At 43.5% G+C, this 213,370-nt stretch overlaps 7 protein-coding genes, 1 long non-coding RNA gene and 2 other non-coding genes across 19 annotated transcripts; 6 read left to right on the top strand and 4 right to left on the bottom strand.

Annotated features, from left to right (window-relative positions):
• Positions 1-87,260: 87,260 nt before the first annotated feature.
• On the bottom strand, positions 87,261-92,364 carry zic6 (zic family member 6). Its single transcript, XM_027019155.2, has 3 exons — positions 92,351-92,364; positions 90,493-91,701; positions 87,261-88,675 (listed from the first exon to the last, which is right to left on the bottom strand). Exons 2-3 carry the CDS (start codon positions 91,451-91,453, stop codon positions 88,056-88,058), a joined length of 1,581 nt encoding a protein of 526 aa, XP_026874956.1. The 5' UTR covers positions 91,454-91,701; positions 92,351-92,364; the 3' UTR covers positions 87,261-88,055.
• Positions 92,365-93,576: 1,212 nt separating this feature from the next.
• On the bottom strand, positions 93,577-149,536 carry LOC118242300. Of its 2 annotated transcripts, XR_004776748.1 has the most exons (5): positions 149,464-149,536; positions 145,054-145,198; positions 132,574-132,724; positions 132,361-132,420; positions 93,577-94,070 (listed from the first exon to the last, which is right to left on the bottom strand). It is a non-coding gene; the product is annotated as an uncharacterized LOC118242300 (long non-coding RNA). The 2 variants fall into 2 exon arrangements; XR_004776749.1 differs by lacking the exons at positions 145,054-145,198; positions 149,464-149,536 and adding an exon at positions 138,193-138,397.
• Positions 98,399-102,662, top strand: zic3 (zic family member 3 heterotaxy 1 (odd-paired homolog, Drosophila)). Its single transcript, XM_027019173.2, has 3 exons — positions 98,399-99,672; positions 100,560-100,723; positions 101,108-102,662. The coding sequence occupies exons 1-3, from the start codon at positions 98,673-98,675 to the stop codon at positions 101,288-101,290; spliced, it is 1,347 nt and encodes a 448-aa protein (XP_026874974.2). The 5' UTR covers positions 98,399-98,672; the 3' UTR covers positions 101,291-102,662.
• Positions 149,537-160,464: 10,928 nt separating the features above from the next.
• gpr101 (G protein-coupled receptor 101) lies at positions 160,465-163,146 on the top strand. Its single transcript, XM_035532333.1, has 2 exons — positions 160,465-160,548; positions 161,029-163,146. The coding sequence occupies exon 2, from the start codon at positions 161,128-161,130 to the stop codon at positions 162,418-162,420; it is 1,293 nt and encodes a 430-aa protein (XP_035388226.1). The 5' UTR covers positions 160,465-160,548; positions 161,029-161,127; the 3' UTR covers positions 162,421-163,146.
• Positions 163,147-164,964: 1,818 nt separating this feature from the next.
• On the bottom strand, positions 164,965-177,608 carry LOC113583048 (transmembrane 9 superfamily member 2). 2 transcript variants are annotated; one of them, XM_027019146.2, is made up of 18 exons: positions 177,315-177,608; positions 176,735-176,802; positions 176,553-176,646; positions 175,530-175,657; positions 175,233-175,362; positions 173,101-173,228; positions 172,744-172,855; positions 172,563-172,642; positions 172,310-172,415; positions 171,669-171,710; positions 170,686-170,818; positions 170,462-170,581; positions 170,074-170,131; positions 169,827-169,986; positions 169,428-169,579; positions 169,180-169,291; positions 168,485-168,656; positions 164,965-166,188 (listed from the first exon to the last, which is right to left on the bottom strand). In XM_027019146.2, exons 1-18 carry the CDS (start codon positions 177,444-177,446, stop codon positions 166,121-166,123), a joined length of 1,995 nt encoding a protein of 664 aa, XP_026874947.2. In that variant the 5' UTR covers positions 177,447-177,608; the 3' UTR covers positions 164,965-166,120. The 2 variants fall into 2 exon arrangements, with proteins under 2 accessions (XP_026874947.2, XP_026874948.2); XM_027019147.2 differs by lacking the exon at positions 171,669-171,710 and having other exon boundaries at positions 177,315-177,607.
• A 39-nt stretch (positions 177,609-177,647) lies between these two features.
• Positions 177,648-184,130, top strand: rbmx (RNA binding motif protein X-linked). 7 transcript variants are annotated; one of them, XM_027019152.2, is made up of 11 exons: positions 177,648-177,754; positions 179,333-179,453; positions 180,107-180,213; positions 180,394-180,559; positions 180,721-180,846; positions 180,930-181,047; positions 181,120-181,254; positions 181,376-181,467; positions 181,989-182,150; positions 183,630-183,716; positions 183,838-184,130. In XM_027019152.2, the coding sequence occupies exons 2-10, from the start codon at positions 179,345-179,347 to the stop codon at positions 183,632-183,634; spliced, it is 1,020 nt and encodes a 339-aa protein (XP_026874953.1). In that variant the 5' UTR covers positions 177,648-177,754; positions 179,333-179,344; the 3' UTR covers positions 183,635-183,716; positions 183,838-184,130. The 7 variants fall into 7 exon arrangements, with proteins under 7 accessions (XP_026874953.1, XP_026874954.1, XP_026874952.2 ...); XM_027019153.2 differs by lacking the exon at positions 181,989-182,150; XM_035531957.1 differs by lacking the exons at positions 183,630-183,716; positions 183,838-184,130 and adding an exon at positions 178,967-179,111 and having other exon boundaries at positions 177,666-177,754; positions 181,989-183,281.
• Positions 180,243-180,319, top strand: LOC113583065. The gene has a single exon (XR_003411218.1). It is a non-coding gene; the product is annotated as a small nucleolar RNA SNORD61 (small nucleolar RNA).
• On the top strand, positions 180,597-180,669 carry LOC113583066. Its single transcript, XR_003411219.1, has one exon. It is a non-coding gene; the product is annotated as a small nucleolar RNA SNORD61 (small nucleolar RNA).
• Positions 184,131-184,235: 105 nt separating the features above from the next.
• On the top strand, positions 184,236-206,455 carry arhgef6 (Rac/Cdc42 guanine nucleotide exchange factor (GEF) 6). Of its 2 annotated transcripts, XM_027019163.2 has the most exons (23): positions 184,236-184,535; positions 185,492-185,575; positions 188,962-189,046; positions 193,401-193,489; positions 193,661-193,865; positions 194,270-194,340; positions 194,477-194,571; positions 194,682-194,777; positions 195,237-195,359; positions 196,674-196,812; positions 196,917-196,976; positions 198,072-198,218; positions 199,913-199,999; positions 200,172-200,253; positions 200,579-200,694; positions 200,982-201,167; positions 201,750-201,770; positions 202,746-202,839; positions 203,057-203,140; positions 203,266-203,365; positions 203,556-203,610; positions 203,724-203,869; positions 204,424-206,455. In XM_027019163.2, exons 1-22 carry the CDS (start codon positions 184,371-184,373, stop codon positions 203,844-203,846), a joined length of 2,307 nt encoding a protein of 768 aa, XP_026874964.2. In that variant the 5' UTR covers positions 184,236-184,370; the 3' UTR covers positions 203,847-203,869; positions 204,424-206,455. The 2 variants fall into 2 exon arrangements, with proteins under 2 accessions (XP_026874964.2, XP_026874965.2); XM_027019164.2 differs by lacking the exon at positions 201,750-201,770.
• cd40lg (CD40 ligand) lies at positions 204,409-211,011 on the bottom strand. The gene is made up of 5 exons (XM_027019165.2): positions 210,766-211,011; positions 209,211-209,330; positions 209,035-209,056; positions 208,845-208,925; positions 204,409-208,735 (listed from the first exon to the last, which is right to left on the bottom strand). The coding sequence occupies exons 1-5, from the start codon at positions 210,940-210,942 to the stop codon at positions 208,341-208,343; spliced, it is 795 nt and encodes a 264-aa protein (XP_026874966.1). The 5' UTR covers positions 210,943-211,011; the 3' UTR covers positions 204,409-208,340.
• Positions 211,012-213,370: the final 2,359 nt, after the last annotated feature.

Below are 213,370 nucleotides of genomic sequence, written 5' to 3'. Positions count from 1 at the left end.
ATTATTTCAGCCGGATAATTAAGCACACAGAATGTACAAGCCAGACCATGTAATAAACAAGACACCCAGAGAAGTGTCAGACTCCAAGTCTTCTGTACGGCATTGGACATGTTCACTTAGAGATGCTACAGCTGTGTAAACAGACTAACTCTAGCTACATTATTTAATCTGGAAAAATATTTGGTGGCTTACACAGCAAACTGACTAAACACATTAGTGTTAGAATGTTTATTGTTTGTTTTGGCACACTTCTAATGAAGAAGGTACCAGTACCTTTGGATGTTGTGGGAATTTGATATAATTAATAGAAATTGTGAAACCTCTTGGTGTTGTTAGTGTAACACCAATTAGACAAACTTGACTATTTCTAGGTGCTGTTAAAGACAACAGTCCATCCTGTATAAGTACCTACTGAATTCGCACTGACCCTCTGAAGTGTCTAAAAAATATACGTTTGAACCATCCAATACTTAAGGGAGAAGGCAGTGGACTATACAGTGGAAAAACTAATGACTTTACAGAATTTGCCTGTGTGTCTTATATGTCTCGTGAGAGGCGGCGGTAGCTGAGTCAATGATCACGCAAAGCCAAAGCAAATGAGCTCCAGGAGCAGTTCCAGAAACTGCCCTTGTGTCAGCGTTTCGGGATAGCAGCGCCCCAGACTAGATTCTATTGTTCCCATCTGCGCTGCGAAGCTCCTGTGATTGATGCGGCCTGGTGCGCTAAATCCCTGCCGTCGCAAAGAGTGTCGCCTCATGCTCGTGTTGAAGGCTGTGAGCCGTCACTGGAACCTGCGTTCAATTCCCAGCCAACTCATCATGGCAGCATGTCTATGAGAGGAAACTGGGTGGAAAAGACTTTTTTTGCTCCCTGGTAATTTAGAGCACCAGTTAGGGCACATATACAGAACTATGTATTGAATTCTTGGCCCCAAGCATGTTCGTGTGTGTCGTGATGTCGGGTTATGTTGGGCGAGGCAGTGGTTAAACCCTTGATATGTTAAGTCAAGTCCTTTATCTGTTTACTGGTTTTTTTTCTTTTTTATCCTAATCCTCTTTGAAGATGAGCAAGATTTTCTGGGGGCAACGTTTGTTTGTTTGGTTGGTTTGTTTGTTTGGCTTTTTTAGTTTGTGGCATCAATTAGGTTTGCAGCCCAGGACCCATATGCATGCGAGATGGCGATCATCTCTCTCTGCTCATCACTGGAAAACGTATAATGACCAGCTTGGATCACTTACAAATGAAGCAGAATATTTCTCTGCTTCAGAGGTTCTCTAGCTAGCTGGCAACAGGTAAATGCTGTGAGCTGGTAATTACCCAACTTCACATTTGATATAAATAAAACAGATATCACAGTTTTTGAGGTGCACATTTTAATTTTCATCGACATGTGTTTTGAGTACTGCTCCATTTAAAAAAAAAAAATGTATGAAATGAGATTCATCAGATTTATTTCCAAATGACCCAAGATATCTGCGGTCTAAGGGTATCAAAACGGAAGCAGCACCTGGACATACGTGTGCGACGTGTGTTGTGCACCACCCTGATCAGTCTACTGTGTCTACTGTGGAACAGGGAAGACTTTGGTTAGCAAGAGGACATTCGGCTGTTCCCAACTGAACACGTTCAGTGTGTTTCCTGTGTACAGCACCAAATCATCTAACCCTGCAAGGCCTTTTTTTAGTCTCCAACATCTGATAGAAACCTGTTGATTTTTCCTGTGCTGTGACTTTTCAGCCTACAGCTATCAAATCTGGCACAAGCATTTGACGGCTGATCCAAAGCCCGTAATTGCATTTGATGCGCGCAGCGCTTGTCTAGATGACCCTTCTCCCCTCCCACTATCCTCCCATAGGAACCCACAGATTTAATTTAGCTTTTGACCCAGAGCTGCTGGCCTCGGTAGAAGCGTGCCGCTGAAGACCTGAAGCCCGGGATTCACCCTGCTCTCACCCGCCATCACGAGTTCCATCCAGCAGGGTTTAGAGAAAGACTCGGTGACCGAGAGCACGCGGCAGCGGTCCGTTCAGCTCTCGCTAGTTTAACCTTGCTGTCCTCCTTTCATCTCCCAGCAGAAGCTGCAGAAAGCCACCGGTGCTACGTTTTCAATCATCAAGCTACAGTTAAAAAAAAAACAAAAAAAAACGGTTTGAGAATTTTGTAGTGGAGGTTGCTTGGATTTCATTCTGATAGTGCAGTGCTAGTCAAATTGCTTCAGTGTTCAATTTAGATAACTACTGCATTCTCAGGGGCACTGGGAGGCCGAAGTTTGTTGCTAAACTTTGCTTGCTTGTTAAGGTTAGATATTGTATTTCTCAGACATTACGAGAGAGAGCAGGCTGCTGTGTATGTATGCGTGTGTGTGTGTAAGTGCGCATGCGTGTATTGGGTGCATTTCAGTACTTTAGCACAGTGTTTATTCGCAGAGATAAGTGTCCCTGTGTTCAATGGCGGTGTTCCGGTTGGGTTCGCGTGCCTGAGTGTGTGAGGCGTACGTGTCGCTGTTTAAGCAGCAAAGCTGTGTGTGCGCTCGCTCGGAGGGCCTCATGACTGGTGGTGCACTAGTGGCCTCCCGCTGCCTCTCACCAGGGGACCGTGTAAAGGTGAGGTGCTGGGGTGCAGCGCTATAATGCCGGGCTGCTGGAAAGGCCAATCACCGTGAGGCCAACGGCATTCCGCGGCCCCTCGAACGCACGCTTACACCCACCCGCTTTTGTGCCGCGCGAACACTTGCAGGCCTCCCCCGGGGGGTCCCGAGAGCCTCCGCAGGGGGGCGATTAAGGCATTAAGTGCAGGAGGGAGGAGCTGCCACTACTCACACTGAGAGCCCATCTCTTAATAATGAGGGAGAAGAGGCAGGGCGATATGACTTTGGCACTGTACTGAGTCTGTGTGTGTGTGGGTGTGGGTGGGTGGGTGGGTGTGGGTGTGTGTGTGTGTGAGTGTGTGAGTGTGGGTGTGTGGGTGTGGGTGGGTGTGTGTGTGGGTGTGGGTGGGTGTGGGTGTGGGTGTACAAAACATGCAGGTAAAGAAGGCTGGAGGAGTCCATCACACTCCCCCATCTGTGCCACGCTCCTTTCATCTCCCTGGTCACAGTTCACTGCCTTCCCCAGGGAGACCCAGGCGCCAAGGCAACTGCAAGTCGAGAGCCAATGAATAAATAACAGCGCAGCCACCCAGACCACATTCTAGGGCTTTAATGCAAAACAACACAGCACATAAATAGACATTACTGCCATAAAACCGTGAGCCTGGGCGACCCATTCAGCTGGAGTTCAGGCCACGTAAAGTCAGCTAAATGGGTACCTCGAGCAGAGAGGTGGGACTAGAAGGATAACACTCGAAGGCGGACCAAAAGTAAGGAAATGTGTCAGACACGAGGCTTTAGGCTGTCAGACTCAGAGACACAAGCTGGGTAGAAAGTTGAGGGGAAAGCAGCCTGGTTTTGAAGAGTGACAAAGAAGACACTATAATGCTATCAGGGTTTTGTTAACAGCTAGCTCTCATAAGCACAGCCAGCACGAATGCTCGGTGTTTGCTAGTCTGTCGTGGAAATACAGCGCGATTTCACTAAAAGCCTAAACCGTCGGGCATGACAGGCTTTTGGTGTGTGAAACAAACACTGCAACTACTCTTGACGGCACAGAAGGAAGTGCAGAGCAGCATGGTTAATAAACAAAGAGAGAAAGAGGGTATCAAATGTGGAGCGTTTGCATTTCTCTTGTTCAGCAGGAGAGTTGCGGCATCACCACGGAGCAGCCGTCTTACCGCGTGTGGCCCTCCACGCGTTCCCTCCTGGGAAAAAGATGATAAGAATTCAGATAGGAGGGTGGTAGGACTTGGGTGGGTGAGGGGGGTTCATTTTTTAAATTATTATTATTTTTAATATATTTAGGTAATGCATGTATGCACCGAGCTCTTTAATGCAGATTTCTATTGAAACCAGCAGAGTGATGGGCTTTGGGAGCTGCAGCGAACTGGCCGGGCTGTGTAGTAGCGGGAAGAAGGGTTGTGGCGGAAGAGACAAGTGAGATGAGGAATGGCAGGGAGATCACTGGGGCTCCATTCTGGTGGGGAATACTGGGAATGACGTAATACTGGGAATGACGTAAGCACTAGCTGAGTGAGGGAGAAATAAAACCCAGGTTGACCACTGAGGTCACAAACGCATTACACACACGTTGCACACACATTATCACAAGTATTTTCTCTCTCTCTCTCTCAAGATAGCCTAGAAGAATATGCTGGCTTAGTACACAATAGCAAAAGATTACCCAACCGAGGAAGTACTTAGTGTTCCAGTGACAGCACTGAAACCCTGATAAAGAATTACACATATACAAGACAAATGGCCATTTAATTGCCAAGTCTGGCTAGGTGTCCAGAAAGATTCATTTTTTTTCTTCATCATTACTTACTACTTGGATGTAACAGATGGGCAAATAATCACGCAGGATGTCCTGTGGTCCTGATGTCATCCTATCAGGCAGACCATCAGACCTCATGGCGAGCTCAGCAAGTGTGCGAGCTCAGCAAGTGCTCTCGTGCACCCTTGAAACCACATGGCGCTCGCACCGAACGACACCATCTCATTCCGTCCACAACGAGCGAAACGCAGAACGGTGTGTGAACCAGGTATACAAACCAGCCTTTTAACGTCATCTTATTGCGCATCATCCCATCAAACCTTCAACAGTCCTCTGGACTCGGAGCAAAAATGCAAATGCAGTTGACAACAGTAGTTCATATGCTGCTGCTGCTGGCCAGATACACCTCTCATAACTCGTCTTACAGAAACTACACAGCTATATTACTTTTTCCTTTCTGGCTAAGATTTATTTCAGTTAAGGGTAGCCTCGGACAGGGTTTTTCCGTTAGCTACACTACAACGCCATTTGAAGTCCACTGGCTGAGGTAACCAGCTGCCATGTACAGTGGCATCAATACCGACAAGGGCCAGGCCGCTATAGACCCCCCCCCCCCCCGAATCTCATACAGTTCATTGGTCAGATTTCCTGTCATTTTGCTAGACCCTTCAAAAGATCACCAAACGCGATCACCAGCACGTAGGCACGTACGCAGCAGCGAGACCATGCAGCCGTGTTAATGAGCATCGGATAGGAATGTGCCCTACAATAAACATATGTAACATATGTTGATTTTTATTCTATATATACGAAAATATGTTTCTGTTAGTTTTCCGTCCACTGTTTAGTTACCCTTTCTCTCAAGGGATAGAAGGACTTGGCTGCACACCACAGATGTACAGCAGTGTGAGTGTGTAGGGAGTAAAAGTGTTGGAGAGTGTTCTGGTTCTGGTGAAAGAGGCTGTATGGGATCAGAGCTGACTCCTCCGTCTCTGCCAGCGTGCTGCTGTTTTTAGCCCAGATGAACCTTTTATTATTAATTCCCAATCCTTTCTGATTTGCTGCTTCTCTTCTAAATGGGCCCTCTAATGGGAATGACTCCGTTGTTCGGCCCATCCCTCACTGGCCTTGTCATCAGAGACAAACGAGAGCTCCGGCTTTTGCGCCGCTCTGACACAAAGCAGAGACAGATGCGTGCGGGGAGGTGTGTGTGTGTGTGTGGGGGGGGGTGTTCTGGCATATCATACGCGTGGGTGGAGGAAATCATCAGATTTGCGGTCAGTCTTACGCATGCTAATAGGACGTCCTTTTGATCCGGAGTTGTCGTGACGAGTCACGGCCGTTCGGCGAAGGCTGAATCCGAAATCTTCTCTGCCCGACGTTGCCTTATTGTTTCCGTCTTGGCTTCGTCACCAGCGACGTCAGGGGCCCGCCAGTGAGACTCTGGGAGGGAGGGGACTAGATGTCAAAGACCGATGGGGCAGCCAACTTGTGTCTAGGGCACAGAAACCAAGACTGATGGGAAGACCTTGTGGTGCCATGGTTTGTCGCACGGTGCTTCCAGCCTAGCAACTGTTCCACTTGTCCTGAGACTCTGGAGCCTTTCAGACAGACACAGAGAGAAGCCCGTATGCTCTCCTTAGACCAACGTCACCAGCTCCTACTGAAACTTGCTTCAAAGGCTTTTTAATGTCATGGTGTATGAATGGAGTCCAAATCGTGGTCTGCCAATCAGAGTTCCTATGGCAACCTCACTCACAGTTCACATCTTAATTTTGCTTTAATGATCACACTGGGGAATGCAGCGGGAGAAGACAGGATGTGTGATAGTGTGTGCGTGTGCATTAGTCTGCACGAAAGGAAGGGAGTGAGAAGCCGTGTGAATGACTCATTGTGCTCAAGCTGTTGGACAAATGTATTTAACTGAAGCTTGTCCAAATTCTATGAGTCTCTTTTGAAAAATACGCAACTGTTGTTAATTAAACTCATGTAGCATTACTCTTAGTGAGGAAAAAAAACCACACGCCAGTCAGTTCTCTCTCACCAGTGTGCCTGTTAAAATCTATTGCTCTGTCCACAAAATTCTAGCTGTGACCTAAACTGCATTTTTCAAACCCAGGCACAGAGATACTCAAAGTGATGTGTGTGTGCGTGTGTGTGTCAGTCAGAGAGATAACATGAGCATGACTCACTGGATTCCGTCTGAACTCTTCCAGAGACAATCCAGTCACACCACGTCTTAACAATAATTCGGTGATGTGGCATTTGTTGGCACCCTCGTGCGATTCTTTCCTTTTTAAAACACAAACTTGTGTTGATATTATTTCGGCTTAGTGTATTTTTGCTAAGATGTGACAGCAGCAGAACAGCCAGCAAATCCTTTCATTATGACACCACAGAGGAAAACTAAGAAAATCCCTAGATGCAGGAATCCGTCCTTTCAATCATGGAAAAGAATTCTGTTCAATGGTCCAGGACACTCAAACTGTTCCCCTGAGCATCTGTAGAGATGAGCCAAAAGAAACAGGTTGTGCATCACAATGAAGAAAATGAAATCACTTTTTCAGGTCTAAAAAGAAACTAAACTGAAGTTGAGGTTGAGAAAATTGTTCTGGCCATTGGTCAAACCATTAATCTTAACATGGGGATTCACCTGTGTTCTTCAGCCCTTCTCAAACTGATTTAGTCTGTAAATGTTACTTGAAAAATCAAGTTTTTCAAAAGACTGCTAAGCAGGCAAGTTTGGGTATTCCGACAGCTCAGACAAAGCTGTTCATTCAACTAGGATTTGACTCGACAGCAAAATATACCATTTGTCATTTAAAGGGCTGTGTCTGTTCCATGACTTGAGTCCGCAGTCATTCACAGTCATCCAGCAATGTTGTAAAGGCTAGTTCACCGAAACAGCTCAGAGTCTCTTGGAAGACCGTGACGACTGCACAGCCACGCACTGCGTTCTGGCCTCTAACACACCAGCGAGCTCACTCAAAAATCAACGTGATTACTGAGTCCTAAACTGGGAAGAATATTTCAACTGAGCGCAGAGGCAGCACGGGAACCCGGCCTCACTCTGAATGAGCAAAAGATTCACAGGACGCAGTTTTAGAGGGAGAAAAATTCACGGGACGCCAAAAGGGCTTTACTCATCACCGACATCCAACGTACAGTGACCTAAATCCCCAGCAGATCAATACGTCGTATGGGGATCTGGGTTCAGGGGTCTGCACCTCAGTGTGATGCGTAGGCGGAGGCAAGACCGATGCTGTTCCCGTGAATGGGTCAGACCGACAGCATTCCTGCCTTTAGGCAGCACATTTTCTGAGGCGCTGGGTCGTGACCGACGCCCGTAACCCATTCCAGAGAAGGCAGAGCCTTTCAATTAACTCCCTTCACACTTTGCTGCACCCTCTCCCATCCCCACCATAAAAAGATGGCAGGCAGTGCAGACAACGGCCAAAAAGATGTTCTGATGAGGCTTTATTTAATGGGGACATTTGTTATGCATTGATTGTTTTAATCTCGTGTGCCGTTTGGGATTTAACAAGGAAATCTGGCAACATAAGCACTTGACAGTTGAGAGATAGCTTTCTGCAGTGACTCATAGTGACTTGTAATCCGAAGTTGAATATAGTAACACAGAAAACCTGCCAGATGCGTCCACGTGGGTTCCATCATTTTTAACATGCTGGTATTTGCTGGTATGCTTGTAATTAAAAAATCTGTCAATATTTCAGATGAGTTATTCTGCTGAGTCTGGCAAATTGAGGAGCAGCGTGGTAGAACAAGCATAGCAAAGCGACCCCCCCAACCCCTTGGGCTGATACTCTAGCCGGGTGTGTCAGTCTCAGACAGTAGACTTCCACCAATAAGGCATTTAATGCTGTACCACCACACAGAGTGGCAGGTAAATAACATTTCAGAGACTTTTCACTGTTTACAGCGATGAGCACTGGGCATTCTATGCATCTGAGTGCCAGACGAAATCCATCCGGGCATGGCTCTGAAACCACTAATCTTCCTTGTGCATTTCACTACATCACCTCTACTTCTGAGCAAGCCCAGTACTTCGTTAATGAGTCACTTTGTTGACGCTAGCATGGGGAGATGCAGTAATAACATATTTACGGCCTTTTCCATTAATGCCTCTACAAGAAAAAAGCCTACTCAGAAACTACTATGATATCAGGTATGTGTATCTTTATATGTGTGTGCTTGAGGGGGCAGCAAGTGAATGCGTCTGTAACCCGAAAACATTTTTGATCTATGTTAGGAGAAGCAACTTGAATGTGCTCCAGAGTTTTGCCATGATCTGTACCGCCCTGTCAGACTTCTCTGGCCTGCTCCCGGTCCTAGATCGACTGGGTTTGGTCCTTGGAGCCGCTTCGGGCTAACGACCTCATAATGTAGCCAGTCGTAAATCCAGACACGAGGCCTGAGATGGATTGATCTGTCCATCAGCACAGTGTGTGGTTCTGCGTAGGCTCCATCTGTCGGAGGAGAAGCTGGTGCAGCCTTAAGCTTCGCAAACGGCCCCCTCGATAACCACACACACACAAACAGGAAATTGCTGTTTTCTGGTCAGTTATGCTTTTAAGCGGCGTAATGGTTGCTCTGGGCAGAATAAACGTCAGCTGAGGTGGCATTTTGCGGTGCGGGAGCCCCACTGGTTTCTCACAACAACAACAACAACAACAAAAAAACACAGCAAGACCTCACACAAAGACTTTTTTTTTTTCTCTCGCCACAAACACATGCACGTGAGCAGCACTTATGGAGATAGCAGAGGGGGGAAGAGACATGGAGCAGAGAGGGCTTGTGCCACACCCGAGGGCCCTTGGCCCCTGGCAGGAGGGGGGATGCTAGACAGGCTATGGCAGTCCACAGACCAGCCTCCGCATGCGGAGAGGCCATCTGTGACGAGTACTTAATGCCACTGATGCGCGTACCAGTAGCGCTGTCTCATTTCCATTACCTGAAGATGCAGCGAGTGAGGGAGAGAGGAAGATTGAATAAAGGCTGGGGTTTGAGGTACTTTCTTATCTCCTATAAATAACTCCAAGTTCCTCTGGCTCCAAGGATTGGTATTTTAGGCATGAAACATGACATGAAAACATAACGATAAATAAATGGCATTTTTCCAAAAGACTACAATATACTACAGCATACCATGCTGGGCTACGTATTCTCAATGCCAATAGCTGAGTCTCCACCGCTTGCCTGTAGCAAAGTGCCACGGGGCACTGGCTCTCAGTGATCTTGCCAATTAGCGCCCTTTCTTTTCAGCCAAAAGCCCCGGCACAAAAGCACGATGAGAGGCCATCCTGTTGTGTTGCTAGTACAAAATTAATATTTCATCCAGATGCCATTTGAGGTTTTTTTTTTTAGGAAAAACGATAAATGTAAGCATAAAATTCACAGGAACCAAAACACTGGAAACATCGCACTCGGCAAAATGTCAGCCCTTCTATTCAGGCTGTATCTGTGTCTCGAGAGGTGTGCTCAGTGAAGCAAGGTAGCTATGGATACTTAATATGGTCACGCACAATGGGATAGGAAGGTGCACAGTAAACAGAAGGAGAAACCCAAAGGCTTATAAGTTTTAATTCATTATTTCTAAATTCTACAAAGTGAAATGGAAGCATCCATACAGTAATACTGTAAGTATTCGATTCATAACACACCAGATACCAGCAGATAACATGCCTGTATCACAGATTCTGAAATTATATTTACCTTTTGATTTATATTACTGGAACTGTGTTTGGTTAAGCTCTCAGTAACTGATCATTTGCCCAAACCCAATTTGAAATATAAATGCAGTCCATTGCGAGTGACAACATCAGATAAGCAGGGGAGAGCAGTGTTGATTTTTCCAAGACAGCCTAAGGTGTGAAAATTTTCACAAAAGCTGTAGAGGTGTTTTCAATCGTGCTGCTGTGGTGTTCCATCCAGAGTAGCTGATAAACTCGCCAGAACATACAGCCCACAGGAGAGGCCAGACAGCAGGCTGAGCAGAGATGCCGCAAGCCCGATACACTACCTTCCGACTCTCGCTAACAACGCAAACTTTCAAAGATGGCCGCATCTGCCAACCTGACCACTGGGGAGTGTGGGAAGGGTGACCAGCCGGGAAGGCAACGGTCCAAACCCCAGCTCCTGATGAAAACGTCCTCATGGGGCATTGCGTCAGCCTAGGCACAGAGCGGCAGATTAGCAGCGATGTCCGTTTGGGCACAGACAATCCTGAAAGACTCCCCTCAGCTATGCTACCTCATACGTATCCTTCATCTTTCCTGCCTGTTTACACATTTCCCGCCCGGGGCTTGCGCAAACCTCACTGAATGCGTGCCAGATGAGCTCCGAGGAGAGGACTGAGTGTAGGGACAGAGACAGACGGCCTGATGTCACCTACACGGCAGCTCCTGTGAAGCCCACACCGTTATCATTTATTCATGTCACCCCGCACGACATCTGCAGGAGCTGACAGCGTGCAGGCTACTGTGTCACCGAGGACAGAGGGAAGCTGACAGCACAGCATCGTGGGGAGGGGGCAGAGACAAGCGAGGACTACTGCAGCCGACTCACCTCTGAAAACATTTACTTCACAGTGCCGTTAAAGGTCAGGTTCAAAAAGGAGAAGTAGATTTTAAAATATTTCCATAAATCCATCCATCCATCCATCCAATTGTAGTGAAGTATACAGTTTCCAGAGGTCTGTCATCAGTCATGCAAACAAATTGCTTCTCTTTTTTTTTTCTTTTGTTCAGAGTGCACTTTGCACTCTGTCTCCGTCCTGTTTCTATGAAAACTTTGTGTACTTCACGTCACTTTTGAATATCTCTATATCTCTATATCTCTTACTGCGCATACACTGCAGCTACTCGCCTGGAAGTCATCCTCAGATTTCTATCTGTCAGTCCGTTTGTTTGTTTCTGTTCGTTTGTTTATCAATTTGTTTGTTTGTTTTGCACACGTCCAAGATAGAATTCATTAGCCAATCCAGGTGGTTGACACAAACTGGCGAGGTCCACTGTGCTGTGCACCTGAACTGTTCAGCAGTGCTTCCACAGTTCACGGAAGCCTGTCGCATGTGCCTATCAGTGAGGAACCAGGCTCAAGCCACCCTCCCTGCTTCGATCCTAATCTGATTTAGCCCACCTGTGCTTCTTCTCTGCAAGGAGAGAATGATGGAAACTGAATATTAGCAGCACACTGGGACTGCAGCCATACTCCAGACATCATCTGGTAAATAATCAACACTGAGGTTTTCAGACCACACTGTCACTATGCCAACCCCAAACCTTCTGCTTTTCCCGTAATCACATTTCTTCTGCCATCTTGCACTGTATAAGAAATATACTTGCCATCTCAGTACAATTTCTGCAGGTTTATATATATATATATATATATATATATATATATATATATATATCGTCCCCTGTTTCCTGTAGCATCTTATTTACTGCCTCGCGTCTCTCTGGGTCGCTGAGCTTTCGACATCGGCTTCTCCGGAAGCTTGTCAAGGTGCGGTGCCAAGAGTCTCCCCCAGAGGTCTCAGTGGAATCGTGTCCAAACCACAGTGGCCTGTGGGTCGCCGGCGTGGCGTGCCTGCTGGCCTGGTGCCAGGTCACATCAGCCTGAAACCAACAAGAAGATTACCCTTAAGTTATCTCTTGCATCTTCATACATCAATGTTATTCATTTGCAGCTAACAAGGCCTGTTCCTGTCTGGCCCCTTTTGATGCGTTTAGGCCAAAGCCGGACGGCTGCTGTCCAGTAACAGGGGCGGGGAGAGAACAGGCTCTCACTCTGCCCTAATCACTCTGGGAAGCACTCGTCTTCGGACCGGCATGTTGCCGGTCGTCCAAGGGATCTCTCGGCAGATGGGCAGTGCTGACCTCCACGGCCTCGTGGCTCGCCCGACCGGCCTCCATGCCGCAGGAGACAGCGACAGGGTAGGCTGGGAAGACTAGGCTTGAGCCATAACACCATCGTGGAACTTGAGCTACTTTTTCCCCATTGGCCTTTAAGTCCACATGAATATTTGCTCTTATATCAAGTGCGTCAGCCATGTACAAGTTTTACGGTTTTATGGCTAAGGGCACTTGGGTGACCTCCGTTTATGAAAGGTGCCGTATAAATAAACTTGTTTTGCCATGAGAAATGGGCATTAACTCTCTATAAGTCTGGATTGGTCAGGTGGGGCAGTTGGGGGGTTCAAATTCAGATTCAGATTCAGATTTATTGTCATTCCAGAACACGTGTACTTGAAAGGGAATGAAATGAGGGACTCGGGTCCCGATACAGGTAGCAGAAATAATAAAAACAAAACAGAACACCCACTAAACCCCATGAAAAACGAGGTAAAATACGTATATACATATATTATGAAAATCTAAAAGGTATCCTCAGCAGTGACCCGATTTCATACAATTTGTGGTTATAACAGCAAATTATACAGTATGACTGCTGTTGTCTATGGGACACACCATGAAACAGAATCGATCATTTGTGATCATTTGTGGGTCCATGTATTTCGCCAGTGATTCTTCATTTCTGTCCTGCAGCAAGAGAAGAGGCTCATGGGATACGATCGAGGTTAAACTCTTAGTGCCTCAAACGTTACGGGTACCCTGTTGGCCATGGGGTGAAGAGCAGAGGGAGCCGCCTAAACTAGTGAATAATGAATTAGAAGGGTCAGTGTTCAGTGTTCTCTCTCTCTCTCTCTCTTTCACGCTCTCTCTCACTCATTCCATCCTTCTAATCAGCCACAAGGCACTGGGTTTCTTTGACTCTGATTTTCTCATGAATAGAGGTCATGTGATCCACCACCACAAACTACTCTCTCCTCGAGTTCTTGCCGACTCTCCCACCACTAAAATGAGTTGACCACAGGCTACCACTGTAAGACTACACTTCAGGCAGAGAAAGGGAAAATGGGAGATAGAGGTACCACATTCTGGAATCTTCCACCCATATTGCACACAGGAAATCCAAGGCACTGTCCTTAATTCCTATGGAAGCCTATATTTTTGTCTGAGTTGACAGCTAACTTTGCTGAAACAGAGGAGGTATTGCAAATATTCAATATACAGTAAACAGAAGAAAAAAAAGCGCACTACTGGTTTGTTCAAGAATCTTGAAAACTCTCTGGCAGGAAAATCAATGAGCCACATTTTCTAAGACTCTCTCCTGATGGTATGTACTGCACAGGGGTCCATGCCCTCAGTATTAGTGTTACTTACATTTTGACTCTTGATTCTTATAGCTCATATACAGTAAATGTATCTGAAAGGCTCCAATAAGCATTCCAAACTAGTCCACTCCTCACTCAGGGGGTGCAGTGATATCACCATGATGCCTCCTGATGCTCCAATGGCCTCCTGGCACTCCCATAAGCTGCTCCGCAGACAGGCCCGAGCAGGGATGTGGGAGGAGGCCGGTAGCCGCAGGGGCGGGGTAGTAGGCGGGGCAGCAAGGCAAAGCCAGTAGGCGGATCAGCAAGGCAGGGCCAGTAGGCGGGGCACCCTTCAGACCACATGGCCAAGGCGCCCCTCATCTCAGCTGTTGGTGAGATTCGTGGTGAAATGAGGACAATCGATTGCCAGGTGAGGCCTCGGTCCCTGCGTAGTACGCTTGCTCACGGACCGGAGATCAAGCCATCGCCAGTGATATGGACTGCTCTCACAAACAAACATACACACACACACGTTTCAATTATACAATCTTTATAGTGCACATGTGCACACACACACAAACTACAAACTCAGTCTGGCCCTGCAGCAACAATCAATAAATGTACGCACACAAGTTTTCTCTAGTGTAAAAATAAACCAAAATTTAAAAAGCCCCTTTGTGAACATATGACTGAAGCACACATCTAAGGCCTGTCCCTGTAACTGTCCTAGGGAGCCTGATGTAGCGATCTTAGCATTTTGTTTTGGGTTTTTTTTCTAAATGGCCTCTCCTTGACAGGAAGTTTCTCTAAATATATCTGCAGCCCGTGACCTAGGAGTGGGTGTCAGAGCGACGACGCTGACAGATTTATGGAAATGTCAGAACAGGTTTTGTGCCGCCACGCCGACCTGGTGGGGCAAGCGTCTCCCGGGAGGTGCAGCGGGACTCAGAGAGGCGGTTGATTCATCTTCAAAGGCTCCCCTTAAAATAGGCAGGTGTACTAAATCACCTGGCAGTTCTGTTCGAGTCTGTTGTACATGGCAAGGAGAGAAGGGTCCAGAGATGAGGAAGACGTCAGAGCCCTGGAGCTGGGGAGGGGTCAACTCACTGTCTGCAGCATGTCACCTGCTTAACGCAGCGTTGCAACATTACAGCAAGTATATTTCTAAAAATTAAGAATTCAGTGAGTGATACTCTGAGGTTTTTTTGATTTTGACATGATGACAAAAAATATGCAATCAACTGGAGCCATTAAAACTGTCTCTTGAGTCTCACACACACACACACACACACACACACACACACACAAATGTGCACACTTCCTACAGCTTCCTGTCTGCCTCCACTGGGTGCATTAAAGCCCCATGAGCCTGCAACCACATCCTTAGTCTATCTCTAGAGTGAGAAAGGAAAAAGAGATGTTTACAGCTCTTGAGGTCACCCCTGCACAGGCTATCACTTGGAACATTCCCAGCAGAGCTAAGCCTGGCAGACAGATCCATTACACACAGAGGGGTCAACCCTGTGCCACAAAAGATAAGATAAAGCTCCAGCAGGTTTCAAAACATATACACTCCTCCTGCTAAAATGTGCAGCAGACACTTTAAAAGCTAGTACAGGCTGTGTTATCGGAGTCGGCACATGATCACTACTGAATGCCAGTGTCCGCACAATGACTCACTGAATGGAAGATAATATTGCATTACAAGGGGTGACGATGATGTCAAGTACATTTATGTAAAGTGGCTGCATTTTAGAGGCATGTTACATTCTTAGCTGAGTTCTCCCCGTATTTCTTTGTATGTGTGTGGGTGTCATAAATAAGATATAGAGAACCATTCTCAGCCTAGACATTCTCAGTCATATAGCACTGATATTGATCAGCTCAAACACAGACGTGTAGTAATGTGACACCGTACGGAGCATTTTCCCCCCACCATTAAATAACAGTACACATGTCCGTTGTTGCCTGTTCCGTTCTGGTATGGTGCTGTCGAGATGACAGAAAGCCCAAAAGAAACCCTCATCGGTCATGTCCTTGTGCCTTGCCACAGTATCGATGCGCTCGGTGTAAGTGAGAGGCGGCAGAGAGGATCCTGAAGGTATAAATATAGGGAGATTGATGGATGCAATTATGGCTGATACAACATGGTATAGATCTCTGGATCCTCGCCTGGAAAGGGATGTTCCTTCCTGGGTACTAGAAGATATCAAATGCAACACTGCCACCTCTTGCTAACATTACATCTCAGACACTTTTTAGGACTAGACGGAGGGATAAACAGTAGAGTGAGTAGATCTTTTTGCTTAGTTCATTTGGATGAGGTCCTGGCCTGTAACCACAAGTATCTAAGATGTAGTGTGTGTGTGTAGGTGTGTAGGTGTGTGTGTGTGTGTGTGTGTGTGTGTGTGTGTGTGTGTGTGTGTGTGTGTAGGTGTGTGTGTGTGTGTGTGTGTGTGTGTGTGTGTAGGTGTGTGTGTGTGTGTGTGTAGGTGTGTGTGTGTGTGTGTGTGTGTGTGTGTAGGTGTGTGTAGGTGTGTGTGTGTGTGTGTGTGTGTGTGTAGGTGTGTGTGTGTGTGTGTGTGTGTGTGTGTGTGCGTGTGTGTGTGTGTGTGTGTGTGTAGGTGTGTAGGTGTGTGTGTGTGTGTGTGTAGGTGTGTGTGTGTGTGTGTAGGTGTGTGTGTGTGTGCGCGCACGTGTGTGTGTGTGTGTGTGTGTGTGTGTGTGTGTAGGTGTGTATGTGTGTGTGTGTGTGTGTGTGTGTGTGTGTGTGTGTGTGTGTGTGTGCGCGCACGTGTGTGTGTGTGTGTGTGTAGGTGTGTAGGTGTGTGTGTGTGTGTGTGTGTAGGTGTGTGTGTGTAGGTGTGTAGGTGTGTGTGTGCGTGTGTGTGTGTAGGTGTGTGTGTGTGTGCGCGCACGTGTGTGTGTGTGTGTGTGTGTGTGTGTGTGTGTAGGTGTGTATGTGTGTGTGTGTGTGTGTGTGTGTGTGTGTGTGTGTGTGTGTGTGTGCGCGCACGTGTGTGTGTGTGTGTGTGTAGGTGTGTAGGTGTGTGTGTGTGTGTGTGTGTAGGTGTGTGTGTGTAGGTGTGTGTGTGCGTGTGTGTGTGTGTGTGTGTGTGTGTGTGTGCGTGCGCACGTGTGTGTGTGTGTGTGTGTGTGTGTGTATGTAGGGCAGCAGGGATACATTGTTATTAACCTTTGGGTACTGAGTAGCTCCATGATGATAGGACAATGTGAACATTTTAACACGGTGGGAACATTTGACTAGTAGTGCGGCGAGCTGAAGCTTTTAGTCATGTTTACTGGCACCAGGAAGCAGCAGCTGAAGTCCCATCTGCACCGTACAAAAGCCTCTTAATAGCCTGGCCTGTACCCTGCAGACCTCAGGCCCACATTCAGCTTTTTCTTATGTTTGTTTTATAATTCAGAGCATATATCTGAATGCTATCAAACTGAAAATAGTACCAGAGAAACAATACAAGAAAAAAGCATTCTCTATTAATTACAAAATAATTTCTTGCTTGGCTCAAATCCTCCATTGCATAATTTCAGTCTGTGTGTGTGTGTGTGTGTGTGTATGAGATAGAGAGACTACCGTGTCACAGTTTTATGTGACAGTGATTCTGTATGCTAAAGCTGCAGCAGAGAAGACAGAGAATGAATCCTGTAAACGTTTTGGTTGGATTCCACAGCTCCAGTGTTTCACGGCTTCACCTTGACACACTGTTCGCTTGCTATTTCATGCCTCTCTAGAGAAGGCCTCTGTTAAGCCTGAAGCATGCTTCTATGCAGTTTGGCCCCAAAATCTTGCTAATAGATATGCCCAGTAAATCCAAAGACAAAGAAACGAAAATGTTCCTCTGAAATACCAAGATTAGTCGTTACTCAAACTCTCCCCTTAATTGTGAGAAGTCTTAACTGTCCTGAATCTGACACAATCCCTGATACACCTAAAGCCTCTAGGCTTACAGATAAAGTGCTTAAGATTATGTGTGAGTGTGTATTTATAGAAGGAGTATTTGTGGTAAGTATAAACATTCACAAATATAAATAATAATTTGGAAATACAAAAAAATAAATAAAAACATTTCCTGCCCCCATAAAATGTGTGAGAACGTCTAACAAGACTTTGATCGCTTGCCTGGATTGATCAGAGTCATGGCTCTGTATTAGGACTCAAAGGGATGGCCTAGCCTTCATCACACAGTCACTAACTAATTTCATTACATGAAATAATCGTTTCACCGCTTCAAAGGTTCATCAAATGCAGACTCTCGCACCTGATAGCATGCTTCGGCCTTTGCAGTGTGAGCATAGCACCCTCTAGTGGCCAAAAACTATGAGACGCAATTAAATTAATTACATGACCTGAAATCTACCCTGCCATAGTTACACGGTTTCACGGACATGTTACAAAAGGATCCCTTTCGACTGTTTACCACTAGTATTCTGGGTATTACTTTGCTCTGGTTAGCCCACGATATTTAGCCGTCAGTAATCAAAGGAATAATGAAAATTGATGAAGCCAAAACTTCTTGAAAATCGTCACTATAATGCGAAGTTTAAATAAAAGTATTGTCCAAAGATTTTCAGTCTTAATGCTAAATAAGTTTAGGTTTGTTTGCTATAAATACTAGAAGATATTTTAGGTTACTTTATTTGAAATATGAAATATACAAATCCATAAACATAAAATAATAAATGTTGCCCAGAATTTGCTCCGAAATACCACTTCTATATGTCAGAATACCATTTCTATATGTCAAAATACCACTTCTATATGTCAGAATACCTCTTCTATATGTCAGAATACCTCTTCTATATGTCAGAATACCATATCTATATGTAATAGTTTTCAGGTTCCGTGCCTTCCTTGTTTCATTAAGTTAACTTGTATATGAAAAGTTTCGAGACAAAGCAGGAGGTCGAGCTGGACACTTAATGAGCATAAAAAAGTTTAATGAACAGACACCCATTTAATCCTGCTGACCGGTGCCTTGGCCAGCAAAAGTGTAACAGATGCACATATAAAAAGGTGTGTCGAGAGAGAGAGAGAGAGAGAGAGAGAGAGAGAGAGAGAGAGAGAGAGAGAGAGAGAGAAGTATAATGGAGGGCTCTCATTTCTCTCTAAGTGTCAAAGTGCGCTCGTTTCTTCCTTCCGTCTGACTCCCCTGCTCCTCACAAACACGCCTGTCACGGGTAAGAAAGAAGAGGAGCACGCGTATGTCGTGTCACCTCTCCAATAAACAATGCTGTGACTCCATCCATCCATCCATCCATCTATCTCTCGCTCTCTCCTCCCGGCCCCTCCCTCCCACTCTTCCTCTCCCTCTCCCGCGCTGTTCGGGACCCCATGCTGTTCGCAGCTTTAAGACGTCGCGCGTTCAAATAGGCTAAGCTGCAAGAGCTCTGCGCGCGGTGCGGAAGCGGAGAACAAAGCGCCCCCTCCAACCCACCACCCTCACCTGTCAAGTGTGAAGCAAGACTCTCCCACTACCTGAGAAGGGGAAGCGGATTTGAACAGAATCTTTGTTCAACATTAAACTTTTCTTTTAAAAACCACGGAAGACGTGCGCAATAGGAGATGGTGCGCAGCGCCCAGCGTGGTAGTGCAAAACTTGTAATAAAGAACACAAATGGTTGTTTTCTTCCTTAAAAAGGCAGAAAGTGTGTTTGCACGAAGCCAGATCCGCTCTGCGCATACTGTCATGCGGTCCGTTTAATGGTGCACAATTACGGGTCACGCGAGTTGTCAGTATCTAATCTGTTTGCGAAACTCAAGTCTTCGTTTAAACTTTACCCCCCGCCGAATAGTTCTGCTTAGTATTGATCTGTTGTGAACATGTTGTTTCTAAGGCATTTGTCAACAAGCACTGTACAAGCATCACAGAATATGCTAATACAGTCTCACAGATTTGCAGGACAAAATAGTTTTAGCCACAGTTAAACGGGCCACTGTCACTATTACTACATAAGAATAACAAATGTTTAAATAATAATAATAATTATTATTATTATTATTAATATTATTTTATTTTTTTATTTTTTTATAAAGAAAGCATGTTAACACAAGAAGAGGTGAGATTGATTTTCCTGCTGTGTTAATGATCCATAACATAATTCCTGGCTGCAGAATGAAGACGAATGTTTCACCATCAAACCTAGAATGAAGATTTCACTCCATATCGTGAATGAGTTATTGGAGAACCTGAAGCGTTTCTCTAGGATGAACGGCCTGGGAACGTACACATTTAACGGCGGCGGTTAAATGTCCGCCCTTCCACGCATCGGCCAGGAGAGGGCGCAGCTAGCCAGTGAGAGACAGCAAACAGGGTCTGAACCTGAGACCCAGTTCCCTGCGCCACTCCACACTAAACTGGACGCCGAGGCACGGACGTGTCCGTGGGTCGTGGAACAATAGCATGTGCTTGTCCCCCCACGGGGCTCTCTGCGTTACTGCCGCCCTCTGACCCCGCACACCTGCGGCGTGTTTCCGTGCAGAGAGACTCTGTCAGCATTCCCACCATGACTCATGATTCAGGACTTTTCCCCGGGGAAACAGCCACTGAGCTTTGTCTGAATTAGCGGAGACTTGCATCGATCAAAGATGCCGAAAGGTTTAAAGGGTTTTTAACAATAAATGCATTATTTACATTTATGGTAGTTTTCGTCGACAGGCATTTCGACCTAGAAAACTACAGTACAACTGCCTGTACAATGTTTACAGAACGCGATTTCAGGTAGTAGCATTCAATGGTTTTTGTTTTTGTTGTTCTTTTTTTTTTAAACAAAGCGTTATTTCACAAATTGTACACATTCATAAAAGACTACGGACTATGACGTACTATCTCAAAATTATAATAGTGCAACATACAGAGGTTTCCACTTTTCAACTTCCTGACCATATCTAATTTCATGCCATGATGAAGACCAACTGACATACACAGGGGGAGGAAAGTAAAGTGGCGGATTCTAAATGTCTCTCTTCTCTTTTCTCTACTTTCACCGGTTCTTTTGTACTTCATTCTGGCTCCTTTTTTTTGCATGAGTGCGGAAATGGAATGAAGCTTTTGTCGGCTAACCACTAACAGCTGCTCAAATGACTCAGTTCCTCATGCACAGGTTTGGGGGGGGGGTTGGTGGCGGGGGGGGGGGGGGGCATAAAACATAAAGCTAATTTTCAAACTGTGTCCCTGCTAAAAGCAATTTGAAGTACAGGCTGTTTGGTCCTAGCAAACGCTGCGTACCCAGTTCCGCAGTCTCAGGACAGAATGACAGAACCGCACACTCGGTCCATGTGACTCAGGAAGGTGAAGCCTGTCGGATACACGGTTAACGAGCAGGACTCAATGACGCACGTTCCGGTTGTCGCTAAACTGTAACGCATACATTGAAACGCTGATAGCAGAAAATGTCGCAAATAAACCGTTGAGGATCATAAGCTTGTGTTGGTTCATGTTTAAAATGTGTTTATGTTTTGATACTCATTACGCAGGCTACTGTGCACAAGCCACTGATATCTAAAGGTACATTTGGATTTCACAGCAATAAATTTGGGGTGTTAGTAGAAATAACATGAATTAGGCATAAAAACTAATCATTGCTTTTTTAAATGTTCTTTTGCTAATCCACCATTCAATTCCTGAAATACGAGTCAGAACAACCCACCACCTCAAACGCGCATCATCTGAGATGTGGGTAAAGTGGATTTTCTTCCTCTGTAACTTTGATCTTGTCCAGTCTAATTCCCGAGTCTAATGAACTCATCGGCACACACGCGAGCAGACATTCCCAAACGAAATTGCTTTCACTGGCCAGAACTCAAACTACAACTGCCCTCTTCCATGCAGTGAGGGCAGCACTTCACTGTACGGCGTTCGTACAAAGAACTCTCACAGGGAAACGGTTCTCACACAGAATCCAGCGCCCGGCCCTTTGAGCAGACTGTCCTCAGCGACGGATGCGGGGCCGTTAAAGTTTGCTTGGATGATTTATGGCACCCGAAGCAGCGGGGGTGGGTGGGGGGTGGGGGGCGTAATGAAGATGAAATTACGCAGATGGATTCTGCAAAGGTTTACGCTGACGCCTGTGTGAGATCCTCTCCACAGGGCCACGGAGAGACTTCTCTCTGATTTATAGCACACCCTCAAAGGGCTAACATGCCAGCTTCTACGTTTCTTTTGTTTTTGTTTTTTGTTTCGTAACTACTTTTTTTCAGTTTCGTGAAAACTAGTGTGTTGGGACATACGTCTGTTTGGCAGCAAGAGCTGATATAATCATTCGTTGACCTATTTATAGCGATCTGTCCACTGAAAGAATGGCATAGAATCTGTTGTGTCTTTTAAAAAGGCCTGGTGTCTTCTCACATAATATTCATGTTAATACGATGTAAATATTTGTTGAGTCGTATGTGGAAGCTGAGGGCATGACTCTGTTTTTGGGTTATGTAATTTGGCCAATGTTGCTTCATGGATCCTGTGGTCCTGTGGTTTAATAGCGCTGCGCAATTGGGTTTGGGCTGAAAGGCAAGAAGCCTCACCGCAGTTCGACCTGTTTATTTTCACACCATGAGGGTCCAACTGCCTTTGCTAATTTGGAAGGATCCTTCGCTTATTGAAGTGTTTTGATGCTCCTCTCCCTGCAATTTACTGTGTAACCGACTGGTTTCGCCGCTGCGTTGGGCCGGGGGCTCGTAGGCCCCTGGCTTTCAGCATCCTTTCCTTCTTCTCTCTCTCTCTCTCTCTCTCTCTGCTCAGATCAAATACAACCAGCAGACCAATATGTGGATTTTCTTTTGGGGCTGCATAAATATGGATTTTAATTGCAGGGCAGTATTTATCTTTCCTGCGCCTCTTTGTTTGATGTAGTCTGGTCCAGTCTTTCTCTCGCACTGCACTAACGGAGGGCGAGGAACTCTGAGTCACGCTGCCTCGCTCGCACTCGTTTTAAACAGACCACCCCCCCATCTCCCTCTCTCTGTCTCTCTCTATCTCTCTCCCTCACGCTGTCTCCCTCTGTGCACTCTTTCTCCCTGTCTCCCTCTCTCTTCCTCTCTCTTGCTCCCTCTCGGTTTCTCTGTGTGAGTAATGGCATCATTTAAGGAGTGATGTTAACTAAGTACGGTTGTTGATCCATAATTGACTTTTCTCATGGACTCCAAAGCCAAACAAAGGCTCAAAAGGGGCCCCATGAAGGAGCGGCCGGGGGAGAGACGAGCCGTGAGTGCTCCCTCCGCTCTGCACAAGGAGCAGTGGAATTCAGAGCTGGAGGCAACATTCACTGGGTTTTGTTTTTTGAGGGGTTTTTTTTTTTTTTTCCGCCTGGCTCTTTTGTGGACGCGGGCATTTATTAATGGTCACTAAGACGTCAGACGCGATCTATACACATCAGTCACAGAGGGCTGTCTTATTTATTTGAACTGTTCCCTCCTCTTTTCCTCGTTGTTTTTAACTCCTTTTCTTGTGCCAGGTATTTAAGCAGGCTGTGGGTTTTATGGTGCCGGGTGAATGGGATTGATAGGCCGGGCTCTCAAAGGACAGCCTGTGACCCATCGGCCCACAACTCCCTCTCACACAGCCTCTGGCTTTTGTGTCTTTGTTTCTGATTGTCTGCTAGCGTGCAGTGAAAGCACAACTTCATTAGGTAGGAGGTTTCGGCGGCGCTTTGCCACAACAATGCTAGGTAGATTACCCCGACTAAACGGTAATGAATTGTGAAGCTTAAATATGCAGCAGACAAGGCGAGTTCAACAGGGGGAAAAAAAAAAGCACATTAACTCATTATAGCATGACCCGACTGTAGGATCCGGAGGCTTTCTAAGAATACGGGGATGACTGGCGTTTAATATTGCACCGAAGAGAAGCAGAAACGGTCCGCAGAATGGAAAGAAAACGATGCCTCTTGCTTTTGATGTTCAGGACATGTTGTGGTTTTCTTGACAACGAGCTACTGCATAGTAATGTGAATGCTCCACCGCGTGTGCCAGCATGAGGAGCCAGGCATATCTCCACCCTGCTGTGGAAAGGATATAATATGCAGTTTCAGGAGTTGTGTGTGCGTGTGTCTATGTCAATTACAGTGCAATAGTCTATTGATTTAATTAACTAGAATTTGCTGCTGTTAAGTCCACTGTTTGAGCATGGGGTGTACTAATGATAAACAAAATTATGACTGTACCTTCAATTCCTTGTAAAATGCAAATCAGCAATGTGATGTGCTGGCAGTTCATTTGCCAGTGAAAAAAATGCTAAGCACTGTTTAATTGCACCGCATGAATTTGTGTCAGCTGCTGAACGTTGACTAAAAATACAGTCTCTCGGAGACAACCTGGCTCAAGACCAAACGGCTCTGAGTGTGCTCACCCTCCGTGTTGGTGCTCTGGGCCTCCAGCACCTTTCTGTGACAGGGGCAGAGCTCGGTGGCTAAAGGCCTCTTGTAGAAAGTTCGGAACCAGGCCTCCTGTAAGGGGCGAGCACACCTCTAGCACAGCAAGCCCACCAGGACGGCCCCCTGCAGTCTGGGCGGCTCCGCCCCTCATGCGGCGACCCTCCTATTCGTGTGTGACGCTACACTTCGTTAGGCTCCTCTTAAACCTGCTGCTGCTCCCCTCAGGCCACAGGGCAGACACCATACAGCAGGAGCACAGGAGGGCTCAGGGGGAGGGACACTCACATCCCACCACACCCGCCCCCTTCACTGGGGCACTGTAGTCCGTTACTGGGAGCCTGAACTCGTTTCCATAGTCGACAGTTCCGCTCGTCACATGAGCTCTGCGACACAATGGAAGAGAGCAGAGGTCAGGAAGTCACAACAGGACAGCAGGAAGGACTATGGAATCTTCTGGGAATGTTACATTAATTGTCTTCTGTTTTAACATAGTGGTTTTGAGGGGGGAAAAAAAAACCTCGATAACACAACAATGCCACGGATTCTACCCAGTAGATGATTTACCAGATAACATAGTAGTCATAATAAGGCCTGAGAGTTTAAAAATCCTAAAAATCTATTTGCAAAGCCATTAATTATACTATACTTATTAGTAAGTATAGTATGCTAAAAGCAAAACTACTATAATTCTCTGACAAAAGAATGCTGTGATTTCATATAGGCAACATTTCACTGTTCATAAATGTCAGTGGTACGTATTTCTCAAAAGAGTTAAAGGTATACACAGTAGAGTAATAAAGAAGAATGAGTATATTTTATTATTTATTTAATATTGTATTATTTAATAAAAACCTGAATAAAACTTACATAATGACAAAAATCTTGAAAAGGGTGAAGTATTAGGGGATACATTGTAATACTGTCCTAAATGATAACCTGGAAAACATCTATCCCCACTAGACCAGCACTGCAGGTATGTGGTGGTTGTGTTCATGACTTATCTATCACACACGTCACATGATTTAGATAAGCTCTTTTTGACCATTGATGTTACATGGTGACAAAACTGATTCTTACAATTAGCAATACTGGCAAGCATATAGGTTTAAAAAATTCATGCTCTGGTCCTTGTTGCTGACAAACAGTGTTGCTCCAGCCAGCTCCACAGCGAGACACAGCTCTACTGTCTAATGGCCACTGTAACACTGGGACACTAATGAGCATGTGGCTGCAGGCATTGTTTGGAAGTCCATTCTGCTGTGCCTGCCAGAGAGATCTTAACACAAAGCCCAGCGCCGAGAATCAAACAGCTGCATCAGATGTCTGACTGCTCTGCATTGCCCCGGAGAACATACCCTCCGCTTAGAGCACGCTACTGTGGAATTATGTGTCAATAATGCACCCAGAAGCATGATGTGGTGTAATTCAGTGAACATATAGCTAGATGTCCTTACAAGTCATTATATCTTATTATTGTCATAACCCAGTAAGCTCTAGACTTACTGGGGCTTACTGAGCTTACTGTTTAAGGTACCACCATGTTCAGAGGCAACCTATCGCATTCCAGGTCATAATGAAGAGCCTGAAGCTCAGAAGGAGGAGCCTCCGACTCAGAAGGGGGAGCCTCCAGCTCAGAAGGAGGAGCCTCCAACTCAAAAGGAGGAGCCTTCAGCTCAGAAGGATGAGTCTCAAACTTGGAAGGAGGGGCCTCCAGTTCAGAAGGTGGGGCCTCCAGCTCAAAAGGAGGAGCCTCCAGCTCACCCCAACAATCCACTGACCTTTCCTTTCATCCACAGCTATCTGTGGATGCCCCTCAAAGCACAGCAGCTGTGTGGAGCATTCGAGTGTGCCAGCATTACAAGGGGAGGGGAGCTGGTCCTCACCTCCACACATTCACATTTGCCCACTCAAATGAGGCCATGTAAAAAGAAGAAGAAGAAGAAGCACAGATGTTAATCACTCGTTCCCCCTCCCCCTTTTATTAAGGGAGATTAAAAAGAATAGAGTGCAATTTGGAGAGGGGCCAAGGCAGAGCAGGCGTGTAAAGTATTTCTGGATTATTTCCACTTAGTACAGGCGGGTCTGAAAGGACGGCTGTCTTGTTAACTGGTGTGTCATTGAAGACTTCACAAGCCAGTTGGTCAACCGTAATCACAATGCGCCTTTCTTGTGCGACACCAAAATTCCCATGAAGTAAGATTCACACAAATCAAAGTCATTATATATATATATATACAGACACACACACACACACACACACACACACACACACATACGCACACATATATATGTGTATATGTGTGCGTGTGCGCGCTACATGTATAAATGGAATATTGTCATCAGCTGTTCTGTTGTTTCTTAAAAGTATGTCATTGTGATTAGTCCCGCCTTTCATGTCTGTGGTTAAAAAGAGAAAAAGTGGAGGTGAAGAAGAGCCTCTATTTGTTCATCTTTCTTCCTCCATCTTTTTGTATGACCAGACCTCCTTTTTTTCACTCCTTTTTACATCCAAAGAAAGGGGGAAAGAAGTTAGTCAGTCCCCTGTTCTTTTTGTTACGCTCTTTCTTCTCCACACTCTTTATGCTTTTATCCTAATCCCGGCCATGCATGAGTGATCGGCTGTGTCCCGTTGTTCCGCCGTTCTGCTGGGCTTCCAGCGGTAGGGTTCCGCCTTTGTCTCCTTTCACTGAAAAACACAGGAAAAAAAAGATGAGGGGAGTAGAGGGTAGTGAAATCTTCTCCGTAGACCCAAACCCCTTTTGTCTTCGTGATCAGGTTTGTTTTTTCTTTTTCAATATACAGGAATGACTGTAATGACTGACTGCCAGAGATTGCTGCTGTGATGTGGAGTTCTTCGCTGCGGAGTTCTTCGTGGTTTTTTATTTTCTTCCAGCCTTCGGATAGAGATCGTCAGCCGAAGAACCCAGACGCGTTTTGATGTGCGAGTTCGATATAAGGATCGGCGAGCATCAGACGCGGTCAAGAGCGCAAACTGGACAGATCCAGAATCCTCTCGGCCTGCGAGGAGCGAACAGGCGCATCTAAAATTCTACCTGAAACGCGAACCAGTGCGCACCCAAACATTCGGGGGGTTTGTTTGGGTGTGTTTAGCCGGGTTTTCGATCCCTTTGGGAACACATACAGAAAAGCAAATTCCAGACTTGGAAAAGAACACATTTGCTGTATGTCTTTTGCTTTATAGAACTACTCTGTTCTGGAAACCATTTTCATCTGTTTATTTCTTGTCTACAAATGACTGTTATGAAGTACATAATACTTGGTCTCTCCTACATCCCCTGTTTTAAAGGACAGCCATTGTTGAAGGCTGATCCCCTACTTTCTGTGCCTGCCTAATTAAAACAATTCTGGGCCCTTGGGGTGACCAAGGGTTGTGGCTGGGGTGATGTGGTTCAGCGGGGAGAGAGGGGTCGAAGCTGCAGGAAATTATGATCGCAAATGTCTTCCTGTTGACTCCTGTACTTGGCACTACAAAGTGAGACGGGCCGGCGTTACCTGAAAGGGACCTGAATCGGAGCAGACAGCCACGTCATTCCGGGCCGCAGTCTAGCGGGGTCACACACAAGTGACCATTGTGGCCAGCGAAAAACGGGATTAAGGGAGGGTCTTCAAGGGAATTGATTTTCGGGGGGGGGGGGGCACAATAAGTGGGTGTGAGGACCCAGCGCTCAAGCTCTGAATCACACTGCTGCACAGACCCATGAAAGGCCAGAGCCACACAATACTGAGATGAAAGTGGTCTGGTTCTTAACCCCCCCGCCTCCCCCCATCCATCCCGCTCCTTCACCTCCCCTCACTGCCATGTTACACACACTCCTCACAATGAAAAGAGGAGGTGTGAGGAGGGGAGGACCAAAATGGGCTGTTTGCTTTTGCCTCTTCGTCTGGCCGACCACGTTATCGCGGGGTTTGAAATAGAGAACTACAAGCAGGCTGATAATAGACACTGTACCAAGCTGACGTGAAGCCTCCTATGTCCTGAGAGGGGTGAAAACAGTCCAGATCTGCCTCTCTAGACTGGCTACTTGTGGTCACTCTCACTGACATACGTTTTGGTCAGCAGTCTGGACGTTTACCTGATTAATTAAGGAGCGACCAGCAGCGTCTGAGATGAGAACACAGTCTTCAGCCACTCGGAACGTATGTGGTAATTTCAGGAATGTGGACCGTTGATGGCTTTAGACCTGATTGAGTCTGTGCACCCAAAAAATTGTTTCTGACCCGAGGAGCGCGTTCTTTGGGCTGAGTACCAATGGACCCCTGGCCACAGCAGGGGCCACGGCAGGACCATGGCACACCTGGCTACAGGAGGACCTGCAATCTCTCTCTCTCTCTCTCTGGCACACTGGGGAGCACACAGCACCTTCTCAGTTATTAAGACTGCGAGAGGCCGCCCAAGGCTCCAGTCAGGGCTTGAAGGAGCAGGGGCCACTTCATTAGGTCCATTAGTAGTGGAAAGCCTTTCTTCTCTGTTCTTCAGCGCACAATGCTCAGGTCTGTTTAATCACATAAGTCTCCTCAAGAGCCCAGTGGAGCCTGCAACTGAGTAAGAGCCCTTTGGATGCAACACCTCAGAGAGATTAATTATATTCATCTCCTGGAACATTCAAGTAAATAAGAGGGAATTTGATATTTGCTAGTTCATGTTTTTTTAACACCCATTCTCTCTCTTTTCTTCTCCACTTTCTTGTCTTTTTCCAATTGGCACTTTGAAGTGCTTGTGTTTTTGTTCGGGGATGGGTGTGCATCCCACTGCTCCAATGGCTTTGATATCTGCAGCGGGGTGAGGGGTTAGCAGGCAGTCTGGACCTGGGACATCCTAACGTCTCTCTTCAAGAGGGTTGACCTCCACACCCGAGGGGCGGTGCGGGCGACTCCAACCTCACCAGTCCCTTTGATGTGTCCTTATTCAACACACTTAATTAGCCAGAGTGGCTAAATGTTTAGCTTAAACATGAATGGTTCCTACAGAATGTGGCTTTAAAGCTTGTCACTGCTTTTTTTGTTGCAGTTCTGTGTGTGTGTGTGTGTGTGTGTGTGTGTGTGTGTGTGTGTGTGCGTGTCAAAGGCTATGGAAACAATGTATCCTTATAACACTAACTTGTTTGGACTGTTGGCTCTTGGCTGAAAATCAGTGGATTAAGTACGTTTTCTTTTTTCCTTAGATAAGATGCATGCAGTCTTTGCACCAGAAAGTTTGAGAACATTTGCACTCGAACCCCCAAAAGAGGCATTGTTGGAATTGCCAGCGAGCTTCAACAACAGAAGTCTCTTGACAAAAAACAGCCTGCAAAAGAATAGGATAAAATAAAGACCTTTTAACTTGTACAGTCCATGAAATAAGTAACCCTTTATGGATCTCTCTGCGTTCTTACTTCTTACTAGCTTGTCTATAATGATACAATGCTTATTCAGTATGGTTCTCTGACTTTATCTGACCAATGTCTTTTTCATGGTAGGGTAATCTCTAATGCAACCCCCCCCCCCCCACCCACAGACACACACACACATCTATTAACAGCAAGTTTCCATACTCAAAATATTAGATAATATTCTAATACAGTGAATATTCTATTTTCTTTAAAAACCATGTCACAGTTTCGAAAGCTCCTATGTGGGTTTTTATATGGCTCTGTCTGTTTGCCATTTAAAGCACACAATGTATCCATTCAGTGGCACCGATGGTCTCGTCCATGTGTTTTAAATTCAATCTCAACACCTCCTCGGTCCGGCTAAACACCCCCTTATCTATATGCTATCGTTACGTCCACTTTGGAGACCATTAACATCAATATATGGTGAGATTATTGACATCAAGCCTGCAGCGAGTCGCGGGGCTTTTTTAAGGCTCCAGTTTCCCCTGGCTCTTGTTCTCGCTCTGCCTATAAACTAGACCTCTACAGGCCAGGAGGAGCTGCCTCAGCGGGAACATGCTGGATTCATCAGGCTTGGAAAATCAAGTCTTTATTGTAGCGCTTTGTGGATAATAATTTCCCTGTGTCCCAGTAGGACAGGCTAAATAAAGCCTGTTTGTTTCATTTTGGGGGGCCAGTAAAACTCCCCACCGGCACGCCAAGCTCTGACTGCCCTGCACACCTCACAAGACCAGGGTTAGTAGATCACTACCTAGGTCCACAGCTCAGAGGCACATAAGGAGATCTTCAACAGCCTTTTTGTCAGATTTTAAAATGTGGTAATGACATAAACCCCAGGCAAGAATATTTAATAAATCTATATAACTGCAGTTTGTCTAGGATGTAAAAATTGTTACAGCCCTTATTACGGCCTGTTAAAATCAACAGGTGATATCCATTCTCAGGCATCCTCCAGGCCCAGAATAACGTGCCTCGGCAACTTCAAAATAACGAACAGTAAAAGTTTGGGAGCATAACTAGGGAAAGAGAAAAAAACACACTGTGTGATGCTGTTGTTCAAACGATAAAAGATACGTTCATGCAGCTGGATCCCTTTGTCTAACAAGCATAAAATTATTTTAGATTTACTTTAGTCTTAAACTGTTTCGTAAAGAAGGAGTCGATTAGCTAGAGCCAAGCCCCCGCCAGAACTTGATGATTCAAACTTCCATGCTGGAGAAACTGGAGTCCTAAGGGTCTTGCTCCCATGTGTTTGCCATACCAGGTGACATCTGATGAAACCCAGTTGGCGCAAAACTCCCCGCAAGCAGTCGGCACACATGCCTGGCGACTGCGGGAAAGCGTCATCTCCAGCACGAGAGGGGGATCTGGATGAAATGGTCCGTAAAGATGAATATCACAGGGCTGTTGCTGCCGGATGCTGTGAGCGTGATGTCTGGAGACGATACCATTTTGCGGCCTAATGGGGTAGCAAATGAAGTGGCTTACACAGCAGAATAGCTCGAAATTGGAGACACTGTTGTCGCCGTTTCTTCTCCGTCAGTGCATGTAACATTCAACAAGCAGTCATTAACGAGGCGCCGAGCTGCCATCCTTGCATTTATCTTCTAGCTCATGTGATTACTCAGCAAACTGGTCTGCGCGTGTGCGGAAGACGGACCGGGGTTATTTCTCTTCTTTTTCATGGGATTTCGTGCGTTCCGCAAGTTTATCTCAGAGTGCCAGCCCTTCGGCGTCGCAGAATATCTGGAGTGTTTGTCAGTCAGTTCAGGTTCAGGAGTGCACGGTAGCGTTCTGCAGGCTGCCGCCCGCTGCTCACAGATCGATCGGCGCGGTAGGATTCCCCTCCGTGAGCCAAGGACCTGCTCCCTGCTTCCTCCCAGAGTGATGAAGGTCACGCCCCACTCTGTCAAACCCATTCTGTTCCCGTCTCGTGCACGCTCACCCGCGGCTGATCCCGCTCTTTCCCTCTCATTCCCGCTCTTTCCCTCTCATTCCGGCTCTTTCCCTCTCTTTCGTTCAGACTGCCTATTCAGGCAGACAGCGCTGGGCACAAATGCTTCTTAATTCCAGCCTCCCATGAGTCGCCCAACCTTACACTGCAAATGAGGACAAACTATATGAGTTTTAAGTGAAATCAGAAGCCTGGCCTTGGAAGTAGTCAAGCCACAACATTTGTGGCTTCTGTGATTATACAGAGTGTATGTTGATTTTAAACATTGCACTGAGCGTGCTGGTGTATAAATGTAAATAAGAAAGTGCACTACAACCATGCTGGTACCAGCTTGTGATTTAAGGTAATATATTTTTACTTTAACTGTGCATATACTCACATTATTGTCTACTTTCATGTGATCATAACATTGCATATTCCTTTGAGGGAGTGAGGATTTATAAAACCACTTTTCAGTTTATACACTTCCTGCTCCACTATTCCCACAATGGTAATATACACTCAACATATGGGAAATTATTGTAGGATAATAAAAGGCTGTTGATGTCCGCGGACATGCTGTAAATCAGACTGTTTGCATAGGAGAAGTACAACATGGCCTTTTTTAGAAGCATTCTATGGCTAATTTCCTGTACAGACCCCCTCCTCTCTCTCTCTCTCTCTCTCTCTCTCTCTCTCTCTCTCTCTCTCTCTCTCCCCCTTTTCTCTATTGTGTCAGAGGTTTTAGCATATGCTGTAGTACACTCTCGTAGTTGGTGGTAACACAGTGGGATACATCCACACAAATTACGCTTATACACACATACACTCACAAACTCATGAAGCCTGGAAAATATTTTAATAGGTTCCGTCGTCTATAGCAACAACAACCCGCGTGTGCTGTGCTAGTGAACCCAGCAAACATTACTGGAGCAATTAAACGTGAACCACTGAGAGGAACGTGACTGGGGGAAAAGCCCAAAATGGCAGTAAACAAGGGAAATGACACTTGACAACTTGTAATTTATGGACCGTATTTCAAAGGGAAAGAAATTCACTGTTTTACAGGGAGAGGAGAGAGAGAGAGAGAGAGAGAGAGAGAGAGAGAGAGAGAGAGAGAGAGAGAGAGAGAGAGAGAGAGGGAGAAAGAGGGAGGGAGGCATGGGGAAAGCAGACATTAAAGAACACTATTCATAGAACGTGAGCGCATCAAAGCAACACAGAACAGGAGCAAGAGAGAGGGAGAGCAAGAGAGAGAGAGAGAGAGAGAGAGGGAGAGAGAGAGGGAGAGTGACAGAGAGAGAGAGAGAGAGAGAGAGAGAGAGAGAGAGAGAGAGAGAGGGAGGGAGAGAGAGAGAGAGAGAGAGAGAGGGAGGGAGAGAGAGATGGTGGGGAGGGGGGGTAGCAGTGTCACTTCAAAGTGCGGGTGCAGGGAACGGTGCACACAGAGAGCGCTGCCCATAATGGCAGGCCGGGGAGCGACAGGAGCCTCTTGGAAGCTTGTGGCCTCTCTACTCATCTCAGCACACAGAATGCCAAATTTCAATCAGCAGCCCAACTGAAAAGCCGCCATTACACACAATAAAGGAGAGTGAGAACAGGCACAACCCTCAAGTGCATGAGCGACGCCACCTGCTTGGGCATTGCTGGTCCAAAAAGACCAAACACAAGAGTGTAAGAGAACTGTGTTCTAAGACCATACACATGAGTGTAAATGGTAAGAGAACTGTGTTCTAAGACCAAACACAAGAGTGTAAGAGGTAAGATTAGTGTGTAATAAGACCAAACACAAGAGTGTAAGAGGTAAGATTAGTGTGTAATAAGACCAAACACAGGCGTATAAGAGAACTGTGTCCTAAGACCATACACAAGTGTGTAAGTGGTAAGATTAGAGTATTCTAAGACCATACACAAGCGTGTAAGAGGTAAGATTAGTGTATTCTATGGATTTTTTTAGTCCCTAAAGTAAATCTTTAGTCCCAAATATGAGATAGAAGAGGGAAACAAAAGAAAATCTCATTCGAACCTTTCACCACGCAAGTCGTTGGTAACATAAACAAATGTACATGACAAATTGCATAATAATTACCAGACCAGACATCCATTACATCTCCATGTCGCAGTGTCTCCGCGCGAATGGAACTGTGACTCAAGTCGACCAGTAAAACAGCTCACAGAGAAGTTCCATCATGCCAACAAAAGACTCTGGTGTCAACTATTTTGGCTAAGAGAAGTAATGAAACACTGCAGCACTTCAGTTTGAGTGTAGGAAACAGATAATGCCATGATTGCAGGTGTTTTTGTGCACGGCGAGGAGCATGCGCACACCTTCCGCTTGCCATTAACGAAGGCACAATAAGGCTACACAAAGGAGTGGGTCCCACATGCACTGCGAAATGTGGTATTTTCTCAAGTGTAATTGTGAAATGATAAGTTTCGAATGGATTTCTGGGACGAGAGAAGAGGGGAATTCTGAAGTCCCACGTGCCTGAAAGCCATACAGAACTCAACGAGGAATTAATTTTACACCTAGAGCTTCAATTGGGTGACTCTTTCAACGTTTTATACAACCTGATCCTAGAAAATTATTTGTCACCAATATAAAATCTTTTGGGAGTATGCCAATTTGTGCAGTTTTAGAAAATGTGCTTTACAGCTGCAGTTGAGGAAAAACACTTTATGGGCTCATGGAAGCAAGTGGAGCTGAATACAGACACATTAAAGAGGCAAAGACTATAAATATCCTAATTTGAGTCCAAAGTGTCTTCATTTTAACTCAAATGTGAGATATGTCGTTACCATGGTGACATGTTGCAGGCTACAGCCCTCTTCCCAGCTGTTGGGAGGTTTTGTGTGTGTGTGTGTATGTGTGTGTGTGTGTGTGAGTGCATGTGATTGTGTTTGTAAGAGCCCAAGCACACATTGTTCCTCTTTCAGCCACCATAATAGTGTCTCAACTAATCCGTGAAAGTTGCCGCGCTCTGAACTGATGGCCAAGCCTTTTCCCACTAAACCAGGGGTTGGAGGACTGCGGTGGGCTTCACACGCGATTGGTCGCTGCTGTGGCAGGACCTCCCTCCCTGCTGGGTGTGGCCCCGCCCCCCTCGTTGTGTTGCTCAGGCACAGGCTAATCACCTTCTCCCTGCCATAATTACGTGCGCGCGGGCCGAGCCCGCGGTGCCCACGGCCTCACCAGGGCTGGCACCGGCGCCGGTGTTCCCCAGCCTTCCGCTGGCTCCTGGAGCCACCCTGCTCCGGACAGGCACTGACCCGGATTATTTTCTGCTGCACCCGGGCAGTGCCTGGCGAAAGGCGGCAGGAGACAGGCGGAAGGGGGCATCCTGCATCTTATAAACGCTCTAAACCCATCCCCCACTACAGCCCGCTGCCCCCTTGACTCCACTCCAACACACACACGGCACACACACATGGGATGAGGATGATGAGTTTATTTCATCTGGGTGATGTGGCACAAATGGAAAAGGCTCAGCTGTAGAAGCAAAGTCTGTTCGAGCAACACAGCAAAATAACAAAAGAAGAAAAAGAACATCAGAATGTCTTCCAGAAAGAATTCGGTCTTCTCAATCGCACATTAAAAAGCTGTACACTGACTCACAGAAATGACCATCTTAGGCAATATTGATGAAGTCGTTTGACGTCCTCTACTTAAACATTGCCTTTTGACACAGATATTCGGTGTTATACAATTTCTCCTCCTCCACGAGTGTTCGCGCAGACAAACTGTCTGTGAATTTCTGCCCCAGATCTGGGGCAAGATCAAACAGCTCCTCTGAGAAAAGTCTCCACTGCCATTCAGACGGCAGATTAGAGGGCCGTATCAATATCGAGGTGGCCTCTTGAATTGCACTGTCACTACAACGCAGCTTTTCAAAGCCAAAGCAGGAAGATCTCACAGATCACAATGAATCGCAGAGGATCTAGAGTTTAAGGGGAGGGGGAGACCAAGTCAGCAGCACCAGCCAGAGTTTATTAGGCCCCAAACGCCGCAAACGTCTTATTAGTCACTCCCTCACCCCCCCTGCTCCCTCCAAATCAGTCGGCAGAGTCACACTCGCCACTCCTAAGAGCCACTGCTTTGTCAGGACAGATCAAAAGACATTTCCTTCCATCTCCAGACACAGAGGGGGTTGAGGAGGGGCAGTGGGGTGGGGTGGGGTGGGTGGGGAAGAGAAAAGAACCAGAAGGGGGCATAATGCTCTGTCTTTGCTCGTAGCTGTGGTGAATGAGGACTTTTCAATGTGTCCCCTTCTGTCTTTCTCCCTCGCTTCTCTCATTCATTCATATAAAAATGTAAAAAAAAACACACACACACACACACACACACACACACACACACACAAAAACATGGACATAAGAAAGAACAAATGGCCTTTTCCTTAACCAGAAGGTCTGATTACCACTGCGGCGGGCCGATAGATGGTTGTCTTGAGTGGAGCTGGGTAAGGTAAAACAGTTCGGAATGTCGGGGGGGGGGCTTCCAGAAAACAGAGAGACCCCCTTGAAGTGGGAATGAAAAGTGTAACTTTAGCCTCGCGGCTGTACGTCTCAATCCATAATCCTGCCCCAGCACACCCAGCAGAGAGTTGCCTACCACTCCCATGTAGTTCCCCAGCAAGCCTGGGTAGGTTCACGGTGTTCAGTTTTATGCTTTTCTTGCCACCTGAAACAATTTCGGCGCTACATGTTTCGGGCAAGCTAGCATGATTGGCTACGGGTTGCACAGAAGGCGACAGAACTCTCTCGCTTTTCGAAGTAAAGCCAGCTGTAGTAATGTCGGACGCCACACCTCCCAATAGCATGCAAGCATCTACGGAGGCTCCAAGACTACGCACAGACAAGGTGAGTGTGTATGCGTGTGTTGTGGCCACAGAGGAAAACGCCGCGTTCGTGAGTGTCTGTACAGCTGCTGTGTCATTGCAGGCCTGAGTGCGCAGCTCGAGAAATTGTGCAGCTGACAACATGTCATTGTGCATGGGAGGGGGTCTGGGTTTATGTGTGTATGTGTGGGTGTGTGTGTGTCGGGGGGTGGCATACACATACATTTCATTCAGGAGGAGCATCCTTACTTGTTAGTATGAGAAGCAGGGGACCAGTCTACCATACTGGCGGTCAGCACTGCTACTTTCAGTGTAGACAGAGACCGTGAGACCGTGATATCCAAAGCCATTATTCATGAGAAAAAAATGCTATGAGTTCTTTTTTAGCAGCAAATCTATCCTACAATATGGGTAGATATGAATTTGATACTCTCTTACTTCAGAGTCAGCCGAGCCCATCAAGAAAATGAATTAAAAATGTTTCAAATTCCTTTCAAATATTCTAGAAATGTTTAAATGGGAATGTAATTTGGAAGATCAATAATTAATTAAAACTATGACACATTTTCAAAGGGATTTGGGTTTTTAATTACACAGAACAGAAGTAAACAATTATTTCCTCGTATTTAAAATGAGACACTCTGCAACATTTCTTCATAAGATAAAGAATATGAGGCTTTGACTGAATACAAAATGAAGTGATAAACTTGAGGATCAAACTATAAATCTACTGCGAAATGCTGTCAGCTCTAAACTAATTCTACAGTTCACACTGTTCATTGCAGTTAACAAACCAAGGTCACCTCTGGATTGCATGCTGTTTTTTGTCACGTGTGTGTGTGTGTGTGGACGTGTGGGGGAGCAGGTGTTTCTTCATTAAGGCTCATCTTATCCCATGCTTTGCCCTGTGCGTGCGTGTGTGTGTGTGTGTGTGTGTGTGTGTGTGTGTGTGTGTGTGTGTGTGTGTGTGTGCAAGGGTACAAAAAGGAAAGGCATGGCATGTGGTGAGCCACTGCCGAAGTGTGTCTGGAACATTCTGAATGGAAGGAGGAGAGAACCATTGTGTGGCATATGCCCAGAATGTGTTGTATTAGTTCACTCTGAAATGCAAGCCATCGAAACATGTATACAGCATGCAGTGCTCCGCCGACGCTGAGCTTCACATAAGCTTCTGCTTGTGTTACATTGGAAAAATACATGGAACCAAACAAAATGGCTGATGCTTGCATATAGGTGAACAAAGCTATTCACGATAAAGGAAATGCAGAATATGTCTCCTTCACAGTGCTGTGATTCAAAGTATGCAGATTTGAGTAAGGGTATTTATAAAACACTACGCCTCACATCTAAGTTTTGTCTGTTTTTAAAGACGCATTTAGGATCACTGTTTTCTTCAGTATATAAGGATTCAGTGTTGTAACACCACCATATTAGACAGAACTTCACCTTCGAACAGTCTCGTAGGTGATGATAGATAATGCTGTGCAAATATTTTACATGGTTTCTCACTACGTCATATGGTCAGACTGCGGCAGGAAATCACCACTCACATAGAGTAGGAGAATGGGAGAGGCATTTGTCCATGAACATACAAGTTCATGTAACACAGTCTAGACGACTGTTTTTTTAACTGTACTGTTCAACTAAAAGTTAAGAAATCCCACAATCGGTGCAACGCATGGCATTGCATAGAGATGCTTCTGACAGAACACTGAAAAGTAATCCATTTTATGTCCTTAAAAAAGTCACTCCTATCATTAAGATCCATTTACTTGTAAAATATGACAGCTTCATATAAAAGTCTGCTTGAGCCTTTGTTCTTGGAGGCTTTTATGGTATTGGGGGAGGTGAGGGGGAGGCAGACTCCCTTGTCATTCCTTCCTTTACTCCCGGCTAGGAAGGTTAACTTTGGGAAATCATCTGAGAGCCGTTTTTCTCTATAATTGGGAATGAAAAGGGTGCAGAAGGTAACTTTCTCTCTGCCGCGTTCGCAGCCCCTGTCTCATTCAGAGGGTTCGACAAGTGAACTGGGACTCCAGCACAGTCAGAGATCGCTGTTTTCCTTTCACACGGAACTACAAACAGCATATGGACTTGATATTAAATTGTGTAACTTGCTTTCCCTCCATTTCGTAAGCCACAGTCTTGTTTCATGTCATTTGCAACACTTTGCGATCAAGCCCACATATAAATGAGTCATCAGGGGGATAAGAGTCATTTAACTTGCAGTTTTGGGAAAACACTGAAATGTTTCTCTTTAAATATATTAATTCTTTTCAACACCGATTAGTGTGTTACTGTGCTGACATGGAAACATTCTTCAGACTAGCAGAGTAATACAAAAGAACAGATGACAGTAAAGAAACATAAAAAAGCGACTGATTCCCAGTTCAACTTTGTGAAGGGGTAAAATCAGCTAATGGCAGAGTTTGATGTGGTGCGAATTAAAGAACAAGTGAAAAACAGATGGTGTGTTTTCATTCAGGGCGCTGCGTTTCTGGGCTTTCACTCACAGCCACCGTCTGAACAGGAGAGCTGGCTTGATCAGCCTTGCCACTATCATTATGTATTATTCGTTTATGACGCAGTGTAAACCATTTTCGGACCACTCGACAGTCTGCTTGAAGAAATGGGGAGAAAAAGCTCCATTGCACTCAAAAGAGACGTTCTACCAATTATCTCTGGACATGAAAAACGTAACGAATTGCTAGCTTTTGAAGATCCATGGAAACTTTTACAAACGCAGAATAGAAATCATGCAGACAGGTGCTCACAAACAGATGGCAGTATCAAAAACAAACAACAAACAAACAGCAATAACAAAAAACTAAAAACAAACGTATTAATTGCTTACTTCTTGTCAGTGAAACTATTTAGGCACTATTCACTCACTGTAAACAATAAAACTTCTATTGTTTGAATAATTTCCTTCATGCACTGTTCATTTGTAAAAAGCATTGAATTAAAGTTAAAAAGTTTAACTTTAACTTAAATAAAATTAATAGCCTTTTAGATAAAATAAAAGGAAAAGGTAAGATTCTGAATATTCTCAAATAACTTTAAAAATACTGAAATATTCTAAGGAAGTGAAAAATCAGGAAAAAAAATACAATTATTTGTGAAATCGTTATAGGCTACATTAAAAGAATGTTTTACTTTAATGGTTATAATTAGTGTTACACTACTTGTAATTGATGTGTACTGAGCTTGAAATATAATAATTCATTGAAATTTCCTTTTGATGATAAGGCAGTTGTAATTTGTAAGAGACATTTACTTTTCAAATTCACCGTAGTCCAGTTGAACAGCACTCTTGAGTCTATAGATCATATTTCCAGGGCTGTAAACATTGTAGCCTTTTAACCTGGATATACACGAATGCCTCTATGTAGTCAAATGATATACACTCAGTGTCAATGTAAGAATATATTTTTTAAATGTTTTATTTTGTAAGTATACTAGAAGATTTTTGGAACAGGGAAGAGCAGAAAATATATACAAATCGTTTCCTATGTAACAATTTATACAGAACAAAATACTGAGATTTTAGTTTTGTAACCACTAATTCAAATCAAATTATTTCACTGCAAATATAACATTTACATTTACATTTACGGCATTTAGCAGACGCTCTTATACAGAGCGACTTACAAAAGTGCTTTGTCATAACATGGTCTCCAGTGCTTTCCTACAATATAAGACCTTTGTATTTTTAAATTGTAATTTAAATGAAAGAATATTCCTTACAACCCAGTGAAAACAGCGTAATATTTTTTCATTTCCTGCCAAAATTGTGGATTTTATTTTGTGACTTTATTATATTTCGCTTCAGTTGTATTTGTGCTGGTCTGTCATTCGAAAACGAAACAGCAAGAAAATAGGAAAGCATTATAACAAGCTATTTTAATGGCTTAATACCTAAAGACTTTTAATTTGTCATTGCCTGAATTTTATTTTAAATAAAACAGCTGGCAAATAATAATAATTATAGCATGTATAAAAACATTATTTTATTGTACTAGTCATGTTATCATTAATGGCAGGGTGTATAGGGATTTGACAAAATAAATTGCATGCACACACTATTGTTATTGGTCCTGTTACATTCATGTGTGTGTTTGCTAATGAATAATGATAAACTATATATTTGTATTGCTTGTGACAACAATTTTTGAAAGGGCACCTATATGAGTTCCTTAATATACTGTAGAATATCTCCCAAAATGAGACTTTTATCTGCTTCTTAAGACAGATATTATTTAAGTATTACATGAAGAGCTTGTGCAAAAGCAGAAATGTGAAAAATTAGCAAATCTTTGCATGAGAAAAAATGTAAAATAATGAACACCTCTTTAGCTGTGTTAAAATGGCTTTTTTAGCACCAAGCAGAAATGAACTAAAGGCAAAGTGTTGGTGTGCAGAGGTCTGCCTGTCCTGTTGCTGCAGCACAAGGGCTAAGCGGCATTTTCTCAGCCTCAGTCTCAGAACACACACAAACTGCCTGCTACATTAATACCCTAAACAAAATATGGTATCTCTGTGGTGAAGAAGTGCTTTTTCATCCTTTCAGAATGTCCTGCTCAGCCATTTTGATTCTATTTTCATATTTCCTCATGGCAGACGCCATGACGCCTAAGTGAAGATTTGTCAGAAACACGTTTTTCCTTGTTGGCTGAGACTGAGTCCACTATGTGTAATAGGTGACATGTTTGGATGTGAACAAGGTGCCGGGGGAGGAAGTTTAATCCCTGGCAGCAGAGTGCTGTGTGAGCTGCTGAGATGCAGGTCCGTTTGTGGGTGCAGTGCGGGGCGCTTTTTTCCAAAGACCATATGCATTTATGAGGCACATAAGTTTAGAACTACCAGTGACCATAACTGTGTATGTAGAGGGGCAAGGCTGAGGAAGTGCTAGGGGCAAAGGTTAGGAAGGTGGGTTCCTAGCTCTATTTTTTAATATATATATATATAATATTTTTACGCTTTTCATCTGCTACTGGCAATTGTTCATAACCCCTGATTCAGGCAGGTCACTATTATATAATGCGGATGCACCCTGCCAATGTCCTGCAGCTTGTTTACAGTGACATCTTGTTGCCAGGGTGACGGGGTCCTGCCAGAGAGTGTTCATTAGTAGTCATGCACGGCTGAATCGGGCACTCTGCTAAGTCACCTCACGCTATGATATGACCAGGAATTCTCGTCCTGTGAAGGACAGCCACCTTCAGCGTGCCTGAATACTGTACCAGACGCAACCAGCAGCGGTCATAGACTCGGGTTCATTAAAGAGGACAAGGGCGTGATTGAAATGACACAACACCTGATAACAAATGCATTGGTTGATGGAGTTTCCTGTAAACAAACTGGGATGTCACTTATGAGGTATCGTGTTTGAATGAATGCCTTTGCTGCAAAAGAATGGTAAAGGCTTTGAGTTTGTGCAATGAATTGTGGGTGTATGCACAAAAATTCAAAAATACATTCTTCCTGTTAAAGTGATCTGAAACGGCCAGAAACTAAGTAGTAAATCTCCCAGCAAACATAAAAAGAGCAAAGAATCTTTTTATCACACACAAACAGCCTGTGTGAGTACTCTAACGAGCTCATGAAATTTCGGAATATTTATTTGTGCATTTAACATCATGAAGTAGGCTATAGACTACAGCCTATTTTGCTAAATAATAGAATACCAAGCTATTCAAATGCTGAAATGTTGAAACATTCAGAGGCTGTCTGTCCTGATTACCTTTTAATCTGAAGGCTGAATTCTGAAGGCACCCAAGTATCCTCAAGGGGGAGCAGCAGGAGGCACTGTAAATCAGTTAGCCTTCTGATAATGAAGCAGCAGTGAAAACAAACATGGATTATGGGGGAAGGGAGAACCCGCACTACGCTGCACTGGCTCATGCACATTAATGCAAGATTAACATCGAAAGAGCATCGGGAGGCCATACCAATGATATCAAATATCCTTCCCCACCGATGAGGAGTAATAACAGAAAAATGGTGCGTGTTTGTGTGTGTGCGTGTTTCTGCACGCGTGTGTGTGGGTGGGGGGTGGATTTTGGGAGCGTGGAGCAGGAGTCGTGACCTCTGCCTACAGTAACGGGAATGACATCATTCTGTGACGTACCAAGGAAGGTCAGTGACAGGGTTAATGTAAAGCACCAGGTAACCAGCCAGCAAGACGCTCTAGTGCAGGTGTGACGGCACATCCATATGAAACACGTTGTTCTTGTGAGACATACTGTTTCACCTCAGTCATCTCCTTTTTCATTGTTTGTTATTAGAAGTTATTGAAATTTGCTGTCAGTGGGTCTGATTAAATACAGCCTTGAAGGTTTACAGGCCACCGGGTTTATTTGAACTTTGGGTCAGTTCTAAGGGGACTTGACAACAAACGGCAATACGAAATGCAACACAGCATGGAGCAACAGCACGGAGCAATCACGTTCTCTTCATCTGAAAAGTTGATCATTACCTTACTCTCAGCACACTGCAGTCCAAAAGTCATAACTGTGACAATGTCGTGCTATTAAAAGCCTTAATCCTTAAGCTGAGAACCCAAATGAAACCTTGAAAAATACATGCAGTGTCAATATATTACACGCATAGCTCATTTAATACTTTCTTTTAGCAAGCTGGCATATCAATGAACATAAGTAATTTCAGAAATAAATTACAAGCAAGCGATGACAAAAATGGACAGCTAACGCAGAAACAGATTAAATGTTTGTATGGGCGTGCTCAAAGCACAGACACCGAAATGGAGATGGCAACTTTTCTTCCAGACACGGGCAACACAGAGACTTTTTAAGAAGCGATATGGCGACTTTCAAAAGAGGCAATTTTAGGGACAGTTATTCATCCTAGTGTTGAGCTGAATCGCTAATCATGGAGCGTGTGGACTGGGGTTATGAATTACGCTGAGCTGTGTTACACTGAAAAGTGCACTCTGTTCTATAATGTCAGCTGTCTCTGGTAAGCAGATGCTCGCACTTTTCTTTGTAGATGACTGATCGTAGATTAAAAAAAATGTTTTTAATATGGGCATCTTTTAGTTCCCCTGTATCTTTCAATTTAAATGCAGTTTTAAAATCAAAATAGTAATAGTGTTATGATGCACAAAGAATAATTCGGGATCATATGCTGACTGGCCACATAAAAGAAGTACAATAGAGAAATCAAATAAGACTATTTGCATGCTAGTGCAGAGAAAATGCAGTTTGTAAAAAAATGATTTACTTATGACTATATGCCTTATATTCTTAAACATGGGGAGGTAAATGTACTCTGTCATTTGTAAATGATACAGTACATATTGTCTCTTGAGAATATGTGATGCACATATTCTAAGAACATTAGCAAGCACGCAGGTCCTACATCATGTGCACTGTGATGTTCTACTAGAGAGGATTTTGATTAAATCAGAAATCCATTGCTCATGATCCTCAGTTTAATAATATGACTATAACTGCAAGAAGCAATACTCAGTTGACATCACCACGACTATTAGAAAATCAGTGTCTCGGTGTCTCAAATGCCCTTTCGTGAGGGGTTAAGGATCGTAATGAATTATTTATTACAGATCCACACGAGCGATGTGGGCTGATAAACGTGGCAGCGTAGGCAGTGCTAGCCTCACTCTTGGACTAAATCCACAGGTCCACCCTGCTGAGGGAAGCCGTATTTGTGACCTCGGGCCACATTAAAACCCAAATTGAAACGGCTGCTGGGCCTGATAGACCGAAAAACGGGGGGAGCGGTGGGTGGGTGGGATGGGTGCGTGGGGTGGGGGGACCAAACCGAAATTGCCAAAGCAGCCTCTTTCTCCGCTCGGCACTGGGCCGCTCTATAAAGACATCTGCTGATGACACACTTCGGGGAGGCCTGCTCATGCGGAGGCTGGCGACGAAATCGCTGGAACGAGATTGAGCCCCGTGACTGCCTGCCGACGGAGCCTGACGCAGGCCTGGCGCAGCCTGGCGCCGAGCGGGGCGCCGCGGAGACGCCCAGGCCTGCCGTGAACGTGTCCTCGCCCCGTCGTGCAGCCACACCACTCCGCCAGCCAGGGTGGCACAATACCATTAAGGCCTGAAATCCAGTCAAACACGCCGTCTCCATTTCCACTCAGGCACCCGTCGGCTTGGCAGGTCCGCACAACATCCACTCCGCTGCGGTCGGAATTGAATGCTCTGCTCCGCCATTGTCTGAAATCAAAAGCAGATACGATTTTCTGCCACTATTTTAATAGACAAGGTGGAACTTCTCTCTCTGCCTGTAGGGCTGTAGAGGACATAAAATACTCATGTGCACACACACACACACACACACACACACACACACACACACACACACACACACACACACACATACACGCACAGGTCTGTGTGAAGAATTTGGACTAATTGCTGGCATACACCGCCATTTGAGCACCAGGGCATGTATAATTGCAGGGTTTGCTCCAGGACCCGTACACGCACCCTGCTCCGTGACTCCCAGTGCAGAGGCAGAAGCTGAAGGGGTACCCAGGCAGTGGGGCAGATCGTCCAGCCCTTAAACATCCACCTGAGGCAGGTCACCTGGGTCTTCCCCCACACTAATGTGCTGCGCTGAAGCCTCGCACACTTTTGCCAGCCCTAAAATGGCCCGATAGTTGATCAGATGAACAGCTGCTGCACCCGTCTAATATTCTGCGTCATAATCACAGGCGTGCAAAGCACAAAGCAGGGTGCAAAGAATGACTGGCTGAGGCAAACGGGTTTTAGAAGGAAGTCTTAATATTTGAGCTCGAACTCTAAATAAAGATAAAACATTGAGTAATGATTAAAACATGCCGCTTAAAGTGCTGAAACTATATTTATTACAACGTCACACAAGTTTGATCTTCACTTGAGGACAAACTATCAAGAATAAGAAACAGTATATGAGTAGAGTCACATTGCAGACTTTGTTATGAAATCTAACATGGATTACTGCATTCAAAAAGCCTTATAATGTGGTGAATCTGGGGAAAACCACTCAAGATTCTTGACAGTAGTAAAGCCGCTCTACTTGGAGTATTGCAAGGAATGTCAGACTGTTTACATCACAGTGAAGGAAGCCTGACTTACTGCATCTTTGATTTGTATATCATCACTGTGTCGTAATGCTAGTGTGATGGATAACTGCATCACAGATTTATCTCCAAATATTTCCCCTGACAGATACATTCAGCAACCAAATGATGGATGGACACATTAAAAGACCTAGCGCGAGCTGGGAGACTCAAAGGTTCTTTTTTATCGTCTGAGAGTCTCAAAATAATATTTGGTGCTTTCTTCGATGCATTTTGAATCTCTCCATGGCATTCTTTATCTGACTTCAAACTTATTTTAAAGCAAGTACAATAATGCTACTTTGTAACAGCATGTGGTTAAATTATTTTCATGGTGTGTTCTTTTTGATCAAGATGTTTTTTTTCAAATTCTGAAAGGTTTCAGCTTTGGTAGCTGCTAAACTACTGCATGAACTAGTAATAAGAAGAATAAGAAAACGTTGTTTCATTTTTAGAGTATTTGTCTAATTCCCTGGGTCACTGTACGAGCCAACACACACACACAAAAGTAAAGCAGAGAAAACATTTCATGTTTTCATGAGGACCCACAACAGTTGAGAATGCAAGTGACCTTCAGACAGTCTTTTGTAAATGTCCGCCATGTGTGATCCTCTTATGTTTGCCCTCTTATGCAGACCCCTCACCCCTGCTCTCTGTCTCGGTGCTCTCAAGGTCAGAGTCCGTGTGCAAACACAGACGCAGACGCATCACCAAGATCCAGTGGTAGACTTCCAGGCACAGGTGAGCCTGGCCCACTGTGCTCCCCACCGGGCCGCTACCCTTCTCCGGTTCAGGCCTGGTCTAAGGGTCAGAGCTCGGGCCCAGCATGCCCCTGCTCCTGGTCACATTAGGTCCTAGCACCCCTGAGATGGGTCTGCTGACTGCTGTGCTCTGAGATGTTTGAAGTTGCCGCGAGAGAGGCTGTGTTACTGTGCCTCTAATTAGTTCCAGCAGCTGCCACGTGCTGGTCCACGGACCCTCGCCGCACTCCACTGTCCGGCTAATCTCTTGCAGGAGACTGACAGCAGCACATCAAGAAGTCCTGACGCGCTAGCTGTGGTTCTCAGGTAAGCCAGTCTCGAAAGAGAGCTGCCTCCATCACTTGCTGGCTCCTTTTGGCTAAACGTGGCAGATGCAATGAGACTGAGCTTGCACAGGCCAGTTGCGGTGTGGCTAACAGAGACACTGCTGTGATTCACAGTTCCATCTCCATGACCAGAGTGTTCCCAGCATTCAGCCAAGAAGGTGTCAAATTATGCAAAAGTATGTCTCCCATCTCCTCTCATTTGCTGAAGATGTTGAGCCTTTTTTTTTTCTAAGCTTTTAGAATCTGGGCAAAGTGCAGGTACAGTCTGTGGTGACTGCAAATATCTATAATTTGTATAAGCTCTGGCCTTTCTAAAACATGTAACAAGTTTCAGACTGATGGAGACCGACAGCTGGGAAGTCAACTCAGATTAGGAGCGCACACCTCTCTCTCCATTCACCTTTGTTATGCTCAATATGGCGGCTCTCTTGGTAAAACTCCACCACGTATACAAAAGAGGAGACTTCACGGTCCACCTAAGCATACTAATTCTTCATTAAATTAATGGCAGCTAGATTCCTCTTACTGAGAATGCATTATTGCCCTTTGAGTCTGCCAGGGCTCCAGGGCATGGAGTACTTTGAAAGTCCAGATTGGCATATCGAGCGCATTTTAATCGAGCCCTTTTGAGCCTCCTGGTAGGATGCACAGTAACTCCTTGCCTTTAAGTTCCAGTACCTCTCCATGTGATCTTGTTGGATAGCCACCGCTATGTCAGATCAGGCCCCAGGATGTGCAGACGCTGGGGGGATGGGGTGGGTCATGCAAGTCAAATTAGACCAGTGGTGTCCGCTGCTCAGCAGAGGCCATTCCTTGCTGAAGACCTGAATCCTTGAGGAACGGGTGCTTGGGAGTGCTTTGATGTGGAAAAGATGCACAGTTTAAGGTTTTGAAACCTCCTGTTTTGGGAGCAATTCAGTAGGATTCTTGTCAGTGATCAGCAGGTGAGAATTCCCTCTCGTTGGTCAGTCATGTATTCTATAAGCATGTTTTACATCACTGTTGTCATCACGCATCCCTCTGTCATATAAGAGTGAAATGTACTGTGAGACGAAAGCCTTGATATTGCCTATTATGAGAGTCATCCCTTAAAAAACAATAAATGATACTGAAATGCAATCTATGCAGATACCATTTGAAAAGTATGCTAAACAAACAGCTTATATAGTGCCCAGGAGTTTGAAAAATGTGTTTGAATGAACACAAAGTCGAGGAAGTCTTCATTTATCTAACATTAGCCCCAGTAATGTAGTGGTGACTGCACTAGTTTTACTAATGACTAGTATACTGTACAGAGAACATAAACATATCAAACTATATTTATCTTCACATTTTGATTTGATATGTAGCCATGATGTAGCCATATGAAATATGAGCACAAATTAAATATTCTATGCATACATTTGGTCAAACTGAAATATTTGATTTTAAAAAGACAATGAACACTTACTTTATGTATTGAGAAGGTTTCAGCACTGAAAAAAAAAATACTTCTGGGGTTTAAAATGGATGACCGCAGTCATAAGGTAGCCTAGGCTGTTAACTCCAGCCATAGGAAGTCCTTTGTCATCTTGAATTCTGTTTATATCATGGAGGTACAATGGACAAAATTCATATGCAGTATTGAATTACTACAAAATTGCACATCTCTGCAATTGGGAGAGGGCGCTCGCCTTGACTCCATAAAAATAAATGGGGTTGTTGACATAGATTGTTGAAAATAAATTTTACACTATAATGCCATAAGTAGATTTTAAATAGGACTACATGGAAAGGATCTGCCACATATATTTGATAAATGTGCACAGTTCTTCTTGCTCTTCTAAAGAAAAAGAATAACCGAACGATTCTTACAGCCTCCGGCTAGTTTGGAGAATATTATGGGTTTTCAAATGGAAGATCTCGCTGGCTTGGTCAGAAGCACCCACCCCCCACTCCTCTTTTTAAAAGCAGCCTTTTTTTTTTGTCCTTCTCTTTGCCGTGGTCTTTGCACAGTGGTGTGGCGGCTATGCGGATCACAGGTGGGGAGTCCGTCTCTATCGAATAGCGCGCTAAGGACGGGATTTGGCGCTGTTATTTTTCTATTAGGATAGAATTATGCTAAGCCTTTAGAAGCCATCTTTGCGTTGCCATGGTAGCCCATACTTCCTGCAGGGTTGCGACCTTGAATGACTACACTACTGCAAAGCCAAGTACCGAGGAGCCCCTTTGAGGATTAGAAATGTGGGTTTATAGTTATGCAAAACGCCTCAGATATGACTCGGCCTTGTAAAATTGAATGACAAGTTTATTGAGACAGTCCCTCTCCCTTGTGTTCAAACATCTCACACTTCTCACATTAACGAACGAGCCATTTTGCGTTGTCAGATGACTTTTTTTTTTTTTTTAGCAAACATCGGCCTTCTTTAAATTCGGAATAAATTATAGTTCATACTTTACCTACGGTTCAGCCCAAGGTATAGTATGCATACGTCCTTAAAAATCGGACACGTTTCCCCAAACCGCGTCTGTGGTACCTTAAAAGCCACTAAATGGTTTAGGTAAGGCGCAAAAGCGTAAAAACCTTTCCCAACGTTAAAAGATGCTTCTGAGGGCCACATCAATAAGGGCAGATCAGGGTAGCCTGCCTTTAGATGAAGCAAGGTTAAACTGCAGCAGACTCGGTAAAAACACCTGTTCGTCATCAAGGAAATTAATCATCCTCAATAGCAGGCGAATTAAATTTACTGGGGTTACTCGGGAAGCCTGTTTTATACAGGACACAAAAATGCCTACGGCTTATAATAAGGTACTAACAACCCTCATAAGTGCCTTTGCGAGCTTTTATGGGTTTTTATTACAGGCTACAATTCATAATTCGTTTTTTGTTTTTTTTTGTTGCCATAAATAATAACATTCAAATATAGCAGCATTTCGGAAAGTATGATAACCGACCGACAAAATGTCACATCGTATAACGTTCAAGCCAGCTCTGAAGAGGGGACCGGACTGTGAAGGGCTATTACATTTCGCCTGTGCTTTAGCATGGAAATAGCCAACATTCATGGGACCTGGTTAAAAAAATATAGGACTCCGACGTTTTATTTACTGGCATTTATTTAGCCTGCTTATGTGAGAGCCGGCTATTCATACACCAAGTTCAAAACCAGTAAGCAAAGCTAACAGTTCAGTACAAGCCTACAATAGAGGCCTTTTTTTCTCGGTTAGGCAAATTAGCCTAGATAGTTAACCAGGCTCTTAATCATTATTCCATATGAGACCTAGTGGAAATAATCGCACACTTTAAATGGAAAACAGCAAATAACAAATATACACTGCGTTAAGTCGATATATCGGGACTATAAATATTGACATATTAAATTAGTTTAGTGAAGACGCGAAGAAAAGAAAAAAGGACCATCAAGAATATATCAGGAAGAAAGATCTAGTAGGGATGATAAAAGCTGATATTAATAGCCAATTGTTTTTAAAATCATGCATGATAACACACGCAGGCTCGCGTGTGTGTGCGTGTGTGCGACGCGCAGGCTAATTAATTAATTAATGTTTCATATTATTCTGAGTGATTTTGTTGCAGTCTGCACATGCGCATTTCATTCATGAGCGTCATAAGCAGCGTTATTTAATACGCAAAGACCCCCTTAGTTATCACTACGTAGCCTAATCAAATAAATCCTACTTCGTTTAGATACTAGGTGTGGTGGGACAAAATAACACTCATCCTCCAGAATATCGTTGTGAAGTTCACACTTGTTTAAAAAGTGCGCGTCTGCTTTCATGGAGGCTACAGGTCCCCAGAGGACAGGTTTCAGCTGGTAAACCCTAAAGCCTCTGCGCTGCGTTAGACTACGACAATATAGTAAAAGGCATCTTATTCCTCTATGGCTGCTGCAATTAATTCGTTTTAGTAGCGTCTTATTCTTTGCTCGTGCCCCCGTAAACAGAAAAACGACTTTCTCTCAGTGTTGAGAAGTTTTTTTAGGTGTGCAAAGCAAGGTATGTCTGATAAAAATATTTTTGCGTGTTTATTCGATCAAGTCTTGTTTTGTGATGCTTTAATTAAAACGTCATTCGTTTTCTGTTCTTGACAGCTGCACCGCGCTAGGAACGCACAAAAGGTTCGTACACTGTCAAAGTGAAATCAGTGTGAAACACCACCAGGTTAACGTTAAAATCGTTTGCATTCGTTTGAAATCGTAAATCGTTTGAAAATATTCAAGGCAGCAACTATTAAACTAAAGTCTAGCTGAAAAGACTAGAAATGTTGCTACAGTTGTAAATTTGGTAGCAAAGCAGTCTGAAAGGCATTAAAGGGCATTACAAAGTTAGGAAATGTTTGTCGCAGTCAGCCCAGGTAAGTCTTGGATATTTTGTCAAAACCAACAAAACAATACTTTAAAACCAACTCCACGTATAGGCATACAAAGAAGTAATAACGTTTGAACCAGTAGTGGAAAATATTTAAGTTTAAAATTCTTTGTGTAAAAAAAGCCCGTCAAATACGCTGTCAGACTATTCCTAGAGGACAGACCCCAGATAAACTCCAGATGAAAAGTGGGTCTAGACTGGCAATTTAATTCGGGATTCAAGTCAATGCCGCGAGTGGTCATAATTAATGTCAAAAACGCCCAAGAATAATGTAGTCAAGATATACATCATCATCGCATCATTACTCCCAACTCTATAAGTCACTGTTTCTATTAAGTTCTGTCTAACCGATCTGAAGTCCCAGCCCTGCCGTCTTGGCATCTTGACAGGGCTCCATCAGAGTGGCAAGAACTGTCTGTCTTGTGCTATAATGTGATAACCAGTATGGAGTGCGCTTTGCATTGTCGACTGATCTTGCAGCTAACAAGTCATTTAACGAGGGACATGGCCTACGTTAAACCTTCCATAAGAGGGATTTAATAAAGCGCTATGGACTCCGACCAGGCCCAAATCCAGAAAATCTAGCAGGAGTGAACAGTCCAAAGGAGTCTATTTGCAGAATTGTAGTTAATGTCTATAAAGTAATCAGGATAAGGATATAAGCACCAGCTCAAAGAGTTCATCGATGAATTATTTATTGGTTTTTTCGTTCGTTTGTTCATTTAAAGTAGCGGACGCATTTTTTTCTTTTGGAGATCTCGTAATAGCTTGTGCAACGGGACAAGAAAAGGTCGGAGTGGTGATGCGCAAAGATTAAAACTGCTCTCAGTGATTTGCCGTTGCCTCTTACCACTAAACCGTCTTGACATCATGATATCCATCAATAAAATAGTTGCTCCGGGAAAAATGTCTCTGTGGAGTGTTCGGGGCTCTGTAATCAGAAACTAAAAATTTCAACATGGTCCAGACAGGAAACAGCTTTACAGAGAAACAGTCTTTCCTGACTCAATCACTTTGCGTGTATTGGCTGTATTTATAAGGATAGGCTAAGTGCTAATCATCCATGTTTTTGGAGCGTTGAACTGACAAGAGGCTGTTGTTTGATCTGGTGGCGGAAGTCTGACGGAAGTTATGAAACACTAATATGGGACTACAGCAGATTTGAGCGCACGTATCTCACAGCATGGGCAATAATGTCCCAAAAATGGTAGAACATTTCCACTTTGGCAAGAACAGAGCTACTGGGGTGGGGGGTGGGGGGTGGGTGGGTCAAAGCTTGGGGAAGTACATTCCGTCACTCGGTTTCTTAGCGCAGAAGAAGAGAGTGTGTTGCAGCTCATCTGCCAATAATGGATCCAACAGTCTGTATTGAAGAAATCCCACCTGCATCCACTTTTGGCTTCATCATGCTCTAGACCTGATGCCGCTGCTGCGATGAAGGCAGGACCCAGCTCAAGAGCTCCTGCTGAGCCTGGGGAAGCCAACTTTTGGGGGTGTAGCCCAGAACTCGTATAAAAAAGTGAAGCTCATATTAACAGAAAAGAGGAGCACCTCCTTTAAAGAAGCTGACATAAAAAAAAAAAATAAAAAAATTAAAAAAAAAGTGATTTCAGTGTCAAGAAATAATTACTTTTTAAAAAGTAACACTGGAACTACAAGTCAGAGAATTTGCTCTTTATGAGTTCAGTATGTAGGGCCTTCGATATGCGTGTTCAGTATGTTTAATTTTATGTTTTCATAAAATTGTTTATGTTTATGTTACTTCAATATTTTGTTTTTGATATCTTATAATACCTGTGGGTAGGTAAACATAATTTTACTTATGCTCTTGGAGTGTTATTAAGTTTGTTTAATGAACTTAGTATTGTTTGGTCAACTATTATTGGTTTTCTTCAATATATTAAGAAAATCTTAAAACAGCAGCAAAATGCTTTTTTTCTTATATGAATAAATAATGTTTCCCTAAATAAAGAAGAAATATTTACTTCTCAGAACAAATAATATATTGTTAAAAGAAGTAAAAAAATCAAGGCAACATGATGCGTTAAGATTTTTATGTTGTGTTTACTACACTAAATTTGTTTGCCATCGTATATTTATTTTTTTAAACCACTTTTGAGTCTACTTGTAAAACACAAAATGACATCCTGGCAACAAAACATTTTTAAGAATATAGGGATGACAAGCAAATGTGAAATGATGAAGCTCCTTTATTCTGCCTGGTAACTGACAAACGTCTTTTTCATTGGAGCAGTTGTAGCCTATAGTATTAGTAGTAACAATAAAATCTCAGCATTAAAATGCATTAAAAAAACATGAGACGGTACATTCATTAAGGTAAATGGAAGTTATGCAATGAAAGTGAAGAATTTAAATATTGATCCAAATTTAAATAGATTTAAAGGCTTTGAATTTTTGATTAACATTTTCAGATTTTAGGTTTTATGTCTGTTAACCTACCTGCTTGAAGAAACATCTGTTCATAATCTGATTTGCTAGCTAGCTAGCTAAATTAATGAGCCGATATCCTATATTTTTCTTTTAGTTTATGCTCTTCCTTGTTCTCCAGTTACAATGTTTGTGTGTCTTTATGTTCAATATCGAACTTCTTTTTATCCTGTAGAATTAAACAGGCTGTTTCCGTTACTGTTCTAAATGAGCTCTCATTGCACTGTGTAGTGCCTCATTCACAAGATAAATTGTCTGTTGTGATTGGTTGCCCTGTAATGTGCCTCTTTCAAAAAGCATTCAGAGTAGTACATCCCTGAGAACGGCAAAGTGGGCGGGGCTAAAATGCTGTAGGCCAAATAGGCGAAGTTTGTTCTCCTGACAGTGATTTCAGATTTGACTGATGTTGTAGCTTCCATATATGGTCTGTATGGTCTGAGGGATGGAATGGTGTGTTTTAAAACTGTAATATTTACAAATCACTTTAAAATTCTTATTTCAATAAAGTGAGGGAAATTCAGGTTTCCGTGACAGAGATCAGTGCCAGATTAAACCCTATGGAAGCTCCCAGGCATCTGAAATCTTGGCCCCGCTTGCAAATTATCTCCTAATATGTTATTTGTGTGTGTATGTGTGTGTGTGGTTTTTTTTTTTTCATTAATTTTTACAGGACCTTAAAAAGGTGCAGTGCCCACAGGTCGATGTCTACTCTTCCTGTCTGGTAATCCAGCACTCATAGAGACCCTTTAACTGAAAAGTTCAAAACTGAATATCTAGATAGATAGTTAGTACAGAAAGGCATAAAAAAGGTTTGAATTGTGATCAGATGCATTTTGTGACTGCGCTATTTTGCATAATGTATGATATAACATTGTCATACTCTTATTGGAATATGAAACTGAATTTTTTGTGCAAGGTTTTTATTTTACTGAATGGGGAATAAAGAGGGATTGGTGGAGGGGAGGAGAATGGACATGTTAATGTTGGTGACATTTTTCTCAAAAAAGCATCTACCTACAAATCTTTGGGAACAAACCTTAGCTTTCCAAAGGAGAGAGTCATCAGTACCGTCTTACGAGCAAGAGGCACAACTCTCGCTGAGAGATGGAGTAGCACGCTCAGTCTGCATGTCAGCTGTCATAGACACATATCACTGCACATATCACTATAGTCACTATTTCATACTCAGCTCATTGTCTGACAGCAAAATAAAAAACTGTAAACGACAACAGCTGTATTGTAATACTGTTAGATTCTGCTAGATGCTGACACCAGACAGTCTCTTATGACTGTGGTATTCAGCCAGGAGAAGGAGGCGTCCAACTTTCCAGTGACGTTTCGACCCTAAATCACAACATCCATCAGCTGGCAGGGTGGAAATGATGACCATTCACCCCCCATCTTTTTGTGGCTTACAGCTCAACTCCTTCCACGTGTTTCGGAGCCAGCAAGTGGCTCGTTCTAGCTCCTCCCCCAGCCTACAATCAGCTGCCTTCTTCTCCCTTCCTGCTATTCTTAAAGCTGCCAGCACCTTTCACCCCAACTGCATCAGGAAACCTGCCGCAGCCAACCTCACCTGGAAATAGCCAGGCCTGCCAACCTCACCTGGAAATAGCCAGGCCTGCCAACCTCACCTGGAAATAGCCAGGCCTGCCAACCTCACCTGGAAATAGCCAGGCCTGTCAACCTCACCTGGAAATAGCCAGGCCTGCCAACCTCACCTGGAAATAGCCAGGCCTGCCAACCTCACCTGGAAATAGCCAGGCCTGTCAACCTCACCTGGAAATAGCCAGGCCTGTCAACCTCACCTGGAAATAGCTAGGCCTGTCAACCTCACCTGGAAATAGCCAGGCCTGCCAACCTCACCTGGAAATAGCCAGGCCTGCCAACCTCACCTGGAAATAGCCAGGCCTGTCAACCTCACCTGGAAATAGCCAGGCCTGCCAACCTCACCTGGAAATAGCCAGGCCTGTCAACCTCACCTGGAAATTGCCAGGCCTGCCAACCTCACCTGGAAATAGCCAGGCCTGCCAACCTCACCTGGAAATAGCCAGGCCTGTCAACCTCACCTGGAAATAGCCAGGCCTGCCAACCTCACCTGGAAATAGCCAGGCCTGTCAACCTCACCTGGAAATAGCCAGGCCTGTCACCCTCTGTCCCTACTTTGTTTACCAGGTCCTGGTAGTTGATGGCTTTTCCCTCTGAGGTCAGTTCACATCCATCTTCCCATGTGACCGTCCATTCATGTCAGGCCTCATGGGTGTTTGGATGACCTAGGGAAAGTGTAGATTCCTTCCCAGGTTCCGCTTCACCTCTCATACGATTGTGCTGCCTGTAGGAGGCCCTTCTTGGACATCTCCTGTGGCTTATTCCCCTCACTGATGCACTGGATGGATGGGACTGGTCTTGCATGGGTCTGACACTTTTTCAGTCTACTGCTCCAAACTGTCAGCCAGCGCACTGAGGACGTTGTCATTGGTGCCATCTGTATCTTTCCTGCAGTCTTGCACCCCATCAATATGTGTCCAAATGTGCCACTCCACATAACCTGTATGCCTCCCTCCTTCCCCACCTGGGCAGGTTTGTTTGTGTTGATAGAGTACTGTACACTGATAAGAGCAGGAAAGAGATGCGAAAGTGGCCAAGTCTCCAACGTTTAGGCCACGTGATCTTTATCTATGCTCCCTGTGACCTAAGATCCCAGCCCCTGATCTTTGCCTTTCTTCCTCCAGTTGACCTCACCTCAGATCATGTCTTTCCTCTGCATTCCCCCATTGCTGGAAGAGGGTGGTTCTGAGTACTTGTCCCGCTCTCCTGAACCTTTCAGCACTGGAGCCTCTATATATCACCACAGCCCTGCACTTTTACACCTTGAACTCGTCAAGCACTGATGAAAGAGGCAGCAGTGACTGTCCAGCCCTAATGTACAGCCCCACTGATGTGAAGCTTGGTGAAATTCGGAGCCAGCCCTAGAGGTGTATGATCACTTGCCTCTCAACTTCCACTGATAGCACAGGCACTTTCAGTCAGAAGCCACAAGTCTTGGTAGCAAACCTTGCTTTCCTGAACTTTCCTGATAAGCCCAATCCCACAATTTTCCTAGTCATTAATTTGCCTGTTCCTCTTTTTCCTGATATTGTTCCATACCCTCAGAAAAAGTTTCCATAGCCTGTGAAGTAGCATCGGGCATCTCATCTATACTTTATAAATTATTTTATTTGGTCCTCAGACAGATGTTGCTCAGGCTTTGTATACAATGTCTTGGACTTCTCTCCATGTTAGTTAACTGTTCAAGAGTTTAGCCAACCAGTGTGACTGTCTTTGGGAAACACACAGCTTACAGCTGATTGGATCTTGCGTCAGCCAACAGTTTTCATGAACTTGCATGAATTGAGCTCACTTTCCTTCCGTTTCTTTCCTCGGTCTTTGAGACCTTTTTGTCCTTCTCAGTCTACATATTGGCCATCAGAATTTTCTCAACCAACAACTCAACATTAGGCACGATGGTGATATTGAACTGGCTAGCTAGTTAGCTATCGTGCTAAATTAAGGTTACATAACGTTAGCGTGTCAAGACCACATTCACCTCAGTCTACAGACAAGAAGAATAATATCGTCATTTCTGTTGATCACATACACAATATACTAACAATAAACTTATCGGATACATTTAGAACTTATCTAATACATTTATATGCATTTAGATGCAACTTTTGATTGTATTCGTGCTTATCATTCCTTTGGTGCAAAGACATAAACCCCTGTATAGTTTGAGGTGCCTTAGTACACTTGCCAAAAAAAACAGAATCAGTAAAGCTGTTTGATGCAAAATAGCTTTTTCAGGTAACATAGATACTCTTGTTGATATACGATCAGGCAGGAAAGGAAATTGTGTGTGTGTGTGTGTGTGTGTGTGTGTGTGTGTGTGTGTGTGTGTGTGTGTTAATGCAAAGTAATTAATTCATTTTTTCAGTAACACAAAATTCCTATTAATCGGAATTAAACTTAATTACCTTTTTTACAGTGTTAGCTATTGCACTTCAGATAATAAAGCTAAAACATATTCTGAACTCTGCACAAGACAAAATGTATTGCAGTGGTCAGTTTTCAATGTGAATGTTTTTTAGGTTTGAGCTCCGTTTTAGCGATATGTCCAAATCAGCATTTCATGAATTGATGGTTTGTTTATAGCGATACAATATATTAAACCTCCCTTATGTTGTGTTACATCTGGGGTCAGGAGTCAGGAGAAATGTATCATAAAGATGATATAATAAGCACTTGAGCAAGCTAATTAACTAATTTACGTGTAACATCAGGGACGAAGGGTTTCCTGAAACACCTGCAAATGTTCCAGTGGCGAAGCTTACGGCGCACTTGTCCTTATGTGGGACAGGGCCCCAGCTGGGCGCAGTGTGTGTTTATGTGTTTGCATTATGAGTGCATTATGCGTTCTACTTCAAACATGTTTAGCTGCTCTGGTAACGAACACAGAAAAAAAAACTGGGTATATCCTTCAAAAGTGACTCCCTTGGTTTTGTTTTGTTTTGTTTTTTGTAATCTTTTATTTTATAGGATCCAATAATAGGAAATGGTAGGAAAACGACTGTGAGGATGAATCCGAATGACGCAGCGATCAGGCGACTGTGCCGGAGTCACAGGTTGAAGTCGCACTCATGTGTATTCGCCAGCTTTCAAAGTTGTCCAGATAAATCACTTAGCTTTTGAAAGTCCAAGTATTTTTAAATAAAACGTGTTTTTATCGACAAAACACATTGTGTTTAGCATTAAAATAAACTGATATTAGCTCCTTTGAAGGCGATTTTGCATTTTGGTGTTTTCATTCTTTTGTGTGCCTCTTTATTTTGTCAAAGTTTTTGGCTATCCTTTACTCTCTAAACCGAAAAGATCGAAATAGTTTTTATAAAGTTTTTACATACATAAATAGTTCATGAGCGCTCATTCAGAACATTCAATTTAATCAAGTTTTCGAATACTGACTTCAGTTTGAATTCACTGAATGATATACCGCACTTCGGAGAGAGTCCACGCCCATATCTTTCCAGGCAACACCTTTTTCCCAGGCAACAGCTCGTCGGGTGGTCTCTTCTCGTTTAGATTTAGCAATTCATTGCTTATTAGTCTTTCTTCATTATCTCCTTGAGCACGGTGGGGACTGCGAGATATCAGAAGTGTGTAAATATTTGCTTGCTTTCCCCAGAGGCTCTGGTCCATGATAACTGAAATTCACTTGTGTTCTTTTGTGTTGCGCCGTGGTCCTGTAGGTTCGTTTCACTGTATTCTTGTATATAGCTGGAATGACAAGAAGAGCCTCTTGAATCTCTGGAAAATTAACAACTCTTTCTTACAGCCCTTATGGTCCGTGGAGGTTGGCTATATTTCGTCCACAACAGTAGCCTGATGCCACTGGCCTTTAGAAACTAGAAACGTTATCGCCAGGGTTAGTCCGGGTCTTGTTCCGATTGCAAGCGCATGGTGTTTAAATGAAGACATTTAAAGGGTACTCAGCCAGGAGTAGCATGGAAAAAGCTAAAGCTAAAGATGAATAACCACCAAAAAAAAAAAAAAAAAAAAAAACACAGGAAAGATAATGAAGCAGTGCTGAAACACGACAGGTATATTTGGGCCAATAAAGTAGCAAATGGATGCATTAAATAATGGAGTAGCCTGTGTAAAAGGCTGCGTAATGTTTGGGGAAAGTCTAATTTTCATTAATAAAATTTTTAAATACAGGTGATCTCATATGAATTCAATTAAAAATGAATATAAATGTATGTATACGTTAAAAAGCAAAAATAAAGTATCGTTTGTTTTTCCTTCCGAAACAGTTTTATCAAAAATATTTACAGTTGTTTGTTGTTATTGTTTGTTTGTATGTATGCTTGTTGTTTATATTCACAAATAAAATTTCAGGCGACATCAGAAGTAGTCAATATGATGTACTCTAGATTGCAATTATCTATATTCATTATCTAAACATTTAAATAAAACTGAGAGTACAATTTAATACATTTTAACCCTATCTTAATTATTAAAGTTGAATTTTTAGTGAAGCCATCGAAAAGATTTGGAGTACATTTGCAGGATTTGCTTCGGATTTTTCTTTATCAACGAAGTTCTTGACCAAGTGTTGTTCGCTGCCAATAGGTGACAACGCCTAACCCTAGCGCGAGCCTACGCAGGCGTTCCCGCGTGTTCCATAAGTCACAGTCAGTCGAATACTGTAAGTAATTATAATTATTACATTTAATGGTTAAGAATTGATGGCATTTGTTAAATTGCAACACCATTACTTCTGATTCAGAGTGCTATTAAAATTAATTATAGCTTATAATATAAATGTGAGCTTGGTAGGCTATATCATTGCTTTTATGTCCGAGGTATACTCTATTCATAAAAGGGTTTAACAGAGTGACCTACAGTTTCCGTCGTTACAAGATAAAAAGAACCCCCGAGTAAACCTTTTTACGTTTACCTGAAAACCCATTTCACAGGTTCAATATCAGTTTTCATCTAAATATTGATCATATCTATCACAGCTCAGGACTGAAAAGCAAAGGTCGGTCCCTCTGAGACTTTGAGACAGCATGATCTCAAAACCGACGTACGTAGATCACAAAAGTAAAACTAAACAATTTATCCTTAAAATAAGCCAGATGTGCCATGCTTTGGCACACTTTTCTGGCGTTTGATTCCGGAAGAGACCGCAGGCTGTTCAAACGGGCAACGGAAATGCTGTGCGCCGTTGATTAAGAACATCCCGAAGTGTCCCCTGTGTGTCAAACCGAAAAGGCCCCTCTCACTTGACGACGCGCCACTTGAGCGCTCACGCAAAGGCGGGGCCCTCCTTTATGTCGTGTAAACACGGCTCTTTGCATTGTGTAAATTACTTGGATTAACTCGCCTTTGTTACTAGAACACTGGACCCTCAATATATACACAGGCCCAATTCAAGCCTTCTCCAAAGCCATTTGGCCTTGACTTCCAAGTGTTGCACCCATTCATTACCCGTACAACGCTGCTGATGTTTAATGTAGAATAAGTTATTTTGTGTCTCGCTGTAAACTCGGTGCCTATGTAAGCTACTTCATGGGTGAGCTGACTTGTCTTCATGTCTTCATCGCTGAAATCATTTAAACACGTAGGCCTAACATTGCTATCCCATTTTGTTGTCTATAATGTAAGCAGTTTCTGTGGAATGAGTGTTCAATACGTTTTAAAAGTTAATGGCAAAATCCCCTAGTTTTCGACTATTTCGATTTCATCTCTTTTTAAGATATACATGACTTTCCGTGAGTCATTTTAGTAATAAAATCTGAATCGTTTTCCAAACTAAAACAGAATAAGAGAAATTTCTACGACTATTATTACATTGTTATAGTGACCATAATGCTAGTTATTTACTTGCTATAGCCTGTAATTTGTTGTTTTCTTAAGTACATTTCTCCTCAAAAGTGGATTCAATCTTAAATGATCGAATATGTTACATTTGTATGTTGTATAAATGATTTTAGAACCAAAGAATATTTTAACACGACAATGCAAGAAGCCCGTGCGCTGTCTGACACGCTAGGACACCTGTTGGTAGTGATCACAAAACTAATAATCTACTACAGATAAAATGTTCTAATAGTTGAAAACCGGGCCTATACAAGCGGGATATATGTTATGTTTTAAAAATATTTATTAAATGCACTTCGTTTATAACGATTTAAATTGCGATTAGGCGCCACCTATCCAATTTGTAACGTTAACAAAGCAAATTTGAGAAGATATAAGGCAGACATATTGTCTTCAGTATTTTCCTTTGAAATGGGAAACGTATTACGTTGATAAACGAAATTAATACTCGTAAATAAGGCATGTTCCTAAATAATGGAAACTTTGCTGCACTTGGAAATCCAAAATCGGAGATAATTTCAAGTATTAGAGGTAAAGTGAATCCATCTGCGTTATAGATCTGTTCTATGGACCCGTAATAAACACCCATCCCCGTCCAAGGATGGGGTCTGCTAATTAGTAGCCTTTCCCACTTCAGAATTTGCACGTTATTCGTTGCCAAAAGTCTGTGTTGTGTTACTGGGCGCACATATTCCACATTCTGCATCTTAGCGGAAAGAGAGACAAGTAATTATGGCCCATAAATGTAACTACATTTTAGAATGTTATGGAGAAACGGAAAATGGACATCTAGTATAATCATTCATTACACATAAAGGTGACGTTTAACAAGCTAACATTAAGTTGCAAACTCGCATTAAATATTCTTTGTGAATATGACAATACACCTAAAGTTGTCACAGGGGGTAATAATAGATTTATTAACTAGTAGTGCATGTACCCTGTGCCCTTTACTGCACTAAGATCTTAAAATGTGCATTTTTAGGAAAATAAAAGCAATATTCAGACGACAAGAACTTTGAAAAGACTTAGATTGCACAGTTGACAAAGTATTTATTCTGCATACTTTTACTAATCTGCAATGGGCAAGACACTTTGATTTACACTTGTTTAATATATTCCCTTTAAATTCACAAATACACACGCAGAGAGAGAGAGAGAGAGAGAGAGAGAGAGAGAGAGGAAACTCGGAAAAAGTTGTGTTTAGGTTGTTTGAGAAGAGCAGAAAAGTCCGAGGGGTGTTTAAAAGATGTAGAGATAGCATCCTAATATAGGCAGAGTAGTATACAAGGTTTCAAAAGAAAGAGGACAAAGCAGCGCTTTGCTCGCTTGTCTGATGAAGGACCTCTATCCCAAACGTCCTGTTACGTTGGAAGCGTTTAACTGTGTACTGTATGTACATAGACAACGAAATGTCACTCTTTCCTAAAGTCTTTGATGTCAAGCACGCGTGTGTACCTCCACGCTTTTGCAGTTTCATGCAGACCTTAAATATAGTTTTGTGGCCTGACTACATTGCCTCCATTTTGTAAATGTTTTGTTTCATCATTTCAGCAATATTTACTGACATTCATGTGTAGGTTAATACATGCTTCTGTGCCCAGTTTATACAGTTTACAGACACACACACACTGCCTGCTATGAATAAAACCTTGTGAAATCTTTTCGAGAAAATGATACATTGATGTCCATATGTTGTCTTCACAAGATTGGTGACTGACTGAATAAGCTTACTTTATTTACAGTTATTGTGCTGCTCAGATGGTTTGCATTTTTGAGCCAAAGCAGTGTTGAAGTATATGATTTTTGTTTTCATTTCATGGCAATTTTAAATTAAATTAATTAGTCAAAAAGCTAGTCTGGAATCAAATATGGAATATTTATCAATAATGAAATGCATGTTTCAACCCCAGGTGTAAGCAAACAACTGACTTCCTATTCTGTGATATTCCCATGATAATAGTTTAATAATACTTATTTACTCATCTGAAAGATGTGACTTGTGGTTGATGACATTCCCAGTCCTGGCTCCAGAAGCAAGCTGTTCTTCTCTCTGGTCTTTTCCTGAAATGAGTGTGGAGATGTCTGGAGCAGTCTGGTGATTTGACACATGTGACTGTCACAGTGGCAGGGTGAAGCGATCCTCGAGAACCTCGCCTGGCCTGGGACAGGAGAAGAAACTCCCAGCCGTAATCACAAACAAACACCAGTGTCCCAGCCATTCATTATGCATAGGGCAGAGCGGACTCGGGTGAACCCAAACAGAGTGACTTTAATGTAGGAGACTGGGAGAGTATGTCATGTCATTTGTAAGATATATAAGACTATATGCTGAAATAAAGTTTCAGTCTTGACGATTAATAATTTGAGGCAGATGACATAATCAGTCAACAAACATCTGTTACTTACACAATCATGAAGGTTCACTGTATTTTGTCCCTGTTATCAAATGGCACACTCTGGAAACTTAGCTTTCTTTACTTGTCTGGAGCAGGATCGGGTCTGTGAGGTGGAACTCCATGCACTGCTCCCTCTGTTTGGATTTCTGCAGCCTCAGCTGAGCTTTGGGGAAAATACAGCTAAGCAGCCCACATGTGTAGGATGGAGATGCATGTGCACGACTTGGGTTAAGTTAAGTTAAGTTTGATTAAGTTACATTAAGTTAGGTTAGTTTAGGTTTAGTTAGGTTAAGTTAGATTAAATTAGGTTAAATTAGATTAGGTTGCGTGCATGCGTCTGAAATGCCCCAAACTTTTGTGTTACTTCTGTGAATGTTTGTGCACTCTCTGGCACAGGGAACATAGCAATATCCGTGTGATTGCATGCTTAATTACTCTGGTATTATGTTTCATAATTTAGTGTTTCCATCACCACTTATATGATAATGACATCCCAGTTTTTGGTAAAGACACAACCAGGAAAAAGTCAATGTGTTCATATGTGCGTTTGTGCATGTGTGTGTGTGCGTGTTTTATGTAATTATTGTTCGATTACATCAGTGATTTTAAATCCATTTTTGTTATTTTGGTTGTTAAATTCTTCAGTGCCTGTCGACATAAGCCATACTGTGCTGATGTGGTCATGCCCTTTTATTTCCAGTCCACATTTTATTGATTTAGATCTGGACCTGGGCCTAGTATACAGTGTGGTCATGAAGAAATAGTTTTCAAATGTCATTCAACTAGGAAAAAAAACCCAAAATAAAAGCCTTTTTTCAGTAACTTTCACTCAGCAACTCTGTCAACCTGAATATCATTCTATCCATAAAATCAAAGTGAATGTTCTTTTCTTACTAAATCAAATGACATTGTTGAAATCACTGTGACAGTGTCCTGTTACTAACAGCTTTCTGAACCACAACATGCTTTCTCTGTTGGAAAATACTTACTTCCTGAATTCTTGAGTGAAGCAGCCAATAGGAAACATTTGAAGACCCACCACATGATGCTTTTTCACAGGTCTGGCGAGTAGACCCAGGAAAACAAAACATCTTGGCAATCATGCAGGAGTTGAACATGCATTCCCCTCAGTGAAACCGAGGCAATTATGAAAAAAGAACGTTTAGTTAAAACATCCTATTAAAGACTTTACACTTTCTTTTCAAATGTCCTACTCAAACAATTGTTTGCACATACATATGGGATAAATTTTCTTATTCAATTATTATCAGAAAGTGTGAGATATATTAGCTATTATGTGGTATGAGTTTATTTCCTCTGCCTTGTTATGTTCATGACTTTCCACAATCATGTTCAGCTCACATTTTCCATTTTTTCATATTACTGATATGCATAATACTGCATATCAGAATATATTTATTTTTGTGTCTGATGGTTTAGCTCTTAGCAGAGAAATGATCATGAACTGAACTATTCATGTGCACAAATATCCATGTTTGATGGTGCAGCAAAAGTCTTACCTAGAATTCACTTCTAGAGGAGTCATGGATAATGAATAATTTCTATGAAAAAAAAAAATTTCTATTTGTAAATTTTGGGTCAGGTGTAAAATGAATTGACAATGTATGTCTTTGTTAGGAGGTTGGAACAGGTTCAGGTCCCATGGTTGGGGATAGAGGCTGATTACTCAGGGGAGCCCAGGTGACATCACTTACCTGGGGCCCTTGATTTAACTCCCATGTGAGCTATAAAAGAACACAGCGGCGTGGTTTCGATTTCGGCGTGTGAGGAGACACGCAGACTTTATCTCTTGACCTCCTAGTACCTTTGGACCTTCCTTCATGGCAATTATATGTTTATGGGTTTTTTTGCCTCCACTAATTAGATAATTTAAAATGAAAAATGATTATCCAGGTAGTGAGAAAAGCAGAGGTGTTGGTCCTCTTTGATGACCGGCAATAAAAGTGGTCAGGGGAGGGAAGTCACCGTGGACTTTAGGTAAGCTGACTTCTCTGGGGCTCTCCAAGCTAATGCCTACACACTGACTTTCACGTCCTTACGTCACGTAGGGACAGTATTCACATTCGGGCTGGCCAGTGTTTAGTTGGTAGACAACGGTAGCTGCAGTGTTAGGTAGGTAAGGTTGGGTTTGGAGCAACGTTGCTGCAATACCTGTAAAGGGATATATCACAGTCTGCTGGTGTGGTCTAAATTAGTATTACTGTAAGTCTGAAAAATTTGTAATCAATCTCAGTTTTTCAATTTGATCTATTTAGCACTGTTAACAGTAGACATTTTCTCAAAGTAGTTTTACAGGAAGAAGATCAAGCCAAAGTCAGCAGTGGTGGGGAAACCTGCAGTCACGGGTATAAGGAAGAGCCCTCGAGAGGAAGGGACTCAAAGTGTACTCACATGAGGAATGTTTTCCATTTTCATTGTATATTTTTGAGGAAAAGAGATATTACTAGAAGTAATTATAATCATTATGGTTATTGTGATATTATTGTTTGGTTTGCCACATTAAGTGTGTGTGTGTGTGTGTGTGTGTGTGTGTGTGTGTGTGTGTGTGTGTTGTCTCTGGCCCTATTAGTGGAGTTTAAAGGTTTAACCTCTGTGTTCAGGGAGCCCCATTTTCTGCTCACACCAGGCTTGAGTCCTCCTCCAGCACGTAGGCATGGTAGCGTTTTCTCTCCACACACACACACACTTTTGTCCTAAGAGGGCAATTAAGGAAACAAACGTTTTTCCCCAGATTAGACGGCTGGCAGCTTTGCATGCTAATGTAATGCCAAGTGGTTACAAATAGTGAGTGCTCTAATTACAGGCACTGTTTTCAATCAGAAATTGCTCAATTTCCCAGGATGAGGCCTCTGTGGCAGAGCAAAAAAAAACCCTCCATAACCTGACAGAAGCAAGAGACAATAATCATTGTGTGTGTTTGTGTGTGTGTTTGTGTGTGTGTTTGTGTGTGTGTTTGTGTGTGTGTTTGTGTGTGTGTTTGTGTGTGTGTTTGTGTGTGTGTTTGTGTGTGAGAGTCTAGGACCTTGGCCCTCACTGTATGTGCATCTACAAGTGCTGTATGTAGTGCTACAATTACCTCCTATTCTCTGAGCAGCTGCTTAAATGTATGCCACATATGCAACACGGCATTCCAGAATCAGCTGGGTATCAAACGCCTTCAGCCAAGCAATTTAACACAATTACTGTTGCATTGCCACAATGATGAAAAAGCAGCGATTTCAAATGAGTCATGACCACCACGCAATAATAGATGTGAGGAAGGCTTGATTTTTTTTTATTTTATGTTCCCTTCCCTAACAGGAGATGACAATGAAAGGCAATGGGGAATGTGCAATTGGCTATGAGACTAAGCTAATGGTAAATTATATATTCTGGTTTCACTGCTGCCATCCAGCAACAAACACTGAGAGTTGCAGGCTGCAGACAGCGAACAGTGGCGAGAGCATCGATTACAGCAATCTGTGCGATGGGCTTGCAGAAGGGTTTAATGGTCCAGAATCCATCTAGCAGTCCAGACCTGTCCTAAACTCCAGAGCACGGACTGGGAAGGCCGGTTGACCGGAATATACCACATGATGTTGACGGGCACCAAGAAACCTGTCCATGTGTAAGAGAGAGCAGTGCAGGATAAGACGCCTCTCCGCGGGCTGACAGCACAGGCCTCCAATCAGAAAGGACACGCAGTCTGTCAGCAAGACATTCCACTGTTAGTTCAGTGGAATGAAGGAGTGAAAGAAAATATTTTGTTAAAAAGTGAATTTGGAATTCATACCTAACTTAATTTCTTGTAAAATGCATCTCAAATGCAAAAGATCATTATAGGGTTTTGAAAAATCTGTTTCAACTTATAGTTAATATGATCTTAGGAGGAGAGGGAATAAGGCCTTGGGAAAACACATTTTGGATCAGTTTTTAAGTTGAAATTTCCCAGTAGAACAAACATTCTGACGAACGGAGCTGGATGCCTTGGGATTTCCGGAGACGCTCTGGCACTGCATCTGCGTAGGGGTTTAACCTGCATGCTCGTGATGGTACACGACAAAACCCTTGTCAGGGAGGAAAGCCACAAAACTCAGATTGATTAGACAGTATTCACCAGTGTTTCTCCAAACCCACGAGGCCAGAACAAAAATGAGGAGTAATGACAGATGAAATCAGTCACAGTGGGAGGAAAAGCATTAAAATGACTTCAAAGATGGATTTGCACAGATTGTTCTTTTTATTATCATTAACAGTAATGTGATACACAGGCCTCCGGTGACCTTTTAACAGTATTACATATTCCCAGCTGAGTCATTCATTAGTATGGCAGTAGAAACAGAAGGCTGAGTGCAACCATGCAGCCATCCACCCAGACAGTGTGAGGGCGTGGGCGTGTGTGTGTGTGTGTGTGTGTGTGTGTGTGTGTGTGTGTGTGTGTGTGTGTGTGTGTGTGTGTGTGTGAGCATGGTGGAGCTCCTAGCCCCTGAAGACTAGAGCCAGAGCTGCTGAAACGTTTTATGCACTGTTCAGCAAACTGACACAAGTCCTTCATGGCTAGTCCACGCTTTCGACAGATAAGCTTTCGGGTCTCAGCGGCAAACTAATGTTCACTGCAAAGGCACATTAATCGTTTCTGCTATCAGGAGCTCCATTTGCAGGCCCATATGGCACTTCCACATCTGGCTGACAGGAGGATGGTGTGGCCCTGTTATATGGCAGCAGCTATTAGCAGTACATTTAGTCTAAATGACAACAGACTGGTTAGGGAACATAAGAGTTGCTATAAAATAAAAATCAAACCCAAAGTAAGAGGCAGAGAAGTGCAGGAGTTATTTTTATTGTGGTTGTTGTTGTTGTTGTTAAATATGGCCTACTTACATGTCTAAGAAGTCAACGTCTGTAGGCCTATGGTAACATTTAAATGTGAGAAATGTAATGAATAGTAAAAAGCAATTCATGATATTAAAAGCAACAATAGTAAAAACAGTTCAGGTTTTATCTGTAGCAGATATTAAAGTAGAAGCCAGTGGGACAAACTGTAAAGTGCCGCCTGTGCTTTGTTGTTGTTGTGGTTGTTGTGGTTGTTGTTGTTGTTGTTGTGGTTGTTGTTGCTGTGTTGGTCTTTCTCTCCATGCTGTGGTCCAGAGTTTCCACTTGAGCAGCGTGTGGTTTGCTTTTTTTTTGGCCACTACCATGTTACCTACCAGGAATGTGATAGTGATGTGTGATTTCCATTTTCACACTCCTGAGTCTCTTGTCCTGACAAGCCAATAAATGTCGCCATGGGCCACATACATACTAATATACATGTAAACTTGGAGACAGGTTATTGGGGACTGATTCCGTGTGTGTGTGTGTGTGTGTGTGTGTGTGTGTGTGTGTGTGTGAGAGAGAGACAGAGAATGAAAGAGAAAGAGGGTGTGTGTGTGTGTGTGTGTGTGTGTTAGCATTCCTATCTTTGTCAGATGCTTCATTGCGAGAGCGGTGGAACACACTCCTGAGCCTCCTGGTTGGATTCGTTGGAATGTGTGAGAGGGAGGATTTTAGCGCCATGAGCCCAGCCTGCGCCAGAGAGCTGCAGACTTCATGCCATCTGTCTCCCCCTTCGCCGCACCATGTGCCAAACTCGCCTTTTTTCCTCCCTCACCCTCTCTTTCCCTCTCTTCACTGCATCCCCCTTTCATCGCCCTTCACAGGACTAAGGGACGGAGAGGGATCAAGCTATAGATGGGGAGGTGGGGGGGGGGGGGCTCAAGCAGTTGAAGAGTTTCATAGAGACATCAGAAAACCCTTGGAGTTGCTCATTTTGATTAGTGGCCCAAGAAATGACGTTTAATTAGATTGCATTAGCCTGCTAAGTATACTGACAGCTGCATGAAAATAATTGCCTTTCCTTTCACCATATGACCAACATTTGGAAGAACAGGACTGCTGTATTAATATGGGATATGGTGTATGGCTAATTTGTCTAGTCTGTAATAACTGCCCGTTTAATAAAAAATAAATGAATATAAAATTGACAGGAAAAATGTTAATACCTGTGTTCCTTGATATGAAGTAAAATCTCATTGTACATTACAGACCAAACTTCTTTATATAGACGGAAAACAACAATCAAGATACAATCATGAAATTCTGAGACTCCATTCTCAAATTAGGCAAGCACTGAGGAAATTATTCTCCAAGCCAAAAAAAAAAAATCTCCCCAACTTGTAGTTTCTAAAAAAGAAATTGACAGTGTAATACTTGATGGAAGCCACAGAATCCACATGCTGAACGTGTGCCTGCTCAGTCATGTCTAAGCACGTGGGATCGGTGTCGCCTCATTAAAACCAGACCAGATCCCCTCATCAGATGTAGCAGAGTGTGTGGATGGGCTTGACCTCTGACCCTCTCCCTATGTGGGCCAGCCCCCATGCTGCCTGGGTACCGCCCGACGTCCCGCAATCTGCAGTAGGGAAGAAGAGGCAGTGATGGCCTACATGGCTGCATGGTGAGTGAAGTGGAGTGGGAGGGGGAGAGTCTGGGGGGGGGTCCGGGGGGGTGGTCCGGGGTGGGGGGGGTTCTGGACTCCTTTGATGCCGACCCCCGGTCATTCTGCTCGGATGGCTCCAGCCGCTGATCTGGCCCTCCGCGGCGGGGAGGGGAGCCAGGTGCCCCCAGCGTATCCCGGGATGAAGCGCGGGCCGAGGCAGGGCCGGAGGGGGCCTGACCTCTGGAGACGCCAGGCCGGCTCTCAGGAGCCAGGCTGCGGCACAGGCGTGGGGGAACGGCGAACAAACAGGGCAGGCGAGCTAACCTCCTTCTCCAGCCATGGACGCTGTTCTCGTATTACACGATTCCATCCTGTGCTTGGTTCGGTGCGGTTTGTCTCATTGCGTGTCACACAACATCTTGATGTAAATAAATGATAAGAAAGAGCGGTAAGCAAAACAGATAGTTGCTCTTACTCTGTGCTTCTGTGTTACCACGGAATACGTTATACAAAAGAATGGAAATCAAATATTCACAAAAAACAAACTAAAGAAAAAGAAATAAATTCTAAGCACCCTTTAGACCAATAAAAGTGTAGTAAAGAGAGCAAAAGAAGGAAAGTTCCTGAAATGGCACATTGTCACAGTTTGTTTGTTTATTCTATTTTTGTAATGTCTTTGTGATTCTGACAAGATACAGGCCAGAGGTTCTACTTTTGAAAAGTTGCTTTTAGAAAGTTCCACTTTTGAATAGGAACTGTGATAAATGTCAGCCTGTTACCTTTATGCAATGGTTCTGACTGATGTGTTGTTACTGAAAAAGCATAATTACTTTCTGAAAATCTACTATTATCTATATCGAAAAACTGGTAAAAGTTAAACTTTTTTAATATCTTCCTTGCTCCTCAAACACACACACACACACACACACACACACACACACACACACACATGAATGCACACTATAAGCAGTGTGTATAATCCTGCCCCACCCCCAGGTGCCGGTGCAGAATATGGAGAGGACACAAAAAAGAAATGACAGAGTACACCTTAAAACATAAGCCTTATGGGCTGTGGTACTTGTAGTTCTTCAGGTCCTTTTCCAACACTAGGTCCCTCTCAGGCATTACACAGGTGTCTATATGCTCTCTAATCATAAAGCCACAGACACACCCCTGAAGAACTGCGTTAGAGACTGGGGAGAGAACGAGGGGAAAACACCATCCGGAGAGTCAGAAGAAGTTTCAGACCGTTATTATTAATATAGCATTAAAAAAAGTCAGTCCCTCAAAGCAGCCAGGAGCCATGCTATCGCACATGAAAGTAACATTCTGTGGCTTAATGTCTCCTAAGGCGTGTTGTGGTGACGCGGCTTTGATTTCGGATGCATTGTGTGGCGAATGGATTTGCACGAACGGAGAAGAGAAGCACCATATGGGTGCAGACCATAATTTACAACCTGACCTCCCACGCTCTTCAAAGCTCCCAAGAGTGAGGATGGCTGGTGCTTCAATGAAGGGAAGTAAGGCTATACACATATACACAAACATCACCTGTGTTTGTTGGACAGTGTGACTGGTGGAGAGTTGGTTTTCTTTATCTATATCTGCATTTACACCAGGCTTTAGAGGTGGCCTGAATAAATAAATGCAATGTAAATAAATAAATGTATAATGAATAAATGCATGCAAACATCACACCCCATTTAATTCAAACCTAAAGGACATTTCAGTGAACTGTCATCAATAATATACTCTAGTAATCAGACAGAACCTGTTTTGAAATTCTGGTTTAATTACACTGTAATTGTTGGTAAAGGACGGGATCAAAAACCCAACGAGACTTGAGTTTCTCTGGACTTTTAATGGAGGTTAACAGGATCCGCTTCCTTTTATAAAATGACACAGTGCTTACATGCAAGACAACTAATGTGAAAACAGGCACATTTGACATTGCTACATTATACTTAAAGGTCCATTCTGAGGTTCTGAGGAAGCCGGTTCAGTCTGACCCAGTGCTACAGCAGCAATAATGACAGCTCAGATCAGCCCAGAGTGTCTGCTTTGTATAGGCTTTGCGGTAGGCTGTGCAGACAGTGGATTTCTCCATCACTAAGGATAATCAGGCTTAGTTAGCTCCACAAATATGATATTTCCATGATAAGCAAATGAGACTACCAAATGGCGGTGTTAGCAAACTGGAGCAGGAAGTCTCAGCTGGTTCTGGCCCGAGGTACCCCTGAGGTACACCCAAGAGGGAGGGGTCAATTGTGCAGCAGCACACGGCAGCTTATTGATAATAGCATCGCGCTCACCTTGTTGCTTGGAAACAAGATGTTTACAGACGGATTGGGGGTGGGAGTTTTGTCTCACTTTTTTCTTCCTCTGGCAAATGACACCCTTGGTGATTCAAAAATGTTGGGGTCCCTGAACAGATTTCACAGTTTTATAAATAAAATGTGTGGCACAGACACAAAGATGAACATAATAAATCCCACTTTGAACCCAAAAGAGAGACTTGATGAACGCCACCCCACCCCCACGCCTTCTGTGGCGTAATTGTTTTTAGAAATGTCACATGTAGTCATTCATATAGTCAAGGTTGGAGACGTCGAATCAATATTCTTTGGTATTAAATCTGTCCTGTTCCAAAATTGCAATATGGAGGACAAACAGCAGTTGGGAAATGCCCTGTAATCAGGCAAGAGTCGAATACATTCAAACACATTCAAATGTATTCAAAAACAGTCAAAAACAGTCAAATGCTTGGGTTCACCCCAACAAATGACAGATCGCTTCATTCTCAGTCAGTCCAGAGGGAGCAATGAGTAATGAAAACATCAACGCTGTGGATTCTTTAAATGGGAACCTTGCCATTTTGTCGTAGAACACTTCAACATATAAATGATTAATACCATCACCAGCTCACCTGGACATAAAAAAAAAAATCACTTTGAAAAATAAGCATTATTGTTGTTGCTGCAGCACCAAAAAAGGTATCAGAAGACTAATGTCACCAGGAAACAGGACAAAGTTAAGCCATTTCAAAATGGCTGCATGGTTAAAAAGAGAATTCTCTGCACTATGTTTCATTATGCATGCCACTGTTGACGTGTAACCAGGCCGGTGTTATAGATGCAAATATTGTTTGCACAGAGCTAAAGCGAGCAAAACAACTTTACAAGAATCATCTCCTATGTAGGCAACCCATTACGGAGGTTTTGCACGTTAATTGAGCTCTAGACGGAGATAAGAGTGCACAGGCGTTAGGTGTTGTTCTGCGTCTTCCCTCCAGTGTCTACACGCATAGCTGAGGCGTGCTGATGCTCCTCACAGGACTTACAAGTGCGGCATTCTTTTTCCCCGTGAGTATAAACTTTTTGGAAAAAAAATGGGGTTCGGTGCAGATTCCACTTTATGCGTCTCTGTGAGCGCCCCATGACCCTGAAACCCCACTGGTACTTTCTTGTTTGTCTGGTAAGCTGCAGGAGTCCCAAGTTTCTTAGGAGATAAGTAGTTCTGGCTCTATCAGGAAAAAAACACAAAGCTTTACCATGCTAGGCTGCATGTGGGGGTGGGGGGGGGCGCAGCAGTCCATAGCTAGGACATCAGAATGAATCATTAAAACATCCCTACTGAGACGAGAATCTAAAGTGCTTATATATGTGATGCAACAGGCCTAAATGTGTTTCATGACATACTTTTGTGAGCAGAATATGTATTGGAGGGTTATGCTTTAAAACATAATGCACACAAGCACTGTAATGACAGAATGAAGCCCTTGGCCATAGGTGATTAACAGGGGTGTAGGATTTGGGGGGCAGATGAAGATTGGGGTGTTTTGCGGGGCTTTTGGGGAACAGAAGGGGGACTGTGAGGGGGCTGAATGAAAGGAAAATGTCAGTAGTGCCCACTCAGCTATTTTCCCAGTCAAGATCAAAGACACCGTTGAACTGGCCGCACCGCGGGAAACTTGAAATGTTCCCTGCCTTTGTTTGCTGTTGCTAGGAGACTTACACACAGCAGAAAGTGTTTGCAGTAAGCTACAAGATCAAAAAAAAATTTCAAATATAAATTTTGAAGACTGCCATGTCTGAGGTCTAGTCTTGCAATTTACCGGGCATGTTCACTGAGGAAGCACAAAGGATAATGATCTCTCTATATCCTGACGCTGGTCATGGATTGCAGTGAGGATTTATCGATTTTCTTTTTTCTTTTAGCAAGCAAGGTAGATTATAAACTACCATGACTGATTAAAGAAGGTCCCATTTTCTTTGAAACCTACAGCTATCAAACAAGTTATCTCAAAACAAAATACTGATAGTACAAGAAAGGGCTTTTTCTTAGATGTCCTTATGACATGTACACGTAGACAGACAAACAGAGTGAGTGGGGGGGGTGAGGGGGAGGCGGAGTCACTGAGACAGAGAGATTAATAATTCGACCATTTGAACATGTATATTTCCTTCACTTAAGTTGACAATTGCAGTGATGGTTGTCTGAGTGTGTGTCACCGGGATGTCATTAGTCATTATTAGTCTAACACTCAAATGTCAGAATGTGCTGAGCAAGTGCGGCTAGTAATGTGGCAGGCGTATTATCGAGACTGCTCGCTTAAGGGTGTGCATCACGTCAGATAAATGTCGACGGGAGACGCTGGACTACGTTCACAAATGATACGTGTGTACGGTTTTCACACGCTGCCGGCAAGCATGCACTGCAATTAAAACTGCATGCGGACTCGCGTGCTTAGCTCAGACACATTAAAGGGACCGGAACGGCTCGCGAAGAATAAGCAGCCTAAATAAGCGCGCCGGTTCAAATCCAGTAGCCGAACGTCGTTTTCAACCACTTAACCTGAACAGGCTAGGCCCTCTGTACGTGGGGCACGCTTTCTTCAATGGCGGCTTATGCTGAACACCAATCGTCGTGTAAGCGCCCCACCACACCCACGAACTTGACTGCGCTCTGTGCGACACTTCTGCGCCGGGCGTCGTGTGTGTGTGTGTGTGCGCGCGCGCGCGCGCAACGTGGTAATAAAAATCAATTAAAGTTTGCAAAGGTGGAAGGGCACGTCCCTCCCTTATGAAAACGTGTGTGAATAGTCCGGAGTAGATGAGCTCAGCTGATACACAAAGGTGGCTTTGCTTAATGGAACAAATAAAATTGTAAACACGTGAGAGTGACCTTCATGTCTGGAGCGATTAAGATTAGAAATGTGCGGCGTCTGCCTCTTGTTTGGAAGCGCGCGAGCCAACTGGCACGGAACGCGCGTTCTCTCCCGGCTCCCCGTCTGCCGCCGCGACAATGACGACCGGTTACCGCATGGCGTGCAAAGATGACAGAAATCCTTACACGCCAAGGGGTCTCTGGGCTGTCCAGGCAAACACAACGCGAAGCGATGTACTATGCTTTGGGCTGTTGGTTACTTTGTCGTCCTTGACAGGTTTTGTTTTTTATCTAAATCCCAAAATGATTTGTTTTTAAAATATAAATGACTGATTCACAGTTGGCCTGGTGTGCAGTTGCAGTTGTACAACGCTCAGTAAACAGAGAGTGGCAGAGACGCTGCTTGGCTGGTGCACTCCGTTTCTACAACACGACAGTCTCCGCGCACTCGGTTGTCGCTTCATGCACTGCGCGGATGGATCCTCCCAAGTGTGACATCATCTGCCTACACTTTCACTAAAACGCCTCATCAACCTAGCACTAGCGCAGCACTGTGTGTGTGTGTGTGTGTGTGTGTATGGTCGACACTCTGAGCATCTTTTAAAAATGAATTAATTATTGTGTGTGTGTGTGTGTGTGTGTGTGTATGGTCGACACTCTGAGCATCTTTTAAAAATGAATTAATTATAGTGTGTGTGTGTGTATGCGTACACGCTATAATTAATTAATTTTAAAAAGATGCGACCAGCACAGTGTCGACCATACAGACACAAACATACACGCGCGCGCGCGTCAGGTTGAAGCAGTTTATCCCGTGTATTTGTTAACGTTGTCGAATAGACGCAAAATTGAACAGTGATGCAGCGGTTAAAACGGTATAGGTTTAAAAGTATGTGCATTAAATAATGCCTTCGCGCCAATGACGGTTCAAAATTCTAGTACAATTTATAAGCATTGCATTCATACAACCTCGGAAAAACCATCTAATTGCACTGTGTAGGCTGTGCCAAACGTGTGGCCTACAGGCCTCCGGACTTAGAGTAGCTACCAGGCACTAAAACGCCCCGAGCAGTACTGGTTTACGTTTTACCGCACGTGACTGCTTTCTGAACTCTACAGGCTATCCCGCGGTGGCAATAAAATGCTTCAGTTCTTCTGAGTCACATGGAGGTTCAAGCGTTTATAACGTCGCGACGCAAAAGGTAGTTGTGGAGAGCAAGATTTAGTAAAGGCAATTAAGAGATGGGCTTCTTGACAGGAAGGTCATGGGGCCAGAGTTACACGGTTTACGTGCTGACTTGAAAGCCTATAAACTTTAATTTTAGAAATAAGGTATGGAATACACAGGTTTCTATATTTTACTAAGGTTGGTTTATGTTCACGCGCACCTAGTTTATGGCAATGTTTATCTTTAAGTGGACAAACCTGACACACTTTACTACAATGTGTAAAAACAGTGTGGCCTGTTTAAACATTGAATAAAAACCCTCAGAGAGGCATAATCAAGCTTTTTTATTGCTGTTACCTCTGTTCTTGTTGTTGTTGTTGTTTTAAGACATGGACGTGGATTAGATTAAGGTGCTAAATAATTTATCTGAAATTGCATGACTGAACCAAAAAGTAATAACGCTTCATGCAATTGCAATGATCATTGATGGGAAGGTCTAATTAACCCGCTATCTGGTCAAAATGCTTCATCTGATGTTGTCTCATTTATAACTTGCGGTTATCCGTGGGTGTGGGAGGTGTTGTGAGATTATTTTTCCTTGTCAATAAAACGGTATTAAGAGGCAGAAGGGCGAGGCTGACGTCACGGCTCAAGAGTCACCCGCCGTGTGTCCGGCGTCTCCAAGTAAAGACTTACCCACCCCAAAAAAAAAAAGAAAAAAGTTTTGGCCGACAATGTGGGTGGACGGGGCGTGAAACTACTATCATCATCAGTCCTGAAAGAAAGGGAAAAAAACATATATTCAACAGAAAGAGGGGCTCATTCCAATTCAGCTGCGTTGTTAGGACAACGGGAACCATTCCTCAGATGATTAGTTCCACTTCAAAAGAATTTACTTTCCGGCGCTGAAAACGTCCCCCTTTTGTGTCGGTACACAGAGTTTTCAGCTCCAAAAAGAAGAATCGTATGTTTAGTCCGTCTGTTTATTTTTTTCTTGTGTTCACAGTACAATTGTATTAAATAAATAGAGGAGCGCCTCTTTTAACGGTTAATGGTTTGGCAGCTCATAAACACGTATAGAGGTTTAAACAAAATTCTTGTGTAATCTATGTGTAAAATTTGGACACCTTTTAAGGTTTGAAATATATTGTAGTGAAGGATGTGCTAAACGCTTTAAGATATGTAGTGTTTCATTTGATTATAATAAATTGGATGTGAATAGTTGTATTGTACCAGCAATAAAGTTCTTGGTCCTACTAAAAAGGTGAGGGAGGCAGATCTCTTATCTGTATCGTATATGCTTGTATAAAGTTTAATTAATTAGTCTGGTAATCCTACTCATCATCAAATCAATGCCTTTGCCAAAACATTTTCAAGAAGCATTGCCGAAGTAAGTTATGTATGGATATCAGAACACAGACATATGAGCCACCTTAGTCTCAATAGGCTACTTCTCAAGATATTTTGCTCCTACAGAAAAAGCTGTCCCATCTGCAGTGGTCTGTACTTGGCAACTGCACACAAATCATCAAGTCACCAAAACGGCAGTTTCAGGTTCCAGCGCCTCGTAAAGACTTGAGTGAGCTAATAGTTGATAACAGCATAGTGTCCTCAGTCAGTCTCTGCCAAAGTGTTCCACCTTACATCCAGCCAAATAAAACAGTGACACCATTCATTTCTTACTGACCCACATTAAAGCACCATCAGTGAGTGCTTCAGCACAGAACTGAGTTTGACTGTTCAACCCACGGGAGCACAACTCCTTAAGCACCGTTTACAACCTAAGGCATATAAATAACACAGCACTGCTGTCAATTAACTTGGATTTGTTGCTCTTTTTAGGGAACAGAGGGTCATGCATATAAACATACGGAAATCTGGGACATCTGGCCCGATTTTACACTGATTGTAACAGTTTGGGGCTGAAAGGTTTCTACTACAAAGAGTAGATATTCAGAAGCTAACCCAGGATCACTGACTTGTTCTAGTAACAGCAGGTATAGTGCCCATTATTACTCCAGAGTACTTGTGTGGACAGCCCAAGTGTGTACATTGCATCATATACGATATACAATAAATTAGGTACAAGCACATCTATATTATTTGATTAGTGCTGCATGATCTATTTTATGTCTTTATCTAAACTAAAAGTTAATAGTTATTGCTACTTTCAACACAGATTAGTCCATTATGTAGTGTTATGTAAGGTTCTGACTTCATGCAGGGCTTGAAGGTTTTATGTATGTGCTGTTATTAATGTAGGCCACAAGACACACAGGTGTGTAACCAGTCCCTTCCAGTGTTACATATCTAATATTGGCTTTCCATCAGCATTTGCTTAGAAGTGCAAACCCAGACATCTAGAATTAAATGAGAGTGATGTGTCTCAAAACACATATACAATTACACTTCAGCTTAGTGCAAGGTAGAGAAATTAAAGTGTGTTGAAAGTATTATATATTGCTTTCTCTCTGTTACAGTAAGAAGGCCTCATTGGTAGAAGTGTAACCATTTTTGCCGATAGCTTCAAATCATGGCTTCTTTTATCTATTCAATTAAAGGCTGAAATTTAATTCAATAGATTTATTTCTTATTTATTATGAGTCACACATGCCTTTGCGTTCTAATTAGTGCAAAAAAAGTAAACATTACAGTTAAATGCTCAATGGAGAGTTGAGTTTAATATTATTTGGGTTAGCGATTCAAATAATTCTGTCCCAGTATAGGGTCCCTCCTAAGATACCCTAGAGGGAAAGTGACATCTAAAAGAAACACTGATGCTATGTGAAGCGAAGCAGGCTGTGCATAACGGTGTGTGATCACAACCAGTGAAACGTTGGCATGTGTAAGAGACCATCAAAAGGCTAGATGTACGACTGCACACCGGTGACGTCCAGGCCTGCTCCAGAGCTGAGCTGACGCTCAGGTCACTGCCGCTAAAGAGGCCACCACAATCAGCACACTGGGCCCACTCACCTGCCCTGCCACGGGGAAGAAACCCAGCCTCAGGAGGAAAACACAAAACGCCCCACCACCCGCTCAAATGAGACGCTGGCGCTTACATTTAATAGAAGGTGTTATCACACATCCCACTTTAGGCTGCGCTAAAAGGGGAATATACCTCAGCAACAGCTAAAAATAGAGTCTGACTGAGATACAACGTGGCGTCTCGCAGCACAGATTTAATATATAGGTCAATGAGAGTTTAAAAAAACAGTGTGTGAGAGAGTGTGAGGATGTGCGAGAGAGAGAGAGAGAGAGAGAGAGAGAGAGAGAGGGAACAAAACCAGAATAAAAAAGAAAACAATGTAAAATATGCATTGCTGCCTGAAGATCTAAGAAAACCAACTGCTAATGAGGAAATTATTAGGGGAGAATAACGGAATAGAAGATTCATTAACATAGTTAGCTTTAACTGATTGAACAGAAATATGTTCCTGCTCAAAAAGGTCTAATTATATCCAACGCTTACTTGTCTTATTAGGCTTTGTAAACAGAAAGTGCCAGTGACTTGGAAAAAATGTTCAAAGGCATTGTAAAAAGCAGCAATTAATTTATTACAAAAGTCGATCAAAAAGCCTCGTTCCCAATATGATTGGTTATTTTGGACATAAAGGCCACCCATATACAGAATTTAGGTAAAACACACTTTTATTTGAAATAAATGCGTGAAAGTGCATTAGTATTGTGCAAGGATAATGGTACATTTAAATTTGCCTTTATCTTGTCAGAATGCTTAATGCTGCCACAAAGTCTTAATTAGTAGGAAATTACAGTGATTAAAATTTTACATAAAACCACAAAGCCTAACATTAATTTGATTATACAAAGATTCCCATGCCCCTTTAAAAAGTGCTCTGTCTTCCTATGAGAAGACGTGTTCACCTACACCCTCCTTTAGAACATTTGGGCTCCTCCCTCCAGAAACCCCTCCTCCAATCATAGTAAGAGTCTGCAGTGATGTCAGTCAAGCCAAAAGAGTCTTTTCTTCCTGCAGCACTATCATGGCATAAATGTTCATGAGACATTGCATTCACTCCCTTCTGAGCTATACGGCACAACTGCATAACTCTGTCACTTGCGTAACGGCAGGAAAGTCATGTCGCGTGACATTAACATAAACCTGCCATGATGCAGGTTTATGTTAATGTCAGAGAGCCTGAGCCAGTAATCACTCCAGCTCTGTTTACCATTAATAAAAGGCTAAAAGAAATCTTGGAAGTACATGCTGCTCTTTGCACGGATTTTTGTTCCATCACGTAATAGACACAAAGGGACAAAAGTCATCATTTGACAGTCTTATGACAGAGATATTACAAACATTTACAGAGAAGTGCTACACTTCACTTCAAGTTGTGTCACACCTCCAGAGGCAGAGATGTGTATTTTATTGACTCTTAAAGAGATGAAGGGAGGGTTTATTGATTTTGCCTCATGTCCCAAAGCTCACTACCTGCGCCGCTCTGACTTTGAGCACAGACGCAAACTCTGCAACACTGAAGCTACTACTGTCTAAGTGTCCCCAGTGAATATCCTTATGGGATATCATTCTCTTTTCTTTTTTTTTTTAAGCCATTACAAAAGTCTGTTTAGCGGTGAAACTGTGGTAGAAGGAAAGGGTTCAGCTCAGATAACGAGAAGGAGTCAAAGCGGTGAAAAAGAAAAGAAGAGGCCTGGAAGGAGAGGAGAGATGGATTCGGAAGAGTTTTGGCCTCAGACCTCCATCTCCCTGAGATCCTCAGAGCAGAGGGTCAGCCCCAAACCAAATCCGATTTGTCTCAAGCATGTCATAGCCTTGAAGCTGCATATCATCACAGAGAGTAAGCTTGCACAGGCTGTAATTGAAAAGGCCCGGGGAGAGGTCCTGGGTTCTACTTCCCCTTCTCAACCTGCTATATCCACAGTTTACCATCCATCACTGTAGAGTTTAGCCCCAAGGTGCTAGTGTAATGCTGAGAGGTTAACAGCAAGATCACTACTGCTCACTTACAGTTTCCCGAACCACAGGCCTGCAGGCATACACAATCACACGCTCACACACACACACACACACACACACACACACACACGCACACACACACATACACACGTGTATGCGTGTGCACCCACACACCTTCAAGTAGCAGGAAAAGCTGCATCAAGTATACATTGATTCATTTGCTGCATTTCGGAGAGTGCTAGCCTGAGCACATTGACAGTAGCGTGCTCCGAGAATGAATGGACTTCAATAGGGGCAGTGATCAGAAACACCATCTTTCCTTTAGATGTTGAGTTCACAGGCCTGATTACACAGCCCCCTTGCGTTGCATCCTGCTACAGATAAAATTAAACACTGGCGATTACGTGCTACTTTGAAATACCGTGGATCGTGATCAATGCAAGCCCTCATTTATATGCAATCTCAGAAGGCATCGTTTTTTTTCTATGAAACATTCTACTGTCTGGTGAGAGGCCTGCATTGCTCCTAATCAAAAAGGCAACAGTCACTCAAGGGTTCCTGCAAGCTGCTCGTCCACTCAAAGGCATGGCGCTTGTCAGACGCATGTCAGCGTTTGTCTGCAGGTTTCCAAGATGCATTCAATATCATTAATATCACTGACTAGCTGCAGTAAATAATGACATGTAAATTACACAAAGGGACATCTCGGTGCGGCTCTGAAACAGAGACCAGCTCATTCAGCTTCAGTGCAACCCCTTACCACCCCCCACCCCCCAGTTCTTTTTTGGGGGGGGATGTTCAGCTGGCCTCTAGCACGTACAAGGTCTGCCAGTATGCCCTTGCCAAGAAGTGGAGGACGCAGAGCTGGTCTCTAATGAAAAGGATCTGGAGGGAAGATCAGAGAGATGGTCCGATGGCAGTGGTCACGCTCTCTGAAAGTATGGCGTCGCTCCTGAGAGTCAGGCCCATACTCAAAGCTACTATCACCCCTCTCCCCCCTTCGAACGAGGCGCATCTAAGACATCCAAGTCCGCGACGGTGACGAAAGGGGTCGACTTTGTTCCCGGAGTCCCCATGTCTAATGTAGACCTCGGCTTAAGATGTCCACGCACAACCTGTTGTTTGCATCCTGCCTCAAGAGAACAGCAAGATAGGAGCATGAGCCAACTGGATGAGAGCAGACCTTTAATATCTTCCCCACTGCCTTCAGAAGCCATCATCAGAAACAGTCAAATATCTCATATGTAAGGCATGGATAATGAATGGGGAAAAAAAGGCTTGGAAAACATTTTTTTTTTTTTTTCAAAAATGTCCACAGGGGTGAAAGGAAAACCTAAAATGCATCAAAAGGCAAAAATGCATCAAATACAGAGCAGGATCTTGTTGGCTGCACAGCACAGACTGGAGCGGAGTTGAATCTCCCGACCCCATACTAAAAAGCAGAGGCAGAAATAAGAAAAGAAAAATAACTTTTCAAAACACATTTCGGGGGCCTTATTAAGAGATTTGACGTCAGCACTGCATGTCAAAAGCTAACGAACAAACTACTATTTGATAATTTTGTACCAGCTGAACTACACAGGGGATTGACGTTCACCGCCCAGCGGTCGAAGATGATGGAGAACTGCAAACTATGCCTGTTATGTCACTGACACCAGGCTCGGGGGCACCAAACTGCACTCATTTGCCATTTTCTCGGCAAGGGAATACTCAAAGCCACTATCACCCCACTCCTCCTTTCAAACAAGGATATTCAAACAAGGACTATTCTGTAATATTTGGAATATTGCAGATATGGTTCTAAAAAATGCAGTCGCTTTGCACAGCTGTTGCTTTTTTCAAAACGTTATTAATCACGCAGCTAACGTGTGACCTTTGTTTCGGAAGCTAACAGGGGCAAGTTAGCTCACTGAGATTTTCCTGATACATGAGACAACACTTTCGCTGAGCTGGATTTCTCGCTACTCTCCCACGTTTCATCTATTTGATAGGCTCATTACGGTCTCACCTCTAAAATCAATTTGTCCGCCTTGCTAGCATCACTCTCATTACACACAGCTAGCATAAGAAGAACATGTGTGCCAAGATTTCAAAGCTCCACACAGCCTGCTTGGATGGAGATAAATGAAAACTCCACTAAGAAGTGGGCTGGGCTGCAGTTATATAGAGAGAGCAAAGGTCTAGAGTTTGGTGTGTGTGTGTGTGTTGGTGTGTGCGTGCACGCACGTACACATGCACACGTGTGTACCTGCCTGTCCGTATTTTTCGGCCGTGCATGCGTTTACACAAGAAAGCCCTGTGGTGCAGGAAGCAGAGCAAAAAAAATAAGACCGGGATCTTCTGGGAGCTGAGCTTCAGAGCCAGCGTGAAGGCCGGGGGCCCCAGAACTCCCACCTGCCCAAGGACCACACCGAAGGGGCCCACAGATTAAGGGGCCCGTGCAGCCATGAAGAAGGGGGGTCAGGAGCCGGCAGCACGGCGGCAGACGAGAGAACGGCCTGGCGGGCTCTGCTGGTAAGGGAGGGGGCGGGTGGCCGTCGATATAAAAGAAGCCCCCGCCAGAGCGCCGGCTCCACTGGCCTGAGCTGCGGACACTGGGAAGAGGCAGGAATCCAATTAAAATCGCACCCCATCAGGCCTGCACAGCGACCGCCCCCTCGCCAGACTGACGCAGCCTCATGCCGCCCAATTCTATGCAAGGTTTTGGAGCAGTGAGGACACAGGAGGACGCGGAGACATAGATGCATGCGCACAGGAGCCCTCTGTGGCAATAACGATATATCATAACCAAATTCACCTGTGATACCAAACCTGTTCCATAACGACCGCCCCGGGCAGTTTTGCAGAAAGCTCGACATAGGTCGAGTAACTGGAGGCATCACACCATACGTATCACTTTCAAAGACATGCGACCAAACCCATGGCAACGCCTGGTGTTGCTAGGCAGAAATTGTTTGGGCAAAAGTGGAGCCAGGTGGAGAGAGGTTGGAGCATCCTATAATCTTGGGCAATGACATTAAAGAGAAATGGGCCAAAGGGTGTGGTTGGCCAGCTCTCTCATGAACATTACCATTGCTTCACCGATTGGAAGATACAAAGCGAATGCTTTCAGAATACATAAACTGTGGGTATTAAAGGGGGTATGTGGGGAAGGGGGGGCCGGGTGGATGGATCTTGGTTCTGCGTGTGCACGTTTGCCGTACGAATCACAACCGAAGCTGCACAATAAATCAAATGCAGAGTTGATTTGTCCTCTCCAGTGAAGATACTTATCTAAGAGTAATCGTGCACACAGCAGTGTCAATGTCCATCAAGAACTTCAGCGATTAGGTGCACCATGGCTGAAGACAAAAGACACACTAAAGGGGAAAAATCTGTAGTGAATAATAAGTTTGCAGGATTAAAAAATGGAAAAGGTCCCTGTGCAGGACATTGTTTTGTCTTCCTTCACCTGAGAGTTAAAATAACCAGAAGCCTATACTCCTACCTAAGTCCCCAAAATAATTTATATTTTAAATACAATGGTTAACAATCAACAATGTAGAGAAATATAGATCTTGTGATTACAGCAGTGGCTAAATTCCAAAGATACAGCACCTCGTCTGAACAACACCCCTTCAGCCGAAAAGTGCCTGCTTCCACAAAACACCTGCCCTGTGCCCATTTGAAGCACTTGCGATGAAAATTCTTTTTTTTTCAGTCCTTTCCAGTGCACATCCCAGCAGCTCATAGAGTAAGGCGCACGACGGCTAGCTGAGGGTCATTATCACTAGCAGGGAGTCTGATCGCATCTATGTTAATCGTCTTCAGCCAGCTCAGCATTAACTAGCATGCTAACAGGAGCTACTGAATACTGGAAGTAAGAAAGTCACCAACAGATGAAGGCTGCAGTGCATGAGGTGCTGTCTGTCCAGCTAACAGCGCGCCTGGTCTAAGGGAGTGAAACCTCAAGGAAAGAAGCCTTTTACAATGAGGCACCTGTTATTTCTGACAGACAGATGGAGCTTGAAACAGATGGTTTAAACCTTTTAATGACTTTTTGTTCCTTTCCTGATCTGATGCTTATGGCCAGACACTCACACCAAGCTAAGTGAGATGTGTTGGCAACATAAGTCAGTGCATTTTGTAATGGAAGCCAGAGGAGGTCCAGGACTTGGATACTCCCTGAGCTCAATGGGGTTTGATTAACATAGCAAAAATACAGGCCTACACACCCAGTTATCCAGCATGTACACTTACAGGAAACATCTTACGTTCCAGTTCTGAAAGTAGTGGGTATTCAGATTTATGATGGCCTGAATCTAGCTTTGCTGTCTATGGTAATTGCACTGAATAAAAACTATACTATTTGCACTGGGTAAAATCACAGCAACAAGAAAGCTGTTGTGAATGAGGTAAAATTGCATTACTTGTGGGACAAAAACGTAATTGCTTAATCATGAGTTTATATCACCCACTTGTGCTTTCACCATACAACGAAACAAAAATAAACACTGTGTTTACAATTACATAGATCCCTTGTCGCAATATATAGTCTTTAAAATACTTAGTTACTACTATTTGAAACATGTCTAATTAAACAAATAATGCTCCTTTACACACCAAGGTTTTCCTTGACTGAGGCAAACATTGGTCACTGTCATTGATAGGCTAATTTCCACATTCAATTCTCTGAGGACTCAAATGTAACATAAAGACATTTTTAATATCCTGTCATTTCAACACAGGCCTCATTCAAAAGTTTTACTTAACTTACTTGAACAACTTATTTAAATGCACTTTACATTTCACAAATTCTGTCTTAGAATGTCTTCATGTTTTATTATATGAGACAAGCTTAATATCCACAAAAGGGGAATTTATGAATGTGCTGGCCTCAAGATATAATTAAATGCATGAGAAAAATCCGTTCAGTACATATTTTGATGGAAGCCACATATGTTCAAAGGCATAACCTTTTTCTTTACAAAATAAATGGATAACAGACACTTTTCATGCTGTGTGACTCATTTCAAATAGTAATAAACTTATCACTGTACTCAATATTATGTCAGTGTACTAAATTCTGTGATCACTATACGTAAATAATGAGTCACTAATCTTGACAATGGTAACAGGACTTGAAAACTATGAATGAGCTGTAATCACATTAGAGAAATTAAAACGACCATAATGTAAAAGCCCTTAGCCTTGGCATTTTGAAATCACATGGGAAAGGTTGAACCTCCATATACCAAAATGAATGAAGGAATACCCACTTATCCCTCCACATATTTCCATATTTCCATAAGACACTGACTCCAAAAAGGTAGTCAGCGCCTCAGCATCAGTTGTCAGAAGCAACACAAACAACCTTCCAGTGTCCCCCACCCACTGCTAGGCATACAAGGAAACTTCCAGAACAAATGGATCCGTTATGGAGGCATATGTCAAAGGTTTCTAACCTCATTCATTGTCTCTACGGAAAGTTGAAAACACTATTCGAATCAAACTGTACAGTAAATCAAAAGCATGTGGCTTCACTTTGCACGAGGACAAAGGTGATATTGACAGATATTGGGTGATATTGACAGTAAAATCATTAAAGTTTGGGTTGACGAGTTGAGCGTCTAAAAATCGTTCACCACCTACGTTTGATTTAAGATAATGCATAGGATTACAAGAGTCGGGGTGATTAATTTTTAATCACCAGATTAGTACGTGTCTTTTACGTAATTTGCATGTTGTTACTGATTGGCATACATAAAAATCTGTCAACGGACTGTTAAGCGCAAACCAAAAGGTGGTCGGTCTGTTCCTAGGTTTGTTGGACAGGCACGTTTCAAATGCAGCCACTGATCCACGCCAGTCGAGGCCAGGCGTTGCAAGGACCACCATTTGGCCATGGAGCAATGATTTGGGCATCACCAACCTTCTAATAATATCGTATGCATTCTCAACCTTTTCTACAATGGCATTAGCATTCAGTATGATAGTTCTACATTTAACCAATGTGAGAGACGTACTGCGAAGTTCATACTGAGAAACTCCACCAAGAATATAAAACAACGCGTTCGGGAAATTGGTGGTAATTGCTATATTGCCGCTAGCCGCTTGTCTACGGTTAGCATAGTTGATTTAGCTTACAATAATTAATATGGAGCTCAAAATGTGTCAGGTTTTGGACAGAACGGTGAATAAGCTGGACTTCTGATCAAAAGCACCCCAGTGTGCTGCCCACCACTGTAGTAATTACCTGGAGTTCGTGTGGTGCTAATTCATTTCCAAGAAATCTGAGCGATCAATACGCAGAAACAATAACATGACACAGAATGTTCACTCCGAATCTACAGAACGTTTTCTTTAAGAATGGATTGAGTTTAATCACACCCGGCCTGATCAAAGAGAATAAAGACACTTTAATGAAATCTTGAATGCATAATTAATGATACAGTATATACAGTAGAATTTTAATTAAACATTTAATTAAACATTATGAGTGACTGGGTGCGGGGTTTGAAATGTTAAAATGGTATATATATATATATATATATATATATATATATATATATATATATATATATATATATATATATATATATAAAACTTTTATATCATAAAGGTTTGGCAAAAGTGTCAAATAGTGTAGATGTATACAAAAACGATAAAGGATTTTGTACCATAGGTTCTACTAAAGCGCTTTCTCCAATCAAGAAAAATGCAATTTCGTTTGCAGAGGGTTAAAAGGCATTAAAGCAATTAATTTTCCTTTCTCTGTAAACTGTTGCATTCTAGCGCACGACGTGACATAACATTCATAAAACACTGTTTTTCCAACCAGGTGCACAGGCCTACAAGAATTTTTTTTTAAGTTCTCGTTGAAGTTTTAAGCAGAGAGAAATTGAAATAGTCTATATAAGCCGCGGTTCTCACTGCATCACATAAGATTCTCATTCAAAATGGCCTCATGACTCCCACATACTGTCACATTTGCCTTAAATTCTCTTCCAATCACAATAACATAAATTTGAAACCGTATTGGAATATATGCACCTCTGAATTCGTCTCATAAAATATTTAGACTATATATTATGAATAGAAAGAGACAGGGTGTGTATAAGCTACTTCTAACAATATTTCAAGTTCAGTGAACAGTCGAGCACATACTCTAGATTCGGTTAAAGAATATCACCAGCACAATTCAAACTCACCACTACACGTGTAACGTCATGTACAATGGACAAAGCTCACGGTAACAAATTGCACTATGCTATTTAAACAGCTGATAAACAGGACGGTTTCGAGTGGCCCATTTCTCCAGCTCCAAGAACCCCAAATGTTTTCATACATTTTGAACCCAAGCCTAAATTACATCGCCACATTAACCTCTCTCGTCTCCTGACCGAAACATATCATAAATCGTTATTACACTGTTTGGACGAGAAAGTCTCCACGCCACTATGACACGTGTACCAGCCATTTACAAGCCCCTTTTGAAAAGGTGAATTCGCCGAAAAGGTCCTGTTGTTAGGAGCAAAAGTGTGGCTTGCTTGGCTACATGCGTACTGGGCAGTGTCGGGTCTATAATTGCCCCGATGTATCAACAAAGGGTCCAGAAGGGACTGCGGCCTGTGGCCCGTATAGTCCAAACTGTTGTCAAACGTGTGATGGAAACGTGACCTCAGAGTTGACTCGCTGAGAGTCTCGGGGGACAGGGACTCTCGCGAGGGGGCAGGCGGCAAGGCCCGCGTCACTGTGGTAGGGGAGGATGTCTCTTCCTGCTCTGTCACCTCGGGAGACCTGTACTCGGCAAGGTGCTGACCGTCCTCGCTGAGTTTGGCAATGTAGGCCTTGCAATGCAGTTTCATGTGTTTGCGCAAGGAGCTGGGGTGCGTGTAACATTTTTCACAGCCTCTGACCTTGCACGTGTAGGGTTTATCGCTGGAATGAACGTGAGAATGCTTCTTCCGGTCACTGCTGTTAGCAAACCTTCGATTGCAGCCCTCAAATTCGCATTTAAAAGGTTTCTCACCTAAACGGGCAAAGGAGGAAAAAATACCGTGTCACGGGTGTTATACCCTTCTTCCACACATTATCAGTCCCCTATGCTGTATGCTAAAACGCGTATCACTATCTAGCTATCGCTCTCGCGCTCTCTCTCTCTCTCTCTCTCAATATATATATATATATATATATATATATATATATATATATATATATATATATATATATATATATATATATATACAAAAACCTGTCACAAAATCTGTCACAAGTCACGATAACCCAGAGTGTTCAGGTTCCTTTTTCCTTCCAAAGTCTACATAACACCAAGTGAGACAGTGCTAATATATTCGTCTCATAACTTTGCACTGTCTGTACCTACAAAAGGTATTAAAACGAAACCTAATTAAAGACTTTTCATTTCATTTCATTTTGAACCATTTAGGGATCGTCTGTATTTGTACAATTACTTCCTCTACTTTGTTCCTTAGGAAACCTAGTCCAAAGGCTCTGTAGAGTGGTAATTAGAGATAACTCCGTTTGAAGAAAATAAATAAATATCTCACCTATTTATTGACAATTCTTTAAATTCTCGATTATCTGTAAAACGGCAACATTCCGAATGAGAGTGTAGATAACATGCTGTCCGATAACAAAACTGTAACTAAACTGTATAAAAACGACAGAATAATTGGTGAGATCATGTAGTTTATTTCAGTTATTAGTTGTCATATTATTTGGAGCTATATGCACGGCTTTCCCATAGGCTATCAATTAGGCCTAAATTTGGACACTATTTCAGGCAAAAACAATTTCCTGTATCTTCCAGCGTTATAACCAGTGGGACTCTTCTTTTTATCCCAGAGTTGTCTAAGGTGACTCAGCGCAGTCCTCTGTAGAACATGCAATCGCCACAGGGGAAATACTAGCCTACAGAGTCTCTAGTGACACTACTCCTGATATAGGATATGTGGGAAATGTCAGTGTGTCATCATGATATTCGTATACAGGCTATATAAAGATCACGGTAAAGAAGACGTATGCTCTTGTTTTATTTATTTAGCAAGCGTTATTATTTTAAGGGATGATGTGACGTCAGGCATGTACTTGTCAAGCCTGAAGCACAGAGTCGTTCCTACCGGGGCTTCAGCTGTGCACAACGTAAACGCTACGTCACGGCTCTCCGGTGTTCCGGGATTTATTTATTTATTTCGCTGCATGAATGAGAGGCGCCCAAACAACTGCCCATGAGAACACACATCTTTTCACCACTTCAACATCTTCAACATAACCTGCGTTTAACGCTAAAATTAGCCTACAATAATGTAGACTACCTATTAAATGACACCTTACTTACTATTATTAACAAATATAGCGTCAAATTCTATTTTAAAACTAATGTAATTTTATAGTAAAGGAGGACATACGTCAGCGAAATGAAAAGTGCTGACTAATTTTTTGTTATTTCTATATTTGAGTTTTTTTCCGAAACGTTCCTACTTCAAAACTAATTCCATTAATTGTAATTATAAATATATTTTCAATAAATCTTTAACCTATAGAACAAATAAATGTGGGAAATGTACATACGATTAATATCGACGTTTCAATTACGCGACAGCCGGTATAAGGACAGATTTTGTTTGTTTGCTGCTCTCTCTCTCTCTTTCTCGCTCTCTTTGTTTTGATCTGTTTTGGGGGGTTGATAATTTTGAAGGAGCCCACCAATTTACAAAAAGCGGATTGACTAAAATTCTTCAGCAAAATACAAAAATATTTCAATTATTAGGTCTGTTATATTATTATTATTATTATTATTATTATTATTATTATTATTTCACCAACCTGTGTGCGTTCTCTTGTGAATCTTGAGGTTTTCGGATCTCGCGAAAACTTTTTCACATCCATGAAAGGGGCAGGGAAAGGGCTTTTCCCCTGTGTGGACTCTGACATGGTTGACCAGCTTGTATTTGGCTTTGAAAGGCTTTCTCTCCCTGGGACAATTCTCCCATCGGCACACGTACTCAGAGTGCTCAGGTCCCCCGACATGTTCAATAGTCACATGGGTGACAAGTTCATACATGGTCCCAAAAGTCCTGGCACATGGCGGTTTGCCAGCCCCCTCTTGGCAGTCACTCCACTTACACACCAACTCGTGCGCTGGGTTTTGCCTTGAACACCTGAGGAATGCGTCTCCCCCTGCTCGTTGCATCGCCATATTCAGTGGCTTATAGAGTCCCAAAAACTGGGTAACTAGCTGCTGGCTGTTGGCCCGCGGCCCGTTATGCGTTTGCGTGTATGGATGCGCTCTTGAAAGAATATCTCCGGGAAGACCCAACATCACTTGGCTGTTGAGGTCTCTGGTTGCGTCGGTGGACCCGTGGGCCTGCTCTTGATACGTAGTGAAGAACGCGTGGCTTCTGCTATCTCTATAGTTGTGGAGGTCACGGTACCTTCCAAGAGCGCCATGTTGGTTAGGTCTCGGAGCCAGTTGATCGGTTACTGGTGGCATGCCTGCTCCTGACAGATTTGCTCCAATGAAAATGCCCCTAGGACTGGCTTGTAAGCGGTGGCTAGTAAATCCAGTGTCTGGAAAATGGGGAACCGAATGGTCAATATATGCAGTGGCCCTCGTCTCGGGATAGTCTCGCAAATTGTGCGAGGGGCAGAGTTTTAAGGAACTGCCAGTGGGGTGCCCCATGTGCTCCCCTGCCAAGGGTGGCAGCACCACACTGGGTTCTGTATTGCTCTCCCCAGGGTTGACACAAGAAAGAGAGCAGCCACTAAACCTCGACAGGCTTGTCATGTTTTGTAGTAAGTTTGGCTGTGGGTCTGCGAAATCAACCAACCTTTAACGCTCAAGATTTACCTACAAACCGTCTCCCCATTTCATTGCCGTGTATCATCTGCACGTGCAGCTCTTGGCCGTGAACCTCGCGGACGCAGGAATCGGACCCAAGTTCGTTAAAGTTGGTGCGAGTCCCATGCCGTTCACTTTGCCCTCTTGATTTGTGGCAATAACCGTGGTAGTAAAATGCTCCGAACCAGGCCAGGCTGCAATATAAAAGCACAGCAGGCAAACCTGGGTTTAAAAAAAAAAGGCGCTTTGGGATTGGTTGGAATGCCCGATGATTGACAGCGACTGGGTTTGTTTTAAAAGGAACACGCAGGCGTTCACCACACGACTCCGTTTTCAAATATCGCAGTAAAAATGCTTTGATAGGTGCCGCTTATGCGCTGCCAAATACTGTTGGCTCTTTGACTCCGAGGCGTCGGTTTACAACTTTAAAATATCTTGGGATGGAAGCTCTGGATGTTAATGTCCAATGTAGATTGTAGTAAAAATGACGTAGTAAGAGTTTGTGTTGTAATCTGCCGCTAAAAACCAAAGTATCTAGCAAGGCATGCGACAAAGTAGAAAGGCAACGAAATCAAAATGGAGAATGGTTACTCACTTTTCACATTGAACATTTAAGGTTATTCAAATATTTTCTCATGGGTTTCGTGCATTTAAGGCACAGGATTCTCGGCTGGAAAAAAAAAAACAAAAACAAAAAAAACCAGACTCTCTTTTTATTTCGCTTTATGTGTTTTTGGCCTCGATATATCTTAAGTAATAATTAAATTTATTACCCGAACATATTAGACAAGTCAGACCATGTTTGGCATATCTGCGAAATGAACGACAAAGACGCGCACTTACTCGCTACATCCAAGTGTTTCTTAGCGGCAGAGTAGCTTGATCCCAAGTAGCTCACTGAGTCGGATTGAACTTGAGCTTTGGCTATATTTCAAATCAAACACAGCTCTGACGCCATAAAACGTTGGCATGCCAAAGCCTTGGGGAAAAATATAATCCTAATTATGTTTAATTATATTTTATCTTTAAGGAAGATCCAAGAAGATCCACAGAACCTGATAATGCATAGGCATCCATTTCTCAATTTTCACCATTAAGTTAACTGTTTTTTTCAGTAAACATATATACCAATGTAGCCTAACAAAGAACTAGCAAATGTGGTTTTTAAAATAAACTATCATAGTGGTCCATTGTCAAATTATGCGAGGATATAAATGTGAGAACATAACGTGAGCACATTAGTATTACATTCGAGGTTGTTTTTCTTCTTGGCGGTCTCACAGCTCTACCTTTACACGTAGTACAGATTAGAGAAGGTACCTTAAAATGTGTGTACACTGTGTCAGTATAACATTATACCTGCAAAAACAGGAGCCATTTAGTCAACAGCCGACACGCACTGTCTCAATCTCGAAATGAAACACGAAGAATACTGATGCGCGCGAAGGCTTAAACGTCGAATGCCCATTTGTAGGTCCCTCCACTACTGCTATCATTCACCATTCCTCCCTCTCTAGTGTAAATATAATTCGCATTAAAAAATAAAGAGTATTACTATCTATCAAATACTGCTCACCATACACAATGTGATTTCTAGCTTTCGAAACATGCATTTAAATTCTAGTAGGGGAAGTAATTAATGTGTTATTTCAACTATGTTAATTAACCATTTTAGGTCGGAAGGAAAAGGAAAAACCTACTGACACGGGCGGAAACTGTAGAGCGAAAACTGTTTTTTAAGTTTTTTGCACAGTTGGCGTTGATAAAATAATGTTTCGTTCGAAAACCACACGATCCGGGGTGTGTCCCTTCACCCTTCTCGTGGAAGGAGATAAATCACACGCTATATAGAGAAGAAAAAATCATCTAGCACTGTCGTCTAACAGCAGCATAACAGACTTTAAGTTAGAGCTAAGCGTTAATTAAAGATGGCCCCATCTGGATATTAGCGTTTACAAAGCCACGACAAAAATGTTGTTTTTACCGTGTTTTACTAGAAATGATTGAAACATATTAAATCAAGAATAAATAATCACATAATCAACAACAGTCAAAAGTCATGTATAGTACAAAAAAGTAGAAAGATAATGTGACAATGGTGTTTCAGTTGTTTATTTTCCTTGGAGAGGTAATCTTATAACATTTCACCCCTAGATTACATAATAGAATAACCGTAGATTATCTATACTACGTGGCCTCAGGATTCAACTATTAATTGGACAGGTTTTTTTTTCGTGTGTGTGTGTGTTGAGGGGGCGGGGGTTGGGTGTTATGAAGCTGACTTTTCCGTGCTCAGTTTCCTGGCTATGACTTTAATACCTCCATACCTGAGGTCAGCAATCTCCGATCGCAGCAGCAGTAGGAACACATACCTGGACATTACATTCCACATCCATTTTCATAACACTGTAGAACAGAACACCAATAAGTCTGCCACAAGTTATTTTCTTTCCAAAACACCACTCAAGTGGAATCCGGTCACCCACCACACTGATGTTAAACTCGTCCGATGCAATTGTTACTCATCCTATATGTCGTTATTTCATTCTTCAGTGCTTCATTACTACAGCAAAAAAAGAAAAAAACAGAAAAGAATGGAGTGAGACACATTTATGTACAAGATCTCATGTATCTGCAATATTACCATGCGATATTACTTGCTAGACATTTTTGTAGAGCAGCCTAACCTTTTCTTTTCAAGAAGTCGGCCAAGTCCTGATGCGTTAGTACAACTGTTGAATTACCATTATAAGACTATTGGACAGTTTTCAGTGTATATAAACTTCATATATAACAATGCCTAAATATTAATAGAGGTATTACATTTCTGTTACATATCTGTTTGTATGTATGCAAGAGACAGACAGGGAGAGTGATAGAGAGAGTGAGAGAGAGTGAGAGAGAGGGTGAGAGAGAGAGCGAGACAGAGAGGGGGGGGGGGGAGGGAGGGAGGGAGGGAGGGAGGGAGGGAGGGAGGGAGAGAGAGAGAATAAGTCTATATGTAAATTTAAAGAATACGTTATACTTCGCAATTACAAATAAAAAGGTATAAAATTACAGAGTCGAAAATACTACAACGATTTCAAAATACAGTGTATACTCATTCTAAAGTTCTCACAAGTTTTCAGAGCATTTAAGAATTGGAGTTATCACATAAGGCATTAAAAAGAACGCTTAAAGAACGTTTCCATTCGTCCTAAACCGCGAATGTTTTGTGGCCTAATAACATACATCAAACTGAAATAGACACCTACTCAACTTTTGACCTCATTCAGAAATGATGTGCTTCCAGTGCTTCAGACTGAGGCCAGACATATGCTTTCGCTATCATATCTGCAAAAGTAACCCGAACTTCTTTCTGTTCCCATAAAATTGCAGGCTGTCCACTCCACTTTAAAATGTCTGTACTACTGATAAATTAACTGATAAAGTACATATTTGGGTTGCTTTATTACACATGGAGATATGCTCTGGCCTCACTGGGGAAGTCACAGGTCTTTGTATAAGGGGAACTGTGGGCCACCTGTTAAATCAATAACTCTAACATTTAACATTAACATTTCACAATTAATCAATATATATGAGAAAGGTATATGACCATATACTATAAACATTATATATATATATATATATATATATATATATATATATATATATATATGTGTGTGTGTGTGTGTGTGTGTGTGTGTGTATGTATACATATATATATATATAATATATATATATATATATATATATATATATATATATATATATATATATGTGTGTGTGTGTGTGTGTGTGTGTGTGTGTGTGTGTGTGTGTGTGTATGTATACACATATATATATATATATATATATATAAATATATATAAATATATATATATATATATATATATATATATATATATATATATAGGAGGTGGGGTGCATGACGGATAATTAAAGATGTTTCCAGAGCAAAATACCAATATGTATGTGGCTGTACATTTATGCATTTAAAAATCAAAGAGCAAACTAAAAGATCACATTTTTAAATTGCAATGAAGAAAAAACACCTTATTGCAAAATGGCGACACATCCAATAAATTAAAATTGAAAATGGAAATAAAGCTATTTTTAAATACAAGGTGAGTACTATAAACTTCACCTTAAATGGCTTTGGATCGTTCGAGTTCCTAGAACACTGAATTTGTGTTCGGTAACTATTGGGTTAACAGCTGAAGAGAAAGTTTTATTGCACTGAACGCCTAAACTACCTGCCATAAGATACAGGTCTTAAATCAAGATGGGCAAACTAACTGAAGGAGTGAGATAAGCTAAAAAAAACCTCAAATATTTGCATAGATACATACTTCAGTTAACTTGTAGGCACGAGCGCGGTGACTCCTTTTAATACTATTGGCCAGAGCTGATAGGCCTATTAAACACACGCTAAAGATGTTTCAATTGGTAGCCTAGGTTACCATTTTAAAACTTGAGAATGTCATCAAATAACAACGCTTAATTAAATAATACCAGGAAAAAGTTGTTTATAATTGTTTTTGATAATCGAACAGGGTGATATAGCAGTAGTTAAAACGTTTGCTAATAAGCAACCTCTCATACCAAATATATCCGCCGTTTTATCTTTTATAAGATACATACTTATTACTCTGTTAAATATTATTTTATCATTATTTCATTAAGACTAACAATCTAATAATAATAATAATAATAATAATAATAATAATAATAATAATAATAATAATCTAGAGATTGTCGTTGCTTTATTTCATAATACATCAGTCTCAACTTGACAATTTTACAAATATCCCAGAATTCGGCCACATAATTATTTGGAAAAATCAGATGGTATTTACACGAGGCCTCCTTAAAGAAGACTGTCCTCAATCACTATATATATATATATATATATATATATATATATATATATATATATATATATATATATATATATATATAGTCTAGTAAAATAACTAGGAGCAAAAGTTACTGGCTGTCACTTGTAAAAGTTCAAAAAGGTCGTCATAAATCTGTACTCTGTATGTGTGTGCGCGTGTGTGTAAGTGTGTGTGTGTGTGTAAGTGTGTGTGTGTGTGTGTGTGTGTGTGTGTGTGTGTAAGAGAGAGAGAGCGAGAGAAAGAGAGGAGGGGAGACAGGAGACGAGCGAGCGAAAGAACAGGAAAGGAGGAGTTTACGGGAGATGGATGAAACTGAGTAGGAGAGTATCTCTGTATTATATATTCTTTATGTTACTTTCGCTGGACGATGTGGGTTTTTTTTAGAATAAATACAAGGACACACACAAGATGTACTTACCTTAGTAAGAATCCACTATTATAAACGATGAGAAATGTAGGGTTTTTTTCGCACTTGTATACCAATATTTTTATTTTCTATTTCTTTTCCAGCAAAAATCTTTCAGCACTGTTATAGTCAATACTTGTAACCTTGTCTAATTATGTTTTGAGAAAAACGTCTGCTCTTCCAAAATCAATAAATACCTACATCTTAACTTTACTTTGCAAACCTGGCCGACTGCAAAATTCTTTAAACCATAACTTAAAGACTCACCTTAAAATCATATTAGGTTACAATGTCTTTTTTTCTTGACTGTGTTGTGCGTGCGGATAAGCGGAGCTCTGGAGCTGAATGAGACTGATCTGAAAGTTTTTTTCTCGTTTCAGATCTCTTAAACACAGAATGTGCGCTCTTTCGGAGACAGACTGAGGGGGAGAGAGAATGTGAAAGGCTTGGCGCTATGAATCGCCGCTTGAAGCACTCAACGCGTCTCTGAACTTGATCAGATTGTATGTGTCCTGCAGCGAGTCAGCGAGTCAGCGGCAACCCTGTGAAACTCGCTGAATAGCACGGTTTTCTGGCAAAGTAAAAAAAGAAATTTCCAAAGATATGGCAATTACTGCTATCTTTCTTTCTGTCTTTCATTCTTGCGTCCTACGCCGTGTAATGCTTTACAAACCGCCCCTTCCCAGACGGATCCAAGAAAGCCAAAATTCGGAACTCTGCCAGAACGGTCGTTTAAAAACATCCTATAGGCCTGCTTTAAAATATAAAATATATAAACAAAAGACAAAAAAGAATACAATAAGATAGATAGATAGATAGATAGATAGATAGATAGATAGATAGATAGATAGATAGATAGATAGATAGATAGATAGATAGATAGATAGATAGATAGATAGATAGATAGATAGATATTGTTAAATGCTAAACACACCTTCAAAGTGTAAAGTATGAATGTTTTGCCTAAATATAATTTTATTACCTACATTTCAACTACAGAAACTACATACTATACGTATACAGTCACATAATATTAAACTGATTAATATTTTTGTGTCTTTTAAAAATGTATTTGTTCTATTAATACAACTATTTTCGCATGGTTAAGCCACTGAGTGCATAAATCTAGGCCTATCCCCTAAAAAAAATGTATTTTTTTATCATGTTTTTATCATAAAGTTGGGAACTTCAAGTCAACAGTAATGTTAAATGTTATGGTTGTGTGAAAATGTAGCCTGCTTTTTGTGACGGTCCAAAATTGAAAATGACAGCCAATTAAATACGTCAAAAAATCAAGCACCGCCTAAATTGTATTTCTGAAACTTTCAGAACAGCTGGCGGGCTAAGTGCGGGAAACAAACAAGGCTTCCAAAGTGAACCAAAATAACATCTAGCTGCCTTACCTGCAAATAATACCAGCACGGACCAATCAAATGTAACCATTGAAACGTACTGCCATTTCCAATACCAAATGGTGCCAATCAATAGACATGTAGCCAATTAGCTCTTCTCGTAGTCATCACGTGACTTAGACGGCGCAGTATTTTCATTGGACGACGTGGACCTGCCTCCCGAGCTCATTTATGTGCGAGGAGTGAATGATTGACTTTATCAGTCCAAGGACATCATTCGTCTGGAAAGGGGGGGAAGTTTGATCCTCTTTCTCACGGATCCCAGTAACGGGAGTTTCTCTCCCCCGTTCACCGAGCTCGGAACTATTATCTACATTTTAAACTTTTTGATGCTTACTCAGATTATTATAGGTTTCATCCGGTTAAGATAATTTTGTTTGCCGCTCGTGTTGTTTAACTTTACTCCGCTAACCTGGGGTTTGAAATCCACTCTCTCCTTCGTTTGTTTTTGTCGATTGAGCCCAATGACTATGCTCCTTGATAGCGGTCCGCAATTCCCGTCACTAGGAGTGGGAGGGTTCGGAACGCCAAGGCATCATGAGTTAGGCAACCGAGACCCCGGGCTGGGGCTCAATCCCTTCGCAGATTCATCTCATTCGCCAGCTTTTAAGATAAGTCCCGTTACTCACGATATCGCCTCCAGCCAGACATCAGCGTTCACGCCGCAAGCCACTGGATATGCAGCTGCACTAGGACACCACCACGGAGGGCAGGTTAGCTCCTACGGCGGCGGAGCGTTCAATTCCACCAGGGACTTTCTCTTCAGAAACAGGGGTGCTGGCATCGGAGACTCCGCAGCAACGAGTGCCCAGCATGGGATCTTTGCGGCTTCTGCCGGGAGTCTACACGGACCACCTGGAATCTCGGACAACCCGGGGCATCTGTTGTTTCCTGGGCTTCACGAGCAAAGCGTGAGCCACACATCGCCGGGAGGACATGTAGTAAACAGTCAAATGCACCTAGGTTTACGCGGGGACATTTTTGGACGACCAGACCCCTACCGTCCTGTGCCGAGCCCGCGTACGGATCCTTACGGTACCGCGCAGCTCCACAACTACAACCACCCCATCAACATGAACATGGGGATGAATGTGCCGACACACCATGGTCCAGGGGCCTTCTTTCGATACATGCGCCAGCCTATAAAGCAAGAACTGTCCTGTAAGTGGATAGACGACAACCAGATGAACAGACCCAAAAAGACTTGCGACAGAACTTTCAGTACGATGCACGAGATGGTGACACACGTGTCCATGGAACACGTCGGCGGGCCTGAACAGAGTAATCACGTTTGCTACTGGGAGGACTGCCCGAGAGAAGGGAAGTCCTTTAAGGCCAAATACAAACTCGTGAACCACATCCGAGTGCACACGGGAGAGAAACCATTCCCTTGTCCGTTCCCTGGCTGTGGGAAAATATTCGCAAGATCGGAAAATTTGAAAATTCACAAGAGAACTCATACAGGTAGGGTACTTTTATATATATTTAAATTTTTGTTTTGATATATCATAATCATGCAAGTTGAAATATATAAAACAAGTGCAAGCTTTTACTTATTTAGTTGGTCTCTGTCCTGGCAAAACACTTAGGCCTATAAGGCCGCAATTTACGTCTCGAGAAGCACAGTAAAATGTCTGAGGATAATAACCGCGCCCTGCAACTATTTAAAAAGTGATTTAGTTGTATACTGTAGAATAAATGTGCATAAACTGTCGATATTTTAACATTAAAAACTTAGAGCTAAAGAAGTTGGTTTGGTAGTGAGTTTGTGAATGATTGTGTTTTCCTTTTCCATTTGTAAAGCTACTTCTGACGTTTGCAGCCTAAAGTTGATAAATAGAATGTGTTGTGTTTGGTTAGTTGTGTGAATCTACGACAAAATGTTAAATGTCTGCGCCTAAGTGTGAATTGGGCAAATTACATTTAGTCTGATGGCCCCTTGATGGATCTGTGTCAAAATCAATGACCCGTTACTTCTGAGAATCACACGCAATGTAAAGCAAGCTGTTGAAAATGGCTACAGTTGGTAATTAGATTAGAGAGTTCTTGTTTAGCCACCATAAAACAGAATTTCGTCTCACAGTAAAGCAGCATTCATGTGCGTATTTTGCTGTGTTAAGGTAAACTTAATTTAGAAACCGTGTCTTCTACCTAAAAGGATTCCCAAATCTTCATCACACGCGCTTCCATTGTAAATACGTACACGCCACAATTCAGGGCTAACCTTGTCGGTCTATGGCAGTCATAGCCACAAGTATTATAAGTTACATAACAAGATACAGGCTTTCACGAAACAACAAAATTACTATTTAATGCTTCCATTTAAATCCCCGTGTTCACTGTCTCTTTAGGCGAGAAGCCGTTTAAGTGCGAGTTCGATGGCTGCGACAGGCGCTTTGCAAACAGCAGCGACAGAAAAAAGCACATGCACGTGCATACCTCTGACAAGCCATACATCTGCAAAGTGTGCGACAAGTCCTACACGCACCCAAGCTCCCTCAGGAAACACATGAAGGTAACCAAACTTTAATCACTCTTGGCAATAGTCACCTGTCACCTATTTTATTTTGACTTACGAGGGCAAGTGAAACAACTCAAGAAACAGGCTACTAATACCACTCAGGCGATTTTCAGATTTTCAGGCTAATGACGATAAATCTGTCAATTTCTCTAACATCAAAATATATACAGAGAGCAACATGCATGTATTTTTTTTTTTTTTTTTGGTGGATTTATCAGCTCAATGTTGTGCAGTATGTATATACGATTGTGCCACAGAGACAACGTGTCTCATATCTTATATAAGAGATATCTTATATATCTTATATATACAGTCACATACAGATTTATATTGCAGCCTCTGTCGTTTCTCACACGTTCATAAATATTGTCATTAAAGGTACACGAGTCACAAGGTTCTGAGTCGTCTCCAGCCGCGAGTTCGGGATACGAGTCATCCACGCCACCGGTTTTGGTCTCAACTAACACAGAGGACTCAACAAAAACACCACCGTCCGCAGTACAAAGTACATCAGCACACAGCGAAGGACTACCACCCAACTTCAATGAATGGTACGTTTGAAGCTACAAGCAGACTCTCTTTGTGGACCAAAAGGTTAAAGAAACCTTTAAAAAAACTATTTACACCTTGGTGAACAAAATGACAAAGGAACAACATGAGGAGATGAGAGCTGGCCAGCGGGCCTCGTCCATTCTCAGGATTCGAAATTTGACTTTTATTCCGAGTTCGAAGAAACAATAAAAAATAAGCATAAATAATAAGACCTACACTTTCTAAGAACACATGGAATGCTTTTCCGTTTTAGTTTTCCAATTTTCAGATGATTATTTTATTTTTTATTTTATGTATTTTCTCAAAAGTTTATTTAAAAATAAAGGAAAAGGAAATAATATTTCACGGTGTTTTTATATCGGTGACGATCATGCCACCTTTTGATTGATTGTTAAAACTTCAAACAGTCTTAAGAAACGTGCCAAAGTCTTTGTCTTGAACTTGAACAACAACAAAAATAATAAATCATAAATAAGTATATAGCCTCGTGAATGTATTTCCTTGTTTGATGGAGTCGAATCTGTTGTCCACGTCCGTTTTGAGATGGAGAAATGTGGTAGTAGGTTACGATTGTTACCTTTGAATATAACGTTGCCTTTTGTTAATAACAATGTAAATACATATCCATGATGCCATATTTATCGATTTGTAATTTAATTATCGGCGGAAGTGCCGTATCTTAAATGATATTTATGGAAATGTTTTCTAACAAGATTGTACAGTTTTGACTCATAACCAGCTTAACATTGAACGAAAGTCAACACTAAAAGCTTCCTTAGCGCGATTGTATCTTTTTTTAAACCAATAAATGTGTCTTATCTGGATTTAAAAAAGAAAATCAACTATGAATATAATGGATTGACATTTTCTAAAGGTTATAATATTGTATAGGCTATTCAAGTTCTTTAAGCTCTCAAGAGCACTCATAAACGCAGCAACACTCCGTGAGACGAAATGTCTTAACTGACTCTTAAATTAACTATATAAAGCGTAACTGTCGACATATTCCTGACTTTGATCAAAATTAACTACTTTTGTGTATTCTTCTTTATTCTTAGCAGAGGGTCGACTACATTTCTATAAGCAAGTATTAGGTACAAATTCGAGAGGACCATTAGCCAGTGTCCACTAACTACTCGCATTTCCATCAGATTCTCAGACGTGGCAGAGTCATAGCGCTTTCATCCATGAACTTTTAACTTGTGACAGTGTTGAAGACACTACATTCTCGGGGTCAAAAGGCCAACCATTTGAGTCAGTATGGTATTCCATTTTGATGGTTACAGTACTGTCTTTGTGGATGCAAGTATGTGTTTTAATGTTTCCAAGAACAATGAACTGTCACAACACCGTAATCTCAAATAAAACTTTTTGTCTGTCAGTTGGCATTGTTTGAAATGTAGTTCTTGTGAATATAAAGCTGTTATTTGTCTTGAGTACTGTGCTGTTACATATAGGAGTTGGATTACACATTTGCTTGTTTTGTGTGAATAACATTTCAAGATTAATTATGTGTGGACAAAATTTTAATCTTAAGAATAACAAAAATATGTTTCCAGGGGGAAAATTTGTTCAGTGGCACAAAGAGTTACGGCATTGCATTGTAACTTATTTTTAAGAATTAAATATTATGCATTCACAGATATATTGTGCTTACGATTTCAGACCACCAGCACTCTTCTGAAAAAAAAGGGGGGAATAAAATACCGTACCTCGCAAGTAACAGTGATATAAAATACTTTTATTTAAATAATTTAATAAATATATGTTTTATAAACTATTTTCTATATAAAAAGTAAACGTTTATTTCAGCCACCCTCACTGTATCACGGCCTGTGGACAAATCTGCTGTCCCAGGGCCACTTGAATGTGATGTTGTAACACTTTCTGGAAGACATGGGTCACGTAGCAAGCTATTCCTGAAAACAAATGATTAAACTGATTAACTGTGTCACTGTGCTACATTCGGGGCAAATGTTGCTACGAGCTTATTCGTAATTTAGCACAGGAGAAGAACCATGTACAACTAGACCTATTGTTTGTCGGTTTGTTTGTTTAACAAACTATTTATGATAAAATGTGAAAATAAGTTTTGACTGAAATTAAAAAGTTACGAAATGTGACAAACGGAAACTCGAATTCATCTCTTCTTTCATCAGTTATTCTAATCTGACCGTGGCAATGCGTTTTAATAGTGCCCTCTGCTCTCTAGCCTACGAGCCAATAATACACTTGAACTTGACAGTGAGTGAGACGCCATCTTAGCATCTTGTTTCTTAAAGGGGCGGATGTTTTAGTCTGTATGCATAACAGCGTATCGTTTTCAGTTTTCCTTTAACGCACAAGTAACTGAGAACTGGAGTGCAATGCCCACAGAGGGCCTCGAGAAGGCTAAATGGGATTGTTTCACAAGTTTTTAGAGACCTGCGACATCGCTGCTGTAGCCCATGCGTAGCGTTTTCAGCCTAAAAGCAGAAAAAGGGGAAGAAGATATTATAGGTTATATTTAATTATTTAATACAGACGTCACATTTGTGAGCCGCTTTAGCCTGCCTCTCTTGCTCTTTCAATATGTGTGTGTGTGTGTGTGTGTGTGTGTATATATATATATATATATATATATATATATATATATATATATATATATATATATATATATATATATATATATATATATTCTGAATAAAACTGAATTTGGTAAATTTAGAATAGTAGGCTAAAAGGACAGTATGCTCAACAAACTGCAGGAGTGAAGTATCTTCACCAAACATTAATATCATTATTTTAATCCAAACATGATTCTTACTATACATAGCCAACTACACTTATTGCATGAAAATAGTGTAAAACGTTCTGCTTACTTTGCACTCGCCTCAATATAATATAAAACCAAAATTATTTTAAATTGGTTTACGCCTAAATGTAAGCAAACTAAAACCGGCCTGCTTAGTTACATGCAGTGTGGCTCCGCTTTGTAGCTGTTGTACAATATTATGTACTATATTGACGAAATCTCGGCAGACCCCACCCATCCCTCACGTATCTTCGCCATCTTCGAATATAAACAGGTTTAAGAGTGAATTAAAACCACAGCTTTTTCCCTTGCGCAAGCGCAGTCTTTTATTTCTTTCCCATGAATTTTTTTTGTCCTCGCCCCGAGCCTGGCAGGCAATGACGTCACATCATGGCGCAGGCTGTCCCACTGAGCCAGCAAACTACCCACCGAACTTGACCAATGGTAGGAACAACCGCACTCTGGATCGGGGTTTGAAAAATGCGGCAATGTGAACAAAATGATATCCGCGGCAACCTAGAAAGGCTCGGTCTTCGGATCATACCACCTAAAGAAAACCCTGAAAAGGCTGCTTTCTGTGAATTCTCAAAAGGATTAGACAGCCTTGGCAGTCACGTGGTAGCAGTTTTGTACTAGAGAAGCAGTTGCCATATAGAGGTAATGTAGAACCATTGTGTGAACCCAAGAACAGAATAAAACTGATTATTTATATAGATTATTATGCCTAAAGTTTTTTCCTGACAGTTTTGATAGTATCCCAGTGGTTTGCGCCAATTCACCGTATGATGAATTACTGGGGAGGGTATATTGCGTTCTGGCAGTAAATGGTTTACCAGCCAGATCTTTTCTCTTCCCCGAAGCCCCACTCACTCTCCCAGATTTCGCTGCCTAAACGCAGGGAAGCCCACTCTGAAAGGATACGGTACAGACGCGTTCCAAAAGCTTTTTGCCACACAACTCAATCCGTAACACATTTAATAGCTAAATTACTTTGAGCATGTCAAGCGTGCTCACTAAAGGTGTTCTTTATTATAATATATAGCTATAGTAACATACATCCGTTCAGTTGTCCTGTTGCTTTTTTCTTTTTTAAATATCTGAAACACCAAAACGACACCCCCCCCCCCCACCCCCCCGACACACACACACGCAAGCGCGTGCGTTCGCGCACACATCCCAGATTCTAGCTATTATATCAGCACACAATGATATCAATCATGTGGTGCTAAGATTAGGGTGTTTCAGGCAGTCCGGAGAGGTCTGCAGCCACGTCTGAAATGGAGAGATATTGCTTCTGGAGGATGCTAACAGTAGCCTACAAGTAGGATATAAGTGTAACTGTTCTATAACAACTTTAGCCGGTACTTTGCCTAAGTACGTTTCTAACTCCCGACAAGCGTTGTATAATTACTAGAAATGACAAATTGCCCCAATATTGCTGAAAGTTGTGACAAAACATTAAGGCGTAATCTTAATGTAAACTTCAGATCTGAGCAAATTAAAATAGCCCACTTCTAAGAAGCTAATTTAGTCTTCTACATTTGCTGTAACCTTTTATGCTCTCCTTCAGGTGTACATACCGTATCCATCGAATGGCCTACTTAGCCTTCTTAACCGGAGGCGTAAAGACGACTGCGCATCAGTTAAGCCATTTCAGTGCTTTTCTCTAATAACGATGGTTATTCACCTGCAGGGAAAGTACTGCATATGTAAAGGTGCTCATTGAGAAACGTAAAGCAGGATGTGTCCTTTCAGAAGCTACTTAGGACGCGATGCAAGACTATTGTAATGGAAAATACGAATCACAATAGTATTGTTATTTAGAACCACCATAGCTAAGTAATTCGTTAATGGGGCGTTTAAGAATATTTGCATGTCACCTCACTTAATTTGGAATTACAAACAGGGTAAAAGAACACATTTCAGAGTCGCAGAATAAGCCATTTTAGCAGAAAAGTAAGCTACTTCTCAAAGGGTCTACTGGTTAAATACATACGTAGGCTAGTAACTGGTACTTGTCCAAACAAGATTTTAGTAATATGGTTATTATGAGCAACAAATTGTTTCCGATTTATATATATATATATATATATATATATATATATATATATATATATATATAAATATCTGTTTTGGCATACTGGCAGTTCCTTTCCCTACACGTAATCTTGGATATAAGGATTATCTTGCATCACAGACAGTTGCCAATGTGATGATAGAAATCGTAATGTCACAACAGCTGTTTCATTATGTAGTTATCAGAAAGCAGAGGTTTATCAACTCCAAGTCCAGCGACAGTCAACAGAGGCTACAACATCTGGGAGGCTTTTCCCGCGCACTGTGTGCGGACTTTAATGGGTCTCCTGGGTGAACGTGAACTGACAACGATTTTTATTCCAGCAAAACAGATATTCTGCACTGTTGTGACTGACGTATTTATCACAAACCCAAATGAAACGAGCAAAAAGACAGAGTGTCATTATTTATAGAACTATAGCTTAACATAAAACACTTCTCAATACCAAACCAAAGCTGAACTCGCGAAGCATGTTTCGTTATCTCGGAATACATTTTGAGAATTGGGTTATGAGATGTTGTTTCGCCTGAGCATCTGTCTCACTTAAATTCTTTAAACATGAAAATTGCATTGTTTTCCGAGTTCTCGTGTTGCCGTGTTTACTTCAAAGACGGTTTACACCTGAAAAGCTGTTCACAGCTTTTGTTTAGAGGGAATAGAGGATATCCCACTGAAACAATGATTCTCCTGGAAGGCGGTTAAAAGGCACAGATCAATAGGCTATGCCGCCTTTACACTGAAAACAATGAACGCAGATGCAATGCGTTGATCAACAAATAAGGGAAACCTTTAAAAACCTTTGGAAATTCTGCTATTCATTTGCTGAAATCTAATTTTAGGCCTATTTCAGGTGCATAGACTTGAAAAAATTGTCAGGCTACTCCTAATAATACTAAACGGCATATATGAATATAAAAATGAAATCATCCTAATGTAAGACTAAACCGTGAAATTAATTACAAAGTCTTTTATTAGAAGCATTAACACCTGTTGTGATCATTAACCATTTGGAAAATAGCTGACCAACCCTATTTGAATACCACAGGTTATCATGGTGTGCTTTGGATACCAGGATCCTATATTTAGCCATTTAACTCATTTTTTATTTTGCATCTGTTTCCACTTATTACAATTGTGATTTGTATGACCACTACTATTTTTGCTATTAGTGACGCCCATAGGAGGGTCGGGTTTCTCTTTTGAGTCTGGTCCTCCCAACGTGTCTGCCTCACGCTCGAGGGAGATTTTCCTTGCCACTAACGCCTTTAGCTTGCTCATTAGGGTTCCAAACTCGGTTCATGTAAAGCTGCTTTGAGACAGATAAGGTCTGGTGTTAAACATCTATAGCTACATAGGCCTACGTATTATACATTTATAATTGTTTGCACAGCTGATCAATGACCTCTGTGTCCTTCAGTGTAGTGAAGCTCCTCTCTCTCTCTTTCCACACACACACACACACACACACACACACACACACACACACACACACACACACACACAGAGAGAGAGAGAGAGAGAGAGAGAGAAGTAGACACACTGAAGTACACAGAGGTCTCTCCTCTGCAAGCATGAGTGTGAGATGGGTGTATATATATATATATATATATATATATATATAGCAATTCTTAGATGGGCAATATGCATCTTTTGATTGTGTTTTCCCAGGTGGATTACTGCACCGCTCTCAGCCTGGTGCCATTTTTTAACTAGTGTAAGTTATTATAGTGGTATCACATGGTCACGGGAATCACCGACACCTTGATGTTCTGCAAACATCTACATCATGAAGCGAAGGGAACTGCAATAGGCCTACCGTTGATTAGTCTCAACGGCCAAAACTTATTCATCCGCGAAACATTGAGGTTTTACAGATTTCATGCAGTTATGCTTCATTTTCATGAACTGCAGTTGATTATAACGCTGTGTTCTGGATGCTTTTTGAACCTTAACATCATGTAGACTACAGAACTGTTAGGCTAGGCTACTACACTTGGGTAGAAATCGTAATCTAGAAATATGCGTAACGCGAAATCTAAAGGCTCATGCTAAACAGGCTATGGTCTGTACATTGTTTTCGGAAAACGACATTGGCTTAATTTATGCCACCAGTTACCAATCTGGAAAGCACACCTACCATTCACACTATCGCCCTAATAGCGATCCAACTCCTCTTCACTACCGCAAGTTACACTCCCACATGTAATTGCATTCGCCACAGTTCCAATTTGTACTTGCATTGGTGTGAAATCTGACTGCTTCCGGTAATCTTTGACAAATCTTGCCTATCAACTGCCAATGCCCCATATTCATCCCATCTACTGTTTACCATAGGCCACTCTTTAATATTGACCAAACTACTATACAAATATTTGTCCATTATTCTTTCGTTTGGAAACATATTGTGGTAATGGTTGATTCCAAAAGACCAAGTCGGATATGTCTACATGCCGTGACGGTCCCTCAAATAGCGTCTACACTGTTCCTTATCAGACGAATAAAACAGTTTAGTGGTTTATCGTAAAAACCACAGATGGGAGCCCCGTATCAAGATTCCGTCCGTCAGCCATGTAACTGGCAACGGAAGCCTTCATTAGGTCACTGTGATTCATTTAGCCTTTACAAATGCAACAGATAACTCTCGTCACATGAAGAAAGCATTCTACTTAAACCATGGAGCTATTCAACTGAAAGTGTCCCAGAAAGGTCATTACAATGTTCAGTTCACAAATGTCTGTCACTGTTGGAGTGTTAAGGGGAAGAGGCATAATAATAGGACAGGATAGTTTTATTTATAGATATAGTTTAGGTTTCAGTCATACCGGGCTGTTTTCATGCAGAGATGCTTTGTGTGTAAGGGGTATGGAAGCACAGTGTGGACATACATACCACATTGCAATGTTATTGCTACATAATGCAATTGAAATATCCAGTGCAACATATTAAATCACATTGTCAAAGCAAAAATTGTGGAAGACTCAATTATGCCCTACATTTGTTGGGTTGTGTGAATCCCATTATTCATTCAAATGCCCAAAGAACAATCAAATATTTGCTACAGACTTTGAAAAGGTCATGACAGTACAGGACCCTAAAAATACAAGACTTAACCACTGCTGTTCGCCTATAAAGTAAATAAGCTTGGTCCATCATCATTTTTCTTACATCATGGCCCATGTGACAAACTAGCCAACCTAACTCTGTATTACTGAGTAAACGGTACAAATAAGAACCACTTGTCAAACTACACTTTTACTGACTACATTAGTCTGGCATCCCCTGTAGCTCCTGAGGTATGCAATGCAGAAGTTGTGGTGTAGCATTAACACCATAGCCATTCTTTTTCTAAACTAGGGTCACTGAAGGACCCCAAATGCTGTACCTCTACACTTCATATTTATTATCATATACTTAATTGTTTTGTGTTTAGAAATCCAATGGTCTGCAGTTATGTCTGGCCAGTGGACTGAGGTGGAACCTTTTCTTATATATACTATTACGAATTAAATAACAAATAGAGTCCTGGCAACTGGTGTAGTGATATGCAGAAAAATATTTTCCTTCCCTTCACAGAAAACCAAAAATACCTTCTGGGCATAGCTCATATTTCGACGAATCAAGTTAAACGTGTTATCATTGTAATTCTTTATGGCAAACCGATCAGATTTTATATGGGGAGCATGCCTGCCTCTGACCGACACCATACTCTTCCAACAGTGTGCCACTGAATTCCTTCTAGCAAAGTTAAAGGAAAATTCAGAAACAGCACACATAAGGCCTTCCAATCTCGGTACACAACTTGTTATCTATCCATCTTCATTTAATTGGCAGATACTGGAAAACGGCACACAGACACCTGGATAATGACTCCACTTTGCTCTTTGTAGTGGGCCTACTTTTGAACTAGTCCTCAGACAGACCTAGTTTATAGCAACACACTGTCTGTGAAAGTCTACAAGAAAAATAGTACTTCACACAAACAGTGCTAGAGAGAGAAACCAGACTCTCTGTTGGCCTCCCTCCCCCTCCTCTGACACACACACACACACACACACACTTAAGACCAACAGAGTGGCTTAAAGCCAGCTCAAAGGGGCACACCAACACAAGATGATGTCAGACGAGTCTGGCACTGGACATGAACGGGTAATCCAGTGACATGAAGGGCTATGGGTCAGTGTTTGGCGGAGCAGGCCGAGGGCGTGGCCACTACTGGGGCAGTGACATGTTATCATACAAGGTCACTGATATTACTCAGTGGAGTGAGGATACCTAGCCAAATTGGAGCCATCAGTACACCACATCATTACACCACATCGGTACATCACACACATAAGGAGCAAGGGTGGGCGGTGAGTGAAGGAGCAGGTGCTATTGGCTCAATGCTATGGAAGCCCCCATACATACTCAGTGTGGAGACACTCCAAATGGATACACTTAACAAAGTGAGTGAGTTTTCACCTCATCCTTGCAGCAGCTGACACAACATTCAGCAGCAGGGGCGATTTGCACGAACCGTTCACAGCAATAGGGCCTTTTCAGAAAAACAATACTCTAGACTTTCAGAACTCGCAGTCCTTTCGGCTAATACTCCACATCCGTATGAGGTATTCCCTGCTCACTGGTAATATCTGTCTTAGGCTATACAGATAGAAAGGGTGCTGTGTAAATCTGTCACTTCTCTTTGAGAAAAAGCCCTCCAAATGACCAGTTAAATCAACACACTGCAAGTCAGAGATGTTCATTTACGTTGCGAGGGGAGTGCTCTCTCAATTCCGGGATCTTTCTGGAACATTTCGTCATTTCTAACTCATTCATAATGTACAAAATCAGGGAATAATGATTGCACTGTCCACTACATCTTCCACAAAAAAATCACTGCGCAACCATGGTAGCTGACCACTTCATGCTTGGCGTCGTTTATGAGCTTTAAGTAAATATAGTCACTATGCCATTTGGTCTTTTGTTCAATTAAGAAAAAGGCCTGGAGGCTCTGAAAGGCCTATGATGAAGAGAGGAGAATTGGGAAGCAGGCACAGGTAGACTGACCATCGCGGGGGAGGGTAAACCAGATGCCTAGTGGAAATTGTCAGACTATTGCCAAAGCGACCTCATGCCAGGATAATACAAGGTCCATAGGTGTTCCTGAGACAGCCCCAACCCACATGCTGATAACCTTTCAATGCTGGAGAGCCAATCTCCACAGTAATTGCTTTGCCTCTGTTTCATCTCTTCCTTTCGATGGGCATTCCACAGAATTTAAAGGATCATTCACTTTGTTTTCTCTCAGTCATTTCATCCAAGAAAAGATGGGTTCATTCTAGGCTCTATATCTTGCTGTGATTCGGTCTGCTTCCCGGCCTTTCTGTGATCAATGCATCTTATATAAAAAAAGAACAATTTAATTTACACTACAACTGCATGTTTAAGGGATGATAATCCTCGATTTTTTTTTTTTTTCATTTCTAAAAAATGAAAAACCCATTCAAAATGAACATCAAGGAGACCTCAATTGAGCACTATGGACCAGATTCGTGATTTTTGTTTGTGATAAAATGTGCGTTTTGTCTTAAACTGCAGAACGTAAATGTACCCTACCCAGAGTCAAGTCATATTTGACAGTAGTCCATGTTTTCTTTGCTGGAAGCCTAGACTAAGGAGGTATTTGCTATTGACATTCTTTTTCAACTTTTTCAACTTAAATACCAGCGGCAATTTTTACAATATAAAACCGTCAAAAGGGTTTTATTCTTGGTAGGAATTAATAATACATTTCTGTTAGTCTGGCTCACATTTAATATGCACTCATTCAGGCATTAACAACAAGTTAAAGGGGGGATGGCTGGTGAACCGCTCCACATGTAAACGTGATATGATTAGACAGGACAAAGGGGATGTGTAAGACTCATTCACAACCAACATTCGAAGGTACACTGCAAATGACAAGAAGAAACAAATATGTGAAATAGTCAATTCTGTTTGAAGCAGTGTCACAAATTGGCTACAAATTAGTGAAGTCTCGAGGTGCATTTTCACAAATTAGCATGTCAAAAATAGCCTACAATAAACAAAATTACACTTTGCGTTGATGTATATCTGAAGTAATCCTACCTACTGCTACCAAATGTGTTGATTCCTCAGGAAGCCCAGACAGGGTGTGTATGTGTGTGTGTGAAGTATTCTGTTTAATTTAGCTTGCATCCTAAGTGATTTTGTTACATTACCTAAATAAGGTGAAATCTAGGGCGAGCAGACTCAAGTAGACTGGTTGTCGGAGTCAGTGAAGTGTGAAATTGCAACACCAGACAGCCAGCATAATAGCTCAGAAGGGGGCTAATGTCCCTGCTACACTCACAGAACATTTTTATAATGGCTAAATTAAAAGAAAAATATATAGATTTATTCTGGGCTCAGTTTGCTTTTTAATTCATTGTTTCATTTTGTATTCTTGTTTCGAATTCCTATTCATTCCCTCCAGTTGTTCCTTTCTTTCAGTAAGATCCCATGTAATGGACTGATGCTTATTAAAAGGAAAGGGCCCACCGTCAGAGAAAGAAAGCGGAAATAAATGGGGAGTGGGAATAGGGATACGTGAGGTTTGTAAATTGGGCCTTTGGATGCCCCCCCGCTACGTACAAGCACCCTGACGTGTCAGCAAAGGAAGAGAAAGAACAATTTAAATGAATAACTGCAAGCTGCCGTGTTCCCCCCGAGCCGGTCCCTTCCCCTGCATCCTCGGCAAACAGCCGCTGCCATAGCTGCCGAACTAGCGGATCGATACGGGCTGCAGGTCGCTTAATTCACGTGGGCTTTTGTGCGGAGGAGTGAACTTTCCCTTAAACAAGGCCGACCTCTATTTCCAGAGATGCTACAACAAAACCTATTGAAGTGTGCCTCTGTAGCCCGCGTTCCAAAATGCTCCACTTTAAAACCATTTTAAGCACACGTGGGAAGAAGATCTCAGGCAAATGAACAGGATAGCTCACTACTTTTGAGGAGTGAAACAAATGGTGGATTATGGTAGATTACAAAGGCAAATAAGCGTACCCGAGCCAGGCCAAGGAAGACGGACACAGATGGACTTGTTGCTGCCATACTGGCAGAGTTTTGCTGCACCTAACATTATCAGGCACTCTCAGAACTGGCCACGTAACCTGTCCTCTCTCTAGCGTGCCAGACATGTTCAATATATTAATGAGATGCAATACACTTCAGTATTGTTTGTTTAGCTGCGAGAAGAACTCACAGAAGACAGAATACCATCTAAGCACATGGTGCAGACAGACAGCAAAGATTAAGCAGGTTTGACCTTATTTAGAATTATTAATCCATTTCTAATTCCACTGGGCTCTCCTGGGAGAGGGGCCTATCAAATAAATCAGCGCATTCACTGTGAGATCCAGCCGGGGGAAAGACTCACGGCCTGCACTGTCCTCTATGCTGCTAGCAGACCACAGGGAGAAAAACCCTCATAACCCACACGGCGTCCAAAGCGACACCAAGGAAAAGCCTCTTTACTTCATTTTGCAAGGTTCTACTCACATGCCACGTTTTCTAAAGGTTTTGCTTCACACCAACAATGAAATCTTTTTTTTTTTTAAATGAAATGCTTTTGGTTTCGCTTTGCTTTTTTTTTTTTTTTTTTACCCGACTGCATTAGTGAAAAGAGAAGGGCTGCGCGTCACGTGACCTTGTGAGGCACGTAGCAAACGGCACCTCTAGAAACGTGGAGAAAAGGCCCGAGAAGGATTTATCAAAGCAAGGCACGTTTCAATAATGCGCCCAATTACCGGATCCTCGGGATCTCGCCTGGGCATGGGCTGCTTTTCCACAGATTACTGCTTTTGCACAGATTAAGAAATGACGCACGTGGCCAACAGAACAGCCAGAAAATGACCCCCAGCACCCGAACCTGTTCCAACACCAGGAACACAGCTGCAGCCTTTAACAGCAAACGTTTGAGGCAGCAGCAGGCGGCTTGATTTCACTCCTCGCTGTACTGCAGGTCGGCCGCACCACGCCGCTGCCGGAGTCCCTCAGGAGACTGACGTGCCACTTCAACCTTACGACCCAGGACCCAAAACCAAAAGTCTGCATAATACCCCTCGATTATTCCACTTTCACACCCCCAGGTGCTTAAAAGGCGCTGCTTCCAGAAAACAGGGGGAAATAAAAGGGGATTTGAGCTCCAGATATCCTCTGACATGCACGCTGTGACATACGTTGGGAAGTAACAAGTTAATGGGTTATGTAGACAGCATGGATGGACCCAGAGAGCCCAAACATTAAGGCGCCCATGTTATAGTTGCATCTTAATATGCCTGTCTCGGTCACGCCGATGGCCGGGCAGATCGCTCAATCCCTCCTAGTCACATTTATTTCTTGCAGACAGCCATTAGACCTGTCATCATCCATACTGCACACACTGGCAGAAAATTGCATCCCCAATTAAAAAGAATCAAAGGCTGATGAGTAAAAAGCATCCCATCATCTGCGCTTTTAATTTTGCTATTTTCCCCCATCTGGCCACTCATATGATGATTTGTGAGTTCCGGTGGATTGACAGAACAAAAGAAACTGTTGTGGAGTCGCTTATTTAATCAATTATTTATTTATTTTAATGTCATGGGCCGTTATTGTGCCCTGACTGTAACAGTGGATGGAAAATTACTGTGATTAGGCACAGCTATCCGGCCTGCCCTTACTACCACAGCAGGGGCACAAGTTTGGCATCCATGCACAGATAGTGCAGTAAAAAGAAATCAATCACTCAAAAAAACAAGAGAACGAAAGAAAGAGAAAGAAAACCGCTAAGTCTTTCGAATGTCACTCCTCGATCCCAGACAATAAACGCCCCACAAAAAACAATGAACATCCCATTACGGCACGACCCAAATTTTGCATTCACGACCAAAAATGTGATTTAATTCCCAGTAGGAATGGGAATGTTCAATTAATTTCTATTAAGACAAGCTTCTGTCCCTCATTCCTCAGTCCAGGTATGAATTCAATCAAATGCCAAAATCACTGTATAAAAATCACCAAAGAATGGACCGAATAAGATCAATGTGAAATAAATCCTGTGATACAAAGCATAAAAAAAATGCTCTACTGCCAAGTAAAAAAAAAAACAAATTTTATATTGCGTTTGGATATTGTATCAATTTCTTCACTGACTAATCTTAGCAATGGGTCTGACTTTAAACAAACCCTGTAGCCACATACCACTGTAATATAGCTGTTATACTGACTGTGACCCTCAGAACTGGCAGTTGGCAGGTAAGGCAGCCACTGCCAGAATCGCATTTTTCACAGCCAAGATATTATTACAAAAAACATTTATGACCCTTAGTAATAACTTTTGATGTGCCTTGAAATACTATTTTGAAAACTGTTCTTTTCGGTAAGTGATTTATGATGTACTCAAGCATCTCCGCATATTTTGGTGCGAAGTGTAGAAACCCTGGCATTTATACAGAGCGGAAATCAAGCACTTTCTTTACCCCTTATTCTCACTGCTTGTTGCTTTCCTTGCGAGGGTGTACAAGAGGTCCCTGTGTACCTGACTGCACAAGTTACCCGCTGAGTTTCTCTGCCGCTATTTCACAGCTAGTGTCAGCTAGTTTCAGCGTCTACTCCTCACCTCCCCGTTTCACCTTCTATGCAGAAAACGTGCAATCCGCTGCTCTGCTTTTGCCAAAACGGCCTAAGCATCTCTCGTTCTCCCACTCACGCTAATGCTCAGGGTGCCAATGCTCCTCTCTCGGGGCAGGAGAGGCGGCATGCACTCGCCTGCAAACTTTATCAGTCAGAAACTCACTCGTAAAGAGAAAAATAAATAAATAGCGCACATAAACTGAGCAAAAGAAATGGTGTCAAAGCACGTGTCGCTGCTTTTGATATCAGCTCTTGTGCAAAATTCTGTTAAACACAGCAATCAAAGCGATCTCGGGAAGCTGCTACCACAATCCCATTTCACAAACCTGCTCATGTTTACGCCGCACAAAACGGCACACGTCTCAACACCTAAACAGACTCATATGCTGCGGCTCCTGAGACAGGCAACGTGTAACAGTGGCCAAGCAATTTATGCCTTGGATTCTCTCCCCTTGACTTGGAGTGTGCAGCTTGAGTCCCGTGCGGAGTGACAGGGTTATATTTAATCCCTCTGCCGACCACATGTGGAGCTACGGGATCTCCGGCAAGTGTGAACCTGGCGAGGAGTCAGTGTTACTACTGTAGGGCCCACCGGGGCATTTCAGCCGCCACGGATCCGCTCGTTCCACTGTGTCCCGATGAGGAGAGCTTTAAAAAAGAGACACTCCAGGGAAGGTTCGTAAAAAGAAAATGTGACATAACTGGGGTGAAAGTCCATTTGCTTGCTTGATGATTGTGGAGGTCAGTGTGAGACTGTTCCAAATGTGAAATGGAAGAGTTATGACCTTAGTCTGACCCCCGACATCAGACCGGTTGCTTATCGTGCCATAAAAAAGAACGAACACACACACACACACACGCACACACAGATGGAGTCCATGTCAAACCTTTACACATCCCTATCAAATCACACCACAGCAGAGAAATGGCTTATAACATAATACACTTAAACCTCCTTTATTCATCCTGTCTGATCTCTGCCATATGTGCGGACATGGAGCCCCGTGCTAACGCCCTGCCTCTGCTGGCTTCCTCCGCTTCCGGTCTGGTGCTTTGTGCCGAGTGTCGTGTGTTCGGTCGTCTCCTAGCGCAGGAGGCCAGAAGGCCCATTCCAAGTTTTCCCTCATGCTTCTCATTACCGGGGCATGTTGGGTTTTTATAGAGCCTTGTAAACCGCTGAATTACTGCACTCTGAAACACATTTTGACACTCTTATGTTAGTGCGCTTATGGAAAAGCTTTTCAATGCAAGGCGGAAGCCTCCTAATGGCAAATGACAAAAGAGCACGACTTGTTAATTATTTTTAACTGCCGGATAAAATGATTATGAACTGGATAAAATGCACAAAGGTCTAGTAATGGGAATAAAACTTGTGAGGATAAAAACTATAAAAAAATATTAAAAAAAACAGTGTTCACACTTGGTTCAAATCTGTGGTAGTTGGACTGGTTTATTATACTCAATACAAAACCTATAACAATAATTGCAGTGATCATTTGTGCAATACAATGAAAAATACAGCAATTAGGAACATTATTTCCAATTTTATTCACATTTTATAGAATCCACTGAATTTCATATGTTGTCTCTTGTTTAAAAGACTTCAATTGTACTTGGGTAGCATTGGATTGGCTAGATTTTTAAGATAATCATTATTTAAACACAATAAAATTTACACTTGAATTGTTTCAAAATAAAGCAAAAACACTTGATAAAAGTAATACTAAGCTTGTAACAAGGAAATATAATTTATATGACACTTATAAATGTACTGAAGGTTCTTTGGAGAAGAAAAAGTCAGTTAGATAAATAATCCTCATAAACTAATAACTTCGAAGGAGGGACTAATTGTGTGGGGGTGATCATAACAGAATTAGTTCACCAGTGTGTCCATCTTCCTGATATGGATCTTGTCTTCTTTTCAGCCAAAAGCCTTTAGCCACAGCAATAACAGGGAATAAAAGGCGACAGCCAGTCAAAACAGTGCCTGTTATTCCAGCCAGGGCCCGAGTGCTGGTGAAGAGCTTCTTTTCATGTTCCCTTAACATGGTAAAGTGATCTTCTCCACAATAGGAGCACTCAAGGAGGCCGTCCCTGGCAAACAGGCCAAAACAAACAGTTCCCCCAGGGCCCTCCACCACAGTTGGCCCACGGCTACACCCCGCTTCTCGCGTCCGCCGTGGCGGACTCGCACGCGCACGTGTGCACGCACTTTGTCGGTGTGACACGTGACTCCCAGTCCGGTTTTAGTGTTGCAATAAATGTTTTCCGATAGCAACAGCCACCTAAAATGCGCATGCACATTTACGATGCTTTATGTCAAGACATAATCTCAGAGCAGGCAGTTTAGTAATGGCCCACTGTCAGTATCAGTAGCACGGAGCTCCATACTAACATAAACTGCCAATATAAACCTTTTGTTTACGTACAAGAGCCCTTTAGATGAACTGAATGTAAGATTTCAGTCTTCCTCACAGATTTCAGGGACCGCACAGATGCAGGAAGCTGTAATATGACACAGCCTGTATTGAGGCTGTTTCTAATTGGTTCACTTACACCGTCACTGCTTGTAAAGAGGAGAGTCAGCACCATCAATACAGCAAGAAGACAGGAGGAAATGCCTGTCTCATACAACAGTGTGCGTGAGCCCAGTGGAATTAGAAATGGATTAATAATTCTAAATAAGGTCAAATCTGCTTAATCTTTGCTGTCTGTCTGCACCATGTGCTTAGATGGTATTCTGTCTTATGTGAGTTCTTCTTGCAGCTAAACAAACAATACTGAAGTGTATTGCATCTCATTAATATATTGAACATGTCTGGCACACTAGAGAGAGGACAGGTTACGTGGCCAGTTCTGAGAGTGCCTGATAATGTTAGGTGCAGCAAAACTCTGCCAGTATGGCAGCAACAAACAGTGTGCGTGAAAATGCGTGAATCTGGACATCTACATCAAAGGCAAAAAGGCCTCTAAAAATGGAACCAAATCTTCAAGTCACGACAATCAAGACAGTCTAGTTAAAACAAAGATATCTGTCAAGTGTAAAAGGAGTGATATGCTAGTATAAGCAGATGCTCTATACCACTGAGTAGGAGGTGGAAGTCAAGTGAGACAGTCTTAAATTTAATTTGACAGTACATCACCATCTCATTACGGTATCAAACAATTACTACGTGATTTATATGTGGAATTTTTCAGAACTGTTTATCCTTCAGCAAACATCTATATACCATAATGCTTAAATCCCACTCAAATTAATCAAATGTCAGGAAAGTTTTGAAGTTTCCAAAAAAAAAAATAAATAAATTTTAACAAGAGTTTTCTAAATTCAGCAGTATGACATTAATTTCATTGTCCAACACTTAACTTTAACAGACTTTAATCTATTTAGTATTTTTTATTAACTCTGCCTTTACCATCTACCACCATTAAGGCGATTCACTGTCGGCATGAAGTGGTTGGACAAATCAGGGCTGCCGAGTGTTCTCCCAGCACATTCTCCCGAGGGGACACGCCCAAGCCTCACTGTGAGCCAGGCTGCGGTTTGGACTGCATGTAAGGGAACTCTGAATGCTGACCAGGGTAGCTGCTAGGCTGAGGGCCAGCTTGCCCTGGGACATTTTGGCTGACAATGATAGAAGAATTAGCGCTCACTTTTAACAGCCCAGCCTCAAATTACTTTCTCCCAGTCCATAAGCCACTCTAACTGAACGATACGGGCAAACTCCAAAACTTCATGTAGGGTTGAGGAACGAGCTGTCTCAAACGTCCCAGCCTGACATAATCAGGCTGACTTAAAAAAAAAAAAAAAAAAAAAACACAACGACAACTGTTTACGATGCGCCAACAATCACAAGCATTATCCAAGGGGACTGCAAACAACTCCTGGAACGGATCCTTGTCTCTCTGCCGCGGCTCCGAGCGAACACAGAAGGCGAGGCGATGTTTTCTTTCTCTCTTTCGCCCCTCTCCTTCTCCTCCTTTCTCTTCCTCCCTCACCCTGCGCTCCCTGGCCACTGAAACATGTGGTCAGCTGTTGTGCTTCCATGTGGTCAGATGATCAAAGGCAGAGTGGGGCGGTAATTGTCCCCCGCCGAAGCGCAGCCCTGCCCGGGATCAGGAACCCAGCAGGTGGGGGGAACGACCATGAGAACAGGCTGAGAGGCTGCAGGAACGCGAGAGGCCCGCCTGGCAGAAATAAAGACTTCCTAAGGACTCCTCTCGGACAACACAGCCGCTCGGGGGGGGGGGGGGGGGGATGAAGCCTCCACACTTTTTTCTTTTTCTTTTTTTTTGAACGAGAGAAAAGAGGCCATCATAGGGAGATGGGGGCAGGGAGGTTAAGATGGTCGCATGATAACTGGGGGACTATAATATTTGGAAAGAGATGGCAGAGTGGCCGTTTTGGCTTCGGATCCAAACGTTAAAAAAAAAAACGTGCTCCGGGCAGCATCTCAACTCTTCTCAAACGTCACGCGATACAAATCCGCCTCGGTCCATGTCTCTGCCCGCTTCCCAACCCACCGTGCAGAGGGCAGAAGACAAAACGCCGAGGTTCACACGGCAACCGCACCGCCGGCGGTCACGCACACACACCCTCCCAAAGCCAGGGACTCTGGGCGAACCAGTGAGAGGGGAGCTCGCCGTGGCCAAGCCTGCGTCTACCTGATGACCAGAGAGCTGTGAAAACTCACCGAGAAGGCTGCTCCACATACATGTGGGAGACCGCAAAACACTTTTCACTGCTGTCTGTCATTTTGATTTCCCAGCATGACTCCCTTCGCCACCCCAGCCCCTCCCCCCATCCCGCCCTCCCTCCCTCCAGCCAGATGGCTTTTTTTTTCCTGTCTTTTTTTAACTGTCTGTGGGCTCTTGCACCTCCACTCTAAATCCCTGGAAGGGACAGGAGGAGTGCACCAGCAGGGTGTGTGGACAAATGGTTTGGAGGTGGCAGAGCAAATATAACGGATTAGGGGGGACATTTTCCCAGATATTCCCGAGCTGATTTCCACGCTTCGTGGCCGCAGCCCTGCTAAGAAACGGGGGTTTGCCCACGTAGGAGGAACGGAGCGAAAAATAACAAATGAGCCGGTGCATTTTTCTCAGTGAATTTTTCTCTTAGCGGAAATAATAGAACCACCATAAACGTCAGATACTTGGGTGCGGGGTTTTTTTTTGGTTGTTTACTCTACAACTAACCATTCATCCACAAACAAGGCCAAACTAGGCCTAGGACAAGAGCTGAACTTGCCCATAAGTCATTATTCTGTGTGCGAAATAATATGCTTTCACTTACCCTCTTGATGAGTTATGGAAATGCATGAACAAATACTGAAAACTATATGCTGTGTTCCAAAGAAAAAATGCAGACTTCGCCATCAGAGCACATCAATTATATTTCTTACTACAGAAATGTAAACAGCTCTTTGGTCCATGGCAGACCTAGAAAGCCTCATTTCTCCCTCCTGAGTGAAGGCATAGTGCACCAGGTTTCATACATATTAACTGCTTTCCTGACCAGGACTCAACCTGTATTAACGACAGTCCTGGCATGGACGTGCTAGGCCAGAACTGGCAACGTGGGGAGTTTGCCCTCTGCAGTCATAAAAGTACATAAACCTGCTGTACATACCCAGTACACATCCAGTCTTTGAACACAGAGTTGTGTGTGTAGGGACTTTGCTACTCTCATTCTTCTAGTTATGCGGATCGAGCGACAGCGCGTACACTTCTGATCTTTTGCCTACAGGGTTGTGCAGATCGGTTTTCGTTTCTTTTCAGCCTCCTGTAATGAATCTCCCACTTAATGGGACAAAGTTTAAAAGGGGATCCGACAGAAATGAGATGCTGTTGCTGTGGCAATTAAATGAATGGTGAATGTTAGGCGAAGAAAAGGCTGACATTTGACTTCCTGATGGCATGTCATCATGTCACTAAGCAACATGGCATGACTGTTGTGCTTGAATGGAGATATTTTGGGTTGGCAGCCAATGCAAGAAAGCTGACATTTTGCGCAAGTGATGCATAAAGTGAGGAAAAACAAAGAGGACATCATAATCAATCCGTTTCTTTGATGCATCATTCCAGAAAAATCACCTCCTAGGAACACCGCGGAACACGCCGCACAGTTAACTACTGGCATGGTGTTAACAGCATAAATAAGCAATTCCTCTTATGACTAGACGTAAACAAACGTGTCATCGAGGGCCTTCAGTCTGTTAAAGCTTCTGGACATTTGAGCTCAATCATCAAGCACATGAGACCGTAATGATGATTGTCCTGTTACGGTACTGACGACAGTGAACTTACGTTAGAGGACATGAATGATGATGGTGTCCCGTTGGAGGACAGTAATGACAACAGCGTCCTCGTGTTAGAGGACTCCTCTCCTCCTTCAGGCCGCAGGGACCCCGTCACGCCTGTCACATCTGCTGCGCTCGGGTCAAAAGGCCTGTGACATATGACCCCAAGGCCCTGACCTCCCTAACAGTGCACGCTACGGCGGGGTCAGCCAGGTCACTCAATCAGCCAGGGGGGGGGAACGACAAAAATCTGGGCATGGTGAAGGAGAAAGATCAACTGCCGTGCCAACAGCATGTTCAAAGCAATCCAGCCTTGATGTCCTCAGTCTCTCTCTCTCAGCACAGCTCTGCCCGGTGAACACACCGCGTGCCACGGCCAAAGTGGGTGGAGAGGGCAGATGGGTGACTGGGGGTGTGCCACATGACAGGAGTCTCAATGAGAGTGCAGGGACACACGAGGACATGCAGGGACACGCGGAGACACGTGTCGAATGAGGAAGTCCGGTCGCTCTTCAGTCCTGAACAGAAACACATAATGTGCGCCTATTGTACTCACACATGTACCTTAATACCATCGCAAACAGAAAATCGTATGTGTACAAGAACACAGAAAGACAAACACAGCTGTGCGCACGCGCACACACACACACACACACACACACACACACACACACCGGCACACGTGTACACAAAGTATAGACATTTCCGCAATGTATTCCGCCACCCTCCCCTCTACGCTGTCTCTCCTGCACTCTTTCTTAGACATGCCAACGTGACATGCAGCGCTGGCAGGGGTTGCCCAGAGCGACGCAAGCAGCACATCTCAGCTGGGAGGGCGACTGGAGTCGCAGATCACATGACTCATGTTAGGTGAATGGCACTCTGACAGAGGCAGCTGAGCAGCTCAATCAGAAGCTGGAGACCTTCTGCACGCACGCACACACACGCACGCACGCACACACACGCACACGCGCGCGCGGACGAACATGCGCTGGCACACACAAGATGTTGATCAAGATAACCAGATGGATTGAATTTTTTTTTATTTTTTTTTAAAGGTGACAGGCTGAGGTTGACTGCTTGTTGCTAAGGAAGACATTTCAACCTTCACTCTCACTGGGTGAAGGTACTGGAAACATCTACAAACACTGGTGTCACACACACATTTACATTAACATTCACAAACGCAAACGCAAACACACACACATATATATATATATATATATATATATATATATATATATATATACAATGTATATATACAAGGTTGCCATAGTGCACAACCTAATGTCTTTTCTTCCCAATCCTCATTTTTAAAAATGAATTGTGCACAACATCACAACCACCTTCCAGACCAGCCACCACCCCGTACACTTCACCCCCACCCCCACACCCACCCCCGTTCTCCTAAGAACACAAAGCCAGCCAGCTGCTCGCCTATTTATGAAAATAAACGATATATTTCCTCGTAAAAGTCCCCATAAAGTGATCCTCTATCTCCAAACCCGCCGCCAATGAGGAACGCATTAGGCCCCGGAGTCGGTTTCCCCCCGGAGCAGATCCGCACTGCATTTCGAAAGCTGAGAGAAAACACGAGACAGCTACGCGGCCCACTCGTCCGCCCCACCCGCCCACCGCGAGAGCATCCTCCATCGGCAGTTAGCACTTCGCTAATGGCTCCCTTTTGGCTGATGTAATTGCACAATGATTAGCTTTGGGCTCGTCCAAACGTTCGCACTTCACCTTGTGTTGCCTCTGCGTGACTGAGGCAGGGAAGACCGCGGGGTGACAGACCAGGCGTGCTCGAGGCGCACGCAGAACGACACCTCGCGCTACCTGCAAGTGCGCGCGTGCGTGCGTTTAATTAGCACGATCCAAACGAGGGCCATCACTTCCTGCCCAGCAAGGTGTCGTGAGACAAAAACAAGGTGGAGACGAAAACACATCCATCACAGCAGACCCCGAAGGCAGGCGATCAGAATTCCAGTCCTGAGAAGGTAGCTTTTAAAGTGCACAACCCTTTAAAAAAAAATCAGTAGCTTAAAATTTTATGACATACTCTGGCCTGAGTTACAATTTATAATGTACAAAGGAAAACTGCTTAAATGTTCCTATAGCTTTCTGCATGCCATAGACTACATCAAATTCAACAGATTTGTTCATAAATTTGTCATTACAATAATAGGGGGGGGGGGGGGTGTTGGGGGATAACAGAAGGCACTGTACAGATGAAGAGGCCATCATCAATCTCACTTTATACTCCCCAGACACTCACCATAAGGTTTAACACCTTTCCTTGCGCCAGTTACCGGGATGTGCTATTCTAGGACATTCAAGCATCACTGGGATACTTCAGAGCGATGATATTGCTTCTGCAGTGTGCCTCGCGATATATTGCGATATATTTATCATGTGAATCCTTCACATGATAAAAACTGGACCGTCTCATTTTGACCAAAGCTATTTATGTTTGCTGGGTCATGTGAGCACCGCGCTTCATCCAAACACCCACATAACACTCATCTAGAGCCATCTCGAGCATCTGCGATTGGTCAGGACACTCGCAGCACAGAAGTGGTCTGTTAGAGAGGTCATTTGCATATTGCTGCCTTCTGTGATATCAGTGTTACACAGTTCATTCAGAAGACCAGTACTGCAAGAGCAATTAACAAACCATATATTGTGCAGCTCTGGAGAACACCGTCGCCAGCCAGTCATGGCACAAGGAGCACAGTGTCGCACCAGACCTAACGTGCCGACATACAGACGTGCAGAGGGACGAAACAAAAGGCAGAATGCATTGAAGGTTCAGGCACTATATGGTAGAATCTGTGTCGCCAAGGTGCCACCGTGCTAACTGTCAGAGCCTTTGAAACAGCCCTAGGTTTTAGCTGTTCCTCAGAAGACCATGCCGAACTGACAACTGCTGTCTGCTTTTTGGACAGATGAAGCACTGTCCCCATCACAAGTTAAAAAATGCCATTTTTGGTTCTAAGACAAAAATGTAAATGTGAAACATGTTAGCAAATGGGAGTCCTGATGTCCCAGCAAATGAGCCGCTCTAGCAGCAGCTGATGAGGGCGGCTGACAGCTAGACGCGCGGAAGCCTGGACTTCGCTAGCCGAATGATTTGAAGAGCTGTAGCACTGCGTTCTTAAGGATGCCCGGCTTTTTGCAAGGGCTCATTATTAGGCCTTCCTTCATAGGGGTTACTGTCCACCGATAATCCACCGTGGAACTCCCTAAAACTCTAGAACTCACTAGAATTCTCTAGGAATCCACAGAAGTCTTCCTCGGTTGAGTAGCTGAGCTCTGCGTGGTCTCTACGTGGTCTCTACGTGCACACTCGCTAAGGGACAAGGACGACCTAGCGCACGCCAAAGCCGCAGCACGCAGCGCCATTTGCAGCCACGTACTGCAGGGTGCAGGGTGAGCTCTCAACAAAGGTAACGACTGCCCCTTCTCTTGTGCCTCTTCTATTCACGCGCACTAGTAGAGAAACATTAAGTGCCGCCCCGGTAGTCAAACGTTCCTTTCTCTCTGCAGCGGCACCACGTCTTCTCCAGGACGCCAGGAACTAATCCACGTTTACGAAAAGGAAAAGAAAAGAAAAAAAAAAAACACAGAACACCTTCGCCTCGGAGACACTTAGCGGTTAAATGGCTAGGGCTCTGACAGCACTTGTTATCATGCTCGTTACCCCCCTCCACCATCTGCGACTTCACCCGGGTAACATCAAAACGAGCCCGAGAATCCTGACCTCGGAGACAAACCGTGAACGCCACGCGTTGCTTTGGCGCAGGGGGGTTGGATCGCGGCGACGCATTTAGCAGAGTGTGCCAGCACTGCCAAGGCAGGTGGTACAGCTTAACGTGGCACTACCTTCGAGCCTCCAGACAGGTATTGGCACTCCCTCCTCCACCAGCACCACCACCTCCACCCTGCGTGCGTTGCCGACGTCTTGGACGTGGTGAAGGCGGCCTACAGGCGTGAACGGAGCCGTCCCAACAGCCCCCGCTACTCACGCTCGCGTCGGTGGCATCAAACGGGCCTGACAGCTGTAATTACATGACCGCGCCGCTGATTACGCGCCGCTTGTCACGGAGACCGACAAGGCACCTATTTCGGGGTCGGCTCGCTCTGGCAGTCGGTCGTTAGGACGGAGCAGCGGAGCAGGAGGGCCCCTCCAGGAGGACGCGGAGATTGGGGAGGGAGAGCGCAGGGAGGGGCCAGCTCTTCCTCGCCAGGCCGGAGCCCCATCCGCCTCCCTGCTGCTCTGAATGATGAGGGCTGTGTAAAGCGCCCCTGCGCTACCACTGTCAAAACAGCGGAGAAGCGGCAGGGAGTCAATGCAGGCCCGCCTCCCGCGCCGCACTCTGATAACGAACGGGGCGACGCGCCGGGTAAATGAAGTGACTCGGAGAAATAAACGCAGAAACGTGTGCCGAGTCGTGCTACGGGGAGGGTTTGGCGGTTCGGAGCGTTGCAGCACAGAGCTCGTGGCTCACTCTGAGATGACGCTACAGCTGATGTAAGGAATCGGCTGCGGGGAAAATCAAATATGCCATCAATATTTAATCCGGGGTCTGAGCAGGGTAAAATCGGGGATTGCAAGGGGAACCCGCGGCCATGGCACTTTGTTCACAAGTGAAGCTCGTGCAGGAATTAAGATGTCTGGCACAGCTAAACTTCAGACACACAAACACACACACAGGGTTGAGAAAATACATACACACCCATACACACATTCTAAAAAAACAAAATACTGTCAGAATTATCTAGCAATTGACCCCTTCTCCCACCACCTCTCTCCCCCCAAAAATCATCACGTTCACTATCCATATCATTATCGAACACACAAGAAAATCCCAATCTCATATCCCAGACACTGATCTACCACCCCCCACCCCCATCACACATTAAAATCATTGTCCAATCCAGCTGTGAGCTTTGGCAAGAGGCCAAACTGTCTGGCACAGCGGAGTGGAAATCTCTGAAACAAATACAATAGCACAGATTGCACCAGGCATCCGCAACACAGAGCATTGCAGCCCTGTGCAGTGCTAGAGAGCTGCAGCGTTTAGCACTAAATAAGCTCTCATAAGAATCATCGCAAAGCTCATAGAAAATGGTGATTATGAGCTGGATATTCCATTCATTCTTATAAAAGAAAAGCAATTTGCGCATCCTCCCCCGTTCCTCGTTTTGATCCAAATGAATTTCTGAGCTTTTGCTGCGAAAGGAATTAACCCCTGTAATATTACATCCCCACACCACCATAGACCAGCTGCGGCCGGCGTGACCTACTCTTGACGTGTGCATACACAAACAGACGCTCACAGAAGTGCACGCAGAAATGCATGCACATGTTCACACATGTACATGCACAAATGTACATACACACGCACGCACGGACAAACATACAGACAACTGTGAAAGCACAGGAGTACAGAACAGCCCTGAGCAGCCTCAGAATGCCTCAAACAGCCTCATACTGCCCCACACAGTCTCGGAGTGCCTAAAACAGCCCCAAACTACCACAAAGAGCTTTAAACAAACTCAAACTGCCTCAAACAGCCATGAACAGCCTCAGACTGAGCCTAACCCTAACCTAGCCCTGAACAGCCTCAAACTGCACTGCAAGGTAATTGCTTCAAACTGCTCGAAAAAGCCTCAAACTACCCATGCATCCTCATATTGCCCTAGAGAACCTCAAACAGCCATAAACTGCCCCGAACAGCCTTGAACAGCCCTGAACAGCCTTGAGCGCCTTGCCTTGACACCTCCAGCATACCTGTCCTGTGTCAGGCAGACGTTTTCAGTGCTTATGTATCATTTGACGAGCAGGAAGCATGTTTTGCTACTTTATAACAGGATAAATTTCAAATTAAAAGTAAACGCTGAACAAACTGTCCCCTGCAATTTTGCAGAGAGGTTGTACAAGAGGAAAAATAAAAGCTGGTACGTGACAGGTACTTTTTCAAAGAATCCACTGCCTAAGTTTGAGAGGGGCTATGATGTGTACACATCTTTGATGGCATCTCTTTTGTTAAGGCTTTTCACGCTTCCTAACGGCATCTCCAAGAAGAGCAAACTAAAAAAACAAATTGCCTGTGTTTATGAAGCTTGCTCTGCACAACCAACTCAACAATGAGAGACACTGCAGACTTTTCAGTGACCTTAAATAGCATATTGATTTCTCCAAATGCCAAAGAGACTCATTTTGCCTCCACTCTCACAGATTTGGGGTTTATTGGGCCGAGTGTCACTATAATGAAATGATTATACTCTCGGCCACCGTCAATGGCCACAACAAACACCAAAACAGCTAAGAAGGGACATGCATAGCTATTTGTCTGAATACACCACAGGCATAATGGTATGTAATGCTTCTGTGTCTGACCCTGCTCCAGTCTAGCTTCACAAACACGCAAACACACACGTGCATAGCTCACAAAGGCCATCTTTCATTTATCAGCTGTCAGGTCCTCGGCTTCGCGTCTTTTTTCTTTCTGATGGCCGGCCCATTGTCATATTGCCCATCAACATGTTAGATTAAACAAAATTTCACATGTCGGTGAAGTGAGTGTTGCCTGCGTGATTAGCAGAGCCCGCTAATTGTCCTCCCTCCTCCAATGCCACCATTTTCCACATGGATGAACAGCAAAGAGGGTTTTGTCCGACAGGGCCCCCATCAAACGCGCCAAAGACGGGTCTTCACCGCCTCCTTGGCCTGCTCCCACTCTCCTGGGGGGAGTTGGGGGGACGGGGCCGAGAGGGACTCGAGGGAGAATTATGGGGTGAGGCGGGAGAGGGGAGAGCGGCCAGCGGTTGGAGTCGAATTCAGGGCCTTCCTACCCGTCCAAGGCCGCGCTGTGGCAGGGTGCTAAGCCGACGCCAACAGGGGGTGCTGAACGCCCGTGCTACGCCCGCGCTCGGCCGTACCCTCGTCGGTAAATGATCTAACGTCTCCGGAGCCAGGGCCCCGCGGGCCCCGGGCTGTCTCAGCCAGGGGCCAGCGTTGCTCCAGGGCCCCCCGTCCCCCTGCCAGTCTTTGTCTTTTTTTTTTTTTCTTCCCCGCATGTGTTTGTATTGCTTTTCCGTAATGGATTTGATCTCGGGATCCCCGGCCCGTCTCTAAGGGGCGATGCCTCTGTGTTTTACAAACCGTGCGCGGTCTGAGGCGATGCTGAAACCTGAAGAGTTGAAGGTCTGAGGAGTTCTAGCCCGCTCCCACAGTGAAACCCAGGGTCATGCTAGGATGCATGATGATGTACATGAATCTTATTCAAATGGTTATAATACAAAACCATGAGAAAAGATGGATTTCACTAACTCGTAACCATGAGCTATGGGCCTTCAGGAAAGAATGGCAACAATGAGGTGTGGGGGTGGGGGAATATGCCAAAGCTAAAAAAAAAAACATTTTAAAGGACATTTTGGCAAATGAGAAATAAATCCTGTATGGAATGAATTTATGGTGGTCCTGTTTCTCCAGCTTTACAGGGTTGTGCCTCACCGAGGCCAGTTTTTGATGGAAGTTTCCTTTAAGGGTAAGGCCGAGCACAGGACGTGGGATGTGGTTGCATCGTGCTGGGGCAACTGGAGCACACAGGGGGTTGTACAGGCCCAGAGAATACTGATGGTAGCCTCATCTATACTGGCAGGCCGGCTGTACTCTCGAAAATAAGACGGCTGGAATGTCTCCCGTGTGGAGAATCTGGGAGTGAGATCCAGCTACTCCAGAGTTCATTCAGAAATCTTCTTCACCACTCTCATCCCTCTGGTGATCTCTCGAGCTCTCTGGCTACTTCTCGAACTATCCATCTCCCTGGCACTGTTTTCCTTGTGACCTGAGTGTTGGAGCTTGCAGGCATGATTCTGTTTGTGTAAGTGTGGTGTAGGGTTAGAGCTCCACACTGTGCTCTGTCCTATGTGTGTGTGTTTAGGGGGGCGTAGACGAGCCATAATGCAGAGAGAGGCAGCAGAGTCAAGGCAGATTCCTGAGTTAGTGACTCCAAGTAAGAGAATTTCCCAGTGTCCAGCACCGTGTGTCCTCTGATTATAACACTATGGTATCTACTGCATGATTTCTTTTCAACATCAACTCGTAAGAACCAGCAGTGATGAGGATCATAAGTAAAATTGTCATAAGGACTAAAAATGCAGTCAGTAGGAAAGCGATTTGAATTTTTGATATCAGTCTGCTGCCTGCCCACTGTACTACATCATTCCTTTTCATTCCTTTCACACGCTGCAGTCAGATGCTTTGCAAATCATATATATTAAGAGTTCCCGCCTCGCATCTGTGATGCTGGGATAGGCTCCGGTCCCCTGCCACCCTGAATTGTGATTAAGCGGTTTAGAAGATGAAGATGAAGATATATTTTAGAGTTCAAAGATTAAGCTCAGAAGAACGTCCATCATAAAATCTATAAAAGCAGTGGGAGTTAAAAATGCATCATAAGCCGTGTGTGAAAAGCTACAGCCGCAAATGAAAGTGTAATATTGGACCTATATGATAAACCTATAGATCTATGCTCTTTGTATAATGTGTTTAATTTACAATTACTGTAAGTATAATTAGTATAATTCATATTTTCATCTTTCAAATGAGTGTCATGACTGTGGTAAATTCTTCACTCATCTCAATACAAATGTAAGATTATGTATAAACAACGCACAGTGCTGAGTCAGCATTTGCATTTAACAGTAGTAGTATTTCATGTAATTATGAACAGTTTTAATAGTAATAATGAGACATTAAAGAAACATTAATGAAACAAGGGTCAACTATCTAAACCCACTCTACCAGAAAACAGCTATTACTATGTAGAACAAGTGCATGTGATTATTGCATTCAAATTTTGTTTTTACATTTTGAAAATGATCTTCATATATTGATCACTGATATACTGTCAAGTATACGCAACATCTGTAAGTAATTCTTGTTTCAAAAGTAAGAAGAAGTCTTTACAGAAGTAACAGCTGTGCTTTTTGAAGTCCTAAAATTTTTAAAAATGGCAACAGCACACGAACCAGTCCATTAAGGTTAAGTGAACACGACTCAAGACATACACAGATGAAATTTTACTCATATTATTAGAAATAATGGTGCACACTGAATGCAGAAAAGCCTGATGGGTATTTATCCATGGTGACTTCACCCGAGGCCCAGGTCTGGACTCATCAAATGCTTTAGCAGGGGACGTGTTCATCCAATCGCACAATTTCTAGTAACAGGGCCCAGTGATTGGAGCCTTTTGGCTGCCGACACTAATCCTGTGCCCTCTTTCTCTTTTGCTCAAGTACATTCTGAAACATCAGTAATCTAACAATGAACGAAAGCAGTTAAAACCGCAACTACCCAAGTCATTAAAGGCCAATGAAGATTTCGAGCAAGAAAGGCTGGCAAATGGGCGGAGCTTCGAGGGAGGATGGGGGCACTGTGGGGAGTTTCTATGGTAACGCTGGGTCGGGAGTTTCTACGGTTCAGTCCCTTTGGATAGAGGGCTGGTGAGCACAACTCTGGAGGGTTCCATATTGGGCTTGTATGGCTTTTGTTAAGAGTCTCAGCATTGCCCTTTGGGCATGAGAAAGGCTGTGTATGTGTGCGTTGCAGGCCCGGTCGGTAGGGTGTAGGCCTGGAGTTGTTAAATAAATCACGGCGTAGAAGGCCCTGCGGAACTGGGCCGGGTGGGCGCCCACCCCCGGTCCGGAGGAGGCCGGTCTTGGACTGGCAGTAACTGGAAGTGGCGAGGTGACCCGATGGCATGGTGAGGAAACTTCACTTTATCACGGTGCACAGGGCCGTCCCGTTCACGCGGTGGCCAAGACTGACTCGCTGGTTGAATGCAAACCACTGAGGAACCCCAACTGAGGGAATGGAGGGTCACAGAGCCTGGCCGAGGTCCGAGCCTGGCCGAGGTCAGAGCCTGGCCGAGGTCCGAGCCTGGCCGAGGTCCGAGCCTGGCCGAGGGTCAGAGCCTGGCCGAGGTCAGAGCCTGGCGAGGTCAGAGCCTGGCGTTAACAGTTGCAGTCCTGCCTGTGAGCAGGAAGGTCGCAACACCACACTCATCACGACACGGATCCAGAGCAGCAAAATGAAAAGCACTAATATGAAGTGGCAGCTGCCTTTACTTCATAGGGGGGGGGGAAAGTACAGACTATAAGGAAAGCTGAGCGTCTCCGAGCCATGCAAACAGGGAAACAGATTCCGTCAATAGAACGGATCGATATGGCTTCTTACCTCGCCTGGAGCATCTACAGACTTGATATGTGTTCTTGCGTGGGCAAGCTGAGTGAGCCACTGTGGAGACAAAACATAAAAGCCCATCACTTCTTCAACATCTGACAATAACAGCATATGATCAGCCTTGCTGAGTCCTATGAGTCCTGCCCCTTCAGACATCATAAGTGTTTGAGAATGTAAAATCTATCACAGCAAAATCGCCGGCCTCACCTGCGCACTGAGGGAAATGAAGATAACTTGAAACATCCTTTCCTTTTACGATTGATTGGCTGCATTTGCGGTATCTTAGCACAGTCTTCCAGAATGTAGACAATTTCCATGGTTTCCTTCTCATCAAAGCTCTCATATATTTTGAAAGGCACTAGAGACAAAACATAATATACATATACATTTTCATAAGCAATACATCGTTTGATTAAAACATATGTTAGGTAATCTTTGATCATGTGAGGTTTTGGTTTTTTTTTGTTTGTTTGTTTGCTTACTTGTTGATTTGATTCAGTAGTAACACAAGTATTGAAAATCTCCATGATTAAAGGAATGAACTATCCTTTAACCCAAATATACAACAACTGGGCCAGCTTTATTTTGGACTGAACCAATCAGAAACCAGATGCCACGACTACCAGTCTTTATGGTGTAGTTATTACTTGTGAAGCTCTGATTTATATATGTGCAATAGGCACATCTTGACACAACCAAACAACATAAAAACTGTTAGAGGCTTCTAAAGGTGCCAATGTTTCACTGAATTTATTAAGGTAATAAAAATCTTAAATCCTTAAAACAAACATTTGCTGTAAAAAAATAAATAAAATTAAGGCAAAGGTTTTTGTGTGTGTGTGTGTGTGTGTGTGTGTGTGGGTTTGCGTTGCGTGTGTGTATTTAGGTACCAAATGCCTTTTGACAGTGATTTTTGACAAATATTTTGACAGTGCATAGACATTTGCCTGGTCCCCATGAGGAGTAATACTCATTTTCAAAAAATAAAAATAAATAAATGAATGAATAAATAAATAAGCTAAACTAGGTCAAATAATCAGTTTTTGTTTACTGAGTTAAATTCCAGATTTATTTTAGGTGTATGGATAGCATTCATTAGCAATAGTAATATAGAAGTCCAAGGATGTAGCCCACAATGATTGTGTTAGTGTGTCTCAAACGCTGGTGTGTGCTTTAACCTTCTCCAGTCTACAGTCAATGTGTGAGGCCTGCCCTTACACTTCCCCAGATCAAATTAAGCAGGCAAAGCAGGCATTTGCATTGCAAATGCACCATGAAAAATTGCGTTGCAGAGAGGGCCAGCCAGCTTCACTGTCCTGTACTTCTAAACCAGTGCCCTGTACCTCTAAACCAGTGCCCTGTACCTCTAAACCAGTGCCCTGTACCACTAACCAGTGCCCTGTACCTCTAAACCAGTGCCCTGTACCTCTAACCAGTGCCCTGTAACCTCTAAACCAGTGCCCTGTACCTCTAAACCAGTGCCCTGTACCTCTAAACCAGTGCCCTGTACCACTAAACCAGTGCCCTGTACCTCTAAACCAGTGCCCTGTACCTCTAAACCAGTGCCCTGTACCACTAAACCAGTGCCCTGTACCTCTAAACCAGTGGCAAATTCATGGTTTCCATAAGCATGAGCAGAGACCCACAAAAGCACCCATCCATGGCACAGCCCCCCTCCCCACCCTACCCCCACCCACCCCCACCCAACCCTGACTGCATGCTGCCCTCCAGGGGGAGCACCACCCCCTGACCTCCTCCTCCAGGGGGGTCAAAGGGAATTTAACACAAGGGTCCCACATTCCTCCAAGGTGATAATTGCTGTTGCTCTCCTCAGGGGGCAATCAGGCAGTGGGTAAACAGGAGGAGAAAAAGAACCCCCCCCGCACCACCACACACATACACCCACACCCACACACGCGCACACACACACACACACACACACACACACATTCACACTCGGGCACACACACAGAGATCACGGATGAAGCACATGAATTACGGCATCAGCTGACGGTGTGTGTCGCCAGTCACACCGGCGCGGGGTGGTGGTGGTGGTGGGGGGTTTGGGGTTTTTTTTTTTCCAAGGTCCCTCAAGTGTGCAGCTGTTAGGTCCCCATGTAAACAGTGCAGACACTTCACACCTCCAGCCAGACTCCTCCCTAACATGCTCTATGGTAATAAGATTGATTGAAAACTTCAAACGGGGCCCATCATAAAACAAAAACATCACGGAAGCATAATTATTCCCTCTCATCATCTCTGCCCCCAGCCAAGCGCCCCTGAAGGAGAGCTCCTCGGTGCAAGACTGACTGATGGGCACGCCAGGCATTTCTTTTCCGTTCCGTCCACTGCTGACTCCTCTACCAATATGACAGGCGCTGAGCTTGAGAGCTCAACACCTGGGCTTCTGGAGCGGGCTGCCTTTCCGCTTGCATTTCAGGGAGTGCTGACTTCGCAGAAGCGGTAAACCCTCGGTACCCCGGGAATGTGTTTCATCTAAAAACATGAGCCGAAACTGTGCCAAAAAACAGGAATAGTCTGCATTCCCCGTAGCAGTTTATTTTTCACACTGCTTAAGGAGAAATGGGAAACGATTCAGTTATAACCAGGGAAGAGCAGAAAGTATACCTGGCCACGCCAGAGCAGTCAAAAACAGGTCCCTCTCCATAACCCCTTGTCCGAAACCAGCTCCATCACAGCCAGACTATCCGTAACAAGCGCCCCAGTATTTCATCCAATGTCCTTCCCATCATATCCAATAAGCCATAAACTACTGTTCAGGCACTGTGCAGTTTGGTTATGGACACAGTGCCTTAAGCATTTGGCTAAAGCCATTACTTTTAAAGGCAAAGGGAGCCTGTTCCCCTCCCCCGGTCTGCCCGGCGTTTCCCGGCCTATACCCACATGTGGTCTCCGCGAGCCACACACTGAGGCTTCGGGGGTTATAAACGTTGAGCTGGTGATTAAGAAGCAGGAATAATGGCCTCCACAAAACCTGGAATGCGTTTAACAGCCACGTTAGCCCGGGAGTCATTCAGAGCCTGTGGTCCATTAATAACTGGTCTTATTCAACTTTTCCAGAGCAGATACATTGCTTGCTTTTTAGCCCTCAAAATATTATCACTGGTGAATCTACGTGGCCCGGTTACAAGACAAATGCAGATGTTTTAGGCTTTACATGTAAAGAGTTGTTTTTGGTAAGCCCTGGTTCTGCCCCCATGCCTAACCCGACTACTGATTTCACCTTGTTAAATTTTGTGAGCTCACACCAACCCCCCAACCCAAAATCCAGGATTAGGAAGGAAAACAGTCACAGAGAAGCTCTCAGTCACACCCAAAAGACACACACAGTCTCTTTCCCTCTTTCACAGACACACACACACACACACGCACACACACAGACACACACACACAGCGGCTGCGTGTTCAGCACACCCAAACCCCATCCCTTATTACAGGAGCTGCTTGGTTCGCAGGGCTTGGGGTCTTATCCAGGATTTCACATTCCCCTGTGTCCCACTTGACATCTCTGGCCCAAGCAACATGCAATCAGGACCTGGAGCAGGGCTGTACCTTGATTGTGCAAAGCATTATGGGTCCTTGTTAAGCCCTAATAATTACAGGTCAGTAATACTCCCCTTCCTCTGCCTACTGCACACACTGCTCTAAGCTAATGGTAAGCGTGGATGAGCCATAAGGACAGCCTGGTATTTATCTGGCTTCCAAATTGTACTGTAAATGAATGGAGGTTCATTGTTACACTTGTGGGATGTGTGTGTGTGTGTGTGTGTGGTGTGTGTGTGTGTGTGTGTGTGTGTGTGTGTGTGTGGGGTGTATGTGTGCGTGAGTGTGTGTGTGTGTGTGTGTGTGTGTGTGTGTGTCTGTGTAGGGCATATGTGTTTAGGTTGTGTGCATCTAATTGAGAAGTTAACAAAAGACAAAAAAAAAAGTTTTTGCCTTCAGAAGTTTCCAATAAATATCCTGCCCGTAATTTTAAACACCTGGCCATAAACCTCGGAGGAATGCTAAATAAAAAATCAAGTTTTCAGAGCAATGCTCCTGTCTGGCTCTTACTCACCAAGACGATGGGATTTGTAATGGCTGTAACTCGAATTAGCCAGTTCAAGCGAAACTGCCGGGGCAGAGAGGAAAAAAACACCCCAATATGTGTTTTCCACACAGCGTTGCAGCTCGAAACCGCATGAACTCAAATTTAAAGAGGGAGTGCAACACTAACGAAGCCCTTCACGAGACTGTTCAGTGTCTTGATTATCTGCTGCCCATAAGTAACTACAACGCAGGATTACGGTTCTGATCACGGCTGTTTCCCATAAGCTGTTCACAGAGATGGACAAGGAGTAGATCTCAAACTTACTTTCCATTTGAACCCGCAGTTAGGGCCCCTGCCGTGACCGGCGGGGGGGTTGTGGACGTGGTGCCACTGAGCTGCCTGCTCTGGTTTCGATTGCCCGAGCTCAGCGGACGCCTTCCGCCAGTGCACCTGTCTGCCGTCAATAGACCCCCTGCCCAAGGCCCTTTCAGCATACTGAATATACGGCCGTGGTCGAACGGCCCCGCCCACCTAATTACCGCCAGCCCCCCGCGGCACGGCTGCGGTACACCGCCCCACCGCCAGACTGAACTTGCTGGCCAGTGCCTGCTCAGACCTGAGCACTCCTCACAGACACATGCACGCATGCATGCATGCATGCACACACACACACACGCGCGCGGCACACAGATACTCAAGCTGCTTACAAGCCGCTGATGGAAGCAACTACAGGGTGGCAAGAGATTAACAGTGCTGTCTACACACATGCATGAATAATAGAGTTATCACTACAGACAGGCAAAGCAACGAGGCAAGAGGTTTACCCAATGGCTCAGAGTTCCTTTTGCCATACTGACTTTAAATAGAAATCTTTAGCCAGTTAAGTTGGAACCGCTATATATCTATATAATAGTCCGGATATAGGCCCAGTTATATATATATAATATATATATAATATATATATATATATATATATAATATGGTGTGTGTGTGTGTGTGTGTGTGTGGTGTGTGGTGTGTGTGTGTGTGTTTGTGTGTGTGTGTGTGTGTCCTATATAACATCAAAGGAAATCATTTCCATATGAGGGGAATAAAATTAAATACAACGCACATATTCACTCCTCTTTGATTACCATCTGACCTGTTCATATTCATGTGTGTGCGTGCGTAATGCGCAGTATGTTACATAATGATATAATGATATGACTAAGCTAATCCCTGTATGTGTCGATACACGATGTAACCATAAAAATACGATTTGGAGGCAATATTTGACACACGCAACAGAACGATGTGTGATCTCTAAATTATCCGAGGGAACGCGCGTCAACAAACAACACGTGACCCCAAACACGCTTAAACAGACAAGCACGCGGCACTCGATTGGCTCGCGCGTCCGTGTCGCAGGCGCTCAGACCGCGTTGCACCTACTGGCGTCTTCTTGCGCTCATCACTGCAGGTACATTCCCACGATTCACAATGAGGATGCAATCGAGAAAAGTGCATCAGGACAAACACGTGTAGACGACGTGCTTCTCCCGGTTCTACCCGTATAAAACCATCTAAAACCCAAACGTCAGCACGTCGGTCTCCCCCGGTGCTCGTGGGTTTTTCCCACTGCCCAATACTTTTAAACAGCGGCGCCTGCGATAACCCCACCGGATGAGCTCGAAATTCCCAGTTCCCGTCACTGGCAGACAGCCGGTTGTCCGCGACAACGAAGAAGCGCCGCCTGGGTGTAAAACTACACGGTCGGACGCGTTTGTTCGGCTTACATGCGAGCTGACGTTGCTGATCTGGAATAAGACAAAAAAAAAAAAGAAAAAGTGTCGTCAGCGCTGAACTTGGACGGGTGAATGTCGTCACTGTCAGCGAGCGCCTGTCTTCAGCATCCATCTGGGATGCGTCCACCTCACACTCCAGTCCGGGACATCTCAGACTTGTCCGTCCTACGACATATTTTTAGTTTTGGCCCGTGCCCGTTGATGTCATTTCCTGTTTGGGTATCCCCAAAAAAATGTTTAAAAAAAAAAAAGAAAGAAAACCGGACGTAATATTTCATGAGGTCAGAATCCTGCCTAGCAGCCTATGAAGGTGATCTGCAACATTCTGCTTTGTCCATCCTCTGTCACTGAGTCGCAGTCACTTTCGCACGATTCTGGTGTGAACAGTTCCTTCCTTTGATGTTGGTGGGATTTCTGGTGCAGTTAGTATGTCCACAGCTGAGTGCTGCTTAATCTGAGGACGAGGCACTCTTTTGCCATTGTCAAACTTGATATGTAAGTGTTCATAACGCTTTCGTGCACTCATAATTCAAAAGTATAGAAATAAATATTCATGTCACTGACACTGAATGGAAAAGGACTATATTTGTATTTCCTGTCAGTACATCTCTTGGAATTAAGAGTATTGCAAAAACTGAACTTTTCTATCAAATGTAAGTCAGTTTTCTGTAGTTTTACCTAGTCTAATTATCCAGTGCAGTCCTTTTAATGCCAGCTGGCGACATTATGCTTTTTGTCAACAAAGTGCTTTAAAACAACTGTACAGCACATTACTTAAAGAAATATTGACCCTGGGTCATTCTCCTTATGTTGAAAAGTTTTCAATTACTTCTTTTGTGATGTCTGAGAAACAGGAAGCATGGCGTTAGCTTGATGTTAAAGAATACAGCATAAAAAGATGTCGCATAAATAATTTTGAAAGCGGCTCATGAAACGAAACAGCTGAGGTGTATAGTTTTGGGGGGGGTTTTGTATAGCTTACAATGTTTTTGTTAGTAGCAGCTCGTGATTGAGAAAAGGGGGTGAGCATTATCTGTAGTTCGTTTACTTTGCTTCACTGTTCTCTCTTTCACAGGTGGAGAGTTGCTGGAGGCTGGAGATGGTTAGGGGAGTTGGACAGGGATCTGCCCCCAGCAAGGTCTTGTATCCCCTTTCTGAAGCCGGGCTCTCTCATTCTTCTCAACCTTTGAACCTGGGTCCCCAGCGTTCCAGCTCTGATCTGCGGAGCGTCTCTGCTGGCTCCGCCTGGCAGTGACAGATAGCCATCGGCCTGCCAATATGGCGCAATATTTCAATTTCCTGCCCAGGCCAGGGTATTCCCGGGATTGACCCGAGTTCAGCGGTACGGTGTGGTGTCTGCAGCTCCCCCACACCACTCCGCCCTCCGAGTAAAAATTGTTAAAAATGTGTTGTTGTTTTTTCTGCACATTGCTGTTACAGTTTGTGAAATATTTCAATTACTATGGATGAATGTATACAAATATTATACACCATATTTATACAAATATATACTATATTACAGAAACGTAAACTAATATAAATTTTATGCATTTGATGTCTGTACATGAATGGGCATATACAAACCCTTCATTTCTCTCACTTCTTTAATCGTAGTTTAGCAAAATAATGCATTTTATCCCACCATTTCCATGAACTGTGGTTAGTCCTGCAATGCCGTGACCACACTAAGCCAAAGAAAACAGCAAAAGATCAAAAGGCTGTGGAACATGTGAGCGAGTGTCACATTAGGCAAACTAGCTGTAAGAGAATCCCCAGCGCAGAGGAGAGGCAGCCGCGCTTCACTTTGGAGTCAGCCTCTCCAGCATGGTGCTCTCTCCCAAAGCACACATGGCAAGCATTCAGAGAGTGGTGGGGGGGGGGGGGGGGGGTACCAGACAAAAATACATGCGAGGATGGAGACATGGATCACACTGCGATACATGTCGCATATTTTGACACTGTTATCTGGGTCAGTCATATTTATGAGTGTCGTGGCGTTACTCGGAAATACGATTATGCATGTTCATTTTATGTGACAAAACCAGGCTGTGCGCGTGCGTGTGTGCACTTGTGTGTAACTGAGTACATTTAATTCTTTTTACTTTGGATTGGTGGGGGGATGCATGGTATTCAGTTGGAGCACTGTGATTGGATGGAGTGAAATGGGGGCTCGTGGCAGGCAGTGCACCCTAGTGGTAGGAGACCAGGATGAAAGACACACACGCACACACAGATCTTTAAACGCTTACTGTAAGTACCCACAAACAGGATCAAAATGTCCTTCATTTAAAATGCCCTTCAACACAGTCATGAGTCTTAAAAGGATTTAGAATTATTTGAAAGGAAAATGTTCAAGGGTATTCACTGGGTCTATAGATATACATGCAGTCGCACATCCGGCTTTAAGAATGAATGTATGCTCTTGCATGCATGTAAAGAACCAAACAGAAAATCTTAATCTTACTGAAACATTGAGCTCATCATAAAAGCACAACACACTCTCCCTTCTGTGTCTGAGACATGCTTTACCCTCTTTCAGCATCACAAAATTCTGACGCAGTGTGTAAAAACTACGAGGGAAAGCTACTAAGGACAACTTCAAAGCCAATAGCTTTTTTTGGTGACCACTGCATTGTCAACCATCAAAACAGCACCTAAAATATCAAAGGACAGGAAGAGAGCGGCCACAGTACTGCATCCTTATACCAAAACATTAAGGTCAAATGTCAATAACGCCATTTCAAGGGATCTCTGCATCCCACAGATTCGCTTCCTGATCGCTTCCTCGCACTATAGATTGTCCAGATGCGTGGGTAGGGCTGGACTGGGCTGGGTGGGGCTTGGGTTGGGGTGGGGGTGGAGCACAGAAGCTGCGGTCAGAGAGTGGGAGGAGTGGGAAGAGTCTATTAAAACTGGCCAGCGCAGCTGGTATGGCCTGGGGAGTGTGGTGCGCGGGCTGCAGACTGAGCCCAGCTCCCAAAGCAGGGTCAGCCGAGGACTGCAGGAGCCGGCAGCAGCCAGACCCCTCTGTGCCTGCGAAGGGGATTAATAATGAATTAAGGCATCTAAGCCCCACCCACCAAACCCCCTCTATCCACACAGCACTCCTTCATGGCATAAAAAAGAGATTCATGCATGCTAATGTATCTATTATTTATAGTACACGCACATGGCCGGGATCGCAACAGCAACATGCGGGAGACGGGGAGGGCCCTTCGCCCCTAGTTGGAATTCCCAGGCTGCAGAGGATATATCAGCCCATTGTATGGCGTGGCTGAGATACCAGCAATGGGTGCTGATGCGGGGGGTGTCTCGGGGCTGAAAAAGTTGGCAGGGGGCGCCTCTGCCAGACAGCCAGGCCTAGTTCAGTGAGACCAGCCAGCTGAGTTCTTCTGAGAGAGGGACAAATTAAACAAATAAATACATGATAAGAAATAATCAGGTGGGGATAATACGGTTGAACGGAGATGAAGAGGTTGAGGGCATAAGTTGCTGGGTACGCAGCGTCAACCCCAGAATTACCATCTGAACTACGAGCTGAACTAGGCTTTGGTGAAACTTTTTGGGGTTTTTTTTGTTTTTTTTTTAACACCGCATGACATTTGGCTTCCAGAGCATCTGGAATCTCAAGATCCCCACAAAACCCAATTGAAAGCCAGTCATATGGAGTTCTAGCCCCCTCCCTATTGAGTCATCTGCTAAGCAAAGCAAAGCAGAGCAGGGCATGGATGTAATTTTTAACAGTGGGTTTAAGCACTTCTGGGTGAGAGAGTGGGTGGGAGAGATCAGCAGAGAGAGAGAGAGAGAGAGAGAGAGAGAGAGCACGCTGAGGGAGACAGTAAGAGTTAGCAGGAGACTGCCATCCTGTGCCAATGGCACTTGCACAACAAGCATGATAAGATGATAAGATAAGGTATGGCTAGACAGTTGGCCAAGTGGGCTTTAGATTTGCAGAGAGACAGATATGAAGAGGCACCTGGAGAGGCCAGACAAGCCTCACCGGAATCCCCTTCATTTCCATAGATACCTGCGAGTCTTCTACAGATCACAGCTGTTCTTAACCCAAATCTCCCTTCCACATCGCTGGAGTCGACCAGAGATAACCGTCTCAAAACTCCAGGACGGGGGCTTTTAAAAGTTAAACAGAGCAGAGATGGATGTCTGTCTTAATGAGAGCACTGTGACTATGGTGTGGCTTTTTTTTTTTTATTAATACTTACGTGTGGACAGTACTGAGATCGAGACAGAAGTGCTGAAATGTGGCTACAGCAGTTGCAGGCCGGAGCCCCACGCTTCTGGGAGCCAGATCTGTGCAGTTCTGGTGCATTTGCATGTCAGCAAATGTTTTGCCATTCTAAACAGATCAATACACCCACGTGTTTATGGGATAAATGAAAGCTATTCAAGAATCAAGTTCTTCGGGGGGGGGGGGGGTCTCCTGTGCATGTTTAGCTGTTTCACAAAATAAAAGGAACGCTAAATTAACCCAGGAAGGCAGGAAGGAGCAGAGTCAGGTTCTAATTTACATTGGTTTAACAATGAGGTTTGTTTGGATTATCACCTGAGGACAGACCTCCCAAGAGGAAATCTGCATTGTGCAAACATGGCAACCTTTGTTCCCCTACACGTACACGGAGCACTACTTAAACCCTTTATACCCAATTTCACCAGACGCAGGAAAAATCCATAAACTTTGGAATTACGTCAAAATAATGCACTGAGGTTTTGACAGATTGGATTTTCCACTGTTCAAAGTCAAATTTGCCTCCACAACATCCCCACATTTTTATGGCAGATTCAACAGCGTCCTAATTATGTGTGTGGCCACCACGGTAACCGCCGCGTTGTTAACTCGAACATGCTGCGCCCAAAAGTGCACACGTTTGAGAGCGCCTCTTCCTGCTCTGTCCGCCACAGATGTTTTATACAGCAGGAGTTCTAACCAAGATCAGGACTGGTTGTTCCTTCATTTGGAAGAGCATGGACAGTATGTGCCACGCAAAGATTTTGGTGTGACTACTACAACATCCATTGTTAACTGTGAAATTTAATTTCTGCAGAATATGTTTGCGGTTTAAACGAGAAAGGTTTCATGTCCTTGCACGATATTCATGCAGCAGTTGGGTTTAAACTCGGCCCGTGCTGTCAGTGAAGTCTGTTGGCTGACCCTGGATGCTGCTTGCCGTGAGTGTGGTCAGCAGGAGGGTCAGGGCTGAGTCTGAGGTCAGGCAGACCGAGCCGAGGCCCTAGCCCGAGTGAGGCGGTGAAGCGGAGGCAGTGGTCTGCCACGGGGTGTCCAAATGAGGCCGGGTTCGCCTGACTCTCACACCAGAGGCCTTCATTAGGTTTCAAAGGCTTCCTGGTTTTGGGTTACTGTGCAAACATGCGCCTGTCCACGGCTGCCCTCTGACACCCCCACGGTGGGTCCAGGAGGAACGCATTTGCATTGCTGCTTGAGGAAACCATGCGCCGGAACGGGCAGGACTTTCATTCTGACAAGACCCTCAGCTCACTACAACAGGCACAAAGAGAAGGGGGGCTCGGACACCCCCAACACACGCAGAGCCACCAGGCCAGCTCTCCAGTGGCACGATGAACTGGGCATTCTTGGCCAAAACCCCCATGGCCAAAGGTGAGCCATACAACCCCTGTTAATACAGTGGAGCAGCCGTGTGTTGAGCAGGGCCTAAATGATGCCCGCTGTATCTACTTCTGGCACACATCCCATTGGGTCAGGGCCAGACTTATGCCCCGCCCAGCCTGTCTTTCAAAGATGTTAGGAAGAAGGAGAAGAAGAAAGAAGAACATTCCCCATTTTCTGAAACAGCCACATCCATTATCAACGGCTTTAACATGAGAATGGCGCCTGCCGGCATGCATAATTCTGCTGAGTCACTGTGACAATAGCATGGGGGCTATTGTCATGGGCGCATGCATCTGCACCCGGGCCAGGGGAAGATATTTGCGCTTCCTCGGGGCCGCCGCTCCGGGCAGGGCTTTCACATGCGGCCGCGGCAGCCCAGACTCTGGCACGCAGACCTTGACATGTAGATTGGGCTAGCGTGAGGGGTTGTGCTCCTGTCAAGCTGCCTGATGGACAGAGGAAGACCGGGGCTGCCGGGTCTTCGCCGGTGGGGGGATTTGGGGAGGTTGTGAAGGTCCACACACACACACACACACACCCCAACAGATGGAGGAAGAAGTGTTGCAGAGCTGGAGTCTTGAAGCATGAACGTGACTACAGCAAAGTGCCAACTGTGTGCATTAAGAGCGGTGAGTGCGTGTAATGAATACTCAGTCATGAAGAAAGCAGTTTTACCACTCAGGGTAATGCAGCGTCAGCAAGTGTGACGGCAGGCCTGCGGAAGGCAGGGTGCTAATAAATTATCTGGAATGTTGAGGGCAACTGCTTCTCTCCACTTACACCTTAGGCCAGAAACCACCAAGCAAGTCAAGCTTGAGAACTCTAGAGCTGGTAGGAGAATTACACCCTCAGCGCCGTCGCAGATCGCAATCTCCCACACACAGCAGCCAACACTACGTGAAGCCTGGGCTTATATATTAAGCAGACAGCGCTGGACATATACACAGACATGCTCCTCCTGTCAATCCATACCTTAGCACGAGTATGCTTGTTACTCTTTCCGATGATGGAATTTTGACAGATTCCGAGAGAAATCTTGATTGAATTAGGTGTTAGTGAAAAGGCTGTGTGTGTAGGTGTGTGTTTGTGTGTGCTCATGCGTATCCATGTGCGCGTGTGCTTGTGTGTATGTATGTTGGGGGTGTGAGTGTGCGCATGCGCATGCATGTGTGTGTGTGCAGGCAGCAGTGCCATTGGGCAGCTAGTACCTGTGGGCAGGCTCCTACTGGGACTCATTTGGATCTGTCAGCTCCCAATGTGTTCATTGGGCCTGTGATTGGACTCTGTTCCTGTGGGGAGGGCCTGCCAGACCCATGCTGAATAGTCCTGATTGTGCTCAGCATAAATCGCCATCTGTTTCAGCAGGAGAGAAACCGAGAGAGAGAGAGAGAAAGAGAGAAGGGGGGTGAGAGAGGGTGAGATGGGGTGAGAGAGGGAGAGAGAGGGCAGTAAGACACTTTTTTATCCGTCTGCATCTTTTTAAAAGTATTCTCAGTGGAGCTAATGCTAATATATTAAGTCCAAGTTTGTTCGTATGATTTTTCATTATAATTAACTGCCAGTATCTGCAAAATACACAGTTTGTGATTAACTTTTTTATTCTGGCAGGTGTATGGATTTTTGGGGCAAAGAAAATTCAGAAATACATAAACGCAAAAACACCCACATGCATGCACACACAAAAACACGCGCGCGCGCGCGCACACACACACTGGATAGCGTTTTCTCCCTGCGGTGGCACATAGTGTCCCCAAGAATGAAAGCCGGTGCGTGTGAGAATGGACGGGCGCTCCAGCCACTGGGCTGGACGGAGCTGTGAGGCCGGAGTTCACTCTCCAGCGCGTGGATGGGCAGAGAACTCCAGCCTGGGAACTTGAGACCAGGCCTGGGAACTCTGAGTGGGATTTCTAGGCCTCCATGAAAACAGGAAGTGCCACTGTCTCAGAAGCTGCGCTTTTGCCTGATCATACCCCCCCCCCCCCCAACAGGTACACCCACACACACCCACACACAGAGAGACAACTAGCCCCAAGCTTTGGGCTCTCCCTGCATACAGCCACTTTTACATTCAGACTGCACACGGACTTGCACGCCGCACGGCCAGCCAGCTTTGAATCTCTCAGTCCCCTCTTTTGCCTCCTTTTCCCTGTCACTCCTGGGATTTGGGAAGAGCGAAAGAAAGAAAGAAAGAAAGAAAGAAAGAAAGAAAGAAAGAACAAGAGCGAGGGAATGGAGAAGAGGACGGCTGGACTTTTTGAAGCATCTTTATCGAGCCCGGCAGCGGCGTCCCCGCGCGTCCTTGCCTCGCCTCGCCTCGCTTTGCCTCCCCTTGCCTTTCATCCTTTGTGCCGGCCAAGGTGTGTCCAATGCACTGAGGCTCCGTGTGAGCGGGGGGGGGGGGGGGGGACGCATCGCATTCAGTCTGCTGTCTCCAATAGAGATTGGGGCAGCGGCGGGGGGGGGGGGATGTTGTGGGCAGGGGACGGTGCGGGCGGGGGGGGGGGGTTTGGGGCAGATGAACGGGGGGGTTACAAAAAAGGCAACTTGCACGGGGCCTGGGCGCTTCAAAGCTCAGCTGAACAAAGGCCTATGAAGCGTTACTTCATGGAGAGTCGTGCCAGATGTAATTGCAGGCTTCTCAAAGATAGCGAATCACATGCAACGGGCTTGGCCCCGCCCCTCGACGCCATGAAAGAAGTCGCCGCTGAAAGCCTCCCATGCCAAAGAGAGGGAAAGTTTGCCGCACTTCGAGTAAGCATAAACAAGGGCGTAAATAAGCAATCCTTTGGGGGGCGCCGTTACAAATCCTCCCACTTGCTGACTCCAAAAGGTAATTTCACACGTTGGGCTTGACGTACACTGGGAGAATGGCCAAAGAGGCGGCGGCGGCAGCAGCCAAAGGCGGTTCCCGCCTTGCACCTATCAGCACCATCAGCCCCTGGGCTCGCCTCTTTCAAGCTGCCGTCGGTGCCGATTTGGCCCCCGTAAGCCCCCTCTTCGCTCCACGTCTGCACGCAGCGCGCGGGGACGCACAGGCCGTGCGCTGTTGGGGCTAAGCCTTACTCCTCTTGATGTGTTGCACAATGGCGTCCCACTGGGACAGGATCACATGCGTTGCGCATGTCTGAATATGTTTCTGGGCACAAAACAGCTGAGAAGGGGGCAGGTACTCAGCAAGCCCCATCCCCCATTCCCTCCGCGTCTAATTGGAGGTGACCAGCGATCGGGTGACAGGGACCAACGGGGTTCCGAAAGCTCGCAGACGGAGCTCTCCGGGGATCGATGTGTTCCGGTGCTGTTGGCAGCGAAAGTTCCATGCTCCCCTGCGTGGGGACTCCTTGGAACCGCTCCACCCGGCACGCCGCGGGTGGGCCAGCAGACACCGAGGGCATCTCAGGCAGTTGGCACTGGCTCTGATCAACAGTGAGCAGCAGGTTTTAACTCAGGCACGGGGAAGGAAAACTCCTGGACTCCAGTGCTGTGATTAGACTGCTAAACGCCAGAGTCCTCGCTTACAAAGGCAGTGTGATGCCAGCCGTGGCCTGATCATCCACATCCTCGACGATCTGTGCAGCCTTGCTGGCCAAATAGTCGCAAAAGGTTGAGATCCTTCTTTATGTTGAGTGGCTAAGCTTTGGGCCGTAAACATATAGCCAGACTGTTTGAGAGAGACTCTCTCCAGCTGAGGTGACTTGGCTAAGCGTGTCCTTTCAGGGTTACTCATGAACGGGACAGTCGCTCCGTCTCCGTGCCTGATTAAAGTGGAAATGAAGGATCCCTTGTACAGCCAAGCGATATTAAATGGCACCTGGCAGTGTGCTGCAGGCCGGGTTCTCCTTTGCATGTCAATGACAAGGCCGCCATGAAACGGAATAATTCATTGTCCTGCGGTACAGACGCGGCGGAGCCGCCGAAGCCGGAGTCGTCAGACGCGCCGACGCCCGTGCTCCCGTGCCGCATGCGCACAAAATGGCGGAAACGCCAACAAAAAGACTTCGGTGGCCGTCAGCCCCCGGGGAGGTAGAAGGGACTCAGGTGAAAACACAACGCACGCTTCCAGGGTTTTGGGCACGGGGAGGGAAGGATACGCGGCAAGTGACGAGGAGGAGACGGAGCACGAGCAGGCTGCATCGGAGACATGAGTGATTGCGTTGGAAGACTCTCTCCAGCCAGGAGCAGCTGGTCACGGCACGCTCAGATCCGTGGGAGGGCTCGCTAATGTGGCTTAAAAAATGAACTTATTGATGAGCACCTCGACCGCTTTTTTGCCGAACAGGCATGTTGAAAACACGTTCTCTGGTCAGGGGTGATGGACACGTTCAGTCACCAGCGTGGGGGTCCTGGATGGAACAGAAAACCTACAGTACGCTCAGAATGAGTCCCCGCTGTGTGCCCTCCCCCATAAGAGCCTGGCAATCAGGCAGGCAGCACTGCAGAAAATAGAGTTCCGTACCACACTGCGGCAGTGACCCGTTCCCTCCTCGCTGAGACACGCAGATGGGCATCCGTGATGACACGAGAGGGGTCTCTTCAACTCTCCTCCACACCATGGCAGCGGCCTTTAGGGTTCCACTGTGGTGGGGTTTTTTGTTTTTTTTTCAGGAACGTTCAAAGCCAAACATTTGAACCCACAAGAGACAATTAGGTACAAGCCAGTGGCCCTGACACCAGGAATTTGCCACCACAAATGCTGTCACCACGGCGACACCTTCGCATGCCTCACCTCAGACATGTGTAAGAAACATGACAAAACAAACAAGTTGAATGTAATTGCTACTGCTGGCTTAGAGAGAGAAACGCGTGCTGAAAGGTAAAAGGTGCAACGAAGGTCTAAACTGCCAATGCCATCGGAGAGTTCATTGCACTCATTGTCATCACATACTCTTGACCTCCGTAATTTGTGTTAATCAAACTTTAGTGACTGATAACCACTTCTCCCATGCCACGTTTGGAGCACGTCGTATCCGAAGCAGAATGGGTTTCTTTCTTTGCGTTGGGGCTACGGACCCGGAACTTTGAAACCCTTACGCGTAAACGGGGGACCGTTTGGATGCGTTAGCGCGTACCACGTTGTGGCGCCCTGCTGCGAGCGGGCACGACAAAGCCTCTCTAACGGGAATACCTCTGGGATCGCTAATGATTAATTAGCTTGTGTCATTAAGTGAAGCAAATGTCACCCTAGCTTCCTGGGGAAGCTGTCGCACCACGTGGGCGCACTGAAGCGCCCCAAGGGGGCGGCAGGCTTGGTAGCCGGGTGTATACTGACATCTGGTGGCCAAATGTTGCGAGGCGTCCTTAAAGGATACCCCGCGATCATAAAAGAGGCGGCCGCCGAATTAAGTTGCATGAAGGTGTGCAGACGCGATGGAAAGCCTTTCAGATCCACCTGACTGTTAAGCTACGGTGGAAGGCACGTCATCTTAAGTCTGGACTGTTAATTGCTGAGTAGCCTTTGACCTCAGAACGTGATTGGCCAACCGCAATTTGGGCTCCAAGGCCACACCCATGCAACCGATACAACGCGCAACCGGCCACGTTGCCCAGTTACATAATCAGCATGAACAGTCAAAGATCACTAACTTAAACAGTAGCCAACAGGATAGCTGAAATGTCCTTACCCTCGAAGGGAAGCGGTGCGGATTCTGTGCGCCGGGCGGAGACCACGTTCCCTCTGCGCTCGCTGCACCGTGGCCGCCACTAACCTTGGATGCGTCCTTTCTTAAGCAGCATATTTCTCCCCCTGGTCTCTTTCTTTCTTACCCCTTCTCTCCTCTGACCTGTCTGGAAGGCAGAATGGAGGCCGGCACTCGCGCCGGCGCTCATTAAGGGAGGCTCAGTCGACTGTGAGTGACGAGCCTTTCTCCCCTCGCTAAGGTGAGGAGGCCGTGACGGAAGTGCGCAGAAGGAGAGGCAACTGTTTGAATGGCCCCTTTAAAAAAAGGCGGGGGGGCGGGAATCACGGCTGATAAACACATTACCAGCAGACACAGAACTCCCCTGGAACACTGTTCCTTCACACACACCCTTACAAGCACAATGGCCCACCTGTCAGGGCCCTTCCACCCAGTAAGCAGGAGCAAAGCAGGCCCTCCCCCCCCACCCCGGTTCCCTCTCTGCGTGGGGCAATGTGGCCTACGTCTGAATGAAGACCATTCACTTGCCTTGCTTTTCCCAGTTATAACCCTGAGATAATGGCTTGGGCACTTTCACACGTGCAGGAGCTCCCCTTTTCCTTGTTTGTTTCTGTCACATTCCGTCTCCTTCCCTGCGCGAGTTTGTGTCTCTGTCTTTGTGCCGCTGCTCCCCGGCATATGAGTGCTTTCTATTACACTTTCACTCACACAGCCAGCAACCTCACCTTTCAGTAGCATCAGAAAATAGCTGGGATTCGCATTATGTGGGTGAGTATGTGTGTGTGGGAGGGAGAGAGAGAGAGAGAGAGAGAAACCAAGTGTGAGCGTGTGTGTGGTGGGCAGTGTTTTTTCTCTGTGGTCAGGACGGCCATACACGCCCCACGAGTCAAAGGCGGACAGGGCCATCGGAGCTTTGATGGCCCAAAGCCGCCTACACCCTTCATGCGCAGGTGGAGGAGGCCAGCTGGCTCTAATCCCCCCCCAATCATCTTTTTGATGTTTTCAACTACATTGTCACGATCGCCAGTCTCTACCGCACACGTAAGCTGCTCAAGGCCTACCGCATCACGTCACGGTGTGCGTGAGCATCCCAGTCCAATTAAAAATTCGGCCGTTTTTGGGCTCTGATCTGCGCCGAGCGTGTTGGACCTGCATGGGCCTGACAGAAAGGTTTAATTAAAGCTGTTCTTTGACTCCATTATGCTGCCACTCCTTCGCAGGGCCGCACCACAACACGACCTCTCCGAAATTAATTAGAGTGGGCGGTTTTGGCGGCCGTGCGCAGACCCTCAATGGTAAATGGGGGGAATCATCTTCGCCTGAATGGGAAGCCAACATCTGAGAAGACACTTTATTTTTCTACACTTGAGATTTGTTGTCTTTTGTGGCCATTGCGCTATTCAGCCGTGGCTTTCACACAGCTGTGGCCTTGGCAAACCCCCCCCCTTTTGTGCTGGCCCCATGAATGCTGTCCATGGCAGGTAGCCCTCATAACAAGTTAATCTCCTGAAAGAGTTCCATACAAGCACTTTTAACGTCTTCCTTTGGCCCCGAGAGGACTGTCATCAATTGAGCACTTTGCCCCGTAGTGGTGGTGGTCCGCCGGCCCTGAATACGAAGCACTGAGGAAAACGCAAGTAATTACTTCTAAACTGTTTCAGCATTGGAAACAAACAGCATTGTGTGAATGGGAGCCTTTCTGCCTGCCCATAGCTGCAAGCAGCATGCTCGTTGGGCCACGGTGGGGCCTGTGGGCGCTTTTGTGTCCATGCCCTCTTGATCCCAAGGGAGAAGGTTTTGTGTGTGTGTGTGTGTGTGTGTGTGTGTGTGTGTGTGGATTTGTGTGAGAGTTTGTTTATTTGGTTGCTTTGTACATGGTATTGTTACGTTGCGTTCCTAGACAATATGCTCTCATTGGCAGTTTCAGGAGCCGGCATGTCCTAGTCTAGGGCTCTCCCAGTAACTGAAATCATAAACTAAATCAAAGAATGGAAATCAAAGAGTGGAAAGTATTTTGTGTTTTTATGTTTTCTATGACATTGACTGAGTCCCCTTAATTTTACTACTTTTACTACTAGTGTTTGTTATGAGGGAAAACACACTAGCACGCCCTTCCTTCTACCCCTACATAAGTCATCTCCAGACCAGACTGGCTCCTTGGTCCACTGCTGCATTGAACTCTGGGACCACGATGACCATTGCGAAAGCTTGATTATGTGGTGAGAAAGTCATTTTCCTCTGGATGTGAAGAGACGCTTTGTGCCATGTTCCTGAAGAAGGATCCAACAAAGAACTGGTTTTTACTTTCCCAGTAGGGGCAGCCAAATCTTTTTCAAAAATGCGCTGGAACTTCATAGAGTCTGTGAAGCCATTTATCCCAGCGAGGTTCCCAGGGTCTTTGAAAGCATTTGCAGCCCAGCCACATCACCTTTCAACTAGCATACTTCACAGGACGGATTAGATTATTTTGTGTAAGACTCATTTTTTATGCCAAACAGATATTTGGTTTTTGTGCCCAAAAAACCTGGTTTTGGTCTCTAACTGGAGAATCTGATACCACTGATGTTTTTTAATCTCCAGGCAATTACGTTTGTGGATGGATGAGAGTGGAGACGTTTTTCTGCCAAGCGTGCAGTCTGGCAAGCCTTCCAGATAAATTGTTGACATGGAGATGGCATAGTATCATAGTTTTTGAGACCTGGCAAATCCAAGATGCAGATTTCCAAATGCCCTTTTGCTTTGGGAAGTATTCTCACTGAACATGTGCGTGTGTGTGTGGGGGGGGGGGGGGGGGGGGGGTCTGTGAGTGTTCTATGTAACATATCTGTCTTTGTACATCAGCTACTAAAAGTTGCGATAATCTTCAGACTAGCATAATAAGTGTAGTGAATATTTAAACAGTACGGACATGCTGACATTTCTACCAATTGCCACAAGATGGCAACCTTAAGTTTCACGTGAGAGAAAGAACGTGCTAGATATTCATACATGTGTATGTGTGTGAGTTTGGCTAGATTATGTAAGAAGGGTGAACATGCTTTTGTTATTTAAGAGTCAGTCTTAGTGCATTTAGTAAGAGATTACATGTAATCGGCTCATCAATTTATGATTTGAAGATGAATTATATATCACTAAGGCTTTGTGAGAATTGCTAAATTCCATGTAAGTTCTGAGAGTTGTGACAGCTTTTCTGGTGATTAAAGGACTTATAATAACCCCCTACATCTACATTAACTTTCAAAACGTCTCTTCTGTGATTTCACAGTTCTGTTATTGTTGCAGCTTCCGAACAGTGATTTAAGCCAAAGGGAGGACCTGGGATACTGGAGGTGAGGAATACTGGCTGTTCTCCAAGAAAAGTATCATACAACTTCTGTTTAACACCAAGGGGCCACAGTGCTACAGCTCACATAGCACATAGCAGCCCTGGTGCCTGTACTCGTCTGCACTTATCTTCACAGCCGAGCCATCTGGGCTGAATGTTGCAGTGCTTAGACTGATATATTTCTGGATGAGATAGGTGAGGCTTATCAGTGCACATTTGTCATACCCTGATGGAGAGCATAAACATTAGTTCTGGAAAAAGACGGGGTGGGGAAATGACTTCAAGCAACTACTGACTTTAAGTATTTTTCAAAGTAATGGCTTAACTTCACTTATTTTTAACATATTATTAGTCAATTAAGTCAATTAAAGAAAAGTCAATTAAGAAACAAATCCCATGAAAGAAAGTATTAGCTATGATGTTAATTTCATAATTTCATAAATCTACAGATGTCATATGAGGTATTGGAAAACTCATTATATGACAGAACCTGGTTTTTTGCTCAGCATCTCAGCTCTGCTCTGGGCCAAGAATACCCTAACTATTGTATTAAAATGGTATTTCCATTTTGGTACAGACATATAAACATCCTGATTATCCAGAAGGATTTTTAACATGTCCTGCTGATGGATTTATGTCCAGATTCCGCGAATGATTTGCATCCACATGCAAAACTATTTTAAATTATTCATATTAACTCACAGCCTAATTAAACTTAGTCTAATTTAAACCCACATGCTGAGGTTAATGTGAAAAAAGTTCAATATGCTGTCATCCCTTTTTTGACTCACCTGATCTTGACTATTAGATATTCTAAGTCGACCCTCTTCTTCTGCCTCTCTCCCTGGTTAAATTCATATATTAATACAATTATACTGTATTATATTATATTATATTAGTATAATTATATTATTTTATATTATATTAGTATAATTTTAACACAGTTCACACTTAGGTGAAAATGCTTTGGTTTGTTAGTTGTTTCCCAGAGGACAAATGAAATAATGCTAAGCCATGACACTTGGCGTACCACGACCATAACTAGCTTGCTAGCTAGCTAACTAAGCAATATTTAAAAGAAAGTAAGATGCTATTTTCACACACACACAGACACACACACTCAAAATTGTATAAACTTGCACTTTTTCATATGCAGAGTCACACACTGCGCCTTCTTCAGACCATGAAAATGTGAGAAACCTGCTGACAGACTCCTGCTAATAACCAGAGGTGGGTAGTAACTACATCTACTGCGTTACATTTACTCAAGTAACTTTTTAAAACAAATTGTACTTTTAAGAGTTGTTTTAAAGAGGACACTTTATATTCTTACTCGAGTACATTTGCGAAGCCAAAAATGTTCTTTTACTCAGTTATATTCGTCAACGTTCCTTCCATTATATTTTAAAATAATTTTTACATTTTGTATGTTTCAAGTGTGGGAGGGTGAGTGAAATCCCTAGAGAGGATCACTGAGTTCCGCAGCTTTGCTTCAGAATGTTATACAACTGGACAGTGGACCTGCTTAATGAACAACGAACAGGCACATCTTCTATGCGTAAAATTGGTGCTCTGTCATAATGTGCATTATTAATATGAAAGTAAAGTGTGAATTCAATGATATACTAAGGACAATACTGAACTGAACTTATGGCGTGCAGGAATACACGCACCATACTGAGGCATATTTTCAAGATTATAAAGATTATACAGGTTTCAAAGTTATAAAAATGAAGGTTTGTTATTGATTTCATATACTAAGATCTCTTTCGATCACATACAGGCGCAGTTATTAGCTAGGATACAGCTAGCCTAAGAAGTGACCTTGGGCAAGGCCTTGGAATATTCCCAGAAGCTATACTAATCATAAAGTATATAAACGTTATATGCTCCATATTTAGCTGATATGAAAAACCTCATTAGTTAACATATGAACTAATGTAGGACATAGACCCAGAAACAAAGAAATACAGCTGTTTATAAAGTATTTTTGCACACTGAATCCAAATCTGTTTCAGAATTTCTCTATCAACCATAGGGGTTTTTTTGGTCCATTATCTTTGGATCAGCATCTATGGCATTTAGCAGACATCTACCAAAGTGCTTTTAGATATATACTTAGGACAAATAGTTTACAACTGATTATACTCATATCATTTGTATGGCACACCTCTGGAAAGGCTCCCTATGTTAGCAGACTATTACTGGACACTGAAGAGGTATGTTCAAGACTGTACATATTTTAAGTGTAATAACAGCCTTATTTATGAATAAGTAACATATACTTACTGTAAAATTCACTTAAAACCATGCCTGAGAGAAACATATTTAAAACAGATTTGAATTCAGTGTAATAAAATGATAACCACATATTTTAGTTTGTGAACCATACACACACACACATACATATACATATATTATTGCTACACATACATATATTGTTGTGTTATTCAATGAGTTCCAATTAAGTAACTCACTACTTCAGTAGTCTTTTTAATAGATACTTTCTTACTTTAACTTACTTAATAATTTAAATGAATACTTTTACTTTTACTTGAGTAATAATTATTTTTAAAGTACTTGTACTTGAGTACAGATTTTGGCTACTCTACCCACCTCTGCTAATAACATTATCTTAGCAAAATATATCTTATCTATATCTTTAACACATCCAAATACTATAAAAGTTTAGATTCCAGTGTATCTAGCGCTCAGTGATTTTATCTTCGCCTGGCACTGCTGGCAAACTAAACGCATTGTTGGCCAGCTTCCATACAACTTGAGCTCAAGTAAACAAAGGCTGCAGCAGTCTTCCGAGGTGGACGCAAGTGGTATTGGCGCCCCCTTGTGGAGAATCCTAAACCTGTTAAACACGTTCGACAAAGTGAGTGAGGTCGCGAGACCCACGAAAACTAGAACATTCAGTTGGGTTTTAAATAAGTCATCCTGCAAACCTAGTTGAACACTAAGCACAATAATCTCTTACACCATTGCGATCTCCTGGATTTTTTTTATTTCATCCTTTTTTTCGTGAATTATTTGTAATTAGTTACATCACATCCTTAAAGGCACAAACCCCTCATTAGTGGGAGAGTTGCACCGGGTGTTCTCATAAAAAAAAAAAAAAAAAACATGCGGCTTTTTTGAACGTCCGAGTTGATCTGTGCTGCCCACCCCAGGCTTTCCGTGTCTCCTCTCAGTACCCTTTGAGGACTCAGCCTCTATCAGCTCAGCAGGCCTTAAGGTCATGATTGCATCTCAGAAGCCACTCGTTAGCTGCAGGGCTTCAGCTCTCCCTTTAACTAGATGAAGGCTGTGGTCCTCAGACCTACATCAGGCAGCATTTTAATGCACAAGGCGTATCTGAGTTGGCACTTCAAAGAGTTACCAAGCCATAAAAGCCATCTGTGATACATGTTTACAAACTAAGTCAAACAAGAATATTATATTCCATTATACTAATGATGTATGCATGCAGTATTTTCTAAATGTAACATGACCTTGGAGCGATCTAGTTAAGTGAACACTTTATTAGAAATGCCTCATATATCACACAACTGGAATGTAAATGAAAAAAAGAAAAAGTTTAATAATCACTATTAATTGATTTGAGGCTCACTCTCAAATCAATTCTCTACTGGGGTCTCAGCTAAACACATCTTAATGCAAGTTGAGTAGCTTGCAAATATAATATCTTCTTTCCTCCAGAAGGCGTATGTTTTACTCAGCCTGCTGATGGATACTAATGCCCCAGAATGTTTCTGGGATCGGATTGGATTTTAGCACCAGCTTGGGTGTGGATTTCATCTCCAGCTGCTGTGTGAGCCGTGCAGCATTACACTCGCACGTACTGTCTTGGCTGTCTGAGTCAAGGATTCCAGCTAGTCAGCAGGAGACAGCACTCAATCAGCACTTCACAGTGCTTCCAAAGCTGTTTTGTTTGTTTAACTGGATATTTGGGGGGGGTTGCGGGGGGGGGGGGGGGTTGGTTTTACCATTAGCTACATCAGCTTCAATTATTTTATTTTATTTTTTTGCTTGCTGAATTTGTGGATCCTACCTTTGTGGTATTAGTCGAGTTGGTAAGAAGTACATCACTGGCTCCTTGACAATGTCTCTGTAAGAGTGTGTAGGAGTCCGAAGTGTGAGTGTGCTGTCTTTCTGCGGATGGAGATGGTGGAGTTGCAGGTGGGTGTTCCTCCACCAGACAGGCAGCTGTACCACATGCACACGGTTATCAGTTATGAGACACCGCAGTTGTGTTCAGCAAGTCGTTGTCTGTCTGATGTACAGATGTATATGTATATGTAACAGTGTTAGTGTCTATTATATTTATACTATATATGTATGTATATGAGTGCTGGTGTTTATTAGTGCTTGTTAACCAGCCTGATGGGCATGAGGGTAAAGACTGTCTATGAATCTTGTGAACTTATTGTTCCTGTGAACAGAGCATATTGTTCTGTACTTCTACATAATAGAACACGAGATGTGGTGTGTGTGTGTGTGTGTGTGTGTGTGTGTGTGTGTGTGTGTGTGTGTGTGTGTTTTGGGTGATGAGCATCCCTCCTCACCGAGGCAACATGCAATGGTGTGCTGAGAACCTGCCATACACAACTGCTTTCTGGCTTGTGAGGACAAACCGATGGACTCCACAGAGCACCTAAGAACACCGGAGAGCACTGTTTGTGAGGTCTCCACAGTCCTTGGGGCTCTGAGGAATAAACGTCATCCTTCCTGTTTAGGACTCAGATGTGGTGGTTTCACTTGAGGTCTTCAATAATGGTGACTCCTAAGAACTTAAAGCTGCCAACAGTTTCCACCACATCTGCTCTGATGGAGTAAGGCAGGTGATCCAGCTCCTGCGTCCTCACATTAATGACCAGCGTCTTCATTGTGCTGAAACAGGTTATTGGCACAGAGGAATATTTTACTGTCAGACCAGACTCTCAGAGATTTCAAATCTGTATTTCTGCATGAACGACTCTAAGACATACAAAAATAGAGATTTACCTACAAAGAAACACATTCAACACACAAAATGACTTCTTGAAAGAGTCAGATGTCCTAGTCATTTTGAGTCCTCTCTCATACCAAAGTCACAATATTTTGGTAACTTGCTTTTCACATTAAAATTATGTTCAGATGCCATACATCCCGATCGAACGCGGTTCCAGAAGTTCACAAGAGTTGCTGAAGCTCATTAATGTGGATACAAAAGCACTGGAAAAGATCTTCATCAGTCCACTGACCAAGGAATAAATGGGGAAACAAATAGGGGAAACATTCACCCCTGATTCTATTTTGTCTAGGAGTGGGGAACGAGCGCTAGATCGCTGTAGAATCCTCAGCCAAAGACAAAACAGCTCTAGGTTGAGAGCTATGGTTCTGCACTTCACAGCATTTACCATAAGAAAAACACTGAACAGGTATGGTGTCTATGAGAAGTCACCATAGAAGAAAAAAAAAAATGTATTCCAACAAAATCCAACAAACAAACAAACAAACAAACAAAAAACACATTGCTCTCTGTTTAAAGATGTTATGTTGCACAGCACTACTGGGACGTGTGAACGGATGAGACAACACAACATACCAGCACCAATCTCTCACCCTAATTGTCAAGCCTGGAGGGAGGGAACAGAAATGAAGCAGGGCTGATTTGCTGTCTTAACCCAATATCAGCTGATTACACACCTAACACATTGGCTATGCAGCACGTATGGGTCAGTTACAGCAAGGACACATGCACTGTGGGCCCAATCTGGCCCTGCTGTAGCTGCTAAATTTAAGGTTTGGCATGGCCTTCGAACACTGGACCATATGCAGCCCACATGCAACCTGCCACGCGACAACCTTCCACCCGACAGCTGCGTTCAAGTTGTGGCCTGGCCCGCAGGTTTGTACAAAGACATCTCTGTACTTCCACAGCGGCATGTGGGCCAGAACTGGGCTGTCGCGCTCCTTGCTGTATGGGCAGGTACTGGACATTTTGTCATCCCTTGGGGAACAGTGAATTCCAAGCTTTGCCAGGAAATTCTACAGCTGAATCTCAGCAGGATATTTCTGCCATCTGAAACCTAGGCTCAGAGGCCTGACCACAGTCCTAGTGACCTCCTGAGGCATGGTCCGAAGTGTGCCATTCCAGCAAGACGTTCCAAAACACACTAAATTAATTACTCTTAAGGAATGGGATCAACCATCATCTAAGCACAGAGGTTCTTCTCAATGAAAGATTCCACTAAATGTACTGATTACTGAATTACTAAATGTAATGATTTACATACCAATGACCGATTGTTTAAAGCATTTGTTCAGTAAATTATAGCAATGTAAAATGTTGTGTGTGTTGTTTGTTTATCTATCATTGTGATATATATGAAGACTGGCTCACATGTGAGGAGCCATTCATGGAGAAATCCAGAAATTCAGATTATTAAAAAAGGTTCACAAACCTCTCCTCACAACTGCATGTCCGTCATCAACTGCTCCGTTTATAAACAGCTACCTTGCTTCTGACAACAGGATAGGCTGGGAATTTAGATTATGGAGTTTATATCTAAATCTGATTGTTACTTGTCAATCCTGTATATTTGGTAGATAGTCTCAATCTTTTATAGCATAAAAGATTCATTTTCTTTCTTTCTTTATTTTTGTGACAGTTGTGTCTACCTTCCAAACTTGACACCATAACATGCACAGTAGTCTTTACAAATCATACACTGTAATGTAAACAACACTTTGGTGTCATGGATGTGTGGCCTATATAACCTCAATGCAATCCCATGACATGTTTACGGCTACTCCCGCTCCAGCTCCCAGGTGTTCAAAGCAAAGTGATATAGACAAACCGAAAGCATTTATTTTGAAAGAAAATCATTTTTTCCAGCCTGAGCATGTGAAAGTTGAACTTGTCAACATGCATCAGTTCAATAAGAGCAAAACCAAGTGACGTTTACATTTAGAAAATAAAAATATCCCTGACAAACTGAAAGCATTTATTCTGAAGGGGAAAAAGAATTCTAGCCTGAGTATGTGAAAGTTGAACTTGTCAACATACATCTTTTCAATAAGAGCAATTTACATTTAAAAAGAAGAATTTCAAGATTTTCCCTTTATATATATATATATATATATATATATATATATATATAGAGAGAGAGAGAGAGAGAGAGAGAGAGAGAGAGAGAGAGAGAGAGAGAGAGAGAGAGAGAATTTTCATCACTATATTCACAGTTTACAAAGTATGCTGTAAATTGCATTTCCATTTCAGTGCCATCATAGGCTAAGGCGGCTCAGAACGAACAATGCCCCGCGTGCTTTGGGAGTGAGCAGCAGACGGGCAGACCACAGAACGCGGGCAGGTGCCGTTGCCCTGTGTGTGCGCGCGCGCGCGCGCGCGTATGTATGTGTGTGTGTGTGTTGCATTAGCGCGACACTCACAACCGTCTTTTGCCGTGGATATATTTGTGACACACGAGGACCGATCGCCGAACGCGAAGATGAATGAGAGCCCCGCTGCGAACGACGGCCGGAGGCGCGCACAGCCAAAGTCACACCGCTGCCATTGATTTGCACAGCGGTGACGGAAAATGGGAGCGCGGCGTCGGGATCAGAGCGCGGCGCTGTCAGTGGGGGCGAGCGGCGGGGCAGTCGCGCATCAGAGGAGGCGCGACTGAAAACGCACCAACGCACCACCGCAAACACCGCGCGAAATTCGCTTCTCTTGTGATGGCCATCGCAAGGTAAAAAAAACAAATAAATAAAAATTAAAAAAAATAAAAAATTTAAAAACCACGTTATTTCAGCGACGAAACGATCGGGACGGTGGCGGCAGCGTCGTTGCGTCTGGGGGATCCGCGGTGGTGGAACAATGGAATCCAGACGGCTGTGGGTTCCAGCTGTTGTAGCGGCGGGGGGTGGGGGGGGTGGGGGGGGCGACGGTTGATTCATCAAAATCGCCATTAGCTCCATCAGCCGTGGGTGGTGTAGAGTTGTTGGGGAAATATAAAGGGGGACGTTAGACAAGCAGCTGTGGTGCTGTGGCACGGTGTTCTTATACGTAGCTAATTTGTGCGGTAATGGGAATTTTCCAGGGAGGTAAGCCAGGTGCGACAGTAAACGCAAAGAAGAGTAATGCTTTTTTTTACAGGAGGGCCTGCGACGCTAAATGTAGACACATTTATCTCAGCGCTTTTCTGATTTCTGTCGACCCTTCTTAAAAGGTGAAAACGGGGACGCAGAAAAGTGCAGACTGACCCAGAGGTGGCCGTTGCCGCTGAGAGGGCTCCACATGCGGCATCTACCGACTCTTCGGCACCACCATGCCCGCATCGCAGGCCCCTGGAGTGGTCCATAACTCCAGCGCTGGGCCCTGGGACCCCGGCTACCTGGGGCCACCATCGGTGACGAACAGCGCGGTGAAGATGGTGCTCATCGCGGCCATTGTCTGCGCTTCGCTCTTCGGCAACGTGGTGGTACTGCTGGCGTTCCAGCGCAAGCCACAGCTGCTGCATGTGGCCAACCGCTTCGTGCTCAATCTGCTGCTAGCCGACCTGCTGCAAACCGTGCTGGTCATGCCCTTTGCCATCGCAGCCGCCGCACCGGGCGTCTGGCCACTGGACGCCCGCCTGTGCCGGGTGCTAGTCGTGCTCATGCACCTGTTTGCCTTCGCTGGTGTGAACACCATCATCGTGGTGTCGGTGGACCGCTATCTGGCCATCATCCACCCGCTGTCGTACCCCACGCGCATGACGCCCCACCTGGGCACCAACCTCATCGCTCTCACCTGGCTGTTAGGGGTACTGCAGAGCACGCCGCCTCTCTACGGCTGGGGGGCCATCGACTTCGACCGCCGCCACAGCGCCTGCACCGTGGTGTGGTCTGCCAGCTACTCCTACTCTGCCCTGGTGGCGGCGCTCTCCTTCTGGCTGCCCGTGGCCATCATGCTAGCCTGCTACTGGATGGTGTTCAGGGCAGCCAGGCGACAGAACGCCCTGGTGCACCCCATGCAGACCAACCAGCTCCCGGACTCCCAGGCCCCGTGCTCCAGTCCACAGCAGCCCCCACCCGAGGGGCCATTCTCGGCCGCGTACCCCACCAGGAACCGGCACCGGCGCTTTCACTACCACTGCAAGGCGGCGCGGGTGGTGTTCGTGGTCATGGCCTCCTACATCCTCAGCATGGGTCCCTACAGCGTGCTGAGCACCGTGTCTATGCGTCCTGGCGCTGCCGTGCCGCCCTGGCTGGCCTCGCTATCGCTCGTCCTCTTCTTCCTTCAGTGCTGCCTGCATCCGTATATCTACGGCTACATGCATCGTAGCGTGCGCAAGGAGTTCCTGGCCCTGCTCTGCGGGACCCTCTGCGGCCAGGGCCGACCCGGGCGTGGATCTGCCGCGGAGAGCTGCTTCGCAGTGACCGATGGGCGCTCAGCGCACACACGCCCACCCGGCCGCACCACCCGTGTGCGGCCTCTCCATACCTGGGAGGAAGGGACCACGTCATCGTCGCCCACAGACAGGAGGTCCAGGGAGAGCCACAAAGAGACCACGTCTGTCAGCCTGAGCTCTGAGAGAGAGCTCACTGTGCACAGCAGCAAGTGTCAGGAAGGCGTTTAGCAGCATGAGTTTACAGTTTACTGTGAGCGGGTGGTTATCGGCTGCCAAAACCCGCTATCTTGAAACTGAAACTCAGAAGACAAATACTCAGAAACATCACACATCCGTGGTCTTTGCAAATGAATGTGTCAAAGTGCGCTGGACCATATTACAAAATGATGAACATGTGAGTGAATTGCTAGTCCAAACGAGGAAGTGCATTTGATGGACTGTGGATATGGGGTTATTATGAAGTGGTAGGTAAAGGTTTGTGGAATGTAATATACTGTTAACTATTTTTTGCATAGTATGGAACTACATGTTTGTAATTTTGTGAAACCATGTACAGTATTTGTAAATTAAACCAATGTGTTAGTGCACATTATGGAAAGTTAAAAAGAGGGAGGAATCCCAAATTCTAAACAGTGATCTCTAATGCTTTAGATTCTATGATGCAAAAGTACTACTAGATTTCTTTACTTTCAACACACATCAGTATACACAGTATTGAGGATAAATTAATTAGTGTCACACGAATCCAGCACTATTCTCTTAAAAGGACTGGAGTATTAATGTTACCATTTAAACCTTTAAGACCTAAGCCTTAAATTGGCCATCTGGGCATATCTTTAAATGCATAAGAACCAGTAATGTAAAGTTGAAAGAAACCATATGAGGAGCATGTTAGAGGGTTAAACATTGTATTCAATGTGGCATCTGCATTACCATCTTCTCACCTTTAGGAAACAGGAAACAATCACTTTTTTTTTTTTTTTTTTTTTTTTTTTTTTTACAAAGAGCAATGGTATTTTAATTAGGACAACGCACAAATGTGTGCAAACACGAGGATTAGATGGTTCTAAAATGGGTTTTTATAAAAAGGTGGCAAAAGCAGCTACATTTTACTGGCATCAAAACCACAGACTGCCTCCAGGCAAAACTCCGACCAGGTGCTTTTGAACGTACCAGTGCTGCAAGATGTTAACGTACCATTACACTTTGCCTAGCAAATCCCGTTTTGAAGTTGAGGGCAGAGAAGAGATCAGTGTGTGTCAAGGATCTCAGGGTGTACTACAGCGTGTCTCGTCTTACCTCTTGTCCACTGAGACACCTTGCTCCAGCTCCATTTCTATTTCTGAGTGCCTCCCTAGAAGAGCTGTAGTATCTCACTGCCAAGCCCTTTCAAAGGGACACAACTGAATCATTAGGCCCACCGATGGAAGTTCAAAGGCGTGACGATCCCGCGAGCACTGTTTGGGAGTGGACCCTAGTAGAAGACGTCACTCCTGCTCTGGATTCATTGGTGCCCTGCCATATACTGGTAAGGGCTGCACCATTTGGACAAAATATCATTCTGTAGTCATATTGCTTCACATTAAAATATGCCTCCCGGTGAACTAAAAACACGGTTGAACCCGTTGCATTACTTTGATATGTTCACGGTTGTTCGGTCACAACTGTAACATTGATCAGGATGCTCACAACGCACAATTTAAATGGTTGTGATTCATTAGGGCGTTATTTTTATACTGCAGAGGGCAATATTGCAATAATGATGAACAAACAATAATGTTTTGCAGTCCTCCTTGCTGGGTTTCTAGAAGCCCAGAGCAATACTCACTGCTCAGCGATGAAGCCAGGAGAACCCATTCACTAATAACACTACAGGCTACTGAATCAAAACAATGGAGGCACAAATTCACGTTCAGAATCTCGCACTAAACATCAATCCATGTATAACAGGTGTGTCAAACCATCCACATTGCCATGGGACATGAGACTTAACCTCAAGTACATCTGCTTTTTTCTGCACATTACCCAGACTGTTCATATTGAAGTCTTTAAGTGAACGTCACATATTCACTGCAAATACTGGTAAAACAGGTTGGTTTTTTGTAACCTAAATCAGGTTAAATGATGTAATTATGACTAGTTGATTTCAGAGTTTGGAATTCAATAGTTGCTCCATGCCAGTCCCAGTCCTGGGGTCTCCATATGTTGTTCACTTTTGAGCTTCGCTGTTTTCTAGTATTGTTTGGCAGTGGAGCTTCCACTACAGTGGTTTAATTTAACTTGTCAGGTCTTCATAAATTGAGTTCAGGTGTGTGGGATCATTAAAAAAAGAACAGGACCCCCAAGGCTGAGAGTGGGAACTACTCATTTAGGCTTTTTAAATGCTGTTAAGTTTTAACAATTTTACTAACTGCATTTTTAATAACACACTGCTTAGAGGAAAGACTAACAGCTCAACTTCCCATTTCCTAGTATTTTATGTTAATGATTAGACTATTTAGAGGTTACTTGAATTCATAAGTGTTTTCTATACCACAAGGCTATTGCCATTCATCTTCTAGATGTTGATGTTAGGACATATGGGAATCGTAAGCATCTGTTATCTCACTTCACCCAACATTTCTCCATCTGCAATCAGTAGACAATCAGACATTCAACCAATACACAGTTAAAACTCTTGTAATGTAGCCAAGAAATTTGTAGCTTTACTTAGAATATATATCACTGGACTGTTTTTTTTTTTTTTTAAACCATATTTACAGGTAGACATTGTAATGATTTCCATTGTGCTTTATTTTTGCTCCATGGTACAAGGATCATTATGTACACGTCATATAGCTCAGTGAAGCTCAATATAAGCAGTGGGCTTTGGAATTAAAGTTCTTCAAATAAAGTTTGGCAGCATATCTGTATCATCTCTGTTTTAAACCAGGTAATGCTTTAGACACTATACATTTAGCTCTGAATCTAGTGGTTTAACATTGAATCTGAAATATCCCTAAATCAAAACAGGTTTGATGATAACAAATTCTCAGTGATCCCATAAACACACCCATTTATACCATTTCCAAGTCCTTTTACCTTTTGTCCTAAAACAATTATTTTAAGAAATAAAGAGATAAAAGTCAATAAAAGAAAAATAAAATCACATTTTCATAGAACTTCATGTTTTACCATTTAAATGATATACTTACAGCAGAACAGGTAAAAAAGGAATTAACATTTGGATTTCAATATAAAAGCATAAGATACATATTTATACATTATTTATGAGAAATTAAGGAGTCCTTCACTTTTGCTGCCATTTCGGGCTTAAGGTGCACGAGGTGGCAAACCCCTAAATGTATATGTTCTTTTGACAACCATCTAAATTTTTCCACTCGTCTCTTTTTCTGCTTCTACAGTTGGTGAAAAGGGGCCCTTATCCATGTGCAAACGTTTAATAATGTTAATCAATCGTCCTTTGCCACATGTCCTGCATACCCATGACATTCAAAGCGATGAATGCAAATATGTTCACAGCATTTAGACAAGCCCTGAGGCTGAGGTCTTAGCATCAGCCACAAGGACTCCATTAACAATGGTCTTGAACGCTTCCTTTAAAGAGAGCCCCCAATTTATGATCATTTATTCATGCTAACAAACATAAAACTCCAACCTTACACCTTGACCCCAACCAGAATACAACTACACCATATATCTGAAGGTCCCAACAGAAAAAAAACAAAAGTTATTGTGCAAACTACACCTGCTGAACTACAGACAGTAGAAACATAGAATAGTGACAGAACACACCAGATTCCAAGCAAAGCAGAAGGACGTTTAGATCTCAGATATGCGTTTGACTTGCAAATGGTTTACCTGCAGCATGTGGGGCAGCGAAAGCTGAGAAGGGAGGAGAGGGGTCCCCGCTTCCCAGCCTCAGCCTTTAGTCCACCTTCACCACACTGTAGATCTTATTCACAAACCAGAAGCAGGCAAAGAAGCCGATGGTACCTGAGGAGAGAAAGCCAGATGCAGCTGTGTGAGTTGAGGCTCGGGAGTGTTCGTTCTCACAGGTCATGCTGGTTTCATGGGCTTAATTCCGAGGGCTCTTGTAAACTCACTTTGAGGCGTTGAAGGGCCACAGTGGAAGAGGGTTCAAACCTCTTCAGGAACCATACTTTCACTTAGCCATGAGCTTTCGATTAGCCTAGACTTACTTTTTTGAATATCCTGCTCATGAGCACCAAGAAACAGTCATACAATGTATAATTATTGTACAACAAAATGTTTGTTCTTTCCCCTTCCATCACATTAAAGATAAAAGATTGTTTTTAAAATAGCACGCTCAATCACATCTTAGATTACTGGGCTAATCCATGGCAATTAAACATCAGCACACTTTGACTCACTGTACTGCAAGGCTACAAAATGTAAGCCAGAGGAGCCTCAAGAATAAGCCTGAACCTACAGTGCACATCTGAGCTGTACAATAGAGCACAGGATGAAAATGTGATCAAAGGCAGGTTGGCAGAGAGAGACAGAAACAAGCTGCAAGTAAAGTGGCAGTCTTCCGTAGATCAGAGCTCAGCGTTCAGCCCTGTAAAGGAAGCCGCTTTGAAATGTAGCTCCTTACCCATGGCCCCCCAGCACCTTGTCAGTAACGGCTCTATCACAGGTGCGCTTTGCCAGTCCACACACTGGTGCACCACTTGACTAATCGGTCATAAATAAATATGCAGATGTGAGATGGTATGGCATCATGGATACGTTAGTGCCAAGGACCAGCATTTCCACAAAAGCAATATCGGGGGGGGGGTCACACAAACAGAATTGTTGGGGGGTGCTATAGAGGACAGAAGAGAAAAACATGACTATAATAGAAAGAAGTCTGTTTGCGCCAAGCCTCTTTGTCATCTTGGCTCTTGATAAAGTCGCGTGGGTGTCCCCTACTAGGAAAGAGCTAGCATGTGCTGTTACTATGTCAACTTCTGACCACCTCTACCTCTGAGAATATAGGCATTAATTGGACATGTGCATTGCAGGCTGCTCGCAAACAACCTCATATTCTGTTTGGCCTGCTGTCTTTATAACTCAAGTACTAGCAATACAAGGAAGTTGCCATAACAGCCGTAGCCAGGGCTTTTGAGGTATCTATTAGAATCCATGGCAACAAATAAAACAGGAGCCTGATATTCATTACGTAAACCTCCACCATAATGGTGAAGCCAAGCGAGGTGCTGCAATCATACATGACAATAAGGAGGACCCTGTGTAACAGGGAATTGCATTCTGTAATGATCCAGAATGCTCCAAGCAGCCATTATCTACCCAAGCTAACAGCATTACAGAGGACCATTACCATTTTAAGACAGGATCCTAGAAGCTCTTGTCACAGAGTAGCCTAACTGGCTGAAGAGCCAAATCACATTTAAAAGGAGCAGAACATGGAGCACGGCTGAGACTAAAGGCATACTCATAATTCACTGATGAATGAAAGATTTGTGTGCCTGTATGTATGTGTTTATATGTAGATGATGTTTGTTTGTCTGGTTGGCAGATGTTCTGCTGTAGCCTCTTCCAGCTCAGCAGATGAATCAGGCAAACTGGGGAAGATTTGATTAAGGCCAACGTGCGGGGTGCCATCTCTCACAATAACACATGAATAATCCTTCTCAGCCTTTAAAGTGTCCTCATTCACCCCAAGTCCAAACACTACAGCTGAAACCAAATATAACCAGGTGAACAACAACAACAACAAATAGCCTTGAACAAAAGCATGGCACCATAAACACCTCCAGCGTCAGTAGTTTCCTGCTTTCCTTTCACCTGGACAATTTCACAACAGCAGATAGCAGAGGGCAGCTGGGTACGCTGCTGCGCTCTGACCGTGAGTTCACAGTCTGGCCGAACAACACAAGATTTCCACACAGGCCCACACTGGATGTGCTCATCAGAATGTGCACTCCAGAAACAGCCACAAGAAGGCAATCCTCGCAGGTTTTAGGAGGGGCTACCGCCGCAGCCGTCCACCCCGCCGGCACTTTCCCAGGCGGGGTAAACTGGCCGAAGGGAACGCGTACAGCTCTCGCCGCACTGCGGCGTCCCTACGTCACTCCTGTTGCAACGCGCCCACTTGCCACAGGTAGGTCCACTCTTTGGTTCGTCCCCCTGTTCAAAGAGCCCCTAGGGACTTTATAGTGTTCAACAACAAGTCAAAGGTGAAGTATTTACAAAATGGCAATCCATGGTCCCGTCATCCTGAGTCACGAGAGCATGGGAAACTGATCGCGGTTGCTTCCGCACTCACCTGTGAAGAGGAAGAATATGAGCACCATGATCATGGTGTAGCCAAAGTAAAGGATGGTGCTGGCGGCCCCTTGGATTTGGAGTTTGGAGAAGAAATAATGCACAGCGTAGATGAGCAGGTAAACTGCTGTGAATCCGCTCGTAAGGAACGATCGCCACCACCAGTGATAATCCTGCGAGACAGGAACAAGAAAACATTTGGGGCGAAAGTACCCATAAGCTGTAGGCCTGCAGATAATGCCATGTCAACCACAGTTGTGTTGAGAGTTCTACCCAAGGTAAACATCAGCAACACATCAGCCTTGGGTGATAAGATTTTTGGCCACCATAAACCAAGTATGAAAAGCACAAGCACAAGAGCAACTTGCACTAAAATTTACTGTGTGAAAACTGACTTTCCATTTAGATTGTGTTAAAATATTGTTATAGAGCTCCTCAGTAAATATCAACTCAAAAGCAACTGAAATATACTATTCAAAGCATTAATATCTTTAGAGAAATATGACTAAAGTAAATGTTACATCCATAAGGGTGCTCTCGAAAGCACTGTGGAAGGTTCTAGTATCCCCTAGTTTCAAGCAGAGTAAAACTCAATGTTCAGTTAATGTTTACATTGTGTTCATAGAAGTCCATTAGGACTTATATTAACACTGTAGGTAGCAATTCAACGTGTGGGAGTTTGTCATGCATCCTCACCTCAGCACACAGGTGGAAGTAGCAGAGCAGGATGGTGGCTTCTGAACAGGTGATGAGTAGGATGATGAAGACCAGGAACAAGAAGCCAAACATGTAATACATCTGATGAGACCTGCAAACCCGCAGAGAGACTCCATAAACCCAGCAAAAACCCTCTAGACTGCCATTTCTAAACAAACAGCAATTTCTTGTTTTGGCATTAACGTAGGCCGTGGGAGGCGTGGCAATGGCTGTGGTGGAGCACGCACCAGATGCTGTTGAGGATAAAAAAGAGTTGGATGAAGATGCAGCCAAAGGGCAGGATGCCACCCATGACGATGCCTGGCACAGGTCTAGTGAAGAAGGACTGCTCAGGGATTTGGCGTGGGATCTGGTTCGTCCGCACTGGATGCTCCATTACCTGCAGACAACGCCCATATTCAGAAAGGGTATGATACACTTATAATACACACAGACAGATAGGGAGGACCATGGCTTACAGCAGTTAGTGTAAAGTTCCAGATACTGCTGAAAAACAGAAACATGCTGACAGCCAAATAGCAAACATGAGTCCTTTCTTGGCTGACTAACACACATGAATGAACTGCTAACGTTTAACCAAGTACACAAAGTTGAAAACAGCAGCAAAGGACTGATCACGGACTAACCGGCTTCTTGAAGCCAAAGAAGGCGCCCACAAAGGTGAGCGGCACGGAGATGCCGAACCAGAGAGCCAGGATGGCCAGCAGGGTGCCGAACGGGATGGCTGCTGACGAGCCCTCAACCCACAGGATCAGGTTCATCAGGAAGAAGTCCGCAAACACGATGCTGCGGAAACCAGGAACCGGTGCAATTACAGACTGAATCTGATCATGGCTGGCAGGGTCTCCACATTACAGAAGAGAGTCATCATACCCGGGGCACAGAAGAGCTGTCAAAAAAACGTTGGTTTTCCATTTTTCCCCACCGAAACCTAAGAATATTGCAACAAGAAAGGAAAACATCATGCCTGAGTGTTACTTTTATTTATTTATTTACATAACCAGTATGCTATTATACACTACTATAATCACAGTTTTTTACAATGCTGCCTTTGTTACCATTTTAACAAAGTAGTATGAGAAATATGTGCACTAGTCTCCTTTTAAGGCAATACTTCCCCCAACAATAAACCAACGACTAAAAGCGGATAAGGACCCAACAACAACGTCTGCTTCAGATAAGGCTAAATGGCCCTGTGACTTTGGGCCATTATAAGCCCACCTAGCACTCTGCACGTCCTTTTAATGGCCAGTGTTCTTACTTTTGTAGATCCTGGCTGATACGTAGCCAGCGGGTGTGCCTAGAAGCACCCACAGCACCACTGCACATGTCATCAGGGCACCTCTGTTGGCCGGAGACAGGAATCCCAGGCAAGCCAGGACTGGAAAGAAACGTTTAACAATTGGCAGAATTGGTGCTCAGGCCTTTACTACTCTGCAGAATTTAACCATTTTGGGATGGCTTTTTATGTATCATTATCCTTACAGAGCGTGATGAAGGTCATGATGAAGATCTGTGCGCCCTGCCCAAGAAAGACAGCGAGCAGCATCCCATTGGGAGGCGGCCTGAACACGTCCCCGTGCACCTGCTTCCACCCGGACTCCTCCTGCGCATCCTCCTGCAGAGGGCAGCAGAGCACGCACCTGGTCACAAGCACGGGAGTCAGGGCTTTTCAGGAGGCTCCAGCCGTCACCTCCTCCGCTCAAGCCCGTCAAGCCGGAAATCAAGCCAAGCAGAATCGAGGAGCAAAGAGGTTTCCAGGGCAAGGAAACGTGGGTGCTTCCTATTTGCAGTGCCTGATGCATAAATGCCGTAGCTTTAAAGTGGTCCTTTGGTGAGGAAGCGCATCTCATGTGGATGGATGTTTGGCACCTCTGTCCTTGCAACCCATTTTTCCATCTCTTTCTCACATCCACAGAGGAAGGAGCTTAGATGTGAGGAGGAGATACAAAGAAAAGAAAAACAAGGGAGTGCAGTTAAAGGAATAAGAAGAACCTCTAGCTCTTGTTAAAACAAAAACAAACCAAACAGTTTTACCATTCCATATTAGCAAGGATTGCTAATAATGAATAACAACTCATTGCAGCCTATTAGCATAATCTAATTTGCATAATTATTCTTCCATTTATTCTTAACTTCACAGCACTCTCTGCTACACAATTATTTTAGTGCTTTAATATTGTTAACAGGGACAGACAACTCTCAAAGCTCCCACTCGCCAAGCATAAGCAAGGTGATGCACTTTGGACACAATAAAATATGGTGTAGAGAACCAACATCTTCTACTTCATTTATAAGGCACGTGTTATAGAAACAAACATTTTTCATTTTTCACTATGGCTGCTGTGGGCAAAGCATCATTAATACACCATGTTTTATCACACAGCGGAAACGTCCAGAGATGATTCATACAATCACCAAAAATCACCCCATGAAGATCTGAAAATGAACCCTGGGCACAGGCTTACATATGCAGCGCCTGAGTGTAGATGGATCTTAAACAAGTCTGCCTGCAAATGGCACAAATAAGATTTTAGTGACTGGAATTCCTATGCTTTAACGCACATTGAGAATATTGTTAAATCAAAGACAACTTCAAATTCCTTTTTTATCCTTAGTGAGTGACCGATCACTTAAAAGGATCACTTAAATTAACTTAAAAGGAACTATAAGGTATTAAACAATAAAATTATATTATACCTGTAAGATGGGTCAATAAACATGATCTAAAAATGCGTGATGAGTCAGTGTGTCATAGCAGTGTCGACAATGTTGGCCACAAGAATATAAGCCATTATGCAAATACTACCTTTACATATCTAAAATTACTTAAATCACTTAAACTCATTTACATATCACTCATTTACATCCATCCATTCTAGATTATGTAATGAAGGTGAGTGTAAAATGGCCACAGAAAAATCGCCACTACTTTCACATTTTGGGAAAATATATACCTAGGAATGGGAACGCGTTAAAGAGCGCTAAAAACTGACTACAGTTTGCTTTGCAGTGGTCTCAAGACAGGAGGAGTCCATCATAACTACAGGGAAATGGAGTGAGTGGGACTGCAGTCAGGATGTCAGGAAGTGAAAGGAGGTGAATGTACCTGGTCCACCTGGTTGTACCTGGCGATGTCCTTGTGTAGTGTCCTCAGCATGATCATGGCCACCATGCCGGAGAGGAAAAGCACGATGACCAGAGAGTTCATAATGCTGCACAGAACACGAGCAGCATCAGTGCACACTAGAGAGGGGGATTACTGTAAATGTTTCTAAAGAGAAACTTTTATAAGCAAGCTGAGGTGTGTATGCACGCACACGAGGTAGAAATACACAGAGAGAGAGGACAACTGTCCTTACCTAAACCATTGAATGTTTGAGTGGGGCATAGAAACCAGAATGTAATCCCATCTTGATGCCCACCTGATCGCATTTGTGGACTAAAGGAAAAACAAGCTTGTTCTCTAAGAGAGTCTCTGTTTAGCAAATCTTTGTATAACAAAATCTGTGAATACTGTGAATGCTAAATCAGTAAACTTGCCTCAAACTTGATAGAATAAGAGTAGGTCACTTTCAGATCGGTAGAGAAATCCACTGGTATCTCCATGGGTGAGCCTTCACATGACAGACTGTTCTCATCACCGTGTTTAATACTGAAGAAAAAAAGAAGGGGGAAATACATCACTATCATTAGCAACAGTATGACCACCTTTAAAATGTACACAGATTTTGAGAACTCACCTCTACCTGTCTGATAAAACCCATCACAACACAATTTATATAAAAGGTTCTCATGCGATGAGGCAGGACACTGGCTAACATTATTCTCCAAGCAAATGTAGCACAATTCCTACCAAAGAAACAGCACATGTGAGGTAGTGAGGCTTAGGGGGCAAACCTCTGAGGCTCTAGTCTGGCAGCCACCAGTCGAGCACCTCTCCAGTTCTCATTGTCCCCGCTGTGATACGTTATGGTGATATCCACATGATTGAAGAGGTAGTATGTGCTTTTCTTGTTGAACTTAGCCTTAAAGTGAAACAGACACCACCATTAACACAAGCAATCAGGCACAGTTCTGCATGATGTGATATACTCTCAGTTTACGCCCCGTACTGGAGGTTTACTAGTAACACCCTCTTAATCCCCTTAATACATTTTCATGAAAGATATAGATTTGCCAACCCAGCCTAGAAAAAGCGACGCCCTCAGTGACTGACTGACTACGAGTTCCATTTTTAAAATGCACATGCACAATGCTTCTAACTTGCCACATTTCAATCCATCATTACCCATCAAGTCGCAAATTGCCTCCCACATCACCTCGTGCAGCAATCAGAAGCAAGTAAGTTAAAATTGTGGTATTCCATGCAGGTGTGCATGCTTCTTGAACTATTTTTGTAAAATTGTTTTTTTGCTGTTTGTTAGTCTGTTTTTTACCCTACGTTTCTCACAACTATAGCTATTAATGCTAATAATGTTTTTGTAGCTATATGACTATTGGCTAAATTTCTCTCAACAGTTATATTATTTACACGAATGCATGTTCTGCACTTAAGACAGCTTGACAACTATCTAGGTATGCATATAATGTTAGTCACCTTTCCATGTAGCAAAGGCTACCTAATAAGCAATGAGTGATGTGCATGTATCTGCAGCAGGTGATGGGTCTGTATCTGCTTGGTTTTGTTTGTAAGAAGTCCACATCCACACATTTTCCAATAAATGCAGAGACGAGAAGCAACTGTGTCTTTCATCTGAGTGTGTAGGCTTGCCTGAGGTATTACACTGGTTAACAGAGTTTGCCACATGCAAAATAATACGGATTTTGCATTTTTGCATGCTGAATTCAAATACGTTTTCAGAATTTCTCTGAAATTTGTACATAGTTTTAAATGCAATACAGCCTTATTTATTTACTGTTCTGCAGCTTGTGATAAGAAAAACAAAACTAGGCAAGCTTAGATTTGCTGGACAGTCATCAGTTGCATAGCATTTCTTATAAAAGTGTCAATGGCAATAATATATAATATATATTATAAAATAGTAATATATAGTTGTTGTAAAACTGAATTGCTCTGTCACTTAAAAACCATGCCCAGTATAACATTTTAATGAATCTGTGAAAAACAGATTTGAGTCCAATGTAATAAATTACTATGAGGTCCAGGTATTTTAGTTTGGTTGCCCAGTGTTATTGTAGTACTCCAAGTTATATGAAGGGATCTGATGATGTATTAGTAACATGGGTGCTGGCTGTATCTAACTAGACCATTATGACAGTTACTTACAGAAGTGAATGGTAGCTATTTAGTCACAAATATTAACATTTTAATCTAGTTAACTAGCCTTGAAGACTGGTCTTCTCATTCTTCTTAGAAACATATATAAAGTTTTTTTTTTAATTTAATGGAACAAAGAACAGTTTTCTTTGCATTGGTTATAAACACATCCAAACCTACTCAGTGCTTAAAAATACATTGCCTTACCAATATTACAAACAGAAAAACAAGCACACATTGACATTTGTGACAAATTTGTGATAATTTCAAATCTCATTTGCTCCGCATTCCCTTTTTATCAGTTTCAAACAAGAGAAGCCACTTGTAAACAAATTGTACTTAATAAAATACAAAACCCAAAGATCTACCATGTTTATATAGTTCTCTAATTTAAAACTATGGTTGACCATTTCAGGCTCTGAAGAAAAGCCTAATGTTCTTTTTCAGGCTGTGGCATGAAACAACATAATGCCACATTTTTTTGCCAAAGCATCTCTTTCAAAACACAGGGCATTGTCTACAAGTCTAAATTAAATCTAAAGTACTTCTAATATATTGGTTATATTCTAATATAACAAGTATATCTTTTGGCCATGAAATGAATGACTGCCTCCCTTTGTTGAAATGCTATTATACTTGTGTAAGAAATGCTATACAACAGAGTAAAATCTAAGATTGCCTAGCTTTGTTTTATGCTCCACAAGCTGTGGTACTGCAGATCTACAGTAGCATAGCAAAAAGGTCTACTCACATTGATGATACAGGCATCTTTAGGCCGTCCTTCGTGGGTTACTAAGCAACCAATAGGGAAGCCAGGGTTGCAGTACTGCTGACCATCTTCCACTTGGTAGCACCATGTCACAGGCATGTTGTCAACAATCCTAAAAATAAGGAGTCACGTCACGTATTGCTCAGGAAACCTTTCCATTCTGCAGTACAAATTTAATGAGTTCAGAAACAAAACAAAAAAGCTAAAATGTCCCTGAAAACAAATATTTGGCAACAACAAAGCACATTGTATCAAAAAAGTCAATCTGAACCCACTCACCAGTGATGCTGGTAATTCAGCTCCATGCCTCTCTTGAGAAAGTCCAACTTGGCTTTGTCCTCTTGATTAGACGTAGCATATGATTTGCTGCACACCTTTTGGCAAGACACATCTTTCCCAAATTTGAACTGAAAGCGAAGCATTGTTTGTGCAAGTCAAACAACAGACAGCATTTGAGAAACTCATTAAAAGTGAACTACTGGGTTTAGCAGAGGAGCAATTAAATCCAGTGCAGTTTGCATATAGATCCAGCAGGGGGATGGATACCGTTACCGTTACTCTGCTGAACCTTTTTTATAGACATCTTTAGGGTCATGCAAGACTTTTCTTTTGGATTTCTCATGTTCCTTCTACACAATCAATCCCCAAGTTTTAGTAAACAAACTCTTAACACAATTTAATATTGAATGTAACTTAACCATCTGAATTATGGATAACATGTAGACCACAAAAGGTTAAGGTTAATGGCTTTTTATCTCAAACACTCTTTTCCTCCACTGGCTCACCACAGGGTTGCAGTTTGTCTCCCCTGTTGTATATTCTTTACACAAATTACTGTACAAGTCCATATCAAAATAGATACATCCTCAAATGTGCAGACGATACAGTCATTGTTAGTCTGCTCCAGAATGAGGAGATTGAACATGGCCAGGTGATTGACAAATTTGTGCAGTGGTGTACAGATATGAATTTGAAATTAAACATTACAAAAACAAAAGACATGAATATTGACTTCTGTAACGTGGCCCAGTTGCCATCACCTTCTTTGATAAACGGTATGGCAACTGATTTTGTTGTTTTTAAATACCTAGGGACAGGTATTGATGCTTTTGTTGATGACTGAACATTTAATGTGAAAACTGAAATTGTTTGCAATGTTCATGTCTGAAAAAAATGACTCAGCACATACAGTGAAAGATGGCTTCCTGGTTTAACACAGTGTATCTGACACTGTATCTTAAAATTACCCACCAGTTATCATTGCTCAAGACTGACACTGATGTCTGTGAAGCCTCATCTTACCTTGTAAGGCGATGTCTCGATTCTCTCGCCAAATAACACTTGGCCCAGGTTTTCTGACGGCCTCTTCTCCTCTTCATCTTTGCAAAAATCAAACCTGAAACGGCAAATTAATTCAATTATTAGGAACGACAGTTAAGAATGCGTCCCACACTGATGATGAGTACGAACTCTGTCAAACTTACACATCATACTCGTAGGGCAGGACGGATTCCACAGAATCCAGTCGATTTACAAACAGCTGGATCTTATTCTGTAGGAGCAAGAACACTGCTGTTAAGTAAGGCTGTCACTTCGAAAAAAACAACTGATTTGGTAAGAACCTGTAAACAACTGATTTGGTAAGAAGAACTTTTGGCTGCTGTGACAGTTTGTCTGGGCAGCTGCATAGCAACCACTTAGCTTTCACCGGCTAGGTTAGCCAGCTAGCTACTTAGCTGCTTACAACTGGATAAATTGTTATTAAATTATCAATAGTAGCACTTCCCTTGGGGAGCCGTATGTATAATTAACAGACAGCTTTTGCTTGCTTTAATACATTCAGGGAAGGTGTAACGTTGGTTACATACACGGTAGCTAGCTAACCTAAGTAATCTAGTAAACCAAGCGTGTGCATAAATTACCATGCTAGCTAGGTTTGCTTGCTGGCTAACGCTAGCTATCTACATCAGATAGCTCTGTTTTCAGAAGGTACAAAAAGCTATCTAGTCTTATTCATCGGTTGTACAATAAATAGGAAATGGGGGAAAAAACAGCATGTGTTACCTGACAGTCACTGGTTTTCCCGTCCTCTTCGCAAAAACTAACTGGAGCTAAACCCGGAAGGTAGAATCCGGAGACTGGAATAGTTGCAAATAAACTACACGCAAGTCTAGCCCATAAATAAAGTAGCTTCATGGTACTTATGAATCCTGTATCTTCTCAGTTTTAGTCTAATTTGACATCCACTTTTTTCGGAACCAACGAAATTAGCCAGCCAACTCGGAGGCGACACGGAGTCAGCTAGCCACAACGCTTCACATTCCGATTAAATGGCAGCATTCTGCTCCTCCAGGCCAAGTGGTGGCTGCACCGAGCCACACGACCAACTCGCCAACCGCCGTCGACACGGCGGCTCCCCCACAGCTTCCTCGGCGGGCACTTGACCAGTGAAAACTAGGGCTTTTCCTCCTCCTTTACCCTGTTGCGCCTCACGACATATTCTGGTGAGTGGGTTATGAACAAGCGGCTTGTGATTCACTTACCTAAGGTGTCATTTACGATAGCCGTAAATAACGGGTGTAAGTTTTTAAACGTTAAGTAGCGTGGTGAAGACTCCGTTGAATGTAAGACTAGTACGCTAACAGATGCTAGCAAAAGTCAAATGTGGCTACGCGGTTGTGCTCACGCATTTCGTTAGCTCGGTTGCTAATTAACCGACTAAGCATCGTTTTGAGGTGTAAACAAGGAGGCTGGTTAGCTAGCTAGAGACTGCAAAGTCCCAGTTATGGTGGTTTCGGTCGTATCTCTTGGCAAACCCAGCCGGCGTTCAAGTCTGAGGCCTGTGAAGAGGTTCATCGCGAGCTGTCCGCCATTTTGTGATTCTGGCTAACCTAGTAACAACCTAACCTAACCTAGCTTAGCATCGACTTATTTACTTGTTTAGTATCGACGTGAGAGAATAGGTGGCTAAAAACATAACATTCCACATTTCTTTTTACTAGCGGTCTAGCTTACTAACTTGCCTTGCTTTACAGATGCGACTTTTGGCTTATTTAGCTAGCTAGTTAGCTTTAATGCTCATTTGCAAATCCAGCTAGCAAGACAGTTACAGACAACCTCGTTAACGTATGTCACGATGGCCAACATTCATGAGTGAATTTCGCCTTTTGTTTCACTCTGTCGGAGGCTTGCTTGAGTGGGGAAAAAACCCACACTGTATGACCACAGAACTAGCTAAAGCCTCTGTAGGCCTCTGGTCAAAATGCATCCGTGCAAGGGGGATCCTTCCTGCACCAGGCACAGAGTGGTGCAGAAAAACAGCCTTATCTTACAGGTACTGGGTGGTGTGGGATGAGATCATGTTTGGGGTTTTTGGGTTGGTTTTTTTGTTTGAGGGTTTATCCTTTAAAAACAAAAACAAATTGGATATAATGGTGTCAACCTTCAGCTTGAAAAATGTTGGATTTCAGTTTGCATATACTGAATAATGAATGGTTTGGATATAATGGTGGAAGTTTCAAGGACTAGTATATAAAAGGAGGAGAGATTACAACAACTCCTGAAAACTTGAAATTTGGGTTCTTTGTGCACTCTTCAGTCATTCTCTGGAGGGTGCCTCATACCTTAACCTACACTAAAGAACTGGACTAGTTTTTCTCTTCAACTAAAGTTTGAGTATGCATCTTTTTTTTTTGTGCTGCATATTATAATACCAGCAAATGGAGGAATTTAGGAACCACATAGCTAGCTGGTTTGCTAGCTATCTGTAAGTAAGTGGACTGCTGAAATTCCACCCAAATGGTCTTCCAGTGCTGGATCCAAAAAAAACTATCCTGTCAAGTTGGTCAGCAATGCCAAAGGGTTGGTATCGCCAGAACACTACATGTCAGATTTTAACAGCTCAGTCAACTAACAAATGGCAATAAAGTCACTTTTGCATTGCACATTGTTGCTATTGTCAAGAGACAAAACTCTTCAATGAAACTGATTGTTAGATGGTTGGTTCTGAATTGTAAGTAAACCTGCACAAGATGATTACATGCAAATTATTGCCAGATTCAAACCTTGTTTCTCCTGTGTAGTTATAGGTAAACATGGTGGAGGCAGACCGACCAGGGAAGCTGTTCATTGGTGGCCTGAACACTGAAACTACAGAGAAGGCTCTTGAAGGCTATTTCAGTAAATTTGGCCGAATATCTGAAGGTAATCACTGAAAAGATGTAGCATAAATGTTATAGAGCTGTTTTATTGTGATGGCAGTACTATTTCAATCAAGCTAGCTTTTACACTAGCCTATAAAATTTCTGAAGCAAAATATTTTGAAAGAGGCCAAACAGCTTGTGATTTGGTATATGCACTTTTGAAATTTAAATTCAAGCTGTAAAAGAGACTAGAATCAAAGATATCAAACATGTTCTGTTTGAAATCTCTGCACATAATATGAACAAAACAAGCACAGACCACATGTGGCTGACAGCATGATTCCAGTCAGCTGAATTTGTTGCAGTTACAAGTTCAAGTTTGGTTTATTCGTCACATACATAGTCATACACAGTATAACTCGCAGTGAAATGGAGGCAATAATACTGAAGTTCTCAACTATATATGGAAGATCACTAATGGTTGTGCAGAATGAATTTGTAGAATTTTGAAACATTCACTGAAGTTTTCAGTTCTCTCCTTATGAGTCTTGAAGTACTGCTCATGTCCCTTACAGATATGAAAGTTACTGATAATCTTCTCAATAAATTGTTTGAGTTCCCAGGCTGATTATCTTGCAAGTTCTGAAAAATCTGAAATTGGTCTGTTTATGCACCCATGTAGTTGTAACAATTTTTTTTTCTATCTCCCAATAGTTATATTGATGAAAGATCGTGAAACAAATAAGTCCAGAGGATTTGCTTTTGTGACTTATGAGAATCCTAGTGATGCAAAAGATGCTGCAAGGGAAATGAATGGAAAGGTAAGGATGCATCTAAACTTTGGCAGTAAGCTGTGATGATGCTTGGTGGCATTGATCCTTTGGAACTGATTTGGTCCACAATTGTCCTCTAAGAAGTTCTGAGCTTACTTATGTATTGATTGCCTGTATTTTTATTCATTTGTCAAGAAAACAGAGTTAATGTGACTGATTTTTTCCAAGGCCTTAGATGGTAAACCTATCAAAGTAGAGCAGGCCACAAAGCCTCAGTTTGAGTCACTTGGCCGTCGTGGCCCACCATCAATGCACCCACGCAGCCGTGGTCCTCCCCGAGTCCTGCGAGGCTCCAGGGGTGCTCCCAGTGGACTACGAGGACCACCAAGCAGAGGTACTAAACAAGATTACTCTCACACACCCACCCATGGGCTATGATGACATTTTTTCACCTGATCAGTTTTGAGCTGATTGTTCATTTGTTCTCTAAGAAGTTCTGAGCCTTCATTGTATCTATCAATGTCTGTCTGTCTAATGACCACTATGATAACGTAGAGGTTGTAGAACCTTTCTTTAAAGGGATGTCATCCAGAGGCCCACCACCTCTCAAAAGGGGACCTCCGATCCGTGATGGGGGGCCACCGCCAAAGAGAACAGCACCCTCTGGTCCAATGGGCAGACGTAAGGAGCCACTTTTAATTTGCTTACTGGTTCTTTTTCTTGTGATCCACGGTTAATCTGTCGCTTTTCTTTTTGTTTTGCAGCCCCAATGTCTAGAGACCGGGATCCGTATGGTCCTCCTCCACCTCGCAGGGATTCGCTTATGTCAAGGAGAGATGACTATCCTTCCCCACGTGATGACCACTACAGTGCTAAAGACAGGTAAGCCATGTTGTGAAGGGAGTTGTGAAATTCTCTTGTCTTCTTGAGTGCTTCAATGTCTGCTCTTTATAGCTATTCCAGTCGGGACTACATGAGCTCGAGGGACAGTAGGGATTATGCCCCACCACCACGCGACTACACATACCGTGATTATCCATCCCAGTCTAGCTCAAGAGATGACTATGGTTCTGCCTCTAGAGGCTACAGGTATGCTTGCGATTATTTTTGCATGCATATCTGTTTAGCTGACAATACAGGTCACATTAAATGCCATAAATGTAAACATGTTTGACATTTTGAATTAATCTTCATTTCTTTGTGCTCATAGTGATCGTGATGGTTATGGGGGTGGTCGAGAACCCAGGGGCTATATTGAGCGGCCAAGTGCAGGCTCCTATAGGGATCCCTATGACGGTTACGGTAAGATTGCATCTTCAGTGCTCTAGAAAAGGTTAGGCCCCCTCCCCCAACTGCACTTTTGTTCCTGGGACAAGTCCATCATGTCAATCCAAATAAGTCAATGGAAACTTCAGAGCTTCCTTTCAACTCAAAATGTTCCGCAATGTCAATCGTACTCAACAAGGACTCCCTCGCAAGCGCGTTCTCTCTGTGTCTTTCCCAATACCCCTGTCCAAATCAAATGAAAAAAACCAAGTGCCCAGTCTACAGTCTGTCCTCTGGGACTCAATTCTTAAGGAAAACAGTGGCTCTCGTTGCATCATTCTTAGTTCAGTTATGTTGGAATAAAGTACCCCTTCAAAGATCTAAATTTTCTTGACTAATTCACAGCACATTTGGAGAACTATAGCAGGCCTGAGCTATAAACTTTTAAAACACCACTGTGAGGAATATATGTAGGAACGTGGGCACTTGACATCGGGGTAACTTGCACAAAATATGTATGTGAATTTTGCCAATTACGTGACCCATTGACCCTGCAGGTAACTCGCGCAGTGCCCCTCCCTCAAGGGGTCCCCCTCCATCCTACAGTGGGAGTGGCGGAAGCAGTCGCTATGACGACTATGGCAGCAGTTCCCGGGATGGATATGGCAGTCGCGAGAGTTACCCCAGCAGTCGGAGTGACCCATACTCCGCTAGCCGTGGTGAGCGACTGGGCAGGCAAGAGCGAGGCCCTGCCCCCCCCCTAGAGAGAGGCTACCCTCCTCGCGAGTATAGCAGCTCAAGTCGCGGGGCGCCCCGTGGCGGCAGCCGTGGTGGGGGCAGTCGGGCAGATAGAGGGATGGCCCGCAGTCGTTACTGAAAAGGACTCAGTGTGGCGAGAGCGTCAGCTTACTGTGAGGCATTCTACATGTGCAGAGGAACATGGAGTCAGAATTTTTACCCTCTATATGGACTTCAAGCTTCAGTTTCAACCTGTACCCAAACTTGTGGTTTTTTTTTTGGTTTTTTTTCTCTCCCCCCTTTAAGTTGCAATTTATTTCTTTTCCCCTGCCCATCTCCCATTTAATGGTACTGTTGCCAATTTAAGTGCTGAGTGTTAGTTTTTGTACCCTAGTGATGTTAAACCTGCAATGCCCAAGTATGGTTTTCATTTACCAATAAAACTTTTAATCAAAGAGCTTGCACAACCATGCTTTTCAAAGAAGACTACGGAAACTGCAACTGTCAACTCGCAGCCTCTGTCCTTCATGGTGAGGGGAAACCAGATTAATTCAGTTTAGATAATGTGGAGATTATTCTTGTTGCCATTTGTCAGTCTGTTGAAAACAAGAAAAATGTCACTGCCAAACTCTTTATCAGTATAGCTTTCCTCAGTGCAAATGGATCCCTCATCGTAAAGTCTAAACTTTGACGGCTTGCAACGACCAATCCAAAGACAACCCAAATGCAAGAAACAGTTCAACACCAGATTAAACGTGTCATCTGCTGGTAAGCAAAGCAAACCCTTTTCTCTCGGTATAAGTGAAGTTGACTCCATGGTGCGAGTTTCTCTCGACTACAGGTTAGTTAAATGCCACCCTTGCCTCTTGACCTTTCAGTTGCTATGCTGCAATCTAACAACCTACAGTTATTTCATACTTGACCAACCTGACACACAAACACCTCTGCAACCAAAGGAGTCTATAATGTCTTTAAAAAAAAACAATGGATCATTGAGTTTAAAGGCCCTTAGTTTCAGGAACAAATGGGGAAACAATCTGATGGAATTTTTTTTTTTGTTTTTTTTTTTGCCAAGTTCAACACATTCCCAATGAAAAAAAAAAAAAAAAAAAGACACTTAAGGATTTAAATGAAGCCACCCAACAATGGACTATTTCTACAATATAGCATAAGTCCCCCTAATTGCAAATGATATCCAGACCATTCTATCAGTGGACCTATATTGAGCATGTTGAAAGTTGCCTTAGGTTTAACAAGAGTCAGCGCCGCTCACAAGCATGCCAAATTCTAACAAAGGACACCACTTGGAAAGAAGCAGTGTTCTGTCATTCAGCCTGGAGAGTAACTGGAAGCGCAATCAAAAATCGGACCACTTCTTTTGTTAAATTCTATTAATTTTCTCAATTATCTTTCTTATTTACCCTACCAGCAATATATTAATTTCAAATTTCTTGTTGCAGGATGAATGAGAATGGGACCATGGCTTATTGTACTATGCTGATGGCAGTGTGTTTTTGCCCATGTGCTGTGCTTGCAGCGTCCTGCAGGTATGCCTAGTCACATGACTCGTGTACAGGTATGCTGAGTAGTGTTTGTACTGTCTCACGCTCTCTCTCTCTCTCTCTCTCTCTCTCTCTCTCTCTCTCTCTCTCTCTCTCTCTCACACAGATGGAACGGAACGCTGATGTGATCCAAGTTGAGAAGTGATTGGTGTGTGTGTAATAAATAAATAAATATATATATATATATATATATATATATATATATATAGATTTCATAAATATGTACAATTGATCTATGACGTTTTGTCTTCCTTCACTTAGAACAGTGGGTTAATTTAATCTACATGTTGCTTTTGGTTTTTACATGATACATTTCGCAACCTGTAGCATATTCACACAACCTTTTGGATGGTGTTTTTAATAAATAAATATAACGCCAGAACTTGCTTAAAATTTAAAGGAGGGCTGTTTTTTTTCCTCTCTTATAAAATGTATAATGAAATGAGAACGGGATTCGTAAGTGACTACAACATCCTCATCTTGGAGAACTTCCCTGCAGAGTCGGGGACGCGGGTCTCTGCTGATCTGAACTGTTCCGCAAAGAAGCAACGTTACGGATGTGGGTAGCATCTGTGTCGCCTGTCATACTTGTTGCACCAGGGGTGCTGCGAGGTTTGCGAGACCTGCTCAGCCCAAATTATGAACCCAGAGGAGCAGACTGTTACGTGGCTGATCTCTTTAGGAGTTCTTAATTCCCCAAAAAAGAGCATCGCCGACCCAGAGGGATTTCTGAAAACGTCTTTGAGAGATGGGGTCGTCTTGTGTAAGCTTATGGAACGACTGGTACCTGGATCGATCCTTAAGGTAACCCGTCTGCTGAGCAAAACCTGCTCGGAGAGAGCGGATATGTATGCTCAGTGAGGCAATGTAGCCGTAGTGCGATCCTTTTAAGTTGGTTTTAGTTCTAGCTTGATTAGTTGCATGTTTAAACACTGCGTTTGCAAGAACTAAACCAAGACGTGAAAGGTTAAGTACAATACTAACTGCTGAGGAACATTTTTTTTAAAAGTCAGAAACGTGCAATTAACTGGCAATGTAAACTCTTGACTTCCTGTCTATCCGAGTAAGTGTTCCGCATTCTCGAAGACATTTCTATACCGTCTTTAACGACGGTACATTAGCGTAAACATCCATTCTCTCAGTCTGTTGGCTTCGTTCATGTCCATATAAAGGCCACCTTTTATTAGGGACGACTTCACTGTGCTCTGATCAAACGTGCGCTTTAAAACCAGCCTGTAGATCGTAGGTTACAACAGCTATTTTCTGACGTTTTCTCATACACGAAAATGTACACGTTCAAGCTGATGTAACAAGTATATACATGTTTAAGGACATCGACATATCAACGTTAAGTTAAACAGGCGTATATTAATGCGTTCTGGGCTTTGCCAGGACACTGAAAGACGACCTGTTTGGCCCTGATCTAGTGTGTAAAGACCGACTCTGCGAGATCGTCACTTCCTCCACTAATTCTCTTTTCCTGGTGCGAGAGGGCAACGGGAGATGCGGGCTGTCTGTCCTTAAGGGCGATAGACCGAGACGAGGATCCTGAACTACTTTCTGCAAACTAAACTCACTTCGAGTTGTCCCGTACTAGTGTCCCGCAGCAGTTTAACGGGGACGGCCCTTCCAACCTTTAAACCGGCCGTCCTTGTCCAAAACACGCTTTGGTCCGAGCACTGAGCTGTAGTTGCAGCAAGGGGATTTTCACCCATACCGGGACTTTTATTTACCCCCGTTCGTTTTGTGGGTGTTTGCAGTGTTGTCCAGATCCCAAATGCGAAGCCGATTGCGTTGCCAACATCCGAGAGTTTCTGAAAGGATGCACCTCTTTGAAGGTTGAGGTAAGCTGGCGTTACTCTGCAGTGTTATGTTGTACGCTACAGTCATACTTGCTCCAGGTGGTGCGTGTTACGTTAACCGGATGATATTTATTTTCTTGGCTGAGGGAGACTTTTAATAGGCAGAGCGCAGTCTATAAACTTGTGGTTTATTTCTAAACGGTTCTTATTAACATATTACGTCGCACAGGCAAACTATATCAAATCTAGAATTGCAAGCATACACTGTGAAATGAGTGAAAATGTCACTTATCTATAAAGTTAGTGTCTGTACTTCGGTTATATGCCAATAATCATATGTATGACTAGTAAACATTACAATGGCCCTCTTGTTCATGGAGGCAACCATTTGTCATACCATTCTCAGTTCCTATATTATTCTGTTGTATTTTAAATGAAGGCAACTCACTGCCTTTACTGCTTACTCCAAAACCTTTTGTGCTCTTAAAGTGATATCGAATTTGACATTTTAGCCGGCACATTTGTACTTTGTTTCTCTGATGGGTATTTATACTAAAATCGCAATTTTAAATTTAGCTTCAGACAAAAACAGAATCTATTCTAAATGACAACTTGTCCATTTCTGTCCACTGTTCAATGGTAGGGAGTGATTCTGTCTGAGTAAAGTGAATCTGCCTAGTCAGTTCTGCCTGAACTGAATGATTTAATGGGAGAGAAAAAAACCCAGTTCACTTGAATTTGATGTATGGTTCCCTTGCCCAAAATGAGAGTGCTGCTTCCAGTTTGGTGAAGCAACATGTCCAGACAGCTCCATCAGCTGGAAATCGAAGCCAAGACTAGCCGTCACATTCCAAACCTGTAACAAGGTGCATCATGATTACACATGTGCTGTAACATTTGTGGCATTGTTTGCAAGTTCTCTTTTAAAACCAAATGGAGTTTCCCCTGCCTTGCACCTTGTTGTGTCAGATATGCCCTGGTACATATGAATCAAATTTGTGCTGCAAGCTCTCTTCTGCATTTGTTTCAGCATTTGCAATGCTTTTTTTTTTTTTGTTCAACCCAACAGGGACCACCTAACGCTAAGACATCTTCAAAATATTTGCACAAAGCTTAATCATTGTTTCTCTTAAAAGGTTTATAAATAGGCTTGTTTGTGGTTCTTGAATCATAGAAGTCTAAAGAGCAACTGAATAAACCCAGCGTGTAGGGAAGTGGTCAGGACTAAATGTCTGGGGTCAATGCTCTCCCCCCCAATTAGTGGCAATGCCATAATGCAACTGTAATGGCGTGAGCAATGACTTTAAGTGGACAGGGTGAGTGCGTGGAGAAAGAGCCCCCAGCCCTGCCCATTCCCTGTGTGGAGGAGCCCGTCACAGCGCGCGAAGGTTCAGCATGGATGATGCAAACCATGTGACACACTTTCATTTCTGTTTTTTTATATATGTAAAGTAGCAGTAGTCTGTCACTGTCTCGTTTTTCATCAGGTAGAGTTCTCACGATTTTAAACACACACACATGCGCGCACGCACACACTACCTGGCCAAAAAAAGGTCACCACCTGGATTTAACTAAGCAAATAGGTAAGAGCCTCCCATTGGATAATTACTGCATGGGTGATTGTTTCAGCTGGCAACAAGTTATTTAACCCTAACTGATGCAGTGAGTCCTGGAAAAGATGTTAATCTGTTTCAGAAGGGTCAAATTATTGGTATGCATCCAGCAGAGAAAACATCTAAGGAGATTGCTGAAAATACTAAAATCGGGTTAAGAACTGTCCAACGCATTATTAAAAAGTGGAAAGACAGTGGGGAAACATTGTCAAGGAAGGAATGTGGTCGAAAAAAAAATCTTGAATGATCGTGAGTGGTGATCACTTAAACGTGTGGTGAAATAAAATCGTAGAAAAGCAACAGTAGAACTCAGGGATATGTTTAATAGTGAAAGTAAGAGCATTTCCACACCCACAATGTGAAGGGAACTCAAGGGATTGGGACTAAACAGCTGCGTAGCCTTAGGAAAACCACTTGTTAGTGAAGCTAACCGGCAAAAATGGCTTCAATTTGCTAGGGAGCGTAAAGATTGGACTCTGGAGCAATGGAAGAAGGTCATGTGGTCTGATGAGTCCAGATTTACCCTGTTCCAGAGTGATGGGTGTATCAGGGTAAGAAGAGAGGCAGCTGAAGGGATGCACCCATCATGACTAGTGCCTACCGTACAAGCCTGTGGGGGCAGTTGCTGCAGTTAATCAGGTTCAGCAACATTATGTGCCCAAAGAATGAGGTCACTGACTACCTGAATATACTGAATGACCAGGTTATTCCATCAATGGATTTTTTCTTCCCTGATAGCACAGGCATATTCCAAGATGACAATGCCAGGATTCATCAGGCTCAAATTGTGAAAGAGTGTTTCAGGGAGCATGAGACATCATTTTCACAGATGGATTGGCTGCCACGGAGTCCAGACCTGAACCCCATTGAGAATCTTTGGGATGTGCTGGAGAAGACTTTGCGCAGTGGTCCAAATCTCCCATCATCAATACAAGATCTTGGAGGGGAAAAATTAATGCAACTCTTGAGAGAAATAAATGTTGACATTGCAGAAGCTTGTGGAAACAATGCCACACCGAATGTGTGCCATAATCAAAGCTAAAGGCGGTCCAGTGAAATATTAGTGTGTGACCTTCTTTTTTTTTTTTTTTGGCCAGGCTGTGTGTGTATGTATGTGTATATGTATATGGGTATTTAATTTTATATATATATATATATATATATATATATAAATTACTTTTGTTGAAGCAGCAACTACCATGATTATAACTTTGACTTACAATTTACAAGCCATTTTACATCTGGAACTATATTCCACAGCTTGAGCCTATAAATCTATGTGACATGGCTGGAATACTGAAATGTCCTGATAAAGAAAGAAGGTGTGAAATAAATCGCACCCAACAAATTTGCCCCAATCTGTCCCCGTCTTGTCCATGTAAAATGGGTTGGTAAACAACTTCTGAACACAGCTCAACTATTAAATAGTGAGGCACTCTGAACAACAATGTCATGTCATTCTTCATCTGGTCCAGTGCAAAGTGGCTGAACATCTTTAGTGTGTAAGAGGAAAAATGCTTCTTGCTGTGCTACTTAAACTCTGTATATGTGATGTTTTATTTAAAACTTGTAACCTTACCCACTGCAAGAAGGAGGGTAGCAGTGTGTGGGCAGCGGGGCTTGGGGCAGTATATAACAAGTATAAAAAGAACAATCGTTATAGTTTTCCTCTTTCTTATATGCTCTTAGTTTGTTTCTTTGCAGTTTCCAGCTTGTGTTTCAGTTTTACCCTACAGTTTTATTTGTTCTGTTTATCAGCAATGATGCAGTATAATTTTATTCGTGGTGTTTTTATTTTTTTTTCTTTCTTTCCAGGGCTTTGAACCTGACAGCCTGTACTCTGGAGAAAATTTTAGCAAGGTTCTCTCCACGCTGACAGCAATAAACATTGCTACTCAAGGTAATTGTCCCATAGCCACCTTACAGTCAGTCCTGATCTTCTGACGATATGTGCCTGTGTGTTTGTTTGTGTGCGTGCGTGCATGTGTGTTCTCCTTCGCTCCGGGCGTGTGTTGCTTGTCTGATGTCAGAGCCCTTGGTTCCTCCCGACTGGAATTTTGCACAGTTAACGATTTTGCAGCCACTTGTGAGTGTGCGGGCTGGACCAGCCCTTTGCAGACCGCTCCGGCATTCCGGGGGTCTCGTGGCTGGGCCATGTGTGAGGGCCTCGTGTTCAGGATCATTTTTAGAAGATGGAATACCAGTGGCCTCTCGCGAACTACAAAGAGTATGTCTGTTCACTGGTGGTTGGCAGCGGGTATGAACACATTTAACTCTCAGTTAAGGCAGCGGGCCATATCTTTTCAGCTGAAAAACATGTTGCATGCAAATTCATATGTTGGCGAGATTTTAACTGTCATGAAACCGCCATTGCAAGTTAATGTTCTGGTGAACAAAGAGAACTTGGTTCCCTTTGATGTCATGCTGTGTTCTGGGGCATTCACTCACAACAGCTATTTATACATTTGTCATGGGTAAGCCAACAAGAGACATCCAACAGTCCACACTCTGGTCAGTATGAGTATATCAGCTCACTGCATGCGGTCATAAATGGGGTTTTTTGTTTTGTTTTGAGGAATGTGAAAGAAATGTTTGGAAACGTTTTGGCATGTGTTTAATAAAGTAATATGTGAATAAAGCTCACAATAGATTCCCTGCAGTCTCCCATTTAGTTCAGAATATTCTCACCGTCTGTGATCAAGGTAATATTTTTCCTAGGGAGTGTGTGTGCATGCATGTGTGTGTAATATATATATATATATATAATGTGTGTGTGTGTGTGTAATCTCATCAGTGCTGATCCTGAAGCCCTCTGACGGTTGACGAGAAGGTGGGCTCCTGTTTTGAGAAAGGAGGGGTCTTGTCTTGAACTAAGAAATTTCAGCCATGCTAATATTAATGCAATGCAATGCATGACCTAAACTAAAAAGCCATTGTGAAAGACCACACTTTAACCTATGTTCAGTTTCTTGTCTCTTAATAGTGACTGGTGGAATTTTGGCACATAAACACACTGATCTTTAGGGGCTTCCCTGAATGTACAGACATCCTAAAGTCCCCCCACACAGCATTCGAACAGGATTCAATTTCAGTCTTTGACTCTCCATTCCTTCTCTCTGTACCGTGCTGTCATGGATTTCCTCAAGTCTATTGGCCTATTGAAGCACTGATCCTTGGTTCAGCTTCAGGCCAGTGGGCTTTAGATCCTGCCCCAGTGTTCACTGGTAGATTGTAGAGTCCATGGATGATTCAGTGAGAGAACGTTGCCCAGGCCCTGAAGAAGCATTCATCTCTAAGCCGTAACACCTCCGTTTGACAGTTTGGGTTGGCAGTTTTAGTTTGGTGTGGTTTGTTTGTGATAAATAGCGCTATTCATGTTGCCAAATAACTCCGCTGCTGCTGTCAAAAGCAAAATCTCAATTTGAACGATGAGAAAATGCAAGATTTGAAATGTAAATCGGCTGCCTTGTGGATATTGTGTGGGCTGTAAAGGCTGAAACGATTAGGGAGGCATGCACCGAAACGAAGCCTCTGCAGTTCTCCAGGTTTGTAAATAATGAATTACACTGAGGGGTGATTGCTTTGGAATTGCTTCTGATGGCTGCATTAAGCCTATTTTTAAATTGAAGTGTTTTGGAAACTTGTATGTGTTAAATTGGATCACCTTCTTCTAAAGCTCCTGTACTTACTTACTTTAAGTAACAGACATGGTGACCGGACAGCACTTGTGAGTCCAGTCTCTCGGTCCTCAGATGCAGCAGGTGTAACCGTAGCTGCACGTGTCTGTCTGTGTGTACTTCTCTTTATAATGGCAGCTGTTTTTTAAAGTCTTCGTGATGGTATCTTCACGAGCACGCGGATTCTGTCTGGCACGCAGTTGTCCATGCAGGCTAACTGTTCAGGGTCGGGCAGGGTGGTGCTCTTCTGACTGCTGGGTTGGACCGAGCGGGTGTTTTCCGAGTGACTCACGGTCAGATCTGGCTGGCGCACACCAAATCTATGGCTTGCCTCTGCATCTCGGCACGACTCTGCTCTGCGTCCAAACCGCCTCTGCCTGACATCCATTAGCCGGAGAGGAAGCCCTAGCTCTGCACACAGCACGGGTTCACCCCAAACAGACAGAAATAGCAGAAATGTCTAAGTGGCTGTTGAAGACTAGCAAAGAGGCGCGTCTCTAAAGGCACTTTTGCATCAGTGAAGTCTGACCTGCAGTGAAAACAGATTTATTTGGACAGCTCAGATTAGGTTTTTCCTGTCTATGGTTGAGGAGCAGTTTGAGCATGTTCATGCGTGCGCACACACACAAAGATTTGGAAGTCTGGGGGTGCAGGGCCGGGGCCTATGTGATGCACGAAGGTGGTCCGGAGGTGTGGTGACCCCGCCGGCTGAGCAGAGCACCGTTTAGGGTGCAGAGCAAGAGACTGCGCCTTGCCACGCCCCAGCCAGCGACCCGGCAGAGACAATAGGAGCAGAGAGAACGCTGCTCTCTGTTTCCTCGATCTTAGCACATCAGCGACATGTGCAGTTATCTTCGTGCTTTCCATGGCTGTGACTGTTGCCTTCTGCACCACGAGCACAAAAGGGGAACTGTGACTTCTGCTATATGGAAGCTTTTTTTGCAGCACTTTTTGAGTGAACTGTGAACTGTGTTTGTTTTTCTCAGAGTGTAATCCATCGGTGCACAAGGGTGATGTAACAGATGTGCTTCATTACTGCACTTAGGTCCTTTGTTTTACTTTTCCACTTCATACTTTTACTCACTACATAAGACATATTTGTATGTAAGACATATTTGTACTTTGTACTCATAACATTTTAAAACCTGGCTCATTGCTCAATGTTTTGTCCTGCTTTCCCTCCTTGGGCATCACAGTTCCCATGGCACTAAGCACCATGTGCTTTTGTTTTCATCCTTGTTTGAGTTCAGTGCCTGCCTTGTCCGGTGCTTTGTTTATGTTCACTTGTGTCCCGTTTTCCTTTGGTAATCCTCTGTATTTATGTTCCTCATTTTAAGCTAAGGCAATGTCAGTAATTGTGGTACGGTAGTTGTTTGATATTCTGTCTTTTGTCCCCTGCTGTTGCCAGTTGTTTAGTCTGTTCGTGTCTGTTATCCAGTCTCGCTGCATTATTGTGTTTATGATTATTCACTATTTTAAAAAGTAATGATTAAAAAAAAAGTCAACTTCTGTTCAGACACCTCACCAAGCTCCAAGCCATTCGAAATCCAACAGGATCTGAAACCAAAACATTTCAGTAGGTCGCCTGTGATTGGCTATCAAGCTTTTGCTCTATAATTTAAAAATAAATAAAATAATTGAAAATCTGTTTGCATTCAGATCTATAAACAATTATTTATGTGCAAAGTCATGTACTCGGTACATCTGACAATCGAAGAACGCTCAAATTTTCAGAAGCTTTTTAAAGAAATATTTTTACTTTTTTTTACTTTTAAGTACATATATTTCTATACTTTTTTCTCAAGTTAACAAAACCAATAACATTCATTTTTTTACTGGAGTATTTGTACTTTTACTTGAGTTAGAGATTTGTGTGCTTCTGCCACCTGTGGTGGTACAGCTTGCATCAAATGGGCTGAAGGTATTAGCAACTTTTACTTTGTTAGTGGAGATCTAGTGGGTCAGAGTGTCATGAGTATTTTGTAATTATGTAATTAGGTGATTACATGACTCAAGCTACTGGACAAACACAGAGAATGAGATGTATGAGTTGCTATGGGCACAGATGATGTATGGGGACTGTAACCTGTGCTGTACATCCCAGGAACTTTGAACTCACCATGTCGGAATGCCATTTAGCTGACGTGGAAATGGCTATAAAGCCTCATTTTCAGAAGCACTTTCTCTCTCTAACCATTCCAGGCTTGGTATTATGGGAACGTCATTATATTTACTGACAACCTAACAGTTACAGAGCTCAGAATTGGAACAGGTCCAAGCCATAGGACAGCATTTGAAGATGCAACTCTTGAATATCACCTATAAGATCCCACTTATAGGGCAGTAGTAGCTCAGTGGTTAAGGTACTTGAGTTGCCACTGTTGGACCCCTGAGCGAGGCCCTTAACCCTCAATTGCTCAAGTTGTACTCGGTGATTAATTGTAAGTCGCTCTGGATAAAAGCATCAGCTAAATGCCATAAATGTATATGAATGTGGACAACTATATTTAAACATATTGGACTACGATCTCCTCTCTCTCTCTCTCTCATGCTGATTTCCCTCTGATTGTTGTACAGAGAGGTCATGTCCACCCTGCAGCTCCTCTATCCCTAACCTGTCCACCTCAAAGTCCCAAAAATCCTTCCGGAGGCAATCGAAGCCAGTGGTAAGTCATCTGAGCATTGACACATGGTCTTATGGTTCAGCTGGTTCACGAACAGACACCCTCACATACAAACTCTGCGGACTAACGTCCGCGCTTAAACATCCGCGCGCCCTGCTGACAGCGAGCTCCGTCTGTTCCCCCCCCCCCCCCCCCCCCCCCCCCCCCCCCCAGGAGATGTCGGAGAACGGAGGGGGAGGACAGCTGGTGGTGAAGGCACGCTTCAACTTCAAACAGAACAACGAGGACGAGCTGTCCTTCAGCAAGGGCGAGCTGATCCACGTTACACGGCAGGAGGAGGGGGGTTGGTGGGAAGGCACCCTGAACGGCAAGACCGGCTGGTTCCCCAGTAACTACGTGCGAGAGGTCAAGCCGTGTGGTGAGTGGGTATCAAGGGGTTGGGGTTTTTTTTGGGGGGGGGTCCTTCATAGTAGGTATGGAATGATAATTAGGACTTATCGGTCGATGGACCACACTTCTATAGTAGGAATCTTTTAGGGGTCCTCGCGTTTTGGTACAGAAGAATGATCTTGCCAAAGGAAAATATCAGGGTTGCAGGCATTAAACCTGACCTTGTTTTTATGACCTGCATTTTTTTTTTTTTTTTATCTAGCAATTGGACCAGAGCAAAATCATTAATCTGTTTACTTATTATTTATTCGTCTTACTCCTTTAGCGTAATAGTTTGAGATGTCATGCTTTTTCTTAATTTTTCAGAGGCAGTGTACAAATTTCTTTTCTATCTTCCCTCTTATTTTTATAAAAATTCTATCTGCTCTACAGACAAACCAATCTCTCCAAAAGCGGTGAAAGGCTTTGATGTTCCTCAGCTGACCAAAAACTACTACAATGTGGTGAGTTCTCACCTTGTGGAGGTGATGTTCAGGAGTTGAGCGTGACAGTGGGGGTGTGGGTTTGGGGGTAGTTGGGTGGGCTGCAGTGGGCCAGGGGGACCTTCTGCCTGTGACATCGCTGTGGTTTGTGTCTCAGGTTGTGCAGGATATCCTGGAGCACGAGCGCGAGTTTGTGAAGGAGCTGCAAAATGTGCTCACTTGCTACCTACGTCCCCTACAGGCCAGTGATAAGTAAGCATGACATGCCAGTAGTCGCCATTGGGGGGCAGTCACGAATCCTTTAACACCTAAAGTGTTTGTTGTGCGAGAATTTTTGATCAGTGGAAACTCTTGTTTTGCAGGCTGTCCAATGCAGACAGCAGCTGCTTATGTGGCAACCTGGAGGAAATACACACCTTCCAACAGGGACTGTGTGTGGCACTGGAAGAATGTACCAAGTGAGCTTTAATCTTTCTGTTCACGTAAACATTACAGATGCACTGATACATTATTATATAATATCTCGTCATACCAACACCACTTCACTTGCTAGCTATGGGTTTGGAGCAACATTCAGTATTGGTCTGATTTTAGGATGTTATCAATATTCAGTGTTTATGTATGTTCAAATCCAGTGAAAGAAATCCTAGAAAATGTTTATACGCAGCGTGTTTGCAGCGGTCGGCTGTTTCGTATGCCCAGCGAGGTTCCGTCTCAGGAGACTGAACCAGGTCTTCTCGGTCAATAACCAGCTCTGAGCTGCGGTGTTCTTGCTGGAACACACGTGACCTGGTGCAGCAGCTTGGGGCTGAACATGCCTCATTAAAGCAGGGCACAGCGTAAAGGGAGCTCCGTTTGAGGGCATACCGAGGGTGTGCACTTCCATGCTCCCCTGCATCTGTGCGTCTGTCTCGCAGGGTGCCGGAGGGCCAGCAGCGGCTTGGCGGCTGTTATTTGAACCTGATGTGCCAGATCAGAACGCTGTACCTCTCCTACTGTTCCAGCCACCCCTCTGCAGTGACTGTGCTCACCGATCACAGGTCAGTGCCCTTGCGCAAAGACAACCGAGATGGTAGTTGGCTCGGTATCGGAGTCCGTTTTAAGCCTCCCGTGCAGCTGGTTTTATGGATCCCAAAAAGAAGGGGGCGGGGGGAGCAAACATAACAAGTTCACCCTCAGCCTTTTGTGAAATGCCAAGAATCAACCACTTGGTGGCGCCACTGCGCTATCACCACTATTGCTGGACCGTGACAGCACTGCACTGAGCTGGCTCACTGCCATCATGTTTTCCTTGGTCCTCTCATGATCCTTGTGTGACACACGGCAATGAAATTAACACAGGCGGTGACTGTGACATACTTCCTGTATGCCTTTGTAAGTCGATCTGAAACAATGTTCCTTTGACTTTGCTCCTTCCACTCAAAATGCAGCATGCTGTCAAGGCTTCATACGCACAGGAAGTCAGACTTAACCCAACAGGATATCTATAGATGCGGTTCTGCTGATGGAAGCACACTTTACACTTTATCATGCGTGCCAGGTTGCATCTTGTGTTGCAACCTTTTTTTTTTTTTGCAGCGTTTTCCACCCCGTGTAGTGAAAGCATGTTTTTTTTGCGATGAATCATTGTACTTCAGATATATTTATCTACAAGAAGTAGTCTTTCACCTTAACCAAAACAATTGCTGCAGTTCAGCAGTACTGATTTTGTTAGCATTTAAAGGTCATGTCTTCAGTGTGTGTGTGTGTGTGTGTGTGTGTGTGTGTTTATGCATGCCTAAACATGCATCTGTGCATGCACATGCAGAATCCATTCCTAGACATGGAAAACCCAGCTTTAATAAATGATGTGATTTCAGATTCACAGAGGAAAATGTACTGTGGTCTATTCTGGCATAAGCTGTGGACAATCCTGTCCAGTAGAATATATGGGATACTCTTTAGTTAATTACATTACATTACATTGTTAATTACATAGTATGCACATAAATTTGTATATTTTCTTTTAACTGAAGTTGAGCTTGAGTTTGATTGCAGAGTGATCTGTTTTAATTGGCTTTGTTTTACAGGCATTTCTGGTTCTTTTAGCTTATTTTAGTTTTAATATTCCAGTCTTAGTAATTAATGAAATAACCTTATGTAGTTGCTTTTACTTCCGAGCAATAAATGATGAATTAGTTGGATGGGTAGAATTAGTGAATGGTTTATGTGAACTTCACAAACAATACATACACTTAAAATACTTTTTTGTTATTGTTGTTGTTGTTGTTTTTTCAGTTTCACTGCTTTAAACCCATTAAAGGACGAATACGAGCATTTGATCGTGTTCGTTTGTTGTCTCTCTGCTTCGCCAGCGAGGAGCTAGACAAGTTCATGGAGAGCCAGGGTGCTGGTGCGCCAGGCATCCTGACTCTGACCACCAGCCTGAGTAAGCCCTTCATGAGGCTGGAGAAGTATCCGACCCTGATGCAGGAGCTGGAGAGACACGTGGAGGTAGGGACATGCGACCCGGTGGCTCATTTGCTGACACTTCCGTGACGGTTTGCAGGCGTGAGTATCCTGGCAATGACCTTTGTCACTGTGCCTCCCCCTTGCAGGAAGCCCACCCGGACTACAGTGACCTCCTGAAGGCAACGGCTGCTTTTAAAGGTCTTGTGGTACGTAGGCAACAGCGGGTGGAAGCGTGGCCTTGACCGTGCGTGGCTTTGTCTAGTCTGGCGTTTTTCGTTACTTTCGCTCACCCGACACACCGCAGTGCTCTAGCAACTTTTACTTTCATGTTAAAGTGTGAGAACATAGTTTTCTTTTGCTGAAGCTTTGCTTCCTCTTGTATCGATGTCCATTAGACTTCAGTTTGTGGTGAAGGACTTTTAGTTTGCAGACTGCAAATGAGAGGCCAAAAGGTGGAAACCACAGACCTGAACGCCACAAGATGAGCGCCATATCTTCCACGGGCGTCTGTATTCCGGCTGTGGGTGTTCTTCTAATTGGGTCTCTGCTGTTCTAGAGTTTTCCTATAAGATTTAAAACTCAGAGTAGAAGAAGAAGAAGTGAGTCATTCCTGCTGGCGCTGAGCGACCCAGCCTCGCTGCTGTGCTGTGACCAGGTGTTTTTGTAAAGGAGCCTTTCTCTTTGACTTTTTGCAGTGGAACACCTTGGTTTTTTGCTACTTTTTTCCTAACTGTGCAGGGACTTTCCCTCCTCTTCAGCACTCTGGGGTGGTGCACCTTTTGGACTCAGTCAGAACCCTAACAAGCGAAAGTTAAATCTGCAATTTAAAAATACAGTGCCTCTCATTCACCTCTAAAACAGCATCAGTTAATAAAATCACGATTGACCTTTTGATCCAGTGCGAACTATGAGGATTTCCTCAACAATGATGTCATGGCTGGAGATGTTTATATGATGCTGATTTAATGGCTTGTCTGTATTTGTTAGATATGTGTATCTCTTAGATATGAATTCTTGTCCCACATCCTATTCATTTAAATTATTAACTGTTAATCCTTCACAGTGCACCATATTTCGTTTTTTGTTTTTGGCCCATTGTTATTTTACAGCGACATTCTCTGAGATGGATAAGTTCTGTAACGGTTTCCTCGTTCAACACGTCGTCTCCCAGTAAATCCCCCGGGACCGTGTGTTTAAAAAATAAATAAATAAATAAATAAATAAATAAATAAAAAACCTTTTCCCCCGTCGAGCCGTGCTGTCTAACTGCGCGGCCTTCCGCGGCTCTCCTCCTGCTTCAGACACAGTGCCAGGACCTGCGTAAGCGCAAAAACCTGGAGCTGCAGATCCTGTCGGAGACGGTGCGCAGCTGGGAGGGGGACAGCATCAAGTCCCTGGGCCAGGTGGTCTACATGTCTCAAGTGCACACGCAGAGCGGCCCCGGGGAGGTAAGGGCAAAGGAGAGGCTTGTGTGCGGGGTGGGGGCGAGGTGGCTGTTGTTCGGCTCGGGGCTCCCGGAGGTGACAGGGTGTCGATGTGTCCCAACCCCACACACTTTTTTTTTTTTTTTTTTTTTTTTTTCTCTTCTCAGCTATGTGGTTACGGTGATGCTCTTGCTACTGTCAAATTTTGCACATTAAGCATTGTGGTTGTGTTGGTATGTTGAAATGTCAAGCACCCCCCAAAAGTGCTGGAACAGAAAGGCAACTAGTTTACGCTTCATACTTTCAATAGCCAGTTTCAAATATGTTGGGAAAAAAAAAACACGTGGAAAAAGTAAACCATGCGGATAGAGGAATTTGAGTTTCGTCATCTTGAAATAGGCAGTTTATATACACATTCCCTCTGCTTAAAACGAGGTATGGAGTTCCATAAACAAAAATGAATTCAATTGACATTGGTTTTATATTCATAGTACAACTAGCCTGCACTTCACGAACATCACCAAGTGTCTGTCTTTGGCTGCAGGATGGAAAACCCACGTTAAGACTTCAGAAATGTCCTGGGGGGAAACCAGTCAGTTTAGACACTGAAAGGAAAGAATTCACATCAGACCTGTGCTGCGAAAATTGGGAACGTCGAAATCAGAATTGGGCGGGGGAGTTGTACATGAAGGATGAAGACATTTACAGTTGTGCCTGGACCGGTAAAACGCTTTAAACTCCCTTTAAAGCTGCTGAATTAAGCAAGTTTTCAATATTTCTAGACAGATAAAAACCATAATGAACATTTCATATAATGAAAGGAAACCCTTCCAACTGTGCTCCTAGTGTGGTACTCATAGCGATGTTGATGTTTACTGCCGTGATCTCGCCCCCCAAAAAAAACCCTTTTTAAAATGTTTATTTATTTATTTTTACTAGAGAAAGCCGTCCAATTTGCAGGCAGCGTTTGTGTACTGTAAGGCCATGACCTAAAACACACAGCTGAAGAAAACCAAATTATCTGCACTGATGATGGAACGTTCCAGACTGGTCAAAGCAGCCTCCCAGTACACAGAGTTAAACGCCAGAGCAAAGCACTGTGCTCTTCGATGGATGGGCCCTTTGGTATAGGCGAAATGAAACACTCGTTGGTATTTTCATCCTGATCATAACAGGAAATGAACCATACCAACAGTCCGTCTCTAAGGCCCTGCTTCTGTGGTCACTTATTTAGTCAGAAGCCTGAAACCCAGCACCCACTAAGTGAAGAATGGAAACTCCAGTCCTGTCCTGTTCTGTGGGCTCAGGGTCCCAATGCGAGCACAGAGTGCGTCATGGCAGAAATAAAAATTCTCTCTTTTTTTTTTTTTATTTTTTTTTTTATTCAGGGTGCCTTCCAGCTGTGTCGTCTTGTTTCTCATTTTCTCGTTGCTCACCTGAAATATTGGTGTTGGTTTGCTAACCAAATGGTGCAATATTTGTTGATCTCTAGCAACGGACAGCAGCTCTGCTCCCTCCAATTTAAAAAGCGCATACCCACCAGAAACTGTGTGTGACATTTTTGCGTTTTCCTGCATGTTAAATGTAAGTGTGTGTAACTGAATCTGTATCAGAAAAGGGAAACGTTTCCTTCTGTTGTGATAATCTGCATTATGTGGACGTTATGTCTGTATTTGAGTGTTTGTTATATATACATTTTGTGTATGTGTGTTCGTAAGGACAAGGAAGAGCGATACTTCATGCTGTTCCCCAACATGTTAATTATGTTGTCTGCCAGCCCGCGAATGAGTGGCTTCATCTACCAGGTGAGTGTGCTGGATCTGGCTGACAGACTTCGTCTTCAGTGCACCGAGTTATTCTCTCTTCCTCTCCAATGGCTTTGAGTGTTAGCTTCTCTTCTTTGTTACAAGTGTGTCTGCTTACTTACAATCAGCTCAACCTTCCTCTCGATCGGGCCTCCTGCTCTCGTGTTCTCAGGGCCGGCTCCCGCTGTCAGGAGTCACTGTGACCAGGCAGCCGGAGGATGCGGAGATGGGTCATTACGCCTTTGAGGTCACAGGTTCGTCTCCGTCCCCGTGAATGTGCTTCCGTCCAGCACTTCTAAGTAGGCCACAAAATTATTCTTTCTGTGGCGGGAGACTGAGAGTTACCTCAACGGCAAGGTCACCTGTACTCTCAGTGCAGAAATCCACAGGAGTTACTCGGCCTTCCCTTCCACTGTAGGACTTCACAAAGTCCGAGTACCTTTTGGAGAAAGACCAGTTTAGATATTGCTAAACAAAACACCAATACAGTTTACATTTCCAATACAAGTAGGTGCCTTCTCTGGACGTGCCTCTGGGTTGTAGAGCGGGGCAGGGGTTCATACTGCCGTCCTCTTATAGGGGGCATGCTCGAGCGCGTCACCGTCTTCTGCAGTAGCTCTCAAGAGCTACAGGAGTGGCTGGAGCACCTGCATCCTTACATCAAAGGAGGAAGCCCAGCAGGAACCATCACTAAGGCAAGCGTTTCACCTCCAGCCCATACACACACATACATACACACCCCTACATAAAGCACTGAAGTGCATGAAAATGTGTAAAGAAAGGCCAGGAAAGAAGCAGGAATGGGAGATGCAAGGAACCTCCGAGGAACCATGCCATGCTTGTAAAAAGTGAAGCTCATTTTTGTTGCTTGGTGTTATCGTTCTGTTTCCTCGCTGGCCAAATGAACTTCGATTTAGCTTCTTTATGTGTTGACTGACCGTAGTGTCCCCATAACTTGTCCTGTTCATACCCTGACTGTCAGAATGCCGAAGGCAAGTACGCGAGTGTCATCGGCACTCCGTCCCACCAGGGTCACGCCCAGGGCTTTGGCACGGCCGTGGGCAGCCGAGGCCCTCTGGAGCCCCCGAAGATCACCAAGCCGTGGTCGCTAAGCTGCCTGAGGCCGGCGCCTCCACTCAAACCCTCAGCCGCACTGGGCTACAAGGAGGTAAGCGCTCCCTTCTTATAAGAGGCCCTCCGACACGGCCTGAAGTGCACTGAGTCAGAAGACGAATTGCACAATGCGTAATGGACTTTTGTGACTAAGTGCAGTGGTCCAGACGGGAAGCGCACATCACTTCTCACCTCCCAGATCAACAGTTACCGATCTGACTGTCATGACCTCCTTACTGTAATATCTGTGTGTGTGATTGATTTCTCAACAAACTTTACTATGCTCCTCACCACACAGTTTCGGTGGTGGTCTAATACACCAGATACAGAAAGGCATGGGATGGGGTAAAGCTATTTGTTGTCTGTTATCAAACATGAAGTCTGTACTAGCGAATACTACATCCCAAGGGCATTCGCGTGGTATTGCACAGTAGTTGACCGGTTTCGAACGCCGGCCGGGGTTCCTCTCTCATCGCCTTGGAGAAAAGCTTGTATGTACCTCTGCGTCTCTGTCAGGACGAGGGCATGCTGAAATGTTCACCTCTCACTGTTCTCGCCATCATGTTCCTGTCAGACTCCTCCATTTCTCTCATGCATTTTCTCATTTCCTTTCTCTCTCCATCTGCTGCTTCTTTAGAGGATGTCTTATATCCTGAAGGTAAGAGTAGACCAGCAAGTCCGTGTGCCTGTGGAGGTGTGTCTCGTGTGCCTGGCTAGCTGTGATTTTTTTTTTGCAACACCCTTTCGACATGTCGTCGTGGTCGTCGTGGTCGTCGTCGTCTTCGTCTTCTCCTCTCTCTCTTTCTCTCATCCCTTCCTCCTGTAAGCCATTCATTTCTTGTTTATCCGTTTGTCTTACACCCTCTCACCCTCTTACACTCTCTCAGCGTCCTGCTCACAGACTGGTATCTTTTTAACACTGCAGTGTCCAGTGCTCCCACTCACTCTTTTTCTTGGAGGATTCAATCAATAATAACATGCTTGTTTTTCTGCTACAAATGCCTTCTCTATAGGAACTAAAAAACTATTCTTTATACCTTTTGAAACTAATTAATGAAAAGGACAAAAGATATGTGTTCCTTAGTGCTACGTATTCCGCAGAAGGAGTGTGGGACATTCGTAGCTTTATGGAGAATTTGTGATCATAGAGGAGGGATGTTGCTGTCTCGCTTCTTTGCTGGCATTTACTGTAGCCCATAGTGCTGTGCAATGAGCCCCTGACTGTCTGCTTGCTATAGCTTTAGTCACGTTTAATCCTAACAAGGAATTATTTAGTGTGTTCAATTATTCAGACCTGCGTAATGAGCCCTGCTTCTCATCACTGACTTTAAAATCCTTTGCTAGAAACGCCATATATTTTAGTGTCTCGTGTTTTGATTGAAGAGTATACAGGCTGCTTCAACCATGTGATAAGTGTGACTAAGGATATAATGGCCATGAGTTTCCATGCTGTTAAGAGAAAGTTGTTTTCATGACTAATATACAGATAAGTTTCCATGTGTGTCATGACTTGGTAGAAGTCACACTAGTCGAGTAGAGTACACACCTTTCAGAATCCAGTTCCCCTGTGCTGGTCAGTCATCCAGGGGCTTACGTCTCATTCCCTTTATCGTTCCTCGCTTTCTCTGTCCAGGACTCCAGCAAAAGCCCTAAGCCCATCAAGAAGTTCCTGCCGAAGAGAAAAACAGAGAGGAAGCCATCGGACGACGACTGTTCGATCAGAAAAAGTGGGTGAAGTGGGACGCGACTAATGAGTTTGTTAACTGAGGCTCAAAACAAGTAGTGGAACCAAAAGCCTCATTTTTGTGACTTGCCAAACCTGTGGAGGTATGCGGCGCTGGCGGGCAACGGGCCGAGCGTGCGCCACGGGGCGACTCCACAAGCCTTTATCAGGTCATCGGTTTGCGCCGCTTCCCTGACCGTTTGCGGTTCTGTGATCGACAGGTACTGCAGCTCTGGAGGAAGACGCGCAGATCCTGAAGGTGATCGAGGCATACTGCACCGGAGCCAGTCTGCACCAGGCCACGGGTAGGCCCTCGCGCGGACACCGCCGCTGTGCTGCAGACACGAACGTGCGGCATTGGCCTATTCAGGTTTTTGGAGAATGAGATCATAGTGCCATGAAAAATGGTCTGTTTCTCCTCCCCCCCCAGCTGTTCGTAAGGAGGGCGTGCCGCAGGTCCTGCTTCCAGAAGACGAGAAAATTATTGTTGAAGAGATGAAGAGCAACGGTCAGACCATCATCGAAGAGAAGTATGTTGTATGAGATAATTATTAACCATTATTAAAGGCTTTTGCCTGGTCATTCGGCCATCCTGTTAATAGTCATTCATTAGGTCCATTTTTTTTTTTCTTTTTTTTTTTTGGTAAATTATTATTTTTACAGTGTATAACGTATAGTTTTTTTTCCTTTTTTGCATTGTTTTCACTTTGTCTCTTGCAGAAGCCTTGTTGATGCTGTTTATGCATTAAAAGATGAGGTCCATGAGCTAAAGAAGGTCATTTTTGAGCTCTCATCTGTTGTATTTATAAACTCTAAATACGTGTGCTATGAGGTCTAATGGTCAGGGATGGCTTTCTGGGGGTTTTTGGGGGGGTTTTTTGGCCACAGGAGAATAAGTGGATGAAGCAGTGTCTGGAGGAGGAGCAGAAATCCCGCCGAGAGCTCGAGCGTGTGGTCAGGAAGCTGGTCAAACAAAAGAATGACTGTGCCTGGGAAGATGGAGGCCACTAGCGTGTTAAACATGCTGCCCATCTGTGAGTGTATACGTGTGTGTGTGTGTGTGTGTGTGTGTGTGGGGGGGGGGGGGGGGGGGTGTGGGGGTGTGTGTGTGTGTGTGTGTGTGTGTGTGTGTGTGTGTGGATGAGTGGATTGTTAGATTAGCATGTCACTTGCGTACACACTGAACTCAGAAAGTCATCTTGCCTAGTTAATCATTTTGAAGGAAATTCCTTGTTATGATCTGACTGCTTTCGGTACCTGTAATCTCTGTGGGGAGGCCAGTGCGTTGTGCGTTTGTAGTCCCTGTAGTGTGTGCAGTGACGTAGGTGGATAAGGAAGTAGCTTGGTCGTGCTCACGCTGTATTGTATGGCGTGAGCTGTGGTGAAACGCTGCCCTTGGAGATGAGAAGGTTTGTGGAAGGCGTCGTGTGAGGCACAGAGCGCTGTGCTGGACAGTCCTTCATTCTCGCTGGATCTCTCCACAACCCAACAAATCCGGCGTTTGTCCGGATAACTGGTTAGACTGTTAAACCAATTCAGCCATAGGATTTAGCTTTTCTTGATTTTTATTTAATTTTTTTACCTGAAGGGAACACACAAAGTGTTTTTGCAACCCCCGGGGAGATTGGGAAGTGTAACGAGGGAGACTCACTGAACCAGAGGACCACGAGCCTGGCATACCCCACGAACTACGCGGAGCCACGTTTGCATAAGTCCGAGATCCAGGTGCACGCGTGCTGTTGATGAACAGCCGCTGTTCAACAAGCGTACGAGTGAGCTCAGTATATCACCCGTTATCGCCTCTCTAATTGCCCTAACAGGACACCGACAGGCGACTCCATCCTATGCCTTTATTTCTCGTGGTGTACGTTTATAAAATAAGATGTGAAGTCTATATGAGAAATATAGATGGTATAGTATTTGTTTTCTGTTGTACATCAAAGACATGAGATGTCTCATCTGCCATTGTAAAATAATCTTTTTTTCCCTTGTCTTTGTTTTCATAATGCCAAGCTTTACTGTAAGTAATCAAATAATCCAAGGAGATACAGGCGTGGCCCGAGGATTATTTTCTCTTAAACTGCGCTGCCTGCAATCTACAATCTGTACGATATTTCTATACCTTCTTCATATTAGATAATGTTGTGTCTGATAATCTTGTCATGCTAGTTCAAAACGTAAGGTATAGCATATAATGTTCGTATATCATATATACTGATACGATATATTATAGCTAGTATGGCCAAAAATAACCATATAAGCTTTCATTTTCATACCGAATAGTCCTGTGTTGAGAACGTGTGTCCTAAGTGCTTGGACTCTTTTGAGTCCTCTATAGGTGCTCGGCCCTACACAATGATCATCAGTAACGTTACTGGGGAAATGACAAGCTGCTACATTAACAGTGACACAATGAGAGAACCTTAAAGCCTCTGGTATAAATCTGTTGGCTTCTATATTAATGCAGCGTGAATATGAACATGAATGTCCGAATCGGGTAACTACGGAGCCGAGCTGAAACGTACCGTAATATTGTAACTTAATTTTATCCTCTCTCCTAGTAATAATTTAGTAAATACATGTTGTACTTCTTAACTGGTACACTATCGCATACGTGCATGACCTGCATGTATGCTTTTAACTGTTTCATAATCTGCCTTGTAACCGAGTCAGGCTTATAACACATATCATTACTAATAAGTGGAACGTTGATTTGTATTTAAAAAATAAATAAATAAACAATCAAACTTATGGGCTTTATTAAGCCTTATAGCACTGCTGGTGACTAAACAGGAGAATGGGTGGGATTGTGTACATATGAACCGGAGGGGATTACCAGAAGCAAAACCATCAAAGTTGCGTGAGGGGAGCGTTTCAATTTCGGCCTTGTGAAAACAGATAAGTATTCGATGCAATAGAAGTGACTGCATGGTGTCTGACGAGATGGAAGTTAGCGTGTAAGTCACACTTCTAACCAGAAATCAACACATGCAGAGTGTAAAAGCTATATACCGCTGTTACTGCAGTGCTGTGATTAGACATTTTTGTTTTGAAAGTTTTTTGTTTGTTTGTTTTTTGTTATTTGTTTTTTTGGTAATTAACTTAATTGGCATGTTCTTACATCTGTGTGCTTTGCGTATACTTTCAAATTTTCCATTGTTACATAGGACACGGTTCCGCCTCGTTTTTATGATATCCTGTGTAATGTTTTTAGCAAAAAAAAAATGACTGTTGTAATTTTGTCATTACTGACCTGTGGTACACACACATTTATGGATTAGTTCACAATTTGAAGGACTGATTGGTGTCATCAGTTTCCATTTTTAGTAGCAAATTATGGCAGGTTAATTTTTACACATGTAGATTTACAGTGCCAGTGGTGTCGTGTCTGGTAATTCTATAACTGCCCAATATCTGCAGCACTTGCAGGCTTATTTGAGTGAATGCTCGTCTACTCCATTACATTTTGTCCAAGTGTCCATGTCTGCAAACCTGTCAAGGGTTTCTATGCAATTCTAATTGTCCCTGAATGTCATGGGCTTTTGTTCTGTTTTTAGTTTCTTTCACGATCATTTCAAAAAGGGTCATTTTAATAAAATAAATAACATCCCTGTTGTGGACTTTCGTTTTCATGGAGTTTTGTTTTTCCTCTGAGATGTTCTTGTATTTGTTTATGCTTGTTTAGCTTCCACGTTAATGCTGTTTGTTGGCAAATCGCATTTCCTTTTACTGAACATCCCTGTAAGTGATTAGGAAAATCCAGGCTTGTCAGTGATGCCACTTGATTACACACATTCAGGTTGCACAAGCATGTAGGTGAAAGTTGCTAAGCAGAACCTCTGAAACCCCAACGCTGTTGATATGCAGGACCTTTTTTTTCTATGTAGGAGGGAAAAGTTAAGGCAAAAAAAAAGCCTTGGTGAAAGCTTCCTGTAAGAGCAGATTACAACTGTGTCCCTGAGCTAAGCAAGCGTGTTCTCACTCACTTTTTCCATTGTGGAGCAAATTAGACAAATTGCATAAATATACTAGTTTAGTGGGTGTTAAATTATTAAATATTAATGTTTGTTTACTATATTTTGAAGTTGTACCAGACGCACAGATTTTATTATTTTTTTAAAGAAGGGTATTGTTTGTTTATTTTTGGCACAAATTAGACAAAGCAAATTAGACAAATTGCATAAATATACTAGTTTAGTGGGTGTTAAATTATTAAATATTAATGTTTGTTTACTATATTTTGAAGTTGTACCAGAGGCACAGATTAATTTTTTTTTTAAAGAAGGGTATTGTTTGTTTATTTTTGGCACAAACTAATTAATAATATTTTGTAATGGAGGAGCGCCCACATAAAACTGCTCTTTGAGGTATGCAAATATCATTAAATTTTGAATGAAGTCGGAAGAGTCAAACAACTGAGAAATTCTATTTAAAGTATGAGGTTGAATCATGCCTGCTCTCGCAAGCTAGCTCTGCATACCACACTGGAAAGTGTGTGTGGTGGAGTGCAGAATATATGTAGGGTTTCACAGATTTAAAAAAAAAAAAAAAAAAACCTATAGCACCATACCAGACTATTTCAGAGTTTGCTTTATAAACAGACTAAATTAAGATTGCTGAACCATCACTGCAGATTGAAGTCTCATATTCTCACACATCACCAGTATTACAAAGCCTGTCATTTGAGTTTGAAAAAGACACTTTTAATACAAATAACATAAATATGGTTTTTTTCAGAAAAGTAAAATTTCTAAAGAAGTTTGTCACTACATTCCTTATTTGTCAGCTGTAATATTTTGATCATGAAAGTTTACTTTGACACGCTGCCTGATTTTTGAAGAAAGTTGTCTTCAGTGGTTTTCTTCTTTCGTTTTTTTTTGTTTTTGTTTGTTGTTTTGGGGGGGGGGTTTGTATGACAAGATAAATACACACTTTTACTGTGGAAGCCAGTGTAGTCTCTCTTCCTTTTTCAAACATCTTCATTTTCATGGTGTGAAATGACACATAAGGGCTTACTTTAGTACTGTATGGAACCCTAGACTAGCCTATGTTCTGACAAAACTTCCATTTAATAAATAAAGTCACTACTGTATTACAGTACATAGCATTAAACATTAATAAATTATTTATGAGCCTAATACACCTGGAGAACCTCTAAGCATGATCGTGTTCGCAATCATCACGTGTGGAATTTCTGACTTTTTTTCTTTTTTTTTTAACGTGGAAGGAGGTTTCTGAATGGCACACTTTTTCCATTCTTTCAGAAAATCCAACAACTAATAATGTTTGTCATTTTCTCCTGAACTTGCACTAGGTATAATCTCAGAGGAAGAATGTTTTTGTAACTGCAGATGTTCCAAACTGTTCTTGTAAGACTTCAATCAGAATCACTTAGATCAGCATGGTTATCCGTGTGTGGCTCACAAAACCGTTCCAGTTAAGGACAGTATCCAGTTCGTTCCATGCCAGTAGCTCGTCCTCCTGCTCCAGTCTGATCAAGCATGCTTAGTCCCGTAATTTGAACAACCTGAAGGTGCTGGTGGCTGCGTTTACCAAGCTTGTGTCAGTCACGTTAACAAAGAGCTGCTGTTGTTTCTCGAGCCTGAACACTCCAGTCTGTGAGGCCGTGCAGAGGTCGGGCACAGACACATTCCGGTGCAAGCTGCAGTAGGCCACCAGCAGATTCTCATCCCTGTTCTCTGTTCTTTCTCCCTGTCCTGTCTTTCGGGTCCATATGACCTGCTTGAGCGGGGCTTTCACGTGCCACTTGGAAAAGGTGACTTGGGAGTGGATGAAGTAATATCCGGGGAACTGAATGATCAGGGCCCCTGATATGCCAAGATTGATCTTCTCCATGTGAGAACGTTCTCGGTTCCAGATCAGGGTATCCATCTGGTTCACTACAGAGAAAGCCATGACAGAAGACATGTACGGTTTTATTTCACCAGCTTGATTGCTTAATCAAATCTAATTGGAAGGTTTTGGAAAGGAGTGAGCACGTGATCTTACATTTAGATTGTGATGTTTGCTGCAATAGAACCATCTCTGCTTTTGGTATAGTGGGGGCTCCTGTTCCAGCTAAGAAAGCCACTATCAAAAGAGGATACGGCAGCAGTTAGTACATTCTCAACAACAAGATGATGCTTCCCAGAATTTGGCATACCACACTGTTGCAACACTAAAAAAAAAAAATACATACCTTTTCCTCCAGTCTGAGAGCCCTATGAGAGGAAACGAATAAGATGATCAATTTTGCATGCTGGAAAGTTACGTGACCGCAATAAACTAGAATCTGTCCAATTGTGAAGAACAGTGCCACAGATCATTAAGACGCCACTTCTCTGGCTGAAGGCCCTCGTGAAGGAGCTGGCGTACCTTTGACATGTCAGTGTTGTAGTATTCCATGCAGTGCACCATCTCCTCAGGTTCTGCGATGTGCTTCACGCACTGCTGAAGCTTCTTCAGCATGTCTATGCCGCTGCTCAGTTCATGCAGCTGCCAAGAGGAGAAGACTTTGGTGAGCAAGGCATTGACTTAAAGCCACTGTATCAAAACCACAGGTGCTACTGCATACCAATACACACAAAAGGGAGGTGTTATAGCAAGGCGTGCTAATCGACTTTTACGCGTATATTTTCACACGAGTTTTTCTGTTCTATCCCAGTGCTAAGTATGGATAGATTGGTGATTTTTAAGCAAAGGACTTCCACTTTTGGCCAAGGTAAAGTTAGATGTGGCCAAATGATGTTGGTAAGCTCTGGAAATACTAAGTTTCAAGAGACTGAATTATCATCTCATTATTATTATTATTATTTTTATTATTAGTTACATTTATATAGCACCTTTCTCAAACTCAAAGATACTTTACAGACAGATTTTATATATATGAATGACACAGGAATCCTATGCTAAAGCTATAGCTTATGATATTGGTTGATGCCGAAACACATCTAAGAGATTTTGTCCATAGCCATAATTTAGTAAAGGCTTTTTATTTTAGCACTACTGTGAATTTTCTGAACGCTAGTCCACAAAGGACCTTCTAAGACTGTATGAATATATCTTTTCTAGGAACACTATGTCTTTTTCTTAATGCTATGTTTTATATTCATATAATTCTATATATTATATAGGTTATTAATTATATTATATTACATTCACAATTATTCTCATTCCTAAATAAAGTAGGATCATAGCTGAATCTTTTCTATGCATTCTTAATTATAATTAATTTGATGATAAACTAGGGTTCTCTGTTCAGTCACTCAGACAGGATGGCTTCTCTGATGTTGAGCACATGTACTCATAAAACCACAAAACACAGTGAGTAGACCCATCAAGACAAAAACACTCTATTCATAACTGTTTGCTTTTAAATGTCTTCAACTGGACTGATTTTATCATAAGTTGCAGCACATTGATTAATAATGTTAAAATGTATGATAAACACTCCAAAATAATATATAAAGTGAATGTGAATGTGACTATATATATATATATATATATATATATATATATATATATATATATATATATATATATATATAAAGTGGCAATTATGCTAAGGTGTCTTCAGGTAATACTTCATGTGCAGACTACCCCCTACATCTATAGTTACCTGCCAATACATTACTCTCTGTCTCTCTCTTTTTAACTACAAGCATATAGAAAATTACCAGAGGAGAGAAATGTAATTTCCTTATTTAAAACTTTAAATAGGGAAATTAGTGTCCCTCAATGAGGAACATTATAATATCCAGAATGGTAATGTTATAAATATATTTTAAACATAAAACTGTTAACAAATCATAAGACAACTTTAAAATGAAAATAAAATAAAACTTCATTTTTATCCTGCCTGTAATTTCAGAAATAGCAAACTATAAGATCATTTTAATGATATAACCATTGTAGTTGGATAAGCTCCTACCGTGCTGAGTCTGTGGAATACGTAGAGGAACCCTCCAAACATCATTAAGAATAGAAGAAGCACCATCACAGACAAGAACTTGACTAGCGGCGTGTTCACGGTCATCGTGGGCCCCCTGTGAGCCTGCCGTGGAGGCACCGGTGGAGGAGCAAAGCTAGTGTGAAACGTGTTTATCATGGTGGACAGAATTAGAGGCTAGAAGAACAGAGACGTGAACACCAGATTCACCCATATAGGTCTGAAGAGATGCTTCCACCAGCAAGAGAGTTCATTTGAAAGCAACTTCCTGGAAGCTCTGAACTTCTCAGATGGGACAGAGCTAATTCTGTGTGCGCATGCTATTTTAGACCTTAAGTTCTTCCCTTATGTCATATCTCAATCTATAGTTGGCAGAAAGGTTTTTTTTTTTTCCTGCCTTTCTACTTTTGTACTAAAGCTTTTTTCCATGGATGTCCTATACAAAGTACAAGCATCACCTGCGAGACGAATCTCATATACCACTTAATTACAAATTTGACAATATAGGCTGAACAAAGATTTATTTGCGCTAAAATTTTGTGGAGACACAAACCAAACTCTAGGTGTCATGACGGGTGTGAGCACCAATCATACACAATTTCGACTTTAAAACATGGGCAGGTCGTGGTGTGTTCACCCTGTTGATGTGTACTTTATATGGAAAGAAGGGAAGAAAGTAATTAACAAAAAGGCTTATGAGCAAATATAATGTTTTCTGGGCTGATTTTAAAAACAGAAAAACATCCATTGTCGTGCAACATTTTATTTTCTGTAGATAGCAATTGGACTTCTCTTATGGACCGCATTACAGATACACTTAATAGTTTGTTGTGTTAGTGACATAACGTGATGAATGTAAGAGGGTTTTGCTAATTTGTAGGCCTATATCACCGTGGTCCCAGTAGCACAACATGAAACACATGACAGAGCTTTATTTTTTTAAAAGACGGCCTTCCTAGTTGTATAGGTTGCTTAACAAAACCACAGAAAGACCACAGAAAGAGATGGCACTGATGTCATTTTAACCACTCTGGTGGTCTTTGTTTCAAATAGCATTTTTTAAAATCTCTGGTTGTAGCTCCAGTACTAATACTAAGGTACTACAATAATAAGATGTACTTGAGGCCATAATATGTTCTAAATATGAATTATGAAAAGGGAACGTGCACTTTTATTAATCATCAACGTAAATGGAAGCCATGTAAAAACAGCACATTTTGAAATCTAGTTTCCAGTTCCAGGTTAGATCTGTAAATTCTTCTCGTTCTGCTCGTTAGCTCGGCTGTGAGTTTCTGAATGACTTATTGGCCACTCTTTCTGTAAATCCCTGCCATTCCAAAAATCAGCAGCAGCAAGTTCTGAGTAAAACAAGGTGCCCATTAGTAAGTGTCAGCATCACTCTGGCGTGTGTAAACAGCACATCAGCTATTTTGTGAGAACAGTAGGTGTTAAACCCCAATTCCACCAGCGATATTTAAGCCTTTCGTGGCTCTAGATGTCAATGCTGGACACCTTGTGGCTCTAAATGGTTATAGGAATTTTTCAGCAATCATTTCGTGAATGATTAGTCTTGTGGAAAGTTTTTTTTAGGGTCTTTATCATTTTCTCCATGCCTTCATAAACCACTCCAAATGTGTATGAAATGTGTTTAGCAAATAAACTTGCCTTCCTTTGCCTTGCTCCATATCATAAATCTCCAAACAAAATATATGGGCTATCTGTAATATAAGATAAATAAAGAGATGCTGTCTTTATGAAGACATGTTTTGGGGTTTTAAGACAATAAAATGCAAAGGTAAAAGTATACCTATTTAAATAACAAAACTATAGTAGTTTTGTACCTATGAACAAAAAAATACATCTATGAATTATTAACTAGTGTACTGGTCACAGTTAGTATAATTGTCAGTATGCAATATGTCAGTATGCTATATATATATATATATATATACTTATTTTTTATTTTTATTTTTATTTTTTTTTATTGTTATACCTTTAGCATCTCCTCCACATTCTGAGGTTCCAGGCGATGATAGTGGATAGGACTTATATGCACATGGATTCTGTAAATCTGGACCCATACAGCAACAGTAGAAACCTGCAGCAAATGAACAGCACACTGATACAGGAGCTCCTACTATTGGCAGTAGGGATCATTACACATACCCAGTAATGGGTGCGGATCCACTCTCTGCATTGCTGAAAGAGCAGTAAACATCAGAAAATATCAGTGGAGTTTTCAACGTGGTCAAACTGAGCTGCGTGTATTTTAATTAAAACAGTATATTGCATGATGTAATTCTGTATATTCACCAGCCACTTTATTGGGAAAACTTCCATTGTACCAACATCGGCTGGCAACTACATTAAGTACATGTAAGTAAATGTAAATACATGTATGGAACAGGAGTGAGCAACTTTAGCTTGTTGTTTGCAATCTGAAAATATAAAGTGCACACTTTGTAATTTAAAGTGTGCAGTGAGTTAAAGATTAGTATATAGAAAAGGGGATATTGATCAATAGAATAGATAAATAGTGAATAAGAAGAAAGTTTAAATTTGAAAGTAAAATGTTTGAACAAAGTTC

Source organism: Electrophorus electricus, chromosome 12 (genome assembly GCF_013358815.1).
Source record: "Electrophorus electricus isolate fEleEle1 chromosome 12, fEleEle1.pri, whole genome shotgun sequence".
Taxonomy (NCBI): domain Eukaryota; kingdom Metazoa; phylum Chordata; class Actinopteri; order Gymnotiformes; family Gymnotidae; genus Electrophorus; species Electrophorus electricus.
This window is presented reverse-complemented; position numbering and strand designations above follow the sequence as displayed.

What these genes read in the sequence shown, in the direction of transcription:
- zic6 (XM_027019155.2), bottom strand. Translation starts at nt 91,453, where the DNA reads ATGACAAGCCTGTCGAGGTTTAGTGGCTGCTCTCTTTCTTGTGTCAAC. An exon ending in TCACAAGAGAACGCACACAG is followed by an intron (nt 88,676 to 90,492) that starts GTTGGTGAAATA and finishes TTGCCCGTTTAG; the next exon opens with GTGAGAAACCTTTTAAATGC.
- zic3 (XM_027019173.2), top strand. Translation starts at nt 98,673, where the DNA reads ATGACTATGCTCCTTGATAGCGGTCCGCAATTCCCGTCACTAGGAGTG. An exon ending in TCACAAGAGAACTCATACAG is followed by an intron (nt 99,673 to 100,559) that starts GTAGGGTACTTT and finishes CTGTCTCTTTAG; the next exon opens with GCGAGAAGCCGTTTAAGTGC. An exon ending in CCCTCAGGAAACACATGAAG is followed by an intron (nt 100,724 to 101,107) that starts GTAACCAAACTT and finishes TTGTCATTAAAG; the next exon opens with GTACACGAGTCACAAGGTTC.
- gpr101 (XM_035532333.1), top strand. Translation starts at nt 161,128, where the DNA reads ATGCCCGCATCGCAGGCCCCTGGAGTGGTCCATAACTCCAGCGCTGGG.
- LOC113583048 (XM_027019146.2), bottom strand. Translation starts at nt 177,446, where the DNA reads ATGAAGCTACTTTATTTATGGGCTAGACTTGCGTGTAGTTTATTTGCA. An exon ending in AAGATGCCTGTATCATCAAT is followed by an intron (nt 173,229 to 175,232) that starts GTGAGTAGACCT and finishes TTTCACTTTAAG; the next exon opens with GCTAAGTTCAACAAGAAAAG. An exon ending in TCAAACATTCAATGGTTTAG is followed by an intron (nt 172,416 to 172,562) that starts GTAAGGACAGTT and finishes TGTTCTGTGCAG; the next exon opens with CATTATGAACTCTCTGGTCA.
- rbmx (XM_027019148.2), top strand. Translation starts at nt 179,345, where the DNA reads ATGGTGGAGGCAGACCGACCAGGGAAGCTGTTCATTGGTGGCCTGAAC. An exon ending in CACTACAGTGCTAAAGACAG is followed by an intron (nt 181,048 to 181,119) that starts GTAAGCCATGTT and finishes TGCTCTTTATAG; the next exon opens with CTATTCCAGTCGGGACTACA. An exon ending in TCTGCCTCTAGAGGCTACAG is followed by an intron (nt 181,255 to 181,375) that starts GTATGCTTGCGA and finishes TTGTGCTCATAG; the next exon opens with TGATCGTGATGGTTATGGGG.
- arhgef6 (XM_027019163.2), top strand. Translation starts at nt 184,371, where the DNA reads ATGAACCCAGAGGAGCAGACTGTTACGTGGCTGATCTCTTTAGGAGTT. An exon ending in GCACCTCTTTGAAGGTTGAG is followed by an intron (nt 185,576 to 188,961) that starts GTAAGCTGGCGT and finishes CTTTCTTTCCAG; the next exon opens with GGCTTTGAACCTGACAGCCT. An exon ending in GCACTGGAAGAATGTACCAA is followed by an intron (nt 194,778 to 195,236) that starts GTGAGCTTTAAT and finishes TCTGTCTCGCAG; the next exon opens with GGTGCCGGAGGGCCAGCAGC.
- cd40lg (XM_027019165.2), bottom strand. Translation starts at nt 210,942, where the DNA reads ATGATAAACACGTTTCACACTAGCTTTGCTCCTCCACCGGTGCCTCCA. An exon ending in ACAACACTGACATGTCAAAG is followed by an intron (nt 209,057 to 209,210) that starts GTACGCCAGCTC and finishes TTCCTCTCATAG; the next exon opens with GGCTCTCAGACTGGAGGAAA. An exon ending in CTCTCAGACTGGAGGAAAAG is followed by an intron (nt 208,926 to 209,034) that starts GTATGTATTTTT and finishes CTCTTTTGATAG; the next exon opens with TGGCTTTCTTAGCTGGAACA.